Below are 288358 nucleotides of genomic sequence, written 5' to 3' on the forward strand. Positions count from 1 at the left end.
TGAATACCTGTAAAGAAGAGTACATTATGATTTATTTACGTTGTACTGACGCCTAAAACAGAGGGGGAAAAAAAACAAAAACCAGCGAAATCACAAAACATACAATCTATGTTTTCAACACTTTAAACAGAAGGGCACAAAAATGGTAGTTTGTTTTTGTTCGGCGGGTATATAATTCTATGTTACAAGATTTAAAATTACTCGTGATTAAAACTGATTTATTTTCATATTTACATGCATTTTGTAACCTTTATTTATATGGGAGGGGGCTCCTTGGCCGAGTGGTTAAATCATTTGCCCCTCATCGAGGTTCGAGCCTCACTCGGATGTTGAATACTTCATGGGAGGAAGCCATTTAGCTGGCTTACGGAAGGCTGTAGGTTCTATCCAGATACCCGCCCGAGATGAAATAATGCACGTAAGGACACCTGGGGTTTTCTCCACCATCAAAGCAGAAAAGTCGCCATATGACCTATAATTGTGTCGGTGCAACTTCACACCCCCCCCCCCCCCCCCCCCCCCCCCCCCCCCAACATCCCTCCACCTAAAATACCAGAAACAATCTTGTATTGATATATGTATTATGTGAGAAAATGTTGTCGTGACCTAAGTACAGCTTGAACCCACAAACCCATGGATGTACATGTTATAACTTGGTCATGTCATGTTTTGGGTTCTTTATAAGCTTTATTGTTAACCAAACAATACTTTGACAGTTGAGGTGATAAAAGTCAATATTCTTTAACGTAATTGTTGATAGAACTAATTGATAGTTTTATTTTTTCAGTTTTGACAAAAAGATACATAATACTGAAGAAGAGGTGGTCTTTATTACGAGTATATATTGGCGACATGAATTGTATATATTCAAAATTCTATTTACAATCAAAAGCATGCATTTTCTTTTACTTGCATTTGGTAGACTATAGAAGTACTTTAAGGGTGTGAGTGTCTGGGTGGGGGGGGGGGTGAAGGGGGAGGTTCCGTTGCTGAGTGGTTACGTTCGCTGACTTGAAATCATTTGTCCTTCTCGATATGGGTTCGAACCTCGCTCGAGGCGTTGAATTCATCATTTGCGGAAGCCATCCAACTGGCTTACGGAAGGTCGTCGGTTCTACCCACGTGCCCGCTTGGGATGAAATAATGCACGGCGCGGCACTTGGGGTCTTCCTCGATTATCAAAAGCTGGAAAGTCGCCATATGACCTGTGATTGTGTCGGTGTGACGGTTAGCCAAACAAAAAATTCAGTGGTACACTAAATTAAAAAGGAAACATATATTTTATTGTACGCGGGCAATATTTAAATCTTGCATGTTTATGTCAAGTAGTCAAACATAATATACATTGTATTTGCCTTAACAAATCATCTATGTAGAAGGTTAAACTGAATATGGGGAATTGTTTCCCACTCTCTTCCAGAACTTCTTGATACCTTCTCAAACACTTCGCCCACGTGTTGTTTTCAAGGACCAAACGTATAGATAAGGTAATTTAAGTTTGAACGAGGTATTTGAAGACAGTATTGGTTAAGATTGGCAAGCGTTTTGGGCCGAGGAAAGCACTCGTTTCTTGATCTTTGACGTTTTTTTTGTTTTATCAAAATCCAAAATTACAAACCAAAATGTTACAGGACTCCAGCAATTTTTCCCGTGTGTATGATATCAAAAAGTCACATGAGTTGGCAACCCTGCATTAAATTGTCATTTTGCCTTTTTTGTTTGTTTATTTCGTATATTAACGCTAACTAAGACATGTTTATCAACTTTTCGTTAAGTGTGCCAAGTTCAATGTAAATTGTTCAGCGCTTTTTTCAAACTCAATAATATAATCGTTTCATAAATCATATTTTTCAAATGAATTACAAAATCAGAACATGCCGTGTAACAAGATAAAATTGTTAGCCAATATTTCTCATGAACATCTTGATGGAAATTCTGTTTAAGTCTTTCATCTTTTAGATTAAAATGGTTCGCACGGAGTATGCAAATTAGTACAGCGTCCTTGGTTTCTTATAATTCAATCCGAACTTGCTCTTTCAAAAGAAAGCGAATGTGTTACTTTATAAGAGGATTATATCGCTCCGATGAAAATGTAGCACATTCGCAGAAAACTGAATGTTTGGACTGATTCTATTAAAGCAATTTAGGAGTTGACATAATCAGTTCCTTGAATAACTATATATATTACAAAACATGTTGCATATCGTTTTCAATTAAAGTTGTAAGTATTAAAACATGCCTGTAACTTCAAAAATTCTTGACTAAAGTCCTATCAAAGACATTACGTCATTATGAATGTGTGACATAGATGCGAAATTATGTTTCAATATACCTAAGTCCAAAGAGTAACGCATTTTCAAGTTAAATATTTAATGCCACTTGAATACAAGCTGGAAATGATATTAAGGTCACAATAAAAACAAAATATTCAATCACATTCCTGTGAGGCAATAAAAAATAAAAATGTAAATTCTAAGACATTTTTGTTTTCTTTGGGTGTAGAGCCACACAGACACAATTTATGTCATATGGGGAATTTCCGGATTTCGATGCTGGAGGAAAACACTATGTACTACTCGAGCATTGTTTTAAACACACGGGTAGAACCACTGGCCTTCAGGATGCCAGCTGGATAACTTTCTCACCCGAAGACTTTTATATCCCAAGCAAGGTTTCGAACGTAAGTCACTGAGGTGCAAGTGATTTGAAGTAAACGACCTTAACCACTCAACTTTAGATGCACCTATTCTAAGGTCGGGTTTACTGGTCAGTCTTCTGTACTATCAGTACCGTCTGTCTGTGTCCGCCCCTCTGTTTGTAAATGCACAGCAAAGACCTCCCTTATTCGACGACGACTCTATCGTAATCTACGTCCGATCACGAGCGGACCGTTACGCTTTTAAAAGTCTGTTAACAGATGTTTTTATACTGATGGGACGTTGTCCCAGATAGATAACAAGGATGTAGATGGTAAACTACTGGTCACATTCTAACGTATTTACGATGAAGACGTGTCTTTTGTGGCTCCTTAAATCTTTAATCAATAACAGTAGATCTATGCGATCAGCTAAAATGAAATTAGCAAAGTATCACTGGATAGAGGTCAATAATATATTTGGTCGTACGACGACGTTCTGCATGTAAGTGAGTGATACATCTTATTATCTCAAATGATTGTATTTAAACCTAAACATGCTTGAAATACCCGTGCACGTGATATATCCTTTAAGTGCTGTTCAATAGAGAATTGTTTGTAATTGCATAAATAAATATTTGTTTGCACAATTTCCTACATATACATAACTTAACAAAACTCCAAAACGTTTTTAAGATTTTGTAAGAAAAATAAGAGAGAAGTAAGAATCGTTTTAAATGTTAGGATACTTTTTCTCAATGAAATATCATACAGTGTAGTATATGCAGTATTATGAGAAATGACTGCTGAAAAAGGTAATAAAAACACTTTCAATTTATTGTTGTTAAATAATTGCATTGACATCAGTAAGTAATTCGCTAGAAACTTTAATGAATGGTAGTTATTCCTTTAAACTTTGTGCCAACCTTCTTGTGGAACGGACATCAATCTCCTTTACCAGCAATATTTATAATTAAAGATGTAGGTGTAGAGGGAGGATGGCTAAATGGTCTATTTTTTTATTTATTAGTTTATATACTTTTTAAATTATTGCAAAGACCCAAGCGATAGCCTAAACAAACTACATGGATGTATGATTTTGCGCGATCGGTGCAACATGTCAAATAAAATAATGGGTAATTAACAGTTACGTATTTCTAATTTTGCCGTTTTGCATCTCTAATTTTGTATCTACATTGTAAGTATCTGTTTTATTGAACTGTTAAACTTAGTACAGTTATACGAAAACTCTGGTAAACACTGATTTTGGTCGATTTAAAATTCTGGCGAAATCCTGGATAAGTTTATAATTAATAGTTGCTAGATATCTTCAGTCAGTACATACGAATTTTCTACTCTGTACACCACTGTACCACATAATTTGATAAATGACAAACTAACTGCCCCAATTCAAAAGACTTCTGCAAGGGAGAACGCTATATTTCTCGCTTGCAACTTCGATAAAGTTTTCTTTACGAGCTGCATTATCAAACGTTATACAATGTGGACGTGTGACGAAGTTTGTAAAGCCCTTTCCTTTTTACTGAACAACATTTACGTTAGGTTTGGATGTCCAGTTTTCAGACAAGTAATTGGTATTCCAATGGGAACAAATTGTGCACCCCTTGTCGCAGATTTGTTTTTATTATTTTATGAAGGAGACTTTATGTTGAACCTTTCTCCAGATATGCAAGCAGACATATTTACTGCATTTAATAATACATTATATTATCTGGATGATATTCTTAATATAGGTAATCCGGTTTTTTGTCAATTGGTGGATACTATTTATCCCCGGGAGCTCCAGTTAAGGTATGACCTACCTATTGGTGAATATTTCAAATGTACAAAAATTGTTACAGCAATATACTGTATCAAGTGAGAGACTTGCATGCAAACTTTATACAGTTTTTACCGTGCCGTTTTTTTATTTAGGTTTTGTATAATTCATGATATTTCCTCAAGCTCAAGTAGAGACAAATTTCAAAGTGATGTGACGGCCAATGTCCAAAACGTTTGCAAAGAATTCATTACACCATTAATTTTGATAAAAGAAATACTAAACTATAGGTAAACAATTAAAAACACACAAAATAAAACTGTGAATATCATTTTTTCTAGGGTGCCTCAAGTAAAAGAATTTTTTGAGACAGAATTCTAACTCTCAACAGTGAAAAAGTAAGGTCGTGTCCTGTGGGACTGTTTTAAAGTTTGCTTACTTCATTCAAAAATAACATTAGGGCCGAGTAAAACCTACCTACATTTCTTTCACAATATATAATCTAAAGTGTAAAGGCAAAAAAGAGAACTTTTACCGCATGTAACTCAGTATTTGAAAGATGTATTAACTCTGCCCCCTTCTGTTTCAGAGGTACCTTCACTTTGAACAGTAAGAAATCACTTATAAATGAAATATTTTCACTTTTGTACAATAAATCAATAATAAGTCTTGAAAAAAGTAAAACCTTACTAGAAAAAAAGGAATATAAATCAGTCAAGGTGGGGATTTAACCTATGCCCTCTCCCCCATCCCCGAAAAATTTAAGTCAAAGTAGGTTTATTGTAGGAATTGAATACTCTTCAAAATGGAGGCACACTATTACATGTGTCATACCTTAGATAAAACAATTCGGATAAGTGCTGCTTCATTTATAGATTGACATCTCTCTATTTATGACAATATTATACATACCAAAATTTATGATAAGACAGATGATTTTAATTCTAGTACAATTGTATATTTTCCCAATGTGGATAGGACTGTACCTCAGACTACATCTTATGGGGTATATAATTCCAGTTTAACCGTGCCAGAGCGTGCATCCATGTTAAGGATTTCAATGAACGTAATCTATACATTACAAATAAACTTCTTCAACAGGTCTACCATTATTACAAATTGCGTAAATATTTTACTAAATTTTACTGTCGTAATTCTGATTGGGTTTTAACATACAGTAGTAAATTAAAGACACTTCTGCGAGAAGATATTTCAAAACCCGATTTTATTGGGATGTAGTACAAACGTCGTAAGATTTTGGGTCATGGTAATTTTCCAACTGTATTTGGTAAAATTATAAAACGTTTTTTCAAAAGAGGTTACGACCAAACTATTTTGAGACACACCGCATGTTTATTTATTTATTTATTTATTTTGTTGGGTTTAACGTCGCACCGACACAATTTTAGGTCATATGGCGACTTTCCAGCTTTTTAATGGTGGAGGAAGACCCCAGGTGCCCCTCCGTGCACTATTTCATCACGAGCGGGCACCTGGGTAGAACCACCGACCTTCCGTAAGCCAGCTGGATGGCTTCCTCACGTGAAGAATTCTACGCCCCAAATGAGGTTTCGAACCCACATCGATGAGGGGACACCGCATGTTTAGTGTACAAATCATCTACAATTAGACACTACGCTTCCCTCTTTGATTTTGTCTGACAGAAGAGGGGAAGGACTCTGTGATTAGCAGTTTTTAAATCCCACCCGGACTGAACTGTTTTGGTCTGTTTCGTCGGGTCCTTGAGGGTGGTTCTCTTGATGCTCTGTCTTTCGCAAAGGCATTGTGTACATACGCTTTTTTGTTCTTATGATTTGCTTTTTATATAATCATATAGGAGCATCATTTTTGTGTCTTTTGTTTCCATTGCGTCTGTTAGAGATTCACCTGGCGGGGATTACTTTTATTTGCACTGTCCCGTGACTTTAGAACATGGTGGGGGTAAGAGTAATGTTTGGTGTGCACCACTGACTGGCGGTGCCCCACTGTGTTCCTTTATTTCTTCGTTTTGTCCTCGTGTGTTTGCTTTGTATGTGAGAGAGTGTGTGTTGATAGTATGTACGTCTGAGTGCTGATAGTTTCGTTTCGGGGAGGCTGCGTTTTTGGAACGTGATATTCCCTGTTTGATATTTATCTCTTTTTTGTTTTGTTTTTTGGCTTTTTACAGTTTTATATTAAATGTGAGTGCGAGACATAGTATGGAGTGCAGAAGACAGCTCATTAAAGCGAATATTCTTTATGTCCAGTAGCCTGAGTCTTCATATGAAGAACAGAAACATTAGGCGAAAATAATTTAAATGTTTCATCAATGCACAATCTGGCTATAAAAATCCATACATGTTCAGCACTGGACATCCAAAGAAGCGAATCTTGAGCATGCCGAAAAGAGCATACTTGAACTGTTTCATTTCATTTTAGTTCCAAGTCTCAGGAAACATGACGAATTAAAACAAGCAAAATACACTATGTATCGTAATATTAGCCAAACAATACTTCTCGTGAATTATGCAGAAGGAGATCAGTTGACTAGATTTAATTGTTAGCCAAATTTCCCAGTAATAACTGTGTGTAAATCCTGTTTTACGTGTGTATGCAAATAAGTACAATGCATTTATTCAGTATGAAGGATAACACTTGAAATGAAAAGAAAATTTTGGCACATCAAACAGGGATTGTAATAATGAGTTGTATGCTCCGTTGATATTTTAGCACACTCTCATAAAATGTTAACGATGGCACGTGTATTTTTAGACAGTGAAAAAAGAGATAAAAAAGAAGAATATTAGGCGACTTTTAACTAGTTACAGGCAAGGCTGTATTTTTAAATTATTGTATGAATGTTGGATACTCCCCCTGACAGCGCTAAATAGCTTAAGCTTAAGCCGTTTGCGGTTGCTGCACGTATCAATCAAGCCGAGTCTGTTAATAATTTATAAATCCAACGTGATATATGGTCAGATCTATTTTAATAAACGTAACAAGGTGATACTAAAGTTACAATTACAAGTTTCTGCAGTTAGATCTTTACCTACACATTATGCAGATTGTAGCGTGCCATGGCATTAAAAGTAAAGCAACTCTTCTAAAGCCGCAAATGTATAGATTGATGTATTCAAGATATGACTCCTTTAAGAGTTAAATAGGGCATATAGGCATGGCAAACTTGACGTTTGTTTGTTTCATTGTAAAATCAAAATACCTTTCAGAGTGAACGTCAGATGCAATGTGTTTGGGAGTAGCATATCGGCGATCAAAAAAGCCAATGATATTTTGATCTTACAAACAAAACGAAGACATTTTCCGCATGCATTGTTTTGCAATGGCTTTAACCAATTGTTACCCATTTTGATAGTTTTCACTCAGTATATCAACTATGGTTCACACTGTGAAAATTCTCCAATATATTTGATATTTGAACTATCGCTGAAAAGTATGCTAGTGAATAAACTAATTCTGTTTTCAGCATTTGATACGTGACTGTTTGAGTCGTAGCTAAGACCCCATTAATTACATAGTGTTCTCAATACTATTTCACCGTAAGGAACCCGGGTAACCAGAAGTTAAGAGCGTTTCAACATCGACGTCATATGGCAGCATCAGTATTTCCGGGAGAGGTTTCTCCTATATTTACGATACAAAAGCTACGAAATTAAGCAATTCGTGGAAAATATACATGGATGAAAAAAGGTCAATACAGGGATGAAGTGTACCTTATTATGGCCAGAACGTATCACAAACTCGTCCTTTTTGAGTCGATTCTCCGTGAAACCCAACCATTCATTCACAAACTCCTACTAAAAGCCAAGGTAACATATTATTTCATATTATTTTGTATATAACTTCAGAAAACAGAACGTAAGAGTAGTCTCCCTAAAAGTACTCAGCATAGCATAGACAGTCAGAGCAACACATGCAAAAGTAGGTCAACAACAAATAAAAACTGTAGTGGAAAGATATAGCAGACGGGTTGCTTCAAATATATTTGTGTTGCAAGACGAAACGTCCACTCCCTGTTACCGATTGTGTTTGACTAAGGCGAAAAGCATCATGGAATTTCACACTTGAGTAGTCATTAAACCATCAACAGTGATTTCTCTGTCATAAATGATCTAATTTCAATAGCACAAAGAAATGATGCTACTTGCGGTTATGATTTTAATTTCTTAGACATGCTTCTAAAACGTTAAGATGTACAGAAAGGTCTTATAACAACATCTATATTAGAATAATACAAAAAAAAATATTCATCATTTACGCACCAGGTAAAATCTAAATTTCAATAACGTAATTGAATTAGAAGTGAACATTTACTGATTGCGGATTACAACTATGATATTGTTTCATTGAGTATGTTTATAAATCGCTAGGAAGTACAGTAAGGTTTTAAACAATATTGCTGTTAGAATGATACAGCACATGTTAAAATTATTCAGTAGTAGCACATAGGGTACAAACTAAAATCATTAATATAATAAACCGGCTTTGTACTATTACGAGTATATAGGTGAAGCTGAAAAAAATGGTTATTGGTCATAATGTTCATTGAACTGTTAAATACAAAACCTGCTCCAGATTGGATAAATATGCTACGACTAAAGTTCTTTTTCCTGTATATGCAATTTACTACATCGTCTTTTGCTTCGTATTATTCAATTCGAGTCTCTGAGATAAAAATGAATTCCGCTTGAAAGTCAAAGATTTAATATGAAAAATTCTTTTTATTTCAAACTTTTTATTCAAATTATTGAATGTTAGAATGCGTTTATTGTTGCAAAAATTATACCTTCACACAAAAATTTGAAATAACGACCACAACTTGGGACTGTCTGTCAGGCACAAGCGATAAATTAAAAGCAAAACTGACTGAGCACACAGGTTTGGTCTGTAAACAAAACTATAATTATAATTTAATTTTATCTTGCAAACTACGTTTAAATCCCTAGAATATACGCCATATTTTATCAGTAAGACTTATATTTTCAACTTCGGATTCAGATTAAGTTCTTCAAACATGTAATTTGCATAAGCATTCATGTGTCATCGACTGCCAAAATATGGCCTTGTTTAATTTTATTATAAATACATCACGATAGATTAAACTTTAAATTTACAAAAAATAACTTAGTTTTAAAGGTAATAGTTAAACAAAGCTGCCTATATTTTTTATTCTCAAAAACAAATTTAATTTTGGTACTTGTACATCTGATCTCAGACTAGTTGTTTTTGTCTCTTATGACAATATGGATGACTTATAACAGTGTCGTTTATCGTACTTAATAACAATTACATTTAATACATCTTTAGGAGCTAACCTTTCGGATAAAGAGGTTATTGCACTGGCGTATGAAAAATACGTGTATTAAAATCAAAAGATACAACAGGTGTAAGGATACATGAGTTAAGTTTTTCTTTCATATTTTTAGATGGACGTAAAAAGGTGCATGCCTTTGTTTGTAAATTAAATTTTGAATATGCACAATTCAGTTCACCGGTACACAATAAAGACTTCTGTGCAAAAAATATTACTCCTCTGTCTTACGCATCTCCTATTTGTCTCAACTAGAATAAATTTATTCTCATCGAGTTTCGAAATGTGATTGCCTCAGTAAAATGACATGACAAAGTAATAATATGGATAGTATTAAAATCATCCCTCACTTGTACATAAAAGTAAATAACACTGCCAATAACATATTACTTAGTTTTTATTTCAAGAAATTTTGGTCTTATGAAGTCCATACAATGGCGCTCCATAATCAGTGTTTAATGTAGCTGGTGCATGAGTGTATTAGGTGTGTTTTATATGCAGTTTTCTCTCCTAACACAGAAACTATTGTTTTATTGGCTGCTTTCGGTACTTCCAAAGAATATTTTTTATGCTTGAAAGTATATTTTGAAACTTTACATTTCGTTCGAAATTTTCCATACTTTTTCTATAACATATTTATGTTTATAAAATTTAAACACTAGCTACTTTTCCGAAATATCAAGCTACAAACACATGTAATAACGCGTTGTTCAAATGTATTAGAAAAGATAAAAAATAGTATATAACTTTTTCTCAGCGAATTTAGGCTGAATTGACTTGATAAATTCTCAGCTTAAATAGTTTGAACATGTGATCCAATGATAAATGTGTTTGCCGTTCAGCCCTGTGATCATGGGTTCAAGCTCTACTTAGGTCACGACAGTATTTACTCACATGATACATGTACCCACAAAAAGTTGATTCAGAAACCAGATTAGTTTTATGGAAGGCATGTAAGCAGTTAGCAGTACAAAATGCATCTGTTTATTGAAATAGAACATTTTCTTTTATCATGCGTGAATTTAAATTTTGTAACGTATTATAGTTCTTGAAAAAAAAACACTTAACGTACCGTAATTTATCATGTTATCTCTTTTTATTTGTTTATTTAGTCTATTTACGTTAAACGGAGATAATTTAATCAACTTTTCATAAAGTGTAATATGTCTATTGTCCAGCGCTTTATCCAAACTTAAGAATATTCGGTGCATAAATCTTTTTTGTTTTCATATGAATCACAATATTAAATTAAAAAGAAGCGGGAAAACGGATTAAATTATAAGCCAACATTTCCTAAGGAACAGCTTTATAGAAATTCTGTTTCAGCCTTTCATCTATTAGATTAAAATTGTTCGCCCGAAGTATGCAAATTAGTACAGCGCCCTTGCTTTCTTAAAATTTAATATGAACCTGAAGCGAAATGTGCTTCTTTATAAGAGGATTATAACGCTTCGATAATAATGTATCACACTCGCAGAAAACTGAATATTTGGACTTTCTCTATTACGGCAATGTAGGAGTTGACATAATCAGTTCCGTTATATAATCAATTCAAATTTGATATATTGCAAAATATATTGCACATCGTTTTCAATCCAAATTATTAATATTATAGTATCTAAAACGTTTTTTTTTTACTAAAAGACAGGTCATAGTTTAAAATTGTTTCACTACGGCCCTACTTCCACCAAGCTAACACCACACCGTCCCTTTGACAATGTACATGAAACTGATATAAACGCAAATGCGTAAAGCCGCTCAATTGATCGTTCATTTCACGTTATATCTGCAGTATATTCATTATTAAGTTATATTAAATGATATTACGTCATTATTAAAGCGTGCATCAAAAAAAAAATGAAATGACTGAAATGATAATGCGGCCACAATAAAAACAAAACTTTATCGAATTAATTTCGAATATCACATTCGTGTAAAGTAATACGCTTTTGATATTCAATCACTGTCAAAATGTAAAGTGCCAGTTCTAAGGCATGGTTGTTTCGTTGGGTTTTTAGCCACAACGACGCAATTAAGTTCATATGGGGAATCTCTGGCTTTTGATTGTGAAAAAAAACCAGATGTCACTCGGAGCTTAAGCAAAACTACACTAATGTTGTAATTCTCATGCTTCTGGAACGGCCTTCATTGACAACAGACTTAAGCTCCATATTGAAGGTCGTATGTCGTCTGTTTAGGCAACCGATATCAAAAAGCAGATGCTTTGAAAGGATTTATCGTTTCTACACCAACACCTGTCAGTTGTACCTGTCTTTAAGATGACGTGATTCACCGAAACATGCTCAAGCTAAATGCTGATAAAACAGAAATATCAAGGTACATATTAAAGCATAATTCCAGGCACATAGTTTACATATCGAAGAAGGTCAGTGACTCTGTAATAAAACAGCAAAGTATGTTCGGCATCTGGGAAGTGTTAAACTGTTTAACATGGACATGTTACAACATTTCAACTTTTTTGCAGGGATGTGTATATTACCACAACTACACATAATATACAAGATAATATACAAGATCAGGCGGTACCTAAACAGTGATGCAATCAACACCCTTGTGAACTGATTTTTTACCTGGTAATAAGACTAATACAAACCTTTAAGAGTTTGGGTTTTCTTCGTGATAATTTTTTATCTGGAAGTTCCTTGGCACTCTGAGGGTTCTAATATCTCTTCCCTATATATAACACATTTTTTCAAGTCAAAATATATTAAGAAAGTATTTGGAAAGTTGTATGTGCTGCTACATTCTTTGAGTGTTACTTTTCTTTTTTGACTTTCAACCTTGGTTTTAAGGGGTTGGTGGATTTTATTAATGTCGTCATATATTAATATATTGTGACTTTCTCACAGTACTTTCTTAATGTGTTATTATCCACAAATATGCTAAAAGCAATTATATACTTTCATTCAAATTATCCATTCTAGTTTCGTTAGTGATTTTACAAAAGTTGAATGCCATTTATTGAACAGGTTTAGGATACATACCACTTTGATTTCTTACATCGGTAAAATGACAATTAATCAAGCAGGAAATATTACTACATGACAGAAAAAGAAGGGGGCCGTTCCATGACGAAAACCTGTATTGGTGGCAATAAAAATCAAAATTGATTTAACATGGTATTCATGAAGAACATTTTATCACCTTATAAATCTGAAAATTGGAAGAAATTGTCTTCTCTGTTTCGAAATTCACAATTTTTTAAGGAAGTAACGGAGCATTTTAGATTCGTGATGTTATGAACGTCATGAAAGTAGAAAGTTATGCGTATCACTAACTAAAAATCTTACATCTGAATATATGTAGAAACAATGATTTTACTGAAAAATCTTGACCGTGTTTGTATTATGTTTGTTTCATGACTTTTATCTATACACCTCTATAAAATATTCTCAGATAAATGTATGTACTCAATATATGTAGAAAGAGGATTAAAAACACAGATTCACTGGAAAAATATATTTTGAGACTGTTTGATCCCCACGTTCATGATTGGCGCCCATTTTTAAAAATAACTTTGGCAATTGCGATGAATTTTAGACACCAGATCGTCACTTTGTACCAAGTTTGATGCTTTTCCCACAAACAGCACATTTTTTTATCTGATTCATGTGACTGCACTACTTAACAAAGGTTATAAGATGCATGTAAATATTTAAATAAACCATTTCCTGTTATTATGAATGATTTTAAACCTTGTAACGTAGTTATATCCAAGTCCATATAATCTTACAAACTAACATTTATTCGCACTTCTGTTAAAGTGTTTAATTTCCATGAATAATGTATAATAATCTTTAGGAAAGAGCTGTAAAATTAATGTACGTGGGAAGAGAAATTTAAAGAGAACTCTTGTGATTTCTAAACAGAAAAAAACATGAACATGACTATATACAAAAAAACGGTGACTTTAGCACATGGTTGAGTGTTGCCACAAGTTCGTTTGGTATAGTATTGAACAAGAAGGTCATGATTGCCCTATATCACTCACCTGAGATAAGTCGCTTGCTTAAACAAATATTTTCATAAAGTTTCAAAAATAAAAAAAAACTAGTTGAGTAAGTTTTGGTAAAGAAAATAATTTTTAAAAGCTTTTCCACATACAAGTCTATTTAAACCATGTGCCCACCGGGGTGGGCCAGTTTAAACCCCAAGGGGAATAATTTGAACAATCTTGGTAAAGGACTACTACACAATGCTACATACCAAATATCAAAGCCCTTATGCCCTAAGGTTTTGGACAAGAATATAAGTTTTTTCCATATATAAGTTTATATAAATCATGTGACCACCAGGGCATGGCCATATTTGACCCTAGGATTGGTGATGAATTAAACAATCCTGGTAGAGGACCACTAGAACTAGATGACGCTACGCACAAAATATCAAAGCCCTAGGCCCTGTGGTTTCGGACAAGAAGGTTTTCAAAGTTTCTCCCTATATATGTCTATATAAACAATGTGACCCCACCCAGGGCGGGGCCATATTTGACCCTAAGGGGATAATTTGAACACTCTTGGTAGAGGACTACTAGATAATGCTACAAACTAAATAAAAGAAAAGCCAGGTCCTGTGGTTGTGGACAAGAAGAATTTCAAAGTTTTCCCTATATAAGTCTATGTAAACCATGTGACCCCCAGGGTGGGGCCATATTTGACCTTAGGGGTATAATTTGAATAATCTTGGTAGAGGACCACTAGATGATGCTACATACTAAATATCAAAGCCCTAGGTCCCTTGGTTTTGGACAAGATGATTCTTAAATTACTTCCTTTCGGTTGCAATGGCAACCAGAGTTCTGCATGGAATTAAATTCTTTGAAAAATCTTTAAAGAAGACCATCAAAGGAACATCCCTATGAAGTTTCATCAAATTTGGCCTAATGGTTTGGGATATGTAGTTTAACGGTTAGTGTGGACGGACGAACGACGAACCGACGGACGGACGCCAGACGTTGAGCGATCACAATAGCTCACCCCAAGCACTTCGTGCTGAGGTGAGCTAAAATGCAACATACACAAATTGGTCATTTTTTCCTTTTTTATTTGTTTATTTATCTTACTTACGTTAAACTTTGACATGTAAATCGACTTCCGTTAAGTATACTAAGTACATTGTTCAGCGCTTTATTCAATCTTAAGAACATAATAGATACATAAATCATATTTTTCTTATGAATAACCAAGCAAGAATTTACTGTTTAACAAGATCAAACAGTTAACATAAATTTCCCATGAACAGCATTATTGAAAGTTTATTTTAGTCTTTCATCTATTAGATTAAAACGGTTTGCCGAAGTATGCAAATTAATACAGCGCCCTTGGTTCTTCATACTTTAATACCAATCTGCTTTATCAAAGGAAAGCGAAATGTGTTGCTTTATGAGAGAATTATAACGCTCTGATGATTAAGTCGCACATTTGCAGAAAACTGAATATTTAGATGTAGGAGTTGACATAATCAGTTCCCTTGAATAGAATAAATACTTCAAACTTGATATATTGTAAAACATACTGCGTATTGTTTTCATTTAAAGTTGTAAGTACAAATTTATTCGTGACTGAAAAGACAGGCCATAGGTGAGTTTAAATTGTTTTATTACGACCACACACCGCTTCCGCTAAAACCACATCATCCATTAAACGAGGTTGTGCAAGTGACACTGATATAATGGCACCTACGTAAAGCTAATCATTCAGTTGATCACCCATTAGCACGTTATATTTGAAGTATATTCATCTTACATTTAAAATTAATTATGTTTCAATATACCAAAGAGTAACGCGTCTGCAAGTGATATACCTAATGCCGCTTAAATGCAAGCTTGAAATAATATTGAGGCCACAACAATAACAAAACATTACAAAATTAATTTCCAATCGTATTCATGTAATGTAATATGCACGACAAAAATGAAAATTTTGCAGGCTCGGTTTGATTGAGCCTGTTCATGTACGGTAGTGGAAATGCATGCTATCGTCCATGCCCTCTAGCCCCGGGTTGAGCAGAACTCAACATTTACACATGCTAAAAGTACAAAAAGGAATTTAGAGACATCCGCAGATGCATTCAAACGGCGGTGAACATGGTGAACCTTCAATGATACACGTATTGAGGCGTGTAATTCCATGAAGAGTGGCGTTTGGTCCCCAGATAAAGGGTTTGCCCCAAACGAGAAAACAATGGGCAGAAATAAACAACCTGGAATTTAGGAAGGGGGTCTGAGGTTATGGAGCCTGCGTATCACAGGAACTGTCAAAGGACAAAATTAAAAAGCAGGCACCATATCCAAGGGGTGATTAAACAATACCCAAGGCTATAAAAGCGGGAGTATTGGAACCACCCAGGCCGAAATGGTCATGTTGAGAAACTAAACAGTACTAATAACACGACATAAAAGTCGTGCTAAACGATCTGAGAAGACCGAAATATAACAGCCCTGATTGAAAGTACGCGGAGACTTTTTACGGCCGCCACACGGCACAAACAACGCTGCTGTGATAATAAAATAGAGAAAAGTGAAACACAGTTAAAAATTTGAAGTGACAATTCTAAGGCATTTTTGTTTTGCGGTGGGTTTAGAGCCAAACCGACATAAATTAGGTCATATGGGGAATCCACGGTTTTAAATGGTTGATGAAGACCCAAGGTACACCCCCACCCTCAGAGCATTGTTTCAATCATATGGGTAAAACCACCGGCCTGTAGGGTGTAAGCTGGAAGGCTTTCTTACCTGAAGACTTCTACATCTTAAGCCGGAAATGCTGTCGTAAGTGTGTCAGCAAATGTTTTGATACTGACAGGGCGTTGTAACAAACAAATAAGAAGGGCACGGATGGTTGCCTTCTAGTCACATTTTCATAGAGACGTGCCGCTGGTGGCTATCAGTAGCAATAGATCTCTACTGTCAGCATAAATGTGAACAATTACATGTTGTTTTGATGGTTCACAAAGTATCACTGGAGAAAGGTCTATAATATTTTCGGTCGAACGACGAGGTTAGTGATGCACTTTGTCTCAAATTATTGTATTAAAATCAAAACAAGCTTAAATGCCCGTGCCCGGTCGTACACATGCTTTCGTTGTAGGCGTTGATCAAAATATAATAATTGTTTACAAAATGTCCAACATATATGCATAACTACAAAAGTTGTTTTAACATTTTATAAGAAAAAATCAGAGAGAAGAAAGAATCGTTTTAAATAATGTTAAGATACATTTCGCAATGAAATATCATTGGGTCAAATACAGTGCCACAGAGTATGTAGTACTGTAAGGTTACCATAGACTGCTGCAAATATTTTTATTCACAGAGTTTATAATCTATCACAACAGCAATCTTTAAGTGTTGTGTGGCGGCCGTAAAAGGTCTCCCCGTACTTGGATCCAGTATGATCATGGAGTCCATTCAAAGTTTATGTGATAAAATTTCGCTTGGGCCGGGGCTGGGGTGAGAGGTATTGCGCTTTCCATTTTTTCTCTCGGACCAAATCTCTATTGTTTTGTTTGTTTGCATTCTGTGCAGGATCTCTTTACAGATTTTATCACACTGTGAAAGTTACCTAACATTATATTTAATATTTGAACTATCGCTGAAAAACATGCAAGTAAATCAACTATTCCATTTTCAGTAATTGATACGTGAATGTTTCAAATTGGTGATTTTGGTCGTAGTTAAGAGACCAACACTTACGTAGTATTCTCAAAGCGCAATAACCCTAAGAAACCCGGGTACCCAGACGTTATTATTGTTTCAACGTCGACGTCATATGGCTACGCGAGAGGTTTCCCATATGTTAAAGACTTTAAAGATACAAAATCAATGAATTTCAGTGGTAAGTACGTGGAAAATATACACGGATGAAAAAGGTCAATACAGAGATGGCCAGGATGTGTTACAAACTCCTAATAAAAGCTAAGGTAACATAATGTTTCAAATCTGGAAAAATACTGAAGGTAAGAGTAGACTCTCTAACAATACTGAGCATAGCAAACACAGACAGTATCCCACATACATATTAAGTAGGCCAACAACAAATAAAAACTGTAGTGTAATAGTATAGCACACTGGTTTCTTCAAATATATGCGTGTTGCAAGGAAAACGTCTACTTCCTTAAGAAAAGCATAACGGAATGATACACTTACATATGTCATTGCACCTCCACAAAGGAACGTGTACGTATTTAGGGGCTAATTGTATGGGGTCAGTAACTGTACATGCAACAGTTTTAAAAAATTTTGCATTGTAATTCGATGAAATGTTTTACAATTATCTAATTGAAATAAGCATTATTTTTTAATTTTCTGTAGTTTATACACGGAAAGCCTAAGACTTTTTTTAAGAAATGACGTAAGGTTGATATTATATTTCTTTTACAGTTCGGTAACGCTATTGTAACAACGTTTTTGTATTAAGAATATTTCTATAATAAATCCTCTAACTAAATTGTTCACATTACACTAACACGGTCCGTGCCCTTTGAAATAATGCTTCTGTACTTTTAAGTAATACTTTAAAATAACTGTCAATCAGTTTGTATTGAATGCAACTTCCTTGAATACATTGTATAATCTGTTGCGTTACCACATAATGTATAGAATCAAAAGAAAACAAAACGAAACAAAATTCAATATGAATACAAGACGCCTAATATCCTTCCACAGAGCTCAATAACGCGTGAATTATTTATGTTGACCAGATTGGCGCTGCGGGCATCCTTAAACACTAATATCCGCTTTATTATCAAGTAATTAATTTGTATCAGCAACATAACTGTTGGTCTTTCAGACGTATAAAAACGTGAAAAGTCGATACATGTTTTATGAATTTTTATAATATCACAGCATATTAAATTTAACTGAGATAGTGGATTTCCTGTAGTATTGAACTGCAACCTAACGATGCCCTTAACAAACATTAATTGTATACTATGTTAGAAAAAAAAGAAAGACTGGAATTCTATCTATGGTTTTATACATTCCTTGTGTTTAAATCAACAAGGGGTGTTTACATTGCCAGAGATAGACAATAATGGGATGGTTTCACATAAACGAGCAGTTCTATAATGTTACTGTCAACGACCTACTGAGATCTTCCTGAGAGCTTTGGAAATTCACTGATACTGTAAAAGACAAACTTGTTCACTTGGAAACAAAATACGCACCAGTTTATATGATTTTGATGCTAACACCATCGATGAACATACTCCTGGTATACCTTGTGTATAGTAGCAGATCTTATTCGGATGTTGTATTCCCAAATGAAATAGCCGCGGGGAATCAATTATCTTGTAACAGAGATCTATTCTAATATTGATAAGGACTTTCGTACAGAGCTGTTTTAATTAGCTTACATATTGGCATGGATGTGAACGTAACAATTTATTTGTTATTTTCACAATTATAGATATATGCAAAATGCATTGTATGTAACATATTACAGAACAAATTCCATGTTATTTTTGTAATGTTTTGTAACATATGATACATAAAACTGTTAACAAGTATTTTTGGAAAACCCGAAGACGTTAAACTTCACGAAACTTTATCAACTGATAATGAAATAATTCCTAAAAAGCTAGCAAATTGTGTTTTAAAAGCATTTGAGTTTAGAACTTTTGTTTATTTTCAAATGTAACTTGTCTCCTTGCACATATGAACAGTTTACTAGATTTTGTAATAAGGTGTGTCATATATGAACGGCTGGTGTACTTTGCAGTGTCAGACTATTGCACATACCACTTCTTTGAAAATGTGACTCACCACCATTGACACATATTTATATTGCTTTTTATGTATTAACCTTTTGTTTAATAAAACCTCTGTCTATATTTTTTCAATAAAACTTGTTGCCATTAAAAATTACGTGATAAAAGAAAATGCCACTTCAATGATACAAGCAGGAAGATACGCTCTACATTTAGCATGTTTAGACCTTAATTTGTCTTTGCAGCGAATCGGTCGCTCTGAAAATGCAGTTTGATATTGTTTTTGCGTTACAGTAATCACAGTTCATCATTTTCTGCCATTTTATGTCATTCAATAGATATTAGACGCCCGAATTTTTTTTTTATTTTTTTATAAAGAGAGGTTATGTGACACTTATGAATGATGAATATCAATGTTCGAAATTTTAAAAAAAATGTGATTTATATTTTGGATTGGCTTCAGATTACAACGATTTCTACTATGATTTTCATTCTATCAGTCAAAAAGATCTTTCACACACAGAAACTGTTATCTTTGCAAAGAAAAGATTTATTCAAACTGACTTAAATTGACAATATGAATGGTCAATTACCTTGGATATGATGTAATCGTATTAATAGATTGTCATTTTCTTTGAATATATACCAAATTATTTAAATTATTTAAATGTTTAGTATTATACTTTCGACCGATGAAACGAATTTTCAATTTATAGTTTCTTATGAGATAAAAAATATATTATATTTCTCACTGCAAACATTACCAGATATATTTCACTTAAATATTTCGATAATTCACTGAAAACATGTAATAAATGACGTGACATATAATTAAGACTACAAACATGGTAGAAAGTTAAACTCATCTGATAAGTGTATTGTTTACACTTAAAGCCAGTATCTAAAAGTGAAAGGGCAAGATGTGCGCTATGTACACCAGGCAAACATTGTTCACATCAAGTTCACGTGATATTTGCCTTTTCGCATGCAAATGATTGCGTGAAGTCATCTTCCTTATAGGTGAACTTCATGATTACTGACCTAATGGAAATACAGCAGGTTCAATGACCTATATTAAAAAGTACCCATCGCGTAAAACATACAAGGAAGAAAATACGCCAATTTTCTCATGAATATCAGCCAATAAGTGATGTTTCAGCTTTTTATCTTTTGAATGCATATTATACGTCTGACGTTCGTTTGCTTGTATATGCAAATAAGTATAATTCCCTTGCTTTAGGATATAAGTTCAGTGTGGACGTTTTCTGTGAAAGAACAGAGGAAATTATGTTACACAATAACGCGTTTATTGTGTTCCAATGGTAATCTAACAACATCAAAGAAAACGAAGAAAAGTGGAACACGTTCGTTTGATGTGAAGTGAATGATGTATCAGACACGGCGTTTAAGCCAATTAGAAATAATTTAAAACGCACAGAAAGGGTAATGACATGTAAGTAAAACAAGTACAGCGAACACTGACCTAGAGTATATACACGTGGTTTCTGTAGCACATTATAAAAGGGTCAAACAATAATGCGATGTTTCCGCTTTTCCCATACTGTTCTAATTCTTACAAGCTTATGTAAGTATATCTGAATTATGTTCTTTTATGTCAACAATACCTTAAGTAGAGCAGGGAAATGCGGGAATATTATTCGGTTGAAATGTTTACTACATTTTGGCAGGCCAATGCAGAGGTCTCGAGTCTCTGACAATACCAATGGTGTGACACGCATAATTATTGAGAGGTACTGGGTAAAAGTTTAATACATAGGCTTCAACTTCTATATCCATGCGTTCTACACTTACAATATTTGTTTTTTTTTATTAATGAATGTTTGGTTCTATAATACTTATAAACATTACACATTTTTGTGCAATATGACCTTAACAAATGAATACTAACAATTCAAACAAGTCAAATAAACAGCGGTACCAGCTTTCAATTCATTCTGATTTAGGCCTACACATTATGTAGATTGCTTCTTCGTGTTACTGTTCTCTGGAATTAATGTTCATCTGTCGAACTGTAATAAAGAGAAAGTCTGTAAATTGTATCAAGCTGTAAATGTATAGAATGATGAACTCAACTGAGATATGACTCCTTACAGAGTTCACCAGGACATCAACATAAAACATATGACCTTAATACAAGCTTGATACTGTTGCAAGTAAACAGTTGCCTAAATCCTGTAGTTGTGCACATTATTGTCAATATTTATGCAAGCTTTCATAATGTCTAGCTGATAATGACCAATGTGGATACTCTCATCTGCAGGTAGACTGCAATTAAAATTTACAATTAAGATGCAATGAAAAGCTTCAGTCATAAAAATGAACTGCACTGCACTACCGGAAGACAAAAGTGGCAAAGTTATTATTCATGATACCGAAAAAGGTCGGATAGTTAATACAACTCGACTTGAAGTCGGATGTTTTACTGGCAAACAGCTTTTCTAAAATCAACGCTTACGAGCAAGTATACGAATGGTGGTCCGGAAATTAGCGAAAGTTTTTATGTATTCCCAAACAAACTAGACAAGATTCCGTAACAATTTCACAAAATACACTACCGCATTGGCAATACTGTTAAAGTCAGAAATTTGTAAAATAGAAAATAAGGGCCAACGATGTTACATGTATTACTGTTTTGGAATTTTATACCACAAGCATTATAATTGATAAAACATAGATTTTCGATAAGCTGAGGTGAAATGCTTTTAACGCGAAGTTATAGGGTTCCGTTTCGGCTTTTCGTCTGATATTCCCGATATCATATTCCCAATTTGGTGCATGGTTTACATTTTTGATATTTCGGTATGTTTTATCTCTGCAAGCTTTCGCCGACTGTTGTCATCCATTATTTCACGTCTGTCAGACTGTTTTCGTAAATCGTTTTATTCGATTAACAAATATCAATTGCAAATTGCTTATCATTTTTTCAAAGAAAGTTTTTTACATTTATGAAATGTGGGGTCTATTTCAGTCTATATTTATGTTAAGGAGACGCCAGAGCGACAAATATGACGTTGAGTTTTCAATAAAAAAGTTCTTTAATCTGGTCCCATGTGAAACGCTAAACAGAATTTGAAAAACAACTAACATATTGATTTTTTCTATTTTCTGTCGTTTGAATTAAGAATTGCTTTGGGTTATTTTAGAGCATTTACCTAACTTTTTCAAGTTTTAGAATTTTTCTAATTCATCCGAAGCCCGTTATAGTCCCGAATCGATCCACGGCGTGCTAGTCATAGTTTGTTTTATAAAATGACGTCTTCGGTAATTAAAAGTGCAAATACATGCGATAATTAAAAATTGGCCGTAACTTGTATTTCCACTACCGTCCATAAAAAGGCTCAATCAAACCGAGCCTGCAACATTTTCGTTTATATCGTGTTGAGCCACCTCTGATTTTCCACTTACTCTATTCTGAATATGTTTTGATATATGATAATGTTATGTTTTGTTTCATTTTTTTTCAACTATTGATTTGTGCTGTTGAGACCTTCACATCAACATTAAACATCTCACTGTTTATTAATCTAGATTCACTCTTTACATATTTGCAATTTTTTTTTTATTTTTCCACATCATTTATTCGATTCGATGTTGCGTACATTTAAGATTTAACAGGTAATCTAGCATAAATGTCGTCCATAGTATTTCGTTTAATGTTATGTTGATACGTTTTGATTAATTAGACTGCTCTTCAACGTGGAGTTTTTATGTTGACTGGCTCGAGACAGTAGGTGTCCTTCAACAGTAATATCCGCTTTATTGTAAGGAATGATCGGATTTAGCATATTAATCGACTGATCTCTGCAGTCGTCAAAAATGTTAGAATGAAATGAGTTATTAAATGTTCACAAAGCATACAAAATATAAAACTGGTTTGAAATTCATGGAGCATTTCAGGGTTTATCACTGTTGATGTGAATAATTGAGTACATCTCGTACATTTGTATAATCCAACAGACTTTATTCATTTGTAGTCTTGCCTTCAATGCATTGAACTAGTGCCTTATTGTATGCTTTTTGTTTTATGCCAGACGTACATGTACACCTTCCTTGCTAATAGTTATACCAACATATAAATAGGAGCCAGCAGAACGTGTTAAGTCTATCACATGCTACTTTTTCTTCGTTGTTTTGTGGTTTGTGGTCTGTGTGTGTGGTGGGGGGGGGGGGGGGGGGGGAGGAGGTAGGGGTAGGTGCTCTGTGATGCCTTATAATAACTTGACATTCACCGATGTCAGTTCGCGCATGGGGCGTAGAAATTTTGATGGGAAATTGAACAGGCATACGAAAGATTGATGATTCTTACCCGCCCTGTCTGACCCAATGCTTGGAATGGCACCTGTTTCCTTCTCTTTTCCACGACAAAGCTGCAACATTAATCTTATGACATAAGTTTTGGCGGTGCGAACCTTAGTTGCTCTGTACATAAACTTCGATCTGAACTGAAGTAATAAAACGAGGTCCAAGCACATAATTAGTATGTTAGCGTTAACTTACAAAAGTAAACTTTGAAGTATTATTGACTCGACCGTCTGGTTTTCTTCTGTATTTAAATAATGATGTTCCTCTGAAGCTTCTGGCTGTTTATTTAGTCGGCATTTTATGCAACGTTTCGAGAAAAAGCACACACAGTCTTCGTTGACATTTCATACTAATGCATAATACACTATTTTTACCATTTATGAACAAGAGAGACAATATATTATTAATTAAAACACACATTCAACTGAAAATTGAACAAAAAGAAATATCAAACATCAAAGGAAAATAAAACACTTATTATTTATAAAAAGTTCCTGTTTATGTAATTATCCAACCTTATAACGCAGTTTCCTATTGTCTTCCAGGAATCCGTTGTCAATATCAGTCCAAGAATAGCAGTAGGTATGGTATCTTTTTCAAATGTACGACCATAACGGCATTCACATCAAAACAGCTATACTATTCTTGGTTAATGTAACTTAATTTTCTCAGAGGTCGTGCAGATCGAGGAGTCCTCCCCCAACACATTGCCTTGCAATAACTACTACAATTTCAATAGTTCTTAACGGCGGGTCAAGTTGGCGAACCAGGAGTGTCATTAAAAATCTGGCTTTTCAACTATAATCCAGGATCAGCCTCTGATTCTGTAAAAGCTAAATTCAGGCAACAAAAATGTTTTTCCTTTGAAATCTCTTCTTTTATGGTGGCAACCCTGTTAAGCAAATTATCGGCATTCCAAGTTTTAACTTACTGTTTGATTCAGCTTTTACATAACAATATTTCTTTTAAATAGCATGTACTCGGGAAATTAACATTGATATTTTACAAATTTCCGAGAAACAACGAGAACGGTAAATATGAACTGTAAATCTATGAAAATGAATATCTTTGTTTTGAATCTAAATTTATATTCTTATCTTCTGTCGAAGCTTTTGCCATGAAAACACAAATCATCTATGCCAAAACCATTTTTAAATGTATTCACTACATGTTACTGTAGTTATCATAATACCTGTATGTATATTCAATTATACATATTGTTTTGAAAAGATGTTTGTCACTATATTGAGATGCTTAATCCATCTTTCAATAAGAGTGGAGAGGGAGTTTTTGGGTTTCTCTCCTCATGAATGTTTTAAAAGCGTCAAAGAAAAGTTAAATTCGGAGGGTATATAGAGAGTTTAGACATCAATAACTTTATCTCCGAAATATTATATTATTTTATATTTTGTCTATAAATGCGAGGGGTTTCATGATGTATGTTTAAGAGCTTTCTTTGAACATGCGTAAATAGTAAGGTCGGGAATCTTGAACGAGTATAATATTTGTTTTAAAGTGAGAATGGCTAGCGCGTAAATCCTTCCCCGAGATATGTGATTAAGAGCAAAGCACACATGTAGTAAATTAAAAAGAAAATAAGTTATTTCATTTCTTATCATATATGCAAGAAAAGAATCTACCACTAGTTCTAGGTGTAGATAGAAATATCTAAGACTAACTCTCTCGAACAATTGTTTGTGTGTAAATCAAAACAAACTTTGTTAACACCTAAACAGTTATTGCCAATCCACACCTTCCGCCATGGACAGATACTTATAATCTATACAAAATATCCTGAGTTGTACCACAAACAGTTACGTTCCAATTCATATGTCGGCCAATCCATTAAGTAGATTGCATGTTCGTGTTACAACTCGTATATATATAAACCTTTACCAGAAGTTCATAGTAACGAGCATAACTTCATTACTATAGCATACATAAATGTGTCCAGTGTCTGAAACTGTTAATGTTTAGAGTTACGAATTCATCTAGAGTTCACAAGCAAAAGCGTAACAATATGACTTTCATATATGCTACAAACTTGTGTATGTAAATAATTCGCAGAAATTGTTTTCTATACTGTAATTGTGATTCTAACACAAATTTCAAAAATACCAGGAGGCATAGAAAATATAATTCTAGCTAAGAAACAAAGCTGCAACGAAATAAAGCATTTGGCCAGTTGCTGCAAATCCGAACTTTACTCAATGAACTCCAAAAAGACTAATCAAGAACTATCCAAATCCACTCAAGCCAAATACAAAACAGTGACAGTCACTGCAGATCAAGGTAGTGTTATAATTTCCGTGTTCTGACAACAGACTATTGATGGAAACGACAAGATAGATTTTCTGTGAAACATCTGCAAACATCAGCAATACATGAATAAATGCAAACACACTTACAGCTGCTCTAAGCTGACAAATTGCAGGTTTTAACATCGGATATGTATAACTATTGTTATGTTCTTGACAGAACTATTCTAACAGTACCTTATATATCAGCGGTAAGTTTCCATAGGCAAAACAAGCACAGTTTATTGCATTGATTTTAAAATTACCATATACATTGCCCAGTGAAATAATCGATGAACATAATAATTGGTTAAAGCACATCTTAATTAAAGAAGAAAATATTTCGGATTATTGAATCACACTTGAGTATTTTATTGTAATTTCAGTGCGAAATGTATGTAAGAGGCTGTATATGAGATCATCTATACAAAATGATATCAAAGCCCAAAGCAAGTCGTTTGCAAGTTTGTTTTTGTTTTGTTGTGTTTTTCGTTTGTTTGTTTGTTTGTTAGTGTACGTTGTTGTTTTTTTCAGTTTAATGTTACAACGACACAATCATAAGTGGCGACTTTCCAGCTTTTGATGGTGGGGGAAGACTCTCCATGCATTATTTCATCATGACTGTGCACCTGGGTAGAACTTCCGTAAGCTAGTGCGATGGCTTCCTCCCATGAATAATTCAACGCCTGAACCCACATAGCAGAGGGGCAATTAATTCGAAGTCTGCGACCTTAACCATTTGCGCACAGACACCCCCTCCCCTCCCCCCTCCACGCACGCACGCACGCACACACACACACACACACGCGCGCGCACGCACGCACGCACGCACGCACACACAAACACACTCCCTTTCCCCGGTTTGCAAGTTATATAATGAATGTCAAAATTAAAGTTTTATTTTGCATAAACATTTTTAAACACAACAGAATAAGGCAGTCCATTTACGCACGTATACTTTATGTTCTACAGCATGACAATGTGGATGTGTATATAAATTGATATCCCCTTTGATATGAAGAAATTGATTGAGAAATGCAATTTAACTATTTCGTCTCTCCCGTATTAGTTTTGTTGTAACATGATTTTGCCATGAATGTGCCGTAAGTGTTATTTAAATAGTCACAATGGAGTCAGATCAAACTATTGTGTTTAATCTATATTCCGCAACGATAACGATGATCCATTACAAAATGACTGGTATGAAACACTTCATATTATTTTACATTCTACCTGCCTGGTATATATACAAACTACATCAGACGTGTAAACTGCTGGTAACATTAGCAAATTATAGAATTAGAGTTTTAGGCCTCACGAAGTATGTGTTTTGACCTATGTTCCCATTATCTTTGTTTCTTTCTTTCATAATTCAGAGTTACATGTTAGTTACACGTCTTTTTAACACATTTTCATTATTCACTTTCCATATGCTTTTAATATTGTTTATCTAATATCATTTTTGATTTTATACTTGTTTCACATGTATATTTATAGTAATGTTTGTAAAAATCACATTATCGTTTTGGGACGGTATACAAGGTATCTAAAATGAAAGTTTGAACATTATTATTATTACCAGATTTACATTGCGCCCTTTTCATGATAAACACGTTGAAAGGCGCTTTACATGGACGTAAAGGCAATCACTCATGGCGCCAAATTCATCCTCTACTAGCACAGACACAGAGCCGTATGACCAGAGGGGCAGCTTGAGACAAAGCCTCCAGAACAGAGAGAGGGTGGGGGGAGAGAGAGAGAGAGAGAGATCCTTTTAGATACAGGCCTCTCCGGCTAAATCAGCCTAGCTCTTTGCGAAAAGACCCCAGTGCCCCGGTGTATAGCGCCGATACTGGTACCGTCTTTCCTGGAATCTTAATTAATGACGTTGTCTATTTTACAACAGTGAAAACTGAAGCATGAGGTAAGTATTGGAAACGTAGCTACGCCATTTTACACTTTCAGCACTTTTACTACTAGAAATTGTAGAATTGTTTACAATTATTTAATTTTAAGTGGGCCGTGGTTATAATATATAATTCATCAAAGGAAAATGATAATCGCCCTTATCAAAAAAATATTGACGAAATCGATGGTTACTGTTTATGGACAATTGTCATTTTCCAAGGCTGAATATTTTTTATCCATTAACCACATACCAAATTGAAAGTAGAAGTTGTTTAATATTATTTTCTGGCAGCAAGAAATAGGTTGTTGCTTTCTTATATTGAACAGCAATAAATTGAATTACACAGGAAGAACATCTTACATTTTTTGTGTTTTCATTTTGTCTACAATGCAAAACGTTGATGGAATTGTAGGTAGAATTATCATTAATATGTTGTTATTGATATTCTTTTAATTCAAAGAATATAGCAAGCATTTTATCTTAATTCTTAGACAATTGCGGGTTTGGGTCTGACCGGCCGTCTGCAGTGGCCGGTCACTGCGTAAGAATATTCTACTTAATGCCGTTGTTAAGTCAAATTGCGTAAATGCGGAGGCTTTCAGCCCGCCATTTTTGAAAATTTGAAAATCAAAGATCTTCGATACGATTTAAGTATTTTAGCGATAGCTTTGATTTTAGCAGCAGTAACTTATCTATATTTAACATTTGGCTTGTATGATTTATAAAAAAATCAAGGTCGAACAAATGCAGTTTCGAAAAGTCGAGTTTAAAGTATTAAAAATAGATATCGTTTAATCTATGTTCACTTCTTAACGCTTGGGGGAGGCTGTAAGTGTTGCAATCTATTTCTAAAGTTGCCGTGTAAGCCCGACGAAATATTACCAATTCCTGTCCACTCATACCCTGCAGAAAAAAATATTCAAGTGAACAAAGTACCTAATAACTTTAAATATTATAATGATATCTATAATGAAATGTAATATGCCGATAGATCTAGATTCTGTATAAATAATTGTTTTAAAACCATAGGAGTCAATTGGAATCTGTAGCTCAATGGGGAGCAGCGTTGGTTATTATCTTGGTGATCTCGATTTTGACACCAAACTGCTGCATTTTTCCTTATGAGTAACCGCCTCGGTAGCCTAGTGGTAGAGCGTCCGCTTCGAGTGCGGGAGGTCGTGGGTTCGATCCCCGGCCGCGTCATACCAAAGACGTAAAAAATTATACTAGTAGCTTCCTCGCTTGGCGCTCAGCATTAAGAGGATAGTGCTAGGACTGGTCAGCCCGGTGTCAGTATAATGTGACTAGGAGGGATATCATGCCACATGTCTACGGCGTGATATTCCAGTGAGACAGCACTATAAAGTTGGGCATTGTGCTCACTGCTACAAGTAGATACCGTCGTTTATATGACTGAAAAATTGTTGAAAAAGACGTTAAACCTGAACACACACCACACACACACACACACAGTCATACACACACAATTACATTTCTTTGCTCATATATGAACCAAACATGTTATTGCATCTACTTTGTGTGTTTTGATTTGTAAATACACACAAACGAGTGATTTAGATGTAATAATTACGTTGTGGAGCGTTGTGGGCCTATCGCATTATTCTTAGGGACACCATTAATTTTATAAAAAATATTTCAAACTTTACCAGTCTTTTAGATATGAGCCGCAGGGTTTTTCCCCTATAAAGCTACTACCCGTAAAAGGAGACAATCCCAATTAAAAAGTATGTTTGTTTCAAAATATTGAACTTAAAATAATGCCAAACCATTGTTGATGCCTAGGTTATTTTTATTTATTTTTTTTATTTTATTTATTATTATTTTATTTTATTTTATTTTATTTTTTTTTGCTTTTCAACAATAGTTGTTTTGTGAACTTTTACACAGCAAACAGTCTAATGATTAATGATGGTTAATTGTTGGCTGTTTTGGGTTTAACGCCGTTTTTCAGAAGTATTGTTACAGTAGTTATGTAACAGCGGGCAGTTAACCTAACCAGTGTTCCTGGATTCTTGACCAGTACAAACCTGTTCTCCGCAAGTAACTGCCAACTTCCCCACATAAATCAGAGGTGGAGGACGAATGATTTCAATCTAATCGTCACGGAGAACATACGCCTCGCCCAGGGCTCGAAGTCGCGATCCGAAGATCCCCGCTCTCCCTATTGAGCTAAGCGGGCGGGCTAATGATTAATGAATAAAACACTGAGTGTATTAGACTAAGATAATATTTTGAAGTATAGCATCAATATGTCGTACTCTTCCTTTATGCTCAAACAAGCTTATGTAAAATATTGTATTTCTGTTTATCTATCTTTTTCTGCTTTAGCCAGTCATAATTTGTTTTATATTTAAGACCCCTACAAAGTTAAAGGGAAAATAGTATTTAACTGAACATAGTCAAAAGGCAATGTATTATAAAACTCTGAAAATGTGATGCATACGTCAAGAAATGGTCTGTTGTGACATAATATGTCATAAAAGGACAGACATAACATGTCATAAAAGAACTAATATCATCGTTGGTGTTCCTTTACAGTCACAATAATGCATCTTCTTTATTAAGAAATATTCTTTAACACATTTTAATTAATTGCAGATACAAGTAGGTAGTCCGATGGTATAGAGGTAACGCGCTTGACTGTTACTCTAAGGATTCGAGGTTAAAATACTGGTCCAGACACTGAAAATTTCTGAGATGCTCTTGAGTGTTCTGACAAAAATTAAAAACTGCAAGTTTCTTCATTAGATATCAGCCTATACATGACTTAGTTTGTTTCTTCGTACTGCAGTAAGGATAAAATAACTGTCAATGTTTCCCACAGTAATAGTAAAATTTCTCTGTTAATGTACTGAATGACGAATCAATCAAGAGATGACCCCTTCTAGAGTTCAAAAGTGCATCAATATAAAAGGTATGATATTCAAGCACGCAATTTTATAGTGTAAGGGTAATATCTTTTGTAGCTGTTTTGTTAACATTAATGTTCTTACATTTATATTAGTTTGCATACTGTTTGTTCGGCTATATTTGTGTTCACTTATAGATAATGATTCCGATGATGGACATTCGTGTAAGAGTTTTATTATATAGTTCACGCAAAGTCAACTGTATAAACATGAATCAAGCCTGTATTGACACAGAGGCGGGGAATTACAACAGTAAATCTAGGTACTAGAAATATATAAGATAAATTAAATATCATATCATTGCATATGCACAACAAACAAATCAACTTTAAAAATAAATCATGTAACGAACAGGTACAAATGTTTAAGTTTAGACGTAAGTCTATGATCTATCCAGATCTGTAGGAATTAAAAGGAACTACGTCTTGGTCTTGACATATATACCCCACTTACCACAAATTCGGACATTCGGTGAAAAGAAAAATATAGCAAACAAGTTCACCAAGTTAATGATCAGAGTTTGAAAAACAACATTTTATGCATTTATGTGTAAATGTTGAATTAAATGCACATTTTTTGCACGTATGCTCTCCTCAAATGGAATATAACCAAATTGTAGTAATCCCTGAAGAATATAAGACCGACGTTTTCCTTTTGATGACTCTTTTTAGTTAGTTTGTTTGTTTGTTTTGGGTTTAACGCCGTTTCTTCAACAGTATTTCAGTCATGTAACGGCGGGTAGTTAACCTAACCAGTGTTCCTGGATTCTATACCAGTGCAACCTGTTCTCTGCAAGTAACTGCCAACTTCCCCACATGAATCAGAGGTGGAGGACTAATGATTTCAGACACAATGTCGTTTATCAAATAGTCACAGAGAATATACGCCCCGCCCGAGGATCGAACTCGCGACCCCGCGATCCGACGCTCTACCTACTGAGCTAAGCGGGCGAGCTCGACTCTTTACAGACAGAAATAAATAAATTAAATTTATAAGAAGCTGCTTGCATTGACTGCAAAAGACGACTTAGTATTGTACCAGTACCCCTACTTACCACAAATTCGAACAGAAACATATAGCAAACAAGTTCACCAAGTTAATGATCAGAGTTTGAAAAGCACAACATTTTATGCATCTATGTATAATTGTTGATTTAAATGCGCACGTAATAGGAACTAAGTACACTGTTTTGCACGTATGCTGTCCTCAATATCGAATATAACCAAATTGTAGTAATCCCTGAAGAATATAAGACCGACGTTTTCCTTTTGATGACTCTTTATAGACAGAAATAAATTAAATTTATTAGAAGATGTTTGCATTGACTGCAAAACACGACTTAGTATTGTACCGTAATAACCCACTTAACATCGATCAGTTCAAAGATAAAAACCAAAACGACTTAATATTTCGTACAGATAACCAGTTTATACTATTCCTTAATAAACATTTAATTGTTGAAATATTTAGGTGTACAATGTTACTTTAGTTACGTTCGAACGGATATCACCTATTATTTTCAACTTTGGAAAAAATGACATAATTGACTTGATTTGTCATAAAACAAAGGAAATTTCAGTATCAGTTCAGTTTTACGATCAAAAGGATGTTACAATTATATGTTCCTTTTCATCTTTGCTAAATACAAACTACAATGACGTAAATATTCTTGAAATTAAATATCTCGATATTGAAAACTACTTTGAATATATATAGTCATTTGTTTTCATGACCTGTCAAATTTTACATTTTTCATCTTCTTCAAAGGTATTCATTTTTCAAAACTACCGTTACATTGAGATAAAATTACTGTTACAATAAACTTGTAACGTCTTGTCCCTTTATCTTCTCAAGTTCGGAAAGACTTTTGTGTTCTCATTGTTTCTGGTAATGTACCGAACTAGCTCAATGTTTTATCTTTTTAAACGTAAAAGGCAATAAGTACATCTAAGTATACAAGCCGTGTATCCTAGCCTAGATATTTTAAGAAACTAACGATACATAAAATCAGCAACTTTGTGGTCAAAACAAACAGCTATATTTATGGATTCTTTAATACCACATATTTTATTCATTCTTCTTGACATTTAATTTTCGATTGTTACAACATCCCAGAGTTCAATAAATCGCTCACAAGTAACTATGTTGGTGTATTGCCCACGTCCAGTGAGACCATTGCAGATGTCTTACGCGAACCTTACGGGCTTCCGCCCGGCAAAGTTCGCTTAAATTAAAATCCATATGACATGTAATGATGAATAAAAAGGTAGGTACTTTCTTCTTATGTTACAAATGAATAAAGTTATTATGCTTATTTAGCATGTTTTGCGGAATTACAGATTTATACTTGACAATTTTAATCTTCGTTGAACGGACCATAATATATAGATGTCTGCAGTGTAGACATCGAATTCTATGGTAAACATGCCAGACACCAAAAAGAAAACAATTATTTTATATACATGATATATGTTTACTTTATCCATTTTTTGAAATACCTCTTAAAAATACATACCCCTTTTAGAAGACAAATATCTGTGGTATCTTCTATTAAAAATCATGCATTCAGTCTGGCCCTCAAAAATATTTCAAAATTCACTTAAACATTGTATTGCTTGAAACAAGTTTAAGACGGTGAACAAAACAATACCTTCGTAACTGGTCAGCTTATGTCTCATTGAAACTTAGGGTTTCTTTTCACTTGTTTCTAACCAACCAGAAGCCACTATACAATAACATCCGATCCAACAACAATCAGTATAACTGCATTCCTTACGGGAGTTGATGACTCTCCTACACTAACTGTTGTAAAAACGAACTCATTCGTTATATATTACAACTTTTATTCTATTTTAGGTGGAAACCAATATGCAACAAAAATAAAACATTGCTAGTTGTAGACGGGAATTGAAAAATGCGTGTCTCACGTAAATGTTTTGGCAGTTACCAGGCAAAAGACTCGATATCGCTTAAACATTCAACTCAAATAGCCAAAATAAAAAAAAAACAACGATAAATATTCAACATGGAATACCACGTTCCAAAAAAAAAAAAACCGCAGCCACACAGAGAAAACACACGAGGACAAAATGTACAAATACAGGAATACTGTGGGGCACCACCTTGAAACGGTCAGTGGCGAAAACACCACTGGGAAGCTTAATCCGGTTGCACACCCAACCTCACCACCACCATTTTCCAAAGTCACGGCCCAGTGTAAATAAGCGTAATCCCAACCAGGTGAATCTCTAACACACGCAATGGAAAAAGATGACATGACATGTACGAGACAGAAAAATGCTGCTATATAATCAAATAAAAAGCAAACTTTAAGAACCAAAACGCATGCATTCCATGCCATGCCGTTGCAGAAGATAGGGCATCAAGAAAAACACCCTCAAGTGCCCGACAAAATAGGCCAGAAAACAGAAATTAAAACAGTTCAGTCCTGGTGGGATTTAAAAACTGCTTATCACAGTTGTCCCCCTCTTTTGTCATACACAATCAAAGAGGGAAGCGTATACACAATCAAAGAGGGAAGCGTAGCGTACAACTGTAACTGGGTTGAACACTAAACATGCGGTGTGTCTCAAAGCTGTTGGACCATAACCTCTATAAATAAAACATTTTATAATATTACCAAATACAGTTGGAAAACTACTATCACCCCAAATCTTAGGAAGTTTGTAAACCACATCCCCATAAAAATCGGGTACTGAAATACCTTCTCGCAGAAGTTTCTTTAATTACTACTTAATCTTAAAACCAAGTCAACTAAATCTCGTTATCGAAACCTAAGGCTAAGGCATGGTGACCTAAATTCAAGCATACACTGAAACAACTATATTAAAAGAAGCAAACGTGCACATACATTGTTTCTGAGATTTTTACCAAAGAAATGCCTGTGAGCTGAATTTGTAATATGTAAAAAATAATTAAGAAATCATAGATCAAACGAATTCTTTACCAAATTTCTCACGAAAAGCTTTGTGTGTAAATCCTGTTTCAGCTTTTATCTTCTGACTTAATATTTTACGCATCAAGTTCTTTTGCTTGTATATGCAAATTAGTACAATGTCTTTGGTTCAGAACAATAGTTTAATACGGACGTTTTCGGTTCAACAGAGAAAACTAATATATTACTTTATAAAGAGTTACGGATGCCCCATTGATCATAGAACGCTGTGAATAATGGATTCTGTTACTTTGAAATATATAGAAAATACTATTAGACAACTGATAACTAAGACACTCTCATGTCATTTGTCGTGAAAGTCGTAAATAATTGCAAAACAACTTGAGGCAGGACAATGAACTCAGAGAATTATTTTCTTTGTGATAATTCATTTAGATGTGACTCGAATATCAGTCATCGTAACAGCACCTTTGCAAGCGCACGCTATATGTTGTTTGTACATTCACCTTTGACAACGAAATATATAATAAAAATGAAAGCGTTTTTTATCTACCCAGTTAATACATATGACATTATGCTGTCTGTTTGTTCTTATTGTTCAAAACTGTCGAGTACAAAATGCCATTGCATTCTTATAAATCTGTGTTTGAACGTGAAAACTAAGAATTATGAAGCATGCAATTCACTAAAACAGTCGCAAAAAAATAATAATTCAATTTTGGAATATCAGTAACACGGTCGTCATTTCATATATTACAAAAGTACAACTATATCCAGTTTATTCGAAGCTATTTAGTGACTTTTTTCAGATCTTCTAATTTTCAATACATATTTTCATCTATATTTTTATATATTTTAGGCAAAAAAGTTATGTTTATTCATCTAAGAAATTTATATACACAGGGTATGTGTACATTACACAATTGGCAATATGGTAAACAAATATGACATGAAGCTTCGGACCATCTTTAACTTAGTTTTATATTGAAAAAGAAAAATTGTAATCACTAAATAAAGTTTTGATCATACTGAGCTAAGTTATATTTTTGTACTATATGAACGGATGAAAGCGTTATGTTAAAAAACAAATGCATTTATTTCAATTTAAGGTAAATCTGTAGGCTTTATAAAACCTCATTTTCACTTTACATTTACACGAAATGTCATGAGTTGCTTTACTAGTTATGTATTCTACTAGTATATAAAATCTAACAACAGATATCTTCAACAATCAACCAATAATTATTTTGCTTACTACCTATCCGAGCATGCTGGTTGTGGCGCTTATATCTAATATAACGACTGTATTCTGCCTACTATTAGAAATAGTACTTACGCCTATACTAATCTTAGATAAAACCATCGAACTTTCAAGTTTGTCTGGTCCATCAAGTGTTGATGAGGGAACAGAACGTACAGACTGGAAGCTGTGTATATTATGTCCAAAAAAAAAATGAACTACTGTCATACGCTGCCAAATATTCAAAGAAGTCTTCTGACATGAAAATATTATCAAGTGTTGGAAGATGAATACAGACTTTATCTCATCTTTCCTCTTTTCCCTCATATCCTTTCCGCAGCCTTAACGTACTAAAACGTATTAGCGTCTGGTGGCCCTTTCACGCTTCCGTAGAAACAACATTTATTACACGAAACTTATTTTGAAAATATTTCCGAAATGTCTAGGTCTGCAGCTCTCAAATACGGTTATATCTTACATCTGAGTCATATACTCACACTCTCAGACAACATCAAAAATGACATTTTGAGCGATTTGATGAAGTTCCAAAATTATCGATGTACCATTGGTCCGTTACGGACCCCTGTGGGATTTCTGTTTATCAAAGCTCAACTATTTTTTCATAGATTAAAAGCTGACATGCTGTACTAAAGCCCAGGTAATTTCAATTCGTAATAAAGTGCTGAAAATTGGCTCCCCGATAGCAAAAAAAAAAAAAAAAAAAAAGAAAAAAAAGAAAAAGTCCACGCGCATACATTTAGACGGGATGACCCCTGCGCGTGACCCCTGACTATCTACGAATCAAAATGCGGCTTTCGTTTTCAAGTTTAGCATTTCTACTTTCATTTTATTCACTTCCGGAAATAGCTGAAGGTCGAGTGACATCATTTTCTGTGTTGTCAAAAATATACATGTGCCTGGCGAGATTGAATAAATATGTGCTGGCCGTCCTAAGGTTATTAGAGAAATCATTTTTTATCTAAAAATCAGTGCCTTTTCGACATTTTTAACACGTCTGTACGAAAACTGACGTTTGAGACAAAAATGGCTAAACTAAAATGCATTTTAGGAAATCTGTATATCCTTTCCGCAGCATTAACGTACTAAAACGTATTAGCGTCTGATGGCCCTTTCACGCTTCCGTAGAAACAACATTTATTACACGAAACTTATTTTGAAAATATTTCCGAAATGTCTAGGTCTGCAGCTCTCAAATACGGTTATATCTTACATCTGAGTCATATACTCACACTCTCAGACAACATCAAAAATGACATTTTGAGCGATTTGATGAAGTTCCAAAATTATCGATGTACCCTTGGTCCGTTACGGACCCCTGTGGGATTTCTGTTTATCCAGAGCTCAACTATTTTTTCATAGATTAAAAGCTGACATGCTGTACTAAAGCCCAGGTAATTTCAATTCGTAATAAAGTGCTGAAAATTGGCTCCCCGATAGCAAAAAAAAAAAAAAAAAAAAAGAAGAAGTCCACGCGCATACATTTAGACGGGGTGACCCCTGCGCGTGACCCCTGACTATCTACGAATCAAAATGCGGCTTTCGTTTTCAAGTTTAGCATTTCTACTTTCATTTTATTTACTTCCGGAAATAGCTGAAGGTCGAGTGACATCATTTTCTGTGTTGTCAAAAATATACATGTGCCTGGCGAGATTGCATAAATATGTGCTGGCCGTCCTAAGGTTATTAGAGAAATCATTTTTTATCTAAAAATCAGTGCCTTTTCGACATTTTTAACACGTCTGTACGAAAACTAACGTTTGAGACAAAAATGGCTAAACTAAAATGCATTTTAGGAAATCTGTATATCCTTTCCGCAGCATTAACGTACTAAAACGTATTAGCGTCTGATGGCCCTTTCATGCTTCCGTAGAAACAACATTTATTACACGAAACTTATTTTGAAAATATTTCCGAAATGTCTAGGTCTGCAGCTCTCAAATACGGTTATATCTTACATCTGAGTCATATACTCACACTCTCAGACAACATCAAAAATGACATTTTGAGCGATTTGATGAAGTTCCAAAATTATCGATGTACCATTGGTCCGTTACGGACCCCTGTGGGATTTCTGTTTATCCAGAGCTCAACTATTTTTTCATAGATTAAAAGCTGACATGCTGTACTAAAGCCCAGGTAATTTCAATTCGTAATAAAGTGCTGAAAATTGGCTCCCCGATAGAAAAAAAAAAAAAAAAAGGGGAAGTCCACGCGCATACATTTAGACGGGGTGACCCCTGCGCGTGACCCCTGACTATCTACGAATCAAAATGCGGCTTTCGTTTTCAAGTTTAGCATTTCTACTTTCATTTTATTTACTTCCGGAAATAGCTGAAGGTCGAGTGACATCATTTTCTGTGTTGTCAAAAATATACATGTGCCTGGCGAGATTGCATAAATATGTGCTGGCCGTCCTAAGGTTATGAAGAAGTAAGCAGACTTTATCATAGTGAGTGGCTCGGAACAACATTAATGATGAACGATGCTAAGTGGCATAAAATGTGTTATAATGCATGTAATGACCACAAGATTGAAACGGCTAAACGAAAAAAAGAAACTTGAAAATCCTAGTATGTTGCGAGTCCAGTTAGAAAGAAACTTAGACAAAACAAGTATATCAGGTGCAGCTAAATGTAGTGCGGTGGCTAATAAAACTCCGTTAGAACATTTTCTGTAAATGTGTTCTATTTCAAGATTTTCGCAGGGTTGAGACATTGACATTAGATGAAATAATTCGTAAAATTGCTGATTCAAATCTACTTATGAAGTTAGCATGTGGTGATATGATAGCTTTGGACGCAGTATATCATAAAATTGTTTAACAGCATTATACAATCACCATAGGAAGTTCGAGTTTGAAACGAATTTTCTTGCAACGATGCATACAAACATTGCCCAAGAGTACATAGCTTTTGCTGAACTTATTGCTTATATTGATAATTTTGAAAATACTTCTGTTGATTCAATACAGATTTAGTAAAGAAATACAATGATCGTATTGTAAGTCTTGGTGGTACTGTGTCAACAAAAATTAATAAGACCAAATTAAAAGAGATAGTTCTGGCGACAATTCCATAATTGGATGCCATCAAATATAGCTATAAAGTTACATTTACCTTCAAGAATGACACTGGTGATGTGATACATGTAGTAAAAGTAATGATAACGATGCATTCGCCTTATGGAGAGCTGCATGCATTGTTCGAAAAGAAAGATTTAACAACAAAATTAATTCAAGTTCTTTGATTGATGATTATTATCAAGACTTGCCCAAATCTTGAAATGCATTTGTCAAAATGATACTTTCAGGGACAGATATTTGCCAGGAGACTGGACCAGAATATAATCTTACAGATATTGCTTCTTCAATGACACAGCTGCTAGTTTTTAATGCTGCAAAACGCGTAAAAATGTACAAAACGTTAAGCCATCCTTCAGATAGAGAGATCATGCTGCCCTTACATATAGACCTTACAGTTCACAACAAGACCAGAAGAAACGATCTTATAGACATCCTGTACAAGAATGAACTCTCAGTGTCATATGACCGAGTACTGCGTATATTTACGTCTGTGGCTAGTGCAGTTATAACTATGTATGAAGATTCCGGGGTTAAATGTCCCCCAATTATTCAAGAAAATGGCTTCATACAGGTAACCGGTAATATTTGGATAATATTGACCACAATCTAACTTCTTAAATAGCAAGATTTTCTTTTCATGGATTTGCTATACCATTAATTCAACATCATTCAAATGTGCAAAATGAAAACAAGGTTTTATAGAATTATATATTGAAGTGGTGACAAATCAAAGAATTAGCTAGACGAAACATGTCCAGATTGAGATATAAATGTGGTCAATCTGGTTCGTAACATGTACGATAGGTGTTCAGCTTAATTTGAGCACTATCAAACAAACATAGTTGTCTTGTAACGAGACCCCCGTCCTAAAAATAAACAGAATAACGTTTAACTATCTTTCATTTCTTACAATCATTGCCATGTACAACATCAATGTTCATTTGCCCCATAACAGCCGCATTAGAAGTATCAAACTTTGCAGTTTTCTTCACATTCTACAGAAACTTGTCTTTCAATTCATGATTGTTGCAGTTTCGAGTAGAGTGAACCGTACATTTTTTCGTATAGCTGTAGTAAAAGGAACACAGCTACACATATGTATTTATGTCGGCAGTCACATCCGAGACCATACGAGTAATGAATTAAATGACTGCGTTGCCGCTGTTCGTCGGTGTCTGGAACGTTTCCTGAAATCGTCCAATGTTATATTTGCACGGTAACAGTTTTCTTAGGAAAACATCGAGAAATGATATATTCTACTTCATTTAACCAGTTTTTTTATACTCCAATATCAATAATTAGTCTACAAATTTGTTTAACCTCGAGTACAGTCTAGAACTTTTCGAACAGAAGTATATGTATACATATATGCTATTGTAGAATATAGTACAAAGTGCAATGCGAAAATGTTGAAATTCTCACAGATGACTTTCAGAAATTCGAATCTCACAGTGTTCAAGCATAAGCCCAACATATCTTGTAATGGATTTGTTTTAAAGTTTTTAAGTCTAATAATTTATACTCGTACACATTAGTTTTCTTTTGCTATAATTTTGCAACAGAAATAGAGTTAAATTATTTTGTGTTATGTTTGACAGCTACGTCAGAATCGGACCTGCTCATTTTGGTAATATGTAGAGGGAACTTTTCGAATGGAACTACTTAAAACCCGCCCCACCGCTACTTCCCTTACCCAAAAGAATATGTTAGATACACGGGAGTGTATATCCCTTAATTCATTTTCATTCTGTCCATTTATAACTAGAGCTAAGTTAAGCCCTTCAGTTTAAGAATTAAAGAGACTTAAATGTTAGTAAAAGCACCCTAGTTCTCTTCTTTATCCACGAATTGTCACATTCACAAATTCCAAATATGTAGATTGCTTCTTTGTATACAACTTATTACAATGCGCCCCATAGTAATAAAAGATTATTCGTTATAAAAATATTATACTCTGTTAATGTTTAAGATTTAGATTATATACAGTGAATTGAATCAAGGAATGACCGCTTCTGGAGTTCCACATGGCAAAAGCATAGGCAATATGCATTATAATCATGCTACATACAGTAATTTACGCCCTGTAGTTGACGCCTATCTCAATTGCGGCCTTTGAATTATGATCATAATATTTAAAATGTCAGCATATATATCATTAATTTTATTTGTAGATACTGATTCAGAAACTTTTAACTTCGATCTTTTGTTGGTAAGTGTAGGGTTGTTTATATATAGATCAGCAACACATAAACACATTCCAAGGCAGGAATCAAAGTCTCACTAAAGTAGCATTGGAAAACATTTGACAAATACCCTCTGCACAGCCGCAAAAAAAAAAAAAAAAAACAAAAAAAAAAAAAAAAAAAAAAAATGCCGGAGAACATTTGCATAGATTCAACAAAACAAAACACTACCTTGGAAAAACAACACAGACTTCCTCAGAGAATTCTTATAACTGATTAGAATACAAAAATGCTACATGATTTGAGAATTTAATTTCTGTCAAATTAAAGCTTTAACTTCTATTTGACCATCGTAAACAATGATGTGTCAGAGATACTGGGGAATTTTGCCGATCTGCAATCTTTATGAGGCAGGGAAACTCGGACATTAATAGTCTGGAACTATTTAATTTTCTTTCTGGAACAATTTCTCAAATATTTTTTATAAAATATGCGAATTACATGCTTTCTACCTGTTCAAGTTTTCTAAACAAATCATCTGTTTAAGGTGTGATAAAAGAATAATATCCCTCCTTTCGAGTGGCAAAAACACCGCCAAAGACAAACGCGCTATCTCGAACATAAACAACTGGATTTCTTTAACGCTCTACAGTGTTTTAATACCCACGAGCTTCTGTTCCAGCCCCTATGCCATTTACGTAAAAATAATCTGGCATTAAATCAGATACGGAACTCGCCGCCAGCACAAATTTTCCTTTTTCAATGTTCTGCACGAGAATCAAAGACGGCTCTTTGAAAAGTCAGTTATGACTTTGACCCTACCTTTCTTGCCCTGTTCTGCATTTTTTAATATCAAAGATGACAGTTATTGCCATTCTGAACAAACAAGAACAGTTCGCTCTACATACTTTTAAGGTTGTCATTGAATATTACATATTATTAATATTTACCCAACATAAACATTATTTCTGTCTAATATATTCCATTTTTGGCCAAAATGGTGAAAATGTTTGCCAAGTATTGACTGTGCTGTCAAAATCAGAAATAGGTAGGGATGTTTGTTTGTGACTAGATCATTTCTGTTTGTAGCTTATTATAAATGCAACAATAGTATACTCTATTTTAAACATGTAAAACAGCCGAAAACATTAAATTATTCCAAACAATTGTTCCAGTTTTGTGGTAGATCTAGCAGTATATTGCATTTTACAATAACGGAATTGTTCATTTTGTTAAAATATGACTCTCTAATCAATCACATTTTCAAGCTGTCGCTTCTATGTGTCATTTCTTTTGTGTTTTCGTGATATATGGGTTATTCATCTCCCTGTTCTTAGACTATATAAGATATATTTGATTCTTATTGTTGTATGTGCTCGTTTATAATCTTTATAAATACGCAGTATTTCGAAATTATTTTGACGTCATTGTTTAACAACAAGCATGACGTCATAATGTCAAAATTATTAGATCTATGACGTATTAAAGGCACTGACCTCCGGGTCGTACGACAACAAAAATATTTAGATATCATATCAGAAAAGTAAGTCATGATATCTATTGATTCATAATTAATCCATATGTTACACATTTTGATATGTACATGTATCAGTTGTTCTATAATACCTCGGGCAAACAACGATTTAATATATTTTACTTTCTGCTCTTCAGCGCTAACTTTCTACTCTTAGGCCACACCAAATTGATAAGTTGTTCATCGGATTTTTTTCTGAAAAATTTGAGGCGGCGAGCGAAAAAATAATTCAAATATTTTTTTTGGTTTTTGAGAAAATCAGGAGCGAGCGAAGAGCGAAGAAATATATTTGTCTTCATTTGGCTCTCGACTGACTAATAAAAACCTTAAAATAGAATGTATAGCCCTTTTAAATTAAAAAGTAAGTCCCCAGGGATTGAGAAAATCTGACCTGCAGATGCACAAGAAAGCGAACTCGTGAAAAAAGGTAATAACATTGTCATACAGTACACTGTAATCAAATAATGCATGCTTTTGAAAATGCTGTTAGAAAATATGTAATAAACAACAATGCATAACCTTACACCATACTTATCACATACATATGTGACTTGAATATTTACTGCTATGAAAATGTAGCATTCTTAGCTGACTTCACAAAGTTTTTGATACATCAAATATCTATGTGAGTGTTACTAGATCTATCAAAGCTTCTGATTTGAAACTTAGAACAGTTATTTACTGTCAAAGTCTACACCAGGAGAAACAATACTCTTAAGTCTGAATCTAGACAGAGATAATGCCCCTTTTTAACATAGAATATTTTTAATTAAGTTTTATATAATGACCAATAGCTCTGTACTTTAATAGCTTCTGACTATTATGCCCCTTTTACTGGCAAAGCTCTGATTCAGAAAAGTCGAGCATGATGTCTTATGTACAGCTCTTTTTCTAACTTTAAACTTTCATAACATATTAAATGTGTTGAAACAAAGTCTCAATTAAAGTCTGAAATGGAGATTAACGTGCATTAACATTAGTCTACTAAATGATTGGAAAATCTGAAATTACGAGTTGTTTTCAGAACAGTTTCGATTTTCAGATTTTACGACGTAATGTAAATTCCTTACCCCACCAACTTTCGTATGCAAATGCTGATCATTTGGACAGGAAGAAACAGAAAACAGATAAGTGACATGCATCCCTTACCAAAATAATGTAGATTGATGTTATCAAATAAATTAGTATGGTTTTCTTCATCCAGTTTTCAATGAAATAAATCGATTTTTGTAGTATGTAATTTGGTAAACATTTGAAGAAAATGGCGTAACTGCATAAAGGGGAAATAACTTTAATGCAACTAAATACAAGTGTTATGATTTATTATCGACGATGTGTGCGTAGTATGTATTTATTTTGATTAAAATCCATTTGAAAACAATCTGGGACTGGAATTATAAGCATTTATACACTTTTACGTCTGTAAAAAGAAGCGCACCAAAATATTTTGGATTGATTTTTTTTCAATGGGGCGAGCTCAAGCCAAAAACAAAAAAAAATATTTTTTTTGTGTTTCTGAAAATATACGAGCGGCAAATCCGATGAACAACTTTTTAATTTGGTGAGGCCTTACAACAGAAAAATGGTGGTTGGGTGGTAACAGCGGATACTATAAGGGGAGTATAAAGTCCTTCATGGCGTATATAGGCAAAACGTCTTTTGTTACCCATTATTTTTATCTCTCAAAATGCTACAGAAGTTTACAGTTTCAAGATTTACACTGGCCTACATGATACTATATGATTTTTGTGTAAGTGTAATAATTATGTGTCGCTAAATAAAACCATTATCATTACCATAATTATCATTATCATTATTAGTATAACTAATATGAATTAAGGCAACGCCTAACATGGGGATTTATCTTTTATTTATCCACTTACAAAGAAATATTCAACACTCAAAAGAAAGTGAAACGTCGCTCTGAAAGTGAAGTTTACATTTAGTGTCATCATACCTCTTACAGCGAAAATCATACATTGCAAAATTTACGGTAAGCCGTCACGATGACGTCATTCACCGCGTTCTCGCACTGTCTTAAGAAATACTGTTTTTTAGAAGTGTTTCTAGTACGATGTACAGTATATGAATGTAAAAGAAACTGTCCGTCTGAAATTCTCTTTACAGTTATATTGTCTTTTTGATTTATTTTCTATTGGCTTAAATATATCATCACATGTTTGACGTCGTGGGAGTGACATAAAGCCATTACATAAATCTGGTATTATACTAATGTAATAAAGCTTTGACGTGGGCGAAGAAGAAAGGAAAATGTTAATGTTTCAGAAGAAAAAACTTACATGTGATTAAAGAATGTTACATTTGTGTCTTTCGAGATTGAATTTATTAAATTCGTTGATTAAACTCGTTGAAAAAAAACCCCTGATGAATGCTATCAAGAGCCTCGCATTTTATTATTTTATTCAACGAGTTTAATAAAATGAATATGATAAGACGTTCATGTAGTATTCTCTATTTAAAAAACGTCTCGGATGATCCTTTAACCTTAAACGACAAGTAACACTTGGTACCTGTACGCATGAAATGTAGTTTGGTGTCAGCCTATGGCTACAAACTGCAACAGTAAAAACGTGTTTCAAGGAAGACTTACTTCCTATTTTTGCATACTCGTAAATTGGGCGTTGATGTTGAATTATTAAACAAAGGTATGCCAAACGTTTCCTTTGTCACAGATTTTTGTAAGAGTAATCTGTTCTATTGATGTGTTCCAGATGTAAAAAAGAAATAAATTTGAACCATTTTACCGAAATTCCAGAAAACAAATAATTTTGCATCTCCTTTATCTAGGTATACATTTCCTGTTAAAAGTTACTCGTTGAGTTTGTGTACTTCCTTTTTAATGATAAATTTTGATATATTTTGTGACCATGGGAGATAATAAGAAAAACGAATTTCTGATGCTGATGTCAGCAAGAAAAACATTTAAACACTGTTTTTGTTTGTCATTCCAAGCATGGTTCAGAAGGTTCACTCCTTTTGAAATATTGTTTCTGCACTATTCAGAGAAATTTTGCAAATCAGCGTGATAATATGTCAACAAGTGTTCCAAAGACTAATATACAATCGCCTATTTTTGGCAGGTCATGTCGTTAACCAAACAACGAGTGGTCTTATCGCTTTGTCTCTTTTGTTAATGTTAAATCGATGGCTCCAATAATCGTATCAATAAAACAGCTCATTAACGTACATATTCTTTAAGATTGACCAGCATGACACTGTAGGTGTCCATACACAGCAATATCCGCTGAATTATGAAAAAATTAATTGGTAATAACGATTTAATTGATTGGTCTTTTCAGACAGTACAAAAGTCAGAACAAATCGATACATGTTTTACTAGTATTAAAGGCACTGGCCTCCTAATCGTACAACAACAAAAAAAGAAAATCATTAGATATGATATTTCTTGAGAAAGCTTTAAAACTTAGTTACGGACAGATCGTATGTTATGGAAAGATATTTAAATTAGTTGTCTTTACTTTTTTCATTCAAAAGCGTTTGTAACGGGGTACTGGAGGAAAACTGTCACAATTCTAAAGTATTTAACGGTCTTAAAGTAAGAATTCCTCTATCCATGGTGTATTGGTTATTTTTATTTTCGAGATGGCCGGGCTCAATTCCTGACTCAAACATGTTTATTTCCTTTATTTAACATTTGTTACGATACTCTAGAAACAAAAGGCCATGTTCTTATGTTCATAATATGACCAAACTTCAATTTTAAAGAAAGATCATTTTTAGCCAAACTCTTATCAAAATACGAAACGAAAGGATGGTATTTGAGCAAAACAAAACTGAATATGTGGCTTTAAAAAGGTGTTTATGTACTGACGGGCAACGGGAAGATCAAATTTAAATAACAAGGCTTGAAAAGCATGGCTTTGGGCTGAAATATTATCGTTTCTTAGCTTTGTGTAAATTCCTTATATAGTTTGTAATAGATAAAAGAACCAGCTATAGCGTCAGAACCATCTTCTTTAGCCGCAAAATGGCGGGAAGGTTACAGAACACTATTTTGTCACTTGGGATGACATTTCATTCTTGTTAACATTTTCATAATTATTACAGAGTGAGCCATGCAGAAGAACTCAATTTCAATACGGGTTATAGCTACTATAACAAGTCACAACATTTTAATCAATTATGAGTCTGTTGTAAAATAAGACGCAAACTCTGTTATAACAAGATACATGACCACTACGTTTTTCGCCATTTTATGTCAGTTTTAAGATTATTCTTCATAATGAGATATAGTTGTAAGCTGAACTAGGAATGGCTACAGAAATTAAGTAAATAGAATTAAGTGTATTTAGGCATATAGTCAACAAAATCTTGTTTATAGATTTCAACAGATCTATCAGTATGCCGCCTGCTTCCTCCTACGAATATTCAGTGCATTCACTTAAGTTTGTTTGATAATACCATACCCTATATATTTTTCATTGATCCAGTCTCTTTATACGCTGAAAAGACATCTTGAAATCTGATAATAGACTGGTAATTACTGTGTATCTACACTATATTTAATAAATCGATTAATTCATATCATTTATGAAAAAGACAATACGTAGAAGTAAATAGACACATATCTAGACTTTCTGAAAAGAAGCAAAAGATAGAAATAAAATATTTAAAGGCTGTTCACATAAATTTCTCATCATTCAACAACTAAAAATTAAGGACAAATTAGCGAAAACCAAATATCTACGATTGCCGAATATATGTATGCTAATGTCATCTTTAGTTTCTGTTCTGTGATATTCCAATGAAACGAAGAATTTTATAATAAGGTACTTTACCGTGATTTTGATTAGTACCTTCGATTGCATTTTCCCTTCGGTGCGTAATACTATAAGAGAATGATAATATATGCATTCAATACCGACTTTTGCAGTGTTATAAGCAAAAGACCGCCCCGGTGGATATTTCTCCGTCAGTGGTCCCCTAATTCCCGTGTAGACTAGATAATTATTATGATCTCAGGCAACTCTTGTTCAACTCGCTTTTATGTTTATTGGACACCATTCTTTTAAGTTTAACTTGACAGCAACTAAAAAATGTAAAAGAAAAGAAATAAATCATACAATAAATACACTATTGTGATCATAGTCCTGCTTAACATGCTAACTAACGCCATTCCAACACATTTGTTGAATACCTCAAAATTTCAAAATCGATCGACAGTCAGAAAATTCATTACATCAAAGCGAGCACAATTTTCTGGGAAACTGTCTTTTTTGAGTGTCTCTTCAGCTTGTTTTGAAAGCGTCTGCTAATATTGACGGGATGTGTGCGTCTAGAGAAACGGACTTACAAATCGATAGCTACAGTGAATTTCGTACAGATTTTTCATTGTGACTTTTGACTAGTACTCTGGATACATGCAATCGGATTTTCTGTACAACGTAAGTTACAGTTCATCATTATTGTCTCTCATGAAATGCCTCGATATAATTACTTTATCTCGGCACTCACTGAAAGTCATGTTTAATTGTTGCTTTGGGGCTGTGTATTTTTCTCAGTTTAGTAAAGCGTCATGTGTATTATGTAGGCTTTCCACCTCTTGGCGGTACCATATGTTGTTTTTTCTTGCTTGATATCAAATCTATAATTAATGCCAATAGGTTTTTTGAAATAATATTTAGGCGTAATTGTTGTTAAATTTGTGTGAAATCTTAATTTTATCACATGTTTGTGTCGTTATACACAAATTCGCCAAACTGAGAAATAGTTTCAAGGCGTTCTACACATGCGATGTCATTATCCTTCTTGAAAAGAGACAACAAAAGAGACAACAACAAAAAAATCAAATAACTAGGACGCATTTATAAACTATTTCAGTTTATACTTGCATTAATGTAAAACGTTGCATAAAGATGAAAACATATATCTGAAAAATTCAACAGGAGTTATACAATGGTGTTTTAGTGTTGTAAATTTCAGTTAACTTTCTGTAAGTACAATACACACTATCTAAAAAACAAAAACAAACATCAACAGCATGTTTTACACAATAACAACACTCGTGTAACGTTTTATGATGATTAACGTATTAAAAACATGTAACAGGTTGTTGTCTTGTTATGGAATTTCGATACACAAAATGGTATTTTATCTGAATTGATCAGTAGTCCTTGAAGATGAGCAAGACGTGCTAGTATCACGTGTCTCTGGTTTATAACTCTGCTGCTCTGATCGGGGAAGTTGTAAACAATACAAAACAGTATATGTTTCAAGTTTAGTTTGGCTGTTACTAAAGGAAGACTTTGATATCAGATAGAATCAACAGCGTATGCTTTTCATTGTTGAAACGATTATGGTACAAGTTGCGCGAGTGATTATTGTATTTTTTTTAAATCGCGAGGATTCTGTTTTCGCTATTGTTAAAGCACAAATTTCGCGAATTTGAAATTTTGACTGTGTTTGCGAAGTTTCATATTCGCGAAATTGTAAAAATGGTATCCTACTTGATTAGATTTATACTCCTGGTAAATATTTACGCAATGATTATTGTTCGCGAGATGTAGGGCCTCGTGAATATAGCAAAAATTAAACCCTCGCGAAAAATTCTGCTTTTACAGCTAACTTCACGGATGAAACTCACATTGTGCTATTATTGGTAGGGATAGGTGTACATTTTTAACATTTATTACGAATTCTACAACATAAAGCAGTTCCGATTTTAAATAAAGCATACTGTTAGCCTTGGGAAAAATATCTGATTTGACAGTAATTTGATCTTGAGTCAATATTCCTATATTTGTACTTTGATATAACGGCACTTTCTGATTGAAATAAGTGGATTTCTATCTCTCATCTCTTTATCAAATTGTACTTTTGTAGCTAACTTCATGAAATAAAGTCAAAAAGGAGAAATAAAAAGTGAAAATTTCCATTAATCAAACATGTAATTTCAACCCATAATTTCAATTCTATTAAATGCAGTTCATAAAAATGAAAGAAAAATTTGACTTATTTTTTTTTTATCATTGTAGAAAGTTTTAGATGGTAAATTAATAGTAAATGAAAAAGAATCCGGTAGTAAAAAATGATCTGTAATATAGAGCAATTACATTCATTAAGCATTTTATTTAGAATTAGTGTTGTTCTTTCTAGTCTTTTTGTTGAATTTATCGCTTAAAGACCCACTACGGAACAACTGTAGTTTTGTTTTTGTATTTCCATGATAGTAGTTATACATGATTTGCATGAAAATCTTGAGAAATACATGCATCTAGTTAAAAACTGACAGTAATATATATTAGGCCAAGACAACATGTTAAATGAATAATCATTATTTTTTTGAAGTACTGCAGCGGTATGCACAGCACTTGATGTGTTTAGATAAGTGTAAGTACACTTTATAGAAATTTACGATACGTGACAGCTGTTCGTTTGGTGCTTAATTAACTGGTACGTAATTAGACATATCTTTGCATAATATAGGCTATCATTGTCCTTAAATATATATGTATAAGCTGCAAAGTCCTACATACATCTTTCGTTTTGAAGGAACTTCACATGTGAAAACAAACAAACAAAATCAACAGGTTTTGGTGAACTTTTGCACTTCATGTTTGTATGTTTCAGTAAAATCTTTAATCGCATTTATCGAAAAACGTATTATTTGTTTAGATTAGAAGTAGAAATACATACATGTATAGGTATAAGCTTCAGGAATCTATATCATTTTGAAAGGATACTTAATGTTTACAATTTAAGAACACATTCTTCGTGGCCAACAATTTGTGTTTTTGCACGCATTTCTAAGGTGATATAGCCGACCTACCAAACTGTACATATTGGAACGAACACTTTCAAGTGCTTTATATTTTAACTTAAATATTAAATGAAGCAGGAGCACTTTTATGAGGTTAGCATATCCCATATACAGACTGTTAGATATTCTATTGGAGTTTTAAGCAGTTTGTTGTCAATATATACACTATATATTTCGTCAGCAAAATGTCATTCCTCAAACTTACAAATGTAATACACAATTACATATAAATTACAACATACCTTTTCAAACAACAAGTGTTTTCCTTTAAAAATTCATTCTAATCCAAACTATTGACACAGTTTCATGATTTTCTTGGTGCGATATTTTCTTGTTGTTGTTTCTATTCTTTCTTTCTTCTTTTTTGCTTTAACCTAAGTCACGAGGGATCATTTAAGTAAACTTTGGGGCATTTTTAACAAGTCCACACATATTGATTTAAGTCCTTAAGTTACTAGAAAAGTATTGATAAAAGTACAGATAAAAATTTACAACGCGTCAATTATACGTCGAAGGAGAAATGGCGGCAGATGCTGAATTTAGATATTGAAATATATTCATTTTAAACTCTATGGAGGATTATGTGTTTGAACCTACAAGCTGTTTATATTTCGTTCGAATCAATATAAAATAAAATATTTTGACTTATGACGTAGCTACTTTAAAAATGTAGAATTTTGTGTCCGCAAGTGGAAGACTCAAAATGCCGTTTCCATGTCTTTATTCGTTTTATGACTGGTACAATGCTTTCACCACGGTTTATGCGTTAAGTTGATAATTATATTATGTTACGCACAAGGTCTTGCCGTCATTATTTTTGTTGAAAATTTATTACTTGTCTTTCGCTTTTCATTGAAATATCAGGATATACCAGATATTTTTCACCGGTCTCAAACTACGACACAATCCCCCCAAAAAGATACATTTTCCCGAAATTGAACGTTTCTATTCGTTTAGAGCATTTCATTCCACATTTTGAAAATATGTGCTACATATCATATGTGTTAAAAACTAGTGTAACTTTTTTTTTGCTCCCGCCATGCTAACGATGTAAACAGAGGGTCATATCATTCACGCGAAAAATACTGAAACGTGATTGGATATATATGTTTCGATTATTAAAGGTCATACACGCCGTTAAAAAGGAAGTCTATGGGAACCTAATTGATGTTCTTTAACGACTGAAATAACATTCCAGTCTTTACGTCGAAGGTTTAATAAAATTGAAAAAAATCGCCGTTGATGAACAATTTAACTTTTAGTGGCAAGTGATTTTGCCTTGGAAAACAGTGCAGATCAAGATCTTGCTCTGCACTGTAGTAAAGTTTCGTGTACACCCCTTTGAATAATAAATGGTACTGCCAAAGTTGAATGACAGACCAGTCCATTTTTAAAATTAAACAGGGTAATACAAGGAAACGACCGACACAAGAAACTAAATGATACACTCACCGGATATGGAATTTGAACGTCAATTTGAAAGACCGTTTGAGTTCCGTTGTAGCTGAAAAAATGTTTTTATTATTAAGTATGAAATAGCTACATATATATTGTCTCTTCTGTAAGGTACGGAATTTATTAGTATAAAGCTAAATGACACAGAATGACAAATAATAATCGTACTTAGCTAGGAAAAATCACTCGATTTTGTAACTACAACATAGAAACATTTTTGCATTTTATTTGATACTTTACATTTTGCATGTATTGATCTGTTCCTTATTTTACTTACAAGCCCGACAAATCTATATATTTAATTGTCTTTGTTCGTTATGACAATATTCCTCTTTGTGCTGCCATATGGTCTACGCGCATTACATTCTATTTATATGTTGATCTTTTGATCTTTTTATCGTTTTTTCCTGCATGACATTTAATTAAAGTACACATATATGATATCGTTTAAGACGAAAGTGGTTTTCCAATATTTGGTAACAGCCGGTCATTCGTTGAAGCCTGTAGTATAATTTACAATGCATTGCATGGCAAAAGATAAGACTTTGCTTGTAAAGCAAAACTACATGTAGATTAGTAGAAACACATGTTGACACGTCCTTTTATTCTGTGACCATTGCATACTTATATTTCTTATAAAAAATCTAAATGAAATTAAGGTTGGCTTGGAAATGTAATACAACCTCTCATTATGCGCATGACACACATTTGAACAACGTATTGTGCGCGTGTTAGGAGGGCATGTAAAGCTACAGTTATTACTATAAACTTTCTATTTAAAGCCATAAATGGCATTTAGTAATCGCAGAAATAGTCGAACAAAATAGTATAATTAAACCTCTTTGAGAAAAATAATAAAAGGATTTCAAGGAATTCAGATATTTAAGCAGAACATGTTATTATGTACCGCTCAATCTTAAAATGTTCACTTAAAATAGCGCAAATTTATTAACAACGTAATGTTTCCAAGACACGAGAAAAAAGCTCTTTCTAAAGGATAATTTTAAAGCCGTGCAATTTGCGAAAATGTGCATTTCGTTTAAAGGTTAGCTGTCATATTAAATGCGAGGTATTCTTCGAAATGCAATATTTTGCTTTGAATTGTGTAAATAGACTAATACTAGTATGATGTTAAATCTATTTAAATTCTTATATTCAGAATCATTGCAAATTTTATTCTTTTGCAATGCTTTTGTTATAAGGGGAGCAATGAAACAAGGTAGTAAAACTCCCGCCTAACAAAACTTGGAAAGACAAAATAAAAAGCATTTAGCCAGTTCAAACAAATTTAAAGAAATATATACATCGTATTGATTAAATAAACTCGACTGTGTTAATAGTGTTTATTTGAACCTTCCTGAAAACAAACAGTACAGGATTTGGCTCCAAAGCTGTTTGGTTTGAGAGACTCTACTGTGTCTGTTTGGTATAAGAGACTATACTGTGCTTGTTATCAGTGTGTTCCAGTCAATGACCTCCGGTCATATAAGCAAGTAGGCTTTCTGTTCCCTTCGATACAGTATAATCGATTGCAATCATACCACATTTATATAGCACTCTTTTCATAAAAAAATGTGCGTTCAAAATTGCTTTGCAAAGACATTAAAGAACATACAGAACACACAAAGCTAAAAGATTAAAAGGAATAGTATTTAAAACAAGATCAACCTTAAATTTTGCTCAACGTTAAATCACATTACATACACTATTGAAGAAGAGCAACCCCTTTCTCAACTCGAAACAAACCTGTTATGATTTTCTTATTTTTGTTTGTTTGTTTGTTTTGGGTTTAACGCCATTTTCAACAGTATTTCAGATTTTGTTATTTTATATAACATGTGTGAAAGAGATGTGTTTTTAAAGATTGTTTTAAATGCGGACAGTGAGCTTGAAACTCTGATGCTTGCTGGGAGGGCATTCCAAAGCTTTGGAGCTACATGCTTGAAATTTCCGTCACCATACTTTACTGTTCGACTCCTCGGAACTACCTAAGACACTGGGCCATTTGCCGACCTTAAGTCTCTACGAGGCTTTTACATGTCCGGCATATTGACAGTGTACTTGGGAGATTCATTGTGCATGGCTTTGTATGTAAGTGTCACGATTTTGAACTCAATTCGGTGCTGAACCGGAAGCCAATGCAACTTCTTCTAGACTGGTGTGATATGGTTGTATCACGGAGTCTTGGTTATGATGCGGACAGCGGTGTTTTTGTACACATTGAAGTTTTTGCAGTGTGTTTTTGGAAATTTCAAAAACAGCAGCGAGTTACAGTAGTCTACTTTCAATGAAACCAGAGAGTTCACAAAAGACTTGGTTGTACTTCTTGTTGTGTGCACAAAATCTATACCTAGGACACTTTTCAAACTTTTGAAAACTAAGAATTAAATTACCTTAATATGATTTTATTATAGCTTTTTATAATTGGAGTTGCTTGCTCTTTAACTGGAAATATTCTATCGTTTAAATTATCTAGGTAAAAATCGAAATAGACTAACCATCAACTAGTTTATATTCTGCCCTTTTCGCTTTTTCTCTAGTGTGGCATTTTGTATCAGTTATTTCTATGACATTGTAATATGATGTACGCCGCGTTTCTTGTGCTATGTTTTCACTTAGTATAAGGCTGTTTCAAACTATGTTTCTTCAAATTCACCTTACTGAATATTTGAAGTTTTTAAAGGCGGAGGAAAATTATATCTTCTCTCTGATTGCTTTCTAGACTCATTGATGATAAGTTTATAAGACATACTGAACCACATCTACATATTTTTTAACGGCTTTAATTCTGATATCACAACTAAATCGAGTTTATACATCTAATTCTGTTTATGTGTAAATAAATGTAAGAACGGTCGTATATATGACAATTATCTTAATACACTTTCAACATGCTTACAACCACTGATATATAAATCAATCAAAATGATTGAGTGTATAAAAACCGTAAAGGGACAATAAAGAGTTAAAATAGATAGACCTTAATTCCAATAATGTGTCTAGGAATATATATAGAAGTGGGAATAATTCTTTTCCATTTGTAGAATGAGATTTTAACTTAGCAGGAACATTAACGCTTTACGAAAGATGTTGCAATTCTGTTGGTTTCGTCACAAAAAAAAATCACAACCATTTGTCTTGTTCAATAAGTAATTGCATTTTCTTTTAGATTTCTCATGACTAAGTAGTTAAAAACGCAAAAGACTAGACACTTGTGTAATGAATGCTTGAAGATGAAAGAAAATGAGGCTTGCTGGAAGTCTGAATCTTAGAAATTTACTTTGTAACTACTCCCTTTTGTTTCTTCAAACGCATTCATGAATCATTGCATTTTTACTTAATGTACGACGGGTGACAGATGTGTTGGAAAAACATCAATGAAATCTTAAAATATTTTGAACTTTTGACATTTTGTAGCTACAGCTTATACAACATGGGAGACTTCGTAGATAATACGTTGCACTATAACGTTGCCTTTTAAATACAGAGAAAAGCAGATATCTTTCGAACTTCTGTGGTCATTTTATTACATGACAGCGCAACTTGTCTAAGAGAAATAAGTCTGTTCCTGATATTGTACTTTCGAACAAGACTTAAGTCATAAAAATCCAATTTCGTCAAAACGTCATTGAAACCGTAAAACAGTATTTGCAATTTAGCCGTAGCTATCTATTTAGCAGCGGGACATCGCAACAAAGACCATAAATATATACGCTTAATACAATTTCTAACCCGACACCTAAAAATGCCATGTAGTTCGATTTTTTGTGAACGGATTTCATTCAGATATTTAACACGTCCGACTTACTTCCACATAATTTAAACAAAATTGGTAAACATATAAAACAAAGGTATAAAACTTAACAAATGACATATCACTATATCCGAATTCACAAAAATGGCATCACGCAAAATACTAGCAATGTGAAAAGTAACTTAATAACAGAACAGTCTGTACGTCCGAGTAATTAATACTTCATGTGTCCTCCCATGGCTCTTCGGATGACCCACTGAGGGAATATTCCTCCATTCCTGCACAAGGGCCAGTTCCAGTTCACGGAGATTGAGAAAGGCTGCGGGTCGACTTCGTTCTCGCCTGTTCAGCTCGTCCCACAGGTGCTCAATAATATTAAGATCTGGTGACTCGGGCTGGACAGGGAACTGCCGCACGTTCTGTTGTTGCAGCAATTTCTGTGTCGTACGAGTGGTAGTGCTTCGTCTTGCAGCAATTGCATGCCACGTCCAAGATCAAGATGTCCTACTGGTACCTAGCTGCGTTAAAGCTCCCGCAAACAACTTTCATGTCTGTCTTGGTAGGTAACGACACTCCTGCCCAGACCATTACGGAACTACCGCCAAACTGGTCTCGTTCACTTTTTCACCTCGACGTCTGTACACTCGCATCCGTCCATTGTTGTGGTGCAAGTTAAACTGACTCTCGTCCGTGAACAGGGCATTTGACCACTCAGCCCGTGTCACACATATAGTGGTGCCGGCGGGCCTGATCTCATCATCAATTCGGCATAAAAAGTGCGCTAAACCTTCTGCGGAAAGCAAGACATGGTGGACACATGTCTGACAAAGACCCGAGTAACCCGTAAAGAAAATATCTCGATATTGAAATTTCACTGATAAATGTAAATTATTATTAATATTCATTTTGAATGGATTCATTTTGTAAATATTTGCAGTGTAAATAAAATCCAATTTACGTGTTTGAGTGAATGTCCAACTTGCAACATCGCGCTCTTGTGTATTCATCATAACCATTACACTTTTAATAGCTAAATTTAGTTTTTGTAAGTAGAGAGTAAATAGAATTCTAAATACTTAAAGAAAATAAACCTCAGTATTTTTGACTACCAACATTTCCTCGTGCAAATGGTTGAAATCGTGCACATGCTAGATTGTTACGGTTGAAAAAAATTATAATAGCTAAATAATATAAATGTAGCCAAGCAATTTTGTGCATAGTTTCAAACTAAAACATTGAACCATCGTGAAAACGGAATTAAAAAAACTGTCGGATTAGAAATGGCCCTAAGTGTATGTGATAAGGTTCGAATGGTATGTGCTTTAGCAAATGGCTTCAAATAAATACTCCTAATTCCTTTAAAACGTACATATATAATACACATTTACTTATAAGCTCTCAGTGTTTCTTGAGCATTGTTTTTCATATGTTAGTAACTTTTCTGAAACATATAAAGTCTCTTGTATTACTTTTTCCATATGATTCTACAGCAACATTCGCCTGACCGGTCCAGTTTGTGCTCTATGACTCGTTTATATTCACTACATTGTGTCTACAGCAACATTCGCCTGACCGGTCCAGTTTGTGCTCTATGACTCGTTTATATTCACTACATTGTGTCTGGGCTAATAAGTACACAAAATGAAAATAAAACTGTGAAAATTATGTTCTGATATCATGTATTCTAACACGACCCTATTTTCCCTATCAAGCAATGGACACTACCTCTATCGAGCTTGATGGTGAAACAGGTTCCTCTAACTTACAAATATAAACTCGCATGTACACTCCCAACATGCTGCTACCAGTGGACACTCGAAAATGTATTCTGACATACCATTCTGATTTAAATCATTATGTTCGTATTAAAGAAATCATAATCCGACATAATATCTGTCGCAATGAAACTTAATTAATTGTCAAAGATGCGCAAAAAATACAACCGTACGTCTAATATGTTTATTTTGTATAACCGGTGGGCTGTTTCTTTGAGCATTTGGCGCATGCCTGTTCATTGTATTTCAATATATTGCAGTTTGTTTGAAAAGGGAGATTTTTTTTCTTACTCACTTCTTTCCAAACGTAAATCATAAATCATGCAGTCTACCATTAGGCACATTCCTTTATTTTTCATAGTCATAGAAAATTGTCAAACATCTCAGTTAACTTCTGCTGTCTACCAACGCCTACACATCAGGAAGAAAGAAAGCACCCATTGCAGAATGAATCGTTTGACAGATTCCTTATATATTATCACACAGCCCATACTAAAGCTTGTCTGTCTGATTCACTGCGCATGGCTGTCTTAAATATATTGGATAGTTGACTTCGTTGAAGCCTTGCGAAAAGTAATGGCTGTTAATGTTTGGAAAGAATTTCAAAAATGTCATCTGAGAAAGAACTTACAAATATACAGTTCATATATCTGATGCTACTGCTACAGTTGACTACTTTTTAAATTAACGCAGTATGTGATAAAAATGAATAGGTAAAAATATTTCTTTACAATTAGTTAATGTTAACTCAAAGACATATAGCAGTATAATATACAGACAATTTAGCTGAGTTTCAAGGCCCTGTCTGAGACCAATTCAGCGGTATATAATTTCTAATATTTTCTAAATGGAACTTAGCGCATTTTCAGAGAAGGGCGACTTACTTTTCTAATTCAATTCAGGCACGAAAGTATAATGTATTTTGACACATTTTAAACGTTTTATTTGACGTTAAAGAATGTTTTAATCATTAAAGAAAACTTATGTTATAGTTAATAGGTCTTTCTGAGTAACAAAAGCAATACGTAGGCTTTGTTAAGCTTGTCTTTTGTTTGTTTTGTTTTGGGTTTAACGCCGTTTTTCAACAGTATTTCGTGTACAGTCATGTAACGGCGGCAGTTAACCTAACCAGTGTTCCTGGATTCTGTACCAGTACAAACCTGTTCTCCGCAAGTAACTGCCAACTTCCCCAAATGAATTATCAGAGGCGGAGGACTGTCTGGATAATATTTGAAGACTTTGCAACAGGGATCTTAAACTCCCAGCAGCGGTTAACTCCCCTCCTACATAAACTGTAAGGGGGATCAATGCGTAGGAGATTGCAGCGATTTGTCTATAATGCAAATGGCTGAACTCAGAATGGAAAAGTTTGAGACGCATATAAATTTCTCTGACATGCTGATTTAAGAGTTGTACCAGATAAAATGTAGCTGAAACATTTTGCAAATCATATTTAAGAGGACATCAATTAAGATTTTGATTAAGATTAATGCAAGAAATGCAATATATCAATGAAAATATGGCAACAGCTGCACTTTTAATTAATGATTTCACGGGTATGTCAACGAATCTCCATTTGTAGGGATGTTTGTTTTGTTTTTTTCAAGAAAGTGTCTGAGAATTATTTATGTTGTTTTGTCGAATTAAATACAAAATATAATCCAATTTCAATAGACCTATAATATTATCACTTTGAAGAACTGTCCTAAAATTGGTATGAAATGAAGATGTTTGGCATCATACTTCGATAGAGTGAGCTTGACTAATATAACTATATGCACTTGCATTTGTACCCCAAATCCGACTTTGGACAGGTTTTCCAGATATTATGTCTATTCATTTAAAGAAGATACAATACGTGTATAAAATTATCTTCATCATTCTCTACAAAAATTATACGTTTTATATAAAAAAAGTACTTCATCCGCGCAGTCTGGTCAGGATCCATACTGTTCGCTTTCAAACCCAAACCGTTAGCGAACAGTCTGGATCCATGCTGTTCGCAAATGCACTATGTTGTTGTTTTTTTTCATTGGCTCATTTATGAATTCGGTTTCATATCGTAGGGTTAACATATCACTGTCAGTGGAGATAATTGTTGCATTATTGTTTTGTTTTCCTGCTTGATACGTATTAGGAATTGACGACGTTTAACGATGCTATACCGGTATTAGAGTGTCGAATCAGACCACGATTCCTTTATTGTTTACATTACGGTTGGGCGTTAAGCTGGGCTGGCATCAGGCTTTGATTAGAGAACCTGACTATTGTTCATTTCAATAACTTTGCGAATAGTTAACGTTTGAAATTTTCATACCGTTTAAGATGAGTAATTAGAAGAAGAAAACAGGATAAAGTCAGCCTGACAATAAGAGCTGTTTCATAAATTACTCCACAAATGGAATTAAAGTATGACACAATAGCGTTATATTAGCAGGGGACCAGCGGCTTTGTTTTCATTCGACCCACTTCTGAATTTTTAATGATATGTATTCAGTAACAAAGTAAAGCCTATTGTTTCCTTTTCAATAGCATTAACAATGCTGGCAGGAAAACCATATAAAATATTGGTCGTAAAATTCAGCTTACATGTCAGAATAATATAGAATCGGAAGTCACAGGTTTTTGTAATGAAATTGTTCATTGATGCTTGTTGCATTTTTCTGCAGTTTTCAGTTTGTTTTTAGTTTTTGTCAAAGTTGTTGCGTAAACGAACGGTTCGGCGAGACAAAAATGGAGTCGACCGTGTTGTTTGAACCAGTTGCTTGGTATATTTTGACACAGTGCGTGGTAAAAGTAAAGACGTATGGTTTCAGTCTCCGCAGAAGTAAAGCGTACTTCACCATCAAAGCTGGAAAGTTGCAATATGACCTATAATTGTGTCGGTGCGACGTTAACCACCCCCACAACCCCCCCCCCCCCCCCCCCCCCCCCCCCCCCCCCCAAAAAAATGCTGGCGGTGTGTGTTTGTTTAAAATGGCCTCACGTCATATTCTATTGTAGTTTAGTAACGTATTGGTGATTGTTTAAACTATGCTTTACCGGTGCTTGTTGACAATCTCCTTGTGTAAATCATAAATGACAAACAGCTTCACACATGTATTTTCTCCCGCTACTGAGCAGGGAACGTTATATTTACATTTCTCCTTAGCACTTGTCATATCACCCGACATGTATGCCGGTAATATTCAGTTTGTTTCCCAGTTTTAATTGAGAGACATATCTGATGGATGTCACGCGAAACATTTACATATTTCGTGTTCAGATGTCCTTGTTATAGAATGTTCCTTAATTAAACACAAATAAGCTAGCTCAAAAATATTCAATTACCAGGTACAAATAGAAAAAAGAACCGTTATAATGCAACTCTTAGATTCAAGTTGCCCACAATTGATCAATCAAAGTAATTTATATCAAACCCAAAACGTGGACAACTCTAATTATCTTAGCACCGTTTTAATACCAGCAGTCGTTTTGATTCGAATGTGCAGATGTTCTTTTTTTCTTTCTTTTTTTTTTAGAAATTGCTTAAAGCAATGAACACTTTTCTATTCGAATATGAAGTATTTTGATTTAACACCAGTGCCATATGTTGTAACTTGATTCATTTGTTTTCGATTCTACTCTAAAATTTTCATATTTCAAGCAACGATTGACAAATACTGTCGCACAAAACTTGAATAGTAGTTTTGATTAATAATGATGTTCTGTTTGCATGCAAGAATGTGAAACAATGCTTTGGGTATACAGAATGCCTTTGTATCGCATGTACAAATGAGCCGCGCCATGAGAAACCAACATGGTGGCTTTGCGACCAGCATGGATCCAGACCAGCCTGCGCATCCGCGCAGTCTGGTTAGGATCCATGCTGTTCGCTTTCAAAGCCTATATTGCAATTAGAGGAACCGTCAGCGACCAGCATGGATCCTGACCAGTCTGAGCGGATGCGCAGGCTGGTCTGAATCCATGCTGGTCGCAAAGCCACTATGTTGGTTTTCTCATGGCGCGGCTCAAATAATAACAAAGTTCAGACTTGCTGTACCTTAGCTACGCATTGTAAACGATATGGACAAACTAGAATAAAAAAGTGAACGGACGAGTTTACAAACTTTGTGGAGGATGAAGTGCACTTCATTTTGAATAGTAAAGAAGTACAACATCATTAGAAAACAATACATTGCTAGTTATCATTATGGACGTCCTAGTGTAAATCTTGTTGAATATTTGTCATCAAAATCTGTGCGAAATGTTTATTCTTTTTAAAACTGTGTGTCTTTGTTTTTTTTTAAAAATATCAAAATATTGTTTTAGATATTAACCATGATAATGGCTTTTCTAATTGCCTGTTAAATATTATATTAAGACTCTTGCATATTTAATGAAATGCAGTAAATGCGAATCTATAAAAATACATTTACCATTTCTAAAGCTTTTCTGTCATTTTCCTCCTTATATGGCAGACAATGGCCAAAACTGATACGTCAGCATTTACGTAATACTTTGCACAATCAATGGACGATTAATTGGCAGAGGCGGAAGTCATGGGAAAAGTTGTTAAAAGCGAGAAACATCTTAAAAAGTGCAAGGTTAAAAGAATAAAAAATCACAGTGCTATGGTTAAAAGCTAAAGAAATACGTTAAAAAATGGCGCTCAGCAGATGCTGCACTGTACATTGTTTGGGACGGTGTTCCATGGAGAATTATTGTTTTAAAGAAATACTTTGATTAGCGCATTATGCGCGAGTGTGTGAATTTAGGTAGTTTAGGTTCCTGGTATGTGTGAAATGATGGTTGTGTATTCATAGATATTGCAGACACTGCGCGCTGCTCACCTGTTAGTCACTTTTTGTTAGTTGGGGACTTTTGCCAATAGTGATATTGTTGTATAACAGTCATTATACCAGGCTTATATTCTTATACTTTTTAATTGTTTGGATATTTAGTATTTTTAATAGTGACATTTATTTCGTGTACCTTTGCTTAAGGATGTGTGTGTGTGTGTGTGTGTGTGTGTGTGTGTGTGTGGTGGTGGTGTGTGTGTGTTGGGGGGGGGGGGAGGAAACTTTAACACAAGTCTGAAAAGAAAATCAAAATAAATTGCTTAACCATTATTCGGCTTTTGTGTTAAATTTAGCACTCCTGTGTATACTAAGCTTCTAACATTATTAAGTTTTCACCATTTTAAGCTGTGACATGAACTTAGAACTAACTATAACGCTGTCAAATTAAACCAGCAATCTTGTAATTGTGTTTGCATTGAATTTCTTTACGGCACAGCCTTCAAACTCAAACTCAAACTCTTTTATTCTCTCAATTCATGGCATACATGAAAACATGAGGTAAAACATGTAACCTTTTATAATCGAGGCTCTTTATATGAACAGTTATATTAATGTGTATTTAAGTAAAGAAAATGTACACTACAACAATGATTATAGTCACTAAGCAAAATCTACATCTATAAATTGGTTTCCAACAATCTACTTTATCGAAGTATAATTTATATCAGACATGATGAAATACCTTGATATTTTTGTTTTTAAATAAAATAGTAAAATATAATATAATTGTGGAGGGCCACACAGAAAAATAAACAAACAAAACATCTGTGAGCATTTGATAGTCTGTTAAGTTGAAATGTGACAAATTGATGTGTATTACCGTATTTAAGAATCTTTGAATAAGTAATCCTTCTTAATGCATTCTTTATACTTCGCATATATAATACAATTTGACTTAATCATGTATTCTAACATCCGTTGAGAATTCCGAAGGAATATTGATATCTGTTACATTGATAACAGTGGCCGGCAGTTGACCTCGCGAGGTTATCTGTTACAAACAAGAAAACTCGCAATATTTGAAATGTATCAGCTCTTTTGGGATTCCCTGTCAAAGAAGAAGGAGAAGTAGGTTTTATTTAACTTAAACTATACACAGTTTCTCGCCGTACATGAAATATTCAAACAGTAGTTACATTTTAAACATTGAATGATCAAAGCATATCTACATAATGATAATATCTGACTGTTATATATAGAGGAGCTAATATTCACATGAGGGTGATCTTGTAATACATTTATATTATACATATAGTCCAGCTGTCCAAGCTACATGCAGAATTATTACATACTCGTTTCTATTCCCCGTTAAGTTACGCTGGTACCGGAAACGTCAATATTTTTCCATACACCGACGCCTGAATTTCATATCGGGTGCGTGACGTAATACAGTGTGTGTTGTTGCACTATTTTTTCTATTTAGTTCAGTATTGTCAATCCTATTCAGGCTACTGAACATATTTATGATATTTACATAATATTAATACGTGTAGATGCGTATGTAATAAAAAGGTTATAATCTTTGCATCGGGAAATATGCACTCGTTCTTCAGCGGAAGAATATTGCGCTCCTAAAGTCGCGCAATATTTCCGCTGAAGGATTCGTGCATATTTCCCGATACAAAGCTAATAACCTATAAATATATGCTCAAGTTGAATATACTGATCTGTATATCAATTTTACAATAAATGTGCACAGAAATTTGGCCAGTCATCGACTAATCAACCAGTACAATATTAAGGTTTCACAAATGTGTAACTTTACCATTTCATAACTGCGGCTAGTTTCTATTCCTAGTCAAAAAGCGTACACATTTGAAGTGTGTATGTAAGTGTTAAACAAACAACAACATTTTGTTATATCGAGAGTTTGATACCAAATTCCAAATTTGAAAAATAAAACTATACGTGAGTCATTAGTTTTTATACTAAACCACAAGCAGAATTCAGAGACTAAACTTAAATTTAGTACAACCAGAAATACACGCGAGGTATCTATAACAGTTTATTTCAAAGTTTCAAATTGTTTCTTTTTTTTTTTTTTGTTATTTCTCTTGAAAATTTACAGATAACGTGAGGAATAAATCTGGCGTGACTAAGACTAGCTCCTAGACTATAATATTTTTTTTTTCATTTTTATGATTAAATGTAGTGAACTGAGCCAGTCTATATCCTAAGTCCAATATGATAATTTCAACATCATTCCTCTGTGAAAATCTAAATTAGACTGGCTTTTGTCTCAATGAAATCGAATTCGTCAAAAAAGGGAAAAATGTAGAAATATATTTATCATCAGTCTAGTGGCTAGTCTAGGCGTGACTGTGTATACATCTGGCGAAATATTGGTGACAGGTGATATTATCTGTTATTATACCTCACTTTTGTCTATAATGGTAAACTCCCATTACCCGAAAAGGAGATATTTTGACTATCAGAAACCATTTCAACCTTTTTGACACGTGACCAAGCGAAAGTGACTGTCAGGTCATGTGACCGCGCTGATATTTTGAATGTCATATAAGGGCAAATAACTGCTTCAGTTTTTAGCCACATGATTGCCTCCCTCGTACACAATATCATATTGTAATGACGTCGCTATTCAATGTGTACACAACTGATTACCGAACTAAAGATGAAAGTATTGAATTAAATGAATAAAAAACATTTTAAAAACTTTTTTTTATGTGTTTAGTTTATTCGGTATAATAAAATAAATACCATATGGCAGCGTGTGTGACATTGATATTGTCAACCCTCGGAACAGAATGTCACCACTCGGCTTTCGCCTCGGGTGACATTCTGCCCTCGGGTTGACAATATCAATGTCACACACGCTGCCATATGGTATTTATATAATGTTACAGCGCTTAAAAACTACCAGCGCTTGTTCTGGTATTTAATGTTTATAACCAAAGGCATATGATCGCTATCACACAGATACATTATTCTATTCTCTTTATTCATAATGCATTCTGGGATTTATTAAGCGTTTACAATGAATATTTGTCCCATGGGTATTTTGTACACGAGTTTTACGCACTGTGCACAAAGGCGAAGGCAGTGATTGGAGTCGGCCTTCGGGCATTTTTCGTAAATATTTGTAGAAGTTAAGGTAATTATGCATGTTTATAACTGGTTGGAATTATGGGAAAAACGCCATAACAGTCTCAATTTCGTTAACTAAAATGTACAAACTTTAACATGCAGCCATGGTGTTTCTTTACAAAGCTGACGTTTTCAATGCAAGTTGAAACTTATCCCATATGTGCAATAGCATGAGCCAATTACAATTTAGTGCTCTTAAACGTGCATGTATTTCGCAAAAATATTCTCACGGCGTGTATATCATTTAGACAAATGAGCCGCACCATGAGAAACCCAACGTAGTGCATTTGCGATCAGCATGGATCCAGACCAGCCTGCGCATCCGAGCAATCTTGCCAGGATCCATGCTGTCCGCTTTCGAAGTCTATTGCAATTAGAGAAACCATTAGCGAACATCATGGATCCTGACCAGACTGCGCGAATGCACTATGTTGGTTTTCTCATGGTGCGGCTCAAATATGGAAATTACAAATTCGAATAGAAATGTAACCGGGTCTGCGTTTGCAAACCACACTCATTTTGATATAAGTTTATTTTGGCGAAATTATTTTCATCCTGTCGCTAACAGCTTCCAACTACTCAATGCTTCAGCTAACAAGGGAGATTGGTGATTCCTACGTAGGATTAATATTCTTAGGACACCGGGTACATTTAATAATCTCGCAAAGCATACGTATAATTTATACAACACAGAAAATGACCTCTGACAACCTTCAGCACTCGCAAAAGTAGTACAAATGAAAGTACACAGGCTAAACTTGGAAACAAAAGTCGAAATTTTATTGGTCTACATCCAGGGTTGATTCGCGCGCAGAGCACTCTCTGTCCAAAAGTATGCGCGTGGAATGTCTTTTGATCTGTCAGCTTTTAATCTATGGGGAAAAAGTACATACAGAGAAATACAAACCCCACAGGGGTTCGTAACGGAGCAAGGGTTTATGGAGATTTCTTGACTTCGCCAGTTCGTAAAATAGGCACATTTTGATGTTTCCTAAAAGAAAAGTGTCAGTATAAGCCTCAGATACCAGATAATTTTGTATTTTCGAAAGCTGCTTACCTACACTTTTCAGCCATATTTCTTTTATAAATGTTGATTCTACAGAAGCTTTATTACGTTACAGGTGCGGAAAGGAAAGGAAAAAAACTTAATTCCTAATACATTCTTTTCAAAATGTTAATTTCTAGATGTTTATATCATTTTTTCTCTTGCATCACTTTGTATTTCAGTATTTTCAGTGTACGTATTTTAGTCTTAATTTCCACTTCTGAGAAACTTCAGTAATGACAGGCCTTCTCAAAATGGAAATAAATCAGCAGTTTTTCTCTTCAAGTTGTGTAATTTTGACTGTTCATTATAAAGTTTATTTCATATAAAAACTCGGATTTCATACCTTTCTATACTACGAGATACATAAGTTTGGAACGGTGTCTACTTCTGGAAAGCTATTCCTCATGAACATACAGTTTCAAAACTTATAACAAAAAAAACAACAACAAAAAAAGAAAACATTAAGATTTACAGAAACATGAAATTTGGGTTACTAGACGCGCAACTACATACTAACTTTGTTGTAAGAAATATTACTTTGTAATTAAGATATATAAAGCATTAAAAGAAATAAAAATTTTGCAATTTTGATGAATAGATGTTTTACTCTACTAATGTCTTTTATATGAGACCGTATTAATAAAATGTACTTTAAGCGTGCACATGTGAAACGAAGACTGATTATTCCTGGCTGTTTGCTGAGTGTAAAAATGGCATTGATCGTGGCTCTGTAGACATCTAATTATGACAAATAGGAATTTTACCCTCACTTATTATTCTATGACAAAACAAAGCTAGTAACCGTATCTAATATTACGCAAAAGCTATTTTATAGAGAAAATTAAGATTTGCTATTGTACGCCAGAATAGTGTGAACCAAGAGGTAATTATATTCCACTATACCAGCTGATCTGTCTATCGACAACAATAGAAATATACACTTCGTTATACAATAGAAATATACATTTCGTCATACGAACAGCAAAAGTACATTTGAAGTTATACCAACATTAAGTACAATAGACGTAAAACAACATATATACATTAGGCAAAGTACATTTGACCAAGTAAAAACTGCGAAAGTACATTTGACGTACCACAAACAGGAAGAGCACATTTGATGCAATACCAATAGCAGAAGTATATAACATGTTATGTACATTTAGAAGTAATTGTGTAAAGTTAATAGCAAAAGCTGTTATCGTGAAATAAATGAAATCATATTGTCAGTAAAATATTGCACTACATACTGTCAATCAAAATCATTTCTTATCCGCATTATAACTGGTTTCTTTTACACAAATGCGCACTTAAGACTATTTAAATCAAATTGCCGGAAGTATAGACGAAAAATAAGCAGATGATTTTAGATTAATTAAGATTGGAAGATAGGAGTCAGGCGACTGTTGGAAAACTGGTTAAAGTAAAATACTCATTTTTAATGTTTTTTTTGTTTGTTTTTTTTTTTAATAAATTAGTAAACTGTAAACTGAAACTTTGATAGAAAACATAGTTCTATTAAGTCAATGTGTATGTACCGCCTGCCTGCTTATAATATATTATTTCATGAGTCTTTATGAATTATGAATCGCTGATTCATAGTTAGGAAAACATTCCCATATTTTATTTAGCACACGTTTACAGGGCTAATAAGTTTTGGAAATAAAACTGCGAAAATTAATTTCTGATGTCATATTTTTGAACATTAATTGAATGATTTGCCGATTAGTAGTCAAAACTATTGCCTGAAGTACCCCTGGGCAATAGTTTCGACTATTGATCAGCCAGGCATTTTGATATTTTTAAATGAATCGGTTTTGTCCTCTTTCAAAATAATTAAGCAAAAGAATATTCAAAATTAAATATGTGAGCTTAAATCAACATTTGAAGCACGATATAATATGTGTATCCTTATGTATGTCGTTCGCCGAGTATGTTTGCTAAAATTACCTCCTATAGCGGCATCTCAGTCACACGATATTGACAAATATTCTATATCGGTGCATCAGCAAGTATAAGGCAGGCTTCTTCTTCTGTTTGAGTCAATACAGTTTAAATTTGCCCATTTTGCTGGCAAGGACTGATAACATGTGACATATAATCAATAACATCAAGAGTTACAAAGATAGAAATAGTATTCAACTGAAAGCTTGTGATCTTGAAGCGCTTCTGACGAAACCCAATAAGTTCAGAATGTGGCATTTCGAAATGGACAACATTTGTCATGCATTAGAGACAAAAATATGATAGAATGTCTGCTGGCGTTTTCAAATGTGGCATGCTTTTCTGTAGATAATTGAAAGCCATGTTTCAAGGTGCATGTAGTTTTGTTTCAAGTTTTGTTTACAAAGAAATGCTAAATCAGAAGAAGCTTTAAAAAAAATAATTCGTTAACATAATATTGTTAACGAAATAAAAAATTACATTGAACTTTCCCCAAAAAAGCATCTTTAAATGTACTAGAATTTTGTTGAAGAATCATTTAATTTTGCGGTCATGAAATTTCTTAGTTTGTGCTAAAACGACAATATAAAATTGATATGAATTTTAAGATTTGAAGTTCGGGAGATAAAATGAATGGAAATTTGATGTTTTAATTGGGACTTACTGTCGTTGCACAATATTTGCAGTGCAAATATGATTGGGATCGGTCAAAGTAAGCTCAAAATATACGGCATACGAACATTTTACGTGGGATGTATATTTGGTATACGTTAAAAAGGTTTTGCTTTTCATTTGCACCCCGGTGCAAGTCTTGCGCATGCGGACAGCGCATACATTAAACATTCAACAAACTAAACAAATCCTCTCTATATTGCATGCCACGAGAAGAATTTATAACAACATACAATACAACCTTTATAATATCACCAGTCCGACTTTTGTTCCACAGCAAACTTGATTGGCATAGTTTGATACGATATTACTGTAGAACCCTGGTAAGTGACACCGCTGAAGAGCGAACACCTCCTCTCAATAACGATATAGTAAGGGATATTATTTGAAATAAATACAAGACTATTTGTGTATTATTTCATGCTCCATTGAAATTTAAAGTACATGAATAAAATATTGTAAAATTTCTCGTGTTATGTAAAATGAAACAAACACATATATTTACATTTTTATGAACTAAGATTACCCATAAAGGTTACGAACCCATAATGGCTATCTGTAATTTCCATGTATATGTTCCCGTTAGGCGATTCGGCATGATTCTTCGGACGTAAATAACGGTTCAACGCGCACATGACTTTCCGTAAAAACCGAGAAATGCCGAAGACAAATACGGAAAATACGTAATTGGACGATTGTGTATTCAGTTCTATGTGTAACTACATTTTTATCTCAATGTATAATAATACGAATTTCATAAAATGACTGAAGTAGCAAGGTAGAATTAACCTAGAACATGTTTTGTTTTACACATCGGCCATTGCCTAATCCTTACCCTTCTAAATTTCTATAATGAACTTGTCCATCTTTCAATTTGGACAGTACCATTAACTGGTAAAAGTATACCAAAAAGATACTGACTGAATGGCGAACAGTGCAGGTTATAATCACACTGCACGAATGAGCAGGCTGATCATGATCTGCACTGGTCGCAAAAGCAGAATTAATCGTGTCCAGCATAATAAGGGTTAAGATTCCTGCATAACAATGTTCTTAAATTCTTCTGTACGCAAAATTAGAAAGCAGACGTATCAAACAAAGACGAGATGGAACTGAACAGACAGAATGTTACGCCTAAGTTAAATCTTGACAAAAGCGTTTCGCTTGTTCACCAAATAGACGCATTTCGTTTGATTTTGATCAACATTTACATTTTTCTTAATCTCGCGGAATCTCGCGGGAAATCAGCCTGCCAATGTTCACGGAAGAAACGTCGCCTGATGTAGTCGTCGGTTGAAAAAGCCACAATTATTCATTCAGGAAGGACCTAAATGCTTTCGTAATAGGTCCAACGACCAAAGTGAAAATTTTCCTTTACCTAATTATTGCTTAAGTTATGTTATGTCATAAGGGGGGATATTAAAGAGAAATCAGGCATGTGAAATAATTGTACACTGTAGTAACATTTAATGCGTTGACCAAAAAGTCTCGCAGGCATGCGCCAAATGGGAGAAAATAAACGACTTCTCACCAGGGTCTCTTCGAATGCATTATGTTTACTGAACAAAGTATAGAATGTAACTGACAGGTCTGACAAGTGTCGTGTGTGACACCTAATTTAGCTATATATTTTGAGACATGTAGTTTGGCAATATTGTGTGTGACATGTAATTTAGCAATATAGTATACGGCTCGTAATTCAGCAATATAAACGTAATCGTACTTTTCTGAGGGTTTTAAGTAACATTTCTCTTATCCACTTGTACATAATTCTGTCTTCTGATATTGCCTAGATTTTAAACTCTTTTTACAGAATTGCATACAGTTGATGCCACCAAAGATGAATTACTTCATAAGGAATTATGTAAGATGACCAATGCTAGACTAACTGTAGCTAAATAATATGTTATCCTCTTAAAATCAATAACGTTAATATTTTTCATTTTTAATATTATTCTTTATTGTTTGATACATATGATTAAATAATATATTATTTGAAATGAAATTTAGTAATATAGTTATGAAATCTATTAGTATTATTTGCTTGTTCTCCCATTCTCTACCCCATCCACACTTTAAATTTACTTGTCTTAGAACTTTACAACTAGCTTCGTTATATTCCAGTTATAGTGTAACTTAAGAAAAGTTGCTTGTGTAATGACACATACCTACTGTAATCCTGGAATTATAAGAAACAATGTTGCAACATTATGCATCCGTTGCTTAAAAAGAAGTATTACAAACATTGAAAAAATGTGATATAATGTACATTATAAATTAGTTTTGTAATTAATAATTATTGAATTTCTTACGGTTTAACGTCAAACAAACACAGTTGTTGGTCTAAAGACTTTCTAGTCTCTGATTGTGGCGGAAGAACCTAGGAGCCCTTCGAGCATTAGTTAAAGCACGAGCGGAAACATGGGTAGTACAACGCCCTTTTTGAAGTTAGTTTGACGGCTTGAACCCACAACCGTGAGAGGCATTTTTTTCAAAGTTAACCACTCGACTTCCACTTGTATGAAAGAGACATGTACTGGATTCACTACCTTAAAAGCAAGAAGCTGCGCAGTAACTTTAGCATTTTATGTTTGTTTTTGTCTTTTCCTACTTTGGCAGAATATTGCCTCGTAAATAAATTTAATTATCCTTTCTGGGAGCATTTTCCTTTTGTGGCTGAACACATTGCGCATATAGCGGCAATTACGGTATAAATGTTATAAGTTAAAAGGTATTACAACAGGTCGAAACCATTGCTATAAGGAACAAGCTGAACAGAATGAAATTTTGAATGACAAATCAATTCATATCACATACAATTAAATACATTAATAAATACTGCATTAGTCACATATTACAGTGCATTGTTAGAGGCTTTTTATTTTTAGCATACCATAAATAAATGAAACTAATTTCATTTCCAGGCTTTCGCGCAGTGAAATAGTTTTGTGACATGACTTCATAAGAACTAAATTCATTATCTATTATTACGAAATAACGACTTATCACCGTTATACTATATATCATTAGTCAGAAGTACTTTATTATCATGATTATGAAGCATAAAGACCAAACAGCAGTAAATTTCCTTTTTGAATATGGCACCCTATACATATCTTGTAAATAACATTATTTCAAAACTTTTAAGAGCAGGCCCGAAGGGCCTGCTCGAGAATCGAGCTTTACGGTAACGCAAGTATACTTTCACACTTGGTGATGGATTTGAAAAGTTTCGTCGGAAGTTTTAAAAAAGCGCACCCTAGCGGACTGGTGCTCACAGGAAGTACTTCTTTCTGGAGTGAATACAGAACTTCATTCAATTGCTAAAAATTATTCATCACTTAACAATAATGAAAAAATGATTTCCAGTTGTTTGAAAAAAATATTGTTTTCATTTAAAAGATCAAGCATCGGCCAGAAAATGGAAAAAAATGTCATAATAAGCCAAAAGAAACGGGAACGCGGTAATGACGTCACCGTGACCGGCTTCCCATAAATTTTGCAACGTATGATATTCACTGTTATAGGTATGGTGACACTGAATGTAGACTTTTTCAGTGAATAGGTTCTCCTGAGTTCTTGTGACTAGTGAATAGTTTCTTTGTGACAAATAAATGATGCATAATATTTTTAGATAAATCCGATTTCTTTGAGCTCGCTTTGAGGCTTTGCCTTATTTCATATTATTTATATTTTTTTTCTTGTATTCAAACTTAATATCACTTATACGGTACTGTCTTTCAAATTGTCCTTTGAGTTTACTACTATTAAGGAGGTAGGTTACCTTCATATTTGTGTGTGCGCATGTCCAACCGGAAGCTAACGTGACGATTTACGACGACGTTTACGACAAACTAAATGTGTTTGTATATTCATTCTTCTGAAAACAAATCATGAACCTGTCTTCGATCTGATGCTTTATGGTTTAATAATGCAGAAATAATGAATAAATTTCCGCAGAAACGCTTCAAAACAATGATGCCTTAAAATGACGTCATGACGTTACGTGTCAGTTACCGCGCAAAATTAATAGCTTTTATCTTGAAAGTACGTAATTCTGTGCATTTTCTTTATTTTAACTATTTTCAAATAACCATTTTTTGCTGAAATATTTTTTATGAGTCTTTTGCTCTGAATAATAATCAATATTTTGCCTCTTTTATGTAGTTATATCGAAGTGTTATGCGGAATGTAAGAAAATGGATGATGGTAACCAACGTTATTTGGAATATAGTTGGATGAAAGGATACTTGTTACGGCCATTTTCAAATAAAAGTCTAGCAGTTTGATTTGTAATACCTATTTTTCAGGTTCCTTGATAATTTGTTACTTATATACTAAAACTAAGATCTAAAATTGTTCAAATTTCAGTAGAAAATTGTGGTTTCTTGAATTGAATTGATGTTACCATGGCAACGAAGCCCGTGACCTATGTATCTAAATGTAAAATTCAAAAGCGTTGACACTGGTCTATTTAAGAAACACAGCTTCGGCTTTTAATTTTCATTTCAATAATATCCATGAGAATAATAGCAGCATGCTGAACCTGTGGATGGTACATCTCTGTTGCAATTTGACGTATATTTAGGCTCGAACGATTATGTCTAATAGGTAGCTATATATACGATACTGGCTACCCTATTCACTTCTGTGGCTAATCTAGCATACATGCAACGCGTAAATTCAAGCAAAAACGTATGATATCAGTTCCCCTACATTGTAAATTCTATATTTGATAATAAAAGCTTTTGTGCAAAATATATATTCTAAACTACACTGAAGTAGTAATCATCTACCCTGGTAAATTTTGTCTGAATCTTCTTTGTTTAAGCTACAGCATTGGACAACATTTATCACACAAAGCTTTCTATCTTACAATATATACTGAACACTTTTTGTCATTTATGAAAATGAAAACATTCGGAGGTCACAAAAATTTTTTTTTTTTTTTGCTAAAATAAGTCTCTGAATATTGTTGAATATGGAAAGAAAAAAGTCACAGGACGTCTCCTGGGAAATTAATCTGTACCCACGCATATATATATGATGTCAGTTCCGTATCAGCTGAACCGTTAATTTGGTCTGAATCGAAAACAGAAACATATCTAAAGAGAGTTCATCAAACGGGCCAGGCTCTTTTAATGAAAGAGAAAATGCCGATTGTACGGGAAGTTTCTTTAAGTGGGACTATAATGCCTATAAATTAAGCTAGTATGGGTTAAAAGGTAATTGTTTTCTTCTCATTTAATTCGTTTAGCTCAAGCTTTAAATTGTTGGGTTACTGATTGTCCTAAGGAATTTTTAGCGGAAAATTAGATGATTGTTTGTCTTTGTCGTAGCTTACTAGCGAGAAATAAAGAACAGAGATTCTTTTGTACAAATAAATTGAAATAGTTCAAAAGTTTTGTTGTTTTTTTTTAAAAAAGGTCGCAGAAACAATTAAACATAGACGACTTGAGTAGACTATCATAATTATCTGAATGATATAGAAATAGTTTTAACAATAGTTACACGATCAGTCGTAAATGAGAAATTGCCTGTGACTCAACCAGCTATCTGAGTTATTATATATCAACAGATATCTAGTTTACAGTACCAGATGTCGTAGAACATAAATTATCATACAGAGACCATGAACCCATGAGGTAGACGAACTTGAAATCAATGACATTTCATACAGTAAAAGCGCGTCAAAATAACATTACTGGTATTCGTTCCATTTTGTTTGAAGGTGCTTCTGCAAAGCAAGTACGGGGTTTCAGTATTCGCTACGTCCCCTGGCCTAGAATCCATTTGTTGGTTCACCAATCTATATGTTATGCTTTTCCATGGAACACTAGAATATGTCAGTGAATTGAAATTGGTAATTCTACTGTTTCAAAGCACTTAAGATATCAGTTTTAATTTACACTGGTATGGAACTACACTTGAATGCGAAGGAATATAAATGACTTGCAAAGTATAGTTGTCTAAAGATATATATGAGTAATCACACTGACATAATGATATACGTTGTATCAAAACAAAATGTAAAAGGAATCTGGAAACTTTATAGAACAAGTTGAAAGCGTTTCGTGACGTAACGAAATTGTGACATCATGACACAATGGACGTGACGTTACACTATTAACATCGGTATGAAAAAAAAGATAAATATCAAACTGGGAACACGGTCTCCCCAAAACGATACCCACAGCACGTAGACTTACACACCTCTAACACACATACTCACAAAAAAATTTTAAGAAATATAGGAACATAGTGGGGCACCGTCTTGGAACGGTCAATGGCAAATACACCTCTGAGGAGCTCAAACCGGATTACAGTGCGCACCCAATTTCACTCTTACCCCCACCATATTCCAAAATTACGGGACAGTGTAGATAAAACTAATCCCCGCCAGGTGAATTTCTAACACCCGCAAAGGAAACAAAGGGCACGGCATGTAAAACACCAAAATAGAAAAGGTGGAAATTCCACAAGTAGTTAAACACGACAAAAAAGGAAAATGTAACAGGGCGTTCATGGGGATCCAAGCTAGCGTCAACGCCCTCTAGCCCCGGGTTAAGCTGAAGTCAATATTTACACATACTACAAGTAAAAAAAAGCTTGAGACATCTTCAGATGTGTTCGTACGGCGATGCTCATGGAACCTTCAATCGTGTAAAACGAAAAACAATGGACAGAACTAAGCAAACTGGAATTTAGAAAGCGGATCCGATCCGAGGTTATGGAGCCTGCATATCACAAGAACTGCCAAAAGACAAAATTTCAAAGCAGGCACCATATCCAAGGGGTGGTTGTATAATACCCAAAGCTACGATTCAAGCGGTAATATTGGAATCATAAAGGCCGAAATGTTAAAGCTGAGAAACTAAACAGTACCAATAACACGACATAAAAGTCGTGCTGAACGATCTGAGAAGACTGAAATATAACAGCTCTGATTGATGTTTCTGTGTAATTGTATAAAAAGCAAATCTTCAGAACCAAATATGTATGTACTAAATGCCTTTGCAGAAGGAATATCATAAAAAGAAACACCCTTAAGAGCCCGAAGAAACAGAAGATAGAAATCAAAACAGGTCAGTCCAGATGGGATTTGAAAACTGCTTATCACAGAGTCCTTCCCCTCTTCCATCAGACACAATCAAAGAGGAAAGCGTGTTGTCCAGCTGTAAAGTTGGTTTAAACCATTGAAAATCATAAAATGAAAAGAACATTTGCTTGTTTAACATGTAAGATCGAAATATATGTTACTCGTGAACACCATGATTTACATTTGCACACGAGGCTGCGTCACTCGTAAAAATATTCAAACCGATATCCGCTATGTGGTTAACAAATGTCGTTGGTTCACCTGTTTGAAATAAGAAAATAATGTACGTTTGGGGACTCACCCAACCATTGAAATTAAGATGTCGTCAAAGTAATTTATACATGTAATCATTAAGTACAAATTAATTTCTCGGACAGCATTAAGAGAAAATTCAAATAAAAAACTTTTCAGTTACAAATTATTTTTTATTTTTGTAGTGGTGCCCGCCTCAATGCAACCATTGAAATTGAATTTTATTTATTCTTGTCCATTCCACGTCGATCGCATTCCTTAACTCATCTGGACAATGTTGGAGATTACCCTAAGCTGAAAAATCCTAGGTGTACCAATTTATAAAGCATCAAGTGTCGTATTGTGTATTTAACTTTTTAAGATTCTTAACCAAGTAAGAGGAATGCACGAACATTGCTCTTATGTATCCTGAGCCGTGTCCTTTTGCGTAGAGGAAATTTACTAGTAGGTGACCTGTGCTTTGAGAATCAGCTTTGCACAGTCACCTGGGGGTCTTATGTATTTTTTGTCACGCTGCCAAGAAAGTAGACCGTTTGCACCTTATTGATGCTGCTGCCTTTGAATGTGATTGTTTAGCCTGGTACCTGGTCTTCATGAGTTTTTATTTGTTGGTATTAACGTTAAGACCAATCTGCAAGGGCATTTGTTTTGCCCCTCTCAAGAAAATGTGTGCAGATGATGAGAAGTATTATGTCGTTTACAGTGAAAAATGACCTCTCTACCCGTAATGTTGTTATTAACTAAACTGAACATTATTTTGTATGCGCAGTTGTTGCAGGAAGTCTGTCACAATAACCAGAAACCTAATATAGAAGAAATGTACCGTGATATCAAATTCGTAATAAAATCGTCTGAGACTTAAAAGAATTCTGTAATATTTCTTTTTTTCCCTAATGAATCGATTTAACGATTTCAATAGCTGTCCGATTTACACGGAGAGTTCTAACGGATAGAAACACGCTTAATTGCCGGCGCCCGAGGGAGCGTTTGTCTGTTTTCAAGTCTAATTAGTAACATTGTTATACAGAAATAATTGTATCTTATTTGGTTGCAACAAGGTGGCCGGTAGCGATCGAGTTATCAAGCATCTATATGGCTTTACTTTCTAGAATGTAACACACTTCAGTGCAACACTCAACTATTGTCATTTTTAACAACAGTTTACCTTTTCTTAAAATTGTTAACCTTGCGAAAAAAACGTATAATGCATCTATTCGCAAAGATTGATAATGAACAAAAATAGTCAGCAAACGACCTTTATTTTGTATGAGCCGTACAAAACAAAAAACATCAAAGTTATGATAACGCCACTAGAGATAATACGAGTAGTCTTTACGGTGTTTTGACGGCGTCGGTGTTTTCTCAAGGAGAACGTCCTTTTAGATGACGTTGCAATTAAACTACCTGGTGAAAAGTATGACCTAGAAGCAGATTGTAATATCAAATACAACAACATATGTGCAATTAATAAAAACAAATTCTTATCAACAAATAGAATGGACATATAATGTACATGTAAGTATAAGGAACAGATTTTTTTCAGATATGTAAACTAATAATGAATCGCTAGCACAGTCATATTTTGTCGTTCAAAAAGCTTGATCTGCGTCATTCGTAACCCAGATTTCAGAGGAAGAAAGTTAAGCATTTTAACCTTTACCCAAAAGATGTTATTAGTTATTGTTTATTCCTTGCATGTTTGTTAAGATAAAAAACACGTTGAACACAAATGTACTTGACTAAGTAAAACAGGCGCCGAAGCACTTATGGGTGTTTTATGGAATATATTTCCTTCAGATTTCAATAGATTGTTATATTGTATGTAGACTTGTCTATAGTTTAACTTTGACGGGAAGGTATAGTATATAACAGATTAGCTTTGAAGTTTCTACTGGTAATATAGTGTTAGTACAGTAAAAACATAGTTCTTTAAAACTCCTGGTATCATAGAGGTAAAGCGCTCGTTACGAGTGTTGGATTCTTGGGTTTGTCAGATCAAAATATTTTAAATATAATTGCTTGGCGTTTAGCATGAAGCGTGAAACTCGTTTCTCTTTTCTCTCATACACTCTTTCGACGGAAACTTATGAGGTGTCTAAATTAAATGCGACTAATATAAGTTACTGAACGAATTTGTTACAATATTTGTCTAAACAGGTTAAATGTATGTATAAATGAAATATAGTATCACCTTACTTAGTATGAGAGCTGCGCATCGTTTATTGTCTATGTTGACATATTTGTCAGTCGGTTGGTCTGTCCGTCTGTCAGTTGTGTTTCCCTTGACCTCCGTCTACAGTCATAATGGGAATATCGTTATATCAGATTTATGGGACATCGAATATCCATTTTGTCGCTGAAGAAAAATTCATACTTTGTTTCAACAGATTATGTGCTATGTTAGTAGGAATCAACAATGTCAGGTTGATTACATTGTTGTTACGTCTCCGATGACCGAATACAGCAGCTGTACCAGATATAATATGTTACACTGTTCTTCGTTGCCTGATACCTTCTGTATGCACCATTTTTATGGCTTTTTTTATATTACTTGATAGACAATACCACAGTATGATCTGTATCACCTTCTTTAGCGTAGGTAGCGCAGGACTCCATGATTCTTTACTGCTTAATCCTACACTTAAAAGAGGGGGAAGTAGTTATTTGTTTTTACCCTTACCCTGCTAAATTTCTATAATGACCTTGTCCGTCTTTCAATTTGGACAGAACCATTGATTGTTAAAACGGGTGATGGCAAAAAAAAGAAAGATTCTGACTGAATGGCGAACAGGCAAATTATGATCAGACTGCACGGATGTGCAGGCTAATCATGACCTGCACTGGTCGCATCGACAGAATCAATCATGTCCAGCTTGATAAGGGTTAAGACATGTTTAAGATGACCGGGACACCTTAAAAGTAAAGCTTTTGGTGAACTAATTTCGTAGACGCTATTGAGTATATTGGAGTTGCATGTATATTTCGTAATGTCTTAGTTCATACAATGTCAGATGGGAGTGTCTATGTATTCACTACGCTAGCCGTTTGTGCGTTTACCGCCCCCACCCCTTCCCCAGGTTCCTATATAGATTACTGAACATTCCATTGGGATTTTTCTATTTTCAACATTTTCTTTGTTTTTGTTTAATTTTCTTTCAAAACCAATGTCTGATAACGTTTTATCAAACTAAATTCCGTTATATTTCGTTTATTTCTTTAAGTTATCCTGCCATCAGATTGGTTAAAAAGTGAAGATAAAACGGATTTTGGTGACAATATTCGTAATCTTCAAACAGATTCTTAGATATAGACAGGAGAGGAGCGACTTAGATTTGAGTCACGTCTGTAGCGGAATATGACCAATCTGTCTCTACAATATCCCCTTTAGTCTTCTGTTTTGTAAAGGAGTCCAAGAAACAGGGGAATGATAATCCAAACATCTCATATATTTCCAAAGGCGCTATATCGGTTTCCCTTGAACTCTGTATTTTACTGGGGAATGTCCTGTTACTACATATTGTTTTATTATTTATTAGTAATATACAACTTGTTGATGGTATTATATGTCGGATCAGATTTACCCCTTTTAATTTGGATATGACAAGTCATTCAGACTGAATTTAATAGTACAAAAGACCAATACATTTGTGAAACTTAATATCATGATTAGGTAATAGAAACTATGGCATATCGACAGGCAACATATGGCTAACCAACAATAACGACACATTTTACACAAAGGATGGCGAAGCAACTATAAAGAGATGGTCTGCACTTGAAAGTGTGATGAGAAATCTGTGTGGGATCCCAGTAAAAATTATTATTCAGAGTATGAAATATGTATAACTATTCTGACAAATAAAACAAGTGAATGAAGTATTTCTACGCCATACAAAGTCCCCTACTGGAGGGCAACTAATTTTCTCTAGTGCACTATGACATATTGATCTTATATCAAAATTGGGATTAAAATTTGCATAATATTATCCAAACAATTGAAGATTGCTTAAAGCATCATTCTATAAATGAAAAAAAGTAATTAATTTCAATTTTGATAGCATTTCATTTGAAGAAAAATATGAGAAAAATATGTAAGAAATCACATATAAAGGGAAGTAATTTTGAAGAAAATACACTAACACATTCTTTTAATTGGGTCCACAATTTTATGACACATGAGCTTGTATTAAAATATTTTTACAGACTGCACAATAAAAGATTAATGTTTACTTTTGACCTTCAAGTGTGACCTTGACCTTAGAGCTAAGAGTCTGGGTATTGCACAGGACACATTATCCCGTTATGGGGAACATTTGTGTCAAGCAATGTTCAAATCCCTTAATTGATGACAGAGGTACGGACCAGAAAGCAAAGCAAAAAACTGTTGACCTTTGACCACCGACTGTAACTTGACCGTTGAGTTAGGGTTAAGGGTGTTGTGTAAGACACTTTATCTCACTATAGAAAACATTTAGGCCAAGTAATATTAAAATCTCTTAATTGATGAAAAAAGTTATAGACCATCCATGAAAGAAAATAACATACTGAGCTCCAAGTGTGACCTTAACCTGTGAGCTAGAGGTTTGTGAGTTATTATGGGGTACATTTGTGCCAAGTAATAAAATCCCTTCATCGATTGTTGAGTTACAGACCAGACAGGGAAAAAAACATGTTGGCCTTTGAGCTAGGGGTACGGGCTTTGCGCATGACACGTCGTCTCATCATGGGAAGCACTTGTGCCAAGTATGAATAACAAAGTTATGGACTGGATACCAAATTGTGGACGGTCGGATGAAATGTATGTGTCAGTATTGAACTGTTAAACTGGTGTTAGGTAAATCAAAATTGTCTTAGAAGGATAGGACGTTACCACGTTCTATTACAAGACAATAAATGTCGTATGAAAATACTCTTCATAGAATTTGAACATGTACAGACATAGGCATAAATTTCACATGTACAGTGATACACTACAGCCTATATGCAGACTTAAAACATTGCTCTGATTATTTAAAGGACTTCCGCCAAAAAGGAATCTGTTTGTCGTTATAATTAATTTAATATATTCAGTGATTAAATCGTCTTAAAATGTGATCTAATGGCTAATTAATAATCAATTCTAAATGTTAACTTACTTTCTTTATCAAATATCAAAAAAAAAAAAAGAAAAACAAACAAACAAACATATTCCACGTATGAATACACTTTCTAAACTTACAAGTTTTTTTTAATCAAAAATGATTTTGTCGTTATATCAGATCTACACTGAAACTAACAATGACTTTGTTGCTGTAATACATGGGGTATTGGTATATTTCAGAATGTGATACTAATTATTCAAAGATATGTAATGTAATTCCAAGAAGTGGTCTTCAAATTTAAAACAAACTGGGAAGGTTTTTAATTGATACATTTCGTCATTCAAGAAATACTGTACAGCAGACGTTATATATTATATCTTTATGTAAGTCTCTTCCACATACACAAATAAAACACCAAGATAAACATCACCACGTTATTAAAACAACCTAATGCAACAAGTATAAGGCCATTATAAGAGACCCTTTGACAGTTACATGTTATAAACAACTATCATATCTTTAAAACAAAGTTGTTATTATTAAAACAGCAACAATGGTAAGTGAAGATGTGAAATGAATAAGAAGATAAAACTGGAATGATTTCCAGAGTTAAGGACGTATGCTAGAATTTGGTGCAAAAATTTTCCCAATAACAGAATTTCTTCAAACTTTGGATATTGAAGGACAATCATCTAAGAAACAAAAAAAAAATGCAATAAAAATCATAGGTCACCGGTATCGAAAAAGAGTTATCTGCCCTTGAAAACGGCATTTCCCCCAAAAATGACGTTTTCAAGGGCAGATAACTCTTTTTCGAATCTGGTGACCTATGATTTTTATTGCCTTTTTTTGTTTCTTAGATGATTGTCCTTCAATATCCAAAGTTTAAAGAAATTCTGTTATTGGGAAAATTTTCGCCCATCTCATATACAGGGAATTCTAGCGTACGCCTTTAATGAAGATTGCCTAACTAAGAAAGGGCAACATCTTTGATTATGTCACTTAGCAATATTCTGTTGAGGCTTGATTGTATGTAAATACTTGTAATATGATATACTAAATTCTCATTGTATCCATTTGTGTTTGATCTATTATTCACATGTCCTAGGTATGTGAGAGAATGACCGGGAACTGTTAAGGAAATGGATTCAGTGAATAATATAATGCCATTACAGAATTAGTGGGCATGTTAACTCAGATTGACAGCAATGATTTAAAAATAATAACTATACTTACAAATAAAACAGATTGCCACACAATTAAAACTAGTTCCCTAAACAAATATAAACTAAGATTATAGAAGAACACACACACAGAGTACACACAAATATATATTTAAGCATGAACACTTCTCTAAAAAGATTTTAAAAATCTCTTTAATGTTTAGCAGTATATCACCAAATCCTAGAAGTGTTTCGTAAAGGAACAACATTTTTACCAACAACCTACCTGTCTAATACATGTTTTACCTTACTGTCCTGTACAATTGGATTCTAAAAATATTCTCAAAAGTTGTCCCATTTGTAAAAGAATGCCATGTGTAAATTATAAAAGTAAAGATTTGTTCAAATCTATGTTTAGCCTTGTTTAGTGAAGTTTAAGCTCTAGGACATTATTGCAATTGCATCAAAACAAAGACATATAACAGTTCTTTACAAATGGTGAGCGTTGAACTGTCCAGAAGTTAATGGCCACTTTGTGCATTCAATACATATGTGAGTAAATTGATGATGCTTTTGTAGATTTATATATATGTTTTATATGCTGTTTAATTTTCATGTAAAACGACTCTTTCTGTCTATGATTTGGTGATGTTCGAAATTATTTTCCCCAAACCTGGACCTAACTCTTAAATTTTTTTTATGAGACATGAAAGAACAATCTGTTACAACAGTTTTAGCACACAAAGATGTACGATAATCATCATATGCTCTACAATGTATACAATGTGAAGTTACGCGAGGCTCGATTTCTATAGCTTCACAAAACTGACACTCGATCCTCTATAGGTATTTTTTTTCAAATCTTCCAGTTTCTATGCGTTATCGAAATTTACAAATCTTCCAGTTTCTATGCGTTCACCTAAATGTACTCAATGCTGACCTACGTTGCACTGGCATGGTTAGCTTACAATAATTCTATGTACAATATTCATTCTTAAAAGTACTCTATGTACTCAGTTTATTACGCCCCCTTCCAGATGTACCCAAAATGCTATTAATGTGAGTCAACAGACGTTGCCGGGCGGGGGTTATGTTCTCCGAGACGATTTGATAAATGACATTGTGTCTGATATCATTCGTCGTCCACCTCTGATTCATGTGGGGAAGTTGGCAGTTATTTGCGGCGGAGAACAGGTTTGTACTGGTACAGAATCCAGGAACGTTGGTTAGGATAACTGCCCGTCGTTGCATAACTGATATTCTTGCATACCAGACGGGGATTTCCGGTATTTTTACCGGTGCTGGAAAAATCCATCTTACACCCCGGGGTGTGTAAGATTACTCTCGTGCTGTAAATGACGTATTACGGACTACTTGTATGTAGCAGATTTATGTAGTGATTTATATTTTATTTCGAAAAACGGAATAAAGATAGACAGTTCCTCGTTGTTCCTGATGGTATATTTCTCGATTCAAAACACGTTATTTTATAAAAAAAAAAATTCATAACGTTACGCTGCAACTGATAAAACAAAACCGGAACTAAACATTGTTATTTGTCTTTGAAACGTCATGACGTCTTTCCTGTTTACGGACGTTGGTTTCCCGCGTTTGTTTAAATACGCTGCAATAAGAAATAGTTCTAATAAGAAAGCCGTTCGACTGATTTAATTTTTATTATTATTTCTTGAAATCGTTACGCAAGAAAAAGATTCTTTCACTGATTTTAGGTGCAGATGGGAATTTCCAGCCTCCAGGGTAACTGTTTAGGCGGTAACGAGGCTCCAGCCGAGTAACCGCCTAAACAAATCTTATATACTGTTGAAAATGGCGTTAAACCCAAAACAAACAAATGTTGCATAAATTGCTGCAGTGATAACTTTAATAACAATTTAGATATACAAGTATCAGTACTGCAATATAAAAAAAATTAAGGTTCAAAGAACTTAATTTCTGTTAACACTATAACACATGTTTTACTGACCTTCTCATAAGCCGCCCAGAGTGCAATATGTTTATTAAGACGTAAAGAGCTCAAGTCTGAATGGCGGGACCAATAAGTATATATCGACTGACATTGTCAGACTTCCATTGGCAGCTGCCCCATTTCTCCTATAACTGTTGCTTCCTACATCAAGGTAAAACCGCATAGCTCTGTAAAACACAGTATTTATACAAGAAAAGGACTTGCTACCATAAATAGCTATGCCATAATTGATACATGTCATACGACAGAATAAAACATTGAAGACACCTAACCGATGCACTTGCTCTTAGCAGTTACCATCCCTAATGCACGGCTAGCACTCTGAGCAACAGACTTAGCAGTTATAATCCAGTCTGAGAACTCGTGCAATACTAAACCTAGGTAAGTGTATCTATCAACAACCTGGATAGTATTTTGACCTTATTTAAATATACCGTCTGTTCTATCGTGTGAATTAGGTCGCTTGTATTACCACATTCAACAGCGAAAATATGTTATAAGTTCTGCGAAATAATGTAACTTTTTCAGTGTTAAGATAATTAATGTGCCATTCAACTATATATTATTTATAGTCTAATTTGAGGTTTGTAGTGAATGGTAGATCAAATATGGAAGTACTTCTCCTTGGCCGCCACATTAGTCAACGTTACCTAGTTCAGTAGTTGGAATGTGTTTCAAAACCAGAACAAGATGAGGCAAACAGCACATATTGAAGAAGGTGAAACAGTGATTACAATATATGAGCCGCACCATGAGAAAACCAACATGGTACATTTGCGACCAGCATGGACCCGGGTCTGGTCAGGATCAATGCTGTTCGCTTTCAAAGCCTATTGCAGTTAGAGAAACCGTTAGCGAATAGCATGGATCCTGACCAGACTGGATGCGCAGTCTGGTCTGGATCCATGCTGGTAGCAAATGCTGGTAGCAAATGCACTACGAGTATGTTGGTTTTCTCATGGCGTGGAACAATTATGACAGTATCTGTATCATACTGTCAAGGTTTGTTCTGTATGTAAAATATATGCAAAAGAAACTGTAAATGAACGCGCACTGCAACCTGAATAATGTTGTCATGCTAAATTCCCGAGGAATGAATAAGTTGTGTGAATATATTTAACAATTTGATAGCAGATTTATGAGTGTATTCCTTACTTAGTGTATTTAGAGATTAATGCGTAATGTGTTTTGACATCTGCCGTTCAGTGCACTGTATTGATTTGATTTTTGCTGTTTTGTTTGGTTTAACGTCGCATAGACACAATTCTGGTCATATGGCGATTTTCCAGCATCCGTGCATTATATAAATGATGATCTGATTCTACGTTCATATGTACAATGGATTTTGTTTTATGCCATTTGGGCCATTTGTGAAAACATTCTTATATATATAAGATGATCTGATTCTACGTTCAAAAGTACAATGGATTCGGTTTAATACTATTTCAGGCCAGTTGTGAACATTCTTATATATAAAAGATGATCTGATTCTACGTTCATAAGTACAATGGATTCTGTTTTATGCCATTTTGGGCCAGTTGTGAACATTCTTATATATTAAAGACGATCTGATACTGTGTTCATGTATACAACAAATTTGGTTTTATGCCATTTTGTGTATGTCATGAACCTTCTCCTATATAAAAGATGATGAGAGTCTACTTCCATGTTTGCAATGGATTAGGTTTTATATCATTTTGGCCAGTCGTAAATCTTCTTTATTGAAGATGATCAGATTTTGTGTTCATGTATACAATAGATTATATTTTATGCCATTTTCGGGCTATCATGAACCTGTTGCTGTATAAGAGATTTTGCGGTCATGTATACAAAAGATTCTGCTTTATGCCATATTTACAACTGTTTCTTGCCATTTTGGGCCATTCGTGAGCTTCCTCATATAAAAAAGATCACTTTCAGCGTTCATATGTACAGTAGATCAGGCCTTCACAAGCAGACGAAAAAAACCATAGCAACAACAAACACGAAATATTAATTCAACATTAAGACAACAAAGACATACACGTCTAGAATATAAAATATTTGTCATAATAGTTGAGAGCATAGTACACTTGTTTTAACAGAAAGCTATAACTAAATACATGTATTGTTTTTCTGTGATATTTTAAAGAAAAATTAGCTATTTACAGAAAATTTGAGTATATTGAATGAAATTTGCTAAACTATCAATTTCATTAAAAATAGTTTATGAAGTATGAGAGTGACCATTGTTTTGGGGGAATTATAAACGCTTTTTTAGAGAAGAAGTTATACTAGTATATGTTATATAGACACCTCTGGGACTATTTACGTAGTTACTGTAACTGTATCAAGCACCTAATCTAACTAATCAGACAGTTTAGCCTTTACGCAGTATCGTCGTTTACTTGACCGAAGAAAGCTAACAGTATTCGTCTCGTATTTTGTAGACACATTTTTCATCTTTCACCGAGTCAGTGCATCGATTAGACCCGGCTATCATTATTTTACCATGTCTGGCGATCGTTGATTTTCTACTTTTTCTATGTCATAGGTGTCATTAAACATGTCGATACAATGTATATTCTCTTACGACAGACAGTATCAGTTTTAGTAACCCTCTTTAAGGATATAAGTTACATATAAGTAGCCAAGTTGATGTTTGTACCCCCATGCACTAACAGACTGACCGTGATATATATTAGGCCAAGACAATGTGTAAATGTTTAAATATTTTATTGAATTAACGTAGCATTATGCACAGCATTTGATATGTTAAAGGCCCAATACTAAGGAAAGTGAACACTTTAATTTCATTTAAAAAGCACAGAAACTATTTCATTTTATTGGAAAATGAAAGTTGGTACGTAGAAATTCGAAATAAATCGCAGTATATGTACAATAATTTTTCTATGAAGTATGAAGAAAGTTAAAAAGACCTGGGGGGTCATTCTGTCGATTCATTGAAATTTCAACATAATACACATACATTTCTTTGAGTTCCAAAGACCTTCTGTAAATTTTGACCTGCCAATCGTCATTATTTAGTGTCTTGCAGAAGTCTATGCACTGGCTATGAAAAAATTGCCAACTCACTTTCCTTTAGTAATGGACCTTTAAGCTTCGTTTAGACCACACCGTTTCTACAACGTACGGTAGTTATTTGTCTGTGTTTTTTTTTAATCTGTACTGAAAGGAGATTGACTGAAAACGTTTACAGATGAAGTTGTAAAACACAATCATTTATCTAAGAAGGGCATAAATTGTCCACCTTTCAACGTGCAATTTAGCTGAATTATACCAGTATTATGAGAATGATTTTCACGAAGTTCATGTGGAAGGAAAAAGTAGGTCACTAGGTTGTGGTGGGTCTTTAAGGATAAAATACTGAAAGAAACGGTAACATTTTTTATACATGTAACAGTCTGTATTTTGCCTCAGTTTGCAACAGTCAAGCACTTCCTTTGCTGGCACCTATATATAATAGTGGAAATACCATGCACTACAATGCGTCAGACAGGATATTCCCCTTTGTTTTCATTTCAACCGCCAGCTACATTGAATTTGACAATAACAAAAGCTGAAAGAAAACATCTGTTTGAAGCTGTATTAAATGACTGTGTAATAGATGACAAGCAACAGATGGCTCATTAAATTCAGTAGAAAATTGTTCGTGGAAAGTGTTTTAGCATTGAATTGTCGTTTAGATAAAGTAAATGTGGGTTGTTGTAGAGGTTCAAATTATGTTCGAACAATATATGTCGTAGTAATGTCGCCGAAACCCAGCTGATGTATACGTGCTCATGTCCTAGACTGTCATTATTTTTCGTATACTGATTGGTTAAAAATTCTTCGCCTATACGTTGAAGGCAAAATATATTAGAGTATATCCCCGACATAATAGTCTTTAGCATGAAATGACGAATGTAATGTGCGCTGATTACAGAATTAGCGTCCTGTTTATACCAACTTTGGTGAACAGTCACAGTTTAAAATCATCTTAAATTTATGGAACAGAAATATACTAAATGATTGGTCAACATCTTATATTTGAGGAATGCGCTGTCGTTTTCTATATAGAAGTAAGAGAAAGAAGACATACCTTAATTGTTTTAACGTCATACCGTTACAATTATAGGTCATATGACAGCTGTCCGGCTTTTGTTGGTGGAGGAAGACCCCATGTGCCCATTCGGGCATTATTTCATAACGGGTCAGTACCTGGACAGAACTACGTCATTTTATAAGCCATTCTTATGGCTTCCTCGCATGAAAGTATTGTACAACGAAAGCGAGGTTTCGAACTCAAAAGGAGCACGTGATTCGGAGTCAGCAACCATTCGACCAATGTAGTGAATACTAATATTTATATCTCATTTTCAATGAAGATTTTTAGATATTCAGAGTAGATATAGATTCTGTTTTGAAGATATGACTGTTAAAATTATGCTGAATGTTTGAACTTAGGAAGAAACAATATAATGATAAAGAAAGAAATATAAACATACGCTGAAGAAACAATTAATGCATGTTTGGCATTTAAATAAGTATATAAAACTATAGTCCTTTTCCCAAGTAATCATAAAAATAATGTTGGCAAAGGCATTTCGCATTAATTAGATCATTCTAAAAGTGTCTTATGTCCAGAAACCATAAATCATCTTGGCTATTTTCCTATCACGGTAGCATAACAAGATCCAAATTAATTGAAAAATAGCTGTGTCATCAGTAGAACGGCGTAGATACCTCTGGGACTATTTACGCAATTATTGTAAGTGTATTCGACACATAATCCAACTAATCAGAAGGTTTAGCCTTTAGCCTAGTACCGTCTTTTTTACTTGACTGAACAAATCTAACAGCATTAGTCTAGAGATGTACTGATAATTTTCTCCCTTTTTTTGTATCAACGGTTCTGTGTATCGATTTGTGCTGGCTATCTTTTTCACAATGTCTGGTTTCCCGTTGTCTTCATAAGTGTCATTAAATGTGTCGATACAAAGTTTTTTTTCTAATAAGACAGACAGTGTAATTCTACCTCTTTAATGAAAAACGTCCGTAAATGCCATTGACTTAAGTAAATACATTCCAAATTAACTTACAACTGGCAATGTCAGTGTAAGTATCTTTAATAGTTGACTTCAATTCAATTCAAATTTATTCAGGCATAAGATCATAACACATATAAAACTACTGCAATAAAAATACATGTATACAATAGCCAATATAGATTGAAAAATGCTTTGATTAGAATATAATAAACATGTTAAAACAGATTTCTAATTGATACATGAAAGATTACGTCAAGTATATTTTATGATTTGCTAAATAGAAAAATGTATGATCTTAATACCTGAGATGCCCCGTCAAAGTAAAATTAATTACCTACTTCCAATGGGGTCCCAAATAAAAACTAGTGTTTGTCCTAACAGTTCTAAATTGCAGACTGAGTGACGTTTTATCCAGTTTGAAAAAAAAAATCATAAACACATACAACATTTCAAACGATTATTTTACGAACGGTGCGTTCTGTTCAGCACATTAGCAGATTTGACAATTTTTTTGGGAGATACGAGATAAACTCAGTTCCTAAAAACTATTATTTAAACATTAATATGTTTTTATGCGTACAATAAAATCTACCCTTTTCGTTTTATTTTATGCTTTTTTGCACACTTTGGCGTGATTTTAGCTGACCTGAACCAAAGGTTTAGGGTAAGCTCTTGTGATAAGCCTGTCTTTGTCGTTTATCGTTTGTCGTCTGGCTTTAGCTTTAAAACTTTGAACAACTTCTTCTTATGAACCGTTTGACGTATCATTACTACATTATATTACTACTTGTTCTGTATTATTCTTATAAGATATTCTCCAACGTTTGTTCAAATGGTTCTTCTTTACTGCTTTTACGGGCCGCCAGAGTAAATAATAGAAAAACCTTAAAACGGCTATCATGAACTGCTTGATGGAATGTCACCAAAGTTGGTACGTAGTATCTTTCTAAGGTATATTTCTTTATTCTTTTTCAAATCAAATAGTTCTGCTTGACTGATTTTAGGGGCTATAATGGCTAAAAATAGAAAAGACCTTTAAACAACTTCTTATTATGAACCGCTCGGCGGATCATCACCAAACTTGGTCTGTAGCATTTTTATAAGGTTGTTTTTTTTAATTTACCCAATGGTTTGACTAGTTTTAGGGACTACAAAAGCTTAAAATAGTAAAACCTTTTATACTAAACACAGTTATTACAGTGTGATACATATATTCGAGGGCAAAATGTTAATGAACCTCTTGTCAACAGTAGAGGCGATACAAAGTTCAAATAAACACCCATTGCAAATGATGCCAAAAGATTCGAATCTGAACCGAAATACAAATTAACATTTACTTCTTCTCTAATAATATGGTTATTCAATAACTGAATCTGTGATAATAATAATAATGATTTGAACATATAATCTGATATGTTGTTTCAGGCATTATTTTTCACTTTATTTTTTCATAATCGTTTGAAATAATAATTTATCTAACTTGTTTGCTGTCTTATTAAACGGAAGAGATCCGAATAGCAGTTCTATGACGGAGCTCTATTCATTCCAAAATATTTAAGTTTTGACTTCTATACACTGACAGGTTATCAGAAGTAACAATCACAGTTTGATCCATTAAACATCTGTTACTGTCTTCGCGAACATTACTAACTTTGCGGAAAACCACTATTATACGTTAATTAACAAACATGGGTAATGGACCAAATTTAGTCTGCGTACTTGTATGCGAACCCTTCTCAAGAAAGGGCCCTGCATGGCCGAGTGGTTAAGGTCGCTGACTTCAAATCATTCATCTGGGGTGTTGAATTCTTCATGTGCTTGTTTACGGAAGGCCGGTGGTTCTACTCGAATGCCCGCTCTGGTACTGGTAAAATAATGCACAGAGGTGCACATGGGGTCTTCCTCCACATCAAAACTAGAAAGTCGCCATTTTACCTATAGTTGTGTCGGGGCGACGTTAAACCCAACAACATCAACAACATAAAACTCTCAAAAACCTCTGATGCATCAAACTCATGTATAACTTTAAGATGATTTTAAACGTTTCCCTTTAATAAGGATCTAAGCATGAATTCTTTATTCATGACAGAGTTTATAAGTTGAAATCACATTGCTTCACAATGTAGTTGAATAAGTAAAACCGGCGCCACAGTACTTACGAACAATAGGTTTCCTTCAGATTTTAATAAATTTCTGTGATGCGTGCGGTCCTATCTGTACGCTTTTTCTTTCGAAGAGATAGTATATAGCAGCCTTGCATTGAAGCTGCAACAGACACACCTTACGTAGAGAAAGAATAATTATGACAGCTATTATGTATCCTGTGTTAATGGGCAATACCTAGTGTTTTGTCGTGTTGTCTACTTTTTTTGACGTAGCTCTTATTCTACAGCGTTAGATGAAATCTAGAAATTAGTATTGTCTGAAAGTTTCAGTTTTTCATAATTGTACATACAAAATCATTTTGTCGTTGCTATACAATTTATGTTTTACCTTATCTCAGCAAAAATGGTCAGTGCAGGTCAGGTTAAATTTTCTGATCATCTGAATTTTAGAGGATGTAGAATATTAAACTGTCTTTAGTTTCCTTGACGATCCATACATTTCATTAATTATGTTCAGAATAAACAGCTTATAAATGAATGCCTGATTTAAAGTTTTTCAGTTATGCTTTATTTTCTGGTATGTTTGGGTCATGGCGTCTATTCAGTGTAATCAGCTTAAGTTGGTACTCGAGGGAAGGGGTATGGGCTTGAGGGGGTATTGGGCGTTTCGTTACCTCTTACGAACTGAGTCTGCTATAATTTTGCATGGTTGCATGCAATTACTCCAAAGAAGGTTGTAACAGGTTTTATTACACAATACTTTCCTTTTCCGGATAATTCCACCTTGTTCTTTCATTAGATTGAGTTCAGAACTGTTAAAATGTATCACTCAATCAAGTTCATGTTTTGATTTGCTTGAGGATACTGCAATCGATTGTTGTTTAGCCGTGCTACTTCATTATAGCTTTCATGAGAATACTAAAATAGCTCGTGTTTGTTTTAGCTCACCTGAGCACGAAGTGCTCAAAGGTGAGCTTTAGTGATCGCCCTGTGTCCGTCGTCCGTCGTCGTCCGTCGTCATTCGCCCGTTGTCAATAATTTGACTGTTAACTCTCTAGAAGTCACAATTTTGGTCCAAACTTAATGAAACTTAGTCAGAATGTTACCCTCAATAAAATCTTGGATGAGTTCGATATTGGGTCATCTGTGTCAAAAACAAGGTCACCAGGTCAAATCGAAGGAGAAGCTTGTTAACACTCTAGAGGTCACATTTTTGGCCCAATCTTAATGAAACTTGGTCAGAATGTTACCCTCAATAAAGTCTTGGATGAATTTGATATTGGGTCATCTGGGGTCAAAAACTAGGTCTCCAGGTCAAATCAAAGGAAAAGCTTGTTAACACTGTAGAGGCCAGATTTATGACTGTATCTTCATGAAACTTAGTCAGAATATTAATCTTGATGATTTCAAGGTCCAGTTTGAATCTGGGTCATGTAGGTTAAAAAACTAGGTCACCAGGTCAAATCAAAGGAAAAGCTAGTTTACACTGTAGAGGCCACATTTATGACCATATCTTAATGAAACTTAGTCAGAATGTTAATCTTGATTATTTATAAGTCAAGTACAAATCTAGGTCAGGTGGGGTCAAAAACTAGGTCACTAGGTCAAATCAAAGGAAAAGCTCGTTAACACTCTAGAGGCCACATTTATGACTGTATCTTCACAAAACGTAGTCAGAATGTTAATCTTGGTGATCTTTAGGTCAAGTTCGAATCTGGGTCATGTCTGGTCAAAAACTAGGTCACTGGGTCAAATCGAAGGAAAAGCTAGTTAGCACTTTAGAGGCCACATTTATGACCATATCTTAATGAAACTTGGTCAGAATGTTAATCTTGATGATCTTTAGGTCACTAGGTCAGGTGAGCGATACAGGGTCTTCATGGCCGTCTTGTTGTAGTTTAGTTTCATTTCTCTGAAAAACTGTATTTTCATATTTTCCCCTGAAGTCATTTTTCATTTTCTTGTAACGGGTACACTTTATATTCATACAGATATAAACTGCTGTACTACAAATAGACTTCCATGATAAAAATAGTAGTCACCTGTGCTTGCTTTCGAAACAATCGATGTAACCAAAGTTTCATAACGCCATTAAAATCCACTTAAAAAGTCCAGCGAATAAATGTTTGCCAACATTGGATTCTGTAGATATGAAATGTTACATGAAAACAATATAAACTTGTGCTTGACTTTAAGATAATAAATTTGTTTTACCACTCTCCAACATCTGGAAAAGGACGCAAGCGATGAAGATTTTGACCAGAGACATCTGTGGACTTTTTGTCACATTTGATGCATCCTCCTGATGTATTTCTATGCATGCTTTGCGAATACGGAGGATACAGTTACGATGTACATGTACTAAGAAAATGTCAATCGAAAATTTGGTAGTATTTCAAGACTGCGTTTTTGAAATATTTTGCAAGATTAACATAATAATAAGTTAATCTTACAGTTTTCTCGATTTTCAAAAATTAGAATATTGAACATCATGAGGCTCTTGTCCTCAATATTAAGATAATGACTTCCTTTCAATTTATTTTAATGAAAATGTGTTGGTATAACATTATGTTTTATAGAAAGGTAAGCTGAAGTTGATAAACTTTTTGTTACTTCATTTCTGTCCTGAAATTATCAAAAAGCTCTGGACAAATTTTGAAATATGCCGATTCTATGGTCTCGTATATTTTAGATGATGATTGTTGCCATTGTTTACATCATTCGTAACGACATATTGTTACGATCGAAGTTTCTCATCAAAACCTATGTCAGAGAAAACGTTGACAAAGAAAACTTTGTCGAAGTTACTTTTCTCTTCATGTCAGGCCGATGCAAGGGCGCGAGAGGGGAGTAGAAAAAGCGCAAACAACACAAATTTGAAGAACGGATTTTTGCCCTGTGTTTTGTTTTATCACAAAGGTAGTTACAAACTCAGCTCTGATTAACTCACTCTAATTGAAGTCAAAGTTTGAAGGAAAAAGGATGCAATTCTATTCCCTCAAAATTTATCGAACCTTTTTCATCAAATGTTTAAGGCTACCTTAAACATTTAAGGATATTTTGTTTTTGCATTGTTCTTTCACCTGCCCGTTTGTCGTCCGTCCAGAAATCTATTTACGGATAACTCCTTCAGACCTACAGTTTCAAGGGATTCTGTCCAAAATTACAGAAATGTGTTAAGCTTTGAATGTACATGCCCGATTAGGGAGTTTTGGCCTTTTAAAAAATCAGAGAATGCCATATATTGCGCAATACTTGTAAAAACCTTGTCCGGATAAGTCACCCTGCTATAGTTTTCAAGGGATTTGGTCCGAACTTAAGGAAATTTAATATCAAAAAGTGAATTGTATTTATTGTCGAAACATGAAATAACAACGATCGGTTATGGGAAGTGTTTAACTTGAAATAACAACGATCGGTTGTGGGAAGTGTTATGGGCCAAAGCTGGTAAATGGCTCATACTGATATAAACTATATGCTCAGTTCATCTAGAAACGCAACGTTTTTACCCTCGATTTTTTTTATACTTTCCTTTATATTTTCCTTGTATATGTATATCTGAATTATTTAAAGGGTCCAAAGTCACGTTTGAACAAGCACACATTTGCATTTATCAATGTCATGCAACGTCGGTTAAACAATTTTGACTGTAGACGACCAAGTGTTGCGTTTCTATATGTACTCAGTAAATAGAACCACTACATAACACAATTTAATGTCTTATATATAAATAGTGATTCAAGATATATTCGAGAAGTACCATAACGATATAGCAATGTCCTTTTAAAAACTATTCGATGTCAAAATTGTCTTTGACAAAGGAGACTTTTATAGAGACAATTGGCTTTAAGATTTGTTCCGTTTGGCAACATCGTCACGGAGCGTTTTGAACAAAAGTAATGCAATGAAAACAATAAAATTTCTATGCGTCAGTATATAAACGTATTTGTCTAAAATAAAGAGGTACGTAGACGTGTGACTTTTGATCCGGAGAAAGTAAATTCAGGTCTTCGTCAGACCGCACTGTCATTACTTTCTGAAAAACACTCTCATAGTGTGAAATCATTTAATTTCATGGGCATGGCATTTCTTGGTTTTGGCGAAAACGGTTATTACGTGAAAATGTCAATTCGTTGACTTCAGTTCTTAAAGATAGAATTAATCGAAATTTTATTTACTTGTTGGAATTTGATTTCGAAATTTGACCAACATATTTACCCCTATGATTAAATGATTCCACAGCAATAAAACAAATACACGAACTCATAACTCAACCGTATACGTCGGACTCGTATGTTATAAAACTACTTTTTAGAGGGGTCTTTGAGGCCAAGCACTTTGAATTACTTGGCCTGCATCGCTGATGGTTCGAAACACAGCTTGGGGTGTCGCAGTATTCTTTCATGTGAGAAAGCCATCATCAAAAAAGGTTTTCTTTTTGTGTGTTAACATGAAAAGCATAACAAAACCACAATCACAGTGAATTAAATGAGACTAAAATCTATTTTTGAGACTTTATTAAATGACAAGCTGATACAAACCGTAATATCTACATCATACAGGTAATCAAATTCTGCAAATCATTTGAAAATGATGAAAATCCAAAATTTTGAGCCGTGCCATGAGAAAATCAACATAGTGGGTTTGCGACCAGCATGGATCCAGACCAGCCTGCGCATCCGCGCAGTCTGGTCAGGCTCCATCCTGTTCGCTTTTAAAGCCTATTGGAATTGGAGAAACTGTTAGCGAACAGCATGGAGCCTGACCAGACTGCGCGGATGCGCAGGCTGGTCTGGATCCATGCTGGTCGCACACCCACTATGTTGGTTTTCTCATGGCACGGCTCAAATGTTTTTGTTGGCATAATTTAGTCTTTGTCCAGGTATTTCAAAAGGCGGATTTATAGCTTAATTTGAAGAGACAGACTCATGGTGACCCTAGCTCATTTGTCCAGGAAGAATGATTTCTGATACTTGTTTGGAGAAAAGTTGAATTTTGGAATAATATTATGTCTTTAGTATTATTTAGGTTATTTAACTTATTTTACATATTTATAGCTTTTTTGTGGTGTTTCACGCATGTGACCACTTGCCCATTTAGTACAATAGAACAATATAAATATGTACATAACCATACAATTTAAATTATTTGAGCATACAATCAAATGGCATTTTATACTGTGAAGCTGAGAAACACAAGTGTAATTCAATAGGCAAATATAAATTTACTGCAGTATTTAAATGACACTTGAAAAAAGCTGCTGCTGGGAAACGCAGCACTTACGTGCAATCAAGAAGTGTTTTAGAACCAGAATCATCTCAAGATCAAATATTAACAAATGAGCCGCGCCATGTGAAAACCAACATAGTGCGTTTGCGACTATCATGGATCCAGACCAACCTGCGCGTCCGCATAGTCTGGTCAGGATTTATGCTGTTCGCTTTCAAAGCCTGTTGCAATGAGAGAAACCATTAGCGAACAGCATGGATTCTGACCAGACTGCGCGGATGCGCAGGCTGGTCTGGATCCATGCTGGTTGCAAACGCACTATGTTGGTTTTCTCATGGTGCGGCTCATATTAACAAATTGATTATAGCTTCTCAGGTAGCCCAAGAATAAAGTTCTGTTTTAATTGATGACTATTTACAGTTTGTGTAATTATTACATGCCGATTACATAGTTGGCTGGAGCTGAAAATCAATACAAGATTAGGTGAACAAGACACTACTCTATGTCCAAAAATGCGTTCAGTGAAACTGGGAACATAAATTTGTTTCTGTTAATAATCATTGTCAAGGTCCTGCATATAAAGCAGGAAAATAAATTTTCTCCTTGTCTAAATATTTTATGCAGATGTCACTGAAAACAGACTGAATATGATTATCACGCAAAATGCCAGAGGAAAAAAAACGGATTTTGTTAATATATGACATTTTGAAAGCAATGTATGAGGACAATACTGCTGTACAGAATAGATTTACTGAGATAATTATGGTGTAAATGCGACATGTGTTACGAAATATTTCATTTTGTGCATTGCCTGGTATGAGGGCACGTGTTACATTAACATTTACCTTTTAATTACAATACGTATTTATGCACATGTGCTCAGTACCCTAAACTCCGAAGTAAACTATACTAGGTTACAACCTTTAAGATGAAATGCCCATTCATAAACCTAGCAGTTATCTAACCGAGACAAAAGTTCTCCGTGGAGCAACGTGCCTATAATGACTTCACCAACATTTGTGCATTTCTAATTTGAATCGTCTTCAATTAACAGAAGAGGTTAAACGTCCAAAAGTCTGTTTGAATAGTGATATTCCATAAGCGAAGAAGAAAAAACAATTCAGGGAACACAGGGTGGGGGGCCGGGGGTGGGCACCCAAGAATTGGTCAGTTGCTATACAACACAGGGCATTTAAAATGCTATGCTAAACCTCATTTTTACTTGTACTATAAACTAACTAGTAACTATTCATATTTCTAAATACAAGATTTTGGTCTAGTAACATAGTATAGCTTTAAAAAAATCTTTTTTTTACTAATCACCAGAACGGATAATAGGGACGAAGGCTTTTGCAATATCTACGCTTTTGTATATGATATATTTCATATTGGCTTATTTCCAGATACGATAAAATCAGCTAGTTATTTTCTTAACAAGATCCAAAATATTACATTGATCGAACGACGTAGATGCCCCAGGGACTATTCAAGCAATTATTGTAAGTGTATTGGACACATAATCCAACTAATCTGAAGGTTGAGCCTTTAGACTAGTAACGTCTTGTACTTGACTGGAGTAATTAACTGCATTAGTCTCGGTTTGTCCTGTCAATTTTCCCCCGTTCTCATGTATCAACGATTCTTTGTGTATAGATTCGGACTGGCTGTCACTTTCTTTTCTTTTCATGTTGTCTTTAATAGTAGTTATAAAATATTTTGGTATACTATTTTTCCTCTTTTAATAACAGACGCTATAATTTCAACTTTCCTCTTTAAAAGGAAAACGTCAGTAAATATCATTGACACATTTTTTACATATAAGATGCGAATTCGATGTTTATAATTTATCATAATCACTTTTTATCAATATATTGCGACAAGAGCATGTCACATCAGGTCAAACGTGGAAGTTAAATACAGGCTTTTCAACGCCGACATTTCAGTCTGGAAAATATTTACTATAAGCCGTTCTACGAAGCACATGGACAGTTACGACGGGATCTTCGACGAAGCCTTGTCCACTTTCGTCATTAACCATATGCCAGCTTATACCACGTGCTACGCGTCAAATTCGAAGAGAATGATAATGTTTATTTGATGTCTTTCTGTGATGGTTTTAAATAAATTATATTTGGAACTTTCACTGTTTCAAAACAGTGTGATTATCATAATATAGTATCACTGGTACGGTACTACACCGTGACATACAAAATAATATTGGGATAATACACGCTTTTTGTGTATCAACGTCTGCAGAAGCCTGCGGGAATGTTTGTGACCGAGACCAAAGGTCGAGATCACAAGCATATCCCAAGGGCTCTGCAAATATCAATACACAAAACAAACGCGAATTGTCGCTATTATTGCATAAAACATTACACGACGACTAAATGTATTGTCTTCATATATGATGACTACGATTCCGGTACATTTTTAATCACCATCCTGTTGTTCTTGGAAATGATAAACATGTTTAAATATCCATAACCAGGGCCCAGAAATCAACAGCACTTATAAATGCACGTACTAAAGTTTTTTACGCGTTTTTATCTCTCGATATTACAAACATTTAATTTCCTAAATTTGTTAAAAATTTGATAAACAGGAGCACAATTTCAAGAATAATAACTTTTTATTCGAGTTATTTTGAGAACAAACTCATTTAGAGTACGGATGAACACGAACATAGTGTTTTTACATAAATTTTCCGAGAAATTGGATAAAAGCATACCAACTGATACTCAACAAAACCATTGATATGATTCCTAAAAACAAACAATCGCACAAGTTACACGCGATTCTTAAACATTCGTGGTTATCTACAAAAACTGAATCGACACCGACTTCAGAAAGGAGAGTAAACAAGCGGAGAAGCGAGTACGAACATTGTTGGGGCAGTACATTTGGTGTTGGTAACTGATACAGAAAAACATTCTATGGTTTAGATTGTATTTTTATGCTAAAGAAGTAGTTATTATGAAAGAAAAAAGGCGCTATTCACTATTGAACGTCAGATTTATATTTGCTTAATCATAGATATTGCATTTAGTGCTACAACATACATGTATTTCGATTTTACATTGAAACAAACACATATTCATAGAAACAGTCAGATTGAAAAAATGATCCTCGATAATCCATTGTCATTTCTGGATTCAATTCGTATAATTATTGCATTTTATTAGATTAAAATTAATAATTAGTATGATTAAAATTAATAATTGTAAGGTAAGTTATTTAAAATATCGCAATCGACTTTAGGTAAATGCAGCTTACAAAATAGAAAAATATATAAAGTTAAAAATAGAAAAATAACAACACATTTTGAAACCCCTATCATTTTATTGATATGATTTATTGTTACGTTAAAATACTTAATCCTTAATTTAAACTATTACCATTCATATATACTTGAAATTAACCTTCTCACTGCCAGTATAGAGAATGCATTACAAATATACTTGCTCAATCTTTGGATTCCCAATAAGTCCCAGTGTCGTTCATACCAAGCTGAACGCAAAAATGGAATAAAAGGATTTAATACATAAGGCAGTTTTATTAAAGGGAAAGGCAACGTTGTTCTTAAATGTTAATTCCGTCTGCAAGTATTCCTTTAACCATTTAAAGAATTGAACGATGTTTCAAAATCGGCTTAAAAATGAGAAAGTTATGAGCATACAAATATTTAAACAAGATGGTTGCCATTTTGTTTCCAAGGCAACAAAAAACAAAATGGCGGATTTATTAAATTTCTGGATTCATATTTGATCTGTATTTACTTATTCATGTAAAATAATTTCTCTACTTTTTCCAGCTATAGTGGAAGGAATTACCATGTTACACTCAAGAACCATATGAAATTAATCTATTTAAAAGGTCATTTGCTAAATAGATAATAGCCAGTTTCTTCAATAGTGGACCGATTTTAAAAATCTTTCGGCGTTATGAAAGGCCTGAGGACGGCTTTAAAATGAAATAACCTATTGTCAAGCATTTCTTGACCTTTAAGGTTTATTGCGGAAACATTTTATGTCTGTAGAATTATTGACAATACTTTAGAACACACACCAAGTAGAAAAATAGCAGATATGGTTAGATTATGTCTGCTCATAAAGGCTAATGACATTTGTAGAAACCATTCACAACCCCTAGCACAGGCGGTGGCGGAAGTCTACTATACACGTGCATTTACTTTATTGAAAAATTTTAATATCTCCAAAGGATCAGAAAATATAACGACAGTAAGTGTTAGTACGAAGAGACCTTTTACGTCCCCCATACAACACTTAAAGAGTACTTAAAGATTCTCAAATGCACAATTTATATTTCTATTAAACACATCTCACCTAAGAAAAAAATCCTATAGGTCAGGTTTTCCGATCACACTTTGTCCGTCGTTCGTTATCAGCAATTAAATTGTTTACACCCTTTGCTAAATCTTAAGAAAACTTAAGAATGTTTGCCTGTGTTTATTGATTGGTCTTTATGTAACCTGGCTTATGTTCAAAAATTGGACATCTTGAGCCAAAAACTTCGTGAGATAACAGGAAAGAAAAACTTATAAACACTCGAGACTATGGTTGATACTTGATGTATCTAAAAATAATCAAATTGTTTGTCTTTAAGAAGTCTGGGTAAGGTCCAAAGTAGATCATCTTGGGCCAAAACGTAACTGATCATGCGAATTTAGTTCTTAGTGTATATCTAACATAGTCAGAACGTTGACTTAAAAAGTTTATACCAGTCGTCAATATTAAAATTCTAACTGGGTAATCTCAGGTAAAAAATAAATTCACTGGGTCAAATGACAGAAAAGAAACTTATATACCCTGATGAAGTCATATCTTTTACCTCATCTACACGAAACATAGTACTTATATACTCTGACGAAGTCATATCTTTTACCTCATCTACATGTCCTTATGTCACCTAAACAAGTTTGAAACTGAATGAATTGTCTAGGGAGAAAATCTCGGTCATTAGATTAAATCATAGAATAGTCCTGTTTAGTATGAAACATGGTCAGAATTCTTGCCTTTAAAATGTCTGGGCCTCTACTTATTCTTTAAGAATCTTGGTTATACTCGTTTACCATTATGAAATACAGATTAAATTTGAAATTGCTTATGTTAAACTAGTTCAACAGGTCAGAGTAACGTTTTGAATACTCTAGATGCAATATGTTGTTTTTGATCAATACGAAACATGACTAGAATAAATATCATTTAGAATTGTAGATCAAGTTTGAAACTTATTTATCTGAGGACAAACACTAGGTCACGAGATCTAATCGTAGAAAAAACATTGTTATCACTCAATAATCCATATTTTGTACATGATCTGTATGAAATCTAGACGGAGTGTTTGTCTTTATTAAGTCTAGCTCAAGAGTGAACTGGTCATCTTGGTTAAAAGCAATACGCCTCTGGGAGAAACAATAGAAAGAAAACTAATAAACACTAATTATACCACATTTTACCCGATTAACTTGAACCTTTGTAAAAGTATTTTCTTTATGATAGCTATATCAATTTGACGACTGACTCATTTGAGATAAACAAAACTAGGTTAAAACAAAATTCTTTATACTTCAGTGACGGCATTTTACATGTCTTGGGTGGAACTTGCTTTGAAGATGCGTCTGCGTAATATCTGGGCAGTGTCAAACTTAGTTACCTGGATTCATAAAATAGGCGAAAATTAGTTCATAGAGAAATGAAATATTACACTAAACTAGATGCTATATTGTCTACCTGATTTGACATTCGATAAGTAACTGAACTTTCTTTTAATGAAATGAATTAGCAGACAAATGTGCTGTTATATCTTTTTCATTGCTTTCGTTTTACTTTTCATACTTTGCATAATTTCTACGCTTGTATGAATTAAGAAAGTGCCTACTCCAGGATCTTGCGAATAAGATATCTTTAATTTTTTGCTTATTTTCAGGTCTTAGCTATTTTCATGTCACTTTACTCATTCAGCAAAATCCAAAATAATTGAAAAGTAATTGTAACATTTACCGAACTGCGTAGATACCTCGAGGACTATTTAATATGTAATTGTTGTAAGTTAATGAAAACATAATCCAACTAATCAGAAAGTTTAGCCTTTAACATAGTATCGCCTTTAACTTGACCGAAGTAATCTTACAAAATAACGATGTCCGCCGTTTTGATATTGTATTGTATTGACGTTGACTTGCTATCATTATTACCCCTTTGTCTGCCTGAATGTCATTAGAAATGTTAGTTCTTGGCATCTTTCCTTTATAAGTACTATTTAACTGTAATAATTTCTCTGTAAAATAAAAAAATGCTATTAAACATTTTATCAAGATCCGTGTAGAAATTTATAATATGAAACCTTATCAATGCTGCAATCAACATGCTTCGTTGTTAATATTTTGTTTAGTTACCCTGATGTATGAACTTTTATCTTTTCGATACAGTACTAGCTTCGCTTTGCACATTTTATACCTTAAAATACAAAAATGTGTTTGTAAAACATTTCATTTTAATTCTTGTGCAAAAGCTATGCCTTTAAAGTTTATGTGCAGTGATCTCGAAGTTAAAAAAAGTATCCATTCTTACACTTAGCGTGGTCACAATAGGTCGATTTAAATTTAGCAAACGACCTTTTAATGTCAGTAAATGCGACTGACTGACCTAGAGTCGCATTGATATCAAATGCGACAACATGAGTAATTATACATCAAAAGAACCTTTTTGCTAATGAATAGCCATTATCTGCTCTAGGCGACAATTCACATCTGAAAACCCCATTTTCTCCCCTTTCATTTATGATTATTTCGTATTACTAGAATCCCATAATGGTCATTATTAGTCCCTTACTAAAGTTGGGTGCCATGAACTTGGTAGTTTTTGTTACAATCACTACAGATTAGTTTGATTTTTGTGTGACTGTATGTAATATTTGAAGACAAACGCCGTGCGAAATAATATAATAATTTGATGAAACATTTCCAGATAAAAAAAAAATTGTCAGCATGACTCACCTTAACAAAATTTGTGTTACATGTATATCTTCGACTGCTTTATCTTCAGCACAATTAAACAATAACTAAAACGCGTGACAAACTGATTTTCTGCATATATTTTATGCAATCAGACCCTAGCTTTAATGTCAGTGTCATATTCAGATATTTAAGGCTGCTTTCTTATCCGAGCTATAACATTTTTATGCATACAAGAATTTTATAAAGTGCTTGGAGCTAACATTTACCATTGTGCATCCATTTTCTACGTTATTTCTATGGAGCGAATGTTAACCAGTAGATTGCGTGCGAGAGTTTCACATGCAAAACCATAAAATTTAGACCAAAATATACGTATTTATGCACATGTTCTCAGTATTATGTTACCATTAACGTCAAAGTAAAATATGACTTACTAGACTTGTAGATGAAATTCCCAGTTATTAACCTTGCATTTATCTAAACGAGTTAAAAGCTCTCCATGGCACGACGTGTTTAGTATGACTGGACCAACACGTATACAAATTTCAAAAGTTTGAATCGTTTTCAATTAATAGAAGAGGATAAATTGACAAATGTATATTTAGCGAGAAAGACTCGAACAAGTCAAACAACACAGTGGGGCACCTTGGAATGTTCAGTTGTTAAACACCAGAGAGCAGTTCAAACTGCCTTGCATAACCCTACCATAATATGCAGTATTTGTTCATATTTTCAAATACGAGATTTAGGTCTAGTAGAATACTATAGCTTTAATTAAATAAAATATTGTTATTTTGTAATCATCAGACAGGGTAATAGTGGCAAAGGCTTTTGCAATATCTACGCCTTATATATAAACCTTGTATATGATGTATGTCATATTGGCTTATTTCCAGAAACGATAAAATTAACTAGTTATTTTCTTGACAAGAATCAAAATATTACAGTAATCGAACGATGTAGATGTGCCATGGACTATTCAAGCAATTATTGTAAGTGTATTCCAAACATAATCCAACTAATCTGAAGGTTTAGCCTTTAGACTAGTAACTTCTTTTACTTGATTGAAGTAATTAACAGCATTAGTTTAGGTTTGTCCTGTCATTCTTTTCCTTTCTAATGTATCAACGATTCCTTGTTTATCGATAGGGACTGGCTGTCACATTTTTCAACATGTCTCGTTTCTTGTTGTCTTCATTGGCGTCATATGATATTTCGGTACAAGTTTTTTTCTTTTAAAGACAGACAGTATAATGTCGAGCTTCCCTTTTTAAAATGAAAACGTCAGTAAATGCCATTGACACATTTTTCTTACATATAAGATGATAATTCGATGTGTACATGTTTTTTGTTTTTTCAATTTATTAAAAGAGCATGATACATCAGGTATCAAATTGAAAATCTTTCCGGATTAAAAAAAAAACAACGGCATTTCAGTGTGGTTAAAATATTTGCTTTAGAAAGTCAATGACAGGTACGAGACCCTAGACTCTAGCCCGCTACATCCGACCATTTTATCTACCCCTTACCACTCCACCCCCACTTTTTCTGTATTTTGAATGTATTTATAATAATGTACTTAGTGTTGGATGTTTGAAGCAACCCGTCTACAATATTTTTCCGTTACGGTTTCTTTTTTATTGTGGGTACTTTGCAGTGGCTCTATGGCTGTTTTTGGGGTGCTCTGTGCTTCCGGGAAATCTACCCTAACATTTTATCTTTCCGAAAATCATTATCCATATGCGACCTTATACGACTTTTGTACACGCCTCAAAAGGTAGTGAGATTTGGAAGAAAATGATGTTTATTTGATCAAACTCCAACGCAGTGATCTCCCTTGCCGCTTCGCTCATTGATCACTGCCAACACAACATTCACATGACCGTGGTTCATCACGTAATGTCAGATCGGTTAAAAAATTAACTTATATGTTAATATGTCATTATGATATACCAAACTTTTGACAATAACATATCTTGGCCAGCAGGAAAATATTCAAAAGCCTCCATCTGTTTCGGCTTGGGTCAAATGGCAGCATTATAATAGTGAACCGCGTCAAAGATCAACGTCGACATACTCGTTTGTTTACTTTCAGTTTCGTTTCAGGATTCTTACCGGTCGTGTAAATCAATATCTATTTTCATTCAAAATCATTATTTTTTTCATTATGGAACATTCGCCTGTGCTAAAAGAAGTGTAAACTTCGAAAACATTGGAGGAAAAATAACTAAATAATCATATAACTAAAAGAAGTCCACTTAGCTGAATTTTAACTAAAAACATTGTGTTGGCAGTGATCAATGAGCGAAGCGGCAAGGGAGATCACTGCGTTGGAGTTTGTTATTTTATGTCCTGCGATGTTTTAAATGAATTATAAAGTGTTTAGTAAGAATATGCATTATGACAATCTTTTTATTATTTTTATTAAAATATACTTCAAAGAAGCTACATTTGTAAAAAGGTAAAACAAGAACATAGAAATATACGCGTCTTCAATGTAAATTGTTTAACAAATTCGGAAACGTCATGGAACTATAGAACTAGAGCGGGGACGGGTATTCCCGAACATGCTTGTTTTTCCGACCAAATATTTTAATGCAACATTACTGCTGTTTCGGTTACACAGTAGATCTATTTGAATATGACGTGAACCGATGACGTCATCAAGTTTTCCTAGAAGTTCGCCATATTTTTATGAAAACAACACGTTTATTTTTTGAACAAACAGATTTAGAAGAAAAAGCGCTTCAAAGGTGAGTGATTCTTTCGAATAAATTAATTTCAGATGGCTAACTTCGTAAGATTCTGAAAACTTCATTTTTTAAGACAGATCTTAGATAGATCTAATATGTAAATATCTATCGTTTATATGTGGCGTTTTCAAGGGAGATAAGTAAAGGTCCTATATTTCCTCAGTAGGTGTGGGTAAAGCAGGTGTTCGGAAATTGAAGCAAATGAGGTACTTGTGCTTCCATTACCGAACATTTGATAAAGTTGAAACTATTTTTTTGAACTGATCTAAAGTACACTTTTCCAATGATGTTTGTTATCTAATGGCCTTGCGCGTTTATATGTTGTTTATCACGCGTTAGTTTTTTATAGATCAAGTCTTTTTTAACTCTAGTGACTTTAAATAAGAAAACCATTTGTGTAATAAAGTAACCGTATACTTTCTTTCATAATTCATATTAGTCAGTGTATAATTTGCAGAATAGATCTGTATTTAGAATCTAACCTTTTAAATTTTGTTATACGTTTCATCAAAAATGGAAGACAAGATTTATTTTGTTTTTATGTTTTCTTCTTTTTTTCAGAATGAGTAGACAAGTAGGCGCAACACCTGCAAAGGCGAGAAGACAACAATATGAAATAAAAGCTCTAGAACATGCTGCTGGTTTCCCTGTAAACATGAAGTCATTGGGCCAACGACGGAAAACCGTCAAAGGATAATCGTTGTTGGGCGACTGTTGGCCCAACAATGATTAATATATATTGTAAATACAGCTGTTGGGCCAACGTTGAACCAACTTTGAATTTCAGTCACAGATATCTCTGCATTGGCCCAATATTGATTTTCAGAGAAAGACTTATACAGAGAAAACATCGTTGGCCCAACGTTGACCCATTAAAAGTAATAATATAATAATTATATATTTTACAGGTGACTGTTTTATCACAAGCCCCTACAGGTATACACGTTGTGTATGTGTAACATGCAATATTTAATTAATAATTAAATACTTTTCTGCATCAATTCGTAATCAGTTAAGTTTGGGCTAATTAAACTTAAAACTTATCTGCAGCCGTAATGACATTTTGAACTATTTCAAATCTACTACCTTGAAAAAAAAATGTGAAAAAAATATTGAAAAAAAACACTACTAACTCTATTATAACAAATATCTAATTTTATACAGTCATAAAATGCTTACAATAAATCTGTTGAGTATTCCAGAGCATGAACTCTCGTTAACCCGGGTTATGCAAGAAATCCCAAAAAATGTGGTTAATTTTACTCTCTAGGCCAGATTTCTAGCTGCATATATGTGAAGTAAAGGAAATTATTATACATGTGATAGATATAGAGTTAACCAAAACCCGGTCTACCAGCTATAAACTGTAAGTAGAAGTTTTGAATATTTTTTGATAAAGTTGTGGAATCTTACAGAGAATTTCTTAATTTTATCCTGTATGCAAGTAATATCCATGTGACTTGAACATATGTTAAATACTTTTATCTAAAGCTGGCGGATGGCACTTGTGTTGAGTATTAAATTCTTTAAATAGAATACCTCATATTCTCGTTAATTCTAAAATATTTTTCTCGGTTAAATACAGACAAAAATAAATTTCATACATTTTACGCAAGTTTATGTCCAGAGGTTTATGTGCATTTCTTTAGTTATTGTTCTCAATTTGACGTAGATGGTTTAATCAACACTATGATTTTTGTTTTTTACAGGGTGCTGTTCAAGAGAGTAATAATGGAGTGCCTAGCACATGTGGTGCACAAGAAAAAACAAGAATAAAAAAGCAACAACTTCAGTGAGAAAAGAAAACAATCAAACAGAACTTGGATATATAATGACTTATATTTACAGACAGTAATTCCCTTTAGTAGAATTTAATCAGTGACTGAAAAAAGAAAAATATCTAGATTTGTAAAATGCTGGAATCAATATTTGACATGTTGTAGTGATGAAATGTTCTGTTATATTTCTTCAGGAAAATTGCAAACAAACTTTAAATAAATGTTAGATTTCTTTTTGTTAAACTTTAACAAAATCACAACTATTTGAAAATAAAATACGTACTAAATAATGCTAGTTTTAGTCTTTGTTTTAGTTTCGTAATCGTTGGGATAGCGTTGGCCCAACGCTGGACCAACCATGATTGACGAAAAAATGCTGTTGGCCCAATGGAGGGCCAACGTTAAGTGCAGGATACCAGTTGTTGGCCCAATGGAGGGCCAACGATAAGTGTAGGATTCCAGTCGTTGGGCCAACGGTGTACCAACCGTTGGGCCAACGTTGCGCCAATTAGCAAAATGGCGTTGGGCCAACGTTGGAAATCTTCGTTGGGCCAACGAAGAGTCTGCCGTTGGGCCAACGTTGGGCCAACGTATGTCTGCTATCTGGGTTGGTACGAGCAAAGACAATTAGTCTCAGCCAAGCGGCCAAAAACTATGGGTTGCCTAAAACTACATTGCAAAACGCTGTGCACAACAAGTATGGTGGTCATAAGGTTGGTCATAAAACAATTTTGACAGACCAAGAGGAAACCAGAATTGCCAACTGGGCCACACATATGGCACGTATTGGATATGGTCGCACACGCCAGGAACTTTTGAACACTGTCAAAAAGATATTAGATGAAGATGGAAGGCCTAATCTCTTTAAAAACAATAGGCCGGGGAAAGAATGGTTAAGTGGAATTTTCAAGAGACACCCAGACCTTTCACTACGAACAACAATTCAGTTAGGGAAAGAGAGGGCTATCATCTCCCCTGAAAAAGTGTCCAAGTGGTTCGAGGATTTTAAGCACTATATTGAAGAGGAAGTTGGCGACAAAGACCTGCTAAACGATCCGTCAAGAATTTACAATGCTGACGAGACTGGTGTAAGTCTTTGTACCAAAGGTAATCAAGTGATTGTCTTGAAAGGGGCACCGGTGGTATACCATTATGGGAATTCTGACAAAACCCAACTAACCATAATGGCTTCTTGCAGTGCTTCAGGACATTATATTACACCACTGCTAATTTTTCCGGGGCAGCGATTTAGTTATAACCCTTTGGAGGGATTTGAGGAAGCAGCTTTAGGTAGATCAGAAAATGGGTGGATGGACTCTGAGGTTTTCTGTAATTGGCTAGAAAATGTTTTCATTCCCGGCATAAACGAAAGAAAAGTGAAAAAGCCCGTTTTGTTGTTAATAGACGGACATTCTACACACATAACGATGGACGCGTCTGATATTTGTTTGCAGAATGGAATAGAACTGTACTGTTTGCTGGAACATGCATCGCATGTAATGCAACCCCTTGACCTGAGACTGTTTAGTGCACTTAAGAAGTCGTGGAAACAATCTGTCAGAGACTGGCAATCAGAACACATTGGCGAGTATGTGACAAAAGTCACTTTTGCGAGAGTCTTTAAGGCTGCATGGAAACAAAGTACAACTACTGATGCTGCTGTAAAAGGCTTTGCTGAAGCAGGACTGTTTCCTTTAGATCCTACTGTCGTAACACAATCGGTGAAAATAGAACCAAGTAAGATGTTCTTGAGTGACAATCAATATTCAGCCACAAAGGAGAAACAAAGTAATGAAATGGCTTCAAATGTGAGTACAGAAGACAAAGACGAAATCAAAGGTACAGGCAGAGAACCTCTTGCAGAACCACAACAAACAGAAAACGATGCAAGCACAGACAGCGGAACCATTGAAGAATCGCGCATGGAAGATACAGAGGAGCGTGATCATGAAAATATTGACCCTGAAACATCTAAGACAGAAATACCAAACACTGACTTAGAAATGAAAGAAAGGAATATTAGACAAAGCCCTGAAGATGTTAAGGAGAAAAAGAATACCTCGACAGCCTCTCCGTTTTCAAAGCACTTGAGTATTCCTTCACCAAAGGTAGCAGCAAAGTCCAAGGTAGTCAAACGATTAAGTATACCAAAAGCAATTACTGGATCTGCATACCGCAAGATGATGCAGGATAAGATAGCACAGAAAGAAAAAGATGCGCTTGAAAAAGAAAAAAGAAAAGAAGAACGGCTGCAGAAGAGAAAGCTTAAAGAAGAGATGCTTGCTAAGAAGAAAGCTGAAAGTGAAGCCAAACGAAAGAGAAATGCTCAAGAAAAGGAGCAAAAGCAGCAAAGGCGTGAAATGCGCGAGAGATTAATGCAAGCAAGAGCCGTCTTGGAGGATAGTAGCTCCGACGACAATGATAACGCCGTCCCGATCGACAGAAGGAAATGCTACACATGTGACTCTGCATACACAACAGACTTTATTGAATGTGTCTCTTGTTTTCGAAGATTTCATATTGAATGTGTTGATGATGATTACTTGAATGTTGAAGGTTTGCCGTTCGAGTGTAAATACTGTTGAAAAGATCTGATTCAGTGTATCTATACTGAATGTTTGAAATGTTAAACTGAACCAGGCGTAACGGATTTTTGACAGTTGTCATGATTTTAAAAACAATTATTGCTTAAAGATATGAAGTCTCTGTTTGTGTTCAATTGTTGAATAATTTTTTGTACACTAAAAATAAAAATAAAATGCATTTTTATGACTTTTAGCATTGAAACAGTTTTTTTTTAAAAAAAATAAAAAATGTTCGGAAAAGGAAGCAGTGGTAATCGGAATTAGAAGCCTTGGCCGGTAATGAGAGCAGTAGTGTACCTGGTACTAAAGTGTCGTAACTCCTTTACTTTTAACGTTATATACATCGTTTTATCCTAAAATTTAAATGTTTCTTTATTCATTTAAATCTTTGCGAGCAATTCAAGAAATGTGAATATATTACCGAACAATACAATTATTGGCTTAATTGTTCGGTAATACCAGTCCCCGCTCTATGTATTTTTTAAAAACCTAAAGAATGTGACTTAGTGACGTAGTAATGTCACGTGGCGTGACGTACGTTGTGTGGAATTGATTTGAAGTATTGGACACGAACTAAATATAGAATGTTTTCAAGAAATTAACTTTTAATATTGAACGTCAGTAGTGGTTAAACATATTTCTATTTCACTCTAATACAAACACACATTCATAGAAAACAGTCAGGTTGAGATTTGATCCTTCGAAAATCCAGATGTCATTTTTGGATTCAATTTTTACTCTTTTATCTCAATAGATCGCAGTATGATTAAAATCAATAACATTTAAAAAATGTAAATCTCCTGGAAGGAATGTATGCCTTTACATTTCAAACAACCAAAGAGGCTTAACAGTGATGTATTTAGCTAGTAATGCGATTCCAAATATTTCTTACTGAAAAGGGGGACAGATCTAACCGTCCTTTTTAATTGATGTGTGTTGCAAAATGTTTTATAACAGACTTGCATACAAGTTTAATGTGTTGAAGTCAACATTTTTTATAAATTGACTGTACAAGCAACAATTATTATCAGAACACCTGTCCAAAATGTCAACAACTTAGATTTCACTGTATTTATAATAATGATAATCGACAGAAAAGTACTAAACAAGAGCTGTCTCCATAGGATGACACATGCCCCCGATGGCACTTTGAATGAATAGTTATAGCCGATGTTAGAGTTTAGGACCTTTGAGCTACGGACCTGGGTCTTGCGCGCGACACGTCGTCTTTCTGTGGTACACATTCATGCCCAATAATTTTAAAATCCATGCATGAATGACAAAGATATGGACCGGACACGCCCATCAATGCACTATCATGAATTATGACCTTTAACGTCTAAGTGTGACCTTGACCTTTGAGCTAAGGACCTGGGTCTTGCGCGCGGCACGTCGTCTTACTGTGGTACACATTCATGCCAAGTTATTTGAAAATCCATCCATGGATGTCAAAGATATGGACCGGACACGAATGCACTATTATGAAAAATGATCTTTAACGTCTAAGTGTGACCTTGACCTTTGAGCTACGGACCTGGGTCTTGCGCGCGACACGTCGTCTTACTGTGGTACACATGCCAAGTTATTTGAAAATCCATCCATGGATGACAAAGATATGGACCGGACACGAATGCACTATCATGAAAAATGACCTTTAACGTCTAAGTGTGACCTTGACCTTTGAGCTACGGACCTGGGTCGTGCGCTCGACACGTCGTCTTACTGTGGTACACATTCATGCAAAGTTATTTGAAAATCCATCCATCGATGACAAAGATACGGACCGGACACGAAAATTGCGGACAGACTGACAGACCGACAGACGGTTCAAAAACTATATGCTTCCCTTCGGGGGCATAATTAAACTCAGCTCTAAAATCATGTTATTTTTTAATATTAACGATTTTCAATATTTTTTAATCCCCCGCCACGAGTTGTGGGGGTTATAGGAATGGTCTCCTTCCGTCCTTCCGAGTTCTGTCCATCCGTAACATTTTGTGTCCGCTCTGAATCTCCTAAACCCCTTAAACGATTGTCATGATCACCTCATCAAGAAGATGTGCAGAACTCATGAGTCAGCCATATCGGCTCAGTTCAAGGTCACAACTCAAGGTCAAAGGTTAGAGCCTTCCATTTCGTGTCCGCTCTGTATCTCCTAAACCCCTTGAAGGATAATCATGAAACTTGGATCAAATGATCACCTCATCAAGACAATGTGCAGAACCCATAAGTCAGCCATGTCGGCTCAATGTCAAGGTCACAACTCAAGGTCAAAGGTTTGAGCATTCCATTTCGTGGTTTGAGCCTTCCATATTGTGTCCACTCTGTATCTCCTAAATCCCTTGAAGGATGTTCATTAAACTTGGGTCAAATGATAACCACATCAAGAACTCTTGAGTCAGCCATTTCAACTCAAGGTCAAAGGTTTGAGTTCTGTATCTCCTACACCCATTGAAGGATTTTCATGAAACTTGGGTCAAATGATCACCTCATCAAGATGATGTGCAGAATTTATGAGTCAGTCATGTCAGTTCAAGGTCAATGTCACAGCTCTGTGTCAAAGGTTTACCTATTCACTATCCATAACACTAGCGGGAGATTTAGCTGTCTTTCAGACTGCCTTGTTTATATTACCACAGTTGTCCTTATTCATGCTCTCGCTCTAAATCGAAACAAAAGGAAACATGTACTTATGGGGGCAATGTGATATTAAAATTGAAAATCCAACAAAAACATGATGGTACCAGCTGAAAGAAAAATTCATTAAAAATCGTCATGGAAAAGTAGAACGAGAGTATTTCAAATTCCTTGAACTTCATGGCTTAGCATTTTCAGACTTCTGTTTTAGTCATATATATGATAAAAATGTTAAATAATAGGTCAAAACACTAAAAATTGAGATACAAATGCCTGAAATACGTCATCGATTTATGAAAGATATATTTTGCCTTCTGAACCGGAGTTCGAGGATTCGAATCACGTATAAGCTGGAAATTGCTGAGAAAATTTAAGTCGAAACTGGTATATATCCATTTAAATCAAAACAGGACATATATTTATTGTCATTGATCCATATGTGTTTTACTAGAAACGTCATATTGTTACATATTTACTTGTCGTATAGTTTGTGCTTATCATATAATAATTATGTCATATAGGATATCCTCTTTGTGTTTTGTTTCAGCCAGACAATCATTTACACTGGATATAACAAAAGCAATGATGCAAATATATTTACTAAACGTAATTAAATGATTTCATAATAACATCTTGACAAGCAACAGATGGCTTATCATTAAGTCATATCGAAATATATGTGTCAACAGTGTTGTTTGTTTTGGTCTGTTTTGTTATAATAGAATGACACATAGCGACTTTTTAGAAAGAATGTTAGACAGTCTATGTATATGTAGTGCAAAATACAACATAGTACAACATGCAAACAATGCTCCAATAACACATGTTGTCAGATGCTTCATTGGTTATTCAACGAACCTGTACGAGAAATCTTACCTGAAAAGTATGTTACCAAATTTGCTTGAATAGCGGGAATCAGGCTCAACACCTGGGCTTGCAGATTGTCATGGGCCTATTAAATCAGTCTACTCTAATAATATGCGGCATTTCCACGACATACTGGTCACAAATTATTGGATCGATTCCCTATAAACTTATTTTATAAAAATGAAAATAAAAAGATTAAACATGCAACATAAATTTCATGAAGTAAAATGAAGAGTTATATTTTTTTTTGATTGCTTTCTTTTTCACTTGTCGTACTCTTCGGTATTTTAATGCTCGTATGAATTAAGTTTGTACCTTTTCCAGGGTCTTGTGAATAAAATAGCTTAAATTTTGGCTTATCTTCAGATAGTCTTTTTTGTCACTTTACACATTCATCAAAATCCAAAATAATCGAAATGTGGCTACATCATTGACCGAACTGCATAGATTACTCTTGAACTATTTGTGTAATTGTTGTAAGAGAATCCAGCACATAATCCAGCTAATCAGAAAGTTAATCGTTTTACCTAGTATCGTCTTTAACTTGATCTAAATATTCTTACAACATAAGTATGGTATTGACGAAAATGTTTTGATATTGAATTGTATCGATTTTGACTTGCTATCATTATTGCCCCATTGTCTGCCTGAGTGTCTTAAGATAATTATGTCAGTACTTAGTCTATTTCAGACTGAACCCGGATCGCTGAGGTTGTAGTACACTATATTAACCACTGCGCCACAGACTATAATTTATCAATGCTAGAAACTTTTGAGATAGGCGCCACACTCCTTGTTTGCACCTATTTGGTTAATTGATTCTAGGAAAAATATAAGGGCACGTCTGTTTGATCATTAAATACTTCAAAAGAGCACAATACTTAATTGTTAACGAGCATGTCTCAATACTTCAATGTTGAGAATGCACTTATTTGTCGTTAATGTTGAATATTTAGTAAATACAGATTCATTTAATGAGATTAGGTAGTATTAGATATTATATGTATTATATGAATAGAAACAGATACGTAGGTTAAAGGTGCATGCCACCAGTTGTCGTACTTTTCGGTATTTTTATGATCGTATGAATTAAGTTTGTACCTTTTCCAGGGTCTTGTGAATAAAATAGCTTAAATTTTGGCTTATCTTCAGATAGTCTTTTTTGTCACTTTACACATTCATCAAAATCCAAAATAATCGAAATGTGGCTACATCATTGACCGAACTGCATAGATTACTCTTGAACTATTTGTGTAATTGTTGTAAGAGATTCCAGCACATAATCCAGCTAATCAGAAAGTTAATCGTTTTACCTAGTATCGTCTTTAACTTGATCTAAATATTCTTACAACATAAGTATGGTATTGACGTAAATGTTTTGAGATTGAATTGTATCGATTTTGATTTGCTATCATTATTGCCCCATTGTCTGCCTGAGTGTCTTAAGATAATTATGTCAGTACTTAGTCTATTTCCTCGATAAATACTACTCAACTGTGATTAATTCTCTGTAATATAAAAAGAAATGCTATTGAACATTTATGAAAATCCGTGTAGACATGATAGTTCAACAGAGATCCAGTACTACAGTGTTAGACATATCATATGGCATCCCAAAAACATGACTATACTGATTCGTGCATATTTTTATGGTCATCCTATTTACTAATTCTTGTTCCGCAGACACAACTCTTTCAAATGATACCAAAAAAAAAAACAACATGGTGTCACAAGGCATCGAAATGTTATTTATTTGTTGATCGGACACCTTAAGTTGCTATGTGAACTTTTATCTTTCGATACAGTACCAGTTACGTTTTGCACTTTTTCTTCTATGTGACACAATGATAAATTTTTGAAACTACGAAAATGGGTTGGTAAATTATTTCAGGTTAATTGTTGTGCTAAATGTGCCTTTAAAGTATTCACGAATTGATCTTGAACTTTAAAGTTGTCACCATTTCTTACGTTTTGGTCTGGTCACAATACATGAGAGACGAACAATCGAGTTCTATTTATCAAACGACATTATAACGTGACTGACCTAGACGCGCATTGATATCAAATGCGACAACATATGTGATTATTCATCGAAGGTAACGTTTTGCTAATGTATCACCATTATATGCTCTAGGCGACAATTCATATATGAAAAACCAATTTTATGTTAAAGTCTACCCCTGTTATTTTGACTAGTTCGTATCATTAAAATCGAATAGTAACTATTATTAATCTCTTGCTAAAAGTTGGCCGCAGTGAACTTGGTAGTTTAGGTTACAAATACTTTTGTGTGTATGTGACATTTGAAGACAAACACCGACCGAATAACATTGTAAAATCATATTATTTGTTTGATGAAACGTTTCCAAATATATATATATATAGAAAAAAAAACAGAAAAAAGAAACATTTGTTCAATGTGACTCACCTTAACTAAATTGCAACTTTGTATTACATTTCACAACCGTTTGGTACACATAGATTCATATTCAAATAACCGCACAGCGATACTGCTGTAAATATTTCTAATATAAGTGCATCGACCAGCACTGAAAAAGGTCGTGATCTTAGCTGCGATCAGACTGAACCCGGATCGCTGAGGTTGTAGTACACTCTATTAACCACTGCGCCACAGACTATAATTTATCAATGCTAGAAACTTTTGAGATAGGCGCCACACTCCTTGTTTGCACCTATTTGGTTAATTGATTCTAGGAAAAATATAAGGGCACGTCTGTTTGATCATTAAATTCTTCAAAAGAGCACAATACTTAATTGTTAACGAGCATGTCTCAATACTTCAATGTTGAGAATGCACTTATTTGTCGTTAATGTTGAATATTTAGTAAATAATTAATTTAATGAGATTATGTAGTATTAGATATTATATGTATTATATGAATAGAAACAGATACGTAGGTTAAAGGTGCATGCCACCAGTTGAATGACTGAGTAAATTAGTACCTGCTTTTTCATTTTTGTTGAATTTCCTTTTTCTTCTGTGCATCAACGTTTTGATCATCAAATTGGAAAACGACTGTACAGAGTTTGAATACATTTAGTATGAACTTTACAAGTACTTGAGCAGGTCGCGAGATTACAATAACGTCGATACCGGTTTATTTTACAGAAATAGTACCATCTTCGGTTTTTCTCCTGTCATTGTACATAACAAGATCCAGAATAATTGAAAAATAGTTATATTATCGATTGGGACATAATTATTTGTAAGTGTATCTACCACATAATCCAACTAATCAGAAAGTTTAGCCTTTAACCTAGTATCGTCATTAATTTGACGAAAGTAGTCTAACAACACCAGTATCTTATTGATGAGAACGTTTACTGTTTTGTCCTGTATCGATTTAGACTGGCCATCATTATTGTGATGTTGTCTGCTGCCTGTGTGTCATTTATTTCTTTACACAGTCTATTCTCTTATAAAATACCGTATAACAGCGAGCGCTCCTCTGTAAAATAATAAAAAGTTGGAAATTGTACAGGGTGAAACTTATAATTTCTATTTACCTATTATATATTAAGGTCATTCTAGAAGTAAATATTATAAAAAGTTAGGGCAGTATTGTTTATATTTCATGCTGTTTAATTAATACATGAACTGTTATTCTTTCGGTGGATTACTGGTAACGTTTTGTACAGATTTTGCACTATGATAAAATGAGTAAAAAGAATAGTCTTAATACTTTAAAAATATATACCTTGGAACTAGTTCTGTAAAATCAGATATGAGCCATCGCCAAGACATCGGGCAACAATCATATTTTGCTAGGTCTGTTTGCTATAATGAAGTCAGATTTTTGATGTGTTTGACAGAAGTTGCTGCGGATTTCGTGTGAAACATAATTTTTACAACGCACATATTAAATTTAAGTGTCTAGTGGAAATAATTTTGTAATATCATGTCAAAACATAAAATCCTATAGTTGGTTTAATGTTACCCACATGATAATTTGTTTAACGCATAAAACCTTGAAGACCAAAGTTTTCCGTGTGATTTTGACAAATGAGACGCACCATGAGAAAACCAACGTAGTGCATTTGCTACCAGCATGGATCCAGACCAGCCTGCGCATCCGCGCAGTCTGGTCAGGATCCATGCTGGTAGCTAACGGTTTTTCTAATTGCAATAGGCTCTGAAAGCGAACAGTTTCTCTAATTGCCATACGCTTTGAAAGCGAACAGCATGGATCCAGACCAGACTGCGCGGATGCAAAGCCACTATGTTGATTTTCTCATGGCGCGGCTCAAATATTCTTACACATAAGTATCGTATTGATGAAAATGCCCGACGTTTTGATATTGTATTGTATCGATTTTGACATGCTATCCTTATTACCACATTGTCTGCCTGTGTGTCATTAGATATGTCATTTCCTAGTCTATTTTCTCGATAAATATTATTCAACTGTGATTAATCTTCTGTAAAATAAAAAAGAAATGCTATTTAACATTTCATCAAGATCCGTGTAGCATCAGATGAAGTTCCAGTAACGTCCGGAGTCCCACAGGGCTCCGTCCTATGCCCCCTTCTATTCTTACTCTACATAAATGACCTGCCTGAAAATCTGATTTCACAGGTCCCCCCCCCCCCCCCCCCCCCCCCCCCTCAAAATGCACAGTTATGAACATAACAAGGTCAAAAAACTCTTTCAAATCAAAGTATACACTCCATGGCCAAGTCTTGGAAACAGTTCCTGATGCAAAGTATCTCTCGGGGTTACTATATCCTCAGACCTTAACTGGAATAAACACATCAATTTAGTCACGTCCAAAGCTACCCAAACACTTAACTTCATTAAGCGAAATATCCCATGCAAAAACCCAAAAGTTTGGGAAGTAGCTTATAAAGCCCTAGTCAGGCCACAGCTGGAATATGCTAGCTGCGTCTGGAACACGCATTATGTTGGTTTTCTCATGGTGCGCCACAAATGTAAACTAAATGCATAAAATGGAAGTCATTGCTAGATTACAAGGTCTATAGAATAGAATGTAAACTAAACGCATCAAATTGAAATTAAAGCTAGATTACAAATCCAATGGAAGAGAATAATTCTATTAAATGTCTTGTAAAGGACTCATTTTATATCTCAGCATCTCATCAACAGAGATATCGACTGGCGGCGGATATTTGAATCTCTAGAGAACTCTGATCAAAGTAAAAATTAAACAAACATTATTTGTTTGATGTCAGCTTACGCTAGAAGCTTGTGAGATAGGCGCCAACAAAACTCTTCATTTACAAATATTGGGTTAAATGATTCAAGAAATAATTATAATGGCACGAGCGGGCGTTCATTAATTACTTCACAAGAGTAGCATAGTTAATTTCAAATGAGCATGCGTCAACCATTTGTCAGATTGTTTAAATGTTGACAGAGTACTTGTTTAAGAAATAATACATGTGTCCCGGGAGTTCGAAATAAAAAATGTCGTATGTACATGATGTAGGAGTGATTCATTAATGCGCATCGTTTCTCTTTTACTACACTGACGAGAAATGAAAACGCAACAAACATATGCCTGAATATATATTTTACTACAAAAAAACATCACCTTGAAATGTTCAATACATGTATACACATCTCGATACCTAATGTGTTCAATTTTAATCAGCACAACAGACCGTAAAATTTACACAATGGGTATAGAGTATCGAGATATCTATGTGTAAGGTGGTGGTTTTTAATAACATGGCTTTTGACCTAGATTTTGTAGTAATCGGGACACGGAACAAGTGCGCGCTGAAAAGATAAACAATTTATTAAGTCTTAAATGACATTGATTATCAGAAGACACATATTAAATGGAACATATTTAGTAGTTTTGTTACCCTAACCTAAAATGATTTATTCTAATTTTAAGTTTTTAGTAATTTAATACCGCTAGAGAAATCGAAAGTAAACTTCTTCCCCTGTTGCATACCTCGCTTATGGATGAATGAGTGGCGGCTGGTTGCAATTGTAGGGTCAGTGTACCCGGTGTCGGACTGTACGCTGTTTCGCACACACGGCAAATTCATGCTCTTCGAGAAAATAAAGCAGAAAATTTAACAATTCTTTGTTATTATTTCACGAAACTGAGTTATTCCATACATAATTTGACACCAGGGTTTTTTTCCCTATTGGAGCCTTGCTCTGGCAAGTGCAGACAAAAACAATAACAACACCAATGGAGGCCAGCAGGTCAGCTGAATTTTTTTTAATTTCATGAAAATAATGACTATGCAAACAAAAACAATGTGCAAATTAAATTTTAAAATCACTATTCCGTCATATATAATATTATGTAAGTATTTAGCTATTACTTTACCCAAATAAAAAAAGAGTTCAACATTTATTGAAGATATTCCATTCTGCAAATGTTTGATTTTTTGTTGTTTTTTTTTTAACTAAGAACTTAACCAAGTAGTTAGAGATATGGGGATCACTTGTGATTTAAAAGCTAGGGTTTTATCTTCATGTCAATTGCTTAAGCCTTTTCCAGTTAAATTAATTGTACGCAGGTCGACATATTGTGCTAGTGGGTTACTTATGGGGGATTCTGACACAACACGAAATTATTTCAGAATCAGCCCAGGACGTCAAATCAGTTTGACAGTCTATTACTGAAAGTACTTCTTGATCATTTAAATTTGCTGCTTAGTTGGAATATTTGCAAATGAAAAATGTGTTCGTATATGCATATCCAAATATTTTCTGTCTGTACATTCTGTGTAATTCTGAATTTTTCATGCGCCAAACATTATTACGCCGTTTGTCTTTTTCAAGACATTTCTTGTTTGTGGTAAAAATACATTCAGGCATACGTTTGTTGCGTTTTCATATCACGTCAGTGTACATTTTAGTAATTAGTTCATAGGCTGTTACAGTTCACACCCGGGCCAGAAAGAGTTGCATTAACGAAATTTTTAAATGTATTTATAATCTCTAACAGCTCGTTAATATGATAGCTAATACTAGTAATGAATAATTGAAAAAAGCAAGAAACTTTGTAATTATGATCTTAACTTATGTATGACGTAACGTTATGACGTCACTTCTGAATCATCGCTTGGTAGGTACTTTGCAGATACCAAAACGTGGTTGTTCTTCCGCACATGAGTTAGTGCGATGTTTTATTTTGAAACTGATATGATTATGACCTTTGGATTTTTTTCTTACCGCGTGGTATGGCAGGCTAATCATTGCTATATTGTATATTAAGTCTTTTACATATTTGTTGAATTGTACATTGGTATATCTGATAATTACAACATCATGCTTTTATCATATTGTCAAGCTAAGAATAAACATGAAAAAAACTTACAACAAAGATATAAACTAGGAACGAATAAAAATATATAAACACGGAATAAAGGAATAGAAACAGTTAATATTTTCACAAGAAAATAAAAAGTTGAGCATAAACATAAAACATCAATTTACAGTTGAACAACACGAATAGAAAACGAACACACACAAAAACAATTACATTCTAACTGTCAAATTTCGTCGGATAAATAACACAAATGAGCCGTGCCATGAGAAAACCAACATAGTGGGTTTGCGACCAGCATGGAGCCAGACCAGCCTGCGCATCCGCGCAGTCTGGTCAGGCTCCATGCTGTTCGCTTTTAAAGCCTATTGGAATTGGAGAAACTGTTAGCGAACAGCATGGAGCCTGACCAGACTGCGCGGATGCGCAGGCTGGTCTGGATCCATGCTGGTCGCAAACCCACTATGTTGGTTATCCCGTTTGAGTTTGTTATGCTTGTATTTCTTCTGTTTATTTACCAGCTTGTGATTTATATAAGTCGCCATATGACTTATAATTATGTCGATGCGACGTTAAACCTAACAAATAATTAAATTTGAAGTACATTGATTAAATTGTTATGTAGATACAACAATTTTGTCTTCGCATACATTAAGTGTTGAATAAGAAATAGCTAGGCAGGCAGGCAGGCGAACAGGTAAAGGCATACAATCAGGCAGATAGACAGGCAATTAGACATTGAGGTAAAGTGTCCGACTGATTGACTGTCAGAGGAACATATAAGTTTAAGTTCTATTAGACTAAGAAGCTCATATGGACAAACTTTGCATGATAATAATATGACGAACAGTGATATTAACAAAACAATATAGATAGACGTACTTTCAGACAGAAAGCTCGGCAGTTAGAAAGCTAAACATTTAGGAAGTCGGATAACACAAGCATACACTCACAATTTGTCTATATTGTTTAACCCTTTCCCTGCTTAATTTCTATGATAAACTTGCCATCTTTCAATTTGGACTACCATTAACTGTTAAAAGGGATGCTTACCAAAAAGATACTGACTGAATGGCGAACAGTGCAGATCATGATCAGACTGCACAATCGTGTCCAGCATGATAAGGGTTAAAAGTAAATCAGATTTTGGTGAAGAAATGGATATGTTCAAAACTTTAACATCTGATTATAATTGAGCCGTGCCATGGGAAAACCAACATAGTGGCTTGGCGACCAGCATGGATCCAGACCAGCCTGTGCATCCGCGCAGTCTGGTCAGGATCCATGCTGTTCGCTTTCAAAGACTATTGTAATTAGCGAAACCATTAGCGAACAGCATGGATCCTGACCAGACTGTGCGGATGCGCAGGCTGGTCTGGATCCATACTGGTCGCAAACCCACTATGTTGGTTTTCTCATGGCACGGCTCATATAATCTTATTTATGGCTATTAGTTCTCAGAACTAGTTAGACCGGGAGGCATTTTTATTTCTTATTTGATATAGAATTTACGATTCTGATAGCCGGTCCAAGATAGACTTAAGTGTTAATTTAATAAGGTATTTTATGAATATAAGAGCTATTGTATTATATTTGTTAAAGATCTGCTTTAATAATTACATATTTATCCGAACATTATTAGAAATGCAATTTTGTAAAATTGTTATATCCATTGCAATAGGCTTTGAAAGAACAACATGGATCCTGACCAGACTGCGCGGATGCGCAGGCTGGTCTGGGTCCATGCTGGTCGCAAACGCACTATGTTGGTTTTCTCATGGCGCGGCTCATTTGTTCCTTAACAACATAAAAACGGAATCGGAAAAAATGGTCTCTTGATGCAAGTGGTGTCTTAATAGACATGGTCTCTCGTGCAAGTTTCATTGTAATGTAGAAGGCGAAATTCTGTCCGCTTGATATACAAAACTAGGGATATACAAAACTAGGGAGATTTTTGACAGGACTCCGTTCAATACTGTAACAACAGATGTGTCATTAATATTACCATATAAATGAGATTTGTTTTAGAAAAGTTTCGTTGCGAAAACAATGGTTAACATCTGTATGATTGATTCGTTCTTCTGACCGGCTTTTTCATTAATATCGGATAAAATGACAGTTGCTGCTGGTTTTACTAGAAATGTGTGTTGTCACATCAAGAAGTTCTGATTTGTTGAAAAAAATATTTTATTGACAGAAAAAGTTTTTGAGTTTCCATTTTTTCTATTTTATTGTATATCACATGAGATATTGACATACCAATTTCTAAAAAAGAAAAGATTAAATGTACACAAAAGTAGAACCCGACCGCTTAGCTCAGTAAGGAGAGCGCAGATCTACGGATCGCGTTGTGGCGAGTTCGATCCCCGGACGGGGCGTATGTTCTCTGTGATGATTTGATAAAAGCCATCAACCTGCCCGCCGTTACATAAATGAAATACTGTTGAAAAACGGCGTTAAACCCAAAACAATCAAACACAAAAGTCAACATTAAACTGCTCTGATTGAATGTTCAGTAAGTGTGCGTATGGATGCCTAAATTCTAATGATTAATTTACTAGTTTTGACCAAGATCACTGTTTCAACGTTCAGAGTCGATATCCAGCTGTTAAAGTTCTATTTTCTATTAAAGTTTATTTTCATGACTCAGAAGTGTTGCCTCTATCGTGACAAACCTATTGACGGTGACAAAAAGTCCAAAAGAGTATTTTAAAAGGATTTAAAAAAATTATCCCCGCGTTTCCTTTGAGAGTAACAAAATCAGGAAAATGACAGTTCTTCCATTGCGGTCGCGTGACAATACTGCGACTAACTTAATCAAAGCAGATAGTTTCGCATGCAAAATTTGTCTTACAAGTTTGAGAAAACTAAAAAATCAATAACATTTCCATGACCTGTTTCATTATATATTATTATTGCTGAATAACGTAAAAGCGGCCTTATTACCCCTTGCATTTTATACCGACGTGCATGTTACTGTTCTCTAGATGTTTCGAGCTAAATCGCATGGCAACACATTAAAAATGGTCACTTTTTATATGATCTATTACCGTGGGTAGTCATTTCGGACCGCTAGATTTTCCCCTTACCGGTTTCTCATAACTGTGACTATCAAGCCATTAGGATGCATTATACTTGTGCGTGATCAATCTTAAAACCTACTAAAATATTAATAACTTTAGATAGAATGAGTTTGCTGATTATTGCATCGATCCGATCTATGTAGAACTTGTTAAAGTTCAAAATGAACGTTTCAATGTCGGATTAAAACTTAAACTGTACGGATACATTTTGGATTTCCTTCTTTATTTACGTTTGTGCTGTCGCAAGTTAGTGACAGTGGTGTAATTTACATGCAGTTTAGACGTACACAATTAAGATGTAATGATGTAACCGTACTCTGATGTTACAAACGTGTAGACGTACATGTCAAGTTTCAGCAGACAACTGAAAGACCCGTGGTGACATTTCAACTTCATTATTTCACGATTTCTGCTTCATGATTTCACGATTTCCACTTCATGAATTCACGAATTCACGATTTCTGCTTCCTGATTTCACGATTTCCGCTTCATGAATTCACGATTCCACGATTTCCACTTCATGAATTCACGAATTCACGATTTCACGAAAAAAACTTCACGATTTCATGATTTCACGATTTATTGATTTCAAGATTTCCACTTCATGAATTCACGATTTCACGATTTTTGCTTCCTGAATTCACGATTTCCACTTCATGAATTCACGATTTCACGATTTCCACTTCATGAATTCACGAATTTACGATTTCACGAAAAAACTTCACGGTTTCTTGATTTCACGATTTCCACTTCATGAATTCACGATTTCACGATTTCTGCTTCCTGAATTCACGATTACCACTTCACGTATTCACAATTTCACGATTTCCACTTCATGAATTCACGATTTCCACTTCACGAATTCTCGATTTCACAATTTCCACTTCATGAATTCACGATTTCACGATTTCTGCTTCCTGAATTCACGATTACCACTTCACGTATTCACAATTTCACGATTTCCACTTCATGAATTCACGATTTCCACTTCACGAATTCTCGATTTCACAATTTCCACTTCATGAATTCACGATTTCCACTTCACGAATTCTCGATTTCACAATTTCCACTTCATGAATTCACGATTTCACGATTTCCACTTCACGAATTCACGATTTCCACTTCACGAATTCACCATTTCACAATTTCAACTTCATGAATTCACGATTTCATCATTGTGAAATCGTGAATTCGTGAAGTGGAAATCGTGAAATCGTGAATTCATGAAGTGGAAATTGTGAAATCGAGAATTCGTGAAGTGGAAATCGTGAATTCATGAAGTGGAAATCGTGAAATTGTGAATTCGTGAAGTGGAAATCGTGAATTCAGGAAGCAGAAATCGTGAAATCGTGAATTCATGAAGAAGAAATCGTGAAATCAAGAAATCGTGAAATCGTAAAATCAAGAAATCGTGAAGTTTTTTCGTGAATTCGTGAATTCATGAAGTGGAAATCGTGAAATCGTGAATTCATGAAGTAGAAATCGTGAAATCAGGAAGCAGAAATCGTGAATTCGTGAATTCATGAAGTGGAAATCGTGAAATCAGGAAGCAGAAATCGTGAAATAATGAAGTTGAAATGTCACCACGGGTCTTTCGTATATAAAGGACTTTTTTGTATTTCATTGTCTAGTTGAGATGCGCATTTTTACTTAAAATTGTTCTTAATAGGTAGGAAAAATACTTATCTAGGTACATGTATGTGCTCGAAGTGTTGTTTAGTATTTACAGTGTTTTACTAGAATGCCGCTTACAAAGTTGTGAGATTGTCCACAGAATAAACACTTATAAAAGTTCCAGGCGTTCAGTTAATAACAGTTTTATTTTATTATATTAAAAGGCGTGCACATTAGGTTTGTAATTGCTTTTAAATTCTGGCACTGATCGTTGAATAGTTTTGTTTCATTTAATTCCCAAACGCCTCATCATAGCATTACTACACATTATTGAATAATGGTAGTGTCGAATTCTTCAGGGATACTGCTATAGAATCTCTTCTTTTTTGCATGAATTTAATTGTTTTATTTACTCGTGGAATTTATTAGGTTGGCGTACATATTGTCCTGGTTTTTGGCGTAAATTAGATTTCAAACGCTGTTGCGTAAAAGAGCTTCTATCTGACAATTGCTCATACAACAGAAGACGTAGTTTCATATCGATTCTGTGAAATTCGAAACTAATGTTTGGTTCTCAGAAGCCACAGTTGTGTTTTTCTTTCATTTCTTTTAGAAGTGGCGTAGATGTCTTGCGGTTTTGTGACAGCAAGTAATGAAACAGTATTCAGATGCAACAAACAACTCATTAGCAGACGAACTCAAAGTGTAGATGTCTGTACAATTCAGCCACGATATTGGCCCTAGAATCAATACCATAATGCTTCTAATTAAGTGATTCCATATAGCTTAGTGATTTCGTCGAAGTCTTTCTTACTGGGCTGAGAACCAAACGAACTTTAGTGATAGCTAAAGGTTAAGAAATCGATGAATCTCATACTAAGCCGATTAAAACCATTTACATTGCGTCTATTCAAAATGACTGACTCTTTCATACTGACATACTTTAAATATTTGACCTACATAGTAAGTAGATTTGACGTTAAGCAGCGTAATGAATGAGTAATGTTCCCTTTTTTTGTTTTATTTTAGATAGAAATGCTTAGAAGTTGGTGATTTCATGGATCCTTATATACGTCGCCGGTCCATAGCTTGAATTATGTGACCGGTTTTTATTAACCCTTACCCTACTAAATGTATTTAATGAACTGATCCATCTTTCAATTTGGACAGTACCATTAACTGTTAAAAGGGGTATATACCAAAACGTTACTGACTGAATGGCGAACAGTGTAGATAATGATCAGAAGGCACGGATGTGAAGGCTGATCATGATCTACACAGGTCGCAAAGGCATAATCATTCGTGTCCAGCATTATAAGAGTTAACACATGTTTACAGGGTAAAATGTTAAAACTTTAACACTTAATGTGAACATTTATCTCTGATGTGGTGTAATAACACACGAATTGAATGACCGGTCAATAATCACACCTACTAACCCTTGGTCCCACAGATTTCAATTAAATAATTTCGCGATTGACAGTCAAGATATTATGTGTATATTATCTCACGTTTTCATAATGTGTCTAAAAATATGAACGAATCTTCATTAATTTCAAATTTTAAAAACAATAAACCCATTTCATTTTTGGAGTGACAACCTACATATACGATTGGTTGCATTTGTATTTATTTAACGTTATTTGTACTTTCGTTTTTTCAGACTGTTACCTTATATGACGGACGAAAAATAATTCCTTAAGGGATCAGGCAGCGCCTTCTTCCGGTGGGCTTGATTCTTTTAAAGGAAATTAATTGCTGCACAATACGCTGATATCCTCCAGCTATAACATGCAGTACACATAAATGGAATCAACCATTGGTCAAGCACACTACGAGAGAACTAAAGCGATACAGGTTTATTAGTTTCCAGCAAAAATTCTCACACATTTAGTCTTGGATACAAATTTCTTTTATATTCTTTCATCTGTTCTTGACGTACGTATTTCCTGGAAACCAAATTCTAATTTTCTGTGCCCATGCCTTGCATGTAGTTAAGCGGAAAGACAAAATACTCTCCGAAATTGGAAATACAAATTGTTTTGTTAGCAACAGACGTCAGTAAAGCGTCTGATGAAACCGATTAATGGAATTTTCGCGCGCTCTGTTCTACAAACCGTGAAACTGGATAAAGTCAATCGTGTATCTGACGATTCAAAGTAAATTACTGTCAACAGTGGTAGCAGATTGCTACGAATAGTATCAAGATAAAACGGAATCTCTGCTGAAAATTGGCACGGTCGTAAGCAGTTGGGTTTGACAGCATGGAGAATGTAAATAATATTATTGATATGACTTGATAGTGCGTAATAAATGGAAACAGATAAGACACCGGGGCATCAGATGTAGTGGAAATAGTACGGAAAATAAATGTGTTAATTTGATCGCTGAAAGATCTATTTAAATTCAAACAGTGCTTAAGTATAAGAAAATTGGAAAAGGGATAGAAAAAAGTTCTAGGAAATAATACAGGAAAATTAAACGAATTATTACACGAATAGCGGATTATTTTTTATTTCACGCGGAAACAACTGTGTTTAACAACGAGGAAAATTGGACGAAAATGCACGAGTTAATTTAAGATAGGCTGAAAAGGATAATGTAGGTAATTGAAATTGAAAGTAATCTACGTCAGCTTCATTAAAGAGAATCAATGTCAACGTTTTTAAAGAGAAATTAGGTCAGCGTGTGTGCAATGCAGTATGACAAGTAGTATAAGTGCCAATCGAGTGACTGATTCAAGTCTTTCAATCAAATACACCCCATGTGCTAAAGACGAACAGACGGACGAAGATGAACTGGAGGAGATATCAATTATTGATGATAGACAAGATGGCGACCAAAGTGTCAGCCTTATCAGTAAAACAGAGGATGACCACTCTGAGAATGATGATGACATGCACGAAATCCCCGACCCGGACAGCGAGAAAACAGATATTGAAATCAATGGACCAAAACTTCTCCCTGGTTCCGCTATCAGTATTACGTCATCGCCGAATGACAGAACAAAATTAATAGGAGAAAGGCTAAGTTCGAGAACTACACTGTCGTCACCTGTAAATAGTAAAATTACTGACCCTAAATACAGGTCAAGAACTACATCGAGACAAAGCATTTTCGAATTAGTTCGTGTAAGAACATCCCGAAAACCGTCACGTGACGATCATTTCAATCTAATGAAAAAAGTCCGATCCAATGAAACTGTTGCTTCTAAAGGTGTGCGAAAACAGAGACGAAAAGAGATCCAAACTCGTTTTGGTAAGAAAAGTGTGCGGTCTGATAACAGGTTTGAAACAAGTACACAAGTGTCAGACCACGACGGGTGTAACTGGACTTTTGTGTTTGACCCCTCGGGTCGGCTCAGCTACTGGTGGTCATCCATAGTAAGCATTGCATTTATTTACAACTTTTGGGTTATAATATACAGGTTTGCATTTCAAGAGATCAACCAACACAACATGTCCGTCTGGTTTGGTATGGATTATCTAGCAGATTTTATTTATGTTTTGGATATTGCATTCCATTTTAGGACGGGGTATTTAGAAGATGGTGTGTTACAAACTGACTCGACAAAGTTACGCATACATTATATGAATACGACCAATTTCTATATAGATTGTTTATGTCTACTGCCATTAGATTTTTTGTATTTGTCCATAGGATTTTGCTCAATTTTACGTTGTTTTCGATTAGTGAAAGTGTACAGATTTTGGACGTTTCTAGATCGAACAGAAAGGCATACCAATTACCCTAATGTTATAAGAACTACAACGTTGATGCATTATTTACTAGCATTGTTTCATTGGAACGCATGTTTGTATTATATAGTTGCTACAAGAATAGAAAATCATTCCAACACTTGGAATTTTCCAAAGGACAATGGTGACGTCATGCGTCAATATCTGCACGCGCTTTATTGGAGTACGTTGACGTTAACAACTGTTGGCAATCTACCAATGCCGCTTACAAATGGAGATTACGCTTTCGAGATATTTGAAATGGTATTCGGATTACTTCTGTTTGCAACCGTCCTTGGACATATATCAAATATTGTGTCGTGTATAAGCGCGGCAAGAAAAGACTTCCAAGGTAAGATTTTTTTTTAATTTTTGCTAACCGTATAACCTCTGTCGAAGATGGAACAGGAAATACTATCAAACCTGTGTATAAAGACCATATGGTGGAAAGCAAAACATGTTGAAGGAAAATTAAAGCTGTCCTAGCCTGATGGTCTCTGTTCACACGTGTTTATAGCATAAGGTCGATTGAATTTCCACGTTTCTTAACAAACTATTCTACGCAAGGAATCACTGATTAATGTGCATTTACGAACAGAACGGAACAGAACAGAACAGAATGTTTTATTCCAGACTTACACATAAGTACATCGTCTTGTCTACATACAATATAAATAGTAATCATAATCACGTGAATATGTACAGGGCAAATGAATATATACAACAAAACACAAAGAACGCACACATTGAACTGTTACTGAGGCTGAACAATTATCTATGTATACTCTATTGGGAATTAAAAATTGCGTTTTTTAATGACAAAGCTTCTTTGATATATTTGGATGTATTTATCAAGACCGTTCTGTTTTGACTCTTAAGTAATACGATAAATTTATACATAGACGGTTTAACATAATAATATTTTTTCAAGTATTTTTACGTATATCTTGAAAACATGGACATACACATACGAAATGATATTCATCCTCTAAATCTAAAAGGTTACAACATTGACAATATCTCTGCTAGTATGGAATGTTATCTTCCAGTTTGTATTCTAAGGGGGTGCGCAGAGACTCTCAATCGACAAAAATAAACTCTATAATTTCGTGGTAATATATCAAGATAGTTCTCATAGCAAAGAACAGATTTACAATGATTATAGTTACTAAGTACTGTACTTCGATCCAATGTACCAGCCCGTTCTTGCTTGAAAGTATCTACAACTCTACATTTAAAAACATTAGGAAACAATACAAATACAACAAACAAAGTGCATTCTTCTTTGTGATGTCGCTATGCAGAAGTTAAATTACATTGAACGCGTGTTCGTAAAGAACCAGTACAATGTGATCCATGCTAAATTTATTTGTATTTTACTCTGTTTGTCATGAAATGTTCAAAGAGTATAAAAATATTCCCGAAAACTATTAGTACTTTATACAAAATATACTTACAGTATAAAATAAATATCAATATTCGCACGAGTTACGTAAAATCTGGTGTTCAACATGTTCTAGTGTTCTCAATACATTAAACCTTCTTTTTAAACAAAAAGGAATTTCTTGTTTTTTTAAGAACTTGTTTGTTGTAATTTTTCCAAATGCATTGCAAAACCAGAGAACAATTTATATGAGCTATTACATGGACGGACTGTGTTAATGAATAATTGATAAAAAAAATATTTAAGTCATTAGATTGGTCATTTAACTCATTAAATCTGAAAATTTGCAGAGAAGTTATCTTCACTTTTTCCATTGTATCAATAGTCACCGAACGCGTAATAGACGTCACGTAAACAACGTTAAAGAAGTATTTCGCGTCGTCGTGCATGTCGCGTATATTTCATGTCAGTTATGCAACAAATGTATCAATCACTAGCATGACATTATATATTAAATAATTGGAGACTGTTTGAAAATATTTTACTGAAATTAAACAAAGCCGTGTATTTTTGGTTTCACTGAGAGCTTTCTGGCTAGAAACAACTACTTTCTCATTATTCATGGGTGGTTTTAAATTTTGGTTGTCATGACAACACAGATAACAGATATTAGTAAAAGGATTGTAATTGTTTTATCTTGAATTACATAATGATAATATGCCAGTGTCTAGTTTCTGCATTAACAATTATAGAAAAAACAATACTTCCCCAGTAAGGCAAATTATCAACAATGCACTGATTATGTAATTCCATTAATACAGGTTTTCTTGTGGAACGGCAAACATGTATTAAATAAATTTTATTGGAAGTTGCCAGGTGATACCTCGCCATTCGCTGTTCAATATGCATGTGCATGCAGTACAAAACACTGCAGTCTTATAGCATTTTCAGATCCAGCGGAAAGTACCGTTTTCCTTAATGCAAGTGACATATTTAGGCTTATTATATAACTATATAAATTTTGTAAAACAATCGGTTTGTATTTCACAGTTAAATATGAACAGGCAGAATAAATTCCGTATTGTATCTTTTGTATTGTATGTTACCGGACTACTTGACCTGACACAGGTCTATAAATAGCGCACATAAAACTACTAAGTTCCATTTTAACATCAGTAAACAGTGAAGATTTTGTTCAATAACAAAACACCAAACGAAAAGGCGGAGGTATATATTAAAAGGGTCATTATTACAGTAGCTAGATCTGGGATTTTGTATTTTGCAAGGTCGGCTCACACTCGGCGCGCAAGCAAAAATCCACGCATCCCAGATCGAGCTACTATTATAATAACACTATTTTATTACATTTTTATTATTTAAAACTTTTTGTTAGAAAATATACAAGGTATATAGTTATAAACATACATGAATTACCATGTTAGAATGGCATAGTCATATATGTTACCCTCATAAAAATATGCTAATAATAATAAATGATAAAGATAGATATAATAACAATAATTATTGTATTAATTGCACCAACATGAAAAATAGCAACAAACACATTTGAAAGACTGAAAACTATTGCAAATCATTGCTAATTATTGCTAGTTCCATTGTTGCAGACAAATAACGTAACGCTTTTTTGTCATATGGCAACATTTGTCGAGACAGTTTCAAGTAATGGAGACTGGCGATGTAGATATATAATGATATTGTTTGTTAATTGTTATTGATTTTTGCGTTAATTAGCTTGCTTTGAGACTCAAGTACTAAATTAGTTTGCATATACATATATAGTTTGCTGTATCATGTACTTCATTCTGTTTGGTATTTATGACGTAACTAATGTTGCTACTGGAGGCAGCTAGTGAAATAAACGCTTGCATTATAAATCATTCCTGATATAAATATACAAACTTTATTTAAAACTTTTATGAATATCACAACATTTCAGTTACTTCCCGACATGCGTATCTTAAGTAATAAGGGACAGTACGTTAATACGTTTGCGCTCCAAAGAGTAGAATCAGTTTGTAACTCATAATCCAACGTTCTTTGTAACAAATCCCATTTTAAATTTTATGATATTTCCCTACTTCTCGTACAGGAAACTAAATATAGAATAACTTGTTTCCCGTCCGTGAAGCAAAATGAACATTTTTGTCGAGCCCGCTTGCGGAAGCGAAGACATAGTTGTCCAAATGGCTGTTCGGTGTATGTGCGTGCGTGCGTCCGGATTTGTTTGTCCGGACCATAACTTTGACATGCATAGAGCAATCTTGTTTATATTTGGCATGAATGTTAACCTCAGTGAGACGGAGTGTCATGCGCAAACCGCAGGTTCCTAACTCAAAGGTCAAGGTCACACTTAGAGGTCAAAGGTCAAATTCAATAACGACTTTGTCCGGAGCATTGCTTCTTCATGCATGGAGGGATTTTAATGTAACTTGGCACAATTGTTCACCATCATGAGACGGAGTGTCATGCGCAAGAATCAGGTCCCTAGGTCTAAGGTCAAAGGATACAAGAATGACAACTTTGTCCGGAGCATTTCTTCTTCATGCATGGAGGGATTTTGATGTAACTTGGCACAAATGTTCACCATCATGAGACGGAGTGTCATGCGCAAGAACCAGGTCCTTAGATCTAAGGTCAAGGTCACACTTAGAGGTCAAAATTCAGATACAAGAATGACTTCGTCCGGAGCATTTCTTTTTCATGCATAGAGGGATTTTGATGTAATTTGGCACAATTGTTCACAGTCATGAGATGGAGTGTCATGCACAAGAACCTAGAATTACTTCCCTTTGTTGTAACTATAAATAGCTTATTTTGTAACTTTCTTATTACTGGTCGTAGGGAAAAGTCAAAACCACTTTTCTGTAGTACAACATGCATGTTACATCCAATTTTGAGGTGTATTTTTACCTATCTCTACTGGTTAGGATTTTTGCGTGGACTTTTTTATTTGGCATAAATGTTTGCCTCAATGCGACAGAGTGTTGTGTGCAACTCCCAGTCCTTTTGACAGCTGACGGGCTCGTCATGTTGCCTGTGGGCATCTAGTTTAGTAGTTACATCAAAAGACCCGATGCATAAGAGTATACATGGTGTCATTAAATGAAATATTCCAATGTAAACTTAGATACTTTATCTGAATTTCTACCGTTCAGATCTGTTTTTACTATCTTAACAAAATATTTATTTAACTTTTACATTTCTTAATTTCAAAGTTTCCCGAAAAGGAAACGTTACTTCCTAATCGGGAAACACAGAAGTATTCTAATATGCTTGTCTCTGTTAAAACACACTTACGCTAAAATGACGTCACGTTAACGTGCGGTGACGTCATGTTTTTGTTTCGACAAAGAAAGAGCGCTACTGTATTTTATCTGCTGTTTGAGATTAAGGAAAAATTTGAATCGAAATAATTTGTAATAGCAAAAGAGTGTTTTAACACTATTTATACACTCGGGTGGTAACACTGGTAAAATTATTACGCCCGACGTATAACCGCCCATCGTGCATAAATAGTGTTAAAACACTCTTTTGCCATAAATCATTTCATAAGTTAAACTGTGTATTTGTCAAAAGTAAGTGTTGAAGCATCTGGAAATTTTATATAAGACAAGCAATTCAGTATAAATCTATATATGAGCTTCCCGACCGGGACGTCAAGTTTCACATTCAGGAAATTTTGAAATTAAGTAACTGCAATGTTAAATAAAAATTTTATTAGGGTATTTAAAACAAATTGAATGGTAGAAATTTAGAAATAAATCTCAAGCTTCATTTAATGATACCATACATATTCTTATGCACCTGGTCTTTGTCAGAAAAGGCTTTACGATTCCAATTCAGGAAATTTTGAAATTATTTATATATTAAGTAATTTCAGTGATATATAAAATTTTATTAGGATATTTAAAACAATAGAATGGTAGACATTGAGACATATTTCATAAGTTTACAAGGTGTATTTCATTTTTATACCATACTTATTCTTATGCAACCTGTCTTTTGAATGAAACAAGTCAAAAATGGGTGATTTTACTTCCCGAACGGGAAACAAGTTACTATATTTAGTATCAAGTTTCCCGTTCAGGAAGTAGGGGAAAACCCAGTGGTTGAGTTCCCAAACGGGAAGTTTCCCCTACTGATTTTTTTCCGCCTTTTTTATCCAGAAAATGGTCTAAACTAGCTAGAAAAGCTTACATTTGTAAGATAGGACACGTTTTTGCATTTTCTAAACTGTGATATTTATTTTAAAATGTTGCAAAATTATACAATGTTTTCGCTTAAATACACGAACCAACAAAACTCTAGATTGACAGAAACATCTCGCACTGTTATTGATACGCTTCGACAGAAACCGTTCAATATTTAATCAAAGAGACACACACACACACACACACGCGCACGCATGCACGCACGCACAGACAGACAGAAAGACAAACAAACATAGATAAGAGAATAAAACTGTAAATGCCGTCAATGTTTATGAATTTTATTTCATACACCTATGTACAAAATCCATCATCTGCATTCATTTTAACTTTCAAAGTTTTAATAATTTGTATACTGAGCTTGTAGGTATTTGGTAATTTTTCAAATAAAACAAAGTCAAGTTTCTGAGTAGGGTACATAGTTTATCTGGGTTTCATGTAGCGTTTGCAGTCACTATCAGTTAGGTGCAGCATTTATTTTCCTGTTTGACGATAATGATATTGATTGATTCTTGCATTTGCGTGTTTAAACTGTACAAAAATGCATTAAAACTACAATTATGGTAATTACAGTTTTCCGTGATGTGTGTTGCGCGACTAGCGACTTTATTTGCGGTGCAGATTAAGTTTCGTGCAACGATTTGTTCTGTGCACGATGTTATAACAATGTCAACACGCAATAAGTCGCCGATTTTCTTCGAGAATCATCATAATGGCGCGTGCATTGCTACCGTTTCTCAAAGTGTCTTAGGTTATTGTGGCGGGGATATGTCACAGTGAACTCTCCAATCGATTCGGTTTATATTCGTCAAACTCCAAAAGAAGATACCTCTGAACAGAAGATGATTCAAATTGTTTCACGTGTCATAGATCAGGGCTGCGGAAACCTTGAGCTGAAGACCGTTTTTGATAGGGTGTGTGTTCGGGCGGGGAGGTTAGGGATCGATAACTTAAGAACGCTTTGGTTGCAAGTCGTGAAATGTGATAGGATGATAGCCTGTGGTCAATAGATGAACCCGAGGTCAAAGGTTGAGTTCGTGATAACCGTAAGCCAAAAATCACTCTCGGACTAATAACTGACCAATAATTTGTCCTATAGTCGTTAGTCTTCATCGGATAATTGCCTGTGGTTAGTAGCTGAATTCTTTTGTTTTGGGAGTCAGTAGGCCAAAGGGCAAGGCCCCAATATTAACTAATGAAACATTTGAACTATATAAGCTTCATAGGATCATTGCCTATAGTCAATAGATGGCCCTTTGCGCGTTGAGGGTTAATAGGTCAAGGGACAAGGTCATATTGGGACTGAAAATGGGACTGGCTATTGACAACTTTTTTATACCCCCGTTTGAAAAACGGGACGTATTATGGGAACGCCCCTGGCGGCCGGGCGGCGTCCATAGACTTTGTCCGGAGCATATCTTCTTCATGCATGGAGGGATTTTGATGAAACTTGGCGCAATTGTTCACCATTATGAGACGGAGTGTCATGTGCAAGAACCAGGTACCTAGATCTAAGGTCAATGCTACACTTTGCGGTCAAAGATCAAATTCAAGAATGACTTTGTCCCGAGCATTTCTTCTTCATGCATAGAGGGATTTTGATGTGACTTGGCTCAATTGTACACTATCATGAGACGTGTCATGCAGAGGTCCCTTCTTTAGAATTACTTCCCTTTGTTTTACTATAAATAGCTTATATTTTCTTTTTCATTACTAGTCGCAGGGAAAAATCGCGACCACTTTTCTGTAGTACATCCAATTTGAAGTTTGGCCTATCTCTACCTGGTAAGGATTTTTATATGGACATACAATTTGGGGGGAGGGTGGGGGTGGGGGAGTGGGGGGGGGGGGGGGTTAAGATTAACTTCCCTTAGTTGTTACTATAAATAACTTATATTGTAACTTTTTTTGTAATTGACCATAGAAAAAAAACAAAGACCACTTTTCTGTGGTAGACTCTTCTACAACATAGATGTTACTTTCAAATTTTATGTGTATTTTAAGGTATCTCTACCTGGTAAGGAGTTTTTTTTGTGGACTTAATAAAACAAAAGAATAACAATAATTACTAAAAAACCACAAAATTAAAATTCCATTTGCAAATACAGGTGCTAGTATAAAGAAATTTGCTGTGACGGGCGTATATTGTGATATTCTGGCACTCTTGTTTACCGCATGTTGCTATCGGGTGGTTCAAAATCATTACTGGGTTTGAGTTGTTTGTGCCGTTAATAGCATTATTTGAACAAATCTATGATATCGCTTACTGTGAAATCATTAATATTCATGGGGCACTAAATTTCATAGCTTTCCTATTTGCGTCAGTCCATGAAACATAATCAAAAGAAACGAAGAGAATTACCATTCGTTTTTCCTTTAACATTTATTATCAATCATTTATGTCCCCTCGAAATAGCCGTTTTATGCCAGAACCATGAACTTTTATGTTCACAATATTAAATGATTTCACAGTATTCAGTTACTGAAATTAGATATTAAGGAGGTAGGGTACCTTGTTACAAGGGTAAATTCAAATTAGTTGAACCGCAGCAACGTTTTGTATTTCGTGTAATATGAAGTTTAAACTGCTACAATCTCAAATTCGTTTGTCTCTGTCCCTTCAAGTTCAATTGTTATACAGGTTTGAAGAACATGACCCTCCAAAGGTATTTCATATTGAAAGAAGAAGGAAAATACGGATATTTAACACTTTTCAGTGTATTTTAGTTTCATTGATATCCGTAGAAGTCTGCATAATTGATAATTTTACTAGTTTACACGTTAGCTTTCTAATATAAGCTTAAAATGTATATGTCGCGGGGCTCGTGTTTCCATGGTAACGCATTTTCCCTCATTTTTAAACAATTATGTATAAAAATAGGGGTTTTCGACGGCTTCAGTGCCATTCTGTTAATAACCAACATGGAATATTTGGGTAATATTTTTAGCAAAATACCAAGCACTTTACATGGTACCCTATTTTTCTTAAAGTTTAAGGTAACCATGGCAACAGAGATGTTTAAAATAGCTTATATCTTGCTTTTTGTCGTAATTTCTTACAAAAAATATTGAATAAGATTATTGTTCCAGTTAATGTACCTTTAAAACATATTATTTCTAACGTAAGTTATATTTTCGTGTTATTTGCATTGATTCAAACAAATTTCACAGCTTAGAACACTTACAGCAGTACCCCTCGTCTGGCATTTTTCATAGAAAAATCGTTCAGTGTGCTGCTATTATTCTCATGGGTATTGTTGAAATGAAAATAAAGCCGAAGCTGTGTTTCTTAAATAGACCAGTGTCAACGCTTTTGAGTTTTACATTTAGATACATAGGTCACGGGCTTTGTTTCCATGGTAACATCAATTCAATTCAAGAAACCATAATTTTCTACTGAAATTTGAACAATTTTAGATCTTAGTTTTAGTATATAAGTAACAAATTATCAACGGAACCTGAAAAATAGGTACTACAAATCAAGCTGCTTTATTTTTTATTTGAAAATGGCCGTAACAAGTAACCTTTCACCCAACTATATTCCAAATAACATTGGTAACCTTCATCCATTTTTTTACATTCCGCATAACATTTCAGTATAAGTACATAAAAGAATCAAAATATTGATTATTATTCAGAGCAAAAGACTCATAAAACATATTTCAGCAAATAATGGTTATTTGAAAATAGTTAAAATAAAGGAAATGCAGAGAATTACGTACTTTCAAGGTAAAAGCTATTAATTTTGCGCGGTAACTGTCACGTAACGTCATGACGCCAATGACGTCATTTTAAGACAACATTGTTTTGAAACGTTTCTGCGGCAATTTATTCATTATTTCTGCATTATTAAACCATAAAGCATCAGATCGGAGACAGGTTCATGATTTGTTTTCAGAAGAATGAATATACAAACACATTTAGTTTGTCGTAAACGTCGTCGTAAATCGTCACGTTAGCTTCCGGTTGGACATGCGCACATACAAATATGAAGGTAACCTACCTCCTTAAGAGAAAGCAGTAAATGCATACACATTAAATAAGGATTACAACATAATTTACATATATATGAGCCGCGCCATGAGAAAACCAACATAGTGGCTTTGCGACCAGCATGGATCCAGACCAGCCTGCGCATCCGCGCAGTCTGGTCAGGATCCATGCTGTTCGCTAACAGTTTCTCCAATTCCAATAGGCTTTAAAAGCGAACAGCATGGAGCCTGACCAGACTGCGCGGATGCGGTTGGTTTTCTCATGGCACGGCTCATATGAACATTTCGTTTAGATGACTGGAAAACACTTCGACTGTCTTTAAAATTTGTAAAAAGATCCTTTGGAAGCAAAGAATGCAACCAAGAGTAATAATAGCCGACTCTGTTTTTCAAATTGATTGAATTTGTTCATGAGAGGTAAAAAAATGTGCAACACCTCTCACGCCCCCTAGCACCAGCTCAAGTGGAACTCTATTACACATATGTTGAATGTACTGCATGATCCCAAATCTCATAAGAGGAAGACCCATTTACTGTTGCCTTCTAAGCTATTTGGTCAATATCGTAGCATAAAAAATTGAATTGATAACAGTTACTGCAAGCGCAATATGTGTTTCTGTTTACTAAATAGTTCGTACAAAACGTTAGATTCAATATGAGAATAAAAAGCGGCAGAAAGTGAGATCTGCACCATCTGACAAAACCGGATTATTATCCCACATTGTACAAACATTCTATATGCTAATTTCATAGAGTTGTCGGAACTCTTAGGAGAAAGTCAGCAGTTAGACTTGCACTCAGGAAGTCATACACCAAGATATGCCTTTCACCTGAAAAAAATAATATCTCAATTTGTCCTTGAAAAATGATGTGAGTAATCGCATACTTGTTTAACAATTTACTTTATCATATATCTGGAAACAAAACGCAATCATTTATACAAACCCATTAAGTGCTGTTTTCTAACATCACATTAGAAACTTATCATTATAGAATCTAGACCAGAACAAATCAATCATAAATTTCCATAACAATTTGAAGGAATTTGTCCTTCGTCGTTGGCGTTTTGCCGTGACATTATATACAGATATTTATCAAAATAGTAGTGTGTCGACTTTAAAGGCGCTGGCCTGCAGATTGTGGTTAAAATTGATCTTCCGTCAAATTGATGTTTGTTCATATTATGGACATTAAGACATAAAATGTTGTTTCTTAACTATTTTTATAATGCCAAATCAAGAAAAAACATGGTCGAATCCGGAATCGAACCCGGGCAATATTTTTTCCTCCGTTTTTGACCAATACACTACGGAGGAAAAAGTAATTCATGTTTCCATAACATACGCTCTGTCAGTAACTCAGTTTCAAAGCCTTCTAAAAAAGACAGCAATCATTTCCTGATGATGTCATAAAATTGTCTTCTTTTTTGTGCATACGATCTAGAGGTCAGTGCCTTTAAAACTTTCTCTAGAATAGTAATAATATAACAGTGTTGTTTAATTAAGTTATTGATTTTCTTTATATGTCCTTTTAAGTGTATCTGAGTAAATGTGTCATTAGGGAATTCAAAACAACAAGCAAAATCATTCTAACCAATTGTTATATAAAAAAAATACCAATGCAAGATATACATGTAATATAAATTCATGTTTATCGAATATAAAAACAAGAGTTCTGATAAAGACATGAAAATGTTATTTATGATTGCATACAGTGCTACTGCATTAGAAAATACAATATATGTTACTAAATGTTACAATTACAAAACTTTTGTTGAGTTTTGTCTTTAAAATATTAGAGGCAAGGAACACGTGAACTGGAAACATATTGATTGACCCACTAAGCATCTCTAAAACGGGCAATTTATCTGAACGTCCATCATAAATGGTCTTTAAAGACATATTACCTCTGTTACCTCAGATTTAGCTGTAACATTGCTGAGATATGAAATGCCTGAACTGTTTCTATAAATCTAGGAGGTCCTTGTAACATTGTTCTTTTAATCACCCCGCAAGTTAACCTTTTACTTTTATATCAATATGGAAAACTACTATTTAAGAATGGCATGCTTCCACCCATCGTACTGACCTGTTGGTAATTGATTTTAGTATATCAGAAGAAAAAGTCAGACGTTTGAATGGATCCAACACGGCAGTACGACAAATAAACGCATAAAACGACAAATAATAATTTATATTCGCCAATACGCCAGACCGAAATGGCAGAAATCAGCCACCATAGGAAGTAGGATCTGTGATGCATCTACCGTTTTGTCCGCTATCGTGTTTGTCCGCTATCGTGATTTACCCCGCTACCAAAGTTACAAGTGTATTTCTGACAATCAAATAGCATCTTTATTTTATTCCAGATTACATCCAAAGGATGTTCATGTGCTACACAATATAGTCCTATTCATGAACAATGCGGATGAATTATCAATGATCAAGCAGTTCTGATTCAACCTGTATCCATTGACACTGGTCATTTAGATTAAATAAGATCTATCTTCCAGCTCATGGTTACATCACAAGCTAGGTCAGGCAGAGTTCATCTTAGATATGAGGCACATTTGTATTTGTTTCTCATTCATGTATATTTATAGATTGGCATTTAAACAAAAAATAAATCTACCAAACCCGCAACCACCAGACATCTCAAGGCTTTGATTCTTCTTGATAGTGATATGTCTACGTACTTAAACAAGAGGACCATGATGGTCCTGAATCGCTCACCTGTCCTCACATGACCCAGTTTTGAACTGAGTATGACGTCGTTTGTCCTATTATTTGACATATTGACCTAGTTTTTGAGCACATGTGACCCAGTTTTAAACTTGACCTAGATATCATCAAGATAAAAATTCTGACCAATTTTCGCGAAGATCCATTGAAAAATATGACCTCTAGAGAGGTCACAAAGTTTTTCTATTATTTGACCTAATGACCTAGTTTTTGAAGGCACGTGACCCACTTTTGAACTTGACCTATATATCATCAAGATGAACATTCTCACCAATCTTCATGAAGATCCATTGAAAAATATGGCCTCTAGAGAGGTCACAAGGTTTTTCTATTTTTAGACCTACTGACCTAGTTTTTGACCGCACTTGACCCAGTTTCGAACTTACCCTAGATATCATCAAGGAAAACACTCTCACCAATTTTCATGAAGATCCATTGAGAAACATGGCCTCTAGAGAGGTCACAAGGTTTTTCTATTTTTAGACCTACTGACCTAGTTTTTGACCGCACTTAACCCAGTTTCAAACTTGACCTAGATATCATCAAGGTTAACAATCTGATCAATTTTCATGAAGATCTCTTGAAAAACATGGCTTCAAGAGAGGTCACAAGGTTTTTCTATTTTTAGACCTACTGACCTAGTTATTGACCGCACGTGACCCAGTCTCAAACTTGACCTGGATATCATCAAGATAAACATTCTGACCAGTTTTCATGAAGATCCATCGAGAAATATGGCCTCTAGGGAGGTCACAATGTTTTTCTATTTTTAGATCTACTGACCTAGTTTTTGACCGCACGTGACCCAGTTTCAAACTTGACCTAGATATCATCAAGGTGAACATTTTGATCAATTTATGAAGATCTCAGGAAAAATATGGCCTCATGAGAGGTCACAAGGATTTTCTATTTTTAGACCTTCTGACCTAGTTTTAGACCGCACATGACCCAGTTTTGAGCTTGACCTAGATATCATCAAGATGAACATTCTGATCAATTTATGAAGATCTCATGAAAAATTTGGCCTCAAGAGAGGTTACAAGGATTTTCTATTTTTAGACCTACTGACCTAGTTTTAGACCGCACATGACCCAGTTTCGAACTTGACCTAGATATCATCAAGATGAACATTCTGACCAACTTTCATAAAGATCCCATGAAAAATGTGACCTCTAGAATGGTCACAAGCAAAAGTTTACGCACGGACGCTGCGTGATCACAAAAGCTCAACTTGTCACTTTGTGAGAGGTGAGCTAAAAATGCAAAATGGTCATTACTGTTTTCAGTGATAAGCGCTAATTGCGAGTTCATATATGTTATGTAGATTATGTTTCATATAATGATTGTCATCGGTTTTTTCTGAATTAATGATACCTTCAAATGAAAGTACTGTCCTATGTGTCTTTGTCTAGTGTTATTTTAGGGATGGTAATATCAGGGTTTCATTTTACCTTACGTATGATGTGCGTTATTGTATCATACTTAGACCTGATTTTTTAAGGACAAATGGAATAGAACATGGCAATTTTGTGTAGCTTCAATACTAAAGATATTCAACAGCATGGTAATCGCATGATTATATATATATATATATATAGAGAGAGAGAGAGAGAGAGTATGAGAAAAAAATATATATATAAGATAAATAAAAAAAGACACTTTACGTTTAGCAGTCATGAAATATCATTTTAATGAGAAAACATGTTTTTCATTTCACCCTACGTCACAAATTGAATATTGACATGTCGATAGTTAACCAGTACTAAATTTGAGTTGGGACTTGCGTGCATAATGTAAATTGGAGGATGACTCAATACATTAAAATATTTCATTCTGTAATATTACGAAAAGACTATATTATCGTTGAATTAGGAAATAACATGTACGTTATAAATCAAATTTATGTCTTTTTGAGTAGTATGCAAAACACCATATGAAATTACTTTATAACTGAAATATAAGTAAATGTTTTCTTACAGCTTTATTTTTGAGAGTAGGTTGTTCATATTAATACACCATTCGTTAAAATGCTGGTACATATCAGATTGAGTGTGCGTTTGTGTGAAAGTTTAACTTATTTCTGTACATGGTGTAAATCAAAGCACTGAGAGGACTGATGTGGGCAGCGGTTGACAGCTTCTGGTAATGGGCATGAACAGTTAGCTTAAGTTTGGTGATTCTAGTTAAAGTACTTTTGATTAATAAGCATTTTCAACCTTTTTTTTTACCAAATCAAGGGGTAAAACTCTGCTTTTACTCTGTCAAAGGGGATAAAATAATATAAGAGCAAAGCCCGTGTGCTTATTGAAAATTTTGTAAGGTTTGGTTAATTTTGCTCAAAATCTTTTTTGAATATAAGCATTTTTTTAACAGATCAATGGGAAACACCCTGCTTTTACTGGAACAAGGGGAATAAAAGTAAATGTGAGCAAAGGTCATGGATTAATTGATAATTATGTGATGTTATAACAAGAGCTTGTAGAAAACTTGCATGAATTAACTGACAAGGAACAGATATTATTTGGTCAAATCTCCCGATCTCATGATCCTAGGCCCAAGCGTTCTCCAGTTAAAATCATCTGGAAACTGATTTGTCTACAGACCGACCAACATCCATCATCAAACATTAATATTTACAATATACCCCTCCTCCTTCGAATGAGGGCAATTAAATTTCAAATTAGAAGATGCCCATGTCTCCCTAGTCCCTAAATGCATAGACGTAATAGGCCAGAAGTCAAAGGAGGATAGGAGCGAAGAAAAAGAGACACTAATGTTTGGCTGCATAGAGATAATCTACTTGGCATGTCCAATCATCCTATGAAGTTACAAAATTTTGGGTCAAATGGTTCTCAAGTAAACCGTTTTCCATGTTCAGGCCTCTGTGACCTTGATCTTTGATCGAGTGAGTCCAAAATCAAAAGGGGTATTCCACTCTGCATGTCCAATCATCCTATGAAGTTTCAATATTCTGGGTCAAGTGATTCTCAAGTTATTGATCAAGAAAGAATTTTTCCATCTTCATGCCTCTGTGACCTTTCCCTTAAGTCAAGTGACCCCAGAACATTAAGGGCCATCGACTTTGTAATTCCTATCATCGTGATAGAAGGTTCTGGGTCAAATGATTCTAAAGTTATTGGTTGGAAACTGTTTTCAAAGTTCTGGTTCCTGTGACCTTAACTTTTGATCAAGTGATTCAAAAATTAATAGGTGTCATCTACTCTACATGTTCAATCATCCTATGAAGTTTCATCATTCTGGGTCAAGTGATCCTCAAGTTATTGATCAGAAACGGGTTTCCATGTTCTCGCCCCTGTGACATTGACAGATGTTTCATTTTATTTATTTTTTTTCATATGAGATCTCATCTTGGTAAAAGCAGGCTATGAATATATTATACATAAATATACATAGATAAAAGACACTTCAGAATTTAAACTAAAAGCAACAATAAGCGAATATTTACAATGAAATTAAATGTTTCATTCAATTTTAAAACAACCAAAACAAATCCTATTATCTCCAATATCAGCACACATCATGATCTGCGGGTTGCATTCAGACATTTTTCAGCTGTAGATTAATATAATATGCCTCATAATCATGACAATATGCATGTTTTAATATTGTTATATTTTCTGGTCCTTTGGGATCATAGAGTCCATTCAACATATGTGTAATAGAGTTCTGCTTAAGCCGGTGCTAGGGGCGTAAGAGATGTTGCACATTTCATTACCTCTCATGAACAGACTCAATCAAACCGAGTTTGCTATTATTCTTCTTGGTTGCATTCTATGCTCGCAAAGGATGTTTTTACGAATTTTATTGTTCAAATTCAAATATTGAAATTTGAAATTTTTCTAACTTAGTTTGAATGATCTCAAATGATTTCATTGCAGTCTTCCGAGTCCCGCAATTGTGTAATTATCCGAGAAAAAAGCGTACGCCAGAACGTGAATATTTGGGGACGAAAACATAGCGAATCTACCGGCGATTAAAAGGCGAAATTGTTAAAAATGTTTCTTTCGAATTAATTATACGCTTTTATGAGTTGTCAATCACAAACACCGGCTGGAATGTAATATTAAATCAAATTGAAGTGCATTCGTTCGTATTTTCGGGAAACATGTACGAATATTTCGCCCCCTCCGTTACGGGTGCAATTATTTTCCTAAGTCGTGCAAATAAAAATTATTTACGTCAATATTATGAAAGGATCGTATCTTTCTTTCTGAAAAATAAATAGGATAACACCTCTTCTGTTGATATTGCAATATATCTTTCTATAACCCCATTTCTATTCTACAAAGTTCAACGGATACACGAGTGCAATTTTATCCGAAAATAGAACGCATGCCGTGCTAGTTAGATGTTTTCTGATCATGTGACCAAAACAAGCTCTTTGGTGTTGTTATAATAATAAAATTTCGATTAACTTTTATATCAGGAACTGAGTTTTAATTTAAAACGTTTACAAAATACGCAACTTGGTTTTAATACCGATTATAGATCTACGCGGATGGTGCTGAAGTACTATACTATTTTTGTACGTTATTTATAGTTTATTTTGGTCACGTGATGAAGAGTTGTTTTGGTTATGTGATCAAAGCAATCATGCTCATTTTCATACGCGTTGTATTTGTTTTAAAATATAGATTACGACAAATTTGTACTTAAGCAGTGCAGTTTTTGATAAAGTTGAATCTCAGAAGCGTTCTGAAAGTTAAACAGACTTGAATTACGTAAAATTTATAGAGGACATGGAACTACTTGTTCTTCGGTTTCGGATAAGCGTTTTGACCGTAAATTTGTGGTATGGTAAATCTGTGGTCACGCTTCGCTGCCCATAAAAATGTAGATAAAAAGGAGAAATTTGCGCTGTATGAAAAAACCGGATCATTCTTCAACAAACAGTACACAAACATACTATATGCTGATGTTTAAGAACTGTTAGAAATATAGTGAGGAGCTATCGTCGATTTAGGGAAAGTTAGCAATAAGGACATACATTGGGATATGCCTAGCAATTGAAATATAAAACAGCCTTGATTTAAAAAAAAAGATGTCATAATAATTCGATAATTATGAAAATCCTCTAACATTTTTAATAGAAAAAAATGACATACTTAGAGATATGTTGCATTCACAGTATCTGCATAACAATAAATGCTGAAAAAAAGTATGAACGTAGGACTGTTAACCAGATGAAATCAATAACACATTTCCATAATAATTTGATGGAATGCAACATTCGTCGCTGACATTTAACATTAGTTATATAGACAACGCTATATCACCTGAAAGTAGGATACAGATTAATTGTACTGTAACATATTGTTTTGTACTGTTTAATTAAACATTTGATTTTCATGTACTGTTATGATATATTTGTGTGAAATATATAAGGTTGAAAAATATTTTCCTAGCCTGTTCCTGGAAGCACGAAAAATCATTGCAAAACTTTGTTGGGCGTAGAGACAAACCAGTACAATTTAAGTCATTGGGCGACAAAATTCGATGCTGCTTTAAATAAACGTCCTAACTATTCTACACTCAGGTACTTGTTCAAAATTTGCATATATACACAGATATCTGTAAACACAAACCAGAAATGATGTTAGTATTTTCAACTGATTGGGACCAGAGAACCTGTATATTTGCTATCTGAAAGTTAACTGGATCACCAGGATACAACGAATTTATAGTGATGTACATAATAAATTAAAAAGGCTAAAACTTATATAACTTATATACATTTTATAAGTAAGATATAAGAGAAAATGTTCATCGCAAAACACCTAAGCATCATGCCACAACTGTGATAGAACTCAAGTTGGCAGTACGTTTTCTAGTAACTATTTAACATGAAAAGAGACAAAGGGCGGACCTGAAAGATATTGACTGACACATACAGCGTCTCTGAAAAAGGAAAAATTACCAGAAAGTTCATCATAAATCTGCCTTTAAAGACTTATTACTGCTAAAACCTCTACTTGAAGCTCAACAAAATACAAAGTCCACTTTGTTGCCGTATTTGAAATACATTTTTGCAACTTAAACATTTCTGTTTCAAACTGTAGTTTTCTTTTGTTGGTGTTTTTTTTGGTAAATATGTTATGGTACACAGGCATTTAACAAAAGGGTAACAATTTATCATTTAATAAGTACACAAGTTTACACAATATGAAAAGCATCTTTTTATAAATGAAATTCTTTCTAGTTCTTCTGATGTTGATAATGCTGTTGATCAAATATGAAGTAAAATTTGGAAGATCGGATTGTAGTTTGAACAAAATTTCTGTTCATTTAAGACTTTCTGAAATATTAAAGAAGTTTGCACTATCGAAACAAGTTTAATGCCCTGTCATTGTTGATAATGTTGATTGATTCTTACAACTGCGTGTTTAAACATCACAGAATTACATTAAAAGAAGAATGAAAATTGCAGTTTTCCGTGATGTGTGTTGCGCGACTAGCGACTTTATTTGCGGTGCAGATTAGCTTGCAACGATTTGTTCTGTGGGAACGGTGTAATAACAATGTCAACACGCAATAAGTCGTCGATTTTCTTCTAAAGGCATTGCAATGACGGATGAAATACTGCCATATGTCAAAATGTCTTGTATGATTGCGGGGCTGGTAATATTAGGATTTATTTTTACATTATTATATTAGGTGTGTCTCTTAGTATCATATTTACATCTGATTATTTTAAGGACAAGTTAAGCATTTCAAATGTGATAAAACCTGCGATTTTCTTGTAGTTTCAGGACAGCTCCATCAAAACTATCAATAGTAAATTACAAGCTTTGAAAATTAAACAAGAAATTGCTTTAAAGATTGTTGTCTTAATTTGACGCATGGAAAGATGAAAAAGAATCTGAGCCGCACCATGAGAAAACCAACATAGTGCATTTGCGACCAGCATGAATCCAGACCAGCCTGCGCATCAGGATCCATACTGTTCGCTTTCAAATCCTATTGCAATTAGAGAAACCGTTAGCGAACAGTATGGATCCTGACCGGTCTGGATCCATGCTGGTCGCAAATGCACTATGTTGGTTTTCTCATGGTGCGACGTAAATTTAATGTTTTTCGTTCATAACTACAAAGACAAATTGTTTTAAAACCATTAAAAAGTATAGGAAGGTGTATCTTTCTAAATAGCCGCCGGGTGTCTTTTTAACTTTTTATACTTATAGGAAAGTGTTCTATTTAATGCTACATGTGCATCTACATGCCGGAGATACGCAGTGGTTATAAAAAGGACTAATGAAAATATCCGAAGATTGAAGAAAACGTAAATATTGAAAACGGTCGCATTTTAGTCAGATAGCTCGGTAATCCATATGGTTTGAGTTTATCCAGAGAATTTCACTGTGCGATATTTATACTCAATGTGTAATACCTTCAAAAAAGGCTATACTTTGAAACAACACCATAGAAAATAAATTTACTGATTTCCAAACAATATTTCTATTTTTACAGTGAGGCCGTTAAAAGAACTATATGTTACGTTTTTGTGTTGCTTCATGAGAAGAAAAAGATAAACATTTTCTATGACAGCTTTTATTGAAATAAACCCTGTTTATTTAGACTTTCAACGCTTATTTGACCAAATTTATGACAATTTGCCTTTCATTCAAATCGGAAAAAGACTACTTTGATATTAAACAGCAATACCAATCTCAGTATGGATGCGCAAAGAAACAAAAAGAACGTTTCTCAGTCATAGGACATAGTTTAAGTGGATCGACTTGTGATTCAGTGATTGTTTTTCCTCCTGTGTTTTAAATTGAGTAATGACGTGTGATAGCTCATGCAGTTAATCGATACTAACTGTTGTTCAAACTGTTAATTACATGTTGTCTTAATCACGTTTTTTCAATTACTGAAACATTTAATTTAGTTCAGTAAGATCTAGAGCGAAATAAATGTATTAAGCCAGAAACAATTGATTACTCATGTGCCTGATAGATAAATAAGAAAGATCAGTTATAGTACATGTACACTGTTCTTTTCCTAACACGTTATGCACAGATGCGCTGTAGTGTGGAGGTTTCCAAATATTTGTACTGTACTGGTATGTACTAGATTGTAGACTTAAATGAAAAAGAAACATATACAAAAAGAAAATTTTGCACACTTGGAAGTCGGATCCTTCTTACACAAGCAATGTGTAAGCATTATATGTGTTAATTTTATAAACAGACGTCTCTACTATGGGAAAATCAGCGATAAGAAATCATCCTTCAGAGTACCCCTAGTAATGGACAAATTGTCTGTCAAAGCACCATGAGCAATGAGAATACAAAAATGTATTACATAAAAAGCGTGTGATGAAATCAAGAATACACGGTTACTTTTTTGTCAGTGACAACATTTCAAAATGTCTCTAGATATTCAAATGTATGATGTAAAGTCAGTGAAATACATGTTATTTATCGCATAAATGAAATACAATATACACGCCATGCACGACAACGTCTAAACGTTCTAAATGCCACGTCTCGAAATGCTTTCGTTTACTTACTTAAAGCACTGTTAGTCTTGAAAGTTAGAAAATTTACAATTTCTTCAGAATTTGTTAAGATTTGAAACGTAAAAAAAAATATTCTGAAATATTTTATATTAGATCTATATGTATATAACAAAGATAGTATTGGTTGGCAAATCACATCCTTTTATTATTCTTTTCTCGGCTATTTATTCATATCTTATTGGCACAACTCGCGTGTTCAGAATATATTTGGAAAGCATACATCAGTATATTTATAGTTCTTGTCCCGAACTGTCGAAATCACTTTGATTTAGGAAATGCAAGCAATAAGATTTACGCTCCAAAACATACCGTTTGGTTGACTTTGCAACAGGAAAAATGTGTGGACCTAGTTGAAAAAAAAATGATGTAATATATCACAGAAGCTTTTGAACAGTATGAATTGAAAACCAATATATGGTATTCTTGGAAAACCCTTACCTTAAAACAATTTCATGGACTTGTACTAGTAAACTAAGTGGAAATAGATCAGTCCTTTAAAAAAAATTGCAGAATTTATCTTTCACCACTGACATTTTGCAGAAAAGTAATACATGTAGACAGCATCTTAACAGTTTATATTGTTACTATTTCCAGTAAGCTCTTCTTGTTTAGCCTTAGTAAAACAGTCTAATCAAGATACTGATTTTATATCTATTAAGGAAATGCGTATTTGTGTCTGGGGAATGCATATTGACAAACGATATTAACCTACCTGTGTTTTTTGCAGTACAATGAAAATTGATAGAAATCAGTTTTTACGCAATGTATCATATATGAAAAAGCAGTATTTCTGATGCAAATCTTGAAAAATTCATTTACTTAAGAAAGCCATGCTGTTGTTATTTTTTCTTCATAATTTTAATTTGACACACTAACCGTCTAAGAAATATTCAGATTTTCTTAAAGTTCTTTAAAGTACAGAACGTATGTTTTATTTTTCAATGGAAATACCGCCCTCACAAACTTTGTTATGGCCTCCATTTTCTCCATAAAACTTAGGCGAGACAGAACTTTCATGAGAAATTGAAAGTTTTTAAAAATACAATTTAAGAACCACATGTTTAACCAATATCGTAATTCATTTAAACTGGAATGCTTATTGCGGGAATGTTGCGGGAACTTTGACTTGCATTATATATTAAATTTCGTTAAACGATGTGCGCTGCTCACGATCTGACAGTCAAGACATGCAAAAGGCTTCGATTTACTTTTCAAATTGTATGTACAGTGGGGTCGAAGCAAATTACTGTAGTATATGTTATTGAAGAATACTTTTTCGTTATTGCAAATTCTATTCTGTATCATGACACTATCTAACTTGATTATTACATGTATCCAAGACAAATAAAAGACACTATGCATGAAGTGTTAACTGCAAATGAGTATATAGGTTCGGAAATATCGCCAACATTATTTGAAATAAAATGTAACAGTAATATGTCATAGTTTTCATGATGTTAGTGCAGCTTGCTAGCAAATAACTTTGAATTGTTCGAAACGTTTGTCATCGTTTCAACAGTTTCAATTACATTGAACATTAGTCATGTTATTCATATTAATGAAACACAATTATTTTAAGACTCCGGTTACCTGAATCCAACACACTTGGTTCGATTCCCGAACAGCTTGGTCTGCTATGCGTAATAGTTGTTTATGGTGGCCATTCATGTACATTTGGGGGAATCTCATACCCAAACGGAAGATTAGGTCTCCCAACAATAATTAAAAACTCAACAACTTTACTTCAATTAAAGACATCATGTTATTATTATTATTATCATTATTAATATCGGACAAATGCCCACACAGTGATAAATTTATTACAGCTAGCACTATGAATTGTCACTTATTTAAACAGTCAGTGTCAATATGCCTATTTCAATAGATAGATCTTCTGCGGTACCAAATAGGTGACAGATAGACCAGATCCTCCGCGGTACCATATAGGCGACAGATAGATCAGATCCTCCGCGGGACCATATTGGCGACAGATAGATCAAGTCCTTAGAACACTGTTTTCAAATTAAACGTCTGTCCCTTTATTGCGTAAAGCTTCCTATAATATGTCCTGCTGTCGTTGTGGAGATATGTGGCCGCTAAGTAATTCTGAAGTCGCGATAGAAACACAACTAAGCACATCTGACTGGCGCGTAGCGGAAACTCAAGCTTAAGGTGTTATGTGACAAACGAAGAATAAAAACTATTTTAAGCCATCCCCTGATTTGCTTGACCCAGTGGACTAATATGGTAAGTTATTAAAGTGTTACACAACACGCAAGATTTGTTACACCATGCACTACCGTGCTACACCATGTACGGACGCGCTACACCATGCGCTAACGTGCTACACATGCACTGACGTGCTACACCACGCACTAACGTGCTACACATACACTGACGTGCTACACCATGCACTAACGTGCTACACCATGCACTTACGTGCTACACCACGCACTAACGTGCTACACCACACACTAATGTGTTACACCACGCACTAACGTGCTACACATGCACAACGTGCTACACTAGTATGCACCAACCGGCTGCAGGACCCCCCAAAACATTAGCCAAACAACAAGGATTACTCGAGAGACACCAAAATATGCACGAGCGAACCTCGAGGCCCTGTAAGATCGTATTTTTAAATTTTGTTGTACGCAGTAACAGGGGAGGCTTAAAATACGTTCACTTTAACACGTTTAATGGTAAAAGATTTACTAAGATTATCAGTTTTAATGAATTTCGAATAGCTGGAAAATACATGCAACTCTAAAGCTAGAATTTCCGCCATAAAATTTTCTCGAGAAAATTTCCGCCAAATTCTAGCCTAAGTTTTCTCGTCGAGTCGAAGTGCGACGCAAAGTTTATCAAGTGAAAAAATTAAGGCCGGAGTTAGACGAATGAATACATCTGCGCGAAATAATGATTATAATTCTGTCGCTTTATAAGAAATGTCAATTTTGAGAATCCTGTTACGACTGTTCTGAACTATTTCCTTATGCCCTATTCCATTTGTACGGTGAAGTTTATCAATGGACACGGGAAACGATACACAAGGAGAGGACCATTGTGGTACCAAGGAGGCCTGTTCTAGGAGTATGTGTAACCTGATAGTTTCGAATTGAAAGTTTAGAGTAATAATATTGCCCAGCATAACCGTCAAACTAGGAATTAGGAACACTTCCATAGGCAAAACCTTGTTCACGCACTTAAACTGACCGTCAGAAACACAAGTAAACCAACACACGAGTTTACATAACTTAGCACAACTTCACATCATAAACCACAGCACGGGTTTACATAACTTGACACCGTAAACCACCACACAGGTTTACATAACGTTACACAACTTTACACCGAAAACCAACACACGGATTACCATAACATTACACCGTAAACATAGTTTTCCTACAGACGAGTTTACAAAAACCTTACCGCGTAAACCAACACACGGATATACATAACTTCATACACAACTGATATGTACACTTTTATACACAACTGATATATGCCCTGACACGCCGAGGATATATACATGGACACGCCCAGAACAGTAACTTTCTTGGATGCATTATTTCTTACACGGACAAGTTTGCATTTAAATGGACAAACTGATGCTAGTATATACACATGCACGGACACGCCCTGTTTACTGACACAGACATACTGGCATTTGTATACCGCACAACTTACACATACCAACTGACATTTGTATACATTATTACTTACACGGACAAGCTTGCACTTTAACGGACCAACTGATGATAATATAAACACGGACACGGACACGCCCTGATTACTGACACGTACATGCTGGCATTTGTATACCGCACAACTTACACATACCAACAGACATTTGTATACATTATTACTTACACGGACAAGTTTGCACTTAAACAGACAAACTGATGCTAGTATAAACACGGACATGCCCTGATCACTGACACGGACAAGCTGGCATTTGTTTACCGCCCAACTTACACATACCAACAGATATTGTATACATTATTACTTACACGGACAAGTTTGCACACAAACAGACAAACTGATGGTAGTATAAACACGGACACGGACATACCCTGATTACGGACACGGACATGCTGGCATTTGTATACCGCACAACTTGCACATACCAACAGACATTTGTGTACATGATTACTTACACGGACAATTCTGCACTTAAACGGACAAAATGATGCTAGTATAAACACGGACACGCCCTGATTACGGACACGGACACACCCTGATTACTGACACGGACATGCTGGCATTTGCATACCGCACAACTTGCACATACCAACAGACATTTGTGTACATTATTATTTACACGGACAATTTTGCACTTAAACGGACAAAACTGATTCTATACACGGGGACGGACACGCCCTGATTGCTTACACGGACATACTGGCATTTGTATACCGCACCACTTATACATACCAACAGACATTTGTATACCTTATAACTTACACGGACAAGCTTGCGTTTGACTACATTTAATTTACTACTTGATATAAACCCTGGCACTGAATAGACAGACTGGCGGTACTCCTTTTGCGGACAGAATGGCGTTTGAGTACATAATTACTAACGGACAAACTTGAACGTTCCTACCTTTACGGACAAACTTGCGGTTGTGTACATACACGGTAAATCAACTAAGGCACTGACTTCTACTGAGATTGAAATCCCTTACAGTACATAAATAACAACTATGAACTACCCATGGAGAAATCAATCCGTAAACGCATATAATATTCAGTCTATAAAATTAACGAATTAAATTATCAACACATGCGCCTGCCCGCTTATCCGTTTTTCATTTTTGCCACTACGATAAATTTTAAAATTATTCACCCGAAAATTCAAATCAAATAGCTATCAATCCGAAATTGATGCACGATTAACCTAAATATTGCTTCAAACCTTAAATATGGTTACCGTGTAGATATTTTAAATACTAAGTATCTGTTATTGTGTCAAGTATGTCCTATTAAATCGGAACAAATGTTAATCTTTGATCGACTTGATTGATTTCATTATGTTTTACGTCATGCTAAAATGACTGTCTTCCGAATGATAACATCTTCACAATAAAACCATTATTTGGTCCAAAAGCTTAGGTGACATTTATTATTGGACAAAAACCACCAGCCACATAAAAGTCAGGTATTTCATTTTTTAAAAGTTGTAGCTCCATCAAATTACTGCAAAATGTTGTGTAGGAACTGGTTCGTCTTTCATTTTATTGTTATTATTATATAATCGGAAGTGGCCTTGCAATAATTCCAGTGAAGGATATTGATTTTAATTTGAAAAATAATCCATACGTACAATGTCGTGTTTATTAAAATATATTTCGAAAAATATGCGATAAGGATAAGCTGGTGCGGGATGCGCGACACTGATCACCCAAATTTCTAATTATGGAAATACATCGAGTGCTGCGCCCTCAGTTTGAAAAGAAATTCAATTACAGGGGCAATTCTTTATAATACCTATTACTATACGTTGAAGATGTGCTATAGAGATTATAGCATGTACGATGCAAGGTACGAATCTGCTTTCGAGCTAAGAATGTTTTACTAATACGTGTATTTAACTACTGCCGTTCCTTAAGTGGTGTTTGTGTGTTGCTGCAGGTGCTGGCGGTCGACCTAATAAAATAACTTGCTTTAATGAACTGATGATCTGTATCTAATCATAGTTCAAAGTTCATAGCTGAAAAATTATTCACAGAGATGAGCTGTCACTTATTTAGAGTCAACTATTTAAAATAGGCGTAGAATCTAATTGAGGTACTTTGGTCTTTCAGATAAGATGCACCAGCACAATGAAGATTTAAGGGCGAAAAGAAAAATATTTCAAAATAGAACATTTATTAATTCTTATGCTTGTTTTTGTGTTATACGCTATATGTCATGTTATGAGCACTTCGCACTACCTGAAGAAAGTCACTCTCTGACCTATATTATCGATTTGCTTTTCTCCATCGGTGATGTCACAGCTTTATTACGTCACGGCGCATTTCTTTCGCCGTCATGTACCAGTACTGAATAACAGTGAATAAGTAACGCATATTCATAGGCCAACTATATAGCTCTAAGTCTATTAGCGCTATAAGTTATATTTTTGCAAGGTTCTAACATCAAATTACAACATTTGAAAGCAAAAATATTTGAGGAGATATATTCATATCTATTCTTGTGTGCTTTTTCTTTCGTGAGCATCCGAGATAAAACGAACGTGACTTTACATTGTGCTAAAAGCTCTATGCAATAGGTTCATTCATAATTTTAATAGAAGCTAACTGTTTTTCTATAGGTTTGATGCAGAACATGCTGAAGAAAGTTTCTGTTCACGAGATAAAAGTAGAGCTACCACCTACAGCAAATTATAATATCTATTTCGTTTCCTATAGAGCAATATATGGAACTTACAGTTTATTTTAATGTGAATCACTAATGTACGATAACGCCTTTTTTCAGACGTGGCTAATCAGACTGAAATGAAAGTGATTAATTGTAAAAATGTTGACATAACTTTTCGCCCAATCCATTTGTATAAATAATTAATTATCCTCCTTATGATTATCATGTTCATATTGTTGTTTGTATGCCTTGATAACAAATACAATAAATTATTATTAAACTAGATTCTATACTAGGCCTAATTACTAAAGGCATTTGGATATCGGAATATTAAGGGTACGAATCATCGCCTCACTGTCACGATTAAATTTTATCTATTAGACCTATGAATTCATTAATCACTTCCTTTCCCAGAATACTTACAGTGCAGCAAATGAAATTTAAAGCATGACCTACAGCTCAATACAGCTTTATATATTCCACCCACCATATTTGCGAGTTCGATGCTTCACAGTATTGGTCTATGTATAGGCATGTCGTCTGAGAGCGATTTCATAGGTTCGATACCTGCTTGGCCGGTCAATAAAGCAGAATAGGCATCTGTTGCCACAGAAGGCAGACTATCACCACCACACCCTGACATTCTATTACTAGAACTATCTGTGAGTTTATTTAGCAAAGAATCACAATCTATAACGTTGCAATCAACATTACCTGTATGCACCGAATCTTGTGTAGATCTAACCAACAATCTGACATGTTCAGCTAAAACTTCAGAATTTTCTGTCGGACTGGCCTCATTCGTTTGATGGCAAATAAAACACGCTGTTTTATTCATATGCATCGTAATTAATCACTCAGGCCTTCGGCCTCCGTGATTAATTACAACGCATCTGAACTCAAAACCGTGTTTTATCTGCCAACAAAGCACGCAAAACTAAAATCTATTTCCCAAGTCATATTTTTCAGATTTTCGGGTTTTTAAAAATGCTCAAAGCTGCATGTCATTTAATAGTTTATACTTGTTGTTTTTTTATCGCGAAGATAAACATTTGATATCTTCAGTTAGTATGCATATTAATGTTTTACAAGTCATCATTTTGATGACAAAATACGTCAATAATGGAGGAATTTATACATGAAGTGAATCGGTCATTAAAATCAATTAAAATTCAGACATTTAAACTCACGGCTTTAAGGTTTTGTTGTTTCTTTCTGTATGGTTTTAAGACATTCGGGTTATAAAACCTTCTGTGCTGTAAGACATATACCAGCGGCTGCATGTTTGGCGTATAGGTGGGGGATAGTCATAATTAGGATACTATTGACATATTACCCGTAGGAACATTCTTGTGTTAAAACATGCATCCATTTCCAAAAACATACAGTTAAACTCTTTTAGCTATTTTGCTGAAGTAAAAGTTGTAGAAGAAAAAAAATGCATCTTGTATACATTGCAAATTTGGCAAATAGAAAACCCGATATGATTTTAAAACGAAATTAGAAATAATATGTTTTAAAACCTAACCTGCTTTGCTGGCTATAAATTCTGTACATTAAGTAAATGAGGTATATATAAAACATTATATGAATATTTTATTGAGCAGTGCTTTCAACTACTGATATGATTTAATTAAACTGCTTTGAAATACTAAATCAATATCAGGATTGACTTCAATTAGAAAACATGAACGATAAATATGCATGACATTAGGTGTATTATAAAGCTCATTGCGGTTGGAAAAAACTTTTCAGTTGCACAAGTCTTATTACGAACTATAAATTATAGGTGCTGTTGTTAATCAACAAGCTGTTAGATATATAGCATTTCTCAAAAAACTAAGTGCTCATCATAAATGCTTCGCTATATTTTTGTCAGATTTCTTCCCACTTTATTGTCATACCTGGTCTTAAGTATCGTTGAGTGATACAGTATTAGATTTCACTGACATACAGTATACAAGTTGTCGCTGATTGACTTAACCTTCTTCTTAAATAACGTAAGGGCATTTTCTTTGATGAGGTGTTCCACAGATCGACGTCCGAGTAAAAGAATAAGCTTGGTTAGATGTTGTTCTATATACTTGTCTTTAATTGGACGAAAGATAAATGCTAGAGGAACTGTTTCCCTTCATCAATTTGAAATATCTCGACGTTTGTAAAATTGTAGTGCAAAATGGTTCCAGTAAACATAATATAACAGGCTTGCCTTACAAATTTGGTTTTATATGTACAACCGCGAAAGGAACAAAGTAAAGTGAGGATAAGATACCGACTTGAGCTACATTACCATACAATATATTATCATTCTGTCTGTTTGCTCGAACGGAATGTCTCTGTGAATCTATAGGCGGACAGATGAGATAATAACATTAGACATATATTAACTGAAATACCAGACATATAATAACTAGTTTTGAGAATCGGGAATTATTGTTCTGACATTCGGGGCAAAATATTTGGAAATTTCTTCAACTCAGTAGACTGCCTGCATGTTATGTTTGAACGTATTAGCTACATATGGTATTTCCCTGAATTTGACGATATATTTCCAATCCATTTACGAGAGATGGCTAGATCTTGTGTGTAACCTTTCGTACATTTATCAAATTTCCCTTTATAGGTGGAGAATTCAAAAATGAGGAGGATTGTTACTGTCCATACAAATATGGGAAAACATGTACTTAGTCATATTGCTTACACCAATCTTTCAAAATTTCAATCGTAACAGAAAAGCACCTTTCATCCGGGCTTTCAATGACCTGAAAGCCGCAGAGGAGTTTGCCTTTGGTATACTATGTGGACACTGAAACACTGCGCTACTAAGGGCACTTCTAGGGTTGTAGTGATGCCCAACCAGTTTTTTAAGAAACTGTAGATGCTGACGTTTTAGATTCTGCCGTATTAACTACCCTTGCCCACAAATAAACAATGGCTTTGGGTAGGGAATAATCACTATAAACAGTTTTGAATTCCTGCACAATCTGCTTAGCTGGGATATTCAGAGCCCAACACATATCTATATAGAACTTAATTTCCTTCCTTACGGAATCCTGTTTCCGCCATCGACTTTTCGACTAGACAGATACGCGAAAACTTAAAATTAAGCATCTAATTTCAACTTTTCGTGCTATAAATTTAACGCGGAAAGTCGAAATCTTGAGGTTTTTGACCCGAAAATTGCCGTGCAAACATCAACTTTTCGACCTATAATTAAGCGCGAAAAGTAGAAATTAAGAGAGCTAATTTCAACTTCTCGTGCAAAGATATTTCCTCGAAAAGTTGAATAGTCGAAGTTTGTAACGCGACAATTGTCGTGCAAATGTCAACTTATCGACTGAATTTGTAGGGCGAAAAGTATAAATTTAAGTTTTAACTTCTACTTTTCGTGCCAGTTCTTTGGCCGATAATTTCGCGATATTATCGCTTAAATTTCGACTTTTCGTTCTAGGGTTAGGGTTAGAGTTACTTAGTTTAGGGTTAGGGTTAATTAGTTAATCCTAGAACGAAAAGTCGAAATTTAAGCGATAACATCGCGAAAATATCGGCCAAAGAACTGGCACGAAAAGTAGAAGATAGGCCACTTAATTTCAACATTTCGCGCTAGATTATGGGTCGACAAGTTGATGTTTGCCCGACAATTCTCGGGTCAAAAACTTCAAGATTTCTACATTTCGCGGGATATCTTTGCGCGAGAAGTTGAAGTTCAGGCTTTTAAATTTCTACTTTTCGCGCTTGATTCTAGATTGAGACGTAACGTTTGCACGACAATTGTCGTGTTAAAAACTTCAAGTTTTCGACTTTTCGCGGTAAAATTTTAGCGCGAAAGTTGAAATTAGATGCTTATTTTCAAGTTTCCGCGTATCTGTCTAGTCGAAAAGTCGATAGCGGAAACAGGATTCCGTACTTCCTACCTAGAGCGTCCATGCGTACAACGAAATACCATTAGTGTACACGGGTGTGGTGTGTTAAAACGTATATAAGTCAGCTAAACCAAAACCAAATCAGTGAAATATATAATGCAAAAACACATAATGCAATTCAGTGTTAAGTACATGTATATTACGAGAAAATATATTGCAGTTCCGAGAAATATATCAAATATATAATATAAACGAGTATAATGCTTTCGGTGTCCGACGCCTCTTCATTTCTCAATTCTCCAAACCGATAGACTAGAAAGGAAATCCAATAAACAGTTCATCTGTAGGAAAGATTGTGTCTGCAACTCGTCAGATAAATCTACTCGACAGAAACCATCAAAAAAGACATTCCTGTTAAATTATAATGCACCTTGCCTAGTATTATAGGCCGATCTTTCTGAAACCAGAACTATTTAAGAAAAGGTTAATATTAAATAATTCATTAATTTAAGCAGTATCATGCCGATATCTGAATTTATCCTAATTAGTATAATTTATCACTGCATGAATGTTACCATAATTATCTTGCTTTGGTAGTGTTCACTGTTTTCTGACTTGTAAAGCTGTAGAAAATAGTTTCTTTTGTAGCACCAGCTAATCAGCAGTTTAACTTAAAAATATATACTTGTTCTCTTCGCTTTGTCGTAAGATAAGATAAGATAAATTGTTTTCTACCTGTTTTCTCCGTATTCTAATTGCTTATATATAATATAAACAAATATAATGCATTTTGTTCATGTCTTTGCAAAGATTTATCTTTGGATTTTGTTAGCAAAAGAAAAATGTCATACAGATAATTCAGAGAACGCACAAAAGACAAGTAAGACATAGAATTACCACGTGATGTCGCCCGCTAGAAGTGAGTGTACTTTTAACATTGATCCACAGCGGGCAGACAAATTTCGCAACTTAGTAATCTCTTTAAGTTATTAGACAATGAATAAATAGTCGGCTATCCACTGGGTGCTCGTTCAATTTCAGCCGCGCCATGAGAAAACCAACATAGTGCATTTGCGGCCAGCATGGATCCAGACCAGCCTGCGCATCCACGCAGTCTGGTCATGCTGTCCGCTAAAATTAGGGTTTCTCTGATTACAATAGGCTTTGAAAGCGAACAGCATTGATCCTGACCAGACTGCGCGGATGCGCAGGCTGGTCTGGATTCATACTGGTCGCAAATGCCCTATGTTGGTTTTCTCATGGAGCGGCTCATTTCGTGAAGAGAAGGTTCAACTGCCACATATCAATTGTTCAATACCTGTTGAGAAAATGTTTAGTTCATGTTTGGCTTGATGACAGAAGACTATTTTGTATGTTGAATAGCCTTAGAGCATGAAACAAATGTTTTATATTTTACTTGATGTCTACACTTAAATGTTTAAGTCAGGTTGTTGCGCCGGGTACAAGACACATAAGGATAATTTAAAAGACCGCACGAGTGCGTATACAATGTATCTCCTAAGGCAATAATATGTTTCATTTTAGCCTGAAGGTTCTTTAAAATGTGATAGTTTCTCAAGACCGACTGGTAACATTTTGCTACTACTTGATAACGCATTATAGATAATTTATCAAAATGGAAGATTTATTCAACACTCTGCCTGATTGGACGACAGTGTCAATTTCTTTCACTCTGTTGATTGTTCTACGCTGAGTGAAATGTAGACAAAGCGTTTATCCTAAACGACGCTGTTCACAGTTTTAAAGCTAACTTTGGCTCAGTATATTTAGCGAGAATATTGATATATCTCAAAATGATAAGTAAGTTTAATAAATATGATAAAAACCTGTTCAAATACCAACATATATCAATTTAAAGAAAGAGCTGAATACGGCCTGCGTATCACATGAATAAGGGTGTGATAAGAGTCTTTTATGTAGAGAAGTGCTTTTTAAAAGATTTTCCTTGTTACAATTGTCGTCTGTATATGAAAAAGTTTCTTGCTTTTGTGACTTATTCAGATTGCATATTAAAATGAGTACTTGTTTGCTTCGATATATTTGTTATAAATTATTTAACTGATTTATTATATATCAATATTTTTCTTTAGTATGATATGCAAATATTGAACTCAGTTGAAATCTGTTTTATTATGTATATGCTACATAATGACTGAATCTCATTACACTGAAATGAAGGTACTCTGCATACAGTTTATCTGTGTGACATGGCTACGGTCAAACTTTGCTTATGAAACAGAAATATTGAAATAATTACAATTGTATGTTTTGCTTGACCTTCACTTTTTTATAGATGTGACGTCTTTGTCCAAAGATCAATGAATAGCGAATATGCATTTGTTAAAGCGGGATCAGTTGGCCTTTTTTTAGAAATAAATAAAAATAATAAATAAAAAAATCCTTTAATTGATTTTTTCTCATGTATTCTAATCAAACTTGATTTGTAGCGTCTTTATTAGGTCCGCAGCCAACTTTGTTCAGCTGGGACATTTAACCCCTTTTAGGGGCTGCTGGAGCTAAAACTAGAAATGCCTTTATACAGCGTCTCATGAACAGCTTGATGGATCTTTGTCATACTTGGACTGGAGCATCATTATAAGGTCCTCTTCCAAATTTATTTATATAGAGGAACTTGGGCCCTATTAGGGACCACTATAGCTAAAAGTAGATATGCCTTTCTTCGCATTAACCACTAAAATGTAATGGATTTTTATCAAACTCGATGTGTAACAATATCGTAAGGTCCCCTGCTATTTTGTTACAAATGGGGATAGGGACCAATTTAGCTAAAATATAAACACGTTTAATGACCTCTTCTCATGAACCGCTTCATGAATCTTCATCAAACTACTGCTGTAATTATTCGTCTAAGGATAAACGAAACAAAATTACAACCCTACGAAACCTTTGCGAAAAATTAAAAGAGAATCATTTAAATGGTTAAAGTGCGGTGTTTAGTTTTGCAAACTGTTAGATGAAAGATAAATGTTAGAGGAAAATTTCATAAACTTCTTTCCTTATTACAATTCGCCGACCATCATTTTTAAAGATATTTCCTGTTTAGACGTCCTTAGACCTTGGCTGTCACCTGAGGAAGCTGGTGGAAATATATGTATTTCGGTGAAGCATCTTTAAAGTAGTGTTTTAATGATGTGCATGGGTATAGGTTTTAGAAACATTCTTACAAAGAACTAGATATAAAAAATATGACAAAAATACATGTTAAAAGAAAACTGATGTTAAGCACCAGCTATATTAAACAATATTTACACATATGTAGGACAGAAAGGAAATTTCCAACGGGTGAATTTTAGAACGCCTTAAAAATAAGGCTTTAGAATATTAATTTCAGATAACTCTTGGTAAGTCATTTTTAAATTATGGAAGTGTAGTTGTGCACCAACGGTGATTATCCGACTTCTCCGTTAATTGGAATCTTGCGCATTTTCGCGGACTAAGACGTATAAATGAGGTTTCCATAACAGTTGTAAGACTTCATTCTGTATTGAAGCGAATATTCTCTTATAATTAGCACGCTTTAGGGAAGGAAGATTTCCGAGTGTGATTTTATTCATTTTGTACTATCATTTGTAATGGGTACATAATTCCAATAAGACATATGATAAGAGAGCTTGAAAATGATACCACTCTATGTATACTGCAGTTTGTTAAATATCAATTGTTTTAATTCATTTTCTACCATCTTGCAAAATAATATATTATGCATGCTAGTTTAACTCCTATGATATTCTATAATAACTTAAGCGGCTCTTGAAGCTGCAATGAATGTGTATGGTCGGCTCGATTAACTTCCTACTTGTTAGTGACTATTTGCTTTACTATAATGCTATTCTAAGTATTTAACAATTGATATCAATACAAAGAAAAGTTTTACGTCTTTACAACTTCTATTTACTTGAATTACTGGTTTGAATTACATCAAACTTTGTCTGTAACATTTCGACATGGGTCTCTTTCATGACTTTCGTCTTAAGGGCAACCGGACCTAGAAATAGAAAAATACATTTGATTGAACTTTTTCTTTTTTCTTTTGGTTTCAAACGACTTCTGATAATGAAACACTTGACAGATATTTACCATCAATATGGTGTGGTCTTCTTTCAAGTTTGGTTCTTTTTAGGGGTCGCCGGTGCTAAAAATAGAATGTAATCTTTTAAATGACGTCTCATAAACTATTTAGTAACCAGCAGTTTGAATTAAAAATCATATATCTGTTCTCTTCACTTTGTCGTATGTAGTTTTCTGATTTTCTCCGTATTCTAACTGCTTGACATGATTTTCTTCATGTCTTTGCAATGAACTTTCTCTCGGATTTTGTTCGAAAAAAATAATTTCGTACAAATAAATCAAAGAACGCACAAGAGACAAGCAATACATAGAATTTCCACGTGATGTCGTGGTCGCTAGACGCTAGTGTACTTACAACATTGTTCCACAGTGGGCAGACCAATTTCGCAACTTAGTAATCTCTTTAAGTTTTTAGACGATGAATAAATAGTCGGATGTTACCTGTACTCGTTCAATTTCATCCAGAAAAGACTCAACTGCAACATATCAATTGTTCCATACCTGTTGAGACAATGTTTAGTTTATGTTTGTCTTGATGATATTTTCTATGTAAAATAGCCTTAGAGGATGAAACAATGTTTAATACACGCTGAATAAATCTTTACTTGATGTCTAAACTTATAAGTAAGGTTGATACGCTAGGTACAAGACACATAAGGATAATTTAAAAGACCGCACGAGTGCGTATACAATGTATCTCCTAAGGCAATAATATGTTTCATTTAGCTTAAAGGTTCTTTACAATGTGATAGTTTCTCAAGACTGACTGGTAACATTTTGCAGTATGCATTAAATTTTAATAAGAATGTGTTTTTGATGGAATATGTCGAGTTGATTTATCTGATGTGTTGCAGACACACGCTTTTTTTCTGATATAGGTGAAATGTTTATAAGATTAGTTTTACTTTGTAGGCTATCGGTTTCGATAAATTATAATGGAAGAGGCTTGACATTTTGAAACTGCATGCGATGCATCTGTGTTTAGACGTTCTTAGACATTGACTGTCACCTGAGGAAGCTAGTGGAAATATATGCATTTCGGTGAAACATCTTTAAAGTACTGTTTTAATGCGCATGGGTATAGATTTTAGAAACATTCTTTCAAAGAACTAGATATAAAAATATGATAAAATACATGTTGAAGGAAAACTGATGTTAAACAATAATTACACACATGAAAGACAAAAAGGAAATTTCCAACGGGAGAATTTCAGAACGCCTTAAAAATAAGGATTAAGAATATTAGTTTCAGAAAACTCTTGGTAAGTCTTTTTTAAATTGTGAAAGTGTAGTTGTGCACCAACGGTGATCATCCGACTTCTCTGTCAATTGGGATGTTGTGCATTTTCGAGGACTTAGACGTATAAATGAGGTTTCCATTAACAGTTGTAAGACTTCATTCTGTATTGAAGCGCATATATAATTAGCACGTTTTAGGGGAGAAAGATTTCCAAGGTGTAATTAGACATAATTCAAATAAGACATATGATAAGAGGGCTTGAAAATGATCCCACTCTATATACACTGCAGTTTGTTCGTAAGCTTACCATTGACAAATTTGTCTCTCTTGCTTAAAAAATAGTGATTAATACTTAATGTTTAATTTATTTTCTACCGTCTTGCAAAATAATATATTATACATGCTAGTTTACCGCCTGTGATATTTTATAGTAAGTTATACGTCTCTTCAAAGTTATTTTCCACTTGTTAGTGACTATTTGCTATACTATACTGCTAAGTATTTAACAGTTGATATCAATACAAGGACAACTATCTAATTGAAAAAGACTCGTTGTAAGAACGCAGCCTGCCCAAACCGAACCGCTGCAGCTGTGTATGCAATTAAACTTTACGATATATGGATCACCGTCCATCGTTTTGCATCCATCGTCCGTTGTACTGTGTCAAAGGTTTAACTTGGAACATCTTCTACTGCTTTTTTTAACTGGTTTGAATTACATCAAACTTTGTCAGTAGCATTTCGACATGGGCCTCTTTCAAGATTGTTCGTCTTAGGGGCAACCAGACCTAGAAATAGAATCAAAGGCCTGAAGGGCCTGAGAGTCGGCTAATGATTGATGTACTGGTAGTATAGTCTACCAGTTTCAGTTTGTTTTTTTTTCTCCCCAACTGAACAGAGAATTTGTTATAATAAATATCAATGAAATGGACATTCAATCGATGCCTAATAAAACTTTGATTGACATTATACAAGTACTTAAACCCAAAATATTTCTTTAAAATTGACGAGTGGTTCGCAAAAATAAAAATGTCGAAAGTAGAAACTACAATTTGACAGCTGACACTAATATACTGCCCATGACTGTATATTTTTTCCAGTAAACTTTTGCCTCCGGCATTTCCAAAACAGGCAATTATCGGCTGGTATATATTCGCACATGATAAAATTTGAATATGATAATTTATATATTGAAATTTTATAGCGCGGATTGCCACATACAATTTTTAACGGATTGACGAAGGAACTGTTCAGATATTTTACAGAAAAGGGCCTGGCGATAACCGTGTCATACATTATGTATTGTTCAATCATATTATAGGTGATGTGAATTTAAAGTATACTTTCATTTGCGTTTAAAGATATGTAGATGTTGCTGAGTGTCAATATATACTATACAGTGTCATGAATGTTTACATTGACAGGAAAATTGCGCATTCGAAACTAAGGGAAGTTACTCGGACAAGCTATCAATTTCGGAAAAGATAACCGATATTAATAAATGCAGTTATTTTTTTATTTAAAACCATCATTTATTCTATTTCAGACCTGTTAACCCCTTCAAAACCATGTCAGTAGTCCCCAAGTCCATGCACTTTCAAGTATCCATTTTGATTCATGTAGACAGACAGGCCCAGACTGGGCTGAAAAATGTTTTTACGTGGTCGGTAACAGGCTGGGTGTGGGGAGGGGTGTTCCTTCCCGTTTTGAATTGCAGTCAGATTTTGAAAAGGGCATTGTGGCAGCTGGTAAATGGGCAAATGTATCAAACTGTAAAGTGGCAATATGGGGTGGGGGGGGGGGGGGGGGGGGGGGAGGATACACCCTCCTGCAAATAGGGTTTGGGGTATCACCACAAGAAAATGTTGAAAATGTAGACCCTTGATACAGCTTTTGGTGCGTTTTCTAACTGAAAATTGTATGTTTCAATTTCTAAATATTACCTAGATTCTTTTTAGTATTACAATATCCAAAGTATGAATGACTGTCACTTCAGACTTTTAGTTTCAGGTCACGCCTCGGGACTAGAATATAAGTCTGATATAGATTCTATGTATGTGTTATAAAAATAAATTCTAGAATCATTTCTGTTACAATAATATCTATCATGTTGTTACTTTAATGTTAAAATTTCTTAACACATCTCGATATTTATCCAAAATATTATATCCGGATACGATTACACTTTTAAATACCGCCAAAATCTCCAGTTTCAACAATATATTTTACAAATTGGGATGATACGAAGCCAGTTTAGCAGCAATTGGCAGTATCTGATATTGAAGTTTATGATGAAATTACCTCCTATTTAAATAATTTCATAAAAAAATAATTGTTTCGTTTCGTCAAAGCAGTCTAACATAGACGATCTACTTTCGATTTCAAAAACACAATTTAATATTTCGCCGATTTGTTTATTTCTCGAAAAATAAGAAATAAAATCATTTTTAAAATCAGTAGTAATTAAACAAACCAGTAAGAGCTTCTTCTCCCGATAATTTATCCGCTTACTGACTGCAAAATTCAACCCATGTGTCATCATGAAACGCAGAATGGCTGACGGTTTCATTTTTTTGCGACCTGAATCGTAAGCAAATTATCCGAACCAGTCAAAATTCAAAAAAGGTTACGATTTTGAACAAAGTTGTATGTAGACACTTGCATTTTCGCCACTCGCGATTTTGCATCATTTTGATCTGGCAGATCTTCGTAGGAATTTTTCGGTAAACCGAAGTCCGTATTTTCAAACGCAAAGTCGTGGAAGCGTTGTTATAAACAGGTCACGTGTGTTTGCCGACAAGTGCCCAGAATGTAATTAGGATTCATCCGCGAAGTCTCGCGGAAGAATTAACGTACTGCACATATCTATCATAATTTAATTTCATCGGTGTGGTAAACTCTTTGATAAGAGACATTCCAATGCTTTCAGAGGTACCCGACTTAATGAAATACTAGCAGTATGATCTGGAACTATATTTTGTCTTTCGCTGGATGTTACGCAAGCTTGGTAAGTCTGCTCAATTCATGAATGCACAGCGCAATAAATTTGTTATTTGCGCAATGATTTTAAAGATTATTTTTTGAAACGGACAGGGTAACAAATGGATAATTCGGCTAATAAGTTAATATGCAGTTTTTATTTGAACAGCATATTTGCTTTTCTGTGACAAAAGGGCATAAAATTAGTCACTATAATCATATGCGCAATGTATTACCAAATCCCACAGAATCGTTGTTCGTGTTTATGCTTAATGAATTACCGCGGAAGAAAATACGTGGCTTTATTAGAGTATTGTACAATTACACTTCATAAATTTGACAGATTACATCGTATATTGGTCATAGCAAATAGGATTGACATAACTGAACTCCGTCCGATCAATGAACTCTTTGAAATTAGAGACAGTCTAATGGAACTACATCAATTCGCTGTGTTGTGAGGCCATTTAATGAGAATGAGAAATCGGGCGATAGCAAGGACTCGTCAAACGCTTTCAGCGTTTAGCCGACTCAAAAATACATTTGATTGAACTTCTTCCAGTTTTTTTTTTATCAAACGGTTTCAAACCACTTCTGATAATGAAACTCTTGACAGATATTTACCAAAGGTGATCTGTAGCAATATGGTGTGGTCTTCTTTCAAGTTTGTATCTTTTTAGGGGTCGCCAGTGCTAAAACGAATGTAGTCCTTTGAATGACATCTCATAAACTACACGAACGCTTTTCGTCAAAGTGTTCAGAAATATTGTATTTCTTTCTCAAGTTTATTCTGTTGTTTCAGCTTTATCCCTTTTGTAGATCGCCATATATAATCAAAGCCTTGAGATGTCTGGTGGTTGTGGGTATTGCTCGAGTTATTTTCATTTTAAATGCCAGTCTATAAATATGAATAAGAAACAAATACTAATGTGCCTCATATCTAAGATAAACTCTGTCTGACCTTACATGAACATCTGGAAGTCAGTGATGTAACCATGGGCTGGAATGCCTAATCATTGACAGATCTTATATAATCTAAATGGCCAGTGTGAATGGATAGAGGATGAAAAAGAACTGCTTGATCATTGATAATTCATCCGCATTGTTCATGAATGGGACTACTTTGTGTAGCACATGAACATTCTTTGAATGTGTGATTTGGAATCAAATAAAGATGCTACATGATTGTCAGAAATACACTTAACTTTGGTAGCGGGATAAACCCGCAACCAAAAACCCTTTAATCGGCTTCTTCCCACAAACTGCATGATCTTTCCAAAATCTTACCTGTATCACCCTTGTCTTAACTTTTCAAATTTAAATAAATGCTTATCTCCTGATAGGGGTAGCTAGAGCTAAAAATAGAAAGAAAATTCAAACAACATCATGAGTTATCCTTGTTTTTTTTTTAAATAAACTTGGTCAGTAGCATCCTTGTACGGACCGCAAGTCAGTCCATTTTTTCTGCTTATAGGGTATGTTCGCCAAACTTGACCAAAAGCAATGTCAGAAGGACATAATCTTCCTCGGGCGAGCTACAAAGGCCCATTTTGGCATTGTGTATCAAATGTACACTCAATGAAGTAAGATATACAGACAACGAGGACAAAAAAACCAAATCATGGAACATAGTTAGGCACTTTCGAACATCAGTTGCAAATATAAAACTGGGGGTTGATGCAGGTAATATAATAACTACTGGACTGAAACGGGTTATTCTTAAAGTCTCGTATTCCGAAGACCGATAATATTTGTCAATTAATTCTAAAAGAATGTATCGAAATTCCCCTGATATCCAGTGGGTTGAAAATTCTATGCAATATACCGGTATCTTGTTTGCTTGAAAAATGAAGACAGTATGAAACTATACCATGAGCTTGTGCTGTTGCACTTATTGTAAATAATTAAAGTACATCATGTAATTTATAGGCAGAAAATGTGTAATATAATCTCAGTCAAACCACAACATTCTAAATATATTGTGTGTGCAAACAAGGATGAAACCACAACCTCCCCAAAGCGGAGCCCGCAGTACATGGTTGTGCACATGACTAGCACATATAAGCAAACACACGAACGGACAAATCAAAGGAAGCACATGTGGACAAAAGGCCAAAAAGAAAGAAACCTAGTGGGGCACCGCCTTTGAATGGTCAGTGGCAAAACCACCGCTTGGGAGTTTAAACCGGTTTGGCTTACCTAAGAAACCAACAAAATTTTGTTTTTACATATCGTTTTAGATGTTACTTCTAGGCGTGCTGCATCTAACCGTGCAGTTAATATTTCCTTGAGGAGGACAAACATATTGTATATTGTTTTGTTCTTCAGTCCAGTGCATGACATCTAGTTACTTTTGTAAATTATACATGATAAATTAGTAAAACAATGATACAAGTACTGCCCATTTGATACATATTTTTCAAGGTTTTTGTCGCGAAACAGCAGTCAACTAAAATAAACCTTCATACAGATAACTAAATAATACGCTTTGGCAGATGAAACAATACAAAGTCTTAATTCATTTCAAACATCAGACTCATAAGGTCAATAAGGTCAGTTTATCCGCTTGGGCGTTATGAATAATCCAAATAATAAGCTTAGCCTTCTCGGTGTTTTCAGTTCTGGAAAGATGCGTTGGTAAACTGTGAATTTTTAAGAGTTAGTATAATCACACTAGAGTCGCATACCAGATCGTCAAACTTCACGAGTAGTAACTTTCATATTTAGTCTTTAAAAATCATATATGTGCTCCTTTATATGAACAATTTATAGATATATAAATTAGACTGACCAGATGTACTTCTACTTTCAAGGCTGCCTAAATTGCAGTACCTTTTACACACATGGCGTACACATGTGGCTGTGAAAGAGGCTTTACAATGATGTTACAATTTGTACTTTAAAAGGTGGAAATAATTTAAAAGTAAAATGATTAATGCAAATGAAAAATTGTCCTATCTCGTTTTGTTTAATAATAATGATAACACAATCTTGATTTAGTTCCATTCCACTTATCAAGCATCTGCAGCAATACATCAATCATTATGAAATTTAAAAGTGCTTTGTGTCTGTTTTGTTTCAAAAGTTATTTTAACATTGACATTTGGAGGAAACTGTTTCAAGACAACCTTGGAATTATTGAAAGAATAGATGAAGAGTTTTAGGATGGAGTTTGGTATATTTATAGTATGTTTCATGGAGTACAGAACATATTTAAGATAACACCTTCTTGAAATTGGATACGAGAAATCAAAGTTAATCATATATGAATTCAGTTTAATTTAAAGGAATAAACTTAAATTACTTTCCTTGGTACACTCTTTAATCAGAATTGTTGACGTACATATGACTGTTGTAGAAAATAATATTAGATTTATGTTCTGAATTTACACAGAAATTTCCAAATTGGCATTGTTATACATGAGACAACACGCTACTGCCTCAGTGAAGACGCCCCTAGGGGGATGGAATTTGCATTGATCGATCTCGATTTTCCATAAAACCAAGACTAGCAGAATCTCAAAGGACATATTAGTTTGCGAAATTGTCAGCACTCGTTAAAATGTGATTTAAGACGGCATCCACTAACGTCATTGGCCCATCGAGACTATTCATAGCCACGTTTCTGGATATAATTCCAATCCATTTTTCTCTTTCAACAGGGTTGACATGTCGTATTTCGTGCGTTCTTTTTCTCTCGCATTTCGCCTAATGAGTGATAGGATCATTTATCAATTGTTCATTGTGTTTTAGAATATTGTTCAAAGCAGAAGACATTCAGGATGGAAATGTAATTCATCCCAGAACGACACTCTAGGCATAATTAATATCATTTCATCGTAACCTACTAAAGTGCGAGGCATCTTATAATTTGAGAAAGGACCATTATACTGAAGTTCTTCTGTACAATTTACATAAACTCGAACCTGTGCTAAAAACCAAATCTAAACAAAGACTGATTCTAAAGACGGCTGGTTTTGATGCCTATGTTATCACTTGCAGTGCTCTAAACCCGTGAATAACGACCACAATTTTGTTTCTCCTAAGGACGGTCTTTATAGACACGTCCGATTGTATATTTGGCAACTGCAGTTGATTTTAAAACAGACTGAGCATACAATTTGAAGGATATAACGTTTCTTACCTCAGCTGCATGGCAAAGATAAAGCTTTTATTATGTCCTGTCCTCGTCTGTCTTTAATACTAGAACACATAAAATGCCTTGGGTCTAGAGAAGATGTTTGTGATTGTCCCTAGTTAATGTTGAGAATCAGTCATGGCGCGCGGCATATTACGTCTCCGTATTCTGTTACGGCACAGTCCGTTTTAAGGGCGAGTCCATGTTGAGCTATATATGAGCCGCGCCATGAGAAAACCAACATAGTGTGTTTGCAACAGCATGGATCCAGACCAGCCTGCGCATCAGCGCAGTCTTGTCAGGATCCATGCTGTTCGCTTTCAAAGCCTATTGGAATTAGAGAAACAGCATGCGGATGCGCAGGCTGGTCTGGATTCATGCTGGTCGCAAACGCACTATGTTGGTTTTCACATGGCAGGGCTCATATACGTCCGAAGAATGCCGTATAAGCTAACAATTACCTAACAAGAATACGGAAACTGCCGGTTACGGGTCCAGTTTCTTTATTAGCACGGTGACTGGTATAATATTTATGAAAATTTGCGTTCGATGAAGACAATGTATAGATACATGTGTAGGTCAAGCTAACATACCGTTTCACATATCAGATAGAATGGGCAAAGTTAAAATGAGAGAAAAACAAGGAAATATAAAAGATGATGAACGGAAACTAGTTGCATCCTATTTACTTTTAAAAGAGAGTAACATTTAAAATCAAAATACTATCAAAGACACCACAGATATGGGCCCAGCCTTGCCTTAAATAATGCACATATGTATACATTTGGTCTTTCTCCACCATTAAATACTGGAAAGTCGCCACATCACATATAATTATGTCGTTGTGACATTAAATCCAACCCCAAAACTCACACAAAAACAAAAAACAAAATATTAAGAAAAAGTACACTTCAGGTCAAGTATATGAGATCTTGCTCTCTTGCAAACAACAATGTTTCGTGATAAAGCTGATATTTCTCAGCATGTTCAACAGTCTCTTAATCTTTCTTAAAACCCCAGTCTGCGTTTTGTAATGAGAGTCTAGTCGTATCGCTTTGCTGATGGAGTTTTTCTGTCTCTTATTTGTAGTCTAAATTATTTCAAATATTTATCTGCGGATATACCGTATTGACGGAATAGGCATACGTCCTATGTCTCCTTAAAATATTCAGTCTCTCGGGCACTTTAAATGGATTTTCTTCTTGACCGTATGAAATGCTAATACGTAATTTTGTCTAGGAAAAATATGTTCCAGAGAGACATAGTTTCACCTTAATATAATTAATCAAGTTCGGTTCGTTGTACGTATCTTGATACTTGGTCCCGAATGACCAGTTTTGGCCGGATAACGTTCTCGCAAATTTCGATGGCTGTGCCTTTAGGGAGTAAAAATAACGAGATAAAGACTAAAATCATTGTATAAAGTTAATTGCTCAAAAATTATTTAAATATCTGTTAATCATTTAGTTGATCCTTACTTATGTTTGACTGCGATAGATAACGGCTTTAAGTAATTGCCAAGTACAAATGAAGTGGACATTTTGCATTCATTTCTTATTTGTATTAAGCTATATATATTTCAAGGTGGTTTAACGTTAAGTATGGGATACTAATGTCGTTATTTTGAGCTTTGATTTTGAAGCGAATACTCGACTTACTTGAAAAAGAAGTAACTACATATTTAGTAAATCTACGTAAACAATCTTATGTAAAAAATATAAAATATTGTCGTGAAAGCATATTGACCAAAATAACGACGCAGTATTAACCTATTAAAGCAGTGGTTCCGCAACGAGAATGGGCATTTTCATTCTATTGTGTATTGTCCGTATATGATTTTGGCATATTTCAGTTCTCGTTCAAAAAGGCCAAAGGATGCCGAAATAACTTACGTAATCGCACGAAAATCACAGATTGTCAGAACGGGTCCTCTAACTTGACAGCTATATAAGCTATAATTGAGCCGCACCAGCCTGTGCGGATGCGCAGGCTGGTCTGGATCCATGCTGGTCGCAAATGCACAATGTTGGTTTTCTCATGATGCGGCTCATATAATAGCTTGCTTAATTAATATCCTACATGATTTTTTTTTTATTTCATTACGAAAATACTAGTAAAGTTGCGTTACTGTCGAAATGCGAGATAGCCGAAACAAGAAATGTCTTTAAAAAGACAAACGGCGCAGAGGTAATAAATGTTTGGCTCATGAAAAAAATCAGAACTAAACTGGATGTAAGAAAGAAAAGATTTGGATATGAATACGAACACATTATTCATTTGCAAATATTTCAACTAAGTAGCAAATTTAAATAATCAATAGCTATCCTTTCAGTGATAGGTCAAAATGATTTGACGTGCTGGGCTGATTTTGAAATAATTTCGTGTTGGGTCAGAATCCCCACTGGCACAATATGTCGACCAGCATACAGTAAAGGCTAAAGCAGTTGAATACCTGAAATGAAAATAAAATTTATTAGTGACCCCCATAACTATAATTACTTGATTGAGTTCTCAGTTTTAAAAAAAATCTTAAAGCAAAACAACAAACATTTGCAGATTGGGAGACCTTCAATAAATATTGAAATCTTTTTTATTTGGATAAAATAATAGGTAAATACATAATATACGATGGAATAGAGATTTTTAAATTCAAGTTGCACATTGTTGTTTGCATAGTCATGAAATTTAAGATTTTTCAACTGACCTACTGGTGTTGTTCTTGTTTTCGTCTGCACTTACCAGAGCGAGGCTCCAGTGGGGGAAAGACCCCTGGTGTCAAATTATGTGGGAATAACTCAGTTTCGTGAAATAATTACAAAGAATTGTTAAAAGTTCTGCTTCATTTTCACGAAGAATATGAATTTGCCGTGTGAGCGAAACCACATACAGTCCGAAAGCGGGTACACTGACTACAATTACAACCAGCCACCACTCATTCATCTGTAAGCGAGGTACGCAACAGGGGAAGAAGTTTACTTTCGACTTCTCTTCCGGTGATAAATTACTAAAAATCTTTAAAATTAGAATAAATTATTTTAGGTTTGGGTAACAAAGTTACTAAATATATTCCATTAATATGTGCCTTCTGATATTCAATGTCATTTAAGACTTAATAAATAAATCGTATATCTTCTCAGCGCGCACCTGTTCCGTGTCCCGATTACTACAAAATCTAGGTCAAAATCCATGTTATACAGCTAACGCCGAAAAAAACTTTTCGAACGCACACACGTACTATTAAAAGAATAATCAACAATAATACATTTATGGTCATTAGAATTAAAAACATTTTACATATCGTATAGTTTAATGTCTACTTAAAACAAGGACACGCTTTATGGTGTATATAAAGCAATAAAACTGTTTGGTGTACCTGTTAGCCTTGTTCAAAAATTGATGGTATTCCTTTTATTGTTTTATTCTCTATTTGTATTCAGAAGCTCTATGATCAGGCTTGTTTTATCTGTTTACCTTTCCAGAATGTGTGGGATTATATACTTTCTAAATTTTAGAAAATGATATAAACCTTTTAAGATTTTATCTAATAAAATTTCATAAAGCTTTATACGATATCTTAATAGCCTTCGTAATATAACAAGAGGGCGGCATCTGAAAAATAATAAATCTTTGATCTTTAACAGCTATTTTGTTTCGTTTTATTTATTTATTTTTTTTTATATTTGAAACACTTTGAATCTTAACATATACAAGTCTGATTTCAACATTTTTTGTCTTTAAGCTATATTTATCCCTTAAAGGATAAGGAAAGCCTTTGTTTATAATGTGACTGCCTAATGTTTGATTATGAACGTAAGATATATTAATTTCTTCCTAAATCTTATTTCCAACAATTGTTTCCTACAATATTTGTCAAAGGATTGAATATTGATTAATTCTCCTTGAAAGAGAATTATGACGCCTGATACTGTAGAATATAGCTTTAATTTGAGATATCAATATTGCTTTTACATATTATGAAGAGCTTAAAGCTCTTCTCGGAATTATTGTGTGAATACTGTCCCTTCTCAGTTGCTTTCAACAAAGGCGTTTAAATCTCAGCTCTCTTTTCAATTTTCTGCAGGTGACCCTATTTTTCAATTTGCTTTCTGTTCAAACTTCTTTAACGACAATTGCCAATTTTTATGGGTTGATTCATGTGCGATGTTTTGCTCTTGCTATGTTTGATGTTCCCAATATTGCATACGGATAAAATCTATGTTATGTAGTAAATAACCAGAAAGGAAGTGGCGTAGTACTATTTATGCATTTCTATCTCAACAACTGGAAAAATGACCACAAATTTAGATAATGATTAATCATAAAGCTAACATGTATTCAAAATTTCTAAAAATGATAAACAATTACAAATAAATATAGTGAGGCTATCTGTATCATCCATGTGTAGTCACGACACAACCAGTGCCACAAAAATGCATTAAATTACACACATGGTAATTACATGAATTGAAATTTCTTTTTGCAATCCACTACATACAAACTGAAAACAACGTCTTTTTCACGTTGGAAAGCAATGCTTCATTTTATATCTAAAGATCGCGTCTTTCTATGATTAATCAATATGAGAAGAACATATTCTATAAATCCTCTCTCGGATCACGATTTGATCTATGGCTAATTCGGATTGCGTCTAACCTTTCCCTGTCAATAAAAGAAAATCAAGCGCACCAACTATGAAACAATTTCGGCTATATTTAGCTGAAATATTTGTGTATTTATTGACATATTGGGTCCTGTAGGAAACTTATTGGCCCGTTATCTGAACGAAGCAGCCAAAGAGCATATTTACGATGTCAGGACTATGTATATTATGGCAAACTTTTCTGTCATAAGCAAATGGGGATAAATGAGCAGATATTTAATTTTCTGTCAATTACTGTACTGATTTCAGTTATTCATTGCGAGTAATCTTTACAAAAAAATCAAACCTAAATTACTTTGTCTGATTGAAACGTCAGATGACTGCGGGGAAGGATAAATAGTAAATTTTAATCTACTTAGACAATGTTAGATAACATATTGAACAAAAAGATTTGAGAACAGATATATGTATTTGGAGCAATAATAAATTGCAATTTGTGTTTTGTAGAAACTTTCTTTTTTTTCTAGAATCCATTATCAAAGCATTTACATGACAGCGTCCGTGTGAACGATGTTATTACTACGTTATTACATTGCCCGCCATTAATTTTCCGGCCAATTTAGACGGTATAATAATACGACAGTTGGGTAAAAATGTCTGGGAAGTTATATTTTCTCTCAAAATTATCTAGTTACACATGTATGATACATTCATGCAAAGAAGAGTTGGGCTATAGAACAGGCAAACACGTAATGGCTTTCCGTGCAGTTTCGTATTCTCGCCGGTTATTTTGGCATTCCTCGGCCGTAAGTGTAGCAATGGTTTCGGCACCCTACGGAAACAGCGTAGTAGAACGGAAGTCACCAATTGTCTTTATATTTTGCATCAAGCTTTCTCACGGTAATAAGAGGGTCAAAGCACCAACGAAAATTGCCAGAGTGTATATTTATGAAACACTATTGACTTCTATCGTAGCCCTCCCCCGCTTATCTCAATATAAAGCTAGACTACAAGTTTTTTCCCCGTGAGGGGAGTATGTTCTCCGTGAAATCATTCGACCTCCACCTATGATTCATGTTAGGAAGTTGGCAGTTACTTGCACAGAACAGGTTTGTACTGAAACATAATCTAGGAACACTGGTTAAGTTACATAACCAAAATTCTGTTGAAAAACGGCGTTAAACCCAAAATGAACAAACAAACACACTTCTATGGTGTTGATAAAATTGCGGAAAACGTTTTGTTTAATAGCAACTTAAGTTTCCGAATTAAATGTTTGAATTAATTTTCTAATTTCTGGCGTTCGGTAGGATAACTCTCTAAACACGTTCCAGCCAAACTAATGTCAAACACTACATTTCTGCAGAAACGCAAAGAAGCATGTATGCACGCAGTACAGTATGAAAAAGTATGTTGTACGCCCAAAAGTATGCTTGGACCATTCTCACCTTTTACCCATAACAGACGTACTGTATGGCTTCAATATCGTTCAACTCTATCATACTAGCAAATTCAACAAAACAAGACAAATGTTTTGCTAAACTATCGAAAATGGGTTAGAATGCACTTTACCGGTACGCACTTCCTGCTAGAATTTTAAAAGGCAGGGTGCAATTGTTACAATAACTTAAATAAATTGTAGCAACAATCTATTCAATAAACAAAAAAGAAACACTGGGGTTTTAGGGTAGTAGCCCCTATAAAGATAAAGAGAGAGTATTTATTGAAAGTGCGTACCGGTAAAGTGCAAGTGTCCCGGAAAATGTTCTGACTGATCTGACAAACGCATTTATCCTTTTTTTCTGCTAAACAAACTGATACATATATTTATTCTTACACGTCCGAAGATCAGAATATATATTGTTTTGCTCATGGCAGTCTGTCGGACACTTACGTTTCTGATCAAAATTGAAAGATACTGTTGAAAAACGGCGTTAAACCCAGAACAACAACAACAACGACGACGAAAATGTGTTTTGGCCTACATTAGTCAGCTGAAAACTTCACGGATGACTGCCTGTATTCTGTAGATGGCTCTATGGTTTTTGGGTTAGTGGATCCAAGGTCAGGTACACAGCGACAAGATTGAAAACTGTTCTTGGTCAATAATTGAAGGACGTTTGAGTGTACTGTGGGCAACTATCATGGGATGAGTGTGGTTACTTTATGACATTTAAGACGTTTGTCTGTAAATGAAGGACACATCTACCTAGAAACTTCAATAACTGATAGGTTTTATTTTTTGCCTATAGTAGTTAATTTTTACAAAAGTCGCCAGATGACAAGTTTTAGATTGATGGTCTGTACGTGTAACGTAAAAAAGAAAAAATGGAAACTCCACAGGTCGCTCAACACAACAAAAACGAAAATGTTGCAGGCTCGGTTTGATTGAGCCTGTTTATGGACGGTAGTTAAAATGCATGTTACCATTCACGCCCTCTAGCCCCGGGTTGAGCAGAACTCAACATTTACACATGTTAAAAGTACAAAAAACAATTTAGAGACATCCGCAGATGTGTTCATACGGCGGTGCACATGGAACCTTCAATGCTACACTAGCGTGTACGTGTAATGCCATGAATAGCGGCGTACGGTCCCCAGTTAAAATAATGGGTAAGATCGCACATCATTTTAGCCATTACAACTTGTACTTTTTTTCGGAGTGATAGTCATGTTCCGCAATGATTTTGAAACTAATACGATAAATTACTGGGTAACTCTTGGACATTCAGTGGTCAAATTTCGTAGGACGGTTATGTTTGGTCACTAATGCCCACTATTGTTTTTAGGTCAGTGAGCCACTTGCCAAGGTCACATTCATTTTATCTACACACTAGATTGGTTTCCAGCCAATAAATAGAGAATGCAATGGCCTGCAGTTCTCGAACCTCATCGCATGATTGCCTATGGCCAGTAAATGTCCCCTGTTTTTGTGGTGGGTAGGTAAAAGGTCAAAGAGAAGAATTCATATAAGTTTTAGTAAACTTGTTTTCTAATCCATTCATGTACGAATTCATGTATATTGTTATATGTGCAATTTTCTTAATATTAAAAAAAAGTAAATACTGTTAACCAAAAGGTCGAGGTCATCGAGAACTATCGCCAGAATTTTGACCAATAGCTAGCTCTGGAACAGAAGGACATATTGTCATTGAACTTCATAGATTATTGTCTATTGTCGATGATACCTTTTATTTCTAGGGTCAAACGGTCAAAGATCAATTTGACAGCTTAATAGAAATTGAAAACTACTCACTCACTTGCTTCCGACAGGTCATCAGGTATAGGGCATTAGCGTTTCACAAACATTTCTTGATCTACTTTATTATCTCTTTCAAATTTTGTTAGTTCTAGAAATAGGGCATAATTATAATGGAGGGTTATATATTAGCATAAATACTGATGTCTGCTTAACAAACATTTCTTGGTCTACTTTTTGTCTCTTTCAAATTTTGTTAGATCTAGAAATAGAGCATAATTATAATGGAGGGTTATATGTTAGCATAAATACTGATGTCTACTTCACCAACATTTCTTGATCTTCTTTATTATCTCTTTCAAATTTTTTTAGATCTAGAAATAGAGCATAATTATAATGGAGGGTAATATGTTAGCATAAATACTGATGTCTGCTTAACAAACCTTTCTTGGTCTACTTATTGTCTCTTTCAAATTTTGTTAGATCTAGAAATAGAGCATAATTATAATGGAGGGTTATATGTTAGCATAAATATTGATGTCTGCTTAACAAACATTTCTTGGTCTACTTTTTGTCTCTTTCAAATTTTGTTAGATCTAGAAATAGAGCATAATCATAATGGAGGGTTATATGTTAGCATAAATACTGATGTCTTCTTAACAAACCTTTCTTGGTCTACTTATTGTCTCTTTCAAATTTTGTTAGATCTAGAAATAGAGCATAATTATAATGGAGGGTTATATGTTAGCATAAATACTGATGTCTGCTTAACAAACATTTCTTGATCTACTTTTTGTCTCTTTCAAATTTTGTTAGATCTAGAAATAGAGCATAGTTATAATGGAGGGTTATATGTTAGCATAAATACTGATGTCTGCTTCACAAACATTTCTTGATCTTCTTTATTATCTCTTTCAAATTTTGTTAGATCTAGAAATAGAGCATAATTATAATGGAGGGTTATATGTTAGCATAAATACTGATGTCTGCTTCACAAACATTTCTTGATCTTCTTTTTTATCTATTACGAATTTTGTAAGATCTAGAAATAGAGCATAATTATAATGGAGGGTTATATGTTAGCATAAATACTGATGTCTGCTTCAAACACATATCTTGGTCTACTTTTTGTCTCTTTCAAATTTTGTTAGATCTAGAAATAGAGCATAATTATAATGGAGGGTTATATGTTAGCATAAATACTGATGTCGGCTTAACAAACATTTCTTGGTCTACTTATTGTATCTTTCAAATTTTGTTAGATATAGAAATAGAGCATGATTATAATGGAGAGGTATATGTTAGCATAAATACTGATGTCTGCTTCACAAACATTTCTTGATCTTCTTTATTATCTCTTTCAAATTTTGTTAGATCTAGAAATAGAGCATAATTATAATGGAGGGTTATATGTTAGCATAAATACTGATGTCTGCTTCACAAACATTTCTTGGTCTACTTATTGTATCTTTCAAATTTTGTTAGATCTTGAAATAGAGCATAATTATAATTGAGGGTTGTATGTTAGCATAAATACTGATGTCTGCTTAACAAACATTTCTTGATCTTCTTTATTATCTCTTTCAAATTTTGTTAGATCTAGAAATAGAGCATAATTATAATGGAGGGTTATATGTTAGCATAAATACTGATGTCTGCTTCACAAACATTTCTTGGTCTACTTATTGTATCTTTCAAATTTTGTTAGATCTTGAAATAGAGCATAATTATAACTGAGGGTTGTATGTTAGCATAAATACTGATGTCTGCTTAACAAACATTTCTTGATCTTCTTTATTATCTTTTTCAAATTTTGTTAGATCTAGAAATAGAGCATAATTATAATGGAGGGTTATATGTTAGCATAAATACTGATGTCTGCTTAACAAACATTTCTTGGTCTACTTTTATCTCTTTCAAATTTTATTAGATCTAGAAATAGACATAATTAAAAATGGAGGGTAATATGTTAGCATAAATACTGATGTCTGCTTAACAAACATTTCTTGATCTTCTTTATTATCTCTTCAAATTTTGTTAGATCTAGAAATAGAGCATAATTATAATTTAGGGTTAATGTTAGCATAAATACTGATGTCTACTTCACAAACATTTCTTGACCTTTTATTAATCTCTTTCAAATTTTGTTAGATCTAGAAATAAGCATAATTATAATGGAGGGTTATATGTTAGCATAAATACTGATGTCTGCTTAACAAACATTTCTTGGTCTACTTTTTGTCTCTTTCAAATTTTGTTAGATCTAGAAATAGAGCATAATTATAATGGAGGATTATATGTTAGCATAAATACTGATGTCTGCTTAACAAACATTTCTTGGTCTACTTTTTATCTCTTTCAAATTTTATTAGATCTAGAAATAGAGCATAATTATAATGGAGGGTAATATGTTAGCATAAATACTGATGTCTGCTTAACAAACATTTCTTGATCTTCTTTATTATCTCTTTCAAATTTTGTTAGATCTAGAAATAGAGCATAATTATAATTTAGGGTTATATGTTAGCATAAATACTGATGTCTACTTCACAAACATTTCTTGACCTTTTATTATCTCTTTCAAATTTTGTTAGATCTAGAAATAGAGCATAATTATAATGGAGGGTTATATGTTAGCATAAATACTGATGTCTGCTTAACAAACATTTCTTGGTCTATTTTTTGTCTCTTTCAAATTTTGTTAGATCTAGAAATAGAGCATAATTATAATGGAGGATTATATGTTAGCATAAATACTGATGTCTGCTTAACAAACATTTCTTGGTCAACTTTTTGTCTCTTTCAAATTTTGTTAGATCTAGAAATAGAGCGTAATTATAATGGACGGTTATATGTTTGCAGAAATACTGATGTCTGCTTGGAAAGGTTTGCTAAAAGTATAGAACTGTACTAGTTAAACTAAATGAGCATTTTTGAAAACCGAAAACAAAATTGAGCGTATTTATCAATATACGAAGCTTAGATTATTCCCACAGCTAATTTGCGAACAGGTTGGCTAGTGGATAGCATTTGCAGCAACCAGGGCTTGAAGAGAACATTTTTGTTGTCATTTTATACTGTTGGGCAAATAATATTTATCATGAACATCCACTCATAAAATGGCTCGTACATAAATGTATAATCCATTACACTGCTTATTAATATTGATAGTCTGTCGTCACAGCACAACAAACAAATGTTTTTGTAATGCATAAAATATCGTTATTTGATCCCAAAAGACACAATATGACTTAATTGCTCCCTTGGTGAGCAGTGATTGATTAATTGATAGCATTTAGCAAATTTCGTTTGAAGTGACATAAAGTTTGTGGAGTGAGTTTCAGCTGGAGATAATATGGCTCGTCGGTTAAATGAATTACCAGGAAGAGACTTGTTGTAAAAAGATTTTGTTTGTAGAAAGATTTCTGTCATGTTACAGGAACGTATCAATTAAAGTTAGCCACTACAGTTGAATCATTAACACACGCTATGGTATCAGGTAAATCCCAAGCAAACGCTGTGGTATCAGATGAATCCTAATAACACGATATACTTTGAAATGAATCCTGAACACACACTTTGGTATAATGTAAATCTTGAATAAACGCTATGATATCAGATAATCCTAAATACATACACGCTACGTTATCAGGTGAGTCCCTAACACACGCTGTGGTATCAGGTAAATCTTAAACACACGCTGTAGTAGCCGGTGAATGATAAACACACGCATTGATATCCGGTGAATCCTAATCACATTCTATGGTATGGTTAGAGATAAATTCTTAACACGGCTATGGTATCAGGTAAATCCTGAATACACGCTTTGGTATCATGTAATCCTGAATACACGCTTTTGATATCGGGTAAATCCTAAATTGATACAGGTAAATCCCATAATCACACTATAGTATCGGGTAAATCCTAGACATACGCCATGGTATCAGCTGAGTCCTTAACACACGCCGTGGTATCAGGTAAATCTGAAACACACGTTGTAGTTTCAGATGAATCCTAATCACACGCTTTGGTATCAGGTGAATCCTAGTCACATGCTATGGTATCGGTTGAATCCTAGTAACAAGCTTTGGTATTGTTTAAAATGATTCATAACACACGCTGTGGTATCAACTAAGTCCTAAACACACTATGGTATCAAATGAGTCATAAACGCATGCTACGTTGTCAGGAGAAACCTTAACAAACATTATGGTATTCGGTAAATTCTAAATACACGTTATGTTTCAAAAGACTTTCATTCACTTGTTCTTTCAGATTTTAAAGCTCGGTTTCTGTAAATATATATATATACAAGCGTATCATTTTGATTTATTAGCAGAATTGCTATAAGTAGCAAACATGGTCATGACAACACACAAGCATGCATGAGTAAAATTGCTGCGATTTTTTTTATCAAAATTGTGATTTTCCCATAGACTCATACTATGAAAATTTGCGTTAGGTCAAAATCAGTCTAGACCCTATGTTTTCTGTTTGCCTTTTTTCTATGTATATTCTGAAGGTTTTGTAGAAAGAATTTTGATCAATATGTAATGTGATGTACGCTCGTAAATGTGTTTGTTATGGCTTTGCAAAAAAAATGATGATGATGTGAAACTGTAAGATACAATTTTGAGTTAGATAAGTTTTGTTGAAATAAATACTATGCACCGTTCTTGTTCGTTTGTTTTCAAATCAAAAGTGAAAGGTAGATTTTGCAACGTAACTGAAAAAAAAATCATATTTTACATGTTTTATTTTTACATAAAAACACAAGATTTGAGTAAGTTATCGTGCCCACTATAATTTTGTCCGCCGGCCGTCGGACTTGTTTTTTCCTGGTTATGTATATGTGTGTATATGTATCTATGCGTGTTTGTCAAGGGCGGTGCCCCACAGTGATGTTTTTTCTTGTTTGTCTGTGTTTATCTGTGTGCTAGTTGTATGTTTGTATTTTGTACGTGCGTGTCTGCGACGTTGTTGGCACACTACGTTTAAGGAACGTGGCTTTCCTTGTTTAATATTCATCCTTGCTCCACCTTGCCCCAGCATCCGATGTATTTTGCATATTTATATATAATACTTGTTGTTGGACTTCTGAAGCAACCGGTCTACAATATTTTCCGTTATAGCTTCTTTTGTTGTGGACCTACTTTGCTATGCATGGCTCTATGGCTGTGTTTTGGGTGCTCTGTGCTTCTGGGAAATCTACCCTTACCTTTTGTCTTTTATAAAAACACTGACATTTGTTTAAATACTTTCTTGTTTGTTGTGTTTCGTAAAACTAAATATCTGAAACTGTAAAATGTTTTCATTTCATTGATATGTATGTACATCTTTAAATTAATCAACAGTTCTACATCGGTGTATTAAATATTGTTAAAACAAGTATGCTAACTCAATGACTAAACTCGCAAAATATCTCTAATAATCTTTATATAAAGCCTTATTTAAAAGTTTTCTTTTGATTTTTGGTTTGTGACGTTTGAACTAGTTTGAATTTTTTACATCACTTGTACACTAGAATTATTCAAACCAGTTATTTCTCCTGAGTGGTTCTTAATTTATGTATTAATATGGGCGACTAATGGGTTGCATTCAGGCATATTGAGGAATCGCGAGTCATGTTATGGACGTTGTGTGATTGAGTAATAATAGTGAGTGAGTGAGTTGGGTTTTACGGTGAATCGTAGTAATAATAAGAAATTAAATATTAGCGTAGGTGTCGTTTGCTGTGTCTGCTAGAGCAGTGTGACAAAGTTAATAATTACATCTGAAGGGACCTGTAAACTTGTCTGTATATTCATTTGATATGTTTGCAATTGGACCACATAAATATGTCGGATGACAGCGAATATGGTTTGGAGCAGGTGTCGGTGGAAGACAAGTTGCACTGTGTTAAACTCATTATTTGGTAGCAAACATTTCATTACGGTGTAGAATACCGGAGAGACACAATAGTTGTCAATAACTGGAAAATAATACCATATGTAAATACATAAAGACGTAATACAGTTGCATTTAAATGCACAAGTCACATATGGCGCTGCAAGGTGATGCATTTGATCAATTTATGTTCAATGCTTTTGTCATTTTGCCATCTGTTACATTGTATATATGATATCTGATATCAGTTACAAAGAAAATACCAGGGCAGTTCGTACGTGTAATTTGCAACTAGATATTATAGAAATACAACATACTGTATGACTGCAGGCAAACTTTATTGTTTGCTAATGATATTGTTTTTTTTTTTATTCAGGGAATAAATTAAACGTAAGAAAACAATAGTACGTTCTGACAACATTTTGTGTGCCTGCATTTTTTGCATATAATGTTATCCATACGCTGTAAGGTTTATTCGGTATGTTTGCTGTGCATGTTTGTATTAAGAAAACTGAAGTCACCGTTTTAAAAATGAAAGGTTGAAACCTTTCTAATATTAGAAAAGGCCATCAGCAGTGGAGTAGATTTCGTTTAAACCATTGTGATCATTAAAGTTTTTGAAGCATGTAGAAAAACAAAACCATTTAGGTGTCCCGGAATTTCGGGGGAATTTTTCAGAATAAATCGTTCAAGAAAACCTAGGTAATGAAGTTCTAAAATAATATAACATTTTCACAACTGTTTAGCTTCACTTAGGTAGATGGGTCCCGAATGTTCTTGTGAACTTACCACACCACCACTTCGATCCCTGCATGATTCAAACCATTAATCGCTCGACTGTCCAAACCCCGTGTAAATTTAAATATCTCTCATATTAGAAGCTTAGAGGTGCGGCTGTTATAATAATTTATCGCACAGGTTTACTATCACTTCAATTGTTAATGGCAGAACTTTTATTGTAAAAGATTCTGACAACTAAATTTACAGTCACGGTTTCCGTTGGGCTGAAATGATAATATATATCAAGAAGGTAATATCTGTAAAAACCCTGATATTGATATCATTTCTATTTCAAATATTAGCAAGAAAACGTAAATCTAGGTCTCATGGAAAAAGAATCAATGGATATATTAAGCGCAAATCTAAAGTCAATATGTCTTGCAGACCTTCATTTAATTCTTACAAACTCTAGTAGATTTTCACTGCTTTCTCGCCTCACATCTTTACACTCAGTCAGAGCATGACAGACGTTTCCATAAGATATGTTTTATGAATAAAATTATTGACTCCATCGATGAACCAAGTATATTTCAGAATAAATGTAGTTTTGATTCTGTGTCTAAATATTTCAGAAACTCTGAAGTTCCGGCTGTCTGTTATAAATATAAAACACCAGTAAGAAATATTATGTTCAGTTACAATAACATTGTTTCGACCTAGATGTATATACAAATACCTTGACTTACTGTGATTGAAAACAACTCACAATTTTGCTATTCAGATGCAGTTTAGTTCATCACTGGTAAGTTTGATATTATCAAAGACAAGCGTATTCGTAATTTATTCTTTAAAAGGCCTAAATACAGAATTCCCTCAAATATTGAATCTGATGCATGTCGTGGTTAGATTGCAGAATTCGTCGAAACTTCTTATGTTAAATGGTGCCCTCTTGAGAATGTTGATCCCAATGTAATATTGTTTTGAAAACGTAATATCCTTAACATTATCGATTCTCGTATTAAGTTTTATAAAACAAATGAGCACCTACTTCCACATAAACCCAAATATACTGTCATCTGAAAAGGAAATTCAAGTATATAATTCTAAGTATGTTTTAGTTCCAGCAGACAAGGCGGCTAACAATATTATCATCATTTGACGCTTACATTATATTATTTTTATCGCAACGAACTAAATAGTACTAATGCTTATACATTGAGTATTTCTGTTGAACAACATTTGATCAGTAATCACATCACTGAAAAAATTGAAAGCTCGTATAGATGACTAGCAAATTAAACCTCCAACCATATACTGGATTCCAAAATTACATAAACAACCATATAAATCTAGTTTTATCGCTAATTCAAGCTCTTGTACCAGTACAAATATTTTCAAGTAACAACTTGACCTGTGACAAAGTTTGTAAAGCCCTTTCCTTTTTAGTGAACAATATTTACATTAGGTTTGGGGATGCAGTTTTCAGACAAGTAATTGGTATTCTCATGGGAACAAATCGTGCACCACTTGTCGCAGATTTGTTTTTATATGGATGTGAAAGAGATTTTATGTTCGGACTTTGCCTAGATACACCGACAGATATTATTACTGCATTGAATAATACATCACACTATCTTGATGATACTCTTAATATGGATAATCCGTTTTTTGCTCAGTCGATGGATACTATTTATCCCCGGGAACCCCAGTTTAATAAAACCAACAATTTGGATACAACTGCTTCATTTCTAGATTTACATCTCTATATGTATTGGAATCACTGCCTTACCCTTGCATGATCGTAAGAGGCGACTAATAGGGTCTTAACACTTGGTTTTGCTGTGACTCTGTGATTCCAGCAGGTGTGCAAATTTTGATTCCATACCACACCACATGTTTTTATTTTGATGTAAATTAGATGTGAAACCAACATTTGTAGTCCTGTTTGGCGCCATATAACCTATACTGTGTTGGTGCGACGTAAAAACCAAATAAAGAAATAAATAAACAACTATATGTATGAAAATTGTATACATATTGTACTGTATAATATTTTATACCTACCACAACTTATGACAAGAGGGTTAATTTTAATTTGAATATTGTAAATTTTCCCCATTTGCCCTGTTGAGAATTTCAATGAAGTTAATCAATATATTCCAAATAAGCTTCTTCAACAAAGCAACCGTTATTATGTATTTCTAAATTTTACTATCGTAATTCAGATTTGGTTTTAAAATATATAACAGTAATTGAGAGAGAGAGAAGTTATATCAAAACCCTATTGTTACAGGGATGTGGTTTACAAACTTCGTAAGATTTTGGGTCATGGCAATTTTCCAATTGCATTTAGTAAAGTTATTTAACGTTTTATTAAAAGAGGTTATGACCCGTTTTGAGACACATCGCATGTTTGGTGTTCAGCCCTTTTACAGTTGGACGCTACGATTTCCTCTTTGATTGTTATCTGACGGAACATATAGAGAACTCTAGGTAGTTCTTAAAGAGAATTCCTATAGTTTTTTTCCTTTCATAGAAATTTTTTAAATTCACATATATGTTAGGAAATTTTGTGCTGAAAACAATAAACAAATAAAAACAATAGATCACCAGGCTTGTTTTTGTGAAAAATTGTATTGAACACACCCTCTGTTACTGAAACTGCTAGCGATTTTTCAACATTTTCATAATTTTCTGCTTCTTTATAAATACCAACCAGAATATACATCAAGACAGCACAATAAAGTTTTTTTCTTTTTACAGATTTTATTATATACTTATTTGATATCATAGTCATATTTGTAATACTCTGTCCTTACAATAATGGGTACAAATGAAAAAAATATTGTTTCATATTTACTTTTGTGAACTTTTTTCAGTGATAAATACCCATAGTGAAGAATACTTTTTTAAAGTTTGAAAAAACTCTTTCATAGAATTTTTTCCTGTTTTTCTTGTGTATAGATAATTGTATTGTGAGCATAAAAATGGCTAAAAATATATGGGTCACCAGGCTAAATTTTATGTTAAGACCGCTAGAATACAACACCTGTTCGGACGGAAAATGGCGCGAACCTGGCCAAATTGATTACATGTATGTCTGCTAGAAGTTAAAAAAAATGTTTTAAAAATTCTTAATTCTTTCTATAACTGAATACTAAATAATCTGAAAGGTGATATTGTCTTATCAGTACTAAGTCAATTATCTTACATTATATGAACAACACTGTCTTTGTACTAAAATGCGATGTGAAAACACAACCACAAAAATAGCAAGATACCTGTCAGGCATGATACTTGTCAATACAACATAAACCAGTATCAACATTTGATTACTGATAAAACTTATCAAAAATGTTATTTTATTCAAGATTCCTCATATTTTAGACTGTTTGTAACATGTTTCAACAAATGTTGACTTTAGTTCAGTTTTCCATAGAAAGTGTCGGCTGCGCAGAAAGATGCGCATAAAAACTATCGGAATTCCCTTTAAATCCGACCGGGACTGAGCTATTTTGATTTCTGTCTTCTGGCCTGTTTCGTCGGGCCCTTAAGAGTGGTTCCCTTGTTTGTCTTCTGCAAAGGCATTGAGTACATGCGTTTTAGGTTCATAAGGATTGCTTTTTGTATACATATACAAGAGTATTTTTGTGTTTTACATAACATGCCTTCTGTTGCCGTTGTGTATTTTAGGGTTAAACCTGGTGGGGATAACTATTATTTACGCTGTCCTGTGACTTTGGACCATGGTGGGGGAAGAGTGAAACACTCACGAAAACATAAAAGAAACAAGAAACTGATAGTAAAGACTAATTAAGACTGGCGTAAGACATCTTACGAAGGGATTATTTTTTCATTAAAGTACAAATATTGTCTGGCTGTACAATCCTTATTTGTGTAGACGAATAGAGCAGCATGTCATACTGAACGTACGGCAGCAATAATATTTATCTTGCGTGCAAAACGTTTTACTGTAAAGACACCATGTTGTTCTCTCTTACGGAATTTTAACTTTTAATTTCGATCATCAGTATGACATACAAGAACTCCTATTTAATCGCGATTTAAGGCACTCAGAACATTGTACTACTTCCTGGCAATCGTTTTACTAAATGCGTATGTAAATTTCTTACTTAATGCATAATCATAATCATCTTCAACTTTATCAAACAAAAGAAAGTTGTTCATTATCAGCAAAGAATATATTTATTTATTTGATTTGTTCATGAGTTTGATTACCAAAGTGTGCACTATGATATGAAGATTCGTTTAAAATTTCATGGGGACTGCTTTTAGATTGCCGCAGTACTTTAGAATTAGGCATTGAAAACCAAGCCAAAGATTCGAGGTGATTTAACACGTTCAATGAACACCGTCGGTCTAAAAAGTATAAATAGATGTTAAAGTCTCTGACATTTACAAAACAAACACATAGATAACAATGACATAAGTATGACAAAGCAAACAAATAAAAGATGACTGCGGGACACCGCTTTGAAATGGCCAGTGCCAAACAAAACTATGGAGTTTAAACTTGTAAATAGAGTCAAAACCTCTGTTTTAACCCCCGTCATGTTCCAGAATTACAGGACAGTGCTATCTGTCAGGCGAATCTATAACACAAGGATTACACAAACCAGCGCGCGATAATTTCAAAATAATTGGTACAGAAAACACGTGAACTTAATCCCTTTACACAAGGCAGTTGGATAAAAGAACCTGACAATGTAGAAGACTAATGGCATACATACCAAAGGTTATGACAAGAGGGGATGACTAACAAAGCAGCTCAAACCTAGTGGGCTTTAGGCATTGCCTGACATGGTATCCTGCTAGGACCAATAAAAGGAAGCCACAGTGCCTAATTGTTTTAAGTACGAACACCTGAAATACAGTAAAATACTTGTCCAGAATTTCAGTTCAAAACGGAATTGATTTGTTCTGTTACAATGTATGCTTATTGTTCTCGACATATTTTTCAGCCTTAGTTTTAATATCCGCTGTACCGGATAACTTTCAATCATTTTAGCTTGCAGTCTGTAAACAATAGATGACTTCGTCAAATTTGTCTAGAGATAATTATTTATTTAATTTCTAATGTTGATTTTTCGGACAAGAAACACCTGAAAGCATTTTAAAATGAAAATGTAGCTACGTTTCTTGTTAAGAACATTGTAACGATTGAGTAATATGTACCCTTTTGAAAACAATTAGTTTATTTCAGAAATACAGACAGACTAATCCTTTGTAATGAATAATCGTAATTTGAACGCGAGGAAACTATTACAGAGGTTTTAACAGTGTGTTCTAGATATATACAGTCATTTACGCATGGCTTGATGTTTTTGATGGTTGAAGATAATAACAAATTAAGATTAAATTTGATATTGCCGTGACTTTATTATGATAACAGATTATTACTAAAACATCATGGTGTATTGTACATGTACAGCATCCCTAGAAACAAGATAGATAACTCTATGATGCTAAAGCTATCGTGATGGTTAAAATTTTAGGGCAGCTCATATGTGACGCAATGGAAAATTGTACATAAAACAATTTAATGAATCCTAACATATTACCGTTTTGGAGTATCGAGTCAAATTCGACGTAAGGTGCATATTTATCAAACTGAAATTATGACATAAGTTAACTTCATATACTTCGAGGAAAAGAAACCTCGGTCGGTTACTCCGCTACGAGCCGTTTGGACCCTCCCTATCGGTTTCTTTTCACGAAAAATTCACTTCATAAACCCTCTAACTTAGTGGAAAAAAATCTGAATTGCAAATTGATCTTTGTTAAGTATATAAACTAAGTTTTGGTACAGCGACTTTGTTTGAAATTTATTGCTTGAATACTTGTTTAGCCTTAATTTCTAAATGCTACGTGAAAAAAAAACATTGATCCCAATATTTTGAAAATGAAGTCGTTTAGCCTTGAAATGCTTCGGTGATATTAATCTGACAGATGTATGCAATGTAGCTTTTTATCCGTGTGTTATACATTGTTTTGATAGTATTATTTGATTACGAAATATTAGTTTACAATTTGACTTCCAAGCAAGTTCAGTGCGTCTATGTTTGCGTATCCTTGACAGTTGTTTCCTATGCTTGTACTACTTCTGTATATACAAGATGTAGGCTAAAATTGATCGTATTCCGACACTTCATTACGGAAACTGTTTGCATAAGTCGTATAACTTGATATAGGATTATGCAATAACATTTATCATGTTTAGTCTGTTTGCATTGTATTCTAGTGACATCAGTATCGTTCCAAGGTCAATTTCATAACGGTAGTACCGTGTCATTTGCAGTCACAACGATTACATCATACAAGTAAAACATAATTATGTAAATGTATCTTTTTGTATGCTAAATTACGGGATACGTTAATTATCTAGGAGATGGAGCAGGCGACCAAGATAATGGCGTGTCAGCAGGCATGTCAGTAGGAATGTGTAAATTATAATTTGTCTGGCATACCTTGGACAAGAATCGACATCTAATTTTTTTACGCAGTAAAGGCATTATTCTTCAGCTGAAACTGAATGTCTAAAAATAGACTGTTTTGGTAATTTCGTTTTAAATAATACCTGGGCATATTTGAAAATATTGTTGGTTTCGTACAAGTTTTGTTTATATGGTAAATGCATCTAAACGGTTTAAACATCTAGATGTATTGTTTCGTATTTTCTAAAAGACTTTTGTTACTATAATTATATATTTCTTGCAATTACATGTAAACGACACTGTACATGCCAGGCACATTTTCACTCCAAACAAATCACCTCGAGCTCGGTATTGTCAGAAATTATGCATGTTGTTATATTGTTTTGGCTTAAAATGATCTTTCAAAAGGTTAGAAAGCAAATAACTAGAAAAACAGGAACAAGTCACTTACATTTAATAAATTATGTAGATTTTAAGTTTATTTAACAAACAGTGCTATTTCAATTAATTTTTGGAGATACTGGTGTTAACATGCTTGGCATTTTCAAAACGAGTACAGCAAAAAAATTTCTTGAGAAATAGTGTCGTATTAATTACTTGTTATTACTTTATTATTCAGCGGTTATTTACATGTAAAAGATATGTCAGAAATTGAATACTGCTGTGTTAAAACTATAATGTTGCAGATAAGTTTTAACTTGAAAATGTGAATGATACATTACATTATTATTATCAGCATGATGACGATAAACAGCGGATGTACAATTGTACGAGAGTAGGCATATAGTAAATTAAGTGTCCGTCTGTCATTTTCTTATTCATGGGCGTATTTTAAAAAGTCTTGGCAAAAATGATCAACAGAACACTGCAGTGGGACCACAGTTGGATAAGCATATTTCGTTTTTTTATTGGTTGTATAGAAGTGATTGAAAATATATTGACATATCTATGATGATGTGTCGATTCGCCGTAAAACCCAACTCACTCACTATCTATGATGAACATTCTGGGTTTATTTCTTCTACAGTTGTTGTGTGTAGAATTGTGTGAATATTCTAAGTTGTCCACAGCAAACGCACATGTTCACTAGACTCGAAAATGTTTGCGTACGATCAGGTTTTATATAATTACAAGTAGATAAAGAAGATAGAACAAAAGTTTGGAGCTACATGATTATGCCTTTGACCAAGAATGAATACCGATATTTCGTCTGATTACCATTCCGATGTTCTGGCAAATGAACTGTCGGTCTACTCATACATTTCCTCCCAAATTTAATAAATAAAGACATTTTGTACCGGGATATTTATATTGGATAGGGAACAAGCTAAAATAATCTCGGAACATAAACGGTTACGTTCCAATTTGTGTCCGCAAACGCCACAGAATGAGAATATTGTGAAACCAGACTGAGACATGAACTGGAAGCCTCTACACACCTGTCTGATTAAAACCAGCTTATTGGCGGCTTACATAATTTCTTCCAATGTTCTACACCGTGATACTATATGACAGCAAAATTCATTGCAAAATCAAACAAAGTTGTAAGATTGGTTTATTAGATTGTGTTAATCGTATGAGAGACGAAATGGGCAAAGCACATTAAATCTGGTTTAATCTTTCTGAACAGGAGATATTTATGCCCGTGAAAGTCATTGTACTTCCAGTGGATTGCAACATGGGATTAAATAACGATGCTTTTTGTGGGAAAACATCACAGACTAAATTGCATTGCTATATAAGGATCTTTATACTACAAATTAAAATGATTACTGTTTTTATTTTCTGCTGTTTAATGGAATTTTATAACTAAATGTCGTATTCATTCGATAATTCCCGCAACAGCAACTGTACGCATATGTAATCTTTTAGAAAGCGGGCTTTCTGTTAAATGGGAAGGAATACATATTCATTTTCAAATTGATAATTTTACGGGAAGATACCTGTAACACATGTATGTAGACGAACGCCCAAAGATGACTTCTGTTGCATCTTTTGACACATACAATAAAACTATACACAAAATATGTTCTTATGCCTAACTTTGCAATATAGAATGTTATAAACAAACTTTTAAGGCGAAAGGACTTTGCAAAATGTTTTTTGACCAGAATGACTGACCTTTATAATGTTATGACTTTAAGAAATTTCATATGATTATATATATTACGTCCCATTTATTCCAAAACTCATCTTTATTATCATTTTGGTTCATTTCAGTTTATTTCTATATTGATTCGTTACAACTACGAGGATTGTTCAAATATGAATGCATTTGGAACGTTATCTCGCTCAATGCAAAAATCACGAGGGAATTAAGATTATTGGATAGATAAACATGTTAGCTTTACATTGATACCACACCCATTAAAATCCGTTCACTTTAGCTGTGTCTATCGCTCGCTAAACATTGCCTACTCGTGTATACTAATACAAAAATGGTTGTACGCCGTTGAAATAGAATCGTTGTATTCTTGGCATAGGGTGTAAAGACATTTTTGATGAAAAATGTTCTGTTTATGGGCATAATGAAGTGTCTTTTTCGACAGTTATTCGTTGGTTTAAGAAATTCAAATGTGGGTTAGTTTCAACAGAAGATGCTCCACATGGCCGTCGGCCGAAAACAGCAACGTCTGCCAAGATGGTTGCTAGAGTGAATGAAATAGTTGCTACTGATGCAAGATACACCGCTAGGCAAATAGCTAGTATGGTTGGCATCTCATTAGGAGCAGCTCATACAATTCTGAAACGTAATTTGAAAATGAGAAAGATCTGTGCTAGATGGATTCTCCATCTGTTGACAGATGAGCAGAAAAAGGCACGCGTGCAATGCGCAAAATTGTTGCTTAAACAGTTTCCAAATTACAATGCACGGTCTTTCGCAAATGTCGCCACTAGTGACGAGACATGGGTTCACTTTTTTGAGCCCAAACGAAAGATTCAGAACAAAATATGGGCAACAAAGTCTGGCAAAAGTCCATGCATTGCAAGCGGACCATGAGTGTCAAGAAGGTAATGTATGCCATATTCTTCACAACTCAGGGTCCTGCCATTCAGGTTGCTGTTCCTAAAGGCAAATCCGTAAATGCGAAGTTTTACAAGACTAAAGTTCTTTGAAAACTGAAGAAATATTTCAAAAATCGAAGACCCGCAACTGGTTTAGCCAATGTCAAATTGCTACATGACAATGCGTCATCGCACAATGCGTCTATTGTACAAGACTTTCTGAAGCAGGAAAAGGTTGTTGTGCTCCCTCATCCTCCTTATTCGCCTTACCTTGCCCCTTGTGTCTTCTTTTTGTTCCCATGGCTCAAAAAATACCTTTCTGGTCGGAAATTTGTGCAGCGCAAACACCTCGGTTCTGTAGTGTTCCAGTGTTTTCATAGTATACCTAGAAAAGACTATGAAAATGCCTTCACAGTAAAGTGAATTTGTCATAGGACACAATAGGACTTTTCCGAGGGGAATTACCTAGAGAAATGTTTTATATCAACAATTTTCCTATGTGAAATGGCCTCAAAGTAGAATTATTAATACTTGTGTACATTAGTGCAGACAATTCCGCAATGTGCTTGTGTTAAATTCATCAATTGTATCACTATATTTTTGTTATTATGTAAATGCCATATCAATATTTTGTCTAGTTAATATGATTTTTCCATGGAATCCCATAAATATTGCGTTATAACTACATGTATATAAAGGTTAATATATTGTTTTAAATTACAAAAAAAAGCTACTCGTGTATAAAATAATTAATCTACTATTGCAATCTAAAATTCCCAGCATGTCGCTTTAGCATCCAGTTGATATTTCTTTTAATTCGGTTTGGAAATGGCAATGTTTGTTTTCCTTTTTCAAATAAACTACAGTGTGTCGACACTATCGAAAACTGCGCATAATTAAGATAAAGACAAAATTCTAACAAAGAAACACATTGGAATGCAGCCCATACAGCACTCCACATGGAAATAGATCTATAAGTAATTTACACGTGCACAGCGGTTGAACACGTGTAAATATTAACACAAACAAATAAACTAATAAAAACATAAAAGTAACAATAGGTCACTAATATACAGCACAGGAAGAAGGAAAACAGTAGGGCACCGCTTCAGAACAGTCAGTGGCAAAAACACTAATGGGGTTTTCTGTAATAACTTTAAAAGTGCTAGAGATTTTCATAAAATCTGGAACATGGGTAGATAATATAGATCATTTCATATTGTCCCTGTAACTGTAAGTTTGTATGTCTGTCCATGCAACAGTCACACAAGATTTCAAGGTACAAATATCTTTTCATGACACTTGACTTACAGACGGTAGGTTACTTGGCGAATTTTATACATATTATAAACTACATTTCTATCAGAGTAATTCACTACATTTTTAGAAAGACACTTTGTCACTTCTAAAACCCGTTATTGTTTTCTTTAGAATTCGACACGTGCACTGTATTTCGGCATCTGCATCACAAGGGTTTTGCATGTGAGAAGGTTTCTCAAAACCTACCATGCCAGATACTAAATCACACTTCTTTTGAACCATAGGATGACCTCACTAGATAATTTTCATAACGCTTGCTTTTATGTACAATCCTTTTTATACCCCCACCAAACATGTTTGAGGGGGGTATATAGGAGTCAGTTTTGTCGCGTCCCGTCGCGTCCCGTCCCGTCCCGTCGCGTCCCGAAATCTATTATCTCAGTTATTACCAAATGGATTTGATTCAAACTTAAAATACATGTTCCACCTTATCACCCACATCATGTGACACAAGGTGCATAACTCTTGACACCAATCTTTCATGAATTATGTCCCCTTTTACTTAGAATTTAAGGTTAATTTTGTTGTATTTTCACTATATCTCAGTTATTACTTAAAATAGATGTTCCACCTCATCATCCACATCATGTGACATAAGGTGCATAACTCTGACACCATTTTTTTTATGAATTATGCCCCTTTTTACTTAGAATTTAAGGTTGATTTTGATGTATTTTCACTTTATCTCAGTTACTACTGAATGGATTTGATTCAAACTTAAAATAGATGTTCCACCTCATCACCCACATCATGTGCCCACATCATGTGACACAGGTCATAACTCTGACACCAATTTTTCATGAATTATGCCCCTTTTTACTTAGAATTTAAGGTTAATTTTGATGTATTTTCACTATATCTCAATTACTACTGAATGGATTTGATTCAGACTTAAAATAGATGTTCCACCTCATCACCCACATCATGTGACACAAGGTGCATAACTCTGACACTATTTTTCTTGAATTGTGTCCCCTTTTACCTAGAATTTAAGGTTAATTTTGATGTATTTTCACTATATCTCATTCTGATTGGCTTAAGGCCAAAGGGAAGTAACCTTTTTTTAACCTTTGTACTGAGTTTCTTTCCCTTAAATTCCAGGAATTAGTCTATTTTTAGAAATCCTATTTTTAGATTTTCAATATTTTAGGTATTTTTCTAACTTTTTATTATAAGTTCTATGTAAAAAGTAAAAACATTTTTCCGTGGTAACATGGGTCGGTAAGACACTTTTTTTGTATTCACTTTTAGTGTATCTCTAATATTAGAGATTTAATATATTTACTAGTATTACTATACTAGTATTATACTAGTATTACTTATATGTGGAAGCCCAGGATGAAGTACTCCAAAGTATTTTAAAGATTCCTTATGGTTGCCATTCTTCTGTGACAAGACCGTATGGTGGGGGTATGAGTCACTCCTGTGACAGTTCTAGTTATCTTAGAAATTTTGGTACAAGTATTGCGTGTAAGCAGGTATGTTAGAGACTACTAGACCATTGCAAATGCTTTTAAACTTCACAAGTACTCGGTGTATACCTCACAGGACAAGTTGCGTAACTCTAGCTTCTACTTTGTTTGATTTATGCCCTTTTTCGAACATATCATTTTGGTTAAATTTCTTAATGTATGTAGGTTCTCAAAAACTATGTGGTTGAATGGTTTTAAACTTCACGCATATCTTTACGTGTTCTCACAGGACAAGTTATATGTCTGTCTGGCTAATACTTTGTCGCTGTTGACGTTTATTATAAATTGAGAGCAGGTTTCTCATAAATTGCTTGACTGAATGCTTTTAAACACAACTCGAGTCGTTAAATTGGCATCATAACTCAGGCTCATTTTCGCCGCATAGAAAATTTATGAAAAGTTTCGCATGTAAGTAGGTTTCTTAAGGATTATTCTACTTTTCTCCTTAATGCTTTCATGTTCTTAATAAATCTTTGGCATCATGAGATGGCCATTAACTAACACACACAAAAAGACTTGATTACGTGTTTCTCGGCATAAGAAGTATTGTGTCTATCTAATATGATGATTTGCATAAAACAATTTTATAATTTGTATGGGAATCCATATCAGTTACATGCAAAAAGAATTATATTATATTTCCTTATACCAGATTTTTAATGTTTCTGATAATAATGATAATAATTAAGGATAGATAAATAGATCAATTAAAATACTGGCCATTTTTATATGTTTTACAATTTTAGATCATAAAACATAATCCCTGCAGCAAAAGCCTGATTCGTTTGCAAAAAAAATACGTGCCTTACTTTGCCGATTTAAGGATATGCGAAAACTCATGAGAACTTTATCTATGTTAATGGACGTTAGTGATTTGTAGACAGCCTTTTTAGTCTATTTATCTTTTCCTAAAATACGGATAACTCATCATAGAATTTTAATCATTGAATATTGGATAAATGTGGCTTTAATGTAAACATCGCATTATTTTTGAAATGGCTGTTATAGTTCTGAAGTGAGTGACTATAACATAGTTCTTTTGTTATAAACTGTGATTTGAACATATCGTGTTTTTTGTTGTTGTTTTTTTTTCTTGTTTTGTTGCTGTGTAACTTTTGTATTTACATATTGGATGAGTCACCACCCAAAGTCATATCAGCAAAAGCATCACATGCTGATACAAGAGTTTAGATTGTTGCTGCAAGAATATACATTTTGTCAATACGTGCTTTTATGACAGTTGCTTTATTGTACATGTATATTGCATATATATGAGAAAAATGTAACGTTCCAATTTCAGTATGAATACTGACGGTATGTGGTCTTCGTATAAAAGTGCAGACATATTTTATGGCTACTGGAACCTTTTTGTATGCAAATGATATTGCCTTCACTAATTACATAGGAAATTGAGTAAGCGAAAAGATAATTATTAGTCTACTGACTTACTGGGATCGTAGATTTACTAGCAAACTAAAACCTTGTTATTCCAGAACAGCTGACGTGTATTTTCCAAACACGACAAGGTCGTCGCTATACATTTGAAATAAACGTCTTTCTATAATTAGGCCAGCTACCTGAAATGTTTTACAGCTAAGGGTTAAAATTAAATAATTACTTATTGTTTACTCATGCTTGTCATAAGACAAAAGCGTTAAATCAGTTTATGAACAAATGGGATTATATACCCGTGTTTCATTTACATTGTTAGATACGGATCATTTTACTGCCAGTTTAACGTGGGACAGTCATATCTAAGCAACATATTATGACATTTTTTTCAGTTTTCATGATTATGATCTTTTAGACATTTTATTTAAGAAACAAAAAGGCCAATTATATCGAGTTAGACCCCTATTAGAAATGTATATTTTACGAATGTTTAAGAAATTTTGTAATTACCTCCCTTTAATATAAACGTGTTGTTTTAAAGTTTTAAAAGTGGACCAAAAGAAAAAAAAATCACTTGTAGAATATTTGTCACGCTTGTAGCAATATATTTGTATTTAGTGATAAGAATAAATATAGGCAGGCCATTTGAACTATTCTGCCACGAAATTAAAAGTAAGTTTGCCATTCTACCCCTACACGATCTGATAAGTATTTATAACCATAGCATCAATATAACTTGTTTCTAAATGTCTTGCGACCTGCCAAATATATCATATGAAGGGATTATTTTCCTATTCTAGTACAAATATTGTCTGAAGATACAATCGATAACACAAACAGTTCTCAGAAAGCATTCCTGGCAAGCCATCATGTCATCGCGGTACGTTATGGAGATGTATTATTGTGACACCATAAAGTTGTAATTTCTAATAAACTGAAACATCAAATCGCATTTATTTGCCCGAAATAGAAGAAATCCATCCCGTTAAGTCAGACATGAGTTCACTATCATATGCTTTAAGCTTGCCAATGTCTTCAGAACGCATGCGTCGTCAGCATGCACAATGAGTTATAGAGTATCGTTGCAATTATCTCTCGGTTGTTTGATCATACCTTCTCTTCTAATTGCTCACGTGTGATGGTGTATTGATTTAAGCATAACAATCGAAATATTGTTAACAGAATATGTCTTAACATAAATACTCATAAATAAGATGTATGCACTGGCCTGACCTTTCGACTTATTCCTGCGACGAGTAAAAACTAATTACACCCACAGAGATCACCGGCTTGACATTAAGTCAGTAGTTAAGACTTTTAATCTTCGTGGTGTTTTGTTGAACTCAAATCAGTGATTAACAGAGTGACAGATGTTTTGGATAAATTAGGTAAAATGACAACCTTAAACTAGTCTTGTTGTCCAGCTGATGAATTCACAATTCAGCAACTTTAATGAAAATCTGCCGCACACCAAGAATTGCGTCGAAATGTACTATACATTATAATACATGCATACAATTATAACACGGTTTACATTTTAATGGCTTGCCGATCAAGAATCGAAAATATCATAGTTCTGTGCTTTCGTACATGAACTAAAAAATTAAACATGTTCATGCTTAGTTTTTAAATTCTTCTTGAGGAAGTAGCCCCCTTGATCATGTGTTGAAAGTAGACCGATAATTAGCACAAGGTATGGACTGTCAAGGAGTCATGTTACAATATTTTAGACAGTATAACTTTGTAAGATAGACATATGTTATACCTTTATTTTAATAGAATGGTTCTTAAACAAAACAGAATTGAAGTTCTTACGTTAAAGCAGCTCAGACTTCGTAATGAACAACTAATAATCATCACAGGGTATGAACAGATATAGTATCTCAATACATGTTGTTTTTTTCTTCAGAAAACGCCATAAGTAAAATATTTTATCAGCTGTTACATCGGTGACAGATATGTCGATAAGAAAACTTGTATTTAATTAAAAACTGTGTACATGTAACAAAAAAAAAGTCCCAAACAATAATATCATTCATGTAAATTTTTCTGAGGCACATATATTTAGGAGTACATTTTACAATAACATATAAAGTAACTATTTTACCGAGAAATTAACAAATAAGCGAGAATAAACAAACAAATTTGTTGCAATCGGTGCCATTGTTTAGACATTACAACAGGAAGCATTCATGTGACACAAGATAACCTGCCCTGTGACTCGGTATCCCGCCATTAATTCATCGTGGCACGTGCGAGTATTGCTGTCAACATTCGCATTATGTTATTAAGAGTGTGATGACAAATCATGTTTTACGGTCAATGTAATTAGCTCTATCTAATTTCGATGGCAGTTTCTCTTGGAGGAAATGTTACAAATGTGGAACAATGCACTAATCATATCTAAATGATGAGAAAATAGAATGATTAGTTCAAATAAATAAATCAAGAAAATTGGATGTTATTCCCCAAAGGAAGACACACGTGTTTCGTAACTAATCTTGCATTTCTTTTCAAATTTGTCAGATTAGCAAAGTAAATCAACTTCAAAACTTCAAAAAATGCTTTTTCTCAGAATGCCAAAAGGAACTCCCGGCATTATAACGTGAGGTCGATGATTTAATAAATATACACACATCATAGTTACATAAACAAACTTTTCATTTCTGTTTATCAGAATTCTCATATTTGGAAAAGCAACCGGTTAAATAAACTATATTTGATTCTAATATTTACACTTAGTAACCGAATTGTTCAAAAGAACGACATACATTTGGCTTCGGTATCGATTCTTTCTGTTTTGTTTATTTCCTGTATTGGTTTTCGTCCTTCCAAAATATTGCAAAAAATATTTGTGCTGACAAACAGCGTAAAATACAAAGTAATTGCTGATGAAGTTTGACAAGTTTCGTTAGAGAGTGCAACAGTTACATTTATGTAAATCACATTTACCGGAATATAATGCACTTAATGCCAGTACTTCAGAAATAACGTATTTATTGGCTGGTGAATATTGGCAGGCGATTGCGACTCCGTAGAGAAATTCTTCAGGTCTTGGCTTTTCCTCTCGTGTCTGTATAATTACCAGCATTTTTCTTTATTAATTTTGTTAATCAAAATTGAATTAGGAATTAACTACATTACTCGTCTCTTTTCAAATTCTACTACGGGTGTAAAGGTGTAAAACAAATTCTGATACTAGAAGCTTTCTTCACAATCTTTTTCTGTTTGGACAAATATTACTAAAGACACCGGTTATCAATGTCTTAGGCCCTTTAAGCTGGCAAAAATATTCATTAAAATGACATCTTAAAACAATTGAGCCGCGCCATGAGAAAACCAACATAGTGAGTATGCGACCAGCATGGATCCAGACCAGCCTCAATCCGCGCAGTCTGGTCAGGCTCCATGCTGTTCGCTTTTAAAGCCTATCGGAATTGGAGAAACTATTAGCGAACAGCATGGATCCTGAGCAGACTGCGCGGATGCGCAGGCTGGTCTGGATCCATGCTGGTGGCATACCCACTATGTTGGTTTTCCCATGGCACGGCTCAATTATATGAACAACTTATATAGTTTATGACTAAAATATTATACAGGAAGGCCAAGTTCTGAGCTAGACTCACAGTTAGGGGGTTGACCCCTGTATCCAAAACGTTTTACTGCATTTTGCATTACGGCATTGTATTATCTGGCACTCGTTTAATGTGTTCATATTTTCATTTCAGCTAAACTTGACAACGTAAAAACTTACATGTCCTTACGGCGCGTTCCATTGCGACTTCAAGACCGTGTGATAAAATGGTTTGACTATTTATGGATGTGCAATAAGTCGACAGATGAAGAAAGAACACTAAGCCTACTCCCTGACAAACTCAAAGCGGAAATAGCTATACACGTACATTTGGATACATTAAAACGTGTAGAAATATTTCAACAAACTGAAGCCGGGTTCCTTTGTGAACTGGTATTACGGCTTAATCCAGTGTTATTCTCACCTGGGGATTATATATGCAGAAAAGGTAACTATATATGTGAGCCGCGCCATGAGAAAACAATCATAGTGCGTTTGCGACCTGCATGGATCCAGACCAGCCTGCGCATCCACAAATGGTTTCTCTAATTGCAATAGGCTTTGAAAGCGAACAGCATGGATCCTGACCAGACTTCGCGGATGCGCAGGCTGGTCTGGATCCATGCTGGTCGCAAACGCACTATGTTGTTTTTCATGGCACGGCTCATTCATAGTTTTCTAACATTAATTTTTGTTTAGAAAGTCAGGTGATATGTGTGATATCTGGAATATGAGTCGGTTTTATCACTGCAACCATCAGCTGTCGCATTATAATTGTTCTATATTTCGCATTAATCTCTGACATTAACAGAGTCTAAAAAGTAGATCAGTATAACTGAAAGGGTAACATTCTCTCAACATCAGAGAGGCAAACAATTCGTTATGAAGCGAATTGAAGGCCGTTAACATAACATTATATGATCTTTTGCCGTGACTTGAAATACTAGATTACCTTCTTAATTGTGACTTTCAAGAAAATTATTTAAAAAAGAGACAACGTTTCAATTTTATCTGACCTAGTTTATCAACATGCCCTGTCCTTACCCTAAACATTACCGAAACAGATTAAACAAAATCAGTATGAGAAAATATATCTCCAAATATGCCTTTCTTTCTCATGATTTGATTCACCGTTTGTCGCAAAATAATTCATATTTTATCATCCCCCGCCGAAGACGGAGTAATACTGTTTTTGCGTCGTCCGCCCGGCTTTTCGTTAGTCCGTCCGTCTGTACGAAATTGAAAATGATTATAATCTAAAACGTGGTTCAGCTAGAATCAACAAACCCTATTAGCACATGGCCTTTGCTCATATATATAGTATTATCCTCCTTGAACCGGTGAAAGCAGATTTGTTTCCATTGATTAGGTTAAAAAATGAAAATGTTTATAACTCAAAAAGTACTCTAGCTAGAATCACCAAACCTTTCTGTAACTATTGATAAGTATATAAACATTACTCGCTTTTAGTATTATCCCCCTTGAAACAGTAATGACACTTCATTATCCAGACTTATTGCCCTTTAATAGTTTTACAATCCATAAATTCCCACAAGACAAAGTAATACATTTAAGGATCTTTATGAATTTTAACATAGATATAGAGATCACTATCGAGCAGTGCTGCATACAAGTCTTTCACCAGAATCTCTTCAGTTACTGCAGCGTTATTACCCTTTATGTTTTAAAGTTAATAAATTCCTACAAAAACAAAGTAACCCATTAGTGGATCTTCATGAAACTTGACACAAATATAGATGACTATGGGGAAGTTTTTCCTCTTGGTTTATAGGAACCAACAAACCATTGGACAGTCCTATCATACATAACTTGTGTATATCTGGAAACTATCCCCACCCCCGCCCCTTCAGTCCCAAAAACAACCTATTCGGCGTAGGCTATAAATGTACTGAATTTGCTAGTTACTATACAAATAATGAGCGTGTTTTAGTAAAGACAATCTAGACTGAAGTGATTGGAAAAATAGTTCAGTTTAATTGTAAATCACACATTACACGACATTGGACTACATTTTAACCTGCGCCCATATCTTATTTTCTTGTCTGCAATATATTTAGATGTTCTCCATACGTAATGAAGTAACTTGTCTTCTTGTGCTATTTTAGAATTAGATTCCTCTGTAATACATTCATTTAACGTATCCAATATCTTAAGCATTCTCTCATATAACAACACTATTAAAGCTGGTAGATGAGGTTTTAATGAGGGCATCGCATGCTTGTACCTCATATCCTTAATAGTGTCGCTAATACGCTTCCAGTCTTGACAAGAAGCGCTAGATCTTGAAATGTATTCTGATTTGTGGCTTTTATATATATTTTTTCAAAATATATCACTTCTACAAATAAGTTATAATTATTGTGATATGAGTATGTCAAATATAAATGTAAAAATTATTGTAGGCGCAAGTGAGGTTTATTTTCCGGTGAACATCGTTCATATCGTTCCTTTGTCTTTAAGCCAATGACTGCTGCTTATTCATAAATTTGTTACACACGTTCAATTACCCGCCGATCCACGCGAAGAAAAAAAACATGTAACACCCAAAAACGTTATAAGGAATAATGTCCAATTACAAGTCCATAGTCTCTTCAAACCGTATATTTATTACACTAGAAGGACTATGAAAAGGATTATGTTATAATTTGACACAATGACAAGATACCATTTAGAAGAAGTAACTGTACTAGATCCATAACTCTGTCTTGCTTACGTTTTGAATTACTTATCTTTATTAAATTTACTTGATCGAGGCATAAGTCTTCAAGTGCAGAAGTGATTTTATAGACACTATAAACGGGACCAATGACATGTCAGACATAAATGATAGATGTAAAAAGTTATCATCTGAACATATTCTGACTGTATGAGTATTTAATAAGCATATGCCTATAACGATGTCTTTGTTGGTTATATGAATGAAGGAAATCTTAATAAAAGTGGACAAAATTTTCCCCACGGAGATCGAATGCCACTGTCTTAAAGGTAAATGAGCCGTGCCATGGGAAAACCAACATAGTGGGTATGCGACCAGCATGGATCCAGACCAGCCTGCGCGTCCGCGCAGTCTGGTCAGGATCCATGCTGTTCGCTAACAGTTTCTCCAATTCCAATAGGCTTTAAAAGCGAACAGCATGGAGCCTGACCAGACTGCGCGGATGCGCAGGCTGGTCTGGATCCATGCTGGTCGCATACCCACTATGTTGGTTTTCTCATGGCACGGCTCAAATGCATATCTACGTAAGTTTTATTCTGTAAACAAGTTTAGATATCTCCCTCTGCATTTCTATCACCAGCATATGTACTTTCCATTGTTCACATGAAGACGTCAGCGGGCGCAATACTAGGTTAATAAACATACAGGATAATATACCAGCCCAAGAATAAAAAGGTCGAAGATTGGAATCGTGTTAGAGATGTGTCCTGTTACTGAAGAGAAACCGGTTGGTATACCACCAGCTTCTAACAAATGATTACCGATTGCTTACCTGCCTTGAGCCATGAAATAAAATTAACAACCGAGAAGAAATGCCGTTTAATGTCTAAACATAACTTATAAGGCAAGCAGGGCCAGTTCTTTCAACAGGGGTATAAATGACTACTTTTACATATATAAATGTTTGTTTATTCTTTTCTTTACCACAATTGAATTGAACGTAATATCATTATCTCAAGTTTTTATGAAAAGTGTCTCATAGCGAGACGCCATGTTCTGTACATTCTCTAATAATAAATATCCGTGCTCTCAGTGGTGTTACCATGGTTACTGCTGTTTCATATCTAGGTCAGATATTTGTTCAAATCATAAAACTTGCCTCAAAACACTTATGACTATTATATACACGCAATCATTCTGAAAGTTCGATCAGACAAGAAAGCAACGCGAATAGTGCAAAAAAGAGAGGACAAAAGTATTGCCATGTCCATTTTCTGGCAGACGTATCAGTATATCTATAAATATTTGTACTTTATCAAGGTTTTATGTTTGTGTTCAGTTTGCATAGTGTTTTGCCAGCAATATATCAAATATGTAGTAAAAAGATAATTCATACGAGTAAGAGATACACTTTCGCTTATTTTTAATTTCAGTTTTACTTGCCGAAGTTTCTGTTGTTTTTTTTAATAGAAAATAAGCGGTATTATATTTTCCAAAATATTACTGCATAAATAATTTTCTTTGATCTTTGATGTCAGAACTGAAAAAAAATTGATGCATTTTCACGTCGAACAATATACTTCAGGTAAGGACTGGATAGGAAGCTAAATCTTATAAAGACTGTTCATTCGTGTTCGAAATTTTATAGTTTTCTTTAAAAAAGAAAACAAACATTCTCTGTAGTTTTCAGTTATAATGGCAAAGTTGCCATAATAATGCAAAGAAAATGCTTTTAAAATGAGCCGTGCCATGAGAAAACCAACATAGTGGGTGTGCGACCAGCATGGATCCAGACCAGCCTGCGCATCCGCGCAGTCTGGTCAGGCTCCATGCTGTTCGCTTTTATAATCTATTGGAATTGGAGAAACTGTTAGCGAACAGCATGGATCCTGACCAGACTGCGCGGATGCGCAGGCTGGTCTGGATCCATGCTGGTCGCACACCCACTATGTTGGTTTTCTCATTGCGCGGCTCAAATGTAAAGATATAAGACACTTGAAACGACAAAAGTGTTTACAACACAGTTATTATTTTGTCTGCCTTTAAAATGTAAAGTATATAAGACACTTGAAACGACAAAAGTGTTTAAAACACAGTTATTATTTTGTCTGCCAGACCAGTTGCTGAGTTTAGCCTACCTCAATAAACATGCATTGGTCAGTAGATAAATCCTACATAGTGACCTTGAGGCTAATGGTTCAGGCGTGATAAATAAAAACGCTTTGGCCTAGAGTCAAACTTCGTAAGATGCTTACCTGTAATTATTAGATGAATTATATTGCTTAGTGGTGAGTAGTTTGAAGGTCAAGTTCAACTTTGAACTTTCTGCTCATTAAGTGAAGAATGTTTTAGCCTGTAGTTCTCAAACTTCCAAGCGATGGTTGGATGTGGCCAGTATGTCTTTGTTGTGTTGATTAGTAGGTCACAGGGCAAGGTCACAGTGACTGCGAGACTGAAACTGGTTTCTGCTCACTAACGTAGGAACCCTTTAGTATATTGCCCTTAAAAGGCACAGGATGATTGCTCGTGGTCAGTTGATTATCTTTTCTCATATGAGGTTCAGTAGGTCAAAGGTCAAGGTCAAGGTCATAGTAATCTCGGCACTGAAATGAGACAGGACATCAAGGGGTGGGGACAAGTGTCTTACAAAAGCACCTGTTTCTCTGTCATTTGGAAACTACATTTTTAAAAACAATGCAGAAAGTATTATTTGAAGGACTACTTTTTTGGTATGTACTTTCTAAGCAAATGAACTATTTCCTTATCTGATACAACCACAAAACAAAGTAATTTCAGCAGTAAGTGTAAAATGATACCAAAGAGTATTCTCATTTATTCTACAACTGATTACAAAACGTATCATTATTTCGATAAGTTTCTGTTGGGAGGTGATTTATGTGTCTGCCCTCTAAATTAAGGAATCCTTAAGAACGGTGGGATGAAAAACTAATTTGAGAGAAAGATACTTGTCAAAATAATTCACATTTTCTGGTCATTAAACGGAATCGCATATTTTCAGATTATGAGATAAAGTTCATTTCATTCAATTTGAACACTTTGTCCTTCATATGTTATAGTAATAACTTCCTCATTGTCATAAAACAGTCAGATTTAACTATCCAGTCTTATAATTCAGACTATCCTTATAAATGTATTGAAATTTACTGCGTGATGAAGAAAAAAGAAACAGGTGTTATTTGTTAAAGTAATGGAACCATATCGACAATCGGCATTTTCCGTCCGATTCCGTATGTGCCGTATGCGATTTCGGCTTTCTTCGGTTATTATGGATAAATATCTGTTATGGCCGAAGGATGCCGAAATCGCATACGGAGAATACGCAATCACACGGATATAGCCGAATGACGATGATTATTATTTTACCCAACCTAAAAAGTTTGAAGAGCACAATACTTGAATATGTATAAATCTCTTTATTCTCGTTATTTATTTTCTTACCTTTAAACATTGATGAGAATGTTTTTTGTCGAGCCCGCTTGCGGAAGCGAAGACATAATTGTCAAAATGGCTGTTCGGTGTATGTGCGTGCGTCCGTGCGTGTGTGCGTCCGTCCGGATTTGTTTGTCCGGACCATAACTTTGACATGCATGGAGCAATTATGTTTATATTTGGCATGAATGCTAACCTCAGAGAGACGGAGTGTCATGCACAAACCCCAGGTTCCTATCTCAAAGGTCAAGGTCACACTTAGAGGTCAAAGGTCAAATTCAATAATTTCTTTGTCCGGAGCATTTCTTCTTCGTGCATGGAGGGATTTTGATGTAACTTGGCACAATTGTTCATCATCATAAGACGGAGTGTCATGCGCAAGAATCAGGTCCCTAGGTCTGAGGTCAAGGTCACACTTAGAGGGCAAAGTATACAAGAATGGCAACTTTGTCCGGAGCATTTCTTCTTCATGCATGGAGGGATTTTGATGTAACTTGGCACAAATGTTCACCACCATGAGACGGAGTGTCATGCGCAAGAACCAGGTACTTAGGTCTAAGGTCAAGGTCACTCTTAGAGGTCAAAGGTGAGATACAAGAATGACTTTGTCCGGAGCATTTCTTTTTCATGCATAGAGGGATTTTGATGTAACTTGGCACAATTGTTCACCATCATGAGGCAGAGTGTCATGCGCAAGAACCTAGAATTACTTCCCTTTGTTGTTACTATAAATAGCTTATATTGTTACTTTTTTTATTACTGGTCGTAGGGAAAAATCAAGACCACTTTTCTGTAGTACAACATGCATGTTACATCCAATTTTGAGGTGTATTTTGACCGATCTCTACTGGAAAGGATTTTTGCGTGGACTTAGAATTTTTTTTAAAGATTTACTTCCCTTTGTTGTTACTACAAATAACTTATATTGTAACTTTTTGCAATCTTTTTTTTTTATTTGGCATAAATGTTTGCCTCAGTGAGACAGAGTGTCGTATGCAACTCCCAGTCCTTTTGACAGCTGACGGGCTCGACATGTTGCCCTAGGGCATCTAGTTATTTCCTTTAAACTTCGTACGTTGTAGAGGAAGCACCAAAAACCCTGTCAGAACGACAAATATTGTATAGATATCTCCCCATTTTTTAATGTTTACTTAACTTTTACATTGATGGCAATAGCGTTGATTTCTCTTAAATAATTTAATGTATTTTGACGCACAAGAACCAGGCAGAAGAATTTATTGATAAATGATAAATGGATATCTATAAAGCACGACAATCATTACGGCATTTACTCTGTGTTTGTTTATAATGCCATATCATATGCATACATACAATTTGATAAAACCTTTCATTAGGCGTATTTTCCAGTAAGGAAAATGAAATTATAAAACAGCCTGAATTTGATATAAACCTTTCTTTATGGGTTAAACCGCACTAATATATTGCGTTTTTAACAACTTCGGTTCATTTGTAGCAAATCGATTGCCAAAAATATTGAATTATTATCAAAGTCTACAAGCAGGCTTGATATGTTAAAGCAAACAATTTTATACCCTAGAACTTAGTTATAGCTCAGATCTCAGAACTCTATGCGACACCACAGGCGTCAGGAAATGGTCTACTTTAATGTAGCCAGTGATGTAACTATGGCCTTTTCTATTTGACCATTGATAGAACAACTAACATAATGCAAATGGCCGACCTGAAAACAGTGATGTACCCATGTGTTAGACTACTTTATCATTTGTTATTATTGCGCGGTACTCTAAAATGGAGCTGTTTTTTGTAGAGCATGAACATATTTTTGTTGTGTTTAGGGTATAATGAGGGTGCTATGATTTTTACAAGTATATTTGTAACTCTGGTTTCGGGTAAACCCGCCCTTACGAAATACAAGTTCAATTCACCAATCAGAATGTCCGGAGAGAGGGAGACAGCACTAGAAAAAGCCTCAAAACAACAAAGGTCATTATTCCACGGTACAAATAGCAGAACAAGGGAACAAAAGTCATTGGAGTCCTACTGTAAATCTACTATATGTAATACTTCTGTCTGTACTTCTGAGAGTTCTGAATGTGTTTCCTAACCCAGTATGAAATAAACAGTACTCTGATGAATGCTGCTATGTAAGACTTACATTTAGCATTATCTCTCTGTAATAGAAACTCATTCAGATTTAAAGAAATTGAATCTTTTATCTATTGTGTGTTGGATATGTGTATCCCTCTCCTCCTCAAGCCAAAAAAAAAATGTTGAAAAAAAAAATCAATCATTTGATTACGAAAGGCACTATCGCACGGCCTTGAAAACATTGTTATAGTCTATAAACGTTTTCATTGAACATTTATATATAACAGCGCCATTTATCATCGGTCAGAGCACACCGGGTAATGAATTTACTAAACAGAGAAATATGCTGTCGTCATGTGACTATGTGAATGAAGAACAACGTGCAAAGAAAATTCCTTTTTGTATTATACTTACAGTTTGAAATGAAAACGATTTGCTTCACAGAAAAAAGATTGATGACGAAATATGCACATATTATGCAAACTCATTACTTTGAACTTCTATCTTTCTTCAGGCGAAGTGGGTAAAGAAATGTATATAGTGAACAGAGGTAGGCTACACGTGGTAGGTGACAATGGTAAAACAGTTTTAGCTACTCTAAAACCAGGAAGCTACTTTGGCGAAATCAGTATTCTCAACATGGGTACTTCCGGAAATAGACGAACAGCTTCGGTCCGCTCCGTTGGTTATTCCGACTTGTTCCGTCTATCGAAACAAGATCTCTGGGATGTGCTGAAAGAATATCCTGCAGCTCGAATCAAATTAGAATCTATAGCAGTAATGCGGCTCAAGAAAACTGAGAAGAAGCCTATAGAAACAGGTAAGAAATTCGGAACTTTTTTTATTATTATTATTATTATTATTATTATTATTATTATTATTCCTTTTAAAAGACAAAGTCACATCAAAATATTCTAACATCATCAGAATTAAATCAAACAAGAGAAACATTGTTAAACAGGAAATTTTTTACAGTACGTTGCACTTTAAAAATGAAATATATTTTCATTCATAATAAACAGCTTAGTGTGCATTTACCATTTGCAGATAAATCGGCGTAAAATATTAAAACGAGTGTATGATAAAATTAATTGCTTGAAATACCATCCTCCGACTCTTTTAAGCTCACCTGTCACGTAGTCACAAGGTGAGCTTTTGTGATCGTCCTTCGTCCGTCCGTCAACAAGTTCTTGTGATCACGATAGAGACCACATGTTGCAATCAATTTTAATCAGACTTGCACACAACTTGAATTAGTATAATATCCCGGTTCCTTTCGGAAACTGGCCAGATCCCATCATGGGTTATAAAGTTATGGCCCCTTTAAGTGCCAAAATCTGTTATTTTGGCTTTTGCAGCCATATATGAGCCGTGCCATGAGAAAACCAACATAGTAGGTTTGCGACCAGCATGGATCCAGACCAGCCTGCGCATCCGCGCAGTCTGGTCAGGCCCCATGCTGTTCGCTTTTAAAGCCTATTGGAGTTGGAGAAACTGTTAGCGAACAGCATGGATCCTGACCAGACTGCGCGGATGCGCAGGCTGGTCTGGATCCATGCTGGTCGCAAAGCCACTATGTTGGTTTTCTCATGGCACGGCTCATATAGAGACTTCATGTAAGGTTTGATTTGTTACAAACTTGCAGAATTTCTTTCACAACAATAGAACTTGGATTCCATGATGAATCCGTCAGATCTAATAATAGGTTCCGGAGTTACGGCCCCTGATTGAACCCTGAAAGAGCTGAAATTTGTTGATCTTTACTTTGCGAACACGATAAAGTAACATTTTACATTTGATTTTAACCACACTTACACACAGCTTTATGATGGAATCTAGCCTGTTTTCGAAATTGGTTCTAGAGTAACTGCCCCTGAAAGGGGAAAATTTTTCTATTTTCGGCCTTTTAACCACATAGAAGTTTCATTTATGCTTTGATTTGATACAAACTTGCAAAGAATATTTATCTTGATGATCTTTAGGCAAAATTTGAAACTAGGTCATGTGGGGTCAAAAACTAGGTCACCAGATCAAATCAAAGGAAAAGCTTGTTTATACCCTAGAAGCCACATTTATATTCCTATATTTATGGTATTTAACCAAAATGTTTATCCTGATAAATTTCTATGCCATATTTAAAACTTGGTTTAATGGGGTTAAAATCTAGGTTACCTGGTCAAATCAAAGGGAAATCTTGTTAACACTCTAGTGGCCACATCCATGAAACTTGGTCAGAATATTTATCTTGCTGATTCCTAGGCCAAGTTCGAAACTGGGTCATGTGGGCCAAAAACTAAGTCACATGCTCAAATCAAAGGTCAAGCTGGTTAACACTCTAGAGGAGGCCGTATTTATGTTTACTTTAAAGAAAATGATTCTGATGTATTATATTTTGCAAGTTTTATACAAATTATATGTGCCTGATAAAATTGACGTATTATGTTTTCATGTTTGACTTAATACAATTAACGAGGGCATTTCTGGTACATCTTGTTTAAGGCATACGCTTTTCAGGCCTAAGACCACAGTTATTTTTACTATATGTTCTATATAGGCACTGGCCACTTTTGCAATTTTGCATGCATTCCAACCCCTCCTAAAAATACCTAAACTCAACAGAACTATTCAAGAGAAAAAATTCCAGCCACAATAATCATGGGGTTGACCGGCTCTTTTTACCACCATTTTGAACCATATCACATACGTACTTTATATACTCTCTAGATGGCCACAAACAGGCAAGACAGGCCCTATCAAAAAGTCATGTTATGCATATTCTGACATTCTCATTCTGTCAAATTGTACATGTATCTATTTCATATCTTCTCTATTAAATTATGCCATTTATTGCAGGTCTTTCACTCAAAAATTCACCAATATTCACCATCAAACAGAGGAACTGTTTTCCGCGTAACCATTTCCTTATTGTGGTCAACCAAGGGCAAATAACTGTGGTCTTGTGCCTATTTTAACTTCGTGGGGATACTTAAGGAAATTAAAATACGCTAGATTTATAACATATAGGGCTGGTTTTATGACAACATTCCAGTTTATTTCCCATAATTTGAGCCGCGCCGTGAGAAAACCAACATAGTGGCTTTGCGACCAGCATGGATCCAGACCAGCCTGCGCATCCGCGCAGTCTGGTCAGGATCCATGCTGTTCGCTAACTGTTTCTCTAATTGCAATAGGCATTGATAGCGAACAGCATGGATCCTGACCAGACTGCGCGGATGCGCAGGCTGGTCTGGATCCATGCTGGTCGCAAAACCACTATGTTGGTTTTCCCGTGGCGCGGCTCATTTATCTTCAGATGTTTTATATTTCATTGATGGATAAAGTCTCTTCTTCTGCTTTACTTGAATGGTTTGACAGAATATATTCTCTTGTGTCTGTATCCGTTGAAGTTCAAGGAAGACAACCATATCTTTTTTGATAATGGCATTTTCTTTTACACCTCTTCACCACCTCAGGCCATCAATAAAAGACACAGTATGAAATTTTTGCTAAACTCTAGGGTTTATTCTCTAGAAAAAAGTAGCTTTCATTTTATAATGTGATCTCCCAGCTACAGAATGTGTTGAATACTAGTCAAAAAGTGTCATTTTCTTTCCAGTTTGTAAACACTGTATATTGTATTTAGAATTGTAGTCTGTGGTCATATGTTAGTATGGACTATATTTTTTAGTTTGAGTATATGAAAACTGAATTCAGATTCAGTATTTAGACACAAAACTATGTTCACTAAAAGTTTATTTTCAAACAAATAAATGCCCTGTTGTTTTGAATTTTAAGCGCTTATTCAAATATCAATGAACACCTACACATGCATATATAAATAATCTGAAGGATCGTTACCTAACTATATATAGAGGTTAGGCCGTATGCTTCGTCGTTGGTTGTCTTCTTCATTTTTCACCTTCGTTTCTTCATCACTTTTCACTTTCGTTTCAGTTGACTTGAAACGGAGCAAGAGCACACCTGGCTTAGTAGAGTCTTCGGGAAAGGTACCAATGCAGGCTTCTTCAATAACACGTCACCATACCCTTCCCGCTGGTCTTCCAACACATAGGTCTTCCATAGATCCTCAACACTTACCTTCGCATGAGGTATATATAGCCAGTTCAACCGAAGCTCAAACTTCCGAAGAATCTCCTTGTCAAACTCAATCTGGCCAACAGCAAGCAGAACATCAGGAAACGCAAATTCGAACTGTTTCTAGTGTGACTTCATTCTTGACGGGATCACCATTGGTTACGTCCCCTCTTCCAGTGGACAATCAGGCGCCAATGTTTCATTTTAGTCCTCCTTTAACGCCGGGTCCTCCGATGCAGTTTGCATCACCATATCATATCCAACATAATCCAAACATTGCTGGTAATATGTGTGCTCCTGGTACGGAATTCATACCACGTGATATGTCACATGACTATGGTATTCGCGCACCTGCTCAATTTCCCCAAGCATATTTTCCTTACACTCATTATACACAACCTATTCCTTCAACTGGAGTAAACACTGCGAACACTCAACAACATATGGCATTTTTATCTCCGTTTTGTGCCTCATCTGGATATGTTCCTCCGGTCTCACCAAACTCATTTCAAACAAGAACAGGCATTCCTTCGGTCAGTCCAACACAACAAAATTCCAACGCTACAATGCGTAGAGGCTCAGCGCAACAGACAATGGATGGACATACTCCAAGTAGTTCCGCGCAGATCTTTAGCGATGCGTCACATGACACGCTGGTCCAAGAAATAACCCGTCTCAGGGAACGATTGAAATCTGTAGAATCTGAGAACGTCGTGATGGCGGCAAAATTGAATCAGCAACAGTGGGAACTCGAGCACAGGTTATCTGAACTAGAAATGCAGATGACCTGTACCAGTGATATGGCAAGCACGGGTAGCACCGACGATCCTTCAAATCCTTTTGAAAATATAAGCCGAGAATCCATTATCTGAATCGGTACTTTATTAAGTATTCAGTCTTAAATACGTTTCCATGTGTCTCTTTGAATTCGTCACATGTATATATAAATACAGTCTGCTGTAATATTTCGTTAATCCATTATAACTGGACTCAGTGCCGTTTGATATAACAGGCATTTGTAGGTTTTTGTATTTTTTTTAAATTCCATGCATTATAAAAACGTCTCCATTAAAGAAAAACTTCAACTCCGTACCCTGTAAGATCACTGATTTTTCACTGCCAGTCATTTATATCTGGTTTCAATCATGAATGTAATTTTATTTAAACCAGAAAAGAAAGATTTTGAAAAAAAAAATTAATAATTTTACATATGTGTGACTAGAACCTTAAGTGTACGTAATTTTATTGACAATATTCTTTAAATTGAATGGAACATTGTGCGCCAGCTTGTAAGTCGTAGAGATATTTTAACATAATTGTAATACTAATACATACTAGGTATGATTATACGGGTATATGTCTGCAGCGAGAAATGCTCCAAGCAAATATTAGAAAGTTAATAGGAAACTACTTCAAAACTGACAGTGAATTATTGTGAAGGAAGGAGCAAGCGTTTTTACAAGCAACATGTTCGTTGCGGGATGTATTTGTACTGCTGCTACAGAGGCCTACTGATAATAGTACATATCTTACTTGTACAAACCATTTGAATTTTATCAAGATGTACTGATACATACACGCAACTAAAGCCATTGTAAATAACTGCGATGAAAATTAACTGTATAGGCCTAGAGAAATCAAGAGGTTGTGACCAATTCAGGCTTATTTTTGACAATTTGTATTCCTTTTTACTTTATCAATTAAGATAGAAACCTTTTTACTTTGATTTTAGCTTGTATTTAATAAAGCATAGTTTATCTATAAATTTCTAATTATACCACATTCCATAATACTGAGATATACAAATGTGATATTATCAAGAAAACAAAAACAGAAAAAACGGAATTGCAGATTTTTTCCCTTTTTCTTTTAATATTTAGCTATCTTATATATATAAATCTTGAGTCATACTAATGTTGCAGTCGTTGAGAAGTCAACAAAGACGGGACCAAATTTAAGGCTATGAGTATTAACCTGTTTTCCTTTAATATTTCAGATGAAACAAGTCAAGTTATTTACATCTTATTTGACCCGTGCCATGAGAAAGCCAATATAGTGGGTGTGCGACCAGCACGGATCCAGACCAGCCTGCGCACCCGCGCTGTCTGGTCAGGATCCATGCTGTTCGCTAACAGTTTCTCTAATCCCAATAGGCTTTGAAAGCGAACAGCATGGATCCTGACCAGACTGCGCAGATGCGCAGGCTGGTCTGGATCCATGCTGGTCACACACCCACTATGTTGGTTTTCTCATGGCACGGCTCATTTGTTTTTTTCCAGTTGTTTCCAGTGTGCCACTTATGTGTTAATATTGTTAGCATGAAGCATGATGCTGCTATTTTTCAACTTTTACTGCTGAACTATTGTTGAATTATGATTCTGTGGAAACTCGTCTCCATATAAGTCAGACTTGTTGATTTATTACCTGGCCATTTTACTTTATACTATTTTGTCTTCCAGATCTGTGATCTTTAGATCTGTTTTTGCACCCCCACCCCCGAATGAGGGTATACTTGTTTCAGGTTGTCTGTCTGTCCGTCCGTCCGTCCGTCTGTCCGAAGACACAATCTTGTGCGCACCATCTTTCCTCATCCTACTGACGCAATTTAATGAAACTTCACACAAGTGATCAGTAACAACAGTAGTTGTGTATGGGATATGTTACGTTCTTCCAGATTTTTGTGTAGTTTTGCAGAGTACGGGACTTTATTTTTTGTACTATACTATATACATAGACACAAACTTGTGCGCACCAAATCTCCTCATCCCCTTAACACAATTTAATGAAACTTAACACAAGTGATCAGCAACAACAGTAGTTCTCCATGGGGCATGTAAGGTTCTTTCAGAAAAAATTGCAGAGTTACGGGACTTTGATTTCTGTTACTATTCTATATACATTTAGTCTGCATATGTAATCTTGTGCGCGCCTTAATTAACTCCTGAACCCATGCACACAATTAAATGAAACTTAATTCAAGTGATCGGTAGTAACCCTAGTTGTGCATGATGCATGTTAGGTTCTTTCAGAAAAAATACTGCATAGTTATAGGGCATTGTTTTTGTTAGCATACTATATACATGCAGTCTGCGCATATGCAATCTTGTGCGAGCCTTCTCTTCCGAACACTTGCACACAATTCAATGAAACTTCACACAAGTGATCAGTACCAACCCCAGTTGTGCTTGGTGCTTTTATATAAATATTCTGCAGAGCTATGGGACTTTGTTTTTGTTACTGTACTGTATACATACAGTCTAAATACACACAGTCTACATAATTATGCAATCTTGTGTGTGTCAAATTGCAGTGTACTTTGTCAGTGCATGCGGGGGTACATTCATCTTCTTTAGCGATAGCTCTAGTTGTCTTTCCTTTACTAAAAATAATGTATGAATGAAACGCCTAATTTCTTCAAGTTATTTTCAAAAAGTGTTATATGTATGTTACAATATACGTACTATTTTATGAGTGTACAAATATACAAGCTGTTGCAGCTTAAACGACTTAATCTGCACATAGAAATACGCAATAATATGTAACTTAAAATAAATCAAATATTGAAATAATCATGGGCATAAGGTACTAAGTTTATATTTTAACAGGAAAAGGAAAATTTAATTTCATTTTTTATAGTTTTGTCTTACTTTGTCTTTAACGAAATATTATTACTTTCTTAAAGCTAGAATCACACTGCCCCTGATGGGCTTGCGGATGAGTTCCGGATAGCATCCGTAACGCATCCGTAGAACTCACAACTAATTCTTTTAAGTCATCCGGTATATTCGTTCAGAAATCGTGGGCATCCGGGAGCAAGGGTGCACTCAAAATTTTGCCACAGATAATATATCCGTAAGGAAACCATAACAGTTCTGAAACAGATCTTAAAAGATCGCAACAGTCCCGAAGACAATCACTGTGGTCAAAACATACGAGCTATTACGGTTTCATTCCGGTTCTAATAAGGTTAATTAAGGTTCTGTTACGATTGCATTAGAAATTTATAACGGTTCCAAATTTGCAAAACCATTTTTAGCTCACCTGTCACGAAGTGACAAGGTGAGCTTTTGTGATCGCGCAGCGTCCGTCGTCCGTGCGTGCGTCCGTCCGTCCGTGCGTAAACTTTTCCCTGTGACATCTCTAGAGGTCACAGTTTTCATGGGATCTTTATGAAAATAGGTCAGAATGTTCATCTTGATGATATCTAGGCCAAGTTCGAAACTGGGTCACGTGCCATCAAAAACTAGGTCAGTAGGTCTAAAAATAGAAAAACTTTGTGACCTCTCTAGAGGCCATATATTTCATAAAATCTTCATGAAAATTGGGCGGAATGTTCATCTTGATGATATCTAGATCAAGTTCGAAACTGGGTTACGTGCCATCAAAAACTAGGTCAGTAGGTCTAAAAATAGAAAAACTTTGTGACCTCTCTAGAGGCCATATATTTCATAAGATCTTCATGAAAATTGGTCAGAACGTTCACCTTGATAATATCTAGGTCAAGCTCGAAACTGGGTCACGTGCCTTCAAAAACTAGGTCAGTAGGTCAAATAATAGAAAAACCTTGTGACCTCTCTAGAGGCCATATTTTTCATGGGATCTGTATGAAAGTTGGTTTGAATGTTCATCTTGATGATTTCTATTTTAAATTTGAAACTGGGTCACGTGCAATCAAAAACTAGGTCAGTAGGTTTAAAAATAGAAAAACTTTGTGACCTCTCTAGAGGCCATATATTTCACGAGATCTTCATGAAAATATGTCAGAATGTTTATCTTGATGATATCTAGGTCAAGTTTGAAACTGGGTCACGTGCCATCAAAAACTAGGCCAGTAGGTCAAATAATAGAAAAACCTTGTGATCTCTCTAGAGGCCATACTTTTTATGAGATCTGTATGAAAAGTGGTCTGAATGTTCATCTTGATGATGTCTAGGTCAAGTTCGAAAATGGGTCACGTGCCATTCAAAACTAGGTCAATAGGTCAAATAATAGAAAAACCTTGTGACCTCTCTAGAGGCCATACTTTTCATGGGATCTGTATAAAAGTTGGTCTGAATGTTCATCTTGATGATGTCCAGGTCAAGTTCGAAAATGGGTTACGTGCCGTTCAAAACTAGGTCAATAGGTCAAATAATAGAAAAACCTTGTGACCTCTCTAGAGGCCATATTGTTCATGGGATTTGTATGAAAATTGGTCAGAATGTTCATCTTGATGATATCTAGGTAAAGTTTGAAACAGGGTCATGTGCGGTCAAAAACTAGGTCAGTAGGTCTAAAAATAGAAAAACCTTGTGACCTCTCTAGAGGCCATACTTGTGAATTGATCTCCATAAAAATTGGTCAGAATGTTCATCTTGATGATATCTAAATTAAATTTGAAAGTGGGTTACGTGGCTTCAAAAAGTAGGTCAATAGGTCAAATAATGAAAAAACGTTGTGACCTCTCTAGAGGCCATATTTTTCATGGGATCTGTATGAAAGTTGTTCTGAATGTTTATCTTGATGATATATAGGTCAAGTTTGAAACTGGGTCAACTGCGATCAAAAACTAGGTCAGTAGATCTTGAAATAGAAAAACCTTGTGACCTCTCTAGAGGCCATACCCTTGAATGGATCTTCATGAAAATTGGTCAGAATATTTAACTTGATGATATCTAGGTCAAGTTCGAAATTGGGTCACGTGCCTTATAAAACTAGGTCAGTAGGTCAAATAATAAACAAACCTTGTGACCTCTCTAGAGGCCATACTTTTCATGGGATCTGTATGAAAGTTGGTCTGAATGTTCATCTTGATGATATCTAGGTCAAGTTTGAAACTGGGTCAACTGCGGTCAAAACTAGGTCAGTAGGTCTAAAATTAGAAAAATCTTTTGACCTCTCTAGAGGCCATATTTTTCAATAGATCTTCATGAAAATTGATCTGAATGTTCACCTTGATGATATCTAGGTAAGTTTCATAACTGGGTCACGTGCGGTCAATACTAGGCCAGTAGGTACAAAAATAGAAAAAACATTGTGACCTCTCTAGAGGCCATATTTTTCATGAGATCTTCATGAAAATTAGTGAATGTTCACCTTGATGATATCTAGGTGAATTTCAAAACAGGGTCACGTACCTTCGGAAACTAGGTCAATAGGTCATATAATAGAAAAACCTTGTGACCTCTCTAGAGACCATATTTTTCAATGGATCTTCATGAAAATTGGTCAGAATTTTTATCTTGATATTATCTAGGTCCAGTTCAAAACTGGGTCACATGAGCTCAAAACCTAGGTCACTATGTCAAATAATAGAAAAAAAAACGACGTCATACTCAAAACTGGGTCACGTGGGAAGAGGTGAGCGATTCAGGACCATCATGGTCCTCTTGTTTTTCTAACACACCCGGAGCAATCCGGGGATGGGAATCCAGAACTCATCCGCAAGCCCATCATAGGCAGTGTGATTCCATATTGCATTGCTTCCTTTTATTTATATTAAGCCATGTTCTAGAAGCTTCGCGTTCATATTATAATTTAGCAATAACATTTCACAAACATTTAACTCGTAACTCGTCCGTATGAGAACTCTGCCTTGCTTTGGAGTGTCCAGTTATTTTTTGTTCAATCAAATACTGATAATCTACGTAATCGTTTCAACCGTCTGCCACTCATAACCAATAAGATTATTTTGGTTAGTACTTTTGGCCTATATTGTATATTGCAAAATAATCCATCGCTTCGAATTTTTATGTTAAGTTTCATAATTGTTACATGTTTTGTCATTTTTTTTTCATTCATATTCTGTGACAGCATTTTGATCGAATTTCAATATATTATTCTGTAAATACTAGTATTTTACTACTGCATATGAGATGTTATCAAATGATCTATTATCTAGTTAATAAACAAAACAACAGTGCATCAGTTCTATCATCTTATCTTTTGTGCTACATTTTATGAAAAAACAACACCTCTAACGTAGCATGTTTAAATGAAAATAAAACATACTGTGGCTAATATTGAGCTACTTATATTGATTGTTGTTAACACCCAGTGCATTTACCAAAGAGATATTCTCGGATTCATTAATGCAAGTAACAAAATAATCTCATTAATAAATACATTTTTATATTTGACCCAGGTTCCTTTTTATACATTTAGTATACGTACAAAGTTATGAATAAACGAGCACATTCCCATCTCTTGCTAGCGTTTATATATATATATATATATATATATATATATATATATTTATAGAGAGAGAGAGAGAGAGAGAGAGAGAGAGAGAGAGAGTACAGACGACCGTTTTATTTAATTGTGTGAAATAATTTTACTTTTTCTTCTGTTTATATAACAATCAAGAACACGGTTTCGGAACAATGCTTTTAGCTGCCATTTTCTTCTAGGTTCAGGTTATTAGTACATTATTACATAATGTGTCTAAGATTTTATGCAGTACAAAATACTTTCTTAGATATTTTTGCTTTGATATTTTTCACTATTACGAGCAATTTGTTTCGGTTCGATTTGACTGCATAAAATTAGGATATATTCTAATTATTTCGCAATTACTTTTCAATCAAGCAAACATCGTTTGAGTTTTATGTAATCGAACTTCTTCCAATATGCAACCTAAGATTACTTTAGCACTAATTTAAGTTATATTTACATAATATCACAATTTACATGCTCAGTGGTTCCACGACAGTGTATTTGTTTACGATTGATTAAATTTTGTCATGGAAATAATTTAGTTGAACAAAATATGTCACGTAGTGTAGATTACAGTGAGAGAAGCAATATTTGTCAGAATTGACATCGCTGTTGATGTGAAACAGAATTCATCCTTGGATCTTGAATGGGTCTTTCTCAATTTTGTTCTAGTGTCGCAGATTGACTCCATAGCCGGAAAAAAAGTGTATAATCAATATCTCAATATGCTTGGCTTTCAGAATTTTACCGAATTTGATCATTAACACCCTGGGTATATGACCTCTCTCAAGTTTCAAGTTTGCTCAAACGATTACGTAATTTGAATCCTTCACAGCAATACAGAAAAACCTTTATATAGCTTCATATGAACTTCTTAATATAGATGTTTAACAAACTTGGCTAGAAGCAAGGTCGAAAGGTGGAGGTCTTCCTCAGGTAAGCGACTTCAGCTCATTTGGTTGTTTTGTTTACAAAATGCACATATCTTATCGTGTTTAACTTTAGAATCTGCTTCCAGTGCATTCTATGTTCGAGACATAACAACTGTAATGTCCTTCCTAACTACATGCGGGTGCCGTCTAAATAGCAACTACTTGTCACTAAGCGGCGTTATTATCATACAAAATGAACGTAACAATTTTCAGTGGAAAAATATGGAGAATGTAAATATTTCTGAGTGAATCACAAGTTCCCTTTCGGCAATGATATATTTCCCTTGGGTAACATCACAACACGACCTGTCAGCACCAAGCCGTCCAATATCCTGCAAATACGTCTGTTTACGCCAGAGTTCTCTATCAATTTCTTCCGTTTCAGTTTGTGCATGTCTCGCACATGAATATAATTCTATTAACTTTAAGGAGTACGATTTGCCCTATATCTATGTAAAAGTGTATACTTCCAAGAACATGCAATTAGAGAAAAATTAAGACCAACGCATTTATAGACTTATTTTACAAACTGACAAATTAACAGACAGAGCCTAGACTTCAAAATAAATTGACAAGATTACACTCGTCTGAATTATTATTACTTTCACCGTTTGTTGTTTTCTGTTTTTAAACTATGAGCATATTACCTCTCCATCAGTCAACAATCACTTCCCCCACCTAGACTTTCTATGCCATCTTCAGAATGGTTTCAGAGAAATAAAATATCTTGTAAGACCATTCGTGAAAGATCCTATTTGTCACCAGCAATAAGCAATATTACCACATTCTGTAAGAAATATTTCTGTTGGCATTTTAGATCTTAAGATTTTTATTTCGATGTTTTACGTATAAATTTTTATCAAATTCTCTGGCATTTGAAAAGAATCATATCATTCCAAAAGCTGAATACTAGTTTCATCTTCCAGAGTACTCGATTTGACAGTATGTCCAGGTTCTATAAGGGGATGACTATTCTTCTAAGCAGAGTGCTAATCAAACGGGATATATGGCATTGCCCGGTTCGAAAGTGTTGAAATTTTTCCGTTAGATCTACAAATTGCATCATAAACATGAAACAACATGTATTTGCACAAAAGATAATAACCAACAGAAAAAGTTGACAAACTGATAAGTAGAAACGAGTAAAAACTTAAATATTGGAGCATTATTAGAAAAATGAGGATTACATAAAGCATTAATGTTTTTGCATTTATTGTTCATGGCTTTTTACAACTTTAAGGAATTGTAAAATAGTTTGTCATTCCGGAGAATCGGAAATAATGACACGTAAATATTCCGGAAAAATCGGAAATAATATATAGAACGTTTATAGTTTGTTACATTCCGGAAAATCGGAAATAGTATGCAATATGAATATTTATTCCGGAATTATCGGAAATAATGTAATATAATTGTTTACCAAGGATTTTCGGAAACATTTTGAAAACAAACAAAAATTACGGATATCGCAAGTATAGCATGTTATTCACATAAACTATAAACTAAACCAACAGACAACGTGCTGGCAAATGCCAAGGTACGAATACAAATGAGTTCCTGACAATTTAAGTTCATGTGTGTGTGCGTGCGTGCGTGCGTGCGTGCGTGCGTGCATGCGCGTGTGTGTGTGTTCGGGTTTAACGTCTTTTTCAACACTTTTTCAGTCATATAAACGGCGGTTTCTACTTGTAGCAGTGAGCACAATGCTCAACTTTATAGTGCTGCCTCACTGGAATATCACGCCGTAGACACGTGGCATGATACCCCACCCAGTCACATTATACTGACGCCGGACTGACCAGACCTAGTACTATCCTCTTAATGCTGAGCACCAAGCGAGGAAGCTCCTAATATTTTTACATCTTTGGTATGACGCGGCCGGGGATCGAACCCGCGACCTCCCGAACTCGAAGCGGACGCTCTACCACTAGGCTACCGAGGCGGTCATTTATGTTCATGACCATACTTGACAAACTGACAAGTAGAAACGATTAAAAACTTAAATATTGGAGCATTATTGTCAAGGTATGCAGCATACACAGTTATCCAGTGGATAGTATTTACAGCAATGCCGACCCGAAGGGAAGAAGGATTCATTTTTGATATCAAATAACATCATAGGGCAATTTAGAGTTATTTTGATCTTCGTCTCACAACTTAGCTCTTATATAAATCCATCCATAGACCGTTAAATCTAGCAAATACTCATCTCGGAGTTGTAGTTCGTTAACAGCAAATCAAAATATTTCATTAATACTGACATATTATGTTCACTATAATATACAAACAGTCTCACTCTTTAATGCATTACCGACCATTATTTGCTCTCCAGTGAAATTAAATCGCTGAGTAATTCCGGGGTGAAAAGAGATTGATTAATTGATAACGTGTAGCAAATTTAGCAAAATTCGTTTGAAGTCACTTAGAATAGTTGTAGAATGATTTTTTAGCTGATGTCAATATCTCTCTTATATCAGACTAAACTTCCAAGAAAAATTTACTTTGTATAGAAATCTCTAACAACATGTCCCCAAGGTACTCGCGCCATGGTAAATCCAAACATCACAAAGTTGATAAGAGACAAGGCATATGAATCACAAAAGGCTAAATAAGATTATATAGTTTTGTACTCGGTCTCTTTGCAAAATACAGAGCCCCTAGTGAAACAACACTAATGACCAACCAAAACAGGCCAAAAGGCAAGTTCCAAAGTAACTGAGTCCAACTAGGCTGTACGAGAACTAGAAATCAAGTAGTCTTCCGCCTGTTCCGTCAGACACAAACTCTTTTGAACACATGAATTTTGTTTGTATAAATGCAAATTTCCATACATTTGGACAGTTGTAGGCATTTATGTACACGAATGTAAACGAATGAACATACTCCATGTGAAAGCTTGCACCTAAATAGGACCATGTGAAAGTTAAATCTGCATACATGCAAAGATAAGTTTTGAGTATGTTTCGTCATGTGCATTAAGACAATCATAACTGTATACATTTACTTCAACTGAACCGCACATTCATCCGCTTTGTTAAAAGATGAAAAGAATACTAATTATGTTACTATTTCGTTTAAGTGTGCCAAACACTTTCAACCTTTTCTTGGCAAAACAAAAAGTTCTTATTATCATGTAGCAAAACTCTCCAAATATAAACCGATGGCAGACTAAACAATAACATAAATATATGAAACGAAAATAATTTTGTCGAAACTGACGAGAGCATATGAACAATTCAGAAGACGTTGTGAACCACCTGATGAAGCCATTTAAAATAAAAAAGAATTTCAAATACCAGTAGATAAATAGTTCTATATCTATAACACATTCTTTTTATACTAATTTAGCATCATTTGAAATTCAAATCTCTGTGAATAAAATCCTGTTCATGAAACAGAATTTGTTTTTGTGCATTGAAATTTCTGTCACACATTTCCTCGATTTTCTTTATCTCATTACTATGAAATGTTTATATAAAGTTTTACAATTTGTCCTTGCCCAGGCTTTGCAAAAATGTTGGCGGCGTACATTTCTAGATACTGACAAGTTATCTTTAGGTAGGATTTGTTGAACCATTAACTTCACAAAATTGTTCACACGTCTCTTACAAAACGTCGAAAATATCATAAAATCAGAAAAGTTACATACATGTTTGACTTTTTTTTACATTTTTGTACAAACGATATATTTTCAATGTCCTCTCGAGGCGTTGAATTCTTCATGTGAGGAAGTCATCCAGGTGGTTTACGGAAAGTCGGATGTTCTACCCAGGTGCCCGCTCGTGATAAAATAATGCACGGAGGGACACCTAGTGTCTCCCTCCACCATTAAAGCTGGAAATTTGTCAGATGACCAAAAATAGTGTCGGTGTGAAGTTAAACCCAACAAAAATATCTTATTTCATGGCCCGTTTACATAACAAAGTATATCGTTAATTAATATATCTGGTATGTTAAAATTCTAGCGGCAACATTTTCAAGCAGCCACTGTCAGCGTCCATGATGCAAGAACGTCCAAACATTTCTATTTTTAAGGTGTTCCGTTACGGCCAGTGACCGCAAAGTGCGAAGGTACGATGGCACGATAATTCTTTTGGAAATTGTTTTCTATATTCTATTATATTCTATTCTATTCTGGTCTCTTCTCTTCTGAGTTCAAGTTAAGAACAGAACTTAAAGAACAATTTACATTTGTATTTTAGACCAAATGGTTCCTCGGGACCTCCGTTGCCGAGTGGTTAAGGTCGCTGATTTCAAATCACTTGCCCCTCATCGATGTGGGTTCGAGTCTCACTCGGGGCTTTGAATTCTTCATGTTAGGAAGCCAACCAGCTGACTTGCGGAAGGTCGATGGTTGTACCGAGGTGCCCGCTCGTGATGAAATAATGCACGGAGGGGCACCTAGGGTCTTCCTCCACCATCAAAGCTGGAAAGCCGCCATATGACCTATAATTGTGTCGGTGCGACGTTAACCCCCCCCCCCCCCCCCCCAAAAAAAGAGGGAAAAAAAAGGTTCCTCATCCATACATACAATCAATACACACAGTCAAAGTCTATAAGTAAACCATCGACATATATAATATTGTAACAAACAAATGACATTTTTCAACGGAGAGTATTCAATTATTACTCACAAATTATTACTCACTCCATATGAACGCGTGCACTTAAATAGGACCAAGAGAAAGTTAAGTCTGCATAGATGCAAAGGTAAGTTTGGAGTATGTTTCGTCACGTGCATTTAGACAATTATAACATACATTTACTTCGACCGAAGTACACATTCATCCGTTTTGTTAAAAGATGCAATGAACACCAATTATGTTACTATTTCGTTTAAGTGTGTCAAGCACTTGGCAAAATAAATTTCTTATCCCCGTGTAGCAACACTGAAAATATAAATACAGGGGTGAAACCAACGGCTGACTAAACAAAAATGAAAATAATCTTGCCTATCGACATATATAATATCATAACAAACAAAGGACATTTATCAAACGAGAGTGTTCAATTATTACTCACAAATCACACTGTTTTGTTAATTGTCATCGTATTTCTAATTAAGGATTGTGTTTTATTTCTCATTGCATTGCCCTGGATGTACGTGTGACGTTTTGTTTTTGTAATTAATCGTTTATATAAATTAAAATTTTTGTTCTTTTTCGACAAGCGAAACATACGATACTAAGGGTAAAGACGCAAAAATAACTTCAGAATTGTGTGACATATTAGTACTACTTTTGTGAACATATTTTCACAGATTTTTCATTCGTTTCTGTGAAATTTACGGATCAACAAGGTTTTGTTGAACAATGTAAATCTTTCTGGTTTATTGTTTACGAGTCACAATGTAACGCTATTCTATTTCAGGAAATGTCAGATTATGATACACACACCTCGCATATATCAGATTTTACATTTTCGTCATAAAAACAGATTAGTTTCCGGGATTCTGAGATTAAATAGTTTGTTTGCGCACATGTTTATGATGCTATGAATGATCCAAAATAGGTTGGATGTAAATAAGGCTCATTATTGACAATTACATGGCAGATATTTCAGTAAGTATGTATACTTTTGAGACATCAACTTGCCAGTAGCATAAACACATAATAGAATTGCATTCAGATGCACAAGCCATATATAACGGTGTTGGTATGGTCCATGTTTTTGGTCGTTTTGCCGTCTGTTACAAAGTATATATGAAATCTGTTATCAGTTACAAAGAAAATACCAGGGTGATTTGATTTATACGCGAAAGTTGCAACTAGAGAAAGATTCACAACATCCTGTATCATGACTAAATACATAGTTTATTGTATACTAGTGATGTTGTATGCTAATTATTCAGGAGATAGAAAGAAAACGATTTACGGAAGAAAACAACAAGAGTACATCCACGCCACCTTTGGTATTTCCACAGTTATGCATATGAATAGCTAGAAATGCACACAACTGATATACGAGAAACTTGTTTAAACATATTATATCAGACTAAAATTCAATTGTGACTTTCAGGCAGAAAATCTTTAAAGCAGTTCCCCACGTTTGATTAATCAGAAGTTATGGCGTAGAAGAAAACCTGGACTCTGGCATATCAAAAAGAATAATCATCCTTTGAGTGAGTAAATTATAATACGGCGAATCTAATAGCTCTCAAAATGTAAAATATGATACGCACTTAGTAAGTCCAATAAATCAGCTGGAAATTTGCTGAGCTCTTCTTTATTATGGAAAACAAAGCACTGTACCAAAATAGGGTTTAATATTCTCCCTCCCCAGCTTCAGTTGGGCAAAAATGGATTTGAATAAAGGCATATTTAAATTATTACATACATATTTGTATATATTTTATTATTTACATTCACTATATATGTATTGTAAAGTAGGAAAAGGAAAAGTTTAGTTTTGTACGTTTTTTATGTATATAAATTGCATTTTCCGGTATTTGTTTTTTGATATTTCAAAATAGAACTTTGTTCATCAGTTATTTATTCTTAAGTTATGAAAGAGTCCTTAATTTATGACAGAGTCGAAGTTGTAACTGTACCTAGAGAAATACAGTTGAAATAACATCGAAATAACGATAAAATATCACGTTTCTAAATTAAAGTGCTTTCGGCAAAGCTAGACAGCTTCTACTACTTTTCCCTCTATAATCAACTTATTTATGAAAAACGACTATCTGACCTTATCATAAATACCATCGTACAGGTGGTGTTACTTTACCAACTGTTACTTGCTTAAGAATATATACTTAGAGTCAAATGCACTAAAAAATGAAAAATATTTACGCTTTGTCTTATCAGAAACTCTACTTGCATGCCAGACATAATTTTTCCGTGTTTTCGCAAGTGAATAAAACTTGTCTGATTTCCCGTGCTGTAGTTTAGGAATCAATACGCTACTATAGTGCTTAAAAGAAAATCGTTTGTTTTATTTCATATATTCTATTTATGAAAAAAGAATCTGTCAGTAGCTGAAAGTGCAAACTAAAATATCTGGCTCTTTGATATCTGTTTTGTGGTGACTCGACAGAGATTCGTTGCTGCCTATATAATTACCCTCGAGTCAGATATTTCCATCGCACCTTCAACTAGTGAAAGATTCTTGTAGTAATACACATCACAAGATTTCAAAACAACGTCTGCAGGTCATCTTATGACGAGCAATTTAAAAAAAAGAACATTTAGTTAAATTTTCTGCACTGCTATATAAAATTCGAATCTGGTCAAGATCATAGCAAACTACATAGCAAATATGCCAGCATGTTACAGTACATCCCAGACGAATAGAATCCATTGGTCTTAGTTTTCTTGACTTAATTGTAATTAAATGTTCCAGGAAGGTGACCATAAATAATCCATATTTTACAATCCATATTCATATCTTTGTTTTGCAAGTTATTTTTTTAAAAACAGGTCTGAGACGAGAAATTAAGGACACATTTTTAAAACTGCATGTTGTTTGAATGGGTAGACAGCAGCTGAATGGTCTGTGTTTTTCTGCAATCTTTTAAGTATATATTATGGTGGCTGATTTCTGCCATTTCGCGTTTTCGCCCCGCGACCCCGCCGAGCGAAAACACGAGAATTAACAAGTTAAAATGGCGGGGGCGCGGGACGAAAACTCGCTATTTAGCGTGGGCGCGGAGCGAAAACTCGCTGTTTAGCGGGGTCGCGGGGCGAGATTTAGTATCTGGTATGTCTGGGGCGCGAGACGAAAACACGATAACTAGCGCTGCTTAAACGTCGTGTTTTCGCACCGCGCTCCGACATTCCATTACTAAATCTCGCCCCGCGCCCCCGCTATTTATCGTGTTTTCGCTTCGCGCCCCCGCTAAATAGCGAGTTTTCGCCTGGCGCCCCCGCCATTTTATCTTGTTAATTTTCGTGTTTTTGCTCGGCGGGGTCGCATGGCGAAAACACGATAATTAGCGGGGTCGAGGGGCGAGATTTAGGAAATGGAATGTCGGGGGCGCGGTGCGAAAACTCGGCGTTTAAGCAGCACTGATTATCGTGTTTTCGCCACGCGCCCCCGACATACCAGTTACTAACTCTCGCCCCGCGACCCCGCTAATTATCGTGTTTTCGCTCCGCGCCCCCGCTAAATAGCGAGTTTTCGCCCCGCGCCCCCGCCATTTTAACTTGTAAATTCTCGTGTTTTCGCTCGGCGGGGTCGCGGGGCGAAAACGCGAAATGGCAGAAATCAGCCACCATAATATATGTTTAGGGGATTTGCTGTATTCAGTGGTAAACACAGTTGCATATGTCTCCTATTATCTAGGCTTATGACACATCTAGTTGCTCTATCAATACATTAACTATTTATTTTTTGGAACGCCTCTTTCACATAACAATCATCCATTGAGTCTGTACTCTCGTACATGTTATTTAAAATAGAAAATTCAATAAATTTGCACATTTGTTATCATTAGCATTGATATACCTTTAGTGTATTTACTTCGTTTTTGACTTCTATCAAGTTTACTTTCAAATTTTTCTATTAGACATGTACTGCAATAATTATTTCTGCTGTTAAAGTCCTTTAGCTGATACAATTTCAATATGTAATTCTTGTTCACATTTACAAAATGCTAATAGACATAATGACAAAGGAAAAGAATAACCGACAAATGTTTTGTACTTTTTATAAGAAGCAGCCTGAAATGAGTATATTTCGATTTCGGAGGCGAAAAGCATTCCTCTGGAAAAAAGAACTGACCTCTGAGTTTTTTCTTGTACCAACAGTATCTGGAATCGCATGGCAACAATATTAATTAAGATCAGAAAGATATGCCATCGTAAAATATTTCAAAGTGATTAAAACCTTAATTTGCAGCAAAACATACATGCCAGTATATAAGTTAAATATTCATGTAAACTAAAATAACACATTTAACTTACTTTTATAATTTGTGAAATTTCATCGCCTTTGTTCATTCCGGCTCGTCCCAGTGAGTCGGTATTACGGTAGAATTTTTGTTTCAAAGCAAAGAACATGTCCGAAATCTTTCAATCCAGTGTAGGCTTCTGTTCGAGCAATTGCAAAAGCACTGGCAAGCTGACAACTAGCTTTTGCAAACTTTAACCTCAAAGATACTCTTTCTACATGAAAGTTGCTTCGTTTCTGCGTAATTGCTGAATAATGGTTTTATACCAGAATTTGTCTGTTCAATATTTGACAAACAACTGTGTGTTTTCACAGTCTGAATGAAATGTATGCGTGTCGATATGATGATAAAGACCAACAGGCAAACCTTCTTTCCATTATGTAGTGGCTGCATAAAATATGTAACGTGCTTTTCTTCATTTGTGTCTAATATGATGACGTCACGTACAGATGCCGGGCGGAAAACACCATCTACTTTCGACTGTATCACAGAAAGCAACCAAGTTGCATTTTACTCCATAAATAGATGCAGTTTATTTCACAATATTGAGAAGCTGTAGCGCCGATATCCTGAGGTTAAAAACTGAATTGCAAATTGCTCTTTTAGTAACGATTGATGCATCGTTTGAAATTCAAATTTCATTGCAGAGAAAGGAAATTGACTTATGTGTGAACACAGCATTGTATAAAACTTTTTTCTTTTAAAACCTTTATGAAGAAGATACTGCTCGAAACATTTTGAAATGAAGTCGTTTAGCTTTGATAGGTGATGGTAGCATGAATCTGCCAGATATTGTTAAATTTCATAATAGCAGCAATCTTATACTGCATTGTTTTGGCAATTTTGGTTTTCAGTTTAAGTTGACTTACAATAAATACATTTCACCTATCACGTTCAACATTCCTTGGTAGTTGTTTCGGTACATTTACACGCACAATCTCGCACGTACATATGCATGCACGCACGTACACTTGCACAAACAGGGAAACTACTATATAAGTGAAAATATTAAAACAATCATGTTAAAACTGTTAGTAGTATGGCACTTCATTCCGGAAACAGTTATTGCTAGTCGTATACCTTGACGCAGGATTTTATCATGCCATTACTATAACAACTGCCTGATAAAACCTGTCTGAGAAAAGCAGGCTTTCTCAGGCCAGTGACTTGAGAACACTTTATTATACCAGATTTATATAGCGCCCTTTTCATGATAAACACGTTCAAAGGCGCTTTACAGCAACTGCAGCCACACAGGGCGCGAAATCATCCTCTACTAGTACAGACACAGAGCGATCTGACCAGAGGGACAGAGTGAGACAAAGCCCCCACAGAGAGATCAGAAATCAGATACAGGCTTGTCCGGCTAACTTAGCCTAGCTCGTTGCGAATAGACAGCCTGGTTCTTTAACGTGCCCAGTGTATAGCACTGATACACGCAAGGATTGCCTGGGTTCCTGACCAGTACACCTCTAGCTGGGTGGGAAACACTGAAAAGCGTTTCTGAAAATTCCCGAGTAGCTGCCGGGGATCGAACCCCGACCTCAGGATTGGAAGGCCAGTGTGCAAACCACTGAGCTATCCGTCCATCCGTTCTCAGGCCAGTGACTTGAGAACACTTTACACTGTTTAAACCTATGATTAAATCCAAGGACATCAGATTGTGTCCATTTTGCATTTGAATATTATTATGCCCTCATACGACACTGAAGTGTTTAAAATCCCAAAATATAATAAAGCGGAAAAAAACAACAGATGCTAACCTTGTGTTTTGTAACCACATCTCTGTTTTCATGAACACGAAAAAATAAATTCAATTTGTTTCCACGTGAAATTTTATCCGAAATTCAGTTGCTAGACGGATACCCATTCTCACCAAGCAAACGTTTGAAGTGAATTAAATACACACGCCAGAACGCCGCTTGGCAGAAAAAATAGGCAGTACCGTTTCATCTACCGTTGATTTTATTCCATGAAAGTCCATTCCAGATGCAATATTCCATGATGTAAGTGCAGAGAGCTAAAATCCTGAACAAACGCTTTGCATGAGTCATTTTCCGTTTTTCTACGAGCGTTTCCGTTATAAAAACATTTTTGTGGTAATTGCAAATACAGTAGGCATACGCTATACATTAGTGACATGGTCTCACGTACCTATTAAGAGCGCGTTTATAAAAATATTGGCGTAAATGTCTTTTAGCAGTTATTCTAAAAAACAAGATGGCGTCATTTTGAAGAAAAAATAAATTAAAAAAGTCCGGCAAAACAGCAAAATTTGGTCCACCCCTATTTTTGCGCTTTATTTCGCATAATGGTAGGATAAAAGTTGTTAATAAATTATGGCATGATAAATAGAATAACAGGTTACTGTCTTTTGAGAAAGACAGTACTCAGACTCGGCTAGATATGGTCCGGAAGGAGCTCGGCAAGCCTCGCTCCTTCCAGGACCATATCTAGCCTCGTCTGAGAAACCCTTTCTCAAAAGACAGTAACCTGTTATTCTCTATATCACGGTGTATGATCAAACTTTATTTCTCAGATTAAACTTTCTGCAGCCTTCCCCTGATGAGTAACTCAATTATTTAAATGCAAAAAACAAAACAAAAAAAAAAACATATCGACAAAACTTACTTCAGATACGTATTGAACCGTGAAACATGATTTACACCCTGATATCGGCCTGCACAAAAATTATGTGAAAAACTTTCAGAAACTCGTAAAATAAGACCCACATTAAGAGTGGTGCTATGCAAATAGAGTACTACAGTATCTGGTTACACTTTATAACACTTTGCAACATCTAAACGTTCTTTTCATTATAAAATCTTTAATTTTACCCTCAGATACAGTAAATCAGATAATGGCGATTTCCGTTGTCATTTAAAGTTAAATACTGCTAAAATTCCCAAAGAATCCCATATTTAAGGATGAATCAAAATAAGGGAATTTGCCTTTCATTTAAAACTCTCTATGTACCTTTAGCATCACACATATCTGAAACATGCACTTAGTATTTCTTTTACTAAAATAAATTTACTTTTATTACATTGTATATCAAATAAAATATATTATCTTTAAATCTATAACTATATTCTCTACCTATGACTTGTTGGCAATGCTTGTAGGCAAAGCCAAATTACGTGTTGCCCTCGAACTGTGACGTCATAGCATTTGACTTCATAACAATGTGACTTGGTACACAACATGACCAAAACCTTGATAAAATTATCAAATGCTGTAAATGTTGGGCTCTAAGTTGTTCTTTCTCACGTAGTCTTCAAGTTGAATATAGTACGAGGGGAATTTTTAGACTGTCTATATAAGATATAGAAAAACCTGTATTTATGCATATTGCTTACACCAGTCCCTAAACATATTCCCTCTTAACAGAAACGCACTTTTTTCCATCCGTATTATCTATGACTATGACTTAAAAGCCACAGAGTAGTCTGCCCTTAGTACACTATGCAGACACTGATACACTGCGTTACCAAAGTAGTTTGTAGAAAAGTCAGCATTTCCTTCAGCAAAGGAAAGAGAAAAAGCATAGGGACTCAGTTCGGGCGAATATGGAGGTTACTGCAATTTCCCGACCTGATGGTCCTGTAAATACTACTGTACAGTATTGCTCTTGTGTGCAGATACATTATTTTATTGGTGACAAGAAACTAAAAGGCAGCGAGCCCAGAACTGCATTTTATTTCAAATTGACCAAACTATTCTTTAAAACCTAAACCTATGGAATGAGAATGTGCAATTAAGAGCTAGCTACTTTTATAAGATAATATAGATGTAAACTAGGATTTATTTGAAATAAGAGAATTGAATTAAAAGCAAGTCAAAGTTCAGTGGGATAAGGCTATGACTTTATTATTAAAAGTATATTATTTTCAAACATGTAAATTTTAATATACAAAATGCTATACTGAATAGAAAAGAAAATAATAACATGTCTGAGAAAGAAGTATCGCCAGCTAAAATGCCAAGCGATATAATATATGCGCAAGGTGGCAGCAGTATATAAATAAGCTCAGAATGTTGACCTCGCGAATGGCAGAGAGTCAAAATTCATTGCAAAAGAGAAAGCAAGGCGAAACAGCACAAAACTGTACCTTGAAACGGTTTCCTATCAACTTTAAATATTGCCTTATGATGATAGCCTGGCAAATTTACCAACATATGACACATACCGAAATGCACTTTTTGTGTGTTGAGGGCCACACATATTTTACGAAAATAAAATAGATCCAAATAAGTGATTGGGAAAAAGAAAATTTCATTCAAATACTGCTTTTAAGTTTTCCGACATAACTGATTCAATAGCTTCCTTGATTGATAAATTAAAAATGTCAAGACCTATATCAGATAAGTGAATACCATCTGATCTAAATACACCAGGTGTATCTGCAGTGATCTGACAATGCATGATCTAACAACCGCCTAGTCTAAAAACTTGTAAAGCTGCAGCACGGTTTATTTTCTTTCTACAGTCTTCGATATTACCAACATAGATATTTGAAAGCCAGTTTAATCTGGGCAATATATTAGACCAAATTAAAAGAGTTGTTGGACCAGCTAACTTGCGTATTTCCGACAGATCATTTCGTACTTGTTTTGTCAAGAAACCTTTTGGTATCTTACCAAGTGAGTTGCCGCCGCAGTGGATGACTATGGCATCTGGTCTGTATGTACAGTCCGGCAGCTTCCTCGAGACTAAAGGAAGTACATCCGGCCGCGTCATCCCCCTTCTCGTGAACCATGAGACTTTGCAGTCTTTAAGGCCAAAGGAGACTGTAGTCCTGTAAGCAGCCTTTTTTATTTGCCCAGTGTGTTATAGATGAGCCAACAATCCAGATAACTGAAAAATATTAATTAAAAGGCCAAAACACTGAATCACTAACGAATATAATTAAGATATGCATTGGATGACCAACGGCCTTTTTTCTTGATAATGTCATGCGGCACTCCTTGGGTATCTAGGTATGTTGCCGCACCTATACGGAAACTGTGTAAAAGTAATCTATTAGCTGGCAAACCTAAATGTACCATGCATTTTTTAAGAACACAATTAAACTGGTATCTTGTTACTGGTCTCCCATTTAAGTGCGAAAACAACAAAAGGCTACTTGGTTTAAATCGTATGTATTCCAGCAAGGCCTGTACTGGGCACAGTTTGGAATTTGCTATTGCCGACAGAGTAATTACCTGAGGCAAACCGCACTGATTATTTTTTGAATGAGTAAGACGCAGCTGTGTAAACAGTTTACCATTCGAACATGTAAATTTGGCGTCCACAGACCTAAGTGGATGGCTGCAGTATGAAGGAGATGTAAGCACAAGTTCACTTACACGAAAAAGACCGAAAAATGCTATTAAAATATAGACTTATAAAGTTTAGCTTCATACACCGAAATACACACTGATGGTAACACATCACAAAGTTTGCTTAATATTTCAATAGTTACAGGTAACCAAGGGTCTGATACATGTCGTTTTCTTTTGAAGCCATCCATGATCTTTTTGAAATAAAATGAATTTGTAGGGTCGCCCCAATTGTGCATTTTATGAACATATGTTATTACTGCAAGGTACGAACATGGTGTTTTATATGACAGGCCTTTTTGAAATAACCACGCAATATAGAGGGAGACAACCCACTTATGTACAGGCCATAAGTTCACAATACTATATGTGCTGCGAAATACTGCAAACAAGCGCAACGCAGTCTGATAAGTTCTTTTTGTATTACCCGACAATCCTTCAGAAGCCAATGACTTAGCTTACTGCCAAAGATGTCCAGCAGAATTGATGATACTTTTGCGGGAGTTCTGTCTAACCTTGGAGCCAAGTCTCTGAAACGCATGTTCAGGTAGGAAGTTGACCTCTTCATGACCACCATTGGCCGTGTCGTCCGTCTGAACTTCAGCAGAAGCAAACTGCCGGACTGGTTGTTCTGGTGGTGCTGGACGTGGTGGAGAGTCGTCCCTGTTAACAGCATTTTGCAGGGCATTCTGCACCTCAGCCCTCCTGTTAGCACCACTCACTGTTGGTCTTTCCCGTTGCCTCCTTGGTGCCACGTGGTCAACCCTTTCCGCCCGCCTGCGTGCCCTCACTCGTCTTTCCATAGGCATGATAATAATATTTGTCAATCTGACAGTAACACTTCAGAGTTGCTGAAACTAAACAAGCAAAACAAAGGTTCAAACGAGCAAAACAGTTGTAAATTTTTGTACGAAATTTATAACAAACCGCGCGACATCAATAATGCAACGTCAATTTATTGAGAGATGTTTCCTCTACAAATTCTGAAGCAAAAATGGGCAGATTTACTGTTAAAAGTCCACGAAGAGCACGAAAATTGTTAATTGCGGCATACTCAAACGTTGCGACGAATACTACACTAAGCGAGATGAGATGAGTAACAGAAACTGGTCATCACTGCAGAATTCACCTATAGGATTAGCGTTTTAGGTCACCAAAAATAAATGCATTTGTTTTCAAAGTTAACATAAATGATCTTATTAATGAGGCAGATACCCGACGTTTATCGTAACGTTTTCTAACTTGTCCATGTAAATTTTTCCTTATCTGCCGGATGTTCTTGGTATTTGCGTAACAGGGCCGTTGGAATAGAAGCAAATTGTGTAAAAAACCCGTTTGCAAATTTCAGTTCGTTCTGCGAAAATCGGTGTTTCTTGCACTGTTTATCGTTTATCCGCTTTTAAGGTTTGAACTAATATGTCATCCCCTGAGAGAATTTCACAAATCCTCCTTTCATCTACATTTTAATAGACTTTTACGTTTTCTGCAACATTGCATCTTTTGGACTTTTTGCTCTTTGAATCGGGTACCTACCTTGCAAACACCTTCGGTAGTTTCACGTGTTTAGTCAGAATTTTATGAATACCTCCTATGAATGCCTACTGAAGCAGCTTTTCGTGACACTGTTTGTAAGAATAGAATAGCAACACTTTTAAGAGAGGATACTGGCGTTTTAGGGCTCCCCGCACGAGGTAGTTCTTGGACTCTTGATTCTCCCTTATTAGATACCCTTACCCACCTATAAACAGTACTTTTTGTTGGGGTAGAATCACCGTAAACATTTATAAATTTTTGCAGAATCTGCTTGGCTGGTACATTCAGAGAACAACACATATTTATGATCTAATTTCTTTCTTACCAAGAGTGTTTATGCTTACAATAAAATAACGCCAGTGTAAACGAGTGTGGTGCTTTTAAACACCTGTAATTCAGCTATAACAAAACCAAATATGTTGAGATTTTCAAATAGAATGTACATGGAACCCCCTAGATGCTAATATAAAGTCATTCCTGTAATAGTTTCTATGGAAACACTTTAGCATCATTTGTTTTCTCAATTCCCCTAGTAATAAGTATTTTTTGCCTTTCAGGTTCGGTCAATAAAAGTATATTTTGACCTGGCTTCGCCCTCGGTCGAAATCACGTTTTCAAGGACCATAAATCTTCTTATTAAAACCAGAATTTTGTATCTCAGTTACATGTATTTCACTTACGAATACAAAACCCTGTTTTCAGCTCCCCTCTGATACGGAATATACAACCGAAAATGACGTCCCGTCGTTCTCTGCATACTATTCCATTGCTTTACCGACTGAGCTGCTGCTGAAACATTATTTCTCCAAGTTCTTTATAGTGAAACTCTATCAGCAGCATGAGACTTTACAAAAAACAAGCCGATTTGAAACATTGAATAACTGCGTTTATTTTATGAGACTACAGGCAGCAAAGAACATTTAATCTGGTTTAATCTTACTAAGCAGGAGGCATTTTCGCTCTTGAAATCCATTGCTTTTACAACAGAACTGTCACATGGGATTTGATATGGAGCTTTCATGAGAAAACCCTGCCAAGCTAAATTGCTCTGCTAAATATAGACCTTTACAGTATGAATGAAGTTGGTTTTTGTTATTGTTTTATTCTGATTAAAGCAATTTTATAACTGAATGTTGTCGTCGTTTTTGATTAAATGCAACAGTTACAATATATCTGATCACGGGGAGTAATATAGCGTATTCATTTTCAACTAAGAGTCACCAAAGTTACATATTTACATTCGAATGTTTCATGTTCTAGTATTGACTCTAACGCTAGATGAGAGTTTCTGCAAATTACTTTCTCCTTATTCAGGTCGTATATATCCTCATGTACTTCGTTAAATGTACGTCTAAATGTCAGCGCAGTACTGTTTTAAAATGTGTTGATATTATATGTGTGGAAATTCTTGTTTTATTAGTTTAAACATATTTCATTTCAGAAGTTCATGAAACATTTACAAAACATTAGTTAAGGAATTGGTAAAATCCGTCTTTAGCCTGTTGAACTCTTTGATGTTTTTCGTGCTGCATATGCAATAACTAAAACTATTTAGGGTACTAAGTATGTGTAAAAGGATTGAGTTTTAATATTAAAACAAGGAAGTATTATAAGGGTCATATGCAGCGTATCTGAGATACACCACATACTTTACGTAACGAAATAAAATTAAAATAGTTTTCAATGGGGTATCATTCACAAAGTGCTATTAACATCAAAGTTGTCTGCTACTAAGTTAACTTTGAACTATAAATTCTTGCAATGTGTATTGTTTCGATGACTGCATAGCGCTTTTTTAATTGCTTGTCACCACCGGTATTGAAAATCCTGTTCAATAATGCCGTGCCTGCAATATAAGGTGTTAGAAAACTATGTGGATGTCACTTTTAATCTTTCATCTTCGTGCGTCTGTAATGTATTTAACATTTTGTTGTTTGATAACTTGTCTGTAGTACTAATGTTTGGTAATCACATTTATCATTAGGTCATTTTGTTTTGGATGTTCAAAATGCTCGATTTACAAATAAGCCTTATTGCCTATCATCAGAATTTAAAGGTCAAATGCTTTCGGGTTAGTTTTTATTATCCTCCCCCCCCCCCCACACACACACACACACTTCACTTCGAAGAAGGTGGGGTATATTGTTTTGCAGATGTCTGTCGGTCGGTCGGTCGGTCCGTAGACCAATTGGTTTCCGGATGATAACTCAAGAACACTTAGGCCTAGGATCATAAAAGTTGATAGGGAGGTTGATCATGACCAAGCAGATGGCTCCTATTGACTTTTAGGTCAGTTGCTCAAAGGTCAAGGTCACAGTGACCCGGAACAGTTAAACGGTTACCGAAAGATAACTCCAGAATACTTAAGCCTAGGATCATGAAAGTTGATAGGGAGGTTTGTCATGACCAGCAGATGACCTCTATCGATTTTGAGGTCAGTTGGTCAAAGGTCAAGGTTTCTGTGACCGGGAACAGTTAAACGGTTTCAGAATGATAACTCAAGAATGCTTAGGCCTAGGATCATGAAAGTTCATAGGGAGGTTGGCCATGTCCAGCAGATGACCCCTATTGATTTTGAGGTCAGTAGGTCGTCCGTCAAGGTAACATTGACCGGAACAGTTAAACGGTTTCCAGATGATAACTCAAGAACGCTTAGGTCTAGGATCATGAAAACTGAGAGGAAGGATGGTCAGAACCAACAGATGACCCATTATGATTTTGAGGTCAGTAGGTCAAAGGTCAAGGACATATTGACCAAGAACAATTAAACAGTTTCTGGGCTATTACTTGAGCATGCTTGGGTCTAGGATCTTGAAACTTAATGGGGATGTTGATCATGACCAGTAGGTGACCTCTGTTGATTTTGAGGTCAAAGATCATGGTCACAGTTACCCGGAACAGTTAAACGGTTTTTGGATGATAACTCGAGAACACTTAGGCCTAGGATTTTGAAAGTTGATAGAAAGCTTGGTCATGATAAGCAGATGACCCCTATTGATTTGGAGGTCAGTAGGCCAAAGGTCAAGATCACATTGACCCAGAACAGTAGAACTCCTTTTTTCCAAATAACTGGAGAATACTTTGGTCTAAGATAACATTTGATACAGGGTTTACATATGATTGGTAAATGACCCATAATTATTGATTTGAGGTCAGTACATCCAGTGCACAGTGACCAAATAATTTCTGTTCCTTGTGTAATTACTGAATGCATCAATGGGGGCATTTCGTGTTCTACGAGCTCTTGTTTCCTAACAAAAATAAAAGCTAAGACAATACCTAAGTCGTCGGAATAATTATTGTGTGTATGCCGGTGTATGCGTGTATTAACACGTGTACATACGTACTTCCGTTTGATATTGTCCGGACTGCAATGTTGATGTGGAAGGACCAGATGTTTTATTTGACACATACATGACAAGATATATCTCGTACAAGGCGCCAAGGCCCCGCAGGCCTCGATGTTATAGGTAATGCTAATGCGTTAAGGTCAAATAGTGTAATAAAAAATTTAAATTTGCTGGATTAAATGTTTGCTTGTATAAGACGGTGATTATCAAGATTAATTGTCAACAATGAAACTTACCATTTAAGCATCACAAATCAAATTCTTATTAGCCGCATTTCTTTTAATCTTGTAAGGATGCTTAACGGTACCTAAGGATTACTTTTTTTGAAAACTACAAACATGACTCAGCATTATGGGCTTTATAAAATTATTGAATTATTGTTATTCATATTATCATTGACATTTGATTCCAAAAGACAAGACATCACTTGATCGCTCCCACGATGAAACAAATGCTGAATTTAAATGTTTTTTATATTTAGCAAACTTCATTTTACTAGTAAGCAGTGAAGTAAATTTGTAAGTGGAGAAATTAGGACTTATATGAAGCGAATAACCTATGGAAATATTCTATACAAACCATTTGCCTTCAGAGCCATTAGTGACATTGTGCATCAGTTTAAACTAAGGGACAATGTTTCCGTACAATGAGGTGTATTAAGAGCACATACATTGGATTACTCTGTATTTATATTTCTGTTGTTTATATGGTATCAATTAATTAACAGAAAAAAATGATATCATTCAAAGAAATCCCTTAAATGTCGTTATAACTAGAAATTAACATTTGATATATCACTAAAACTGCATTTTACTTTATTTTAATGACAACTTCATTGATTGTTTCTCGTTTCAAGCATTTTTGCCAATTTTCTACAACATGAATCGTGAATCGTTTATGTTCTTCTAAGCGCATTTTAACTAAAACAAATGGAAAGTAAGATGATAGCTGATACGACTGAGTCTGTTCATGAGAGATAATGAAATGTTCAACAACAGTTGATGCCCCTCTAGCACCGGCAGCCAAGTAAAATAAAAACAGGCTCGGCTCCATTGAGTCTATTCATGGCGGATAATCAAATGTGCATCACCGCACACGCCCACTAGCGAGTATAAAGGGGAACTGTAGTACAGATACAAAAATATACTCCATGACCTAAAAGGACCAGAAAATACATCATCACTGATCACTGAATGACAGTGCGGTGAAACATTTTAAAACCACAATACGGCACTTAAAGACGATGTAGTGATATTTTATAAAACCTGTAAAATAGAAAAGTGGGAAAACCGCAGGTCGCACAACACAATATACATAAAAATGTTGCAGGCTCGGTTTGATTGAATCTGTTTATCAATAAATTATCGAGCCTGTAAGACAATCCTTTGGAAACGGATAACACCAAGTGAAATAATTTGGTTTCATTGATTCTGTTTAAAGAGTGTAACGTGCAACACTTTTCAGCCCCCTAGCACCAGACAAAGCATACCTCTATTATAGAACAAATTTAATGTTTTTCATGAAGAAATAAAATCAGAAAATATAACACTGAAGCATACAATGTAAATAATAAAGTAAATGTGTAATATTAAAAGATGCACGGCACAACAGTCAATATAGGTTGGCTAATGTTGGCAGAACTTGTGGCCCGACCCTATTGCTATAATTCAATTGGTTGTTAATATCTATATGTTGCTGTATATACATGTAACATAAGTAATAAAATATGTTTAAGCCAATATATAAATGCATATATATAGATTATATTATGTTTGTATATAAAACGTTATTTCAACAGTTACATTAGCATGATTCCGGATTCCTTATAAGATCAAAAACATGTTCTCGGAAGCGTTTAAATTTCAGTGGCGGAGTACAAAATTTTGAAACACAATACGAAAAACAAATTAAACGCACTACGCGCCCGGGGATCGGACTCAAGATCCCGCGAACCATAGATCTACGCTCTCACTATTGAGCTCACGGGCGGACGGGTTTACGAAATGGGCAGGCTAACAAGTGAGTTAAGAACAAAACCCCTGCGTCGGTCATTATAACAATTTTGGTGCGACTGACAAGCTCAAAAACTTGTATATTGACCTTCATGTCATGCTTTTTGAATAACCTTTACCATGCTAAATTTCTATATTGAACTTGTTCACCTTTCAATTCGGACAGTACCGTAATTACAAAAAGATACTGAGTGAATGGCGAACAGTGCAGATTTTGATCATACTGCACGGCTGATCATTATCTGCTCTGGTCGAAAAAGTAGATATCAATCATGTCCAGCATGATAGAATTAGATAAGACGAAGAAGCAAGACAGGAATCAAAAGTTACAACTACTTGGATACTGCACAAATCCGTTCTAATGTTTCATATGAATTGTATCTTTAGATGATATCTTCTTTCACATGTTTGTGTAGTTTCTTTATGTATCATTATTTTTAAATAATTATAATACACTCCAAAGTGATATATTCGGGAAAGTGTTTCTTAAAACGCTTATTAGCTGACTACTCGATCTCTTGCCTTTGTAACACATGCTATTTGGTGAATAAAATATTGTTTAAACCAAACTGATATATGACGGATGATTGTACAAATAACTTAAATAATTGAACTTTTTGTTTATACTTGTGGAAAAATACTGTTAATGAATCTATACGTGTATTAGCATATTGTCTCCATATTCTGTGTCAATGCTAGAGCGATTCGTATTTGGGCCTTTTTAGATAGACCAGACAGGGGTTGTGGCTAAAGGCATCTTTCTTGTATGCAAATGATATTTAACTAATTATTCAGGAAATTGGGTAAGCGAAAAGATAATTGTAAATCTACAGATTTACTTGGCTCGTAGATTTACTCGCAAGCTAGAACTAGTTATTCTACAGTTGACCTGTATTTTCCAATCGCTATACATTTGAAATAAATGCCTTTCTGTTAATGAGCCATTATACAATGTATTAATCCTAAGACAGAAGTAAAGAATTGATCATTTGTTCATGTTTACTGTAAGAGAAAAACGCGGTAAACAAATTTATTGTCAAATGGGGATTTTAAACCCGCGATTTATTTACACGGAAAAAATCTTAAAAGCCGATTTATGCGATTGGTCTTACACCAAGTGTAAAAATGTTGGTTTTTTTTTGTTTTGCTTTGAACTATTTTATAGCATTTTAATTTTTAAATCAATACAGGAAGTTGATAGATACAAATCGAGGAAACAATAACGATGTTTGATTTTATATCTCTGTCATGATCACACCATTATTCTTGTTCAAAGATACATGACAAAATGTTCTAGTATAAATTATATCCAACCGTATTTTAACACAATAGGATGACTTATATATGTATAAGAAAATAAGAAAAAAGATCAAATACGCTTCGTATGTGACTAGGACTCACCTGCCGAACAACTGAACGTAAAGTAATGTATAAACTTTATGTTTATTACATTATAAATATCTATTTTTTTTAAATATTTTGGTAACGTTTTAGTTTTTGGAAAACATTGAATTAGTTCTAACATTCTATAATTATATTCTATCCAATAAGCAAAAGCTGACATGATGCGATGCCTAGCTCTTTTTCGGTAGAAATTAATTGTTATTTATACAAGCGTTATGACTATAGTATTTACTGTATCAATGTGTCATGCATGTTTCGAAATGTCATTAGGAAGTGTCAATACATCTTATGAGGTATTATTTTTCTATTCTTCTACAAATATTTTTTGTAGCTAAAATCAATAACCAAAAGACGATTTTCACTGGAAATAATTCTTAGAAACGTTCGTAGGCACTCAACATGTCGGAGCAAGTTTGACAAACTAGCCTGCATGACACGTAGTTCATATGATACGTTCTGTAGTGACTATATGAAGTTGTAAATTCTGGTACAGTAAAGTTGAATCGCATTTATATGTCTTAAATATAAGAAGATTTATCAGAGTAAGTAAATAGCGTATGATGTAAGCCTATCAAATACTACAGGATAATTGCGTCATTGGCCGGCATCATTCGTTTAAGGTGGTCTGGTACAGCTGTTTTACAGGGTTAGTAGCTTATCTGACATTACATGTATATAACACGCACTTTTCTCAGTACAGCTAGAATTTGAGAATTGCATTGATCCAACAGGCTATAATAGTTCAGATTTATTAGAGTATCACCAATGTACATAATTAGCCGCAAGTTCAAATAGCCCTCAAATATCCCTACTTCAAAATGATTTGCCACTATTCCAAGGTACTGAAGGTGTATGGGTATCCTTTCGTACACTTATATTCGAAATCCAAGACTAGCGGAGCGTCTAAAACTCATTACAAAATTCTGAATGAAAGTGAATCATTTGCCCTTTGTTATGAGCTTTACAAAATCATACCAAAATTTTCGTGAATGAAGTTATTAAAAATTGAATATTGTAAATATTGTAAACAAACCGTAAAGCATTTTACCATCAACATTTTGTTCCCCTCATGCATGAACTCAAATTAGATGGTAATTGACACAGTGGACAGTCTGGATATTATCCTTAATCTAAGGCCCCTTATAGAATCTATGTAAACATTTATGAAAGTAATGAAATTTGTAAACTGGCGTTGATTTTTAAAGTTACTTACTTACATTACTTGTTTAACTTGTTAAGATTACATTGATGAAAGCACAGGTGTTTGAAGCTATATGCAGGTTAGATCTCTTGAAGATCAACTTCACGCCTCGGACCGATATAACGAACGGCGATTTTGAAGACAAATGATGACAGATTGTTGTCAGTTAAACACCATTTCAAAGAAGAAAATTATACTTTTAAAGGAACTTACGTAACGAGTCACAACTTCAATTAAAATATACATATTTTAAACAAAATATACATGAGCAGTTTTTGGTATTCGGCCATACCGTGTTCAGCTTCCAGTAAGTCAGGAGAGAATGTCCATAGGCATTGCTTAGCAACAATTTAAGAATCTTTGCATTACATAAGTTATAAACGAACATGGTAATTGTTCAATTGATCCAAAACGGGAAGTGTCATTTATGGTGCAAAAAAGAAAGAAAAAAGAAATAGGAAAGAAATTAATCATGTACAATGTACCTTATATAAATACCCCTTGAATCTTAATACTGGTAGTGGTATCCCATTGATTAATTGTTGAACGAACATACTTTACACACACTAAAAGACATATTAATATTTCTACAGACCACAAAGTAAACACTGCTGAAACCACTGACATTTCCAAGTGTTTTGTGACATTGTCATTTGCTTTAAATTACGTCAGGAGAAAAAAAAATATAGTGGCCCGTCAAAGTGTTTGTGTGTATATCTGTAGTATCCAGTGAATTGTCTTACGTAGATTTAACATATGTTTGACTCTTAATCAAATACTTATTTTTTCCAGTTTTTGCATACCAGTTTTCCGGACGCTAATGCCGTCCATGCATGTTCTAAAACTTTATATAAAATGATTTACATTAGCCTCTAACTCATGACGATCATAATTTAAAAGTTTCTCCCGTTAGTAAGTCTAAATGCGTATACTAATCATTAACATAAGCCTTGCATTTTTGATTCCTATTTATAGAAGAAATATGTACATTACTGTTTTTCATGTAATAAAAACACAACAACATTAATACGCCATGAAACACACGTGCCAAAATAAACATTGCGAGCATATCCATTTATAGGTATCGCACAGTAATAAGGCGCTTTGAAATGTAAACAAACAAAAACAATAGCATAAATTTAAGTCAATACACTACGTTTACGATGCAAACAATAATTCCTCGTTGGCCGAGCGGTAACGGTATTCGTGTTATACTTTTTCGTCGGGAGTTCGATTCCCGGACCCGTAAACATTTGTTTTTAAAACTGTATTTAATTTCTTTTTTTTTTCAATACGATTCAACGAAAACAACACGGGTTGGTTAATCTATTACTAATTTGTTCACTAACTTATGTCACTGTTAACACGTAATCATGTTTACTTATTTGAAATACGCATCGTCTTTAATATGATCTTACGTTTCTGCAGCTTTCGTGAATGAATTAGAAACCAGAGAAAACAAACTTAAAGTATGTAAATTAAATGCAAAATGAAAAAAAAAATGGACGAATGCAAGGTTCGAACTATCAATACAAAATGATTACATGTCTATCCACTCAACCTACTGCGCTATCAAGCCAACTATTGAACTTACTTCCTATATCTTTTGTTTTAAAAGAGAGAGCTAAGTACTGATTGTTTATTTACATGTTGCTAAAAATAAAAACGCCATAATACTGTGCGGTGCTTATAACTATATTTGTTGGCGACAACAAACAGCATTTGGGTAAACGGTGGGTACCTGAAGTCGCAAGACGTGAGATTCGGAGCTATTCTGCCACGACATTAAAAGATTCCTGCGGCACGGTAGCAATACCGCCGATTTAACGCACGTAATGGTCTTTTGCCGTTTATTAGTGTTGCTTTGATGGTACGAGGTTCTCTTCGTTATACTTTTTTTTCCATGGGACCAGAATTAAACAATCTGCGGTGTATATATTGGTGCCTGCCTCGAATGATTTCCTTGGATTTTTTTATTAATCTGAAGAGTTGAGATTTCCACAAGCATGATGTCGGGCATGCAACGCACGTCCGTTTCTTTCCCGCCAAAACTTCAATGCGAAGACTCGGTATCACGGGTCCAGTGTAAACTGCCAAGAGACGTTAACAAATGCTGACAAATTACCAGACAGACATTATTTCATTGCACTGTTAAAGCAATGAAAGAATGCAGAATATAGCACATTTATATACCAACAATGATAGATAGGGTTTTCAACAGAATCTACCTACATGAGCGTAGCGTGGCATACTCGGTTACTCGGCTGAGTAACATCGAAAATCAAAAAATAAAAACAGATAAAAACTCCATAGAGGCAATTAAAAACTGCTCAGGAGTGGTTATGGGGGTAGGGACAATGTCATAGCATATGAGTATGCTGTTGTCTTGGTCGTTGGCTTTGTTATAATTTTGTGACGGCAGACTGCTGTTTCTCTTTTATCAAAATTTTCAAATTTTGTTTTTTTTTTCTTGCTGCACTTGCACTCGGTATTATAAATACTTATATAAATCTAAATACATTTAAAGTTCTAAATACATATATGATTTCAGATGCATGTATACAATAGCTGCTATTGACCGTAAGAACAATCTTCTTAATGGAAATTGTCCAACACTAGTAAAATTTAGAAGTCTGTTCCCAAGCATTATTTCCTAATTCGCTACGCTCAAACAAAAATAAATTATCTATCCCATAACCAAAGAGAATCAACGGGAGCAATAAGAACAGTTTTATAAATTAACATTTAGACTTTGTTATTCGCATTGCCATAGTATAACACTCAACTTCAGTCATATAAACTATCAATTCATTAATTTCTACATGGAAAACATACGGTTATGAATATACTTTCCGGGTCATATGCTGCGAGGCACCTACTCAACCCTAATTCACCCCGTCGTGGGAGCGGGAAGCAAAAAAAAAAACAAGTTTCAACACCAGCCATCTTCTTTTTATGCCCTGACACCCATTTCTCAAAATTTATTGCCGAAAGAATACATCAATCAAAATTATTTAACGCCTGAAATAATTATACATCCTACACCTCGATACCTTTGAAATACGGTAATACGTCGATTTCTTTAAACCTATACATATATAATATAAATACTCATAACTAGTAAATATTTATTTACTAATGTCGTCTACACATTTCCTTTATTATCGTTTCGTAAATTTAGATTTTATATTTCAGCCTAAACATCTGTCACAAGACTTTGTCTCAGTATCATTATTTACTTGATTATTTCCAAGAATGTAGAGATACATTTCCCGGAAATTGTAAGTTTTGAAAAGAAATGTGCAAGGACGATTGCGATATTACAAGCATGCAACAGATGGTAAACAATAACATTTAGTAATTATCTTGGTCTAGAAAACAATATAATGCTTACAACATTTTCCTATAACTGCAGTATGTAATAGAGAATTTACCATCAATTAACTGGAACAATGAAATAAGAATCTGTTAAAATAGCTTCATCATTTGGACTGTTTTGAAATTGTGCATAAGTCAAAGTTCTTCCTAGGCATTTTAGAGTATTTACTGCAAAGTGATTTGCATATAATCCGTTGTAACGTGTATGCACACATGTGTACTTTATTTCAAAATTGAATGCTATTTTCTGTGCGTTTATACCGGTATAAATCTTCAGTGCGTGTAAACCACGTTTAGACTTCTTGCAAATTCATGAATCGCGCTAGCGACTCTCGGATGATTAGCAAGCAGCCTTCCAGTGTGGTTCATACCCATATAAACGCACAAAGAACAGCATTCAATTCTTATATTTACATTTTACGATAGCTAGCTACAAAAATGATTTGCTTTCCTGGAGTATCAGAAAATCAAAAATAAATGCCAAGATATCGATCTTTTTGTCATCTTATAACAGACAGTCAAAAAGACCAGCCCACGTTCAACTAAATTTCGCCTTCCGATAAATGTCATAAACAGTAGTTAAAGCTATGATTAAATGTGTTTTTTTTTTAAGTTTTAGCGTTCAGTTTTTGAAAGAATTGGAATGAGGCCATTTTGTTCATGTTTTCGGTGAAAGAAGTCAGATAACGCGTGCAGTCTCGCGGAAAGGGCCGTCATTGATATTATTACAGCAATGTTCTTTATGCAAAAAATAACGCTTTTGTCTTTCCATATAAAATGTATAGTGAATGAAAATTTTGTATACAACAAAAAGTTTTGGAAAAGAACGCATGCTGCTTAATTTGCGAATAACAAATTTCGTCCTGAATAAATAGATAGCATAGTCTACGTCTTTCCAAAGTGCCAGTCCCATCCCCTCTCCCCGACCCTGATTTGTAACGTTCACAAGCTTATATGGACCTTTCTTTACATTCCGAGCCGTTTGTGAATATTTTGTTCTTTTAAACTGAAGAAGCATAGTTTTGGAAGCATAGCATCTATTTGTTTGCTCTAAAATTTCCACGGGGTAGGCTACCCGGATTCCGCCGGAGGAGGGGATTCCTCTCCCCCACACTTTCCCCAGAGAAACTTTTAAATTAATCACGCTACGCCCCTGACTTATATGTAATTGAAATGCTAGTTATAATATTAAACTGTCCCGTCGCAATTAAACTTTGACAGATTCTAATATAAATTAGCGTTTAGTTTCAGTATCTGATCATGAAAATGGGGCGTGTCCAGAAAGTCGAAAAAAAAAGGAAAATCAGCCACTGTGTAGTAGAAACCACAAAGCAGAACCTCATAATCTTCAAGCTGTAATGACGTCACGAATAATACGTCACAATTCTTGAAACCGTTCGGGATTTTCTAAAGAAAATGGAAGTTTCTTTGACTATAATCGGCTTTGGATGTTTGCATGTAGTCTTTATAAAATTGTTCAATCACATTTGTTATTTGGTAACGATCGTTAATGATGAATTTATATATTTTTAAAATGATTTACTTCGGATTTTACAACCGAAAGATGGATAAGGTAGATCTATGGCGGACTACCAATGCGGTGGTTTTGGTAAAGTTAACTAGTAAAATGAACGACTTTAATATTTTTCTTGTAAGTTCTGCTCAGCGTAACATAAGATGAAGGTTTTTTTCTTTCTTCTGAAAGTTTTTTACATTGATAACTGAGTTTCTGTTCGGATTATTAGACGGTAAAAAAAGACTAAAAATACCATGATTTACTTGCCAACCAGTATATTAAGTGGGAGGGATATGATAATGCATATATATCTATTGATATAGCTTCAAGCGCCTGTGATGAAAGCATACCTGTGTGAGCGAAGTACACCTAGGCAGCTAGAGAAGCACTTTTGAAACAAAAAATCTTATGATGATTACAACAGCATTCTAAGTTACATACATGTAGGTGCTGAGACATGTATCAGAGTTTTAACGTTTTTGTTAGTTTTGTATCTCGGATATATGTCTTATATTAAATTTTGTGTAAACACTATTCCCACAGAGAACAAGGTTAGCTAGAAAACCAGAACTTAAATATTTGCAGTAAAGCAAAGTAATAAGTCTCACAATTTCTTAAATGGAATTGGTGTTTTTTTTTAAATTTTATTCAACTAAGCTTTTTGGTAAGACCCTTTACATATATTTGTATTAGAAATGTGTGTCTATTTGATTTTTTTATAAAAAATTGTAATTACCCTGAGAAAGGTGTTAAACGCTAAGTGTTTCTTTTTGTTTCAATGTAATTTGTAGTCTGACATTTACAATTGATAGAGATCGGTATATTTCAACAATATGAACAACATTTAAGATTTAAAAATTGCATATAGCATCTAATTTCATTTATTTCCAATATATCTTGGTTGAGATAGGCAAGACGAGCTAATAATATGTTTTCAAGCTTGCATTTTTGACTAATTTTAACTAGAATAGATATATAATTGTTTATGTAATCGTTAAAAAATTGATACAATAAGCTTCGTATTTATATACTTTCCAGGGCAAAGTAAGTTTATCAAACTTATATTTACACTAAATACCTCTAAAATTAATTGGACCCCAAGGACAAAAAAAGCAAATTTTCAAAAAGCCTCATGTAAAAATCATACAGGTATTTAGTGCTAAATGAACACAAGTAAGGTAAAATGGTCATATGTTAAAAAGTTTCAAACAAATCCGTCACTTGACTAAAATATACCACATGCTGTTTGAATTATGTTCATGCAAAGAGTTTTAAACAAATGCAGGCCACATTTGCCTGTCTGATACGATCTGAATTCGATCAGCCAATAACAGATTGTACCCCCAGTGGTCACTGATTTGACATTAAGTCAATACAATATCAACACATCTAATCTCATACCATTAGTCGGTGTGTATTTTCTATAGCAAAGTGTCCAAGTGCAATTGGTAAGGGGATTATTTTAATCAAGCGTAAACAGAGCGACATATGTCCCGGGAAACTAAACTGAAATTGCAATTTCGAATTAGTCTTATTGTTCATCTTATATTTGAAAATTTAGATAACCTACGGAAAGTTTACCTACGGCTATCTTTAAATGAACCAGTCTTAAAATTGAAAAACATGAGTAGATAAGATATGTGACAACGGTGTAAGATGTCGATATAGGACAGTGTTAAGGTAGTAGATGTGTAATAGAGTACCTCCTTTTTGAAGAGTATTCAATTCCTACCATAAACCCACATTTACTGCAATTCTCAGGGGGGCGTAGGTTCAAGCCCTACTGGGACCAAATTTTTTTTCCCCTTATTTTCGATTTTTTCTAGTAAGTTTTTACTTCTTTCAAGACTTATGATAGATTTATTGTACAAAAATGAAAAAAAAAAACATTTGCTAAGCGATTTCTTGCTGTTCAAAGTGAATTTACTACTTAAACAGAAGGGGTAGAGTTACACATCTGTAAAAATATTGAGTTACATGTGGTAAAAGTTCTCTATTTTGCTTCCATTCTTTAGATTACATATTGTGGAAGAAATTTAGGTAGGATTTACATCTGTCCCAAGGTAATTTTTGAATGAAGTAAGCAAAATTCAAAACAGAAACAAGGATTCGACCTTATTTTTTCAACGTTGAAATAAGAATTCTGTATCATTAAATCCGTTTACTTGAGGAACACTATATAAAATGATATCCACATTTCTATTTTGTGTTTAGTAATTGTTTAACTATAGTTTGATGATTCTTTTATTAAAATTAATGGTAAAATGAGTTCTCTGCAAACATTTTATATAGCGTCCATCACTTTGAAATTTTTCTCTACTTGAGCTAGAGGAGATACCACAAGTTATACAAAATTTAGAAAAAACGGCATGGTAAAAGTTGTTTAAAATTTGCAATGCAGTGCAAAACACGGTCATCTTTAAGAATATACCATGCAAATGCCATTTTGTAAACATTGCTATTACACCTCTACTACCTTAAGATACTTGTTTGTTTCAGAGAGAGGCGTAGACTCAATGATAGATCTGATGTTCAGAAGTGAAAAATAACCGATCGTATTTGTAAAACATGATTAATGTTCTTTCCGTTATAATTTGAGCCGTGCCATGGGAAAACCAACATAGTGGCTTTGCGACCAGCATGGATCCAGACCAGCCTGCGCATCCGCGCAGTCTGGTCAGGATCCATGCTGTTCGCTAACAGTTTCTCCAATTCCAATAGGCTTTAAAAGCGAACAGCATGGAGCCTGACCAGACTGCGCTGATGCGCAGGCTGGTCTGGATCCATGCTGGTCGCACACCCACTATGTTGGTTTTCTCATGGCACGGCTCATTTATTTCTGATTTAGTTTGTATAATTATTATTTTCTCTAACAAATAAAAGAGAAGCCGACAATGTTTTGATAAAGGCAAGTCATATGCATTGTTTGGCAATCAGAACAACAGTATTTTAGTGACGGCCATAAACGTTTATCGGTTTTATTTTCTGTTCTTATAGTCTATACAGTAGTAAATAAATTTGCAAAATATGCTCTATATAAAATTAACAATCTTCTGTGAGCTGTAACACATAGCCATTTAAAAAAAACGAATTACTAGCCATACGTTCTGAAATGACCTATAAAACACCAAAAGACACCAAAAACACCATGTATCTTCTGAGAGAGATTTTTTGTCTGACAGGTAAGCACTATGGAATATCTTCTGACAGCTTAAAAGTGGGTATGAACACATGAGTAATAAGGTATGTTTACATTTCTATAAATGCAAACAATCTCATTGAAAATGCTATCAAAATGTCAAATTCAGCAGTTTTCGCCAAATAAACGTTACAGTTTGAGTACTGCTGTACAAATGCAGCAAATGGAAATCGTTTATTGCAATTTTAAAGATTTGTGATGTTTTGAGCATAGGGTTTTACAAATATATTCAATATTTATCCATAGAAACAGTAAAAGAAAAGAAACCAAAATTTTAAAATAAATTTCTACTCTTAAAAACACGATTTCATCCAAGTATAAAGCACCCATACTTTACGTATAACGTACAAATGGACTGAGAAGCATAAATATGACTTTTTTATCAGTCAATTTGAATAGAGATTTTGGTATAAATATTAACAGTAACGTATAATAACGCTATATAACTCATTATTAAGAAAGAATAATTGAAAATCAAAATAAATATGAGCCGTGCCATGAGAAAACCAACATAGTGAGTATGCATCAGCATGGATCCAGACCAGCCTGGCATCCGCGCAGTTGGTCAGGCTCCATGCTTTATGTTGTTAAAGCTTATTGGAATTGGAGAAACTGTTAGCGAACAGCATGGATCCTGACCAGACTGCGCGGATGCGCAGGCTGGTCTGGATCCATGCTGGTCGCAAAGCCACTATGTTGGTTTTCTCATGGCGCGGCTCATATATGTCTTTTTACACGCATCATATGAAGCAAACAATGCAACTTGCGTACAAGGAATTGCAAATTTCATGACCCCTCATGGACAGTCTTAATAAGATTCAGTCTGCTATTCTTTTGCTGGTTAGTTGCATTTTATGCGTCCAAATGATCTTCTTATAATTTCGTTAGTATAATTTACAATAATGTAAATGAATCTAATGCTTTCTACAAAATGTATAATGATTTAAGAAAGAAATATATACCAAGAAAATACTGGATTAGACCAAAAATGTTTAAATTTATAGAACTTTTGAATTCAGAATATTAGAAAATAATAAAACAAATTAGGAATATTTATATTTAATGCATTTAAACTTAGGCAGTCTACTTTGTAATACTTTATATTATTATGTTTTATGTTATGGTTGTAGTGATGTGTGTGTGTTCTTTCAGGTCTTGCATTTCGGATCGAGAAGGCTGTGATTGAACTGATTGTTCTATACATGTTGTTATTTAAATGTATTGTTAGACGGTCCATATATATACTGTCTGTTTGGTTACTGCTTCTGTATTTGATGCTATATATTTAAGCATTAATTATGCTTCTCTCTTTTTTTATTTTTATAGATCTATTTCAAGTAGTACAGCTCATGTAAACTTGTCAAAAGATGACCTTCTCCGTTTTTGTTTGTTTGTGTGTGTGTGTGTATTTTGGTTGTGATTTTGTCTTCTATGTCGCTCGTCTTCATGTTATATAATTCTTTATCAGTAACTATTATATCGTGATGTTCACCACTTTTTGCTGTATGTCTTGTATTATGTAATTTTTATGTCATGATTGGCTTTTAAGCCTATATGATTTGCAATAAAATTGTCTTGTCTTTTCTTTCCGCTATTTTTATGTATTAAACACCATACAGTTAAACATCCGAACAATACCAAAATACCAGGATTCGTATTTTAAATGCATTTTCAACACATATGTCACCTTCCTTTACTTTGACATGAAACTGAAAACATATTTTATTTCATACAACGGATATAAAACTTGGCAAAATACGGTGTCCATTACATTTTTACATCTTCGATTTGTTCCGTAAAATCATCCAAGTTATGAAATAAAGACAAATCTAAGAATAAAGGGGTGATAAATAAGTTCACTACACTTCCGACTTACCTTGTTTATCCAAGACTAATAGTACCAACAATATAGGGTTGATCATACACCGTGGGTAAAGGGATCGTGAAGGATGTTTCGCATTTCAGTACCTCTAATTAACAGACGGTTAATACCGATTATACTACTATTTTGCTTGGTTGTTTCCTATCCTTCTAAATTAGTAAATAAATATAGGATATTACACGAGTGCCTTTTCATACTGAATTTATTAAACGAGTTGAATAAAATATAAAAAAGCCACTGCCGAGCATTTTATCATGTTTATTCAACTCGTTTAATAAATTCAATGTTGAAAGATACAAATGCAATATTTTTGTCACATGTTAGCTTTTCCTGCTGAAACATTAAAATTTCTACTTTCTTTACCTATTACAGACCAAATAAATTCGACCAACGTCTCCTATACTTTAAAAACGTCTACGTCAACGCTTTATTTACATTAGTATATTATCAATTGGATGTAATGGCTTAATTTCATTCCCACGACGTCAAACATGTGATGAATATTAAGACATGTGTCTTACTAACCGCGACTGCTGTGTGTAAATCTGAAAGTGTACAGAAAATAAGTGTACAGAAAATATAGTGTAATTCAAAATAGATACTCACATTCTTAGACAGATATCACACTGAATACCTATTCCGAAATTATGACAGTATATTACCTCATTTGTGTGTGGTTTTACCGTATGAAATGTTTTGACAACTGCAGTAATATGTATATTTGATTTTGTTGATGTCTTAGTTTACGCTGAAATATGCATGAGAAACGCTGGTTTGTGTTAATTATTTCCCAACTAAATTTGAAATGTTCACTTTGTTTTTATTGAGCGTTTTTTTTTAAACAAAACAGAAAGAAAGTATTGATACCAGGATCTCCATGTCAAACAATATTGATAACAATCAAATCTTAATCAACACTAAATAAGGATAATAAAAGTATTTTTCTTGCGATTTTCACGTTTAGAGATCACTTGTGAAAATATTACATTTGGTGTCCTTTCTATGAGAGGCATGTCGATCTTGGACTTTAAGGTAGTTCTGCACGTTTGGATCAAAAAAGTTGTCTACAATAAAGATTTCGATTAAACCTTGATTTTTCAAAACTTCAGAATATACTTAGAACATTCAGCAAATAAAAAAGATAGGGTCGTGTGCTCGTTTTTGTGCTCGACTGATTTGAAAATTTGGAACCACACATGACTTTATGGCTATGTTTTGGGTGCTGTGTACTTCCGGGAAATCTACCCGTGCCTTTGATCTTTCGTAGTTGGAGTCTGTGGAAAAGTCACAATTTTGGTAACAATTTCGCGATTAGAATTTTTCTACAATGTAGATTTTATAAAACCTTTCACAGTCGTAAATAAACATATGGCCTATAATATGGTGAAATAAAATGTATAGGTCCGTGTGCTTATTTTGGGATATTTCCTCGTGATTAAAGAGATCCGGGCATTTCAAGCTGATTTTAAGACATTTTTTGGAATTTATTGAACATGTTAGATGTTTTAATATCATATTATAACCTTAGAAAGATAGTAACGTTGCCTTTGTAAATACATTTACTCATCGGTTGGAATTACATGTAATTCATAAAAAATAATGATTTTCATTTCCGTACGCCGAATCCAGGCTTTATTTTACGTTATCCGGGAAAAATGGCGTTACGCCATCACTTCCGGTTTATCAAACGTGCAGAACTACCTTAAGAAATGTACCTCTGACGAAAGGAATAAAAATCATCATATTCGTATGAAATATTTTCTCAGTAAAATGTTTGCAGGAATACATTTGTAATTAAAGTAAAATGTATTTTTAATAAAAAGGAAACTTCAATTTTGACTCTTTGTTGTGTAGAGTGGAAGCGCTAATTAAAACTATTAAAAGTTTATTAACAGTAAATAATACATGTATTGATGTAAATCATCAAACACAAAGTCATACGATATTTATTACAAATAAGTTTGGGATACCTAATAAATACTTCTCATGCTGTTATAAAATAGTTCTAGTGTTCGATTCTTTTTCATACCTTACTTTAACAAAGAAGTGATCTATATAAATGGATTAAACACCACGTTGGTTACTTATTGTACCAATTTGAAAAATAAAGAGCTAAGATTTTGGTCAAACTATTTCTTACTTGACTATTATTTCAAAGACAAAAGGCAAACATTAAGCTATTTCATGTACTTAAGCGAACTACGTGCATCCTTCTATGCGATATATCATATTTAGTAGGGAGAACATGTTTTTATTATGGGGATCAATGTAATCAAGCTTTCGTGTTACCTAAAATATGACTGTTATGAAAAGTGAATTCAAGCCGGTTTGTGTCGCAAAAAAAAGAGAAAACTTTTCATGTGAAATATACTCAGAAATAGTCTAAATACATAATTTTGCATAATTAACGGTATTTGAGTTGTCATTATATAATTCGCTGTTCTTAATGTCTGGTCTTTTGAGATCACGGAATCCACTTAGTGTCCAAGCGGGTACTAAGGGTGTTGTACATTTTATTATCAAATTAAATCTGCTATTAGTTTGATTCGTTGAATTGTCTGCTTTCGCCAGGTCCTCATACAGACATAATGAAAACAACAATAGCTATATGGCAGCCCGTACTTTGTACTTGGGCCATTTTGACACTTTTTTACCCCTCATGGACAGTCTCAATTAAACTGACTCTACTACTGCTTTTTTGTTGTTTTCTTTTTTTTCTGTTGTTGCATTCCTTGCTTCGAAAGGGTATCTTTACATATTATTAGCTTTCACATCAGCATCCTTAAGTTTTGCTACGTCGCTACCATTTAAAACTCTCCAAGTACTCCGGGTTGTTACAATTTTTATCTTTTGTGATCACTGCGGCCAGCGAATGTTTCTTGATATCAGAGTCCCGCTTTAGCTGTTTGGTTTGAGGGGTGACATTCATTTCATTTTTGTCGTGAAAAGGCTCCATCAAACCGAGTTTGTTATCATTTTGCTTGCTTGCGTTTTATCATTGTTAATTTTATTTGCAGTTTTGTTATTGAAATATAAAAAAAAACCCTTCGCATAGACATTCTCAGTGCATCTGGTATACAAGATTGCACTTAAAACGCAGAACATTTACTAACTACGTGTTAACTTCTGGTAATCTCACCTGTACTGTGTAAATGAGTGCATGTTAAATGTAATTAATACGCCCAGTAAAGACAGGAAATCATTTCTGACATGTCAGACGTGCATGATAGCTAGATTATAATATTGTATCATCTAAAAACATTCTGGCAGTAATAGTAAAATACCTAATTAATACAGTAACTTCATTAACTTGACCCAAAGTGTTGACTTAATTATTAGACCCGTAGTAGAGAACCTCCTTTTTGAAGAGTATTCAATTCCTACTAAAAACCTACTTTGACTGCAATATTCCGTGGGGGTGGGGGGGGTGGGGTGGGGGCTATAGGTTCACTTTGACCCAATATGGGCGTAGTCAGCCCTGATTTTTCCCCCCTTATTTTCCTTTTTTTCTAGTAAGTTTTTACTTCTTCCAAGACTTACTATTGATTTATTGTACAAAAGTGGGGAAAAATTCATTTGATAAACGATTTCTTGCTGTTCAAAGTTAATTTACCTCTGAAACAGAAGGGGTAGAGTTAGACATCTTTAAAAATACTGAGTTATACGCGGTAAAAGTTTTTGCCTTCACTCTTTAGATTACAGATTGTGGAAGAAATATAGGTAGGTTTTACTTCTGCCCCTTGGTTATTTTTGAATGAAGTGAGCAAAATTCAAAACAGACCCGCAGGATTCGACCTTAATTTTTCAATGTTGGAGTTAGAATTCTGTCTCATTAAATCCGTTTACTTGAGGCACCCAAAAGAAAAGATGAAACTCGCAGTTTTGTTTTGTGTTTTGTACTTGTTTACCAATAGTTTGATGTTTCTTTTATCAAAATTAATGGTATAATGATTTCTCTGCAAGCGTTTTGTATAGTGGTCATCACTTTGAAAATTGTCTCAACTTGAGCTTGAGGAAATACCATAAATTATACAAAATTTATAAAAAACGGCACGGTAACAGTTGTTTAAAAATTGCAACAGAGTCAAACACGGCCAACTTTAAGAATAAACCAAGCAAATGCCAAATTTTAAACATTACTATTAGGGGTCCAATACCTTAAAATATGTATCTGGCCGCCCGCTTAGCTCTAGATGTACGGATCGCGGGGTCGAGAGTTCGATAATTGGGCCGGGCGTATGTTCTCTATGACGGTTTGATAAAAGACATTATGACTGAAATCTTCTGTTCTCCACCTCTGATGTGGGGAAGTTAGCAGTTTCTTGCGGAAAACAGATTTTGTAATAGGAACACTGGTTATGTAATTACTCGCCGTTACTATAACTGAAATATTGTTGGAAAACGGCGTTTAACTACAAACAAACATCAAACTAATAAAATATGTTTTAGTGTAGTATATACGCCATTTTGTTCTAAAGTTTAGATATCTAGCCGTGAATTTCATTTGTGTATTCCATTAGAAATATTTTCCATTGCCTACCCCTAAACGGCATTGAACGAAATAATAACAGAACAATACAAAGCTTCACTCATTTTCTTCAGGTTGCATTTTTAGTGAAATATGTCTCGTCACGAGTAAAATACCGTGCACATTTTGTAATCATTGCATTTCCGTGGTGTAACCATGGTTACCAATGCGCTCCAATCTTGGTCAATTATTTGTTCAAGTCATACACATTATCTCCAAACACTTTATGGCGATTATATACATGCAATCATTCTCGGAATTCGATCAGATCACGAAACAACGCGAGTAGTACGGGACATAGAGGACAAATTTATTGCCATACACTTTTTCTGGTAGACAAGCATATTTATAATACATAGATTTTACTATACTTAAAATATTTCTTCAGCCTTTTATTTTCATGTTCATGTTGCATAGAATTTTACTCTCATTTACCCCTGTTAGTCAAAACCCTGCCAAGGGTCATGTAAGGACAAAGCAAGGCCACATAATGAAGCCAGTCTTTTTAATATTAAAATCATGTACTAACATTCGAACTTATATCGCCTTTGGTCAAATTGACTAGCCACGCAAATGGAAGGAATCTATAATGGCGGAATAAATTCTGCATAGGTCGAGCTGAAACAAAATACATTGTAATGTCTCACTTCGCAAAATACGGTACTTTTATTTCAAATATAAATAATTCAATAAATTTATTCATCACAAGAACACCTTCCTTTCATTTCTTTTGTTTAAACGTTTCAGGCTATGGCACTGCCATTATTTTATCTGGGGACTTTATCTGGCCGCTTTTCGTGGAATTGAAGGTTCCATGTGCACCGCCGTATGAATACATCTGCGGATGTCTCTAAATTACATTCTGGTACTTTTAACATGTGTAAACGGTGCGTTCTGCTCAACCCGAGGCGGAGTGACCAATTGTAGACGGGCTAAATGTGTTTCAGAACAATACGGTCATAGCATCCAGCAATAAAACGTTTACTAATTTTAATAAATAACGGTCGGAAATGGCAATGCCATAGAATTTTACGAAGTTTGCGAATCACAAGTCCAAGTCGTTTTTGCATTGAATGCAGTACGATAATAGCCAATGTTTTTATTTATTAATAACCTAAAACTGATAAAAAACGCATCACTATTTTGATACATTTCTGTTTCAATTTTATGTATATTGCCTGCTATATAAATTAAGTAGTCCTTAAGAAGACGATTAGAATTACAAAATACAGATTGACTTGAGCGAAAGATACCAAAATATTTCAATTTTTCCTATCACTAAACGTGATTTCTGAGGTTATTGGCCTGTTGTTGGAAACATTTTGGCAATAACTATGATGTTTGAATTGTACGTGTGTGTTCGGGTTTAACGTCTTTTTCAACAATTTTTCAGTCATGTAAACGACGGTGTCTACTTGTAGCAGTGAGCACAATGCCCAACTTTATAGTGCTGCCTCACTGGAATATCACGCCGTAGACACGTGGCATGATACCCCACCAAGTCACATTATACTGACACCGGGCTGACCAGTGTATTGTATCCTTTGATTACACGAAAACTTGATTGTGCAATTTAAATTGACGTTTATCTAATATATCTAGATAACTATTTTTAAAGATGAAGTATTGTCTTATAATAGATCATGTAAAACATGATAAAGTAATGAGGCCATGTCGTTTTCAATTAAATGTCTCGAGTAAGTTTACCTGTGTACAGTGTCATAGCCATTTATCCTGTCACTTGCAGTATTTTCGACCCGATATCAGGGTGCCGTATATCTTTCTTGATATACCGTCAGTTGATCATGTGACCAGTGATATACGGTCAGTTGATCATGTGACCTTATGATCGATATTGTTGTCATAAGAAATTTTGCAACGAAACCATCATCATTGTGTTGGAAATGTCCGAACTAAGAAAATGAGTGGTCAAATAATGAGTTTTTATTCAAAAACGAAGAAGTTATTGCGATTTTGCCGGTAATCACGTCATTATATAAGTGACGTCATTACGAATATGACGTCATTAAAGCGGTTGTCGCACACTTATTTTTGTAAAATAAATTGCCAAATATCGGAAAATGAAGTAATGACAAGATAAATAGAATAATAGGGTAGTGCCTAAGATGGAGAAAGTTTATCTGGCTCGGCTCCGGACGTTATCGGGTGAGCCAGATAAACTTTCTCATCTACGGCACTAACCTATTATTCTCTATATCTAACTTTTGGAAATACTGTTACACGAGATAAATCTATCTACAATGCCTAAATATAAATTCAGAAATCAAAAGGTCTTGAATGGGGAGTACTGTAAATTTGTAAAACTTTTATTCTTATACTATTCAAAGAAGGGGAATTAAAATCGATGAATTCATAAAGTACTATACATGATTTAGGTCGGAATAGGTTTTGTAACACAATTTGAATCGAAGAGTACATACAGCGATATCCTGTCTGCCACTGGCTCTGTAAGATTGACAGTTTCATTTACGTCTAGTAATAGAAGTCCATTTCCATTTAAAGAAATTGATTTTTTATCAGATATGTACCTCTCACCATTTGGTATCTATCTACTCAAGTAGCGCATAAGATATGGCAAGGATGTTAAAAAGCTTGTGAAGAAAACACCAAATTTTGCATTAAATATTACTATAATGTATCTCAGATCATACAAGACGTTCTGGCTCTGCCTCGGAACCTCCTTTTAATTAATCTAAAAAGGGGTAATAAAATTGTCTTTAACGAAAGTTTTTCCGAAATATTATTTATATTATATATTATATAATATTTTATATGATCTAGATATGGATAATATATCGCTGACATGGACCAACAATATTTAGCCCAAAATATTCCTAATACTCAAGAAACATACTAAAGAGGGGCGTAATCAGATATTTACTGTATACTGAATGTTAAAACTTATGAAAAGATGCTTTTTATGAAGAAAGCATGAAAGTTTGTATTTAACTATTATAGTGTTCTTAATAAACATGATTACGCATACGATTTGTTGGCTTGAATTAACCAAATATGAGGCCTCAAAAGGGAGAATACGTTTTATTTAAATGTTTGTGAAGTACACATGACAATTGGAACGATAGATTGTTCTAAAATACATCGATATATCAATATATGAGTTAGTAAATGAAGCCAAAGTATATATTTTCTGGAGGAATTAAGACATATTGAAAGCAGTTCCCTAAGAGATGATCACTTATATATCATACAGATTGTAACAAGCAGGTTGTATTTGGAGACAGGCATTTATAGCAAACAATGACATTGCTAATCATCTCGACTGGAATGGACAAAAGAACCGGTACTCGGCTAACAGCTGCTGGAGGTGACTCATCAATGTAATTGCAAGAATACATACACAGACAGATATAAATGTATCAAAGCAAATTTGCTGTGTACTCAGTCATGTCATTGTGCTAGAGTGAAATATTGACGAACCTGTTACTGTTTTTATTTAGATATCGAAAGGGTTTTTACGCCTACAAACCTGCTTGTTTCGGGTAACCTGATCCTATATGCATCTAGTGAAAAAAAATGCCTGCCTTAGATTTTATTTCAAATTTTGTAAGTTCACGAAGTGGGAGATTTGAAGGGGAATAAAAGCAAATGGACACTACAGTTGACTATACAATATATTATGTTTTCTATTTAGAAGGTACAAAATATACAAATATTTTATTAAACTTTAGTTCCTGACATATGTAAATATGATTTTTATGATGTTCTATAAAAAATAGAAAGCCTACCTATCATTCCGGCTAATTGTTGGGGCTTTACTCTAAACAAGCAATACTTCTAGGCCTTATGATTGCGCTAATTAGTGGCATTTCTACCACTATATTTGACAAAGAGCATAACTAGGACGGCTGCAATAGTCATTTTATCAAGCTTCATTGACTATACAGAGGTTCAGAGTATAAAACTCAACTCTGATCCTCTGCATGATCATTTCTTTACTAGAGACATGATATTATCTATAGGCCGATTTGGAACCTAAGATAAAATACAATGCTTCGTTATTTGTTCCAAAGGCTTATGACATGTAACTAAACCATCCTATAAATGATTTTTTTAAACATGTTTTTCCCTTTTAGGACATCACTTAAGTCATTTCTCTGTGTCTAATACATTGTATATCAAATGTGTATAAAATGTAACTGTGTCAAGAATAATTACTAATTAAGGTCAAAAATTAACATTTTGGAAATTGATTTCAAAAGTATATGATTAAAACGAATAAAACATCGGTCCTCCTCTGAGGCATCATTTTTAGTTAATCAAGGACAGCGAACCGCGTTTCTCCTCATTTTTTGAATTCAGCATACTGCAAAAAAAATGTATACAAAGGTTCGTGCTTTCTTCACAAAAGGAAACAATGTTTTCTTGCATTCAATACGCTAAAGCAAAAATAAGGAATAAAAAGCATCATGAAAAACTATCTTATGTATCTGTACCTAACTATGGTATATATACTTCGTTATTGGTCTTTAGTACATGTATATAATAACACCATTTAATTTGTAAAAAACAAAGACAAATATCAAACAGGGAATGCCACGTACCAAAATCGCAGCCTCCCCAAAACGAAACCTACAGCACGCAGACGTGCACACCACAAACACACACACACATACACATACGTGCACACACACAAAGCCAACACACGAGGACAAAACGAACAAACAAAGGAACACACACACATACACGCGCACACACACAAAGCCTACACAAGAGGACAAAACGTACAAACAAAGGAACACAGCGGGGCATCGCTTTGGAACGGTCAGTAACAAAAACACCACTGGGGACCTTAAACCGGTTTATGGTGCGCACCCAACCTCACTCTTACCTCCACCATGTTCCAAAAACATGGGACAGTGTAAATAAAAGTAATCCCCTCCAGGTGAATCTCTAACACACGTAATGTATAAAAATATAAAAAGCAAACCTTTAGAACCAAAAACGTATGTACTCCATGCCTTTTCAGAAGACAGAGCAACAAGAGAAACACCCTTAAGGGCCCGACGAAACAGGTCAGAAGACAGATATCAAAACAGTTTAGTCCTGGTAGGATTTAAAAACTGCTTATGTAACTACGGTATATATACTTCGTTATTGGTCTTTAGTACATGTATATAATAGCACCATTTATTTTGTTATTGGCCAGGATCCATTTGAGTGAACACAGTGCATACTGGATTGACAATACGAGACATATTATAATGAGAAACTAGAAAATACTTTTGAAAAAGTACATGCCCCCGTTCAGCTTGTGGTAACTGATATGTAACATCTGGGTGAATGTTTTGTAAAATGTCTTACATTCTATTTGTTATGATCCTGAGAGGAAAACCCTCTATTGACATTTGACCTCCGAGTGTGACCTTGATCTTTGAGATAGAGGTCTGGTTGTTGCACCTGACACTTTGTCTTATTATGAAATACATATGTGCCAAATTATATGTAAACCCCTTCAAGGATGACTGTTATTGACAGGAAAGAAAACAAAACACGGCTGACTTTGACCTTTGGGTGTGACCTTGACCCCTTTGTTAGAGGTCTGTGTTTTGCACCCGACACATTATGGGAAACATTTAATATTAAAGTTCCTTGATGGATGGTTAGGTTATAGACCAGAAAAAAAACAAACACCTGTTGACGTAAGACCATCAAGTGTGACCCTGACCTTTAAGCTAAGGGTCCAAAACTTGTGCATGACACAGTACCTTACTATGGAAAACATTTGTGCCAAGTAATATTAAAATCCCTTGATGGATGACTAAGGACGCTGAAATTACTATATGCCTCCCCATATGGCACAAAAATATTATATCGTAATGTCACCATAAAATAAACCTCCTTCCTTTCTTTGTACGAGGTTTCGAGGTATGAAATAATTGGTTGAATATGATATTCAAATATATTAATCAATTTTTTGTATTGTAGAATACTTAGTCGATATAGGAACAGAAACAGCAAATTCATTGTTTTAAGTTTCGCCTAATATTGGCTACAAAAAGCAACTATTACTTTTTTGATCATGCTTGCCTTTATAACATTGCTTTATTAGTTCTATTATATCTATTGCGCTGTATTTCGTGATAGAAAAACACCTCTCACAAACATAAGAACAAACTGTGGCAAATATTGAGCTGTTTATATTGATGTCCATATAAAGCTTTAAATTATAACCAGTAATTGTAACTTTAAAAATTTAACTCAATCTAAACGCAGAAATATTAATGTGAATAAATAAATCAGAAATATTGAATTTGTAATTCTGCACTGTTTTTAATCTTTGGCTACCGTTTTCGATATGCAACAATGCATCTAATAAAGCATTCATAGTTAAAACCTCTCTTCCTACCATATACACACATATATATATATAACCATAGTTTCCCTACTTATATAGCTGACCGCTTAAATTTAGATGTGTTTAGTGCATTTGTATTTCTGTTTAGTTTTATATATCAGACAAAAATATCCAGATAAAGTAGAATGTGCCTGAGATGTTATGCTGTTGAGAGAAAATGCTTAAGATATTGCTAGCATTATTTCTTTTTCTCTTCGGTGTAACTTCATTACATTAGAGTAGTTAAAATATTTTCGCGTTTTCTTTTCAATATGCAAGAAGTCGTTTGTTTTAAATTTACTCAAACTCCTGCCAACACACAATTTCCGTTTACGCAAGCATAAGTTAAACTTGCATTTACATAATCCTACAATTTACATATTCAGTAACTCCATGACATGTATTTGTCTACGTCTGATTAAACTTTGTCACCGACATAATTTAGCTTGCCATAATATGTGAGAACCCATTTCTGTTGGGAAATTGATGTTCCATATTAAGATTGTCACTTTGGTTGCGTAAGGGAAGTTGTAATATGTTGGCATTTGCTATGCAAACCATCTAACTTCCGTTGTCAGAAAACAAGAGCAGTAAAGAACTACAAGAATGTTCTTAATAAAGGATCGGAACCCATTTGTAAGAACTGAGGCTTAAGTTTTATTCAGAAAAAAACAACATTCGCTAGGATCAAATAACAAATAACTTCAGGATGCTGTCATATTCACTAGCAATGAAAGATTCATTTTGCGCAGACGCTTTATTTTGACAAAATATGTGACTGAGCTCCACATATAAGCAATTACACGTGCAACTCGGCAAATTTTAATATAATAAGTTAATTTTTCGATTTTTATCTATACTATTATGTTCGTAAAGAAATAACCCAATCAAAGTTAACACTGACGCTTAATGTAGGTGCCTCATTGTATAGAAACATAATTATGAAACCCATAGGGATTTATCTTTGGAATAATTTCACGATTTGAATTCTGTGAAGACTAATTTGTAAGAAATGAAAGTTAAAATACGTAGACTGACAATACTGAAATACAAAGTAATGTAGGAAATGATCTAATATACATCAAATCAATTGCAAAAAAGAGGAAAAAGAAGTTTCAATAGGAATTTCGTTTCAAAATTACAAAACAATGCAATTACTAAAAAACTGAACTGATTTAGTACTTTCTGGGTATATAGTAACCTTTACACACATAAATAGATATATACCAAAACAGGAGTTAAAAACGTCCTCTTTTTAGTTGAAAAAGTTCGTAGTCGCCAACGCGGAGACGAGTAGTTATTAGATAAAAATATTAAGAAGGAACTTTTAACAAAATAAGCACAGTTTGCAAAATATAGACCCATGGCAGTTGCATCACTTTTCAAACACCCCTTGTGTTTATAGTTTTGTAAAGCCTTCACTTGTTTTAACTCCGTAAACTGTCGAAGTAAGTACTGCACACATGTACATCTCTAATCACCATAATTATGCTGAAAACATTCAAAGGATTATGTAACTTACTATACTTGTCCTTCAACTTGCAGGCAATGGTTGTTGCCTTTTTTTACAAATTTGCTTTAATGCTGATGACTGAGAATACATCACGTCTTTTTTATGTGTTTTACAGGATAAACCAATGGACTGATATCAAAAGCAATACTAACTATTAAAGCTTGATTTTAAATGGTAAGGACAAATAGCCTGTTCCTATTACGATTACAATGAAATAAACGAGACCTCAATCATAGCATACTGAAGGTGATCAATGACAAACTATAATTAGCTGAAAATATAATTTTGATTGTCATATTAATTGTGAATATGTAGCTGAGCTACAAAAGATTTTGTGTGCATGCATGCACGCGCATTTGTTTTAATAATGAGTTGGGTTTGTTTTGAGAACTCATGTTTTTACATTTAGTTGAAATGTCCAATTTAAAATGTTATATATAATTTTTTTTATCAGTTTAAATATGCATTTTTGTATGTAAACTAGTACAACTGATTAATTGCATAATGCACATCCAATGGAGACTGTGCTACACTAACTTATTGTATGACATTGTAATTAATTCAGGAAAATCTTGGATAGTATATTCTATTATTGACACGTAAGTTAATTCTACTTACCTGAAGTCCCACAGACTAGAATTATAAATCTTGTATCACTTAAAATTTGTGCTTAATCTGAAACTGCTTAACCTGAAACACAAAGGAAATGGAGGAAATGGTATCATATTTGTGATGTCTTTTTATTGTAATTCATGTATTTTGCGTGTGTAATGTTCTGTTCATTTTACATTATATTTATAGTTGAGTCTTTAACGATTATTATGTCCCAACGTAATGTCATTCATAACAAGAGCATGCGTGTACGTCTTTCCTACTTCCGTCAAAAATAAATAGCCTTAAAAATATCTTTAATTTGTACACCTAAAGTGAGTCAAAATATATTGTGAAGACAAGAATATGTAGCAGTATTCACTCTATATGGTAAGAAATGAAAATGCTTGGTTGAAAATGGTCAAGTATATATTAACAATGTTATGGGTTTCTTTTATTTGCCAAAATATTTATCATGACTTTTCTATTAATGCACTGAAATTGCTTCCATGTCAGCTTATCACGTATTTAGAGCTTCTGCATACATTATCAACTTTAAAGTATTGAAAAGTGCTCTTCGTATGTATATAACTTTGCAAAAGAACCACCTACTTAATATCTGAAACATTTCTTCATATAATTATTCTGTTATCCATGCGAAATTGAAATCAAATTTCAATGATGGCAATGCAAAGTTGTATCTTACTTAAAGCACATATTATTCAGTTTTGAGAGGTATTATAAAACCTTAAAACATATTCACACTTTCAGCTTGTGTCCCTCCAAAAATGAATAAGGACTAGACAGTCCTCATAACGCAGAAACCAAGTACCATTTCCGATATTATATACAGTGACACAGATATATTGCATCAACTGCCTAGCTCCGGCATATGTTGAATTCTGTTAAACAGATTTTGACTTTGATTACTAAAAATGTGTAGAAGGTATAGTCACCAAAAGATGCGTAAATGTTGTTTTGGCACCTGTTATATTCGTGTATTCTACAACATTCATTGAATTTTTCTTAAGCATTTTAGCATGTTTAATCAAGAGCTGTCACTAATGGTGACAAATGCCGCCGCAGCACCTTGACCTTTGACCTGGTGACCCCAAAGTCAGTAGGGATTGTGTGCTCAATAAGTACTATCGCATGTGAAGTTTGAATGTCCTGGGTGCAGTGGTTCGCGAGTAAAGTGCCTTCATGCAAAAAGTTAACATTGTGACGAACTAACGAACGAACGGACGGACAGTTGAAAACTAATATGCCTCCCTTCGAGGGCATAAAAACGAAAATAAAGCAAGGATAAAATGCCTCCTATTCTAAATATTATATTTGATAAAATCTACCTGATGCTATTGAAGAGTTCGAGTTGATGGGATATTTGTTTTGTTTTTAAATTAGGGGAAAAGCAACATCATCATTTAATTTTTGAGTCGGATAAACGATGTAATCGTTTTGACGAGTCCTTGCTATCCAGCGATTCTCTAAGTCTAAATGGACCAAATAACACAGTGAAGCGATGTAGTTTCATCAGATTTCTCAAACTTCAAACAGTTCACTGCAAGAATGAAGTTAAGTTGCGTGAATTCCCTTTGCTATGACCAATATACGATTTAATCTGTCATATTTATGACATGTAATTGTGCAATACTCGAATGTAACTCATTAAGCATAAATGTGCATTTTATGAATTGCGCAGGCTTACAAAGCTTGCGTAACATCCAGCGAAAGACAAAAAATAGTTCTACAGGGCTCCAGATAAGATGCGTATTAGCGTAAATTACGTATAGAAATAATGCAAATACGCATGTCTAATAATTTCTAAACGTATATAAAATTACAGAAATGCACACAATGCTTTTTTAAAAACAAAATCTGAATCGTCTGGATGCGTTAGGTAACATAGCCGATCCCGATCAGCCTTAATTCTCCCACATTGAACGTATACACGCATCGTATGATTTCTATAAACTTTGCGTGGGTTTCTACACACACACATAAATTTTGCAGTCAGTAAACGGATAAATTATCGGAAGGAGAAGCTCTTACTGGTTTGTTTAGTTACTACAGATATTAAAAATGATTTTAATTCTTATTTTTCGAGAAATAAACAAATCGGCGAAACATTAAATTGTATTTTCTTGTAGTTTTTGAAATCGAAAGTAGATCGTCTATGTTTGGCGGGCGAAACGAAACAACTTTTTTATGAAAAGATTTAAATAAGAGGTAATTTAACCGTAAACTTCAATGTCAGATACTGCCAATTGCTGCTAAATGTCTTCGTATCATCACAATTTGTAAAATATATTGTTCAAACTGGAGAAAAGTGTAATCGTATCCGGATATAATATTTTGGGTAAATATCGAGCTGTGTTATGAAATTTTAAGAAAAAAAAAACTAAAAACAAACTGAAACTGGTAGACTATACTGTCAGTACATCAATCATTAGCCGACTCAGGCCATTCAGGCCTTTGATTGTTTATTTTTTTAGCGGATCAAAATTAAGTAATAAATTGAAAAAGATATTTCGTAAATTCAAGCGGAGCATTTTATATGATACTTCATTGGTCGCACTTACAAAATGACACATTTGTTTAGATAATCCAATAATGTATTTCTAACAATTACTTAATTGATGCTTCTATGGAACTAATTATTAAGGTTATGAGAATTGTTACGAATTTAATGTAAGTAGTAATGTAGTCAGTACGATAGGGTACGAACGGTATGGTTTAGTGTACTGTACGAGAATACTCTCTTCACTCTTCTTGAATGTAGCCATTAAAGTATAATAACGTGACCGTATACCTCGTATTCATTGCATTATATGCTCAATCCTGTTTATTTGAAGAAATTGAAGAAATCGACATGTCCGTAGGACTACATATTTTAGTCGGTGCTAGGGGTGTGTGAGAGGTGTTGCACGTGTCATTACCTCATGAACAGACTCAGGCAAACCGAGTTTGCTATTATTCTGCTTGCTTGCATTTTCTGCTTCCAAAGGATCTTTTTACAGATTCTATTATTTATCTCCTCACTAAAATAAACATGTTTTACCACATTAGATATCAGGAGCATTATAAAACATTACAGTGTCGATCCAGAGTACATACAGTCGCATTATTTGTTCTATGACCCATGTGCACATATACCATGTATTGAATTATCCCTAGTGATATATGCTTAAGACAGTTGATGAAGAGATTATTTGTATTACATTCTTAATAAAAGATTATGTTGTTAAATCAATAACTGCGTGGAACAATGTCTCCAAATATAGCTCTCATAAACATCCATAGAGGAATAGCCTGTACATAAATAATATCCAAGCTTACTTGTACGTAATTGATATATTATGTGGTATTGTGATCACGTGGTGGTGTAATGTCTAACAAAAGTAAAGCGTCACATTATACAAAATTTATGGTCTGTCGCAGTCAAGCTTTTGTCTTTTTCGGCGTAGCTGTCTAAGCCAACTTTTGACCTACTTAACCCTTATCATGCAGGACACGATTGATTCTGCCTTTGCGACCAGTGTTGATCATGATCAGCCTGCATCTCTGTGCAGTCTGATCATGACCTGCACTGTTCGCCATTCAGTCAGAATCTTTTTGGGTAAGGGTTAAAGAACCAGTAAAGGTTGTAAGTTTATAATTCTTCAACCAAATAAAACTAGCGGGACTGGACAGAAACAAATACATGTCTACTTTTAATTAACTGAAATTACGTTTCTTTATATTTCAGTAGAGTGCTACATGGATATAGTAGATACTGTCTCTAATGATGTTTATCGGAGAAGCAGAAAAGATGCTTACTGTAGACGGGAGGCATTTATGCACATATTGGAGTTTTACCTGAGTGATAATTGGCTTTTAATACACGAATCTTGGAACTATCTATTTACGAGATGTACATGTATAGTGTAGCTGACGGTCGCAGTAAGCTATGCTATCTTCGTAAACTCTGTGATGTGCTCGCCGCTTTATTATGCCCCACTTCGGAGAAGGAGGGGTATATTGTTTTGCAGATGTCGGTTGGTCTGTCGATCGGTCTGTTGGTCGGTATGTAGATCAATTCGTTTCCGGATGAGGACTCAAGACACTTGGGCCTAGGATCATTAAAGTTGATAAGGAGGTAAGTCATAACCAGCAGATGACCCCTACTGATTTAAAGATTAGTAGATCAACGGTCAAGGACACATTGACCAAGAAGAGTTAAACGGTTTCCGGGTGATAACTCAAGAACGCTTAGGCATAGGATCATGAAAGTTAATAGATAGATTGGACATAACCAGCAGATGACCTCTATTGATATTGAGATCAATAAGTCAAAGGTCAAGGTCACAGTGACCTAAAACACTTAAACGGTTTCCAGATGATAACTCAAGAACGCTTAGGCCTAGGATCATGAAAGTTCATAGAGAGGTTAGTCATGACCAGCATATGACCTCTATTGGTTTTGAGATCATTAGGTCAAAAGTCAAGGTCACCGTGACCAGGGACATTCAAACGGTTTCCGAATGATAACACGAGAATGCTTAGGCCTAGGATCATGAAAGTTCATAGAAAGGTTGGCCATGACCAGCAGATAACCGCTATTGATATTACGGTCAGTAGCTCAAAGGTCAGGGTCACAGTGACCTGAAACAGTTAAACGGTTTTCGGATAATAACTCTAGAATGCTTGGTCCTAGGATCATGAAAGTTCATAGGTAGGTTGGTCACAACAAGCATATGACCCTTATTGATTTTGAGGTCAGTATAATAAAGGTCTAGGTCACTGTGACCAGGAACAGTTAAACTGTTTCCGGACGATAACTCAAGAACGCTTGGGCCTAGGATCATGAAAGTTGACAAGGAGGTTTATCATGACCAGCAGATGACCACTATTGATTTAGAGGTCAATAGGTCAAAGGTCAAGGTCACATTGATCCAGAGTAGTAGAGCTTTTGTGTACAGTGACCGAATAATTTCTGTTCCGTGTGCAAATACTGGATGCATCAAGGGGAGCATTTCGCGTTCTACGAGCTCTTGTTAAACTAATAGTATTAACTACAAGTGTTAGATATGAGTTTGATTCACAAAATGCAGTCTTTACCGAAAAGCATTAGAAGTGCAGAATCCTCGCATCATGTGATCTTGACATACTTGTTTACTCAAGCTCTTTCAAGAAATGATCTGTGACCTGGAGCCACATGTGACTTAATAATCGGACGTAAACCCTCAAAGTTGTAAACATTGCGTCTGCTATTACGGAAATAAAAAATCTAAACAATGCATAGTGTCAGTGTAAGTTAAAATAAAATGTATCATAAAATTTACTTTTCTGCTATTAAAGTCCTAATGCAACAAATTCTTAAATCCTACAAAGAAACTGTCACTGCTGTCAAAAGTGTATCAGAAGTAATTTAAAATAAACAGATTTTACTTTCAACTATTTGGTATATGCTCGGCGCAAACTGACCGCATGCGTTATAAAAAATAATAAAACTTGCTGTATAATGAATCAATTTAGTTGACACCATCTGTAAGAAAAACGAGTTCAGAAGAATAACTCATCCACTAGTATGGTGTCTGCTTACAATTTGGTGAAAACCTCTAATTATTAGTCTATAAAGCTACACAAATGCATGATATTCCCAATACAACTCTCAGAGACATAGTGGATAACAGGATTTCAGTTGACGCAACAAAATCAGGACAGGAACACTTTTTGAATAATTATTGAACCAGAGGCAAGGCTTGCAGACATCTGAAAATTCATGCTGTGGTTGGATATGGCTACACCAGGGCTGAAGTCATTGGGTTGGCATCTGAATAATTATTATGCTGTTTCTCTTGGAAAACGAACCTCGGATAAACCCTTTTCTCTGCAGTGGTACTATGCTTTTACGAAACGGTGGCCATAACTTAAACGTATTTAGCTAAACTTATTTAGCCCTCAAGACATTTCACAGCTAGTTCAAATTGCAAAGCACAAGCTATGATTGTCAAATACTCTAAACAAGTAACAATTATCTAGATACTGTACCAGAGGGGTCGGTCAATTGTGGGTTATTGATTAAACTGGGCGAGTCTACTTACTTATTACTTGAGGATGAAATAAAAAAGTGTTTTTTAAATGTTGCTCTTAAGCAAGGGAGGCGTTTGAACTACTAAAAGTACAACAACAGTTAATTCACAACAAATCGTACGGTATGTTTTATAATCAATAGAAGCTAGTCGTATTTACGCTTATGAGACCTGTTTCACCCATAAGTAAAGAATTCACAGGTCCATCATGAAATATTTTCCCCAGCGCGCATATACTTCACCTATTCAATATGATCGCGGCCTCCCCGATCAATAACAGGATGTGGTAATGCACTAAGGTACAAATACCATCATATTTTGTGTTTCCTGGTGAAAGATTTTTATACAACCTTCTAGAAGACAAAACACTGCCAACTTCCCCATATGAATCAGAGGTGGAGGACAAATGATTTCAGACACAATGTCTTTTATCAAATCGTCGCGGAGAACATACGCTCCGCCCGGGAATCGAACTCACGACCCCGCGACCAATACTCTACCTACTGAGCTAAGCGGGCGGGTCTTAGTATTATATTGTTGGTACTGCCACCCCACACCTCTCATATACTGCACCCAATGGATGTTAGTTGTTTTGGACCACTCCAAACTGTATATAGCCATGCATGTACCGCTTTCGAAAGGATAAATCATCGATTTGTAACAAGGTTTGATATGTGTGCTCTAGCCTGTAAAGCATATACTACTGCTGTTGGTCCATCTAATTCGCAGGCTTCATTTAAGAGGACAAGAATCTACCATCTACTTGATGGTTCAACCATGTGTGAGCACCTATATTTGAAACTAAGACCATCAACTTTGTATCAAGAAAATCCTGATTCTGGTAAGTCTGTGTCTGAAAAAGAAAATGCCCCTTCTTCAAGTGAACCAGATTTTTAAAGTCATTTGTCTTTAGAGGTAAATGTTAGCCAGGTAACACCTCAAAAAGAAGGAATGTTAGTGATGTTATCAGTAGTAAGGAACTTGAAGGGGATACAGTAGAAAGGCCTAAACCATATTATAAGAGTACTTGGTCTGAACTAAAATTGTTGCAAATGATTTGTCAAAGAAAAAAGAAGTCAAGAAGTCAACTGTTAAATTAAATAAAATAAAAATGTCTGTGCCTGTTAAAATCAAAATGTATGTGCCAGTTCTTTCGTGTATAAACCTGTATCTCCAAAGCCTGGCCCATCCTGTGTGAATCTTGTGTACGACTCCTCCTCTGTGTCAGTGTCCGATTCAGAACCAGAAGGTGCAAATGATTTTTTCTGCGTTTGCAAGAGCTATTGCGTTCTAAAAGAAAGGTTATATGGATGTTCGTTCATTATGAAATGGATTGGCTGTGACAAATGCAGCCACTGTGTACACATAAAATATTGTACTAGTCTGAGAGTTGCCAGGAAAAACTGACCATTTGAGTGCGACTGTTGTAGCTGAATGTATATGTCAAAATAATAAGAAATAACATTGTGAATGAAAAAAAAATCATTGACAATTTATAATTTTCAGTAGAAGAGTTACACTACAGTCAACTTAGCTGTAGATGTCAAAATCATCCGTCATTAACATAGCTCGATAATATATGACGGTGATTTCTTGAATCGAAAAGTAGGTCATCGGACAAAAATATAATAATAAGCACAGCGGAGACTTATAATTGTAGACTTTGCATGAACATTACGCCAGGATATTAATTCAAAATTGCACAGGAATGTTCGAACATTTTTTGTAAAGCATCATAATTTTGTCATGAAGTAATGCATTTCGTGTATAAACAACACGAAGGACATTGTTCTTTATTCATACCTGAATACATTAAATCTTGGCCAACGCCAATTAGTTGTTGATATTTCTTGTTGAATTTAAGCCGGTACTAGGGGACGTGAGAGGTGTTGCATTTTTCATAACCTCTCATGTACAGACTCAATCAAACCGAGTCTGCTATTATTCTACTTGGTTGCATTCTTTGCTTCCAAAGGATCTTTTTACAGATTTTATTACATTAGTTCTGTTTGATCTTTCAAAGATCTGATTTAGAAACGACGAACAAGGACCTTTAAATTATTTAAATCTTAGTATTTGCTTCGGTAAATGGAGTAAATATTATGGAATGACTGATGTGAACCTCCTTGGCTATCTTCAAAACGAGTACAGGAAAGGTTTTCTTGAAAAACTATTCGTCACTTCTTTATTTTGCAACAAGTGCACGTGTTTCAAGTACAACACGCACATTCATTCATATAATGCATAATCAATAAGAAAGCTCAGCTAAAACTTTAAAAAGTAAAAACAACACATTAGCATTATTACCCGCCGTATGATGATAAACTGATGCTTGCAAATTAGTTAAGAATATTTGCTTAAAATTACTTGTACATGTCTTAATTGAATTTGTTTTTAAAAGTACTCTTAAATTTATTTTATGTGTCCTTAGAATTAGACATTTTCTCAATACATCCTTTTTAATCAAATAACATTTAATTTAATGGTAGTATTTTCTTTCAGACGAGGAAAACATTGTCTTAAAAAAAGACACGTCAAATAATTTATTTCAAGATGATGAAAACTTAGAGACGTTTTTTTTCATTATAAAAGTACACAATGAAAACTCATGCATTATTTATTGACTTTAACATTAAACACACTGTAATACTGTTTTTCAATGACAACATACTTATTTGAGAAATATTGCTGAAAAGAATTAGGTACAAGTAGAACCGTCAAAAATTTATAAAAAGAAAATACATACTACTGCATAACTTTACAGAATGAACTAGCAATTTATCATTGATTTTCGCTTACTTAAAAAAAATCTTGTATTGATTCCGGTATTGAAGGCCTGTGTGTGAAAACCAGCGTTAGGGTTTTGCGACCAGCAAGGATCAATTTATCATAGATTTTTACTTTGTTGTTGTTTGTATTTATATTGAATGCCGCCGCTGTGACATCTTATCTCGTGCGCTCGACATCTTATCTCGTGAGCACGACATTTTAGCACTTGAAAATTAGCATAGCACACCGGCCTTCCATGGGCGCATTACAAAACTACAATGTTATGTTTTTCTATAACCAGAAACCCGCTTCCCAAAAGATAAAAATGAAAGTAATTGTCAAAACATGAAAATATTTAGCTGATAGCTATGGTGGCTGATTTGTGCCATTTCGTTATTTCGTTCTGTCGCAGCGACACAATGACAAACGTTGTTAGGGCAGCCCGCCGAACGTCGCACCGTCGAATGTCACTCCGCCGAACGCCGTTATAGTGACCCGCTTAACGTCGCATCATCCGTGCTGCCTGAATAATAAAGTGTGTGAAGTTATGTTCGTAAGAATTACGCCGGTTAGCAAAAGGTCTTATATGTTAATGTGGATTCCGTTTCAAAGAGACGATTTACTTTTCTGAAATTAGGAAGCGTTTAATGTATTTGTAGTAAAATCAAGAACTTTCGCAAAGGCGTTTATAAGACAGCTGTTTAAATGCTATTTCCACATGGTAAGATAAACGTTCATCCAGAACGGGACTCAAACTTACGCTCGAAATGCGATATGGGATGTGCAGCCGGGCCGCTTACTGGTTAAGCCTAATCTTTTCCGTAATTCTCATCACTATTAAAAAGGGAAATTATAAAGAGACATATTAAATTTGGTTGTAGCTTTTTATACAGAATATAATATCGTTCTTTAAGTCAAATTGTTTTTTCTCTTTGTTTTGTTGTTGTTGTGGTTTTCTGTTGGTTTTGTGCTTTGTTTTTGCTTTGTTATATTTTGTTGTTGTTGTTGTTGTTTTTTAAATCAGAGCTGGATATAAGAAAATCGCGGAGTCTAAATTGCGTCATATACGTTGAGCATGTTTTGTTTGATTTCATTTCAGGTGTTCAGTAATTTAATATGTGTTTCCTTAAAACTATACAGAGGCAAAGGAATTGTCACATATAAGTAATCAAGTTATCTTTTTAACTAGTAAATATAATCAGTTTTATTCGAAACTAATCAAATAAATCATAACATAAGTAGAATCCTCAAGGGTAGAAAAATGATTTCAGAACCTAATTTTGTCACGTGGGCTGTCAGTGTAATGTGATATTACACAGAGTTCAAGCACTTGACTGAAGAATGGTGTGTGCTACTGTTAAACTATCTAGTGAGCCAAAATACTTTGTTTTGAGTCTTGGAACTGTCACATCTAATAATATAACTACTTTTGCAGACAAAAATTCTCACCAAAAGATGTGAAGCAATAGGCATAAAGCAGATAAGTTAGAAGATTGTTAGGAAACAAGAAAAAAACCTTCTTTTTTTTTAATTTCCGTTGGAAATTATAACAACAAGCATTACACGTAAAACTTTAAATAGTTATCAAATATTTCTAAGAAGTAGTTCCTCACCGCTGTGGATTAGAAACTTCGCGTTGGGTGTAGAATTCTTTCATGTGAGGGAACAAACCACCTGACTTACGGAAAGCATGGAGGGGACCCGGGGTCTTCCTCCGCAATTCAAAGTTCGAAAGTCGTCTTATGACCAATACATGGAATTGTGTCGGTATGACGTTAAAACCCAACAAAAGAAAAATCTAATAAAAATGTTTGGCCATCTTGAGGAACATCGATGACGTCATATGAAGGAAAAGATTCTCTATTTTAGCACAAGTAATAGCAGTATGTTGCAAATGTCTCCAAGCGAAGTCCTCCGAAAAGTTAATCAGCATTCTTTAGAAAAAGTAATGGTCTATATTAAGGTACGATTTGTAGAAATAACCGAAATATTCAGTCTTCCAGTGTCTGCATTATAACAAATATCAATCGCATTTTTCTGGAGATTCCTTAGACAACATAGTCCAATAGCTCGATAAAGTACATTTTATAACACTCATACCAATCATACTATTTGTGATAGGGATATTGACACGTATTTGTATCTATTATGTTAGTATCAGCAAATGTGTCTTTATTTTCAAAACAACCTTTTGTCACTAACCCATACCGAAATTTTTTTCTTTTAAACTTATCATAGAACTGATAAACAATCTCTTACGTTTGAAGTATCTTTAATGCTACAATTTGTCACCTCAACGCAACAAAGTCGTATCTTATTATAAATTTATATAGAGATACGACTTTGTTGCGAACGACTAGATAATGACACCACCACAAATTTAAGGTTTCATATGTTGCTGCTAGGTTATATACTTGGACAATATGTGATCAGTATTATTTGTTATTTGCATTCTGATACATAAAGCTGGAGTTCAAATGTGGGTTTCGTTAGGTTAGAACATTCAGATTTTATGACTGAGGGCATCTTTTCTGTATGCAAATGATATTGGCTTCGCTAATTACTTCGGAAATTGAGAAAGCTAAAATGTAATTGTAAATCTACAGACTTACTGAGCTCCTAGATTTACTACAACACTTAAACTAATTATTCCACAACGACTGAGCTATTTCCATTCACAGCAAGGATAACGCTATATATTTGAATTAAATGTCTTAATGTACGTCAACCATATACGTGAAATGTTCCTTTCAACTGGTCATAATTTTATGCTTCATGGATAATTATTTAATGATCAATTAAATGATGCAACAGCTATACACCCATTATTGTCACTAAAGTCAGGCTAAATTGCATTGTTATATACGGATCACTTTTCTTTATGTGGTTCTTAATCAAACAAAACAGAAATAAATTTGTATAGATTTGTATCGTATACATGTATATGTTATGACTATTTTGTAATAATGACATATTTCGAAATGTCTTTCAGAGTTGCCAAATACATCACAAAGGAATTGTTTTTCTATCCTAGAACAAATATTGTCTGTAGCAATAATCAATAATTGCAAAGACAAATTTCGCTAGAAATAGTTCTCAGAAAGCATTTGCGGCAATCATCATGTCATAGCGAGGTGATAACATGGCTTACGCGAAACGAAATTGATATAATACGTACTACTGTAATCATAAGATGTTGTAATTTCTGCTGGGAGAGAATCATCAAATCGCATTTATCTGTCAGAAATATGAAAGACGATTAATCGTGTAAAGTCGGTCATCAGCCCACTAACATATGACGTAAGAATGTCAAAGACTTATATTGGTCTCTTGTCATTTGTTTTACAAGATAAGTATGTGAATAAGCGGTTTAGGACAAAAATATCTAAGATAGTGTAAAACGCAGCTTTCTTTAAACAGTTAGCTAGCAATTTAAGAATTGTATCGACCGAACACTCAAACGTTATTAGAGCATTATAAATATATTAAATCGGCTTAGTTCTGATTTTTCTACAGCGGAGTTATTTGCCACTATCCCAAGATGACGATTGGCATGCATAGTCGTTTGTGCATTAACATATAACCTCCTTTAATAAATAATAAATTGATCGAATCGAACAATACATGCAAGCCCGTTGGAAATAAGTGATTGATTTTACTTTGATGGGTCATCCCAGGTATTAAGATCATATCTTTATTCTATTTAATAAATCATAAAGTATAATTGACGTAATCTTTCATGTATTAATTAGCATATCTATTTTAAGATGTTTATAACATTATTATCAATTCATTTTAATCTATATTAGCTATTGTATACATGTTTTTATTGCATTAGTTTTATATAATGTTTTATGATCTTATGACTGAATAAATTTGAATTGAATTGAATTGAATTGAATTGAATTGAAGCATGTTCAAATTAGCTTCAATGCATAAACATATGTATTCAGCAGAACATATACGGTCGTCAGCCGGGATCATCAGTTAACAACTGACAAAATACATGTCTGTTAATATTAAATCAGTGGATAATTAATCATAAATGACACACATAGAGATTCCTCTATTCCAGCCATGATGTGTCTGGCATGCTGTAATACAAATGTTCTATTAATAAATGAGCCTTTTATCATAACTTCAGATCATTTTCCATTTGATAAAAAAGAAATAACGTATATTAAAGACAAGAAAAACGTCATAAAATGAGGAATGTAACTCGATATATCCATACATAGTGTCGTTCGTTATATAGCGACGCCGATCGATATTCATAAAAGCATTTTAATTATAGTATTTATGTAACACTTCGTATTCCTACACCAATTATCTTGACCCTTCAGTTTAGAGTTAAACAAACCGGCATGTAAATGGCTTTTGTGCCTAACGCAAAATCCCATTGTTTCGTCTAATAGGGCACGCATTAGCGAGTTAACGACAAGGAAGTGTTTATCCACTTTTATCATTGTCTGGTCTTTTATATAATAAAGCATACATATAAAATTTCAGCTAGTTCTGAATAGAATTTGCTACAAGTTTCAAATGCTTCGTATCACACGCTGCCAGAATAGTTCGCAATAATATTTTAAAAATGCTTTTATAAAACATTCAAAATTTCAGGAACGATTCTATATCGTCTTGTGTCAACTTAGAATAGGTAAATTCAATATAACAGTCATGTGTAATCGGATAATGTACAAAGCATATGTACAAGTTCTTTGTCAAATAGACACTCTCGTGTACAAATATTTGTCCGCTTAATTTTGTGATGCTTATTTCTAGTGTTACTATTTAAACTATTTTTACTATTTCTGATAAACCAAACAGTACTAAGCACAAAATTCAAATCTTTTAAAATATTACTTATAGCAAAACATCGACCTAATTATCACACGGTTGTTTGATATGCCAGTCCTATTTCAGTGTATGCGTGTGCTGAATAATTGATTTAAGCATAGTTGTTCTGAAAAACATAAGAGCATATTGTGTAACACAAATTAACATAAATAAAGAGCTGTGTATGCAGTAAGCATTTGTTCTTTAGTCTTGTCAAATTGTCATCAGAATTGAACATTTTATATATCTCCTACATTGTACTATTAGTCACATTAGAAAGCGTCCAAAATATATGATATTAAGCTACTGCACTATAAATTAACGTTAATCGCTGCTTTTGATTAATTGCTTACGAACTAAACTCAAATCATTTCCACTAGAAACTGAAATTGAAATGATTTTTTTATTAAACGCCTATTTCTATGCAATGACACATTCAAAACTGCGTTGTACATATACAAACCTTCACATAAACTTAAAAACTAGGTTACACATAATACTATGCCCCAACGATAACTTGATATTTACAAACATGACTATAAATAGATTAAAATGGAACATAGGGAATTCAGCATTTTTCTAGCATGTTACAATCTAAATATTTCCGGATTTTGTTCAAATTACAAATTAGCTCAGTGGTAAAGCATAATGTCCATAGTCAACAGATCTTTTGCCGTGTGGGTTCGAAACTCAGTATTGAGAATTAATTTTTATTTCACTTTTGCATAAAAATTAGGTTTCCTTCATGAGCTCTGTGACAATACGACAGAGAGGTATCTAAAGCCGATATGGCAGATCAGAATAGTTTATTATATAAAGACATATATACAAATTCAAACCATCAAAGAAAGAAACAAAAGTAATGAAATAAAAATGAAAACGAATAGAAAAAAACAAATCTGAAAAAAAAATCTTATGAAGATTCGAACCCACAAAACGACTTGCCTATATCCAATTGTTGTCTGCAGTTTACCCAACTGAGCTATGTTGCCATATACATAATAACTATTTAAAATGAAAGAAATACCAATATTTAATTGTCAAGTAAATGGGTAACCATTATGAATTATTATTTCGTCAGTTATGATGAAATAGACTCGTCCTCGCGTTTCGGCGGGAATCGCGTTATCATTGGGGATTAGTACTATTTGTTATCGCATATAAAACAATTATCAATAAGTTTAAACCATTGCCATAACGACTCTATAATACTGTGTCTTAAGATTTGTTTAATGTTTCAAGTAATTCACTTCATTCCACAGCTTTTAGACCAATACTAGTAGTACAAAAACTTTCGTTAACTATTTTCCACTTGTTGTATGAAACAACATAACGACATTCAGGATTTTCTGACGATCTCAAACCTTGCCTACGAACATACTTAGTAAGCATTTCTCAGCCAATGTTACAGCTATACATGATGGAAAGTATCTTAAACTCAATCCTCGCTTTCACTGGCAACAAATGTAAATCATAAAATGGTTGTTTGGAACTGTCAAATTTTCTCCTGTTAAGGACAAGTATTGCACACATGTTTTGAATACGTTACAAATACAAAGTAAAAATGCAAATACATTTGTACAGCGCAAAAACCATTTCAAAATATGCTATTGCGATTCGAACAATCATAAGTTATTTACAAATTCCATTCTATTACATAAAGACATTTAAGCAGTTCAACAAAAAAACATTCTAATGAGTTAGATTTTCAGTTCTTTTCTGACAGACTGTTAATTTTTCATACTGGGTCACTGGGAAGATTGTTTCACCATTTTGGTCCAGCAACAGCAAAGGATCTATCAGCGAGTCTCGTT

At 34.6% G+C, this 288358-nt stretch overlaps 2 protein-coding genes across 2 annotated transcripts; both read left to right on the forward strand.

Annotated features, from left to right (window-relative positions):
* The first annotated feature begins 39384 nt into the window (after positions 1-39384).
* LOC123555840 (uncharacterized) lies at positions 39385-111645 on the forward strand. The gene is made up of 4 exons (XM_053547174.1): positions 39385-39748; positions 40203-40386; positions 107522-107609; positions 109437-111645. Exons 1-4 carry the CDS (start codon positions 39385-39387, stop codon positions 111321-111323), a joined length of 2523 nt encoding a protein of 840 aa, XP_053403149.1. The 3' UTR covers positions 111324-111645.
* On the forward strand, positions 48222-224950 carry LOC123554172 (cyclic nucleotide-gated channel rod photoreceptor subunit alpha-like). The gene is made up of 5 exons (XM_045344123.2): positions 48222-48313; positions 128463-130888; positions 205904-206197; positions 214461-214766; positions 217901-224950. Exons 2-5 carry the CDS (start codon positions 129502-129504, stop codon positions 218911-218913), a joined length of 3000 nt encoding a protein of 999 aa, XP_045200058.1. The 5' UTR covers positions 48222-48313; positions 128463-129501; the 3' UTR covers positions 218914-224950.
* The last annotated feature ends 63408 nt before the right edge of the window (positions 224951-288358 follow it).

The sequence above is a fragment of the Mercenaria mercenaria genome, chromosome 7 (assembly GCF_021730395.1).
Source record: "Mercenaria mercenaria strain notata chromosome 7, MADL_Memer_1, whole genome shotgun sequence".
Lineage (NCBI taxonomy): Eukaryota > Metazoa > Mollusca > Bivalvia > Venerida > Veneridae > Mercenaria > Mercenaria mercenaria.

Bases quoted from the DNA above. Each gene is read 5' to 3' on its own strand.
- LOC123554172 (XM_045344123.2), top strand. From the start codon at position 129,502: ATGACAAGTAGTATAAGTGCCAATCGAGTGACTGATTCAAGTCTTTCA. The intron at 130,889-205,903 runs GTAAGATTTTTT...TTTTCATTTCAG, and splicing joins GGCAAGAAAAGACTTCCAAG to CTAAACTTGACAACGTAAAA. The intron at 206,198-214,460 runs GTAACTATATAT...ATCTTTCTTCAG, and splicing joins GGATTATATATGCAGAAAAG to GCGAAGTGGGTAAAGAAATG.
- LOC123555840 (XM_053547174.1), top strand. From the start codon at position 39,385: ATGATACTTTCAGGGACAGATATTTGCCAGGAGACTGGACCAGAATAT. The intron at 40,387-107,521 runs GTAACAGTTTTC...TCTTTTTTTCAG, and splicing joins TCCAATGTTATATTTGCACG to AATGAGTAGACAAGTAGGCG. The intron at 107,610-109,436 runs GTAAACATGAAG...GTGCACAACAAG, and splicing joins AACATGCTGCTGGTTTCCCT to TATGGTGGTCATAAGGTTGG.